This window comes from Vipera ursinii (assembly GCF_947247035.1).
Source record: "Vipera ursinii genome assembly, chromosome: Z".
Lineage (NCBI taxonomy): Eukaryota > Metazoa > Chordata > Lepidosauria > Squamata > Viperidae > Vipera > Vipera ursinii.
The window spans coordinates 31,896,683-32,140,729 of record NC_139517.1 but is presented as its reverse complement, the minus strand read 5'-3'; the positions used below and the strand labels follow the sequence as shown (position 1 = coordinate 32,140,729).

The 244,047-nt window shown below is 39.1% G+C and overlaps 8 protein-coding genes and 1 long non-coding RNA gene across 11 annotated transcripts; 3 read left to right on the top strand and 6 right to left on the bottom strand.

Moving 5' to 3' along the window:
- Positions 1 to 27,834: 27,834 nt before the first annotated feature.
- HOXB13 (homeobox B13) lies at positions 27,835 to 34,863 on the bottom strand (the record flags this gene model as incomplete). The annotated part of the gene is made up of 2 exons (XM_083378969.1): positions 33,964 to 34,863; positions 27,835 to 28,121 (listed from the first exon to the last, which is right to left on the bottom strand). Exons 1-2 carry the CDS (start codon positions 34,661 to 34,663, stop codon positions 27,835 to 27,837), a joined length of 987 nt encoding a protein of 328 aa, XP_083235095.1. The 5' UTR covers positions 34,664 to 34,863.
- Positions 34,864 to 80,257: 45,394 nt separating this feature from the next.
- Positions 80,258 to 118,099, bottom strand: TTLL6 (tubulin tyrosine ligase like 6; the record flags this gene model as incomplete). The annotated part of the gene is made up of 12 exons (XM_083378025.1): positions 80,258 to 80,460; positions 82,416 to 82,776; positions 83,494 to 83,784; positions 90,728 to 90,881; positions 92,586 to 92,774; positions 95,405 to 95,586; positions 97,027 to 97,252; positions 113,430 to 113,515; positions 115,284 to 115,427; positions 117,236 to 117,392; positions 117,753 to 117,883; positions 117,998 to 118,099. The coding sequence occupies 12 exons, from the start codon at positions 118,097 to 118,099 to the stop codon at positions 80,258 to 80,260; spliced, it is 2,226 nt and encodes a 741-aa protein (XP_083234151.1).
- Positions 118,100 to 127,341: 9,242 nt separating this feature from the next.
- Positions 127,342 to 128,116, top strand: LOC310648520 (uncharacterized protein; the record flags this gene model as incomplete). The annotated part of the gene is made up of 1 exon (XM_083376414.1): positions 127,342 to 128,116. The coding sequence occupies one exon, from the start codon at positions 127,342 to 127,344 to the stop codon at positions 127,903 to 127,905; it is 564 nt and encodes a 187-aa protein (XP_083232540.1). The 3' UTR covers positions 127,906 to 128,116.
- Positions 128,117 to 135,663: 7,547 nt separating this feature from the next.
- On the bottom strand, positions 135,664 to 165,369 carry CALCOCO2 (calcium binding and coiled-coil domain 2). Its single transcript, XM_083377058.1, has 15 exons — positions 165,222 to 165,369; positions 164,247 to 164,296; positions 161,728 to 161,806; positions 157,361 to 157,416; positions 153,796 to 153,839; positions 152,269 to 152,475; positions 150,841 to 150,943; positions 148,340 to 148,473; positions 147,215 to 147,340; positions 146,003 to 146,109; positions 141,776 to 141,866; positions 140,373 to 140,459; positions 139,333 to 139,453; positions 138,273 to 138,301; positions 135,664 to 137,734 (listed from the first exon to the last, which is right to left on the bottom strand). The coding sequence occupies exons 6-15, from the start codon at positions 152,464 to 152,466 to the stop codon at positions 137,552 to 137,554; spliced, it is 1,179 nt and encodes a 392-aa protein (XP_083233184.1). The 5' UTR covers positions 152,467 to 152,475; positions 153,796 to 153,839; positions 157,361 to 157,416; positions 161,728 to 161,806; positions 164,247 to 164,296; positions 165,222 to 165,369; the 3' UTR covers positions 135,664 to 137,551.
- A 4,799-nt stretch (positions 165,370 to 170,168) lies between these two features.
- Positions 170,169 to 182,407, top strand: ATP5MC1 (ATP synthase membrane subunit c locus 1). Its single transcript, XM_083376807.1, has 5 exons — positions 170,169 to 170,241; positions 171,916 to 171,964; positions 177,605 to 177,682; positions 180,447 to 180,622; positions 182,194 to 182,407. Exons 2-5 carry the CDS (start codon positions 171,926 to 171,928, stop codon positions 182,306 to 182,308), a joined length of 408 nt encoding a protein of 135 aa, XP_083232933.1. The 5' UTR covers positions 170,169 to 170,241; positions 171,916 to 171,925; the 3' UTR covers positions 182,309 to 182,407.
- A 3,257-nt stretch (positions 182,408 to 185,664) lies between these two features.
- On the top strand, positions 185,665 to 212,284 carry UBE2Z (ubiquitin conjugating enzyme E2 Z). Of its 3 annotated transcripts, none has more exons than XR_014494141.1 (8): positions 185,665 to 186,154; positions 188,215 to 188,287; positions 192,989 to 193,176; positions 198,359 to 198,470; positions 200,526 to 200,638; positions 202,306 to 202,396; positions 204,321 to 205,302; positions 212,184 to 212,284. XR_014494141.1 is itself a non-coding variant. In XM_083376805.1 (7 exons), exons 1-7 carry the CDS (start codon positions 185,811 to 185,813, stop codon positions 204,489 to 204,491), a joined length of 1,092 nt encoding a protein of 363 aa, XP_083232931.1. In that variant the 5' UTR covers positions 185,665 to 185,810; the 3' UTR covers positions 204,492 to 208,690. The 3 variants fall into 3 exon arrangements, 1 of the variants encoding a protein (XP_083232931.1); XR_014494142.1 differs by lacking the exon at positions 212,184 to 212,284 and adding an exon at positions 206,909 to 208,690; XM_083376805.1 differs by lacking the exon at positions 212,184 to 212,284 and having other exon boundaries at positions 204,321 to 208,690.
- LOC310648771 lies at positions 191,232 to 192,974 on the bottom strand. Its single transcript, XR_014494143.1, has 2 exons — positions 192,835 to 192,974; positions 191,232 to 191,499 (listed from the first exon to the last, which is right to left on the bottom strand). It is a non-coding gene; the product is annotated as an uncharacterized lncRNA (long non-coding RNA).
- Positions 209,228 to 228,877, bottom strand: SNF8 (SNF8 subunit of ESCRT-II). Its single transcript, XM_083376806.1, has 8 exons — positions 228,711 to 228,877; positions 226,727 to 226,777; positions 226,133 to 226,271; positions 225,200 to 225,304; positions 214,335 to 214,407; positions 212,391 to 212,532; positions 211,461 to 211,535; positions 209,228 to 210,450 (listed from the first exon to the last, which is right to left on the bottom strand). The coding sequence occupies exons 1-8, from the start codon at positions 228,762 to 228,764 to the stop codon at positions 210,313 to 210,315; spliced, it is 777 nt and encodes a 258-aa protein (XP_083232932.1). The 5' UTR covers positions 228,765 to 228,877; the 3' UTR covers positions 209,228 to 210,312.
- A 3,459-nt stretch (positions 228,878 to 232,336) lies between these two features.
- On the bottom strand, positions 232,337 to 242,624 carry GIP (gastric inhibitory polypeptide; the record flags this gene model as incomplete). The annotated part of the gene is made up of 4 exons (XM_083376506.1): positions 232,337 to 232,406; positions 238,269 to 238,403; positions 240,455 to 240,574; positions 242,551 to 242,624. 4 exons carry the CDS (start codon positions 242,622 to 242,624, stop codon positions 232,397 to 232,399), a joined length of 339 nt encoding a protein of 112 aa, XP_083232632.1. The 3' UTR covers positions 232,337 to 232,396.
- Positions 242,625 to 244,047: the final 1,423 nt, after the last annotated feature.

Sequence of the window (244,047 nt, the reverse complement as noted above, 5' to 3'; positions counted from 1 at the left end):
AAAGGGAAAGCAGAAGTTTAGTTTAGCCTTACTGTTTACTGCATGGGGGCGGGAGCAGTTTTGTGCCTCATGTGAGAATACAGATTATATTAAGGCTAATGGCTGTGCAACAGCATCATATTTGTCTTTGGGGAACTTTTACAGTGAATAAGAAGCTAATTTAAGAACTGTGTTTGAAGAAATGGAATGATTCAAAATAGAGAAGGAGATAAAACAAGAATACTCAATTTATACAGCAAGCAGTACTAAATGGCAGGATTGAAAACAATATCACTGGAATTAAATCTGATGTTGAAACATTAAAAATTTAAAATATGTGGAAGATACTACTTTATTAGGCAAAATTAAAGAAGACTTAGTAAATGTCATAAAACTAAAAAATGGAAAGTGAACAATGTGGATTAATTACTCAGATGTCAAGATCTGTATATTCAGTCAATTTAAAATTGATGGGTAAAGTAGCCTGTTTTCTTGGTCTCAGATGAAATTAATTTGAAGGAGGAAGTCCATTAAAAATAAATGATAAGAATATTTCAATGACATCAAAAATCAGGATAATTAAAGTAATAATCTTTCCTGTTATAATGTAGGACCGTGAAAGCATAGAGAAAGAACAGGAGAAAGAACTTAGATCTCTTTGAATTATGAATTTGGAAAAACCGGCTGAAAGGATGACTGACTACTGGAAAAACTAATCAATCTGTCATGGACCAAATAAAAGTTGACTGCTCTCTTGAAGGATGATCAGCAAGCAGAAACTCACCTATATTAGGCATCAGATATGAGCAGCCGATAGACTAGAAAATGATTGTCTTTGCCATGATTCAAGAAGTGGAAGGTGAAGAAGGCAACAAATAGTCAGGATCAATTAAATTACGGAATTGGCCTTGTAAGGCAGCAACATCAGGAGAACCAATCAACTACTTTGCTTTTTTTAGATATGCAAAAATGTATATCTTTCCTTAGCTCAAAAAAGTCAAGGTGATTTACAATATATTTTGCACATGCAAAATTAAGACAACATCACTTGGCAGTTAATCAAAGGCAATAGTGACAAGATAGGAATGAATTAAGAGGTAATAAATTTTATACTGGTATATTTTTCTGCTGACTCAAGTATGAGTGGATAATTCATCAGAGGGGCAGATTCTACAACTATAATTGGTATGGACACCACTTAAGTTCTAGTCATAATATTCAATCTTGCCATCCCTTTTCCCCACTATACTTCTATTATCTTGCCTGAATTAAACATTCTGGAAAAATGTGTGCTACTTTGTAAATCCTGAGTTCATCTGCTAAAGTAAATGCTCAATATAAATAAATTATACATGCAAAATAGAGTTGAGAGGTTGGGTGTGGATATAGTTTGTGCTGGTTATGCGTCCCCTCAAAATCCACTCTGAAGAAAATCATTCGCTAAATGATGCAATTGCAAGTATTGTGAGATTTTTATATAGTAAAAAAACTTTGATGGCAATTCTCACCTGCTTCTAAATTCTCTCTTTTTTTCTGTGACCATGCACAGAGTGACGGGGTTTGGAAATATGAAACAGAATGACCTTCAACTCTTCAAGATCAAATAGAAAATAGTAAAGCACCCAAAGCTAATATACACCAACATTGCATTGATTTGGATTACCAGATTGGGTCTTATACTACCAAGCATGTGTCTAAACATGGCTAAAAGAATGGATAACTCTCAGACATAAAAGACTGTTATATCTAGAAGGACATGATCTGCAACTTGGATGACATGCATTTCTATAGTATAGGAAGAATAAAACTCACACATACTTTCAAAACCACTATGTAAGAAATTCACTACTTTTTGTGTGGGAAAAGCTAAAAGCTAAAATCTTCTTGAAAATCCCAGGATGCCTTTCAAGGATGGAAGCATTTGTTCACCCGAACCTGCAATACGAAAAAAAATTGACATATAAGGACATTTTGGATACTGAAGGGAAATTAAAATTTAAACAACAGCTTTTAGACCAGAGTATTGAATTATCATGGTGGCCTCAATTGCAAATGCAATATAGATATGATAAAGATGCAAAAACATATGGCTTTTATAAAGAACAGACAATGTTTGATTAGATATTGTTGACCTCTGATGAAAAATTGATTAAGAAACTATATAACTTTCTATTAAATTTGAAAATGGAGGATGAACAAGTGAAAGACACAATGATACAATGGGCAAAAAACTTTGGATATAATATAGAATTAGAGAAATGGCAAAAACTTTGGGGGGAAAATGATAAACTGACAATAGCAAGTTCTTATACAAAAAAACTTATATAGAATGTTTTATAGATGGCACTTACCACCTGCTAGATTAGCAAAAATGTTTAAAAATAAGTATAGTAAATGATGGAAATGTAACCAAAAATCTGGCTCATATTATCATTTGTGGTATTTGTATTTGTATTTATTAAATTTGTATACCGCCCTTCTCCCGAGGGACTCAGGGCGGTGAACAGGGCACATATAAATAGAGGATACAAAAATTAAAAAAAGAATTAAATAATCGCCCAGATAAAACAATAACAATATAAAACCCAATTAAAAAACCCTAACTTCCCCCATCAGGCCAGGCCAGCTTGTTCAAATAAATGGGTCTTCAGACCGCGTCGGAAAGAGCGAAGGTCCGGTGCCGTCCGGAGTTCAACCGGCAGTTGGTTCCATAAAGCCGGAGCGCCCACAGAGAAGGCCCTCCCCCTGTGGTGGACCTGTGTTAAAGCAAAAAAAAAAATTTGGACAAAAATATGCACTTCGTTAGAAAAGATGTTAGGAAAAAATGTAGATTTTAAACCTAAACTTTTCTTATTAGGTATAATACCCAAAAAAATTGATAAGCAAAGTGTATATTTAACACTGTATGTATTAAAAGCAGCAAGGGTTGTATTTGCTCAGCACTGGAAGAATGAAGAAACACCACTAGACAAAGAGATAATCAACAAGATATTGTACTGTGCTGAAATGGACAGACTTACATTGAGGATCAAAGAGAAAGAAGATGCAGAATATTTTCAAACATGGAATTTATTTTATCAGTGGTTGGAAAAAAGGGGGTAGAGATTAAGAATGTAAACTTGTATTATTAAGCAAACAAATTAACCCTGACAACACAATGTTTATTAAACACTAATCAAATGTAATAATAGAAAAGTAAGACAATCTTTTGGGGGGGGAAAAACATTGCATTAATTTTTGCCATAGTTAAATTTCTACATAATGTCAGTCTCTTGTGGACTTTGTTTTTCTTTTGGACTTGTGCAAACTCTCACTCCAGAGAAAAAGATCTTTTAGAAAATAAAGAGTGCCTGCCAAATGGAGAATAAGCTGGATGCACAGCAAAGGAAAATAAGATGCATAAACAAAATACTGGCAGAGAGAAAATAAATAATAACACATGTAGAGCTGTTTTGGTATGATGGGAAAATAATAAGTTTGAAAGAAATCATGCTCGGGTTCCTATTTGTAGAAATCAATCAATTACTCTTTGACAACTGTTGTTTATTCCTAATAAGATATGTAGAACAATGGTGTTTTAAATCAAAGTAATAAAAGCGCTTCCTTATGTTTTCTTCTCCTTCTCCAAAATGGTGTGTTCAGAGGTAAAAGAGCTAAAATTTTCTACCTCGTTGCAATTTTTTTGGGCAGGAATTTGTTATTCTTTTTTCTCCCTCAGAAGAACAGATGCACTGAGTCCAACAGAGATATCTATTTTCCTCAGATTTATTTCCCCTAAATAATAACCATTAAAATGTGCTGCCTAATTCATGTGTTTAACTGTCAGGTTTTAGCAATTAGTTCATCTCCAAGGTCATGGGTCACACAAGATTAGATTTTACATCCTTGAAACTCTGAAGAGGCAGGGGCAGCTTACTGGGAGGAAAACTACTTTGAAATTGGTAATACAGTAATTATTGATGACTTATGGCTATTGCACTCGCAGTCTAGAAATTATATGATGGCAATGCCATGGGGCCAAAGGGAAAATTGGTGCTGTCAAGGCAAGACTGGGCTGTGTAAAAGTAATAGTGGAGACAAAACTTTAAGTTTGTTGCTTTGAAATTTTGGGGAGCCAAATTTCACGTATCTTAAAATTGCAAAGTTTGGGAAACACTGCTTTAAATGATCAAAATGTGCAACTTCTTTGCTCTGGATGTTAACCTCAGAAAGAGGCTTGAATTACTTGCTTTGCAAATCATTCTCTTGGTGAACATTGCTGCAGTTTTCTAGTAATAAATCTATCTTTCTCTATTGCCAAACTTTTAAGCTTACTTTTTTCCCATCATATGCCATGGACATAGCAGAAAAATAGTTTGATACATTTCATTAATACTGTACTGTACTGTACTGTACTGTACTGATACTGTACTGATATCCTGTTTAAGTCCCTGTTTCTAAGTTTCTCTGGGGTCATGGGTATATCTCTCTCTCTCCAGAGAGTGCTTAACTACTAAAGTGCTATCTTCACTCATAATTAATTTTGTTGGTTGGGCTACTGGGAATTGTAGTTCTGGAACACCTGTTCATGAATTGTTCCTTGTACATTTTTTACACTTACTGTATCTTCATAGCCATAATGCTTTGACAAAAAACTTGATTTTATGTAGGGGAGAATAACTTTTACCAAGACAGCTGCAGGTACTGGAAATCCATTCATCTAGCTCTCCTCATATTAAACTCTTAACTATCAGTAGTAATAGCTATTCAAAATCAGTGGTGAAGTTTTGTCCTATGTTTTAAAAAAAGATATCATCATTGTTATCATTATTATTTATATTACATTACACATAACAGCTTCAACATAAAAAGACCATTTATGTTGACTATATATCTTGAAAGATACTTATTGTATCATTTTAAAAACACATAAAATCCTGCCAGACTTGATAAAAATAATAATTTCCCATTTTATTTATTAAGAATGTAAGTTTTATCAGGGTAGGGAGATTGAACTAATCTTATCAAACTGTTTCTCAAGCAAAAAAATACTGAGATATTTTTAGCAGGCACTGAGAGATGATTTCTTGCCAAAAGCAGGTAAAAAAATACTTGCTTACTTTCTTGTTTCTTGCTTTATAAGTGTTCCTTCCTTCCATCAAATACATGCAGTAAGTCTAAATTTTGCTGAGTTTTTGCCAAGAGTCAAAAAAAGGCCACACCTGGAATACTGCATCCAGTTTTGGTCACCACGATGTAAAAAAGATGTCTTGATTCTAGAAAGGGTACAGAGAAGAGCAACCAAGATGATTAGGGGGCTGGAGGCTAAAACATATAGGGAACGGTTGCTGGAATTGGGTATGTGTAGTTTAATGAAGAAAAGAGTGAGGGGTGACATGATAGCAGTGTTCCAATATCTCAGGGGCTGCCACAAAGAAGAGGGAGTCAAGTTATTCTCCAAAGCACCTGAAAGCAGGACAAGAAGCAATGGATGGAAACTAGTCAAGGAGAGAAGCAACCTAGAACTAAGGAGAAACTTCCTGACAGTTAGAACAATTAACCAGTGGAACAACCTGCCTCCAGAGGTGGTGAATGCTCCAACACTGGAGGTTTTTAAGAAGAGACTGGACAGCCATTTGCCTGAAATGGTATAGGGTTTCCTGCCTGAACAGGGGGTTGGACTAGATGACCTCCAAGGTCTCTTCCAACTTTATATTATTATTAAAGTAAGATGTCAGGGGCCATTATGCAATCAAAGTTCCAGACCCCTTTTTTTTACATGTATGCAATATCTATCAAAATGAGGTTGGGGTTTGATCATGTGGTCATACCCATCATTTTATTGTTCTGATCCTTACAAATGCCTTTGATTGTTGTTATTATTAAAAGTCCTACTGTAATATTTTGAGAGTATACTTATAGATTTCTAAAAACCAGTAAAACTCATTCTTGCCCATGTATAAGCTTCAATCCCTCTGGGTCACCCATTGTGGTCTTCTGTCATTTAGAATTTTTGAATGTAGTGCCAGTCATCAAAAACTGTATGATCCTATTTTAATTTTTTAGTTTATATTACATTACCTTTGTTTAATCCTCCAAATCAATTTTCAACAATAATACCATTCAGCAATAACAATGTATTTAATAAACAAAAAGCCAATGTGAATTAAAAAACTAGATGTCACATAAAATAAAAATGGAGAATGTATCTATTAAACATATAATGAATGTTCACTACACTGTATCATTCAAGGCCTTATATATCTTGCATATATACATTCAAAAGTGGCTTGTTTATTTATAAGGAAAACTTCTAAAATGAAGGGATCATAGCACTGCTAATGCCTATTTTTCAAATGGTTATGTTTTTAAAAAAAATCATAACATGTTTTCCAGCAATGTATTTGGTTTAGATCTCTTTTGACCCTCAATGGTGGGAAGTACAGAGATTTGTGTACTTTGGATGCTGCAGGATCACAATTTCCAACTGTCATGTAATCAAGATGATGATTTCATGAGTAGGAAGTTTTGAGGATTCTTCCACCATCTCTTGAGTTCTCTTTTACTCTCTGAGTGGATGAAGCATGTGGCTGGAAACTGGGACACAATGGATTCTAATTCTACTTTAGGCATAAAATCATTTGGCTGACTTTGGACCAGTCACTTTTTCTCCTCCCTAGGAAGGAGGCAAACCATTTTTGAAAAATCTTGCCAGGAAAACTGCAACGAGTTGTACAAGCAGTGTCCATGAATGGAAAAAACAATATCTTTCAAATGGTATGCTATGTAAATCTCCTCAGTTGATAGCTGTATACTCTCTTGGAAATAGTCACTTGGAGACCAAATGCTGGCAATAAACAATGCCAAGGCACAGAGTGCACAGAATTAGACTCACAAAGTGGCCAAAGATAACACCCAAAATGGCTGTAGTATTTTCTTAGTGTTTCAGCCCTGCTCACTTACCTCCTTCTGGTTCTTCACATTTATAGGAATTGATTAGAAGAGCAGGAATGGGGAAATCTCCAACACAACATGACTCAGAGCACCCATTTTGGGCACAGATTACATCACTGAAATCCAGCTACTGAAATCCAGCAAGTTTATGTGGCATACATTTTCCATTGAAAGGAAAATTTAACACTTTAAATCCATCCTCCAAATTGACTTGTAATGTTGCAATGCAGCTTTCAGTGGTTGTGCATAAAAATCTGTAGGTTCAGAGAAACACAATATTGGAGAAATTTGCCTGCAAACAATGTAAATGTGAGAGACAAATACAGGTATTCTTCAATTTACAACAATTCATTTAGTGACCTTTCAAAGTTACAACTGCACTGACAAAAGTGACTTATGACCATTTTTCACACTTACAACCATAGCAGCATTCCCATGGTCATGTGATCAAAATTCAGACACTTAGCAACTGATTCATATTTATGACTGTCTCAGTGTCCCTGGGTCATGTGATCATATTCTGTGACCTTTGGACAATGGGGAAATGAGATTCACTTAACAGTGTTACTAACTGAACAGTTGCAGTGATTCACTTAACAACTGTGGCATGAAATGTCATAAATGGGGCTGATCTCACTTATCAAATGTCTCACTTAGTAACATACATTTTGGGTTCAGTTATGGTCGTAAGTCAAGGACCTGTAAATGAAACATTGCGTATAAATTTTGGTTAATATGAAAACATGTCTTCTCTCTGGCCATTTTCTTAATAATAAATAATTTATGGCATCTTACATTATTCCCTAGGTACTATTGTGGCAAGAAAAAGCCTCTTCTCATTACAGATAATCTTCAATTATCTGTATGGCCAGAAACAGGACTGGAACTATTGAAGCTAAGCAACATAGTCATTAAATCAGTCATATCTGATTTTATTACCCCTTTTTCATTGCTGTTAAGTGAATCGAGAGCCAGTTTGATCTAGTGATTAAGGCACCAGGCTTAAAACCAGGAGACTGTGATTTCTAATCCCACCCTAGCCAACCACTCTCACCCCAATCCACCTCACAGAATTGTTTTTGTGGGGAAAATAGGCGGTGAAATAAACAAATAAATTATATGTCCGTTAAGCAAATCAATATTCCCCTCATTAACTTTATTGTCAGAAACTAAGTGGGAATGCCACAAATGGCAATCATGTGATATGCAACCATCATAAATACATGCTGGTTGCCAAGCACCCAGATTATGACCACATGATTGCAGGCCCACTGTGGTAGTCGTAAGTTCATGGACCGGTCATGTCATATTTTTCAGTGCATCATAACTTCAAATATTTGCTGAATAAATGGTTGTAAGTTGAGGATTGCCTTAATGTTGCATCAATACAGAAATAGTTGGATGATGATGCTATAAAAAGTAAAGGTAAAAGTTCCCCTGCACATGTGTGCTAGTTGTTTCCAACTCTAGGGGCCAGTGCTCATCTCCGTTTCAAAGCCGAAGAGCCAGCGCTTGTCCGAAGACGTCTCCATGGTCATGTGGCCGGCATGACTAGATGCCAAAGGAACACGGAACACTGTTACCTTCCCACCATAGTGGTCCCTATTTTTCTATTTGCATTTTTACGTGCTTTCGAACTGCTAGGTTGACAGAAGCTGGGACGAGTAACAGGCGCTCACTCTGTTACGCGGCACTCGGGATTCGACCCACCAAACTGCTGACCTTCTGATCGACAAGCTCAGCATCCTAACCCACTGAGCCACCGCGTCCCGATGATGCTATAAGATATTATAAATCACTAGTGAGGATAGGGTCCCTGATGCACCAATAGAATAAAATATATGGATATCACTGCAACTGAAGCAGATTTGTCCAATTCTGTACTTTAACATAACTCAAGAAATAAATCCCAGAGTCTGAACCAACAAAATAATATGCCAGCCTGACATTTGTTGCCTCAATGTTCTTTTTCTACCTCAATAATTATGCTGGCAAATTCTCTTGTCCATACAGATTTAATGTCAGGCAAGTTAAGGAAAGCTGTTTATGGATTCCCTTGCTTCTAGGGGAGAGGGCAAGTTGAAACCCACATCCATTATGTGGGCTCAGGCTCAGGAGGAAATGAATTTTGATAGATGGCAAGGTCCATAGAATGAATAGCATTTGCCAGGAAAGAAGGGAACCTCTAGGTTGCCTGGACTTGTCAGCCAAACTAAACCAGAGCACTAAGCTTTTGAGAAAGAAAGAAAAAAAAAAGGGGGGGGGGTGTGAATCAAAAGTTGCTGGCAGCATCTTCATCTCTCCAAAGACTGAGCAACACAAAAGCCTTCCTGAGTGGATGCATGCACACACAGACATCTATCTATGGAGAAGGAGCAGGAGGAGAGAAAGGAAACAGAAGATAAGGATGGCGCTGAGCCTATTTTTAAATAAAGGCTTACTGCTCACTCAGAAAAGGCATAAGCCTTTATTTATAGTTGGAACACACCAGGTGGGCATTACTTTGGCAACTGCTCCCCTCCTTTTCCCCTAGCCCAGGGGTAGGCAACCTCGGCTCTTTTATGACTCATGGACTTCAACTCCCAGAATTCCTGAGCCAGCTTCGCTGGCTCAGGAATTCTGGGAGTTGAAGTCCATGAGTCATAAAAGAGCCGAGGTTGCCTACCCCTGCCCTAGCCCAAACTCAAAGGATCATGGAGTGCAGTGCCCACCAACCACAGGAGCCCATAGCGGCTTAAAGTGACAGTAAGAGTTTATCAGATCTTGCCTGTGGTGTCAGAAACTGTATCTTCAATGAAATGTCCTAGATGATAGCGTCATGAGGAGAAACCATTAAAAGTGGTTAGCTAGGCATTTATAGTTGAAAATGGGAGGGAAATTACTTGTTAGGGCTAAGAACTACAGTTTAGAACCACTTTGCATTTGAATGACAACTATTCTATGTTTGTAGCAACATACAAACAGCCTTTCTTCAGCTTTAGAAGTTAACCCATGAACATTAATATCCCTCTTTTCTTTTTCAGGAACCAATGTAGTTTAATTTTAGAATAGAAAAGCTAATTTTATATCCATCATGTGAACTTTATAAATATACATTAACAGATGAACCATTGCTATATAATAGAGCTTCTTTCTCTAGAATTATATCCAGTGTTGGATTGTCTGATAGATTCCTTTAATTAAATTCCTTTAATTAAACTAAATTAAATTAAAGGGGGGGAGATAGATATATCAATGTCACGGAGAGATGGCTTCAGAAAAGCTGCCAATTCATACACTGTTGCACTCACATACTAGATTGGGATGGTCCTGTAACATTGTTAGGCTTTTTTCTCTTTAATGGTTACCAAGACTGTCCATTTCCTGCAGGTCCTATTAATTTTTCAATTATCTATCAGTTTCTTAGTTTTGTTTTTTTTAAAAAATATCTATGATACAGGCATTCAAAGTGTTTATGAGAGCTAGGTAAATCTTTAGAGTGAAAAAGGGATTGATTCCTATATTTGGATGGCTCCCCAAAGCAAAATGGCATATATCCATCATCAGCAGTTGTGGAGCTCACTTTAATACCAAACATCTGCCAAACATATTTTGCCAGCAAGATTTATCTTCCTTTGTATGAATCATTTTTTGCCTACTTGTGGGGAGTGCGGCAGAAGGGGATTATTTTAGCTGTACGACCAAATAAAACTATGTTGGTATCATAACTAAGATTAACTCTCCGTGAACATCTTCCTATATACAAGAAGAAGCAAACCGTTTTTTATTCCTAGTGGCTTGCTCTGTCTCTTGGCTCTAGTCATATCAGCAGAGGGAAGAGAAGTGATTTAATTTGTGGCTGGATAATACAATAGATCAGACATGTCAAACACAAGGCCCGGGGGCCGGATCCAGCCCGCGAAGTGGTTTCGTGTGGCCCCCGAAGCCATCCTGGAAACAGTGAGGGAACAGCCCCTGCTGCCTTGGCCCTGGGACCCTCCTTCTGCCAGAGACCCCCAGATCTGTCCACTCCTGCCCAGGCCCCCATAGGCACCCTTGATGCCAATGATGTAGAGCTGGCCATGCCCACCCAGTAGGCTGCGCCCACCCAGGCCATACCCACCTGGCCCCCCGAGGGCAACCACAATGCTGATGCAGCCCTCAATGAAATTGAGTTTGACACCCCTGCAATAGATAGCACAGAGGATAAATAAAAAGTGAGAAAGTCCAAAATTCAACTGCAGGTATCAGCCAGATGCTTCATATTTTCTAATATAAATTCATTCATTTAATTATTGATGTTGGATTTTTTTCCCAGTACAGATTAACCCAGCTACAGTTGTGTTTTTTTTCTTCCCAAACAATGGAATGTTGGAAAGGAAAGGACTTGAGGCTCCATCCATCTGTTTCTCTCTCTAAGCAAGATAACACTCCAAAACCAGAACAGAATGGGACCCAATTGGATATAGGAAAACAAGCTGGCAAAAAGAAAACTGGAGAAAAAAGTTCCAGAAAAAATTAATCTCCAAAGCATCCCATTCTAAGCCTTCCTTCTTCCTGGTGGTGAGGTCTAGGTCAGAGTATATGCAACTGGCCCATATAGCAAGAGGGAGAAGGTGAGAGGAATGTAACACAAGAGGAGAGCAAAAACACACACTGAACCTACTGACATGATTACATTCCTGGGGATACTGTGCAGACATGTACACAAACATGCACAGGTAAACAGTGATGGGATTCAAATATGTGAACAACCGGTTCTCTGTGTGAATACCACTTCCGGAAGTCCGTTCTGGGCCTGGGCAACACAAAATTAGCTAGCAGTTCTGCAAACTGGTGCGAACTGGCTGAATCCCACCACTACAAGTAACACATTACTTCACTATACAGAAGAAAATAGAGATGGCTCCTGTCACTACTAAGAGGTTGGAAATAATGTGAAAAACCATGCTGTGCATGCTTTCCCTACTTTGTTATTTCTCTGTTGCAAGTTCTTATTTGCTTTTGACCATTCAAAGTTACAACGGCCCTGAAAAAAGTGACTTATGACCATTTTTCACACTTATGATCATTGCAGCACCCACATGGTCACGTGATCAAAATTCGGACCCTTGGCAACCCACTCATATTTATGACAGTTGCAGCATCCTGAGGTCCTGTGATCACTTAACAACTCTGTTACTAACTTAACAACTGCAGTGATTCTCTTAACAACCATGGCAAGAAAGTTCATATAATGGGGCAAAACTCACTTAACAAATGCCTCACTTAGCAACATAAATTTTGGGCTCAATTGTGGTTGTAAGTTGAGGACTACTTGTATTTATAGATTACATAAAAGTCAAAGACAATCAAAACTGTGAAGGAAGCACCAGATGAGCCCTGTGGACTAAAACTATAGATGCAAAATGTTGGCACTACCCATTTATTTATTTTATTTATTTTAATTCCATTTATATCCCGCCCTTCTCCGAAGACTCAGGGCGGCTTACAAGCTTAGCAGTAGCCTTCATTCTATGTATATGCCTGCTTATTAGGGCTTTCATACACCCCCAAGCGGCATTATTACAAAGTCAGCTTAATTGCCCCAACAATCTGGGTCCTCATTTTACCTACCTCGGAAGGATGGAAGGCTGAGTCAACCTTGAGCCTGGTGGGACTCGAACCTGCACTAATTGCAGGCAGCTGGTGTTACTTAAGGAGGCATCAGCCCACTGCTCCACCAAGTATAGGGCAGGGGTGTCAAACTGGCTGGGCCCACACAGGCCGTGCCCACCCGGGCTCCGCAAAGGCAAAAGAAAAACATACACACACACAAAACCATACATTACATGACGCAAGCGAGTTTGACACACACGGCACAGGCCGGGTACAGAAAGCGGGAACGGCTTTGGACCGCCTACCCCCCTCCTCCCTCCCTTATTAGTCACTTAAAAGGAAAGCAATAATTTCCTTGTCATGAGGGAAATTAAACTTTGTACAGGTAATCCTTGACTTACAACAGTTCATTTAGTGACCATTCAAAGTTACAATGGCGCTGAAAAAGTGACTTAAGACCGGTTTTCACACTTAAAACCGTCGTAGCATCCCCATGGTCATGTGATCAAAATTCAGATGCTTGGCAACTGACTCATATTTATGACTGTTGCAGTGTCCCAGGGTAAAGGGATCCTCTTTTACAATATTCTGACAAGCAAAGTCTGTGGGGAATCCAGATTCACTTACCATAACAACAGTTCGACTAATTTAACTACAACGATTCACTTAACTGTGGGGAGAAAATTCATAAAAGGGGCAAAACCCACTTAACAAATGTTTTACTAAGCAGCAGAAAAGTTGGGCTCAATGTGGTCATAAGTCGAGGACTACCTGTAATGAGTAAAGTTGCAAATTTTAATTGCCATTATATAGTGAGTGGACATATTAGTAGAACATGGTGTATGGGTTCAATTTTTATATTCGAACACATTTCTGTATGGCAGCTTGAAATATCTTGCAGTTGTTATCCTGATGGATAGTGCAACAGTTTGGTCCAGAAAACAAAATCTGCTATGTGCAAGCACACATGTTCTTTAAAAACAGTCAGGGAGGGTTCAGGAAAATGTGATATTTTGGCCCTGATTCTGTACAGTGGCAGTATAATACCAATAAGTTTAATCGAAGGCACAATTGTTGCAAATTTTATTAAATGGCATTAAAGGTAAAGGTAAAGGTTCCCCCGCACATGCGTGCTAGTCGTTTCCGACTCTAGGGGCCGGTGCTCATCTCCGTTTCAAAGCCAAAGAGCCAGCGTTTGTCCGAGGACGTCTCCGTGGTCATGTGGCCGGCATGACTAGACGCCAAAGGCGCACGGAACGCTGTTACCTTCCCACCGTAGTGGTCCCTATTTTTCTACTTGCATTTTTTTACGTGCTTTCGAACTGCTAGGTTGGCAGAAGCTGGGACGAGTAACAGGCGCTCACTCTGTTACACGGCACTCGGGATTCGACCCGCCAAACTGCCGACCTTCTGATCGACAAGCTCAGCATCCTAACCCACTGAGCCACCGCATTAGGGACTGGAAATAGGAGAATTTACTGGAATGTTCCAATATAATAAAGTATGCTTGAATTTCTGTCTCTGCTTGGTCTCTTTAAAAAAAACAGATGGAGCTCAGAACGCAGTAATTTTCCATCATCTTAAAAGAAATAACTAAGGCAAGTATAATAGATTTATTTGAGAAGTAGCTACTGTAAGTCAACAGGAGTACAGGTAACCAAGAAATCTTTTTTTCCTAACAGTACCTTAGCCTAAAGAAATGAGTGACAGAGAGAGTAAGGGAAATATTGTTTCTATAGGCATTTGGCTAGGAAATTTTTATTATGTGATGTTAGGGGATAAAGATAATTTTCCTCTAAACCCTAAAGCATAAGATAAAATGTTAGTGCCATAGCTGATTAATATTGTTAGTCAGAATGTTAAGAATTCTGTTAAGCAAAAGATTCATTCAACTCAAGGCTGAGCAAATCATGCACTGATTTTTATAGAACCCATTTCTCTTCTTTTGACACATGTAGGAGTACAATTTTCTTTCAGCTTAATACATTTTCTAATGCAACAGAGAACTGAATAGCCTTTAATGGAAGATGATGGAGCTCCTACAACATTTTATTAAAAAGATAGGATTTGGCACAATAAAATCATCCTCTAAAAACACTGGAACCTATATGCCCCTGGATTTCATGTAGAATTTCACATGGTGATCTCCATTCATAAATAGTCTTCTAATATCATCATCATCTCACACAAGACATCAATCTCTGGTTTCAGCAAGTGAAAATGATAAACCAATCATAGGCAAATCCTTGATACTGTTAGTATCATTATTATATGAGAACAAAAAAATAAGGTGGATTCAACCTCAGAGCAACTGTTTTCTTAAATACATTTAAGAAATAAAAAAAAATATTTCTCACTCTTCATAGCATTGCAGTTAAATATTCTAGCAACCTTGGCCAATTCAAAAACTGAAAAGCAACTACAGGATTATCTCAGTACATTAAGAGAGTATTGCATTAAGACTTGCAAGTACTCACTGGTTTGGTACTCATCTGTATTTCACAACCTGCCTCATCCCCTTGAGAGGAGCTCTGGCAAAATTTTTTTATAAAACTCAGGGTAAACATGAATGCCACACTTAATTGGCTGCTGTGATGTCACATGTTTAACCAGATTGAAAGCCGCGTATGAAACAAGCTAAGTTGACTGTTCGTTTTCTTACCCGGGTGCTGTGGCTGTTTCTCCTTTCATTTTTGAGCATAGGACTTCATTTTATTTTCTAACTTTCATTATCACAATGCCTTTTGCAAGGATCCAAAACTCTGCCATATAATGATCCAGAACTCCCCCCAAAAAGCTTCCATAGGTTGCCTTAATTTACTGTAGTTACAGTAATCTCCACTTTCAATTTAACTGTCACTTTTATGGCTGAGATACTTGTGTTAAGTTATCATATAATTTGTATCGAACATATACCATCTGAATTGTACTGAGAGTGGTGTATTTACAAGGTCTTTGGGTATAAATATTTAAATCAATACATCATAAAATTAATTTCTAGCCTACATTATTTTATTAATAAAATCTCCCCAAGAGCTGGAGGAAATCACACTCTGCCTCCCTCCCAGGTCCCTTCCTCAAATAGTAATTTGTCATTCTCTAGTTATTTTGAAAAAGACATCAGATCCATACCTTTTTCTCTCTGCCTACCCATGAATCTGGAGCTGATATTTAAAGGCTACTTTGTGCTTGTTTGAAAGATTGCAATGTCAAAAATGATTAGATTTTAAAAGGTAGAATGAATTTGGAGGAATTCCAATATATGCATAGGTGGAAAGGGACTGCAAGGATATATTCACCTGGATGTAGAATATTCAAGATAGTCTTGCAAAAATATAGGGGAACATGCACACAAACAGAGACATACATACATTGAAGTACAATCATATTCCTTGTGGCCTAATTTTAATTCACTAGTATTTCTGTTTATGAGATGTATTAATTCTCATTAGTGGTAATGATAAAATATAGGATGTTGTTCTTTCGTAGGTAAAGCACATAGCAGGAATGAATGGAAGATACTAGTGAACCTCTCATTCTCATCTGCAATAAATGGCCAAGGATTTCTCACTGGAAAAAACAACAGATCTGAGAGTTTTGTACAAGGAAGGGATGTACTACATCGACTGTATGTTTACATGTTTATATTTTTTCGAATAGTTATGTATGTGGGACATAGTTCCTAAGATTATCAGAAAATATTTCTATTAGAGTTTCATTATCTATTATAATATTTTAGTTTTTAAAAATTGTTTTCTCCCCCCTTCAGAAAAGTCACCAGCCTTTTCAATAGTTTGGCTAAACTTTCATTCTTGCATCCAATAAGTTTCAGCCTCCAGTTCTTCCCCAAGCTGAGTCAAACAAACTGCTTCTAAGTAATATTTGTAGATGATCCAGTTTTGGACTATCAGAGATAAACAATTAAGTGTTTTCCTGAGACGTTATCTAGAAGATTTATGATTTCCACTGCAAAAAAAAACAAACATCTCAGTTTAAATTGGCCACTTTGAAAAACAAAACATTTTCCCCCATTAAAAACTGTCACAATTTATTATATTCTAATTTCAAGAATATTGAATTGTAGAGGAGATTATGAGCTCTATTTAATTTTCACATTAAACTGCAAGGAACACAGTGCAAATTAGATAAGCATATGTGTTACTTAATGTAAGACAAATAAGTATAGCTTGTTAAATGTGATCTAAAGGTTTGACAAAAGGAAACTTTTTTATGTTAGCCTTTTTAAAAGATAAAAGCTGAGCAAAATTATAAACTCTTTTTGTTAACTTTATATTTGCTCTGTTGGTTTTGTTTTTATTGAATCACACCCTATGACAAATATAGTATCTCCTCATGCAAAAGGATCTAAATTAAATCATCCTGAATTTCAAATATAAAAATAATACCAAGGGGTGAAGAGGAGAGAAGAACTCCTATAAAAAAGCATAGGATTCTGTTGGGAATCCCAAGCTCATTCATATAGGTAGGCTTCAGCCCCCTTCATTTCAAGATTAATTATGAAGTCTAAAAAAATTAGGGGATTATTTTGATCAAAAATCTGGCATTCGCTTAATTCTTAGAAACCATGAGGGAAAAACGTTTTTTATTATTATTGACAATTACTATTAACATATCTAAAGAACACCCAAAAAGAGGATCTATTGAAGCCCAAATATTTAAGGCAGCAATTGGCAGAATCCAGCCAATAAATTGCACAATAATCCCTCTGAAATCAATGGGACAAGTTCTGACCTTGTTTTATCTTTTCAAAGGGAGCTGAGTTTGCCTAATTCAGGTCCCCTTGCTCACAGGAAGTACCTGATTTGAATGTAAAAAAGGTGCTGTCTACAGAGCCTAAGCGTGGACTCTGCTCTCTCTCTTAGCTGCTAACTCTGCTCCTGACTCCTTATGACTCCCATTAAGTAAAAGGTTGATGATTTAGAAACTTTGTTGGAATAAAAAGGATATGACTAGAGAGGAAATCAGATTGAGCAAGCTGGGCATATTTCTCCCGGAGAAGAAAAGGCAAGTGGGGATGGAGAAGGTCAAGATCTGTCCTCTTTCAGCTTAGAGCAAAGGGAATCAGGGAATCATTTACTCAGAAGGACCGTGGGTCTTCTTGGCTGGATGTCTTCAAGCAGAAAGTAGGGGAGGCTTTGGTTTGAGATACTTCCATCCTTGTTTTGAGCCTTTGTGGCAAATCTGTTCTTCTCTAAGAAGGCAACAAGCACTCAGAGGATCTCAGGCAGCAACGAACGTTTTCAAAGACCCCCTGACAAACAGGAAAAACAATTTCTGAACCGAAAAGTGATTCCTCTATGGAAGCAGCCGGCTGGCGAGGGAATCCGAAGGAATCGACAGCGTGGAAAGTGTGCTGGCAAGATTGAAAGCCTCCACCGAGAAGAACTGAAGCTGGGGAAGAGAAGATATTTCGGCCCTTTACAGGCTTCTGTTTGGATCATGGCTGCCTGTAGTTGGTGGCGTGCAAATGAGAAGGAGAATTGGAACAAACGGTCACTCTGGAAAAAAAAATCCAGGGAAATTTCCTCCAGTATTTTTCTCTACAATAACGCCGAGCTACACGGATTTAGAGCAGACCCCGTATTAAAAATAATAATAGTAATAATAATAGTAATAATAATAGTAATAATAATAGTAATAATAATAGTAATAATAATAGTAATAATAATAATAATAATAATAATAATAATAATAATAATAATAATAATAATAATAATAATAATAATAATAATACTTGAATCACTACTAAGGTCTCGAGAGTTTCAGTGGTCTGTCCCTAAATGTGAATTAAGGCTCGTCTTTTTTCCCCTCTTTAAACAAGTAGGCAAGTTTTCCATATCTCTTTTTGGTTTTCCAAAATTTCCCCCCCCCCCGGAGGAAAAAAAGCAACCTCTTTCGTTGAGTTTACTGCAATGCTCGACTCCACTCGGCTTTCTTTTTCATTCATTACTCTGTATATAGTATAAACAAGGCTCAGATTTGCCATTTTGTTAGAAAACGGAGGGACTTTGCGCAATTAAAACCACTTTCTTGCGCAAGAGGGGGTTTCCGCAGGACAATTTCCCGGAGGATCGTCCTTCAGTTGCTTAGCAATGATGCAGTGAATGAGACACCCCTTCCCCAGATAGTCGCAGGACAGGCGGTTCCTATCGCTACACTTACCGTTCGCCTGGGGGAGGGAAGAAGCAGCAGCCAATTCTATTGCCCAGATGTTCTTGCATCATCTCGAACAATTCTTGGAGCCATTGCTTTGCCTCCTCTGCTCTGACGCCTCTGTCAGTACCAGCCTTGCTTGCATGTGCGAGCAATGTTATTTTGTTAGAAAAAGCCAGGAGGTTATGATTTCTCCTTTTTTTCTTTTGTTTTGATGAGAAGCTGGTGGTGAAGGAGGAAGGTCGCACGACCCCGCCCCCCCCCCTCAGTCGTCCCAGGAAACAATCACCTTTCTTTAATAGTGTTCTCTCTAGGCACTTGCTCGAGGCGGGGAGGAGATTATGCTACTTTGTGAGTAGAGAGTGGGCAAGTACGAGGATTTTAAGGTCAAAATCGTTGCCCACCTCCTCCCCCACTAATCAGTACAACCCTCTACGGTGTAGCCTAGCCGTGAACTTGGAACAAAGAAAAGGAAGAAAAGGGAGAGGAAGGAGGGCAGGCAGGCCATAAGATCACTCACTGGGGTTTTACTCATGGGGAAATATTTGATTTCCCAGAGCCACAGATACCATCAAATTGCCAAATAATCTGGGGGGGGGAGATTTGATGCAGATTTGATGCAGATTTGGGGAGATTTAATCAAAGGCAGAGGTAGAATTTTGGCTTTTGTGGAGAACACAGATATGGGGGGGGAAGGTGATTTGGAGACCATTGAGGTGAGTTTCAACACAGACAATATTTAAAGCTGAGAAGTTATAAAATCTGCAAGATAGGAATGAAAATTGAAATGAAAATGAAAATTCCTAGAAGGAATCACTAAGCGGACATTTAAGCAGGATATGTGTCTAGAGTGGATCCCAGCAGAATGAACAATAGGGTCTCCAATGCCTATGGCATGAGTGTCCTGCATATTGAACACACATTGCCAACAAAGGTACAGGAAAATCTTCTAGTGGAGCTCAACTGCTGATACTTTTATGTTGTTGGTTGGGGTGGGTGGGCGCATCCACGTGCCCAAAATACGTAAGTGGTTTGACATTGAGGGGTGGATCTGCTTTCTAATCTACAGCCCTGGGAATTTGGTCTTCCTTTCAAAGATTCCAAAGTCACATCAGACTAGTCTTTGCACTCCAGACAAAGGGACTAATTTAAGTATTTTAAATGAAGCAAACAAGCCCAAAGAGATGATGATCAAGGCCAAGAACATAAGAAATGGTGGCCACCATGCTACGAATGATAGTTGGAATATGATTAGGTAATTTCAGATTTTGGACCTACATATATAGGGAGACTATATATAAAGCTCCTTTAAGTGGTTGTGTGTTGGTAAGTCTGCCCACTTAGGTTTGAAGGGAAAGGACTCTATTCTGCTAAGTTGGGTCCTGCTCCCAGTTTCTGTTTTTATTACATAATCATCGCAGCTTCAGCAGAGTTTTTAGGGATACAAGGGAAGGAACCCAAAGACCATCAAACATCTATTATTACTGCAAAATTATTGGAAGTAATATTGGATTCCTGTAAGAACAGAGGAAGCTGTCTAAGATTATTTCACGTTCACTGAAATGAATGGCACAAACCTTTGTAGAATGTTTGATAAACCTTTCTCTAGTTAAGGAAAGAACAAGTTTACAGTAAGTTGGAGATATGCTAGAGGGGTTCACTGAACATTCAAAGTTAGGCCTGAAGAATGTTTAAGAGGAAGAAGGTGATGAAAACGCAGCCAATGCTGAACAAACAAACCATTCTTAAAACATGTTTATTGAAAGGCATAACTTGTGTAAACACAGCTATTGCTTTTTGTTAACCTGGGTTTAGGTTTAGCTTTTGCAAGTGAATTTAGGGATGGATTATAATGAGAGTGAATCCTATTAATGGGGTAAACTCTGATTGATTTTAGCAAGGAAAAAAATAGTTTGTCATTAAAACTAACCAGATTTTACCTTAGAAGACTGAAAACCTTTCGTTCTCCAAAACTTTTATTAAATTAGTTGGTATAAAACCTGGAAATATGCCAATAAATAAATTTATACTTAAATGTGTAAGAGTTGCAAAAGTTGTCATAGATTATGGTATTACTTTTATTATTTCTGTAGCAAGGACAATCTTCCAGCAGCTCCAGCAACTAACTGGGTAATTTCAAATTTCAAGGCTAAAAGAATATTTCATTCATTTTTTTAAAAAAAAATTACTTACTAATACATTTAACTTTTCTCTCCCATTCATACACACATTTCATGCTTGTGCCATGAAAGTTACATAAATCCCTTTCCCTTTTTTCCTCCTCCCCTCTCCCCCCTCCCCTTAATTTTAAAGACTGGAATGTTAGCTCTTTCTCCGGAAACAACTGCAAGAACTGCTGTTTTGCCATTGAACTTGACAATAAAAAACCCTGATTTTAGCTCCCCCTTTTTTGTCCACACAGCTTGGGGTATTAGAATGTGGGAGGTCTCTACAAAACCTCACCCAGGAACATAAATTTGGGTGGAGGGCTAGGAGTTAAAAAGATTTTTGAATGGTAGTAAAATGGCTAAGACAGGGGACACAAGAGGAAAACACAAATGTCATTTGTGTAAAAGGTATTTTGTGTGGAAATCCCAGCCACTTCCCATGCTTTTAATATAGGGGAAAGCATGATTATAGTGTGTTTTTGTTTCTTTCTAAGGACTTAAAAGAAGAATTTCGGGCATGCTTCCCCAAGCAGCAGGAAAGGTTTTTTTATAGGTTTCCCTCCCCCACCTCAACATTTTGTAGCATTGGGAAAGTTGCTCTTGGCTCCTTCCCCCACCCCAGTTTCCCAAGTGAATCTGAATGAGAAAAGAGACAGGGGGCAGGATAGGGAGGGGAGGTGAAAGAAAAGAAGGATGTAAATGCATACCGATGTCTGTATTCCACAAGTAGGGAAGGTAAACAGCTGTCATTAAAGGCTGTGTGATTTATAGGAATGGGATGCATAATAACCAAAGTATTTTGGAAGAGGAAAAGAGAAGGAAGTAGAAGGACCTGTCCCATTTCAAGTGGAGGGAGGGAGGGGGGGAGGAAAGAAGGAAGGAAGGAAGGAAGGAAGGAAGGAAGGAAGGAAGGAAAGAAGGCAGGCAGGCTTTGAGAAAAAATTATTCCGTCACATTAGTCTATAGTAGTCAAAAATCAGCAGGAAGAGTCTAATAACACCTTTTATAAAAGCTTTTAATAACATTTGTAAGTCAGAAAGTGTTACCATCGTCTTTCTGACCTAGGTTTCCAAGAAACAAAAGTTAAGTACAGAATAAACATTCCACTGAATTGTAGCAATCTTTTTCAGACCTCAAGTTTCTAACTAATTCCCATTGTACATAATGATTGAGTTGGCCTGTTTATTTACATCCATGGGATAATGAACAAATCTTGCAAATATGTACGCAAACCGAAATAATTTACCTAGACGATATTTACTGTTCTTTCAAACTAGAACATGAAATTTTTGTATGTGACTCTAACACTGACAGAACAAATTTCAGAGAAAATTTAAATACGTAGATTCTTAGATAATAGACTTAAATATGTAGGCTCCCTTACTTAATTGCTATTAAACTCGGTCAGACTAACTCCCTTGTAAATGTGTTCAAGATTTTGAGTTTAAAATATTTTTCTTTAAGGTCTTGTGTTGTGATCAATCTTTAAAGATGAAAGGCCATTTGAATAGATGGAAGAGAGAAAGTGCCTAGATTTGTCTGCACAAAGATCAACACTTCCCTTGATTCATGAGGCTTCCTCTAAGAAAAATTGGCAAATCCAACCCAGTAGTCTTTCTAGAATACTGTTACAATTCTCATTAATCCGGAGCCAGCATGTGGCACATTTAGAGGCACCAACTTGTAAAGGCCAATCCCCCTGAAGTTAATATAGGCTGAACTGAGATACTCTGTTGTAGCATTTTAATTCCTGATGCTGAAATTAATTGGGCTTTAAAAGCAGAATTCGAACAGAGTTCGTTTGAAGAAGTGTGAGTCCGGCTGAACATTTGTTTCTGCACACATCCTTCTGAACACAGAAAACACACTAGTAAAATCAAAGTTAAGCCTTTTAAAATCCAGATAATGAATAAATGGGTGGTTTCGATGGCAGAATTGGTTTGCTAGTAGCGTTGTTCGAATTTTTATACAGGGGGTGGTAAAATTATCAGCATTGGCATGCCTGTTGAGATCAGCATGAGTAGATCCAATGACGAGCCCTCCCCCCCCCAATTCTCCCTCTTGTGTTTTTGATGCGTGCCAGCCATTTTGTTCATTGGCAGCAATTTCAGAAAAGCAACTAGACGGAGGTTTGGCCTCTTCATCATCCCCACCCCCCACTCCCCCATTTCTGGGCTGCGAACAAAAGGCGAAGCCTCCACCATTCGGCTTCAGGAATTCACCTTTTTAGAAGAATTGAGTCAGGAACAAAAAGGAGAATTAGGGAATGGACATTCCATGAATTGGAAATAGGGAAGGCAAACAATGAAGGTATTTTATTTTAGACAAGGGAATGGGGGATGGTTTTGATTTGATTTGGAGGCAACCCAAGTTGAAATCAATAATAAATCTCACACATACAGAGGATATCCCCCCCCTGCGCACACGCGCGCGCACACACACACACAAACGTTTAAAATTGTGTGGGTAGATCAATGATGTTTTATAAACATATCTTCTTTAAACTATATAAGTTATCCATCTGAGTATCCACCTGGTTCACAATGAGATTAATCACATGAAGGTCCGCAAAAGGTAATCATACAAGTTTATTGTAAAAAGAGAGAGAGAGAAGAATACACATAACAGAGCTTATTGAACATGCAACTTATTAATTTTCACTATTTATTTTTAAGTTCAAAGTATGGCAGGGGCGAGTTTTGTAAAATTAATCGCTCAAAATCAAGTTTGTCCTAATTTTTGTCCTAAATTCAGATCTATAAAAAAGGAAATTTCAGCTTTCAGAGATAATTTTAATGGTTTATTTAATTCATCAAAATTGATAGGAAACATGAAAGGAGACATATGCGTAGAACTAACTCCATTTATGTGGTAGGAACATATTTTATTCGGAGTAAAAGGAAAGGCGGCGGCGGGGGGGGGGAGGGTGGAAAGGAGGGAAGGAAACACTGCCATCTGCGCTAAACCTTGCAACCAGAAGGTGGCATATGTGACTTAATCATGAAAGCAAGCATCATTTCCTTAACAAACCTTTAAAAACCACACCCATCACGTCCCACCCACTGGCAGGACATGTTAGTCTATGTAAACTGGAAGCCAACCTCACGCTCACTGATCATGTTACCTAGTTGGATAATGAAAACGTCTGAAAGCAAACAATCAAGGTCAGAGAGTACTAAGGACTCGCACAGCTATTTATATTATATTTTCCTCTATGGGAAACCTCTTAAACCTATTTGGCTTTTAAGAATCTCTACTTCCAGGGCGAGAGACCTGAGTCAAAGTTAAAAGCACCTACCTGCTGGGTGTTAACTAAGTCCTGACTTCTAGAGTCAGAATTAAATCATGATGTAAAGTGAATGGAAAATTGTTTTCCTCTTGCCTTGCTACTGGACGTAGCAAATATTGGTTGCAAAAGCACCTCTAAAGTAAGCCCTCGCCCTCCAATCTTTCTCCTTGCATTCTCAGGTTGACATTTTTATAATCTGGGGTACAAGAGAAAGAGAAGAAATGTGCTCACAGCCTTTGCAGAAAGCTCAGAGCTAGAGATCATCCCAAAGGGGGGTGGGGAAGGATAGCCATTATTCCAAAATATATCCAAAATATATTGGTTCCCCTTTTTTGCTCCTGCATCCCTCTTTTTAGACAGTTAAGCCCTGGAAATATTGCGTGTTAGATGATTTCCAGCAAGCCAGGGGAGAAATCTCTAGGTCTTTGGGTTGGAGGATCAACAGGCATATCATGTTCAATAAAATGAAGAATATGAATTCCCCGAGTTTAGAAGTACATATTGAAGAGTATACAGGGTCAGTTTGGTTAGTGGTTAAGGCATCAAGTTAAAAACCAAGAGGCGGTGAATTCGGTCCTGCCTTAGGCACAAAGATAATTAGGTGACCTTGGGTCAATCACTTTCTGCCCTAGGAAGGAGGCAGTAGCAAACGACTAGTAAAAAAAAAAAACTTGCCAAGAAAACTTGGGGTACTTGTCCAAGCCGTCTCGAGACGACAGCATTCAACGGAAGAAAAAAAAAATATTGACGAAAAAATCCTGGCTTTTCTTGTTGGTAGTTCGGCCAGTCCTTTGTTTTCTACTTCACGTGTAATTCTTCCGACCATAAGCTTAGGAGCATAACGGCGGAGTTTCCCCTCGTCCCATCCTTCGTATAATAAGTAGGCACCGAAGTACGCACAGCAGATGCTTAACGGCTGTAAAATCCGAGTCACTTGACAGGCGAAGTCATTTTAAAACGTCTAAGTGTCTCCTGGAGCATCCCTGAGAGAGGGCTACCCTTGAACTTGGTCCCGGCGCGTCTTTTTCTTCGGTCATCATGAACCTCTCGTTGAGTTTTATGCCTTTAATTCTGCGAGACAACAGCCCCAGGAAGGGGCGGGGGGGGGGGCGAAGCAAGCCTGCTAGTTGAAGGGTGTGGTTATCAACGCAGGGTGAAATAAATCGAGGCCCTAAAATAAAACCGTAACCTTTGTTTGAGGTTTATGATCGACGCGCTGAGTGAGAGCAGAGGTCGTTTGCCATCGCCCCTGTTACAGATTAAAAGGTCGAAGTTGGACCCAAACGAGGAGCGACCATGCAGTCTGGAAAGGTGTTTGTAGACCAAGGAGTCATTTCCATTCTGCTCTTCTAAACTCTTCTAAAGTTTCTTCGGAGAAAGAAATGGCTGAAGAATAAAAGGCGGGAAGTTTCAGAATACTTATGACAGTCCTATGTTTGTTTTCTCATGCATTTTATATCACATCAGGGGTCCTCAAACTTGGCCACTTTAAGACTTGTGGACTCCAAATCCCAGAATTCCCCAGCCAGAATTCTGGGAGTAGAAGTCCACAAGTCTTAAAAGTGGCCAAGTCTGAGGACCCCTGTATCACATATTTAACTACCACTGATCATATTGTGTCAAATAATAAATACAGTACTGCTTACGCAATCTCTATTATTTTGGATAATGTATTATGAAATACAAAAATATATAAATGGGCAATAATATACTTGCACATCTTCGCATTAAGCTTTTTGGTAAAGCAACTTGCTTTAGGTAGCATGTCCTTTGCTATAGAATGATAATCGGTGTGAGCGACAGAGACGTTTCTAAGTACTTCTAGAAAAATTAGAATTTTAGGAAAGATTTTCTAGGGATACTTCGAGGGCAGCACTTCGCTCCCCTTCTCAGGCTCCTCCCACAGAGTTTGGCTTGCTTCGGCGGGTGTCCGGTGGGTTCCAGTGAAACTGCGGAGATTCGAGGGCTAACCAAGTCTCATGCGCCACTTTGCATGGCAATTTCGAAATCTCAGCCTCCAGATCCAATATAAACAATAGATATTCGAAACGTAAATCTCCCTCGTTGTACTGACCGGGAAAAAAAATCAGTTGCTCTGAATGGCCACTTCTTGGCGAACGATTTACAGCATCTTCCAGCGTCACCCAGCCGTTGTTGAGGCAATACAAAGCCTGCCTGTTACCAAGGCAACTTGGAGACTCCATGTGGTCACCAGGAGACCACTCAATTGGAAGTTTTAGCGATGACATCATCGCTATTCTGTCGGCTCCGCGACCCTTTGAATGACGCCATAAGACCCCGTAAATCACCACTAAGATGATGGAGCCTGCTCCTAAGTCGCCGAATGCTCTTCTCCCCGGCTTCTGAAAGCGTTCCCTTTCGAAACAAAGTGCGCGCAAAGCAAGGATCTCCCTTCCAGCTGTCTGAAGATCTGAGCAGACTTTCAAGAGAATAGAAAGCGAGAACCGTAAAAGTTGCACGATGCGGAGCCCACGGCTTGCAAAAGCGCGTATGCATGTTTTTATGCCCCTTTTTAAATATATAGACAAAGATGTTATGATTCCAGAAATGACTAGGGCAAAATTTGTGCCCAGAACTATAGCAACAAAATTTACTCTGATGGAGAATTCTAAGAGAGGATAAGAAAGAAAGAAAGAAAGAAAGAGAGAGAGAGAGAGAGAGAGAGAGAGAGAGAGAGAGAGAGAGAGAGAGAGAGAGAGAGAGAAAGAAAGAAAGAAAGAAAGAAAGAAAGAAAGAAAGAAAGAAAGAAAGAAAGAAAGAAAGAAAGAAAAAGAAAGAAAGATTAAAGATGGCTTTTCCTTCGGTATGCAGTAACTTGTGTTTATTACTTTGTAAATTCCCCCACGGCTTTTTTTCAGTGTCTTCAAAGGCACTTTTAATTAGTTTTTGGTTGTATGCAAATACTGTATGAATCATCATCAACAAGAACAAAAGCTTCAGGCGGTGGTCAGCCCTCATATGCGGCACGAAGTCTTAAAATAAAATATATAATGGTAATTTTATAATATAGGCAATTATCTGACATATGTAAAAGTCTCCTCCCCAAAACAGGTTATGCTAACTATGTATTATATATAGTTAGCACAATCTGTTTACATTCGGGCCGATTTTAGCCGATTTTCTTCTTCTTGGGTGGCTTTTTGCTTCTTCCCCACCCCTTACCCTTTAAAGCAGCTCTGAATTACTGAATTTCAGACAAAGAAACCAAGGTCACAGAATAAAAGCCCTAAGGCACCTTCTTTTCAAGGAAAAGAAAGGGAAAATAATTGCACAAGGTGTCTTCTCCTCTTCCTCCTCCCTTTTTTTTTTAAATAAAATCAGGAAAAGGACGAGGATGGTATCACTTCCGGGTTTTTCGTTTTAAATCATCGGCTGTTCCCACAGTGAGTTTTAATTTCTCGGGAGGGGGGGAAACAAAGCAGCAATAGCAATGATAATAATTAAAAAATATATTATTAGGAACAAATTTAAAAGGTGACTGAGGAGAGATCAACGGACGCCCTTGACAGGGCCGTCAACCTCTTCGCAGAAGGCCTCGGAGGCCGGAAGCCTATGCAGGCCTCACGTGGGCGACCCCGCGGGAGTTTCTTGCTCCCCCTGCTCTCTCTCTCTCTCTCTCTCTCTCTCTCTCTCTCTCTCTCTTTCTTTCTTTTCCTGTTCCCTCCAGGCCACCTTCCTCCCTTCGTGCGGGTCTCAAGAGGCGTCGCCACCGCCTCCACTACTGCTGCTGCTGGCAGCGGCGCTTTTGACTTTGGCCACCACCTTCTTCTCCTTCACCCTCCGGTTCTGAAACCAGATAGTGATCTGTCTCTCGGTAAGGTTAGTGGCGGCGGAAATCTTCCTCCTCTTGTCCTTGGTGATGAACTTGCTGCTGGAATATTCCTTCTCCAGCTCTTTCAACTGCCCTTTGCTGTACGGTATTCGCTTCTTGCGGCCGCGTCGGAAGGTACAGCCCTCTGGGGGCGATTGACTTACAGCGTCTGGCCGGAGGGAAGAAAGAGAGATGGGGGTTAAAGCAGCCGCGAGCGGAGGGGCAAGCAGGCAGACTGGCAGGCGCACATGTTCAACAGAGAGGCCCCTTCTTAGTTCGAGCCCTTTGTTGGCCGCTTCCCCGGCGTCCCCGAGAGGACAGCGGGCCTTGGAGTTCTTCCCCCACATGCTCACTGGTTGGTTGGTTTTTTCCCCCTCACTTTACATCCTCCCCCCCCCTGTATTTTTCCTTATTTTCACCTTCCATGTCGGTTCTCCAAGACCGGCGTGGAGCGTCTGGAATCCTGTTCCTTTTATATTAAATCTATATTAAATCAAAACATCTGCGCAAAATGCAGCAAGGCCCCATAGCGTGAGCCAAGAAGGCCTCAGCATGGGGGGGGAGGGGACAGGTATTTCCGCCTTTGTTTGGAGGAATTTCTCGGCCCCCTTCCCCACCCCAAGTAATCAGTGTTACTTATATTATCCTATCATGCTATCCTCGCAATCCCCCCCCAAATCCTTCCAACCTCCTTTGTCCCGAGGCAAAACTAGCACGTGTTCATGCATAAGGGTGAATGTATTCTAAGGAATAATAAAGAAAGAGGAGAAAATCACAAAGGAGTCCCTTTGTCACAGTATACTTGTTGCGGTGCTCAAGTCTTTGCAAATGAATTGATCTGAAGCTAAGGTATGTGGTAAAGCCCAGTGGCTTGCTCTATACCTTGCTCCCAGGTAAAATTTTTACACCAGGTGAAACTTTTACCTTAGACTATTACTCAAGGTCACAGGTCTGTGTTTAGCAGTGCTGTTGTACTCCCAGGACTTTGGAGTTGTTAATTCATACATCTCTGCAGATAGGAGGGATGGGACCTATTGCCGCAGTAGACTCTTTTCTTGCACCCAGTTACTGAATTTAAACAACTTGTTCAATCTATAGTAATAACTGATGCTCAGGGAATTCAGTAGGACCCATGTTTCTTTGCGGGAAGAGGGTATTCTAGCTAGGAATGTTATTAAAACCCGCTCCTCTTGCTGAAATTCGAGGGAGAAAACCAAACAACAGATCATAGTGCTGTAACAAGGCAAATACCATATTCAGGAATGTACAATTTTGCAGTGAACTAAATAAAAACATATATATAAATGTACACTTGGGAGAATCTTTTTATATTAAATATTGCAAGACAAATAATCCATATTAACACTGCATAACAGTCCACACTAACTTACATTTGTAAACTCCCCAGACTGTATTTTTTAATCAAGTACAAGAAAAAAAACCCCAAAATAGTTGTTTCTATCACTTGTAGGTATGCACTCCTTTTAAAGAGCACAACTGGCATGCAATATCTATGTTTATTTCAGTTGAGTTCAACAAATAAATATTATTTCAGATGTCTACTTCCAGTCATCATATTTTCATGGTTTATGCATGAAAAAAATCCTTACAGATCTGGACATTAACGTAAAATGATTCAATCTAGGAATTTAGTTGTGACTTATATAAGTTAAAATAAAATGTATTACTGTCAGTGTATACAATTTAAATCATTGGCTGGATCTTCTAATATGAATATTATAATATTAACATGATATGTTGAATCTTTGGTGAAAAGCATGAATTCATATGAGTATGACAATTAAATATCATTACTCATGCTTTTTTACAATTAAAAATCAGAATTAATGAATTTTCTAAATTTCAGTGTCTATCCTCTAAGCATGGTAACCCGTTGGATTTTAAATTGCTTAAAGTTGCATAAAAATATTGGAAAATGCTTGACTAAAGCCTATAAAATGGAAGATTTGTTTGTATTAAAGGTTTGCTTTTTTCTAATACATTTTTTTCTTCTTACTCTCTAGAGTAACATCCTTTCCTGCAAATATATAGAGACGATGGCAGGTATACTGCACACCAGTATGTATAATGCTGAAATATTAATGCAGGATATAGATGTTTCTTGCAAGCTACATGCAGTGTGATGTATTAGCAAAAAGCATTGCATATTTATGCAGTGTGAATTGTACATTAAAGAATGTAGGTAGTTTTTAATTTATCTAAAATTATGCAACTGTAAGTAACAATAATGAGAGCTAGTTTGGTGTCGTGGTTAAGGCACTCGGCTAGAAATTGGAAGATTTTAGGCACAAAGCCAACTGGGTGAATTTGGCCAGTCATACTCTCTCAGCCCTAAGAAGGAGGTAATGGCAAATCACTTCCAAAATCTTGTCAAGAAAACTTCAAGGACCCGTCCAGAAAATCACCAGGAGTCCACACTACTTGAATACACACACACACACACACACACACACACACACACACACATCTCAACCAGTAACAATAACTGTATCAATACTATGCTTTAATAACTTTGTTGTGGGGAAGGGAACTCAATGATGTTTTCAAAGTAAGACTGTGACAGAAACCAGAATTGATGTAGGGGATGGAGATCGGGTTTCAAATCACCTACAATCAATTAGAGGACCTCATAACAGAGCCAATCAGTTTACTGCATTTTCAAGTAAGTAAAATAACACACTTACCATTGAAGAAGCTTCTTCATTCCTCAGAAAATGAATAAGCTGCATCTAAAATTATCTCTTTCCACCACTGGGACCATGGCCATTGAGAGGGAGAAGGTTGTGCAAAAGCCCCATTTAGCTAATCCCATTTCTTTTTGATGGATTTTTTTTAAAGTGCATTGCCCATTATTATACCCTTGATTGTTTCTGAAGTAGATATAGTAACTAATTTGAAATACTGGATCAAAGTAAGATGTCACTGAATAATGGCCAGTTTTAAAAGAAACACTTTTAAAAGAGTGTGATTTTGTGATCTCTGGAAAGGTGAGCCACTACTAGGGTGTATGCTGTTGGATGTATACATTTGTAAAACATTATATTGTGACAACTCTGATATATATATTAAAAATATTGTTTAACTTGAGAAATCTGTATAATTTTTACAACATAGTATTTTTCTATATTATCATATTCATCTTGAATTGTACTGGATAAGCTTAATAAAGTTGTACTTATGTAAATAAGAAATAAAAGCAAAAGAGTACAATATTAAATTGTAGGTGTAGGTCTATACATATGTTGTATATAGTATGTTTAAATGTGTGTTATGTATGTGTACACTTTGAGAGCAAGCAACAAAATTTCATGTTTAATGTGTGCCATTGTGCCTACAGTAAAAATGACAAAAAAGATTATCTATCTATCTATCTATCTATCTATCTATCTATCTATCTATCTATCTATCTATCTATCTATCTAATAATGATATAGCATACAGTGTATTTTTAAATATTGGCTGGGTAATATACCATGGTGTTGTTGTTGCTAATAAAATAAAATTAATGTTATGGCTTAGAACAGATACCTATTGATGAAATACTGCTTCAAGAAATTGTCAATCTTAATTTAAATGTTGAAAAAGAATTTTGAACACATAATTTTGAGTCAGTCACTTTCTCTTAATGACAGGAAAAAGCCATTGATGAAACATTTTAAAAACTCCTGTCCAGACAACTGCATGGATTTGTCCATGAAGTTCCAGGAGCCAATACTTATTTGAATGAAAGGGGGTGGTGGTGGTGAAGCCACATATTAAAACATAAACTTTTAAAAACATAAAAATAAAGCAACATGGAAAAGAGTGTTATTGGATTTGTAGTTGCTAGTCAGAGCAGCATTGAAAATAAACTGATTATCTTTCAAATGAAAATATTCACTTGCATTATAGGTCATTTTTTTCCCCTTGATACTCCTCCACTCAAAAATATTGGGCTAGAGCTGTAATAACTTTTTACGTGTGAGCTGGGGCAAACATATATTTGTATGCATTGACATTAGTATAAAATTAATGCAGAGGTAATTTAAAATTACCTGTAAAATTTAGAAGTATACAGAGATTTTCACAGGAAGATTTTTTTTAATTTTTGTTCTGTTTTCTTGCCCACTTAGGCTTGGGAGATTAGTTTCCAGAATAGCCAATAAAATAACAAATTCACTTTTAAGCCAAAACTTGCCTGATGACTGCTGATCAGGATTGCATGGAGAAGCACATGTACTCCCTGAAAACTCTCACCAAATTTTACAAGCTTAAACTGCCGGTAATGGCTTGATGTGCTGCAGCCATAAATTGTGGTGGCCTGGCCTTGAGACAGCACTAAAAGTTGCAGGAAGAGGGAGGTCCCACAATCTCTTAAGGCTAAGTCAGACAGAAGCTTAACCCCCACCCATCCCCAGTCACTTATAGACCACAAAGAGAATCACAACACTGGGCAAGGGGGGGTGTTTAGAGAGGCTGCTTTTCAAATTCTCTCCCACCCCAATTTTTCTTTTCATAAAGAAAGACTGCCTTGTCCAAGCTGTCTTTAAAAAAACATTTTAAGTTGCTCTTTCTCTCCTCCCCCCTTTTTAAATACTTTTAATATCAGTCTGGGAGAAAAAAGGAAGGGAGGGAGGGGGGGAGAGAAGGGTCATCATATAGGGGAAGGGAAAACATTTTTGCAGTCATAAAATCAGAGAACACTCTAGGGATCTAAAGGAGAGGATTATTATTTTCAGACTATCATGCAGAATAGGGACTTGGAGGGAAAGTTTTCACAAGGAAAGTCTTGGCTGTTATTTGAATTCTTAGTCTGAGTCACCTCCTTCATAAAGCTCTGGGCATTTCAGGACATTCTGGAAGCAGGTGATTGATGGGAGTTGTACTTCAATAAGGCACTAAGTTGGGGAAGATAGGTCTGGGCAATATTGGAGCCCAGTAGTTTTTACAACCTCTCCACCATTGCATCAGTTAGATGATGTATAAACAGGGCTTTTTTTCTCATAGAACGCTCAGAATGGAGTTCTGGCACCTTTTTTGGATGGAACCTTGTAGGGTAGGCAAGGCGGGTTGTATGAGTTCCGGCACCTTTTTCTTTTACAAAAAAAGCACTGTGTATGCCCAACAGTGCTTAAACACACAGAAGATCTTGCTAGACAGAAGAGCTCCCAAGCTCCCTTTTCTCTTCCTTCTTGGGTAAATGGTTTGGGACAGTCCCCTTGGTGAAATGAATAACTCAGCCTGCATGCCTTTCTCTTAAATTTGGGCTAATCTCCGCTAGCAGATTAATTAATATCGAAGTACTCTTATCAAGAATTTTCTGCGTCTATTGCATCAGTTGAAAAGGGTTTGAAGCCATTCTGTCATATCCACATTTTGGGAAGAGAAAATCAATCCTATTTCCTGGGCAGCTGGTCCTTCAAATACTGATAAAGAATCAAGAGAAGCCCAAAGGCATCCAGAGAGACACCAAGAAATGAAAAATATAAAATTCCAAAATGCCATTTCTGCAGTAATCCCTCTAGTTTGCAGTTCTTCTATGTAGTCAATTTATTAGGGCAAAGCCTACTAAATAAATATCAAGCCATATTTTGAGGTTTACCTGTGCTCAGTTAAATTCTGTAGCTGGAAATTTGTTCATGTTAAGAGGAAGGGAACCCTTTACTATTTCATGGAGGCACTGAGTTCAGTCCTGGACAAATTACACCCAGGCTTTTGCCAGCAATTGTTTTTTAATCCCACTTACCCAGACTATAGAAAATTACCATGCAAGTGTGTTATCTAACTGAATTACTTTCCCCACATTTTTGCAAAACTATTTCTCAGGACAAAAAAACACACCCCTAGCTGGAAACTGGTTCTTCCAAGCAGAATCGACCCAAAACACTTTCCTGATGCTTCAGGACTGGTTCCCCAACTCCCTGCCATCTGCCCCCCCCTCCCGCACCGGCCGCTGCGAAGACCTGCAAGAGTGGCAGTGTGTTCCTTGCTGTCCAGGCACCAAGCATTACCTGTAAAGGCAGTTTTCCAAAAGGGCCCAGGAGGGTTGGGTTCCTTGGGGCAACACACTTGATTGTTCCAGCCCCCGGCCAAGGCCCAGGAGTCGTGGTAAGGATCGACGGGCAGGAGAGTTTCGTGCCTGGGGTCGCCCGGAGGTCCTCCGAGAGTCTGAACCACAGAAACGTCCAGGTAGCTGGTCATGGACTGATAAGGTCCAGCGTAGCCCGGGTAGAAAGCAAACTCAGCCGGGCGGGTCGTATAATCCTCTGGGGCGGCGGCGGGCGCGCTGACGGCAGCCCCGCAAACCTCCAAGTACTTCTCGGCTGTGTAGGCGGCCTGGGGCGGGGCCGGGCACGGCTTAAGGGCATTGCGGGCCACTCGGTACGAATAGCAGCCGCCGCCTAAACAGCCGTAAGGGAAGGGCGAAGTACTGCTGGCTGAGGGCGTCTGTGAGACAGCCGGACATGGGATGCACTGTTTGGCCAAAGGCGACTCCCCGGAGCCGAGGGGAGGCAGGGGCGCATCCAGGGGCACGTAACTGGAGGGGCCGTGCGCTGGGGGGCTGGATGCGCCGCCCGCCCCGGCGAGAGCTGCGTTCCTGCAGGGACCGCCGGCCGGGAAGGGAGACAAGCTCAGCAGACCATCCAGGTTTTTGCCGGGCGCCTCGTCCAGGCTCCTCCGGGCTCCTCCGAAGGCTGCCTCGGGCTCCATCCAGAGTAAAGGGTGGCCGAAGGGCACATGAGCGGCTGCTGCTCGCCTCGCTCTGGCCGGGGGATGGAAGCGAGCGGGGCGCGAGGACTGGGAGGCGGGTAAGGCCGGAAGGACCGCTTTAAAAGGCTGGCTGCAGCCGAAGGAGGGTCGCCCGAGCGCCCGACCGCAGCGCTTCTGCCCTCTCCCGTTCCCACCCGAAGCGAAGGACGTGGCTTCTCAGAACGGGGCGCTCATTGGCTGAAGCGCTTGGGCAGAAGACGTGCAGGGGGAGGGGGCAACAATTGCGAAAATGCTGTAGTGGCAAGGGGGTAGTACAACGGGAGGGGCAGCGCCCTCACGTGACCGGCTTCTCCTCGGCAAAGGGGTGGCCTGTGGTAGTGGCGGCGCCTTACCTTGTGGGTATGGGGAGCATACCCAAGTTCCCTCCCTTCCAGAGAATGGCTACCATTCAAGGGGCAGAGGGAGAAACGATGCCCGTCCAGCAGAGAAAGGCTTGGGCATCCTATTTGGTAGACTTTATCTCTCTTCGCATCTGTAAGAGAGGTTTTTCAGTCTTTCCACTGCAGCGTTCTGCCTTTTATGTTTGGCCAAATAGCTGAACTGGTACTTTGGATACTTGCTCCCCTGGGAATGTGTCCCTCCCGGTGATAACTTTTCAGGAGATAGAAAGATAGATAGAAAGACAGATCGATCGATCAGTAGTTGATAGATAAATCGTTTTCCTTTTTGCTTTTAATCGGGGAGCATCCAGAGGCGCCCCGAGGAGTTTTGCCGCCAAGGAAGGAGATAGGCACCACCTCAAGATATTCCTTTCAGAAACCAACCGTTTGGCACATTTACAACTTGTTTGTAAACTAGAGAGTACTGGGTGTAAAATCCAAACAACACAACTGGGGACCTTCTCCAGTTGGCAGAGGGGGAGAACGAATACCTGGTTGCGCTGAAATTGAAAGGAGACGGTTCTTGGGCCACCGACTGGAGGGCAGATGCTGATGCAGGGCTGGCAATCGTATTTATTTAGCAGCTGAGACTTTTACGACTCCAAATAATGCCTTCATGTCGAAAGGCTTTGTCAGGTTTGCCAGCTTACTGAAATCTCTCAGACTGCCTTGGCAGAGTAATTAGTTGAAACAAAGACATTCCTTTGGGTAGTAGAAGGAAGGGGGAAGAGCAAAATTGAGGGCAAACAGGGTCCTCTTCATTCACACCAGTTTGCTCCCCACACCTTTCAAATTCTGTTGGATTTCTAAAACTATCTCTCCTTTTCTTGTATTTTTTTTTCCTGGCCCACTAAAGTATCTGTGTGCATGGAGGACAGTTGATCTTCTTGATATCTATTAATATCTCAAGCAACTAAAAACCACAGGGAGCCAGAGGGGAGCAGAGACCTCCTTACATATCTGCACTGCTGTTCCCTCTTTCTGGGCTGCAGCTAGTCACGCAGGGAGCAAAAAACAGTAACAGATGTATTCCCCCTTCACCCTCTTTATATCTCACCCGGAAAGCAATAAAATATAGTTGACTTTTGACCAGCCATCTTCTCTCAACCCAACCATGGGTTTGTGTCTCTGGAACTAGCACTGGGTTGAGTTCCTTGAAGTTTCTAGAAGAAAGGCTGGATAGAAACCTAATAAAAAATAAATTTAAAAACCCAGATTTATCCCTCCCCACAATTAAAATCTCCTTCATGTCTTTACCTGCCCCCTTCCTTTTTACCACTATGTCTGTCCTTGTTTCAACCAGTTGCTCTGCAATGTTCTAGCATGAATAAGCTTTCCAATGAATGGCACAAGAAGTTAAAGAGGTGGGCCAAATCCAGATAGTGACGGTGGGAACTCAAATCCAGATTTATCCTCTGTGAGAAGATGAAGGATTTCTATACAATTTTGCTGTTACATTTTATACAGAGAAGATTGTGGGCAGGAGAAACCCTCATCAGGCAAGCATGTGCATTCACTCACACACAGAGGGGAGGGAGGGAGAAGGAGAGGGAGAGAGAGAGAGAGAGAGAGAGAGAGGGAGGAAGAGAGGGAGGGAGGGAGGGAGAGAGAGAGAGGGAGGGAGGGAGGGAGGGAGGGAGGGAGAGAGAGAGAGAGCGCAAATTCAGCAAAATAGGTAGGTGCAAAAGAGAAAGATAATACCAGACTATAACTATCCTAACATACCTTCTCCGTGTGTTTTCACTCTTGCTTGGGCACTTTGCATGCTATTTATTTGCAAGCTCTTCTATGAAAAGCTCCAGATGTAAATGAACCAATTCAGCTGGCAGGCAATGATTTATTTTCTTGTTTATTACAAGATTTATGTCCTCTGCCTCCAAATCCACAAGATTTGTAATGATTCACAAATAGATTGAACGTAATTCCCAAAAATTGAGTTAAACCCACAATGGTTAAATCAACCGAAAGGTAAACATAAGGCTAAAAAAAAAATCATTGAAATTAAAACTAAAAACTACTTTAAAGTGCTAGCAGTCCCTCAAATTCTAAATGCTTGCTTGTGAAGTAGTCTTTTTTGCCTTTAAATTGCCAAGCAAAACTCAGCATGTTTTGATGATGAAACACCAAATAGACTTTTAGGTTTCTAATTTTAAAATTAATTTGGTATATGGAAGAGACAACATCCAACAGTCTCTATTGCCTGCTGTGCTCTTCTGCCTTGAAAACTGGAGGGGGATGGTGAGAAAGAAGAGGAGGAAGAGAAATCCACTTTGACCAACAGTTTAGGCTATGAGTACATTACCTAGAAGTAAGCTTCATTAACGTCAATGGTGTGCTTAGGAGTGCTTCAGAGGATTTGATCCTTACCTGTAAGAAGATAGTTGTCATCCTCTTTTTAGACAGGTGGCTAGGGTAAATAAGATACTTAACAAGACTATTAAAGTCATGGACTCTGCATTTTAATAGCATCTTATGCATGGTGAGTTCTTCCTTTCCTTTCCTTTCCTTTCCTTTCCTTTCCTTTCCTTTCCTTTCCTTTCCTTTCCTTTCCTTTCCTTTCCTTTCCTTTCCTTTCCTTTCCTTTCCTTTCCTTTCCTTTCCTCTCCTCTCCTCTCCTCTCCTCTCCTCTCCTCTCCTCTCCTCTCCTCCCCTCCCCTCTCTTGCAGTGTCCTCTGTGAAACCAGAAAAGGATTAATTTTATAACCAGGAATGTCTTATGTGAAGTCAGCCTCAGAGACAGTAAACAGAAGCAAAGAATATGCATCTTTTATTTATTTTTTCTTTTCTTTTTGGTTAGCTGAATGATATTTGTGTTTCTTATTTGGATATATACATACTATGTCAATAGGAAAGTTTTTCAGATTTCAAACAGATAACAAATTTTATTAAGGGAGAATGATTATGTATTTATCATTCATAGACAGTGTAAAATACAGGGTAGTACAAGGACAATGAAGAAAGAAATGCAAAGATGTAACTATTTAATTGAATGTTGTAAGGAAATGGTGCCAAAAGATTACATTCCCTAGACGTGTGTTCTTTTGCAAAATGTACAGAAGACAATGTGCTTGTTTTCCTTAGCTTGATGTCCTCTATTAATCAGTCAGTATTGGCTGGATTTGTTCTTTAATGTTTCTGGAAGATGTCAGCTGTCCATGACCCACTAGACTAATTCCCTAGCCATGCCTTCCAGATGTGTTGGACTGCAACCATTCTGCATTCCTAGAAAGTATTACTCTTCTTTTTGGAAACTGCTGCAATGGGCACAAAGCTGTACCAAGGCAAAGGACTTACCAGGTCCTACATGGAAGTCCCAGATTTCTTCCCATATAATAGAGAAAAATGTAGGCATGCATTTAAAAAATCAAACCCATGCACATTTTTAAATAGAGGTTTAGATTTCTCTTTCTGCAGTCAGAGATGAAGATAACACTTTAGTCTTATCAGTGTAAAGGCATTACTAGTAATATCAGAGGTTCATTACCTCCAACAGTATAACTATTCAGCAATATATCTTTTTGAAATCTGAAACTTTTAATTTTCAGATGTTATTTAGACAATATTCTTCCCTTCCTTACAATGATTGGCTTCAGCTTTCTTAGATGTAAAATTAATAGAAATTAAAGCTGTTCCTCTTCTCATCTATCTGTCTTTCCCCCTTCCTGTTTCTCTCACTCATCTTTCTCTGCCAAAGCCTTAAATAATTTCTTCCCAAGCCATGAGTAACTGACCAAGGTACCAGAACGGACCATGCAGCTAATCAACTTTGGCACTGGCAGATAATATAAATGGAGGAGGAGGAGAAGGAACTATTTGAGGTTCGTTTTCTTCCTAGAAAGGAAGTGGTAGGAATCTTATATCAGACAGCTGATCAAGTCCCCTCACCCCAACGTCTACATAATCTGATAAATCTATTTGAGGCAATACCTGTCATTATGATATAATACATTGGCTAGTCTCTGAGGTGTTACAATTCCTTGTTATTTTTTCTTAAAGGACATGGGTTGTACAGTACACCAAAGACATTCAGCCTAAATATTACTCTCTCCAGCTATTTGGAAGTGCAGAGTTAAAGCTCTAAAGGACCTTCCCCCCCCCCCCCGAATGGGTATACACAAAATTGCATTGCAAATAAGTTTGCATTAGAATCCAATGTGAGTCTACCCACTGCAGACTAAGGATTATATATACATTGCAATTATTGGATTTGCCCTGAATTGAAAAGTGCTGCTGAATCCACATCAAAAGTCTGCTTCTATCAACTCTTTCACACAACCAAAATATAATCAAAATGAAATTTCAGGCCAAAAAATTGTCCTGGATGGCCAATGCAATCCTGTCCTCCCCATAAACAGAGTTCTATTACAAATTGGGAGGTTATATAAATCTTTAAAACAAATAAATATTAACGCCAGCATCATCTTTCTTTGATTCATTCTTTTGAGGTTGTCTATTTCACACTCATATTTTTTTTGTAAGTGGAAAAATACAAACAGGATTTCATTAATGGACAGCTTCTGCCAGGATGCTGCTCCTGGTGCCAGAATATATGGATCAAGATTCTGCAGAAGACACTAAATAACTCTGGCAAATCTTCACTCCAGGGAGTAAGGCAAAATGTTTTGAGTGATGAGTGGCATTTGTTTTCCTGGAGAAATGGGATCAGATCTTACCAGATTTAAGCACTCCTGCATCAGCATCCTCCACACTTTCAAGAACATTGGCTTATTCCTCCTTATTTTAAAAAATAAAAAAAATAATTTGAGCCTAACCAAATGATTCTTCAGAAACAAAGATAATGTATTAGCAAAAAAAGTTTATTTTAGCAACATCTATATCACTGAAGATTTATAGAATTCTCTACCTTCATCCATTACTGCACTGACATATAATCAGCATGTTGCACTTCATTTACAATATATTAGGGAAAGCTTCAGTTACAGGAATAAGCTAGGTTTTAAGATTGCAAATTCACAATGTAGAATGTACTGTCTCTCTCTATGTGGTGCTTGGGGGCTCCTGTCTTCTAGACCCCCCCCAACACTTTTTCTTTCCTTCTCTGTGCAAATTGATGAGAGTTCAATATATTCTCAAATACTCCATGAGCATTTACAAAAATAGATTACTAAACTATTTTTCTTTACTGCTAATAATCTAAGACATTCCAAAGTTATCTGTTTATCCCTCCTCACCCGTTTCTAATTATAGAACATCTTCCATGAAAAATGTTAAAAGTCCTAAGACTTTCCTTCTTAAATTTTAAAAACAGAACCGTAAAATGTAAATCCTGTGTGTCTGCTGAATAGAAAGATGTTTTGATTTTAGTTATGCTTATTACGGAGCTTGGCAGTGCAATCCTACCCTCGTCTGATGTTAATCTTATTGTATTGGATAGGTTTTACTCTCAGGTAATTGGGCCCTAGACTGGAGCCCTCAGCCCAGAGATGTGGGTGGGACTGCAGTACAACATTTTATGTTCCTGGGGGAAAACCTATACAGATCAGATGTTCTAAAATACAGTCTTTCTTTTAAAAAGCATGCTATGTTTTTGATTCAGCCACGTCCACTCTTATTCAGTTAGCGTCCGACTCAAATAAATAGGATGAGTTTTACTGCCCCCTTTGCTCGTCCAGATTTTGTACCCAAAGTTATGGGTTGTGATAGAAAACCAAAATGGAATTCTCCCTAGCCACTAAGCCTGGATAGTAACTTGTATGTTATTGTGGTCCCATTACGTGCATCACATTTGCCCGATATGGTAAGAAATGCAACAATGCCTAGAAACTGGAAATTTCCTTTTGGGGCGGCCATTTTTAGCGTTCAGATATTCGGGTCGGAGACCTGATCAGAGCCTGCAGGCAACCTAGTTCGAAGGCAATGGGAAGGTTAGAGAGGCGTCATCCCATAGCCTCGAAGGGGAATTCAACGTCAAGTTGAAAGTCAAGCGTCTATTGCCTTCCGCTACATCCGCTTCCCCCGCCGGGAGCTGCCCATTAAATCCCATCCGGAGGCTGTCCGGGCACTTTGAAGATTCCCCCTTCCCCATCTGTTTGGGGAAGTCGAAACAAGCAGAAGTGATTTTATGGGGAAATTGTAAAGCGAGGCATACGCGATTTGGAAAGAAGTCGTTGTGCGATGTGCTCAGAAGAAGACAACATCAACGGCCAAATGAAGGGGGTTGCAGTGATGCCCCAGTTCTATGAGCCGAGGCTTGTAGGGGCTCCAAGATGCAATGGCGACAGGAGAGGAGGTTTACGACCCCAGCGGATTGTTAGAGAGGGAACCCGTGGAAATCAAAGAAAGGGCTGGTCTCTGGCGAGACGCCTGCCTGGCGTTTGGAATTGCAAAGGAGGGCCACAGGGACGGCAAGGGGGGGCCAGCGGAGAATTACGGAGCAGATTCAGGAAATTAAGACTGGATCTTTCCTTTCTGCATAGTCTTGCCAAAACAAACATTTGAGATAGGCTTGGAGATCCTTTACAGTTTGTAGGTTCATATTATGAACGTTGCCTCGCGTGTTCTTATTTTACAGGTTTCTCAGAGGCCATCTCCAAGGACAATTTTAATAAACGCTGAACTAGTTGAGATGGAGAGGAAAGAGTTTGCAACTGTCTCCACGTATAGGGCAATTATCCCTTCTTGGTCCAATATAATAACTCTGGGAGGAAGATGGGCGGTTTTAAAATCTGATAAATAACTCTGGAAGCTTCTGGTGTACAATTTGCATTTAGGTTTCTTTCCGGTTGAAAGGTTATGCTTTTGAGATGCAGTTGTGTAAAATCCAAACAAATTGGTAGTAAAAACCCCCCAAAAAAACCTTATCTCCTGTCGCTTTGAATTTGAAAACACACGTTTCTTGTGCAAACAGATTGAATCAGAAGTGAAATATCTGAAAATAATCAGCCTGCAACCAGGAATCATAAAATCCTAAATTCTCCTTTACTTTCCTATGAATAAGATGCAGAGAAATGTGTGTTTTACTTTCCGGGCGGGGTGGGGGGGTGGGGGGGTGGGCAGGTTTGCAGTACAGTATGTGTTTTATTTGTTTTCCTAAAACAAGTTTCCTGATCGCATTGCCTATTCGGAAAGACAATGCGGACCCTTCAAAAATTACTCACTTGCCATTGAAAAGTTGTCCACTGAACAGTAATTGATCTGAACTCTGAGCATGCGGAAAAGAAACCATTTTCCCATCTGGCGTTCTTCTCCTTCCCTAACCAACATGAGAAGTCGTGCTGTCTGGAGAGAATGGAAAACGAAGTCCCAAAGGTACCAGACTGGGAAGGCAGAACTTTTATGAATGCAGCTTACCCCGATTAAAAGAAAAAGAAAAGAGTTTCGGGTCGGAAGGAGACAACTGCAGTCCGAGAAATTCTGAAAATGGAAGGCTGACACAAATGTTACAGCTAAAATGGTTGCATCCGTATAAAGTGAAGTAAAGGCAGAATTCAAGCTGTTTGGGGTGTTACGATTGCACTGATTTCCTTGTTTTTATTTGTTAACTTTTTGCACACTTAAGGGTGAGCTCCTGCAGACAGATATTTTCTTCACAATGTTTTTTTAAAAAAATATCTAATTGATAAATAAAAACATCCATTAAGATGTTTCCTGCAGAATACTTTTCTGGAGAAAGCACTGGAGAAATTTCTGAGTGTGTTTGTTTAGGTTTACAGATGAAATTATAATGTAAAACAGAATAAGAAACCAATATTCAAAGTGTCTCAGTTTTTTATTCTACTTTCTAAGTGCTTTCGCGGTTTAAATCTTAAAATTCCCTTTTAAACCATCTGTGTTTTGGACAATAAATTAGTGAAAAGTAACTGTGCATTTCCTAATTGTCTTCATCCTGCCTTATTATTAATTAAATTCAATGAATACAAAATTTATGTGAGAAAGGAATCTTCCCCTTAGGCTCTTCCATCTGCACATAATAATAAATTAACTGGAAATAAATATATGATTCATCAGAGCTGCTTCTACAGTCTAATAATTAATGTAATTAATTTCATCTTGCCACTGTTATAATCTGTCACACACATATATACACCTGGCAGTTCAGGTTTACTTTAATAGGGATGTACTTAAATCTGAGAAGCAGAGAGATTTGGTAATTGCTGCCCAAAATACTTGTGCATAGCATAAGTAGGAAGGAGCATGTCTTAAGAAGACTTGCTCTAATCCATTCCTTTCAAAATTTGCCTCAAACAACAATGTTCTTAGATGAAAGTTTACAAAGCTATGCACAATTTTTATAATTTCTAAGTATTCAAAGTAAAAACTATCAGAGAATATGTATAACAGCCTTTCTTCCCAGTCTGATCCAATAAGTTGGACTGCAGTGTAACAGTTAGATGGAAAAGGAGGCTTTTGAAATGCCACATATATATGGAAATCAGGCAGAGAAAATATGATGTAAGTCTAAGATTCATAGGAGTACATATTTTTTTTCTTATTTGGAAGTGTATGTGTCTATTCTCTTTCTCTTTTTCTCTCTCATCTATCTATCCATCCAATCTATCTAATTTATCTAATCTATTTAATCTACCTAATCTATCTATCTATCTAGAAGATTTTCATAAGAAAAAATCTGCAGTGAATGAGGAGGAAACTGCAGTGAATCCATAGGAACAAACTGCAAAATTCTGGATGGTAAATCTAATTCCAGAATTATAAGACAGGGCATAGAAACTGTGCTGGGAGGAAATGTGATGTAGGTTTTCAGTCTAACTTGTAGTTCTTGGAGTAATTTATAGGATTAATGCTGCAGCCTACATTCATCTGGAAATAAGCTTTGCTGCAACTAGTGAAATCTTTAGAGAACTTGGTAGCATTCTTGAAACCAACAAAGTGAATTCAGAGCAGAAACCAGGTGTCCACAAGCATTGTAAATGCCAGTCCTGAAATCATGATATCATATTAAACTTAAAATTCAGTATTTAGCAATCTGACTGAGATTTTCATCACCATTCGGCTTTCCCAGATGCTTCAAAGCAAAGCCTGGCACACATTTGACAGTGTACAAACTGGAATCAGCATGCTGGACCTCAATCTGAAGATCTTATTGTTTAATGATTTCAGGTTATGCATTTATGGCAAAGAGGGTGAAGTACAGTCCTGTTTACAGCTTTTACATTACAGTGTTGCCTTTTGAAATAAATGTGTCTTCCCTCAAAGGATAAGTTGAACTATTAACATTTTTTCTAACATAAATCATATGATTCCTCCTAGCAGCTTTAGAAAGACAGATGAGCTAACCCACTTATATATGCAAACAGAAGATAATTGCCTGGGATTCCAAATATCCTCTAATTTACTTCCAAGAAAACAAATGTAGAATTAGGTTGTGAAATAAAATAACTGTTCATGATGAATTGCAAGCTGGAAATGATTGGGATCTAAAAATCAAAGGGCTCTGCTGGGATTAAAATAAAACAAAGTCTTGTTTTTTAAAAAAAATACTTCCTGTTTCAAATAATAAACATCCTTGATTTTTTTTAATGAGTTGATAATAATATTCGCATTATTACAATATATTGTAACAGAAATGATAGTATCTTAATGTTATTTTTTAATAATTCTTGAAATGTGAACTACATTCTAAATGATGTTTAATATTGATGCATTCAGACAATGTTTCAGAAATAAAGTTATACATTGTGATAAGAATTATTGTAAAGGATAACATTCTGTTGCCTTCTAGAAATTATTTTAAACTGAGCAATTTAAGAGGCTGACAACAGTATTTCAACATTTGGGTCCCCTCACATCATGTGGCAATTTTGACACTGAGATATTTAAGTCTGAATATTATTTTTCTAAAACCCATTTGGTTAAATATTTACTAAATAAAATATTTACTTAAGATTGATTTCAGTAGGTAAAAAGAAAACAGAATAGATGTCTAATATCGATTATAAAATATTTGCTCCAGTTTTACTGAAAGTTTGAATATTTAGCATGTTTACAGGGGAGGGCAAATTTATTTCAACTGTAAAAGAAGAAGAAAAAATAACATAAATAGCTTTGACCCCAAATAAGCAATCTGAAGTCTGTCATCCAGACTTCCAAAATCCTCAGCCATTTATATATTGTTTCCTAAGGTTTGTAGGAGTATAACCGAATGAATCAAGTGAACTGAAACATCTCATGATTTTCCTCAATTCTAATCTTTGAATTCAGAAAAAAAAAATCTTCCTTTCTGTCTAAGGAGAATAACCAGGTGATACTTAATACAGTCGGATCCTGTTCAACAATCCACCATTCCTCAATCTAGTGCCTAGGTGTTCTGGGATGTAATTCCCAGAATTCCTATCCAACACGTCTAAAAGTTGCAGAAGATGAGCAATAATTTCAAAAGGAATTCTGCCAAGACAAAATTTCTTTCTTAAAAATATTTGTTAAGGAAAAAAATTAGAAAAAAGTAGGAGAGTATACATTTTATGCAAAAATCTGCAAACAAGGAATTGTAATTGTCTCATTCAGAAATGCTCCTTTTATCTTGTTGTGGCAGGTCCCAAAACCTCAAAGAAATGGGACACCTGGAGGAGAGCAAAATAATATGGTAAAAATCTTAACAAGGGACACCTCTGTAATGCCTGAAGGATAAAGTTAACAACTTTAACCTATTGCTAATACTCACTAAGTTTCAGCATATTGTTATTATCTGGTATTGTTTATCTCTTGGTTGTTTCTTGAAAGCCTCTTGTAAGTTTGAGTTGGGCAGCCATATAAATTCCTATTTATCTCCTAGCTGAAGCAGTTTTATCACTTTAGCTAATTGCCATTGGATTTCTCTAATCATTTAGTATCATGTCAATTATGATAACTTTTTTTCTAAACGTTTTCATCCTTACATCTAATTCTGAGAGCAAATGTAGATTTAGCTCAAGGTTATAAAATGGTAGATGATTAGACCTATCCTTTTCAAAGGTATATTCCCTTTTTTGCTTTCCTCTTTTAGAAAAGTTTATTGGGAAGAATTCGTTTACTATTTAATGAGCATTCTTATTTAGTGACCAGTTTGTTCTAAACTAGGAAAATGGTTTAATTATATAACTTACTTAATCAGAGCCTTAAAATATTTTGATTTTTTTTATGTTGAAAAGTACACTTCATATTCCGTAAAAGAGCAATAAAGCATTTCTTACATTCCAAGCTCTGGAACTGTAAAGCAGAGGTAATTTATGAAGCCTGTACTCTTATACTTGCTCACTATGGGCCAGTCGTACTATTGTGCAGATTCACACAACAGATTTGGGTAGCAAATTTCTTTTGCCATGAATAATAAGCAAACTGTTAATTATTTAAGTCTGAGGGAGGAATGTCTCATATGCCAAAAAATGTCTTTGAGTATTACACAGCTTAATTTGCAGAGAGAGTTTGTTGTTCTGATTCAGGCAACAAAATAACTTTGAATGACCTGTGCTGTGTAGACACTACCTAAACCAGGGGTCTTCAAACTTGGCCCTTTTATGACTTGTGGACTTCAGCTCCCAGAATTCCTCAGCCAGCATTGCTGGCTGAGGAATTCTGGGAGCTGAAGTCCACAAGTCATAAAAGGGCCAAGTTTGAAGACCCCTGACCTAAACCAACTGAACTTTCAAAATTAACATATTGGACTGGGATGCGTAAATGCATGCACTGGAAGCCATAATATGTCTCATTCAGTCTCGTAGGACTTACCAAATAAGAATAAATCTCATCTGTTAATCTCATACAGATCTTTATTCATGGGGTACAAAGTACTGATCTCACTATCAGGGTAGGATTTCGAACTAGAAGTCTCATTGGGTGGACTTTAATGCACCTTTAATGCAGCAGGGCTCATTTAACACATTTCAAACAGAAAACTGTTTCACTTTCTAAATCAGATGGACAAGTTTGCTGTGGAAATGGAATGCAATTTTTATTTAATCAGGGGTTTGGGAGCCAAAAGAATTGTGCTCTGCATTACAAGGAGGTAACCAGGGGATAAGGAAGAAAAAGAGGAAGAAACCCTCTTTTTCAGGAAGGTTTAGTAGAATTCAAAGATAACAACAGATGACATTTGTGCAAAATCCTTCTTGCATATGTTTCCTCATTTGTTTTTGTATTTTTGATGAACAATTTTGTAGCCCAAAGGTAGCCCTTTTGCAGTAGATCATGCATGACAGGAGCATGCACCCTCCCTTCCCAATGCTTGGCGAGGGATGCAAATTGGGAGGAGGAGGAGCATGCTTCTGTGGCTTAGGGATTGTCCTCTGAAAAACAACTGATTTGCAGCTGCAACGTTGTTCACGAAAAATTCACATTCACACACCATACTGCTAATCCAATCCAGATTTTTAAAATTTCCTGAATTTGACTAATTTTTTTTTAGATTTTAGCTCACAAATAATTGCAATAAACTTTGACTTTTTCTGGTTTTGAATTTGCCTTTAGCAATAATTTACTATATATGATTTTTTTAAAAATCTGGGAAGCTATTTCCCTTCTTCTCCTCCCTATTCATTTATTTTTGCATATGATGCATCTAATACATATTACATACAATTTTGCATAGGTTAATGTCTGGATTAGGTTTTAGGCAATTTTTGGTTCAATTATTACTGGCATTTGGTAGATGGTCTACAGCAAATTGTTTCTCAGCTATCTGTTTATAATCTGAGGATAAAATAATCCCTAATATAGAAGATCTGATGTTGTTGAAGACCAGCATCTGGAATCTCAGAGGTGGCAAATTCTTTCCTAGGAAATGCTGAGGCAATCGTCCAGACTTACAGTGGTGGGATTCAGCCAGTTTGCACCAGTTTGGCAGAACCAATACCTAATTTTTTCTTGAGTTTGGGGAAGCAGCTCTGAAATGGCCAGACTAGTGTGCATTCATAGGCCTCCAATCCCTTGCTTGCTGCAATCTGGCTTGCAATGGGGTTGGTGGCACGTGAATGCATGCTAGTCTGGCATCTCAAAAAAATGGGGTTCTTTCCCCAGACCTGGATTTTCACTGCCAGACTGTTTATCTTTCTTTAAAGTTTACTTGATGCAGAATGGGAAGGATCACGTTTTTTGAGATGCAAGACTAGTGTGCATTCATGTGTCTCCAACCCCTTTGCTTGCTGCAAAGCCAGATTGCAGCAAGCATGGGATTGGAGTCATGTGAATGCATGCTAGTCTGGCCATTTTGGAGCCAGTCCAAAAGTGAAGGGAATTGTTCCCACCCCACCCAATCACAATCATTTCCAAAAACCCTCTGCACAGACTCTGGACAAAGCTCTGGGACTGAAAAAGCATCAATGGGAGCAAAGGGCTGTTCAAAGGAGGAAGAAGGAGAAAATGGGAGAAATCACTACCAAACAGGCAAGGGATGATGGGTGATGGGGTGTGATAGACCTGGCTGGGGGGGCCCTTAGGCATGGTAAGCAGTTGTGCGATGCAGTTCCCCCTCCCTCACCTGCCTCCTGGCAGCAGCCTCCCCCCACCTCCCCCCTGCAGAGAATCAGTTGTTAAATTATTTGAATTTGACCTTTATATATATATAAAAGCAAAACAACTTGGCTTGTTAGATTAAAATTCAAAATTTCACCTGAGGACTTCATGGTCTAATAACATTACTATGGCTACTGGTTACTGGTTACTATTTGAACATAGGAAGCTTCTTTCTACTGAAAGCAATAATTAAAAAAAAACAGGTAAACTAGATGGCAATAAAGAGCTGGAGATTTCCATCTCTCTTAGCAGCTAGTTCTTCCAGGATTTCATAGAGCAGATCTGATAGACCTAGGAAGTTGAGAGATACCATTTTTTCAGTTGAGAGATATCTCCATCTGAGGACAGAAAAAGTTCAAGAGTAATTGTTGCCTGAGATTGAGGACTTACTACTAGAGATAGGAAGAGGCTCTGCCATTCCTTCAATTTGGTCAATTCCATGCACCTTATCTCTGGTAACAACATAAGCCAGACTTCAGGCTAATGCATCATGGCTGTCGTGGCAGTTACCTCTAAAGACAGACATTAGGGCTACCTCCAGTGCAACTCTTCATACAGAATGGCAGTTAGAATAGAACAATGAGCCTTAGGCAAATATGAAGAATTTATTTCAGCTACCTGAAAGGTGGTGAGATTTGATTCGAAATTCACAATCATCTTTGTTCTGAAGTGATTTATTCAATGCTAGGCCCAGCCCGACTTCAAGATATCCTGGGGCAGAGAGTGGAGGTGGCAGAACTAGGATTGGGCAAGATGAATACCAAAAATCTTTCTCTCATTTCCAGTTTTATTTTCAGTTCCTCTCTGCCCACCAGGATGAGTTCTAACTATCTAGGGTCTGAAACAAGTTGATGTTACCTTGCTTTTCACATTCAAAAGTCATCTAGGCCAATACAGTAACATAATTTTATATTAAAGCTAGCAGTTGGTATTTTCATCTGAGATGGCTTGCTTAAGTGGTATGTAGATTGCATTACACACAGTTTCAACTATTACTTACTGGGTCTTCCTATCTAATATCTGTCAGCCACTTCATTCTACCCAAAGCTAGGGCAGGCCTAAATTGTTCTTGCTAGAACCTTGAATTGTTTGCTGGAGTGTTTGAGAGTAAAATATCTTTGTTATAAATGATCCTCCTATTTTTTATCATCTAATTCAAGTTCTATTGAAAGTTCAAGAGTATTTTAAAGAAAACATTCTGAGGTAATGCAAGCATGGACTAAAGAACTAGAATCTTCAATTAGGCCCCATCACTGGCTTAATGTCCTTAAAACTGTTTAAATGATATCAACAGTTGATCAATCAAAAATTGTATTTAGAAGGTATTGGATTCCTAAATAAGGTACTTAAAAGGATAGATATCAGATTGTCTTTGTTTAATGCATACAAATGTGAGGGTTAATTGAACATGTTTATCTGGCATCTTTTGGAATGATATTTTAATGTGTACAAATAGATTTATGCAAAAGCCTTTAAATTTTAAGATGTTAATGTGATGTTGAATTATGTACCAAAGATTTTTGAATTTGACAGTTTATCAGGAATTATTGTTGTATTGAACGTGAGGAGTGGCTAAAAGTATAATATTGAAAAATTGAAAAAAATATAAAATATTATTCCAGATGTAAAGGAATGGCCTTTGAAAATGCATGATCTATTTGTTTTGAAAAAGACAATATTTTCTACTAAACAAAAGGTGAAGCGATATGTACTGTTTTGTCAGAGATTTTGTGTTATTTTACAATAAGATTTTATACTAATTGTATTATAATTGATTGTACTTTATTAGTAAACCAGTGATTATTAATAACTCTAATAGATAAGGTATAGATAAGGTAGACTTTCTTTCTCATTTAGTATAGTTTTTCGATCCTTGTTTGTTTGTTTGTTATTATTTTCTATTTAAGTTTAAAGTATTTTGAAAAATGAAATAAATTGTTTAAAACTTTATTCACGGCTCAATGACATCACATCTTTTAAACTGAGGATGCTAGATTTGACACCGAGAATCAAATAAATGCAAAGCATATATATTGCCATTTGATCTTTCATGTCTCCTTGTCTAAACACACAATTTTGTGGGCTGTCACACTGAACCATCATCATCAGAACAAAACTCAACATTCAGCATAATTTCTGATTCCTCTATTCCAGACATGTCAAACACAAGGCCCGGGGGCCGGATTCGGCCCGCGAAGCGGTTTTATGTGGCCCATGAAGCCATCCTGGAAACAGTGAGGGAACGGCCCCCACTGCCTTGGCCCTGGTCCAGAGATCCTCCTCCTGCCAGAGACCCTCAGATCTGTCCCACTCCTGCCCAGGCCCCCATAGGCACCCTTTATGCGAACGGTGTAGAGCTGGCCACGCCCACCCAGTAGGCCATACGCACTCTAGCCACGCCCACCCAGTAGGCCACGCCCACCCTGGCCACACCCACCCGGCCCCCTGAGGGCAACCGCAATGCTGATGCGGCCCTCAATGAAATTGAGTTTGACACCCCTGCTCTATTCTCTGTCCTTCAGTAAATTGCTATGCAGTGTAATAGCTATATCCTCCTCCTCCTCTTCCTCCTCCTCCTCCTCCATGTATAATTCTAGAGCAGGGGTGTCAAACTCAATTTCATTGAGGACCGCATCAGCATTGCGGTTGCCCTTAGGAGGCCGGGTGGGTGTGGCCAGGGGGGCATGGCCTACTGGGTGGGTGTGGCTAGAGTGCATATGGCCTACTGGGTGGGCGTGGCCAGCTCTACATCGTTCGCATCAAGGGTGCCTATGGGGGCCTGGGCAGGAGTGGGACAGATCTCAGGGTCTCTGGCAGGAGGAGGGTCTCTGGGCCAGGGCCAAGGCAGTGGGGGCCGTTCCCTCACTGTTTCCAGGATGGCTTCATGGGCCACATAAAACCGCTTCGCGGGCCGAATCCGGCCCCCGGGCCTTGTGTTTGACATCTCTGTTCTAGAGCACTGTTTCTCCACCTTGGCAGCTTAAAGATGTGTAGACTTCAACTCCTGGATTCCTCAGCCAATAACATTTTCTTATTTTAATGCAATCACTTTTCAGAAGTAAATATTTTTCTCCTTCCCTCCCTCCCCTTGTTTTCATCATATGTAATTATGCAATTAATATAATTACAGCTTCATGGAAACCATCTAGAGGAATTTTCAACCTTGGGAATTGGCTGGGGAATTCAATGTGAATTGAAGTCCACATGTCTTCAAGCTGCCAAGATTGAGAAACAAAGCTCTAGACACTTTCCTGAAAAACTGTGATTATAAAGAATACATAATTATATATGATTAAAACAAAGGGAGGGAAGGAGGGAGGGAAGGAGGAAAATATTTACTTCTGAAAAGTGTTTGCTTTAAAATGTAGGCCATCACTGAAAAGATCCAGTCCCTGGATTTGCCAAATCACTGACCAGCAATCAGAATCTCATAAACATCCTTTAAATCAAAAAACGGGGGGGGGGGGGGAGTCTCAAGTGTATTTAAGACAATTATTTCTTGCCCATTATTCTCCATGTGCATTTAAATAAAGCTTCTGTAATGAACAGTAATACTTTTAATATATGTGGAGTGATGTAAATAGCATTCTATTATCTGGAGAACTTTGATGGGAAAAAAGTTTCTGGGGTTAAATTTGGAAGATATCCAGACTGGGAAGGTCAGAATTATTTTCTCTTAATTATCTTTGGAAATGTGCACTCTAATATAAACATAAAGGATAAGGAAAGGAGAGAGAGGGGGAGATGGAGCAGGGGGCAAGAAGGAAGGAAGGAAGGAAGGAAGGAAGGAAGGAAGGAAGGAAGGAAGGAAGGAAGGAAGGAAGGAAGGAAGGAAGGAAGGGGGAGGGAAGAAGGAAGGAAGCAAGGGAGGGAGGAAGGGGGAGGGAGGAAGGAAGGAAGGAAGGAAGGAAGGAAGGGGGAGGGAGGAAGGAAGGAAGGAAGCAAGGGAGGGAGGAAGGGGGAGGGAGGAAGGAAGGAAGGAAGGGGGAGGAAGGAAGGAAGGAAGGAAGGAAGGAAGGAAGGAAGGAAGGAAGGAAGGAAGGAAGGAAGTTACATGAATCCCTGGAGAGAAAGAAATATGGGATATACTGTATTATCAGTGGTGCAGATGGATGCAGATACAGAACAGAAAACAGAGATGTACTTAATTATAATTATTTAATAAATGTCCATATATTAACATAGATTCAATTTGACAATTATAGAGGTTGGGAATTGGAAACCTGATACTTTCCAGAAACTGAAATTAACACTTTGCATGTCCTCTATACAGATTACTAATGTTTTTTTTCTCCTGGGGAAAAGACAGCATCTGCAAGACCTGTTTTATTTATAATTATTTACATAATTTACTTAAATATTATCTCTAATAGTATGGGGAAACTTAATATTTAGCAAAGAAATCAAGCAATATTTATCTATGAATTATGTTCCTTGTTAAGATGGCTTCAGTAATTCAAGAAATGAACAATTGCTGATTGCATACTGTTGAGCAATTCCAGCTGGGTTTAAAATATGCAAAACCTGGAAGAAAATGCATGTTTTCTGAATCTGGATTAATTTCGTATTGTGCTTCTCAATGCAGAGTTCTAGACTGTGTTTTCTATATCTGACTCTTGAGCTGAAAGATTGTTGGATTGTGTGCTATGTTTTGTTCAAGCCAGACAAAAACTGACGGTCCTTAGCTTTTAAAACTGCAACATCTGTCACTCTCAACCAGCATGGAGATAATAGGAGCTATAGTCTAGTTTGGGAAAGTTGAGATTAGACATAGGACCTCTGTTCCTCTGAAAGTTTTTAAAACTAGTTCACACTCTTTGGAGAAAACCAATCTCAATCCAGATGTCCATGAATGAAATCTTCAAAGCTTCAAACCTAGCAATTATAGTATCTTGTAAATGTCGTTTTTCTTCTAAACATCCTTTCACTTGTAGGTTTCATTTTGCTGTGGAAGAAATAGCTGTAGAAAGATGTCATTCTAACTACAAGGGGGATTGATTATGTTTTTAACTGTTTTCTATAAATCTGCTTTTATTTCCAAATCAGTGACAAATAAGTATACTTATGCCAAATCCCATTATTGTGAGTATCTGGAATTTCTAATCAAGTTAGGATGTTATTTTGAAAGTAAGATGTTCAGATTAATGATAAAATAAGTAGGTAAATGCTTGTATAAGACTAGAGTGGATACTTCATTCATAATAATAATTCACTAGCTGCTATATGTTCTCTAAAACCCTCACACACTCCAGTCTTAAGGAACAAGTTACTTCCACAGTCTTAATATTCAAAGAATATGCTTTGCAGATAAGCTCATTCAGGCTTTTCAGTATGAATGGGGTTGGAATCTTAAGTTCACAAAGTGTCATAGATTAAAGTTGGATAATCTCATTGAATAGGTTCACAGTGTTTTATAAGCTAGGCTAAAATGGGATTGGTTTATTTGTAACTCAGCATATTGTGAAACCTTCTTCTCTCCTAGCATCTTATGTAAATTCAGTCATTATGTTCAGCCATAATATGGTTTATTTTCTTGGACATAAACCATATTATTGAACACAACAATGATACTTTGATAATTTGCATCTAATGTTAAACTGGGGCTGTTTATCAGCCCCTACATAAGCTTTTGAATGCATTGGGTAGACTTTGGGAGAAGAAATGGCTAATGTATTTCTATAAAATGGATTAGCTTCCCCATCTTTAAACCTATGTTACCTTGTTTATATATCAGAGAGGGACAATCCCTTGGGATTGCATGCATGTGTTTTTTTTGGTTATTTTTTTTGCTGCAAGAACCATAAACCAAGCTGAGTCAAATATGCCAGGCCAATTTTGTTTTTAATTATATTTGGCTGGTAGCAGGTATTTGTAATTCTATTTGAAAACTTTGTTAGGCATAGAAAGTGAACTCTGTCATTTTCAAATGAAAATCTGTCAGAGAATCCACACGGCAAATCCTAAAGGATAGAGCTTGAAAATACCAAACGGGACTTGGGGACTGTATATGGTTCCTGAGCTAAGATTGCTTGTCTCTACTGTATATGAAGACCAGGCTAGATATATGATACTTTTATCCTCTAAAATCCATCCACAAGGGCAGCTCAGTGGAACTGTGTGGCTTGTAGAAGTATGGTAAATATTTAGAAGGACAAAAGTGCCGTGAGGGTGAGGCCTGAACATGTTTGGGCTAACAGGTGCTAACTGCTGCAGAAGGGAGGAACAAAAGTGCAAGAACCAAAGGAATGGAATAGTGTAGGAAATGGCAAAGTTAGGGACTCCAGATACGGACCATCTAAGCTACAAGGTTTTGTTGTAGGCTCCAGATGTGTTATTTTATACCTTTATTCTGCCTTCCTTCTCCCCCTACTAATTTTGGTGTTGCATTACAGTGTTAATTCTGATTTGTGTGTGTATTCTTTTTAATTTGACAAAACAAATTATATAATACATACATCTGGAGAGATACTAAGCTGTTGTTCCCTGTTGTTGAAAAATTCTGAATTCAATATACATTTCTCCATCCATTGATACCAACCTTGTACCTCTTTTTACTTGCCATTGCTGCTGGACTGAGGCTTCTGACCTAGTTTCCTTCCATTCCTAAGTAAACCTGCAACAGAGTTAAAACTCCTGTTTTATTTATTTCTGAGGGAGAGATAGTTTAGATTTTAGGGATGGAGGAAGAGGAGGACGGGGAGAAGGAAGGTTGGGATGAGGGAGAATCTTCTTTTTTTAGTAACTTTCTATTCCATTTTATTCCATTTGAAATAATTGTGCCACAGATAAACCTCACTAGCTATATTGGATCAGTCTGCTTACTTAAAAATAATACAGCCAGGGACCTTTTATTTTATTTTCCTTTTGAAAGAAAGCTAGAAACAGCATAAACCAAACCCCTACATCCCATTTTCAGGCTGGGTTAGGAGACAGCTCCCTAATTCTGAAACCAGCAAGAAAATCAGTTGTAATCCAAAACAACAGGATTGTACCAGATTGGATAAACTCATTATGCATATTTTTGGAAGAGAGGGAATTAGAACGACTAATCTGTGTTTTTAGATATAGTAGATTAAAACATTTCCATTCTTGCTTTTGACTGTGGGCACATTTGGACTTAAAAAATTAAAATGCTCAGGAAAGATGTTAGTGATCAACACATGTTTTTACTTGCTAGATTCCAAACTAAAAGGAAGGAAAAAAGGAAGGAAGGAAGGAAGGAAGGAAGGAAGGAAGGAAGGAAGGAAGGAAGGAAGGAAAGACAATAGCCTGACATTCTAGAAAAATGCAATAATCAGGAGCCACTTACAATTTTGTGGATTCATATTTGTTTACTTGGATGCCTGAGATGATATCTGAAATGGGCAGATTTTGAAGGTGGTAAAGAAGCAAGGAAGAGATGAAGATTCCACCCCAGAATGTATCCAATTTTTTTTTATGTAGGGACATGTGACATTAATGTAATATTCCTATGCCAGGTTGAAATAGAAAAATATAATAAAATCTTTCTCGTACAATCTGACCTCCTGGAAAAGTAAGATTCCTGACAAAACCGATGGAGAGTTATGCTATTAATGAACCTGTAACCCTTTAAGGAACCTGCGATTCTCCAAACGTTTGGACAGCCCTCTGCCTTAGCATTGATCATGTTGGCTGGTATTGATGGGAGCATCTTCAAGGTTTGACTTCTCCGCCCTTACACTCATCGAAGGTTTTTGCAAACTAAACAGGAGAATTCGAGATACCTAGTAGCTTTGGCAGCGACAGTGGCTGGATAATCGTCTCCCGCGGTGCCATTGAAATAGCAATCTGACAGTGAGCATCTTTTAGTTCTGCTTGTTTCCCCCCCCCCCCCGCTACTTGACTCAGCTGCTGCTTCCTTTTCATCCACCGTAGCCAAGGAAGGGCATGGACTTGAATCACAACGTGGAACCCAGAATTCGCTCTGCGCGCGCCAGAGGTTTTCATGCACACACGCTGAAGCGCGCACGGGCACGTCACTTCAGGATGTTCAGATGTTCTCCTTTTCGGCAATACAAATTAGCTCCGAAGGGGAAAGTTGTTTTTTTTATATAATCTGGTCTTGCTCAATGACAGAGTTGCAGAACGAATCATCCAGGGAATCTCACTTTACCTCGTATATTAGTTCTACTGGGCGTTCCCTTCATTTTGTCTTTGAGAGAAAGAAAAGAGAAAAATTCAGAAAAGGAAATTATTTCTTGGAGTTTCAACCGTAAAAACTGGGGGGTGGGGAGTGTGTGAGGATTGTCCCCTTGGAACTCCTGAGAGTTTTCCTGCGCCAATCATCCGGGCATAGTTACAAGCACAAACATTTAAATACTATAGAACACAAACCGAGGGATATTTCGGAGTAAATTTGCAGACAACAACGGCCTCAATCCTCGGCAGATTTACTCCGAAATAAGCCTTCCGCATCAGTCTTTGACGCCTTTCCGCACTGCAGTCTTCATCGCAAAGTTGTAACTTCTCTATGAATTTCTCAGGGAAAAGTGCAGCCTTTGCTCGCACAGCAAACAGCTGAATATCTTCGAGCAGTGAAGGTGTGTTTTCGAGCGCAGGTGCTACTTTCCCTTCGATTTCAAAATGCAGCTGAGAGCTTTCCTTGTTATAATGCGTGCAAAGCTCCTTCTGTGGCACCGAGTGTTGAACCTAAGTCTTCCCTGATCTCCTAGAGCTCGCTGATGGTCAAGGAAAACGAAGGACCGTCACGCACCTTAGCTACACCTGATACAGAGCTTTTTGTCTCTTTTCCTGCTACTGAAATTAATGCACACGGTTTCAGGGACTAGTTTGCACTGCGAGGGATGCAAGCGATTGAAATGCGGGTGGTGGTACCGGTGGGAGAGAGGCTGATTTGCGGCGTAGGGCTTTTTAAAAGCCTCCTTAAAGGTTCTGCCCCAAACTTTACTTCTCCAAAAGAACATCTGCAGGGGGAATGGAAGAATTTGATTTCACTTCGGGAGTGGGGTGTTGTGTGTGAATAACAAACTTTCCTCCTCTACAGCAGCGACAATATTTGTTGGGTGATTGCTGCGACTTTATTGTTCTGTTTGCTGAGTAGGAAAGAAGGGATAGGGAAGAAGTAAGACTTAAATCGATTATTTCGGGAAAGAATGCGGTGGCTATGAAATCAGCTTATTGTTTTAAAGCGCAGGAGACAGCCTGAAATGTTATTGTAAGGAGCCATCTAACAACATTCCATGAAAAACTGCGGGCTGTGATCCTACACTCACTTGTTCTGAGGACAGTCCCCCACCACCAACACCCCCAGCACAATAAATGTCTTTTCCTAGTATCTGGAATCTGGGGAGATCTGGATGAAGAGGAACAGAGTTAAAATGAGTAGCTTAAAGGTACATGGACCTCCCAGATGTGGAAAACTTCCATGTCTCCTTCTCAGTAAGCTTAAACTTCTACAGATGAAACCTGTGCACAGGTTGGGACTCTCACCTATTGGTCCAAGATCAGATGACAGCTGTAACCAGGAAGTTCTTCACTCAGATTCACATTGCCTGCCATGCCTGGAGTCCTTTCTTTGTCATTGATGCCTTGGCTTCCTCATGTGCGGACTACCGCCATGCACTTTTCCTGAGGCTGCCCTCTATTCAGAAGTGCAATTAGTGCAGTGAGAGCAGTTATGGACATGCCACACTTTGCCCATGTAACACCTCGGCTTCATGAACTTCATTCTTATCTGTAGATTTGGTGCATTTCAAGATGTTAGTTAACACAAATGGGCCTAATTAATTAAGGACTGACTCTCTGTTGTTTCTAACCATTCTGTTAAATCCGAGTGGGTATGCTCTAGGAGCCTTCTGTTGAACAATGCCATCGGATGGGAACTATCCTCCCAAACACCATCTCCCCAATTTTTTCTCCTTCAATGAGTCTTGAAGACCTGGCTCTTTCCTCAGGCTTTAAACTAGGAAAAAATATGTAATTTCTTTGTGAAGAAATAGACTTCTTATGGTAGTTTCACTAGAATGACCCTCTTTCTTTTCTGTTTCCAGCATTTACAAACTGTGTATTGTTAAGAGTTATTGAGAAGCTGGGCAGCTTTAGAAATAAATACATAAATGTAATGCCCATTTCTAAAGGGATAAGCAGTTTGTTTGGTTGCAACAAATGGAGCAGTCACTATTAAGGGCTAACTGATGGTTAATGGCGTAAATTTGTTTGTTTTTCTACCTTTATTATTTTTTCTTACAAATAACTCAGTTGCAGCCATTAAAATGCTGCAAGACTGTTTATTCTTGTTTCTTAGTAAAAATAGAATGATGCCAATACTTTTTAAACAATTAGTGTACTGAACTTAACAAAAAGTTATACGGAAGAGGGAATAAAATACCTTTCATATATAGCCAAAGATGATATAGTATCTTACTAATGGGGATGGGAGCTTGATACGTATCTCAGTCTCTGAATTAAATTTGTTAAAGTTTAGTTTAAGTGAAATTGCTTAACTTAGACTAGATCTCTTCCCCCCACCTTTCTTCTTTGTTGCATATATGTAAATGAAACTCAATTGAACCACAATATTTAGGGTCTTTTCTTTCTCTTAATCCATTCTGTCATCCTTTATATATTTGTTTTGCAATTTAGTCCTTATTTATTCTCTTCTTATTTCCAAGCCACCTCAAAATACTGACTTCTCACTTTTGAAAAACAATCTTCATTCATTTAATTATTAATTATTTAATCCAGTCATTCTGGAGGGTTTTTCTTCTTGTTTTACATACAAAATATTTCTTAACCTATTTTCGATGCATGTAACTTATTTTTGTTTCTCTGACATACTCAACACTTAGTTCCATATAGCATTATGAAGAGAAACACATCCTTATACATACTCATCTGATTTTATTTTAAGAAATGTTGATTCTTCCCAACAGACCACATGCTACCCATGACTTTTCTACCAGCATTTGCACAATAACATTTCTCATCCCCTGAATTTTCCATCTTTAATAAACATTTTAGTATTTAATTTTCTATGTCAAAACATACCTAGTTTGTTCTTTGACACCTTAATACTCAGATTTATATGTCTTGTTGCATTGTATAATCTAGCAAACAATCACTCCGTTCAATTTCTCAACCAAAATTGTATATTCTCTACTTACAAAAATACATCATGTTCACTTTCTTAAACAACATACTTCTAAAATTATCCCAAGCATTCCTTAGAAGTTTATTTCTAAATAAATTAAACTACCAAGGAAATATCATGTATCTTTGATTCATTACCTGCTCCATTTTAAAGAATTCACTAAACAATATATTTATTTTTACACATGTTTAATTTACATAATAAGACTCTCTTCTTGCATTCAGCAATCTATCTTCAACTGTTATTAACATAGAACATCCCATAATTCAATTTATCATGTTATCATATGATTTCTCTAAATCAATAAATGTGCAATAAACTTTCTTTCTTACATTGATATATTTCTCTATGATTTGCTGACAAAGAAAAATCTAGTTTTCTTACCTTTCCCCGCCCCGCCCCCGTCTACCATAAAGCTGCACTTTAATTTTTAAACTTTGTTCATTGTCACCCTTTTTGTAACAAACACAACTAAAACATGAAATGTACTTCAACAGAGTGTCATTTGGAAATACTGTATATTTTGTCTTTGAAAGATCTGAAAGATGCAACACAAACAAAACATTTGGGAAGCCCAAGGAAACTCCCTTTCTCAACAGTGCAACAGTGCAAAACAGTGGATGTGTTTTCCCTTTATTATATTATGGACTCTAGTTTAAGAGAAAAGAGAATCCTTAAATAGAAATGTATAGATTGCCAACAAAAGTGCGTATAGTCAAGGCTATGGTCTTCCCAGTTGCAATGTATGGCAGTGAAAGTTGGACCATAAGAAAGGCTGAGCGCCAAAGAACTGAGGCCTTTGAGCTATGGTGCTGGAGAAGACTCCTGCGAGTCACTTGGACTGCAAGGCGATCAAACCAGTCAGTCCTAGAGGAGATCAACCCTGACTGCTCTTTAGAAGGCCAGATCCTGAAGCTGAAACTCAAATACTTTGGCCACCTAATGAGAAGGAAGGACTCACTGGAGAAGAGCCTAATGCTGGGAAAGATTGAGGGCAAGAGAAGAAGGGGACGACAGAGAATGAGGTGGGTGGATGGAGTCACTGAAGCAGTAGGCGTGAGCCTAAATGGACTCCAGAAGATGGTGGAGGACAGGAAGGCCTGAAGGAACATTGTCCATGGGGTTGTGATGGGTCAAACATGACTTCGCAACTAACAACAACAACATAGATTGTGATGTGAACTTTTGTAGGTTGGAGTCTATTTCATCATGAAAGAGATCTACAAAAAACAATGATATAATTAACTATTAGGCTAGGTAACTGTCCTTCCTTCCATTTTTACAAAACAGACAAAGCAAATCCTAGTTTCTTTTTACAAGAGAAGCCTGAAAAATAACAATGTCTTAGAGGTACTTTCTCTTCACTTAACATAGAGACACAAACACAAATATCAGTCCTGAGCAAATATCAGCTGAAAAAGCATTTTAGCCTGTTTGCAGACTCCTTTAAAAGAGGTGGCTGGAGATATGTCAACAGAGAGGTGTATGTATAAAACCAGCAACTAGTCTGCCAGCCAAATAGTAATTTTAAAAGGTCAAAGGGAAAAGCTTTCAGTCAGCTTTGGGAAGGTGCATACACCTATCATATGATTCTTGTTTGTTTGAAAGAGTGATTTAGGGAAGGAGAGAAAGAGAAAAAAACCTCTTTCCTGTTTCCACCTCATGCTGTAAAAGAAGGCAAAGTTTACACTTTTTCAGGGTGTGTCTTAACCTTAGACATAGGTTGGTCTAACAAACTGAAATGGCCAGACATAATCTAAGAACATAGGTAAAAAATTAAATGCAGAAATCACAAACTAACATAAACTGCATGAGGACGATGAGGAGGAACACTGAAGCCTTTTAATATATTGAGATAAAGTTTCTAGTGAGTAAAAATGAGGAAAATGAAAGAAGAAAGAGGAGTGTCAAAAAAGTGAAAATGGTGATTGCAGAAGTAATTGACGTTAAAGTCAGCCACACTGTCACAACCATCAACATTTTTTTTGACAAATACCCCGCAAATCACATTGAAGATAAGATATAATCCCATTAAACATTAATACTGTTTTAAACACTATTAAACAGCATAACTATAAATTTTAAAAGAGGGCTTCATTTTGGCCACTTAGGCCAAAGTGATGGATGCTTGGTGACTCTGCTTAACCTTTTCCTATTCATAGTCAATGCCATGAACAGTGGAAAACTCTAATTTTAACAGTGGTCAAGACAATGAAGCTCTACAAAGTATTTGGATTACTATACTTCCAAGTAGATTGTTATTATACTAGTAGAAAAAACATGGCAGAAGAAATCCCAAATAATCATAATAGCAAAACACTCACTGTGATAAACCATAATTTTAGCTAGGGAAAGAAGCTGTGAGGACATTATAGAAGTATATAAAATTACACATTGGGGAGAAAGTTGGATGCAGAGTTTTTCTCATTTTTTCAGAATAGATGAATCAGCAACTGACAGGATATCCTTAGTTAACTTTTAGCAATATCTAAACTTTAAGTAGGCTTGAATATACCGTAGTTAATTCTTGGGTTAAGGACTAGGAAATCCAGCTGTGGGGTGGTTAGGCCAGGGGGGGGGGAAAGCCCTGGAAAAAGACAGAGGAAAATAATTTCCATATTATTACCAAGAAAACTGCTATACAGCATATCGATGTGTTCATAAAGTTACTGTAAAGGAATGTGGGAATGACCTTGGGGGGTGAGTGAAAGAGGTACTGCTAAGAAAATGAGATAACATAGGCATCCGAGTGGCTTAACAGTCAGTGAAAGAAACTTAAGAAAGGCCTGCTTTATTGGCCCAAGCAATTAAAAGTATAAAGGAGAGGAGTTTGATACTTTCAGACTTGCAATATTCTGTTAACATAACCCAACAAAGTAGATTTAGCTACTTTTCTGTCTGGTTTACTCAGGAAGGCTGACTGTCACCAGGATGCAAGCTAAACTTGAGGAAGATGTTCCCATTTACATTTAATGAGGTTGCATGGTAAAAGACTCAAGACACATAAAATGCAGCTGCTTAATAATCAAATGTGTAACCATCGTATTTAAAGGAAAGTAGACAAACTCGTGGAAGATAAGAATAGAGAATGGCCTTGATTAACGGAAGAAAAAGCTGCTTGATTGTAGGGATGTTCAACCCTACAAGGTAAACCAGTTTAAGAAACAAATGTATAGGTCAGGACTACTTTTATTACTACTTTTATTATAACAGTTATAGTAACCAAATCTTCTAAACCTGGATGTGCTTCCCTTTTTCTTCATGCACACTTCGTCTGAACTAGGGAGAGGTTTGTCTGAGAGGGTTTTTTTCAAGTTATTTTGGCCCAAATGGTAGTTGAAAGTGACTCTTCATCCTGTCCTTCATTCTCTATGTCCTGCACAATAGATAACCAATATCTTAATTGTGATGGCGATAAGTGGCTTTCAGGATGACACAGAATCCTTTGCTGGCATGTCTTGCTTTTGTACAGGAATTTGTTTAGATATATCAAAACAAAGTACTGAACTGGACAAATCTTGGGTCTCATCCAATAAAACTTTCCTTATGTTCTTACAAATTGGAAATAATATTGTTTGTCTATTTCTTTAGGCCAAGACTTCTTTGGAGAGAATCAAGCATTCAGATTTTGAAATGTAATCCTGCTCTATATGCCTTTTATTAGGAAGTGCATTCCATTTGTGACTTTAGCTATCACGATCCTTTTGGTTGTAGTGCCTGCATACTAAAACTTGTTTCCAGCAAGTTCTGAAAATAGCTTTTGGGTATTTGACCTGCAGTGGTGCAATTTTATTGGGAAGTAACAAGAAAACTTTGTGGTAAACCACTGGTGGTGAGCTATAGATCAAACCTTTCTTCTCAATGCATGAGTCCTGGATAAAGGGAAAACTTGCTTCACATAGATTTTGGAACCATCCTTGTGTAGAAAAAATATAGGATTCAAGCTATTAATTATTTCTGAAATATCTTTGGACAATGTTAGCTATTTTTATCTACCGGTATTTACTTATTAAATTTATATGCCACCCATCTCACTAATAAGGTGACTCTTAGATATACTGATGAATCATATTTTTTCTTAAATATATGAGGACCAAGTTGTTTAGAAATTCCAACATGTGCTTTTTTCATTTTGGCTATTGATTTATTCATTTATTTATTCACAATGTTTCTATGCTGCTGCATTGCAGACAATTGCGGCATATTTAAATATAGTGGCTTAAAATAACACTTAAAACATAAACAATAAAATTTAACAATTCCAACCTGACATCTATAAACAAAGCTCTTTCATATCAAACACTCTACAAAAAAAACCCTCTTCCATTTTAACAGCCACCGCTGTTGCTGCCTCATCCTTTTACTTCTAACCTCATGTTACTTACAGTTCTGGCAAACAGTCAGTGTGATATGGACAAGACACAAAATTGTATAAAATATCAAATTTCTGAAAGAATTAAAAAGAAAAGAAAAATGCCAAAATTCATTTAAAAAGAAGAAAGTTATTACTCCAGCACAGAAAATTCTGAGGGTACAAGTCGGATTGACAGCATCAGCATCAGGTAGATTTGGCTGACAAACTGTACTCAACAAGTAGTCTTTAATGTTACTACATTTACATGGAGGGAAGTAAACAGTGGGGTACCACGAGGTTCCAACTTAGGCCCAGTATTCTTTAATATCTTAGTAAATGACTTAAATGAGGGAATAGAAGGGGATCTCATCAAATTTGCAGATGATACCAAGCTGGCAGGAATATCCAACACCGCAGAAGATAAGCTCAGAATCCAAAAACACCTTGACAGACTTGAACAATGGGTGCTATCTAACAAAATGATATTTAATGTAGAGAAAAGCAAGGTTTTACACTTGGGCTGGGAAAAACAAAGATACAAGTATAGATTAGGCGAAACCTGGCTCAAAAACAGTAACTATGAGAGGGACCTTGGCATCCTCGTGGACCATTACTTAAACATGAGTCAGCAGTTTTCAGGAGCAGCCAAAAAAGCTAATACAATCCTTGATTGTATAAACAGAGGCATAGAATGAAAATCACATGAAGTATTAGTACCACTTTATAAAGCCTTAGTAAGGCCATATCTGGAATACTGCATTCAGTTTTAATCACCACATTACAAAAAAAAAATGTTGAGACTTTAGAAAAAATGCAAAGAAGAGCAACTAAGATGATTAAAGGCCTGGAGACTAAAACATATGAATAAAACACTGCAGGATTTGGGAATGGCCAGTCTAGAGAAAAGAAGGATTAGGGGGACATGATAGCAATATTCCAGTATTTGAGAGGCTGCCACAAGGAGGAGGGGGTCAATTTATTTACCAAAGCACCAGAAGGCAAGACAAGAAACAGCAGATGGAAACTAATCAAGGAGAGAAGCAACCTAGAATTAAGGAGAAACTTCCTAACAGTTAGGACAATTAACCAGCTGAACAGCTTGCATTCAGATGTTGTGGGTGCTTCATCACTGGAGGTTTTTAAGAAGAGACCGGACAGCCGTTTGTCTGAAATGATATAGGGACTCCTGCTTGAGCAGGGGGCTGGACTAGAAGACCTCCAAAGTCCCTTCCAGATGTATTCTGATTGATTGAAATTGAAGGAAGATTTCTCTGTGCATCCACAATAGAAATTGGCCTATTACTCTTTCTGTCTATTATACTTTAGGAATCACTGTTTCTTTTCTGAGGTATTTTTAGACCTGCATATTCATTCATTTTTGATGCCGGGACACAATAACTTTTATTAAACTGTTGGTCTTCTATTGGTATTCCTCAATTTACAACATTTAGTGACCATTCAAAATTACATCACAGAAAAAAATGACATAGCCATTTTTCACACTTACAACCGTTGCAGCTTCTACCTGGTCATGTGATCAAAATTCAAGCCCTTAGAAAATAAATTCATATTTATTACAGTTGCAATGTCCTGGGATTTTGGACCTTCTGACAAGCAAAATCAATGGGAAAGCCAGATTCATAATAACCCAGTAACTGTGTTACTAATTTAACAGCGACAATGATTCACTTAAAAACTGTGAGAAGAAAAGTCATAAAATGGGGCAAAATTCAGTTAACAACTGTTTCACTTAGCAACATAAATTTGGGGTGCAATTCTGGTCATAAGTCGAGGACTACCTGTATTTTATCTGACCTGCATTATTGCATTTATTGACATTTCATGTTGTGGAATTCTTTTTTTTTCCCTTGAGGGATAGCCATGCTAGTAAGTTATAGTAAAATCAATTACCAGTCTCTTCAAACCTGACATATACTTTCACAAGAGATTTATTTCATCAGAGAGAGGTTTTGGGAGAGTTTTCATATTGGCCGGGGAATTGTGGGCATTGAAATCCACAGTCTCAAAATGGCTGAGGTTGAGAAAGACATAGGAAACACAGCCTTGCCAGGAACTACTGCCCTCTCCCCTATTATTATCTCTAATAGTTGTTTGCAATTATTTATTGATGAAATAAGGCAATCTTCACCTAGAATTGCCAAGTGGCCTAATGTTTACTAGCCTGACTGAAACTTTATGTTTTTAGTCCCTTCCATAAAATGGAGAACGTACAGCCAGGAAGAGGACGGGGGGGGGGGGGAGGGAAAGGTTTATGTTTGGTTTTTTTTTCCTGTAGCATGTCATCAATGCACAAAACAATATTCAAATTCTAATATAATTTATAAATTACTGTAGAGAAAACATCATACAGAAACCTAGAAACTCAGGGGTGCAAATGATAGAATGATTTAAGGAAACAAATAACTAAAAGAACCAGAAGTTCCTTCTCCAGCATAGAGTTAAGAGTTTGGATCAAGGTATGAAGACAGTGTTGTATGTCACTGATGTTTACCATTGAGGCATCTATTGGAAGGAGAGTCTCAGCAGGTGGAACACCAGACTCTCTCTCTTTTTGGTCTCAGAAAAGAGGTAGGGATGGGCCTGCTTAATATGTGGAAAAGAGGAATCCAAAAACTGCAGGCTAGAGAGGGAGTTGACAAACATCCCAGAAGAGATTAATAGCCCATTTTTAGTCTTTTTAAACCTTCCCTCCACCCAAAAAACCATGAATGCGCCTACATGATTTCCAAGCATCAAACTTGAACTGAGGGCATCTTTTCCTTCTTTTATTGTGATTATAAAGTAGTGAACGTTTACCATATATCTCTCCCTAGTAGTTAGATTACAACCAGTGCTTTTTTTGTAAAAGAAAAAGGTGCCGGAACTCACAAATGTCATACAACCCGCCTTGCCTACCCTACAATGTTCCATCCAAAAAAGGTGCCGGAACTCCGTTCTGAGCGTTCTATGAGAAAAAAAGCCCTGATTACAACTGAGGAACTCCACCAACAATGAAACTTTCTGTCAAATAAACATGTATTATATTTTGCTAATAATGTAAACTGTAACGGTTGTGGGTTTTGCACTAATCTAGCCTTTTTCAGCCTGGGCTCTTCATTTGTGTAGAGGAACTATTGCCATCATGCATTTATGCTGATTGGGGATGTGGTTGTAGCGCCTTACAACCAGTAGATTTTCATGGAGAAAGGATGAGCTAGGAATTGGGACACCTTAATTCTGATCCACCCTCTGCCTTATAGAAAACCCAGCAATTGTAGCTTCAAAAGCCTTGCTTATGGCTTAGTGTACACACCAAGTCAATTCAAGTTTATTCAAAAAAGCATGGCTAAGCAAACCATAAGTTAGTGTGACACATGACCCTAGTCACTGTTATAATGTGGAGAGAGAAGAGGAGTGAAAAGAGAAAGTAGCTTTAGATTCTCCAATATTTTTATTACTTGTAGATCTTAAGATAAAAAGCTGATCAATTCTGCAGAAACATTTTAGCCTGGAAAAAAGGGTGCGGGACTTCCATAGATGTCCCATGTTGCCTGTTGCTTTAATGAAGCATCTGAAGTTCTTTCTATTTCTCCAGTTAGTATCTTATGGCTTTGATTGATATCGATGGGGAAATGGTGTCAACCTCAAGTATGTTAGCTAGACATTTAAAACTTTAGAAAGAGGCATCTAGCTTACTATGGCCCAAAGGATATATCCTTATTAATACCTGGATCCAGCACTGTAGACTACAGTAGATGGGAAGTAAAAAAAGGTATCTCAGAAGAAGCCAAATTCTTCTTCAAAACTGCCAAGAAAACTCCATGAGATCATCAGGAGTCAAGATTAATTTGAAGACATCTCGATCTTCTTTTAAAATCTATTTAAGTTCAGTATGGATATTTTAACAAAGTTTATTATGCTCAAGACTATAAATTTATAAAACCTTACCTGGAAAAAATCCTCATGCAGCTTGATGAGCCATATATGGGTATGCATAAGATTATACCGTCAATAAAATTGATAATAAAATTAAAGAGCTTCTCTTATGAACATTTTGTTGATCCGGAAGCACGACAGGCCAGAAATGAACTTGTCATAGAAAAACAATTATGTTTGACTGTGGTGTTCATCACAAGTTCCTGAGCTGAACAGTCCTTCAAGCTGTTTTTTTTATATTTAGCAGGGCTGCATGCAGGGTATTGTAAAAAACGTCAATATGCTGGGATAGAAGGCCCACCTATTTTTTATGTGAATCACACATATGATACACATAAAGATAGGCAGAAGTTTAATTGCACCCATACAACTACCATCTTGACTTTTTTGACCACACCCTGGGAAACCCTTGATAACTAGTCTTATAGCCTCTGATCTGTCCTACCTTTCTGCATTTGACTCAGATTGGTTGATCTAGCAAACCATGAGGTAGCTTTTATAAGCTTTAGTCTATTACTAAGCTGCAATGTCAACAATGCTGGCATAAAGTTTATTTCCTCACTGCTGACCTCTATACTGCTATTGTTGCCTGTATTTCAAGTCATCTCCAAGTTAAATGGGTGACCCAGCCTGGTCACTAAAACCTGCCTCCCTTGGACTGAGAAGATGAAGACAAGCCCTTGACTGGGACAGAAAGAAAAAAAAAAGTTGCTGATGGAGCATGTGTTGGGCCATGGTTGGGTGCAAGTGGGGAAAGACCCTAGGAAACTCTTGGATCTGGCAAGCAGCAAGCAAAGATTTCAGGATGTGTTTTGTTAGGTGTGGTTCTTGGATCCTATACTAGGCTAGTTTGGTTATCAGATATCTTTTTTTTAATTCAGGGAAAACTTCCTTTTTTTATACATATGGACAGTGGAAGATTTGGGCATTTGAAGAGACACAATCTTTGCCTCTGCTTTTCTCCTCTTTGCCTTCTTTTTCTATTGCCAAGGATCCTCATGGAGTTTTGTAGCATGGACCAGTATTTCTCAGTCTTAGAAACTTCAAGATGTTGTGGACTTCAACTCCCAGAATTCCCCTGGTTGCTGAGATTGAGAAACACCCATGTGGAGAAATGTCTCAGGCTCAAATCATGCACTCTGCAATGATGAAAGACAGGGAGCAGCAGACAGCAGGAAGTTCTATTCAAATCCAATGCAAGAAAAAAATAGTTGTATTTGTAAATTATGACAAAATCTTCTAGACAAATGGCTTTTTTTGGAATTTAATGAGGTGGCTAAATTGTAGTGACATCTATGCTCTCCTTACCTTTTTAAAGATTAATTATACTAATACTAATACTAATACTAATAATACTAATAATAATAATAACAACAACAACAACAACAACAACAACAAACAACGACGATGACGACGACGATGATGATGACGATGTTTTTATTTCAGTATATTGTTGTTTTGCTTTTATTGTACACCACTCACAATCACATTGTTATGATTATGAATAAATAAATGAAAGATCAGGAGAACCCTAAATGTAATGCAGTCAGAATCCTTTTCCTATTCTCTTTAACTCCCAGGGGTCCTATGGGGGATAATTTCTGTGAATTAGGTTCTGAACTGTCCTTGGTAAATAACGAAACCAAGGGAGAAATGACTCGAGGATAACAAATTGTTTCTTAGAATTTTTAAAGAAAATAAAAGAGGGGGAAAAATCCTTGAGAAAGGTGCCTTTCACTTTAAAAGTATCTTTTGTCTTAGAATTAAGAGGTAGCAAGAACCTGTTTTCTGCTGACTTTTTTTGTGTAGGTGTGTGCTCTGAGTGTTCCGCTTCAAATTTACTCATATTCACGAGGGTGAAAAAAAACAAACAATTCTCTTCTGTAAAACAGATGAATCATACCTACTGTTATCCCTACTTTTAAAAGAATTGACTATAGGTCGGTCCTGTGATAAATACATTTTTAGTTGTCTTTGTTCATAATTTTGTATATGGCTGCCCCTTTAAAATTATTTCGAAGTGGTTGGAATGCAAGGGCTGATGGTGGCGGGCCCGCAGGTTTGTCTTACCGCAAACGCTATTGAGAGAATAAAAGCCCTCCCATCACCCCCCCTCCTCTTTCTCGGCATTTTGCAGACTCCCATCTCAGGTATTTACTGCACAGCAAGCAAAAATTCTGGGCGTTTTGCCATAACCGTGATTTCAAAAAACAGAGCTGCCATTTCCCACCTATCTGCCAGCAGGGTTTTGAGGAGAATTCCTTTCCTCCCACCCCCTTCCTGCAAGCGAGTCGTTGTATTTTTCTCTCAATTTGCGATACTATTACTACTCCTACCACTCCTACCACTCCTCCTCCTCCTCCTCCTCCTCCTCCTCCTCCTCCTCCTCCTCCTTAATAATAATAATAATAATAATAATAATAATAATAATAATAATAATAATAATAATAACAATAATAACAACAATAATAATAATAATAATAATAACTGTTATTATTATTATTATTATTATTATTAATTATTATTATTATTATTGCAAGATTCCGACAGAAAGGAAGGATAGCAACTCTTACTCCATCGTAGAAGTAAAACGATTTGCTTTTCTGCGGTAAAGACTCGACTTGGACAAAAAAATAAATAAAAATTCTCGTTTTTTTGTTCAGTCCAGCCATCCACCCAGCACTTTCAAACTTTCCCACGGACTTTTCAGAGGGAAGTGTTACTGCTGCCGGGTTTGATTTCTTTATAATACAATGAAATCACACCCCTATAACGGTTTGCGAAGACAGTGTGTATTTTCCCCAACATCTTCCGACCAAATACGTTTTAGATATTTTATTCTTTTTGCTTAGTGGTTATCCTGTGATAAGAGTTCATATCCTCACTACGTTGCTCAGTCGTCTATGGGCGATTCAATTCCCCTGCAGAACGTTCATCTCTCCCTTTTATTCCACAGCGCTCCGGCGGCAGCCTCAGTTTTTCAGATGATTTGGGGAACTTTGCCGCGACTGAAACTTGGAATCCGGCGCAAGCCTCTGGGATTTTGAGAACAGGCGCTTCTTTCTATTAAAACTCTCTTCCCCGCCAATGTATAAATTAACCCGAAATTATTAATGCCATACTTAAAAAAATGGTAAAAGATTCCGTGAACTTGAAGAAAGAAACGAATTTCTATTTAATACAGCTTTGCCTTAAACATGTACTGTACGTTCAAAAAGTGTTTTTATTCAGGGATTGATTCGCAGCACGCTATAAAAAATTTCTCCTTTTTTCCCCTCTCTTCTTTTCCCCAAATGCTTTATGTTCGGGATTGAGATGTAATATATATTTGCAAGACTGACCAAAGCGAGTCTCTTCTCAGAAGCAAATGATGGTTCGGTAGGTTTAAAACGCCGAAAGGCGGACTGAAGTGAAAGAAGGGCTGTAGTGTAACACCCTTAGTTTTTTAAGTTCATGATTCCAATGTAAATTTTAGGGGAACACACTTCCTATGAAGTTCAGACATTCTACTAAATAGCAACTTATGTTATTTTCGACTTTGTTCTTACAGTGTTTTTGTGTGGGGGGAAAAAAGTGGTAGTGTTTATTTACCTAGCACAATCTTTGTACACAAGAAAGGTGTGATTGGAAACCCTTTTAAAATACAAATAGATGTTTTAAAAATCAAACGAAGCCTATAGTGTGAAACATCCCCTGTTTCGTAGAAATGTTATATATAGAAGGATCGTTTAGTTTTATAGGAACCTTAACCCTATCTTGGTGTAATTTAAGGTTCAGGAATGAGGATCTCGAGTTTGAGTTATCTTATTCATACAGGGAGACAGGGAGATACACAGAGAATAAAAATTAAAATGCTGCTGTTCGAGGTTGCTTCTCTGCTCCACAAATGCTTTCTTCCTAATTACATGTGGGTTGAAATGAAGGATAGAATGGATAAAAATTGGTTGTAATTAAATACCTTCTGCATACCCTCGAAGCATCTACTTTTGTACAAATATTGTTTAATATATTTTGAGAGCTAGACATCACCGATTTTGGCTGAACCTCTTGATGACACTTTCATTGTTATGGATTCAGTTTAATTATTTGAAGTGAGTTTTGCATTTCATGACATGCTTCCGCCTAACTGCTAGTTTCAGAATAATGCTGAAATCCAGAATAATATCTACTTTAGAAAAAAAAAATCAGGGAACATCTGGCGAAGCCAAACAACTGGTATTTCATTTGGCTTGATGCCTTGTTGTAAATGGTTTTCAGGGGAGGAAACAATGCTTATCTTTCCTGTACTTATAAAATGTGAGACAGTCTTCTAGTGTGAAATCTGAGCCCAGAAGCAGGTGATGAGATACAGGAAGCAGACCTGCATCCTCACATGAATCCTTTTCCAAAGATCCAGTTTCTAAAAAAAAATAAAAATCTTAAAATGGCTCTTTTTAATGGTGCCAGAGATTAATGGGAGTTGGCATATGAATAGAAGAAAACCCTTTGAGTAGAAGGGGATGTGCATTTTTTTTCCAGAGGAAGTTTTACATCAGAAATCAACCTAAAGTCCCTTTAATTAATCTAGAATGACATCAGGGATAAGTCCCACATATGGGGAAGTGCCCCCTCCCATCTATAGTCACAGTTAGGTAGATTAGATGGAATCCTGACTCCCTTAAATTTATACTAGACAACTGAAATCTCTCTATAACTTAAACTGCATTGACTAAACTTATTAATAGGTAAATAAATGGATGTGATTTCCACACGTTCTATTTAGCTCCTGTTATTTTCCATTTTAGCTGGAATAAGGATCAGTGCTGCAAAACAAAACACATATGATCTTTGTTAGCATTATTTATGAACTATATTCTATCAAAACCTTGCAAAAGTGAATATTTTTGAATACAATAATTATTTTCTGATTTCTTCTTACCCACAAGCCATGGTAGAGTATCTGGGGCCATGTAATGCCGCCTCTGCACAGGACAGAACACTATATGTCTGTCTAGAAGCTACATCTAATGATATTTCACTAGCTCTTGAACCGGTAGGAAAGTATGCTAGTATAAGATATATTTTAGGAGTAAAGTTGATAAGTGAGGCTGGAACAGGTCAAGAACCATGGTTGATGGATTCTCTTGGCTTTGTTTCACCCAAGTGCCAACTACCAATCAGTCTCCTTAATTTTTGGAGGAATAATCTAGTCAACATTAATATTTTGATCTGTGTGTTTTGCCTTTCTTAGCTAGCCACAGACGTAGAGGCACTCCACATCTACAATCTGTAAATTTGCTATTTTTGAATCTGAGTCTAGGGGTTTTTTGGGGAAAAAAGTTAAGCCCATGTCCAAGTTCATCCTTGTTGACAAGTCAAGGGAAAGTTAGGGCATAAAACAAAAGAGAATCAGAGATGTGAAGGATAATTTGCACAAAAAATAAAATAAAAATGGAGGGCTGCCTCCTACTTCACTTCATATCCTTCTCTGCCTTTTGACCAATTAGTTGGGCTGACTTGCATTGGGACAAGACTGGAGTGGGAGGCACAACAGATAAACAAGCAAGTTTAACAAATGCTGTAGAGGAGAATGGGTGCTAACCAGAAATAGCCACTGCTGACAGCACCTGGAAGTAATCCACTGTGTAGACAAAAATGGTGATTTCCCCACCACGTCTAAGAAATAAAGTAGTAACATAATAAGAAGAGCAACTGCACAAAACAGCTTGTGGCAGAAACAGTGGAGAAAATATAAATGTAATGCAATCATTAGTACACTGGCTGTAATGCAACCTGATCTCATATCTGGTTTCAAGTGATCCCTGTTTAATAATCACATCTAATGGTCTTCCAAATACTGATGAAGTTTGGAGCGGACTGGAGAACAAAAGGGGAATGTGCCCTCATCAGTCTGAAATGCCAACAGCTATCTTTCTGATATTTCCCAGCTAGTAAATACCTGACTTTATTCACCCAACATGGGGGTAAAAAGGCATAACAAATCTTACATACCTCAAGACTGCCAGCAGTTGATGGTAGAAATAAGAGGAAAATTAGAATGTTAACACTAAAGTTATGGACTACACAAGCCTATCTGGTCCATTGGCTGCAGGACAAAGGTAATGTTGTGAAATCAACAAGGGAAATTTCTGTTATCAAAGAATGAAGGCACCACAGCTAAATACACAAGGAAATTTGGCTCTAATGTTGATATAATTTGAACTCCACCCACATTTATTTGACCAAACACTTACATTATGGTCACTGCGCTTGATCAAACAATCTTGGTCAGTTGCATTCAAAATTTGCATACTGTTTTATAAACATTGTGCAGGCATGATATTTATAAGATATTTACTTATTACAACTTATAGATAATTTTTTTTTCTTTCATGGTCAGCACCATTACTAGTTTCTTTTCTGAGCCATATATCAACTAAGGACAAAATAGAGCCTTGGTGGAGCAGGGGGCTAATGCCTCCTTAAGTAACACCAGCTGCCTGCAATTACTGCAGGTTCGCATCCCACCAGGCTCAAGGTTGACTCAGCCTTCCATCCTTCCGAGGTAGGTAAAATGAGGACCCAGATTGTTGGAGGCAATTAAGCTGACTTTGTAATAATGCCGCTTGGGTGTGTGTGAAAGCCCTAATAAGCAGGCATATACATAGAATGAAGGCTACTGCTAAGCTTGTAAGCCGCCCTGAGTCTTCGGAGAAGGGCGGGATATAAATGGAATTAAAAATAAATAAAAAAATATGTTCACACGGCAGGCAGGATAAGCAGATTCCCCAATGCCATAAGAAACTGGAATTATTAATGTATGCAAAGCTGAAATGTCTGTTTATCAGTTTTCATTTACATGGAAATAGTAGATATGCATCCTCATGATAGTTAAGGAAATTATAACTAGAAACAAGTTTCAGAGAACAAATTTTACTTAGACGAATTGGATTGAATTCTAAGAAGTTATGCTCAAACCTAAACCACAATTTATAGGACTGTTATGTTATATAAATAGTGTGCTTTCCTATTGCAGATTCTTAACATATTATTAGCAGAAAGTGAGCTAAACTAAATGATGAATTATTATACAGTATTGTATGTCTTAAAATACAATCAAAATACAACACAAATAAGGTTTAAATAATAAATATAAACATAGGTTTTTATGGACTTAGGCTTATACTTGAGAGCATGAACTCCATGTAATTCTTTGGACTTCAACAACTAATGAACCTCTGAAGTTTACAGATCACCACTAGTAACCAAAAAAATAAAAATAAAAATAAATTTCAGAACTTCTACATTCAGTGCAAAAGAAGAGTTTCCATATAGCCTTACAAAGTCTCAACGTCTATTTCTGAATCCAAGTTCAAAGATGTTTCCAAGTAAAACTGTTGTCCAAAATTTTATTGGAATATATTTATGACTCAAACGGCAGTTTTATTCTAGAAACAGAGCCAAACACATTGTTATGAAGGCAGTTTTAAATTGCTTGGAACTTACCCCAGCATTGCTTCAACTAGTTTTTCTTTGTGAGTGAATTTGTCCCTGTGTGTGTGTGTGTGTGTGTGTGTGTGTGTGTGTGTGTGTGTGTGTATCTGTCTACTGTCCTGTTTGTCTGTTCCTGTGCCTGTCTCTCTCTCTCTCTGTGTGTGTGTGTCTGTGTGAGTATAGCTGGAAAGCTGTAGAATAAAGCACCAGTTCTTCAGACACCTTATTTACAAAAATGTACCTGAAAATGCATGTTTAGAAAATAAAAGAGTCATAACTGCCGTGTTTCATTTAAAAATATGTCTGGGCTCCAAGATCACTGCAGATGGGGACTGTAGCCAAGAAATTAAAAGACGCTTGCTCTTCCTACCTCCCACCTCAGCTCATTTGCCTCCAGCATTCCTCCTCGGCTGGCACTCCTCTGCCCATTCTCCCTGGCCAATGAAGACCTTGCCCTCCACCCCCGTGTCCTTCGGCCTGGCCCATTTGCCAAGACACCCTTTGTCCTGGGCCTTTGGCTGCATAGAAATAAAGAGCGGCCAGCCAGTCGGGTGGCAGTCACCAAGCCATGGTGCTAGTCATGGTGAATGACAATATATTCTGGTTGTAGAACTAGAAGTATTCAGATTACAGAAGTTGCCTTCCACTCCTAAGCAGTCTAGAATCATTTGCCAATGTATTTTTCAATTCAGTTGGAATTGTAGGGTAGAATGTTCATATAGTTATCAGTTAATATTTCTAAAAGGATAGTGATAGATTAGAATGAAGTGGGCAACAACGATGATACAAGGACTTTATAATATTGGAATGGGGCCTTCAAGCAAGGACCCTTGGCCACGGCTCCTTCTCCTCCCACCTCAGCCCATTTGTATCCAGAATTCCTCCTTGGCTGGCCCTACCCCGCCCATTCTGCCTGCCCAATGGGGCTCTTGCTGTCTGCCCCGCGACCTTTGGCCTGGTCCTTTCTCCAAGGCACCCTTTGTCCTGGGCCTTTGGCTGCATGAGGCAAATAACCACCAGCCAATTGGGTGCAGGCAGGAAGCCATGATGCTGCAAGGGGAGCTGCAATGGGCGATTTTTTTTAAAAAAAGTGCTGTGGCTGCTCTGCAAGTTTTGGGGGCTGGCAGCTCTGTCACCAGGACTGGAGGGAAGGGGAGTGGAGGCAGGAGTAGCAGACAGGTGAGGTTCATTTGGGGAGAACCAGGAAGGGAGGGAAGGGCTCCTCAAGGGGGCTTCACAAAGATAGCAAGGCCAACACAGATTCTGGTGTTGCGAATGGGGGGGGAAGCATTTCTCCCATATAGTGCTCTGTTACATCCTTCCCACAAAGCTGGGAAATAGCTGATATAGTTCCTTCTTCAACAAAGGAAAAAAAAGACAGCTCCAAGAAACTAGATCCCAATCAGTCTGACATCAGTACCTGGGAAGATCCTGGAAACGAATCAATCAATAGATCTGCAAACACCTAGAAGCAAGCAAAGTTATAACCAGAACCCAAGACAGGTTTGTCAAAAACAGATCATGCCAAACAAATCTTATTTCATTCATTCTTTGACAAAGTGATTAAATCATTGGACCAGCAAAATACAGTGGATCTCAGTAAGGCATTTGACAAAGTAGATGGCAGCCTATTTCTTGGTAAGTTAAAAAAAATGTGTCACAACAGATGGATTTGTAACTGGCTGACAAATCGCACTCAATGTGTAGTCCTTAATGTAGAAATTGCAGAAGTCAGAAAGTTATGTATTACCATCTCCAGTAAATGACTATACAACAGAGATGAAGTGACTCCATGCTTGAAACTCACTACACAATTGCTATATAGTATATGTAGGTTATATTTACTTTGACATATTTGCAGTAACATCTTCAAGATAAAAGGTCCCAGTTATTGCATGGAAAAACAGGGATTTATTACTGTAAGTACTTTTTCTCTGAGTATAAGTCCTTACCTATAATATCAAAATGTGTACTGTCTAGACATAACATTGCTTGTTCCAATTTGTCATGTATCATATTAAAAAATATAAATTGCTTTTTATGACACAAAAGACTGTGGATAATATTAATCCATTATATAATATTAATCTCTTTCTCTCGTTAAACAATAGAAAGAATGGACAAAATATACCAGATAAAAAAGAAAGTTAAATTATACTGATAGCAAAAACATATGATTAATTAAAAAAAATACAGTGGAAATAGCAAAAGGACCAGATTTCTGGTTGAGAGCTATGGTGAACTAAACTTTTCTTCTTGCAGTGGGACAGCAATACAGTTGAGTTGGCAACTGGATGCAGAATCCAGCCTGCTAAAATTCTCTTCAAATTAAGGAGAGATCTTTGAGATTGCCATGTGAACTCTGTACGGCTGCTCCTTATGAGTGGACCACAGAATCAAAATTGTTGTGATCAGCTTATGAGTTGAGCGATTGCAAGTTTTTGAAGGAACCACCTTTGCTCACTGTCATGAAACCAGCCTTTAAGGACATGAAAATCTTATTTTTTTCCCAATCACTTCAAATTTGTTTTGTGGTTATCATTGCTTTGAAGAATTAATACCTTCAGAAAGGCATGTTATGGTGCATTCCTCAAATGAACTGCCTTCTTAAGAGAAAAAAATATATAAACATGATTTTGAAGTTGTTGAAAAATATTATCTTTTTGATTAAACAGCTAAAGCATGCTTGGAATATTGATTTTGGAAAATTAACAATGGATTAAGGATTTAGATGACTTGGAATTCCAAAATAGTTTCCTCCCCTGGGAAATTATAATTGTTTGGGTTTTCTTCAATCAAAATTAGAAAATGGGATTCTGAAAGTTGAACACTAGGGGAAGCTAGAGTATAACAAGGGGCACAATTAAATAAATAAAATAAAATATTGTGAGTTCTCTGTGGAAAATTTATATTGTGAGTTCTCTGTGGAAAATTTATGAAAAATGATCTTTGAAATTTTTAGAAATGATGGGTAGGTGGACTGTTAAGGAATAAAGAACAATTTACTCAGGATAAGTCTGAAATCAATCTTAACATGGATAGAAATGTGGAAAGAATGAGGATACAAAAAGGAATCCACTGGACTTGCAATTGAAATAGGATGATGTTCCATTGCCTAAAGGATATATATAACTACCAAACCAGAAAGACATATTGATATTTTTATAGGATACAAAAAAGATATTAAAGTCTTGAAGGACTTGAGAAATGATTTTTAAAAAGGATGAACTTTCTCCCCTGGATGTACAAAGGATGGTGGTTATTTTTTTTTTAAAAAAAGGACAAAAAAGATGACAAGAAAACTAGCTTTGTGACTCTATTTGAAGAGATTAAGAATTAAGAGGACAGGAATAAAGAGCTGTCTTATTTGATCAAGGTTAAGATAATCAATCATAGTCAATGTTCTTTATTGGATTTTTGCTGATTAAAAAACAAATGAGGATTTTGGATTTTGTTTTTAAAAAGATAAGATTTGCAGTGAAGAGAGTATATGGCATAATTTAAGAGATAGCAATAAATTACACTATTTAAATTGTACTTGTTGAGATGAAGGGCGAGGCAATTTTTTCTTCTTTTTCACACTATTTTCTTTTTCCTTTTTTAATTCTTATATTTTTGTAATTTGTGCAGTTTTTATTTCTTTTTTTGCAATCTTTAATAAAATTGTTTTAAAATTACCGTAATTTTATTTGAAAAAAAAAAGCACAAGGGCCATAGCAAATTATGCAAAATCATACATAGATTCGTGGTTTATTCCACTGAGAAACACAAAATCCCTTTGTATACGAATCTTTGCCATTCAAAAAACTTTATTTAGAACTATTAACTATCACATAGTTCTTTCCTGATTTTTTTTAAATGAAAAGCAGCTTTGGGACCTGCAATAGAAAACAGAAAGTAGAATAGGAGTTACTGTTGAGTCTTGTATGTTTTCCACAAGAGGTAAAATAATAGAATGGGGAAGTGTTTGAATGAATAGGTAACTGGAAGAGAAGAGTTAAGCAGCACTTTAGTTACCCACCGAAACCTCCAAGGCTATTTTTTATTTAAGAAAAAAAATCAGGAAAAAACCCCCACACACCACTATATGTCGGATCGAGTTCAATTCTTAGGAGTCAATCTGTAGTATACAGAGCAAGGCAGAGGTACAGAAATAAAATGACTGGGAGTCGTACAAAAGATCATATCTCTACATTTGAAACTCACTTAATGCAGCATTCATTTTCTTAAAAATGTACAGGAGAGGATTTTCTCATTTAGAAAACTATTGGCAGCTGCATATTTCTTCAAGAAACAGAAAAAATCAGGACATTCTGCTATTTCAAGATCCACTTATTCTAAAAAGACCCCTATTACTTCATAGCTCAAATTTCATCAGCTGCATGGAAGCTCCTTTCAATGGAATTATGCTTGAAAAATGTATTAGTTGAATAGTTCAAATAGTTCTGGGTGCTTTTTAATAGAAAGCTGTTTCTTTTGGGCTCCAATGCCATCCAGTGCTTGCAAAGGATTCATTTTGACCCTGAAAGAAAAAGAAATAAATTATATATTTAACTATTTTAAAATATCCTATTTATTCACTAAACTTAGTGTTAAATTAATGGCAAGGAATGTAAACTCAAATCTTCTTGACCTGGTGTATAGTTTTAAAATTAATGCAACAGGAACAGAGCCTAAAGATTGTTGTAGTGAGGTCCTCTTGTCTTAAACCTCCAGTGCCTCCCAATATGCAGAATGTTAAGATTTCCATCACAGATTACCAGGCAGCCACCCTTGTTACCTGGTCTTCCTTTACCTTAAGAATAGGGACTACTTCTCACTCTTGGGTCATGAGCTCTTGTGGTCTGGCTGTTCATCTGTGAGATCACCAGCAAATCTTGCAAGTTGTGTTGCTGAACTGTTGGCTTCTGCAGGCTGAAGTGAATGTTATAGTATTTTGCTGACTTCCTGCAAGAAGCACTTCTGGTCCCTGCGGTTTCGCTGGAGAGGGAAGCACTTTCTGTGTAACATTATAAAAAAAAAGGGGGGGGAGTAGATGTTGTGATAGGTCATATCCAGCAGGATGCCAACCCCACTTTTCTTGGATTCAAGAAAGAGCTAAGAAGAATGAACTGGCAAGGAGGTAAGTGGGCAACTGTTGCAAGGACTGTAGAAGCATGTGAGTTCTCTGTTCTGCATGCTTCATCATTCACCTGCTTGGGCAAGAATCGATACATTATATAGTTTTATTATTACTAGTATATTTCCTTCCCTTTCCTCCCTATTATCAGCTGCAAGGTTGGCAGCATATATTTGCTATGCCTCATCAATCTCAGCTCTGTTTCAAAGAAAAAGAATATATATCACTGCAAACCATAAACTAAGAAAGCCTACAAGCCAAGCTCCCCCTTCTCTCTGCAATCACAACTGTGGTAAGAAAGATTTGGAGTAGCTTTCCAAAACCTGTCACCAGATGTCATGCTATGGCTTTCATCATCTATTTATTAAATTTATATGCTGCTGTGTGAGTTCGTCCATCATCCATCATCCATCATCCATCATCCATCTATCTATCTATCTATCTATCTATCTATCTATCTATCTATCTATCTATCTATCTATCTATCTATCTATCTATCTATCTATCTATCATCAGACCCATGAAGATTGGAAAGTAATGGAAGCTGTCATCCATTCCAGAACATCTGAATTGCCCAATTGAGGAAGGCTGGTTTGGAATCAACTGTCAACAATCTTTTCAGGTGGCAAGCATCATTTGTTTGAGGATGAGGCTCCCAACAATAAAATAAATTACAAATGGCTGAATCTCAAGACATTGTCAGAAGTTGGATAATTTCAGGTTTCTCATCCTCAAATCTCAGGAAGGGTCATTTTTGCCTGAAAGCTTTCAAGATTTTATCATACTCACCTAAAATCTCTTGAGATTTTTGTGTGCCCAAAATCTCATGCAATTCAGATGGAACAAAAATTTGGCTCACACATTCTCCTTCAATCTTCTCTATAGCCATTCTATATTAGACTTTCAGAAATCAAATGTATCTTAAACTTCAAAATTTTTAATTATCTTTTGATTTAAGCTTATTTAGGCAATTCACTAAATAAGTGTGCTGGCAATTGGAAAAACTATTTGACTTTTTAAAATAATGTAACATTTATTTTTCTGGCAAAGGACAGAAAACCTGCAAATCTAAACCCCAGTACGCTTTACATTTTATGTGAGCAATCCCTAATAAGGAAATAATTGATGGCCATAATAAAAGACCAAAACTCAGCTGTTCAACTGATAACTATTTCTAGGGCCTTGAAACAAGGGAAAGTAAAGTTTGTTCTCTGGGAAGACTTCTGCAGACAAAAAAAGCCCCCACAGTATGTATTTGTTTATACATATCCTTGTGGACTAGAAGAGGTAATATTGTTGAAGAACTGATACAATAATTACAATTTAATCAGAAGTAATATTCTCAAAGCCCAAGAAAAAGCTTCTATTTCAAGATAAGCATGCATAAGGTAAAGGTAAAGGTTCCCCCGCACATGTGTGCTAGTCGTTTCCGACTCTAGGGGCCGGTGCTCATCTCCGTTTCAAAGCTGAAAAGCCAGCACTTGTCCGAGGACGTCTCCGTGGTCATGTGGCCGGCATGACTAGACGCCAAAGGCGCACGGAACGCTGTTACCTTCCCACCGTAGTGGTCCCTATTTTTCTACTTGCATTTTTACTTGCTTTCAAACTGCTAGGTTGGCAGAAGCTGGGACGAGTAACAGGCGCTCACTCTGTTACGCGGCACTCGGGATTCGACCCGCCAAACTGCCGACCTTCTGATCGACAAGCTCAGCGTCCTAACCCACTGAGCCACCACGTCCCTTAAGCATGCATACAAATGGTGAAATCAATCCCTTCCCCCCTTTTTTAACTAATCCAAAGTTGACTAATACAATAGTCAAGAAAATGGCTCTCACTTGCTCGATTGCTGGAGCGTTGAGACTGGAGTTGACAGAGATGTTGTAATTGTTTTTCAGAAGATGTAAAATTTTTGCTGAAAAATTCTGAAATAAAGAAAGATGCTTTTCCCTTGCCATTCTCAGAAAAGTTCTTTCTGATTGCCTTGACTGCTGAGTGTGATGCTTTTTCTCTAAGATGATACTGGAAAGACATTTCACCAAATGGGTGGAAATTTTTAACAGCTGGCGTTTCACAGACATCTTTGTCTTTTGCAGTTCTGCTCCTCACACGATGTTTGTTCATTGTTGGAAAATGTGTGTCAGGATGACATGAGTTTTGTTTACTGCATGCTTTTCTAAATCCATTTGATGGTTGATGCTGGTAAGAAAGAGAAGGATGCTCAAGGATACATTTGCTTCAAAACCTCATTGATAACCCAGCTGTTAAGAGATCTAGAGAATGTAGTAAATAAGTATAGGCAACTTATTTTCAGATGGAGGCCACACTTTTTGAAGGTGGATTTTCCAAAATATTTGGACATAACATCACACTAAAGGCACAACATCACAGAATCAGTCCCAAATTTTTGGCACTTCACCCATCCCTTGAGATGCATGTTGGATTTAAATAAAATAAGTTTGTAAAATGTAATGAAGCCTTTATACATTATTTCATTATTTTTTTTAAATCTAACTTTGGGGCCATCAATTTTGGTGGTATAATCATGAACAGAGAGATGCAAAATAGCATCCCATCATTTTTTAAAGTTGTATGTGGCCGTGTTTATCTTAAATATATAATGTGACTAGACTAATTTTTTATCTTAGTGATTAAATCAAGGTAACCTTACATTCTACTAAATATTAGTATTCATTCATTTCAGTAGGACAGCCTAAACCAAAGTGCAAAGTGTATATAGTTCCTTTATCTTTGATTTCCAACCTTTACTGCTTTCACAACATGAAGCCAAGACAAAAAAAAGATCCTGAACAATTTTTGGTTTAAAAGTTTTCTCTATTTGTTGCCCAGTGTGGTGTTGTGATCTCAGAAACAGTGCAGCGATAATGTTGCCATACCTGTTGATTTATAACTTACTTTTGTTTTAATGTTCATATTAGTTGCAGAACGGTGACCATTAACGGTATTCTTCAGTTCTGGCCTGGAATTAGATTGTTCTGGAGTGCTGGATGAATTCTGCCATGTCAAATCAGGCACAGAAGTGTAAGGCCTCACTGGATAATTTGCAGAATACTCTGGGCTGTCTGTTTCAGGGCTGTTATTTGGGGAAATACTTGAAGATTCACAAGTCACTACTTTCTTGGGCTCTTGTTCATCCAAAAAATGTTCAAGCAGGAGAGCAGCCTCAGGTCCAGATTCTGAACAAATCTGAGTCTGTGCGAAAATAGAAACGCAGCCCCAAACAATATTATAATAGTGATGGCCAGTAAATTCAGAGCAATAAGTGTATATATATATATATGTGTGTGTGTATGAGATCAAGCCTGCTTAGTGTAAATTTCATTGACATTGACAATATGCACAAATGTATACATTAAAACAACATCAAAAACATAAAATTGTGACTTTTCAAAAATATTATGACTTAAGTGCTGAATAAATTGCAAAGATGCAATTGTTTGGTTACACAGTTCTCATTACTGTAAAAAACAAGTTTGAAGATTATTTTTTTAAAGCTCGGTATATAACTTTAATTAGATTTGGAGGCTGAAAAATATTTTGTCACATAAATTTAAGCAATTTGTTCATTGCTTAAAAAAATCTATCTTGAATTCCAAGTTCAAGGAAGATACACTCAACAGAACAGTATAAGAATCAAAAGAAGAGAGAACCTTAACTTTTATCTGTTGAAGCTTCACTCCAGCTAATGTGGTCAATTAGATTGATGGAGCTCAGGAACATCTGAAGGGCCACATTTGGTCATTCTTGCAGGAAAAAACCCAATAGCTCTTCATGAGATTTAACTGACTGTGAAGGGAAAGCTTCACGAGCATAACCTTCAACTGAAATCTGCTTTTCTCTCTCACACATCTTTTCCCCAAAATCTCAGACTACTTCCTAAGTAGTTTTTTTGGAATACTACACACAGCTTTCCCTTCTTATTAAAACATGTCAGAAAATCACATTGTTTCTCTGATTATCTTAACCATTTAGACATATAATAAACTTCAGTCTTATTATGAACTGACTAGATTGCATTAAAATGAAAAAGGCCAAGCAGAGAATGGATTAAGATAGAATAAGCATATCCCAAACCCTAATATACAGATTGAACATTTACCACATCTAACTTTAATGCTATTATTATTTTATTAATTTTCTTAATGCTATTATTTATTATTATGTCTAGAAGGCATTAATACAAAAGTGAAAGAAGCTGTGGAAACTATGGAGATCATATAATTATGATTAGAGATTGTATAATTTATGTTCAAGAAGCCTCAAAATCTATGTTCTTATGAAATTCTTCTGCAAAGCCATAGGGTGAACTTTTTGGTCCTCATACTGTGGTCTCACCTCTTTCCCCTGGGATATAGCTTAGTATTTTTACTGATATCACTTATCTTTTAAGTGATACCTCATCTGGCATCATTCCCCTGACACCAGTGGATGTCAAAGAGATTAAAGTTCTCATACCCAGCTATTTTTTGAATAAAACGTTTTTGAATAAAAAGATAAAAATAAATTAGAATAACTCAGTAATCCATATTTTTCAAAGTTATGGCAGAGGTCAATATTTGTAGACAATACTGGTGATAGTCATGATGATGGCTGATTGTAACTTTGGAGAAGCAAATGTAAAGAACAGAAATGAAATATGAAACAAATACACAACATTTCACAAAATTAAAACAAAGGGGAAAGATGCATTAAAGATCAGAAGGAATAAATTAAGTCTAATATTTTGGAGTGAAATTGATGCATACATATATAGAGGGGAAAACAAAAGATTAATCATTAATGAAAAGGATAAAATATATGTCAGTAGGTATTAGCTAATGTCATTTAGATTGCTCTGGGTGCATATGATAATAGGAATACATATACTAATGAGAACCACATGCTATTAAAGTGAATGTTCTTAACGAAAGTTTTGAACTATGCAACACTCTGAATAAATGCAATCTATGGGAAAAATTATTTTGATAGATGATATGATTGGATGAGTGGGAATGAGATGAAAAGGCTTTTAACATCTCTCATAAATATGATTTAATTTAATTTATTTAATTTATTAATATTTCTATACCGCCCTTCTCCCGAAGGACTCAGGGCGGTGTACAGGGCAAGAATAAAATACAAAATTACAAAAGTTAAAAGAAATTAAATACATGCCCGTTAAAAGAACAATTAATACATAATAAATAACCCCAATAAAATAATAATAACCCCCCCAATCCCCCCTCAGGCCAGGCCGGCTTGTTCGAACAAGTATGTTTTTAGGTCGCGGCGGAAGGAGCGGAGATCGGGCGCCGTCCGGAGCTCAACTGGTAGCTGGTTCCATAATTCTGGGGCGCCCACAGAGAAAGATCTCCCCCTGGGGGCCAAAATCTACATTCTCTGACCGGTGGCACCCTGAGGAGGCCCTCTCTGTGGGAACGCACAGGGCGGAGGGAAGTTGATGCCAGCAGCAGGTGTTCCCTAAGGTACTCCGGACCCCTGCCATGTAGGGCTTTAAACACCATTACTAGTACCTTGAATCTCACCCGGAAGACAACTGGCAACCAATGCAGCTCATGGAGCAGAGGTGTAACGTGGGAGTATCGGGAGACTCGCAACACAACTCTCGCGGCTGCATTCTGTACCAGTTGGAGCCTCCGGGTGGTCCTCAAGGGAAGCCCCATGTAGAGAGCGTTGCAGTAGTCCAGACGAGAGGTCACGAGCGCATGAGTGATCGTGCATAAATCATCCCGGCTTAGATAGGGCCGCAACTGGCGCACCAGGCGAACCTGGGCGAAAGCCCCCCTAGTCACAGCCACCATGTGATCTTCCAAGGTGAGCCGTGAATCTAGGAGGACTCCCAAGTTGCGAGCCCTATCTATCTATTTGCTATTCCAGTTTATGTAGATGTGCATCTCATGTATATGAGTCTGGGTGGCTTACAAATAATTAAGACAATGTAAAACAATCAGACAATATAATAGTTTAAAAAATATAAAATACAAAACATAATAAAATGCATACAGTTCACAGTTGAGGTAATCACACCTACAAATAATATTCAATACAACCAGGGCTTTACCACATTCCTGAGTACCCAGATCTGTTGGCTAAACTATGTTTTCAGGGTCTTTTGAAAGGCTAATTTGGTCCCTGGGGGGATGATGTTTCACAGGGTTGATGCCATAGCAGAAAAGATACCACCAACCAACACCTCTGGCTGATGGGAGCATGCCCCTCCTACCAGATCCAATGGGATGGGTAGATAGGACTGAACAGAGGTGGTCCCTCAAATAACCTGGTTCTGTGCCATGTAGGGTTTGATATTTTCTTTACCAGCAACTTGAATTAAATTCAGAATGAAGATGTTATAATCACAGAGCATACATAACTGTCCACACAACTGCATTCTGCACCAGTGGAAACCGCTAGACACTCAAGGACAACCCCACATAGAATGTGCTGCAACAATTCATATGAGAGATAAGCAAAGTATGAACATGGCCTTGAGGAATAGATGCAACTGGCATAGAACATAACATTTTGTAATTTTAATTTAAATTAGAAGCCAGGTATCAAGATGTATTGTAAATTTCAGCCTTGAATCCAGAGCATTTTCAGAATGAAAACCATAAGTTTTATCTCAGTTGTAAGCCATTCATTCATTCATTCATTCATTCATTCATTCATTCATTCATTTATTCTCACCTCTATTGTTTTTATAAATAAGTCAAGGTGGCAAACATAGCTAATATTCCTTCCTCCTCTAATTTTCCAACCTTCTGAGGTGGGTTGGAATAAGAGAAAATGATATCTAACTACAAATTAACTTTCCCAATGATTCCAAGATCAATTTATTTGTATCTCATTATAATTTCTGTAGCAATATATTATCCATTGCTGGTTTGCTGGGCCTATTGAAACTTCACTAGAGCCCCTGTGGTCAGGCTGTTTCAGGGCCTTCATGATTACCCATAATGACACTGTGGCACAAAATCAAGCCATACTTCACCCTCTCCTTAGTTTATTTTGTTATCACCTCTCACAACGTGGACCAGGGCTGGACTTCGAGAGTCCAAACAAACACAAGAACAAATGAGAATACACACAATATTGAGGCATCTCATTCTTGAGTCGTACAGAAGAAATGTACTCCAAGATAATAGAAACAAGATTAAGACCAGTTACAGAAAAACAACTAGCAAAAGAGCAGATGTTTTAGAAGAAAGAGAAGATGCACAGATGCAATTTTTGCATTTCAATTACTAATAGAAAAGAACATGGAATACAATAAGAATCTCTTTCACATTTGAAGACTAAGAAAAAGCATTTGATACAGTTGACAGGAAATTGACCTGACCCAATATGGAGTAAATGAACATCTTATTAGAGTATGCAAAAGCTTATAAAATGATTGCAGAAGTGTAGTTACAACAAACCAAGGAATATTGGAACCCTTCACTGATATCAAGTACAGCTAAAAACTGTAGTAACATCCTACGGTCATGAACCAAGAATGCAAGACAAATAATATGAGAATCAACAAAGAGAAAATGGAGGTAATGGAAATTGGAAGAAAAACGCACACCTTAAGAAAGTAATAGAGGGAACAAGCATAACAGAAATATCAATGTTCAAATATCTAGGAACAAGATTTAGCGAAGATGGTAAAATGGATGAAGAGATTAATATACAATGCAGTAAGGCAAACCAAGTATTAGGACAATTAGCTCCACTCCTACAACCTAAAGCTATACTGATCAGCACAAAGAAGCATCTGATACAAACATATTCATTCCCTATGTTACCAGTATCAAATAAGAACATTTACAATAAAACAAAAATGAATGTCAATCATCACGGAAATGAGATGTTCTAAGAAAGCTGCTGAAGTGACCAGAAAGCTGCTGAAGTGATCAGAAATGAGATCATAAGAGAAAAAGAATTGGCACAGAACCTATCTCTAAACTATAACAAAAAGAGCAAATGAAGTGGTTTGTTCACCTGGAGAGGATGTCCTGAGATTTCATACTGTACCCAGGCATATATAAAATGAGAAAGTCAAAGAACACAATGCAGACCCAGAAGAAGATAGAGATACAACATCAAAGACACTATAATAGTATCAAATAACAATGGTTGAGGCCGCAGAAGAGCAAGAACAAGAACTTTTTATCTCCCTCAACATCTAAAGCAGTACAAGAGGAAGTAAAGGAGAAGAAAAATGATTCCTAGCAAAAGCCTCAAAGTTATGCTTGTCTTCAGCTGAAATTGGTGGAGCTTAAATGTGCTTTCTATAATATATACAAAATGTAATTGGGCCATTCAGGGACTCCAGAATGAAGGAAAATAGAGACTATGTCGTAAATATCTACTATGCTTCAAATACAGTATGTTATTGAAAAATAAGTATTTACCTTAACAATTATGTTATGGAGTACCACAAAAAGGGTGTGGAGAAATGCTAATAGGAAGGAGGAAAAAAGACAGTTGGTATAATTATCAACTGAAAGAGATTTTGGATGAGAGAAAAAAATAGATAATATTAAACATTGCTGCAAAAAAGGAAGAGAAAATATATTTTACATTTATAGAAAAAACTATTTTAAAATCTTTAATCTACAATTGTGGATTAAGAGTCAATACAATAGGCATGAGTTTGAAAATTACTGTTATGAAACACCAAGATAGTTATGTTTCACAGAGAAAAGTGAATGATTGCAAATAATAAATAAATGCTGAAAAATTAGAGTAAGTAGATGAATCTGCATATTTTGGTAGAAAGTTTGGCAAAGACAGGCAAATAGATGGATTTTTTTTAAAAAAGATGTACAAGTGCTGATAGAAAGTTAATAGGTAGCATATGGTATGTTGGAAAAATGAATGCTGAAACAGACAAAAATATCTGTGTATAAAATGTAATTATAATGAAGTACTCTGTGCGATAAAACAGGAGATAATTTGGATAATGTTTAGATTATGTATGTGGACTGAATATAAAAATGAATGAAGCAGAATGAAATGAATAATATTGAGGTAATTTAGCCAAATAGACAAGACAAATAAGTCACAAAACAAATGTATGAAGGAAAAGTGAATGATGGATCAAGAGAAAGGGGAACACCATAAAAATTGTGGTCAGGTGAAGGTGATGAAATCCTGAAAAATAGACATGAAATGTTTACAGGGTGGTATATAAATCAGTATATAAATCTATGCAATCATAGTGGAATCAAGCATAGAAAGTTATGGAGAAATACAGTGGTATAAATTAAATTTAATTCCTCTTATCTCTATTTCTTTTAATTACTATTTCTTACCTCTTTTCTTCACTTTGTATAATACTGCTTATCCTGAAAGGAAGTAATGTGATGGATATGTAAGTATGAAGAATATGTTTCTAAATGAGGGCCACTTTACAAAATTGGATGGACCATTCTTAGACTCACAAGAACTGCCAACATCAGTACGCTCTGCACCAGCTATAGCTTCCAAATCTTCTCCAAGGGTAGAGTGCATTGCAATAGTTCAACCGTGAGATAACTAGGGTCTGAATGACTGAACACAGGGACTATATGCTATTTATTAAGTGTGGAGCTTTGCACTAGAAATCTGCACAAAACAGAACACTTTTGTAAATGCTCTTACGTATTTTGTTCATAGTATTCTAATCTTATTTTACATACACTGAATTAAAAAACTAATGATGAAATCTGCAGGTACTTTATCTGTGTTATCTCAAACTCACTGAAAGAACAGTTGTTAAAATGCTAAATAAGCAAAATGTTAAAGAACCAATTAGCATTTTAGTTGTAAAATGATAATGATTCCTACTGTTACTAGAAAGTGGAGGGAAACCAACCATACTGAATAATGGGCAAGTTGGCTCTCAGCTTAATTAATTTATGAAAATATGCATTAATTCATTCTCACTGAATTCATTCAAAATTGAAAATGAATTTAATTGGCTGTAAGAGGTTACTTAACTTGAGAATATGATCTATTTTTAGTTTTGTGATTTTGTTCATTGCAATTGGTTTATTAAAAATTAAATCACAGAACTAAAGCCTTTTTGCTTTCTCATTTTTCAGAGGTTCCTATGCAAAAAAAAAAGAATTTATCAGCTAAAATGTTTCTCTATTATTCATACCTGGACAGAGACTGGCAGTACAGTTGATCTATTTACGGTCCTTGGCCTAGGAATCTTTGCTTTTTCTCCACTGGACTCTCCTGGGAATTCACTCTTCTTTTCTTTCAATGTAACTTTTTGTTCTTGTTTGAGACGCAGTTCCTGCAGCTGATGCCTATTTATATCAGTTCACCAAAAAGTTATACAACAATTACACTAGGAAGGAAGGTTCAGTGCCAAACACTGTTGATTTATGATAATTAATTTGTCTACTGGTGGCTTTTCAAACATCCAAAACAGGTCATGGAGGTCAGAATCAGGATAAGGAAGGACACAGGAAACCTATTATCAGAGATCAGATGATTATTAATGCAACGTTGGGTAAATATTTGCAAATAACTTGCAAGAAATCGGGTAATGACTGAGTACTATAAATGGCTTCATTGTAAAACAAGCAGGCAAAGTTAGAAATTCCAGCAGTTAGAATGATGGGCAAAGAAGGCAAATGGATCTGTGATTTTAGCTTGAAGCAGCTTTCATGCTCAGTTAGTTTGACTTTTAACATGTGTGGATGCCACTTCCCGAAGTCCATTCTGAGCCTGGTCAACAAAAAATTAGCTACCGGTTCTGCCGAAGTGGTGCGAACTGGCTGAATCCCACCACTGATTTTATAGCACTAGGAGTGTTTCCTACAATCCTTAGCAAAATGAGTTTTAAAAACAAGTTTAAGGACTTACATTTTTTTCTTTTTTCAGAATAAAGAGGAAAAGGGTGACTGGAACTTTGATTTTGGAAAGTTACCAAAAAACCCCCTAAGGATCCAGATGGATTTGAAATTAATTGTGGAATTAACTATAAGAATCCTTGTGAGAAAATGTTTCTGTTTTGAATTCTCTTAAAAAAAACAAACTTGATAGAATGGGACTTTGAACATTGGATATTAGAGGGAACCAGAAGAAACTAAAGACTGAAAAAGAGAATACTTAAATTTGATTTACTAATACAGAATAGAACAAGATATTTTTACATTGGAATATTAAGGGATGTTCGTGAACAATGGATCCAGAGTTAATTTTAAGTGTTTCTGCCTCTTTACAGACCGTGTATTTAAAATATGTTACCAGATGAGACTGATCTAATGAATTTAAAAATTAAAATTAAATTAATTTTTTTATTAAAAATTTAAAATGACAGGCTACAAGAATTTTTATTTTATTTTAATTCCATTTATATCCCGCCCTTCTCCGAAGACTCAGGGTGGCTTACAAGCTTAGCAGTATGATTGGGCATTCAAATTAAACTGGCTAAATACTGTAATTAAAAGGAATGTACAAAATATATTTGCATACTTTTCTATATAAAATTTACAAATGAGACTTGTTAAAATTTGAAAAAATTTGTGAGAAGGAAAAGGAAAGAACAAATAAAAACAAATTAAGGTCAAGGTCATTATTTGATGGGACTAAAACTCAAGATTATCAAAAGTAAAAGGAAGGAACATAAAGTTGATTTATATGATCAAGATTAAAATAGATATATTGTTACCTCTAGTAAGACCTACACACTTTTGCTGATTAGAATTAACAAGGTTTTAAAGGTTAGTTTATATATAAGAGATAGAGTATGGGAAGAATCATTTGTTGTGTTTTAAGAGAAAGTGGTAAGTTATTAAATTGTTTATGTTTGTTGTGTTGAAGGAAGAAGTCATTTCATTATATCTTTTTTTACAATATTCTTACTTTTCTTTTTATTTCAAAATTTCTTTTTTCTTTTATGCATTTCCTATTCTTATTCTTTTTTTAGTTTGCAATTAGTTTCTATTTTTGTAATTGTAATTTTTAATAAAGTTACTACATAAAAAAGAAATGCTCTTTCTTACCTTGCATACTCTTCACGAGCTCTGGAAGCTGCTGTTTCCTGGAAAAGTGAACTATTCTGTTGGAAAAACCTATCATATCTGACAGAATCAGAATTGGGATATATTCGGCGATAACCTCCTGTGTTGTTTTCTTCATAGATCTCTGCTTGTTGAAGCCACATAGCCTGGCAGTTCTTGAATTCCTCGGCTCTGACAAAACCACCCAAAAACTGTTAACATTTTAGAGTGGGAGTTTTTCCATTTCAATTTTCTGCTGTTCAAATCATATTGTTAGCTCTATGCATACTGGAATAAAACTTTTTCACTTAGCTTTTAAGCATGCAAATATCTTGCAAAATATCTTCTGATCTTTTTGCTCTTGCTTACTAGACAGAAATTTCTCAGTCACAAAGGTGGATAATTAGCCTTGCCCTCTCCACCTTTTCTCTTCCGGGGAAAACAAGGCAGAAAAGGCATAATGAGCAAGTTCCTCCACAAGACACAACAGGTAGCATGGATGAAAGGAAAATTGAATGCTGCCAAGTCTGTGGCAGAAATTTACACAACTGTTTCTATTTGTTCTTTTCAAGCTTAAAGGAGACCTTTAAAAGAAAACATTTTTAAAAATCTTTTCTTTTTTAGGAAAACAAAAGCCACAACAGGACTCAAATATATTTTATATGCATGCCAGATAAATTTATAAGTTTGTCACACTGCTAAAAAAATGATAAATACAAATGTATATTTGATTGTGCAAAAAAATTTAAATATAGATGATTGATGATTAGGTATCAAGAATTAATGGAAAGAAAACTGCCTATTTTTCCCCCTCAGAATTATGACTTGTCATATAACAGGGATTCGTATATAACTTCTTAGATTTTTAGCTTTATCAGTAAACCTTTATCTGCAGTTCAATTTCTATTTACTAATATCATAATTTGGCCCAGATGCATTGATAGCATCTGAAATATATTATCACAATAATTTTTTTAATTCAAATTTGATAATAACTCGGGAATGTGCTTTGGATGGTTTTAAGTATATAGTTTAAATAATTAAGAAATATCATTGGTGAATATTACTACCTCTAAGGGCTTTGAAACAAAGAATTAAATATCCCATTTTAAGAAATCAGTGGCTAAAATATTAATGTAAATATATTTAATAAAATCTTTAAGGTTAATTCAATAAAAAATCTTTTTTCACATTTATCGAATAACTTAGTACATTTAAACATTTAAACATGTCTATTATTTTAGAAGTGTAAAATGGGAGTGAGTCACTTTCCATTATGATAAAAGGTTTTTTGTTTTTAAAAAAATCTGTAGCTTTGCTCATTTATTATTGCAATAATCAAGATTTTAGCTGGGTAAATAAACTTCTGAATTAGGTACAAAACTTGTAATTTATGATTACATGAAGAATTGTTGCACAAAGGTAGCAAAAATATTACTTTTTAAAGTTATTATTTTCAGCGCTAAAATCTGGACTATCAATATCCATTTCTTCTTCTTATAATGAAAAGACTAATATTATTTAAAAAATACATTGAATGATTTCATGTATGTATGAATGTTCTGTCCTTTTTTATCTGCTTGTTTTGTGTTCTTTCTTTTCCTCTCTGTCTCCTCTTTTTCTTTCTTTTTCATATATTAAAATAATACATAAATAAAAGGAGTTCCAGGACACACAGTTCTAAACAAACTATTTTGGGGCTCTGCAGAGCTCACTGAAATAGTGATTTTCCTCATGTTTTGCTCCGCTGAATAAAGTGGAGCATTCCACTTCTCAGGTGCACTTGAGCACAAAGTAGCGAACTAAGGGGAAGCATGCCTAGAGAAAGGTGAGACCAGAACAAAACTAAATAGGATTTAATTTTAATTTGATTCAGTACGATTAAAATAATTATTTTCTATATACTTTATCATGTTCTGCCACATTAAAACTCAATTGGGTGGCATGTTTTCCAGGAGCTCAAGGGGCCATGCTGAAGCTGCAGATATAGAGACTACCCATCTACTGTTATGGTACTGCAAAGGTCCCTTAAATTCCTCCAAAAAATAAAATAAAGATAGATACAAAAAAAGGGCAATGTTTGTAAAATGTTATGTCTGAATGCCTAAATAAAGGATGCATTTCTGCCTACCTATTTATAATTCAATACAGTGCAAAAAGGCTGGGTTGTTGCTTGCTTTTTAAATACTAATATTTTCAGTTGCAATGTTTATTTTTAATCACACCTGTATATTTTATAACTTTATCTAAAATTGAAACACAGTAACAACTATGGCCTGGCTGTCCCCGTTAAGGGTGTGAGCAACATACACTCCCCAAAACATACATGAATATAGTTCTTCTTATATTTATCCTTTAAACAAACTAAAATTAACTTGTTTTAAATTCCCTTCCCTTTTATCTGCTACAACAATCATCTTGCTAATTCATGCTGACCAGAAAACTATCCCCCTCAAAAAACACCCAGAATAACCACAAGCAGTACTGAACTTAGCCAAGAAATACATAATGTGTTGCCACAAAGTATTATCTAATATGTATCAGACATTGCAGATATGACCAGAGGATCTTGCTTTATTGGCATCGGTCATGTATATAACATAACACCCAATTCTGGCCCTATTTTTTATTTTAAAACATATACAGTATCTGTTTAACATGAGCAACCAAATAAATAGAAAATTGCATATAAATACAGTAACTTCAAATTATGAAAGCCACAGCATTGGAAATTTATACTATTTAGAGATGCTTTGCAAGTGGATTATAAATGTTCATTGCCACTGTCCCAGAAAGTACCGGTAGTTTAAAAAAATTCAAACCTGGCTTCGCGATTACGGCACTGCTTGAGAAGCCTTTCTTTTCCTCGTCGTTTCTCTACTTCCAAGATTTTGCGTTTATCGCATGCTCCCAAGTTGATCAATACCAGAGTGTCATATAATAGTTGGTCTTTCACTTCTTTATCCAGCCATGAATCAGTACTGAAGCTTGGAGAATGATTCACCTACCACCATAGAAAATGAATGTATTTGTAGCTGCTGCAGTTTTGCAATAAAAAGCAAGTGTTTTGGGGAGAACAGAGAAGAAAGAAAAGCTTCTAGAGTTGATGACCAGCAACTGGGTTATGATACCTTCCAACTATGATCAGCTACGGTAATCATCAAATTGCATATCTGACCATATAGAGATTCAAATATGAGTAAATATTTTTTTCCCAAGCGCTGAGTTTACTTATTACATGCTCTTCTCCCTCTGTGTTCCAAAAACGTAAGAAGAGTTGTAGGATCTTTCTCCGTGGCCTGGAAATGTAACAGCCTTTGCTGAGACTTTCATGAAGGTTACACCAGCAGATCCTTTTTATAATTAATTTTTATATTGATATAGGGTGATACAAATTTAATATAAAAACCTGGAAGCAGAAGCTAAATAAATTATATTTTGGAAAGGATATTAGATAATAGTAATATACATTTGAATTCAAGATGTAAAATCTTTGGTATTGATCTCAGTCTTGGTACAATGTTATTTACTATAAATATTAACAATACAATTGTATAAATTTGCATGTGTAATAGATAGTATTATTTTCTTCCTTTTATCTCTTTCTAATACTAACATCACACCAATTCCTTTGTTAAAAGATTAGAAAGCTAAATATATAAAACAAAAGAAATATATTGTATTACATTACTGTAATTGATAAGCAATAGGTTCAAACTAAAGAGAAATATTTCAGGGCACAAATTTTAACCAGTCTCTGAAAATCTCACTGCTGGACTTTTAGACAGATCCAACTAAACAAGAGGATAATTTACAGTTTAAGCGGTAATTTTCTTCCCAAATTATCAGGTATAGAGAGCATTAAAAATAATTATTAACTATCATCCTCAAGACTGGCATAGAATGTGACTGGTTACACTATGAGGAACAAAATGTAGTTAGCTAGATAAATTATTGCTCTGATTCTTCTAGCAGATTTTTTATACAACCAATTGAGTTTTCCCAACTGGTAATTCCCAAACACAAAATTGTTGTTTAATTTTAAAGCAACATTATCAATTGTCTACTGCCATCTGCTGGTAATCCGTGTGATTGGAAGTATCGCCACAAGGCACCCACTGTTGAAGCACAGAGGCTGAAAAGGAAGACATTAAAGTAGAACTTGAGAAAGACATGGGAGAATAGAAGTTGTTGTCTTAACTCTAAATGAGAGAAAGAGTATTAGGCATTCTGAATCCAAAAATCCTTCCAGTGGACAGTTCTTGGAGCTACCAATGAGAAAATACAGCAGAATTCACAATTAAGAAATATTAAGCTGAAGTGGTTGAGAAAATAGTGAGTTGTATTTTTTAAAAACATTCTGCGAATAAGGAAGGCAAACGTCTAATAAAAGCTTTCCATGGAAAGAGCTGGATATCTATTTATTTTGAAAGAAGGTACATACCTCAAGCAACCATGGTTTTAGTTTTCGATCCAGCAAGATGTCAAATCCCAGGATCTCAAAACAAGCACTCCACAGGGTGTGGTTGGGAAAGCAAGTGAGATAATTATGCTTGAGGACAGGATGGGCTGATATCAATGTTTTAATAACAACATCTTCAATATCCTTCCATATTTGCACTGTATCATAACCATTTTGCTCCATGTACTTATTAAAGGTGGACAGCTTCCTTAAAAAAATGGGAAGGCGGTAGAATACAAGTAAGACAGTATATTTGAGAAATTCACTTCTCTTCCACTTTTTAATTAACCTCAAATTAACTCTATCTTCTTAATGCATATGCAAACCTTTTTCTTTCAAATACAAGAATCTAGAACAATATGCAATCCATAGTGTAGCTTTTGCAATAACTAATATAAATTAACACTTATAAATGACTTGATTCACATATTGTGTTATCCATAGTTTCCTGAATAATCCACAATTGGCTGAATCCATATTATACATTAGCTTAGAGCAATGTGTAACTTCAGGACTAGTCTGGCATATAAAACAACCCCATAGCTGAAATTACAAATTAGATGGATGAGACGGAGCATATAAGCATAGAGTTGAAGGGACCTTGGAGATCTTCTAATCCAGGGTAGGAATCCTTAAACCATCTCAAACAAATAACAGTATCTATAAAATCTTTGTTTTGAAAACTTCTAGTAATGGAATTTCTCTACGAAGCAGGCTGTTCCATTGTTTAATAACTCTTGTAGTCACTTTGGAAAGTTCTCTTTGAGTTTGAATTTCTCTCTGTAAAGCTTCTAACCATTAGTTCTTGCCCAACTCTCGAGCACTACAGAGAATAAATCCAGATCCTTTCTCTGTGACAGGATGCTGTGGCAGTATGCTATCATTTTTCAAACTGGCAAGTTTGGAAATTGCTAAATAAACTACATTACAGGTACAGCAAAATCGATACCTTGAATAAATGGGAATACTTGGTGACTTTTGCCCACTGTGAATACAGAGACCTATAGACTATCATACACATGTAAACTTACCCCATGTCCAGCCCAATGTTCTTCTGAGGACCTTATGAGCATGCAACAGAATGCAATCAATGTTGCATGCTTCTGGGCAGGCACTGCCAAAATTAGGCTTTTATATTTTTTAAATGTTATGATTTTATTTTTGTACTTATACCTATATGTAAAACCTGAAAATGATACAAATAAATATTTATTTCTGACAAATAAATAAATAACAAATCAAGGAGGCAGCTATGGTCAAATTTATCAGAAGCCATTCTGAAGCCCAGATACACTACATCCAGATCATTCCATAGCACTCTAATCTCTTTGCAAAAAGCATTAAGACCTTCTGGCACAACTCATTTTTAATAAACCCATACTGCCTTCCAGTAATCATCTTTTTCTTTCCTAAGTACTTGCAAACCCACTGCTTGATTATCTTTTCTATGATTTTTCCAGCTATTAATGCCAAGCTGATTGGTTTGTTAACTGGGTCCATTTTTTCCCCTTTTAAAAAAAATATTGGAGCAACATTAGTTCTTCTTTAGTCTACTGGCACTTCCCCTGATGAAGTAGATTTGTTCCTTCAACCCTCTCTGGTGAGAGAATTCAAATTGCCCACACTGTGTATATTTATTCAATGTTACATATCACATTCCTTTCTCTCTAAGTCGTTTTTCTAGTCATTGATAAAAATTATCTCACATTCTAAAACACATTCTCTTTTATCTTTAAAGTCAATCTATCCATTTCTGCACACTCTAAAAATTTCTTAATTAGTTCTTCTTCAGTTGGTAAATTTTCATTTTTCCAATGTTGGGCAAATAAAATTCTTGCTGCAGTTAGTACATGTAAAATTAAATATATACAGTCTTTCTCATAATTTGCTCCTATTATTCCTAACAAAAATAATTCTGGCTTTAAATCTATTCGTTTTTTAGTCATTTTCTCCAACCATAAGTGTATTTTTGACCAAAATCTTTTAGCTTTAGTTCATGTCCACCAGATATGGTAACAAATGCCTGGCTTTTGTTTGCATTTCCAACATTTGTTTGAAGTATTTTTAAACATTTTTGCTAATCTCACTGGTATTAAATGCCATCTTTAATAATTTTATATAGGTTTTCTTTATATGCCACTGCTTTCCTTAATTTAACATTTCTTTCCCATAATCTTCGCCAGTTTTCTAATTCTATATTATGTCCAAAGTTCTTCGCCCATGTGATCATTGTTTCTTTTACTTGTTCCTCCTCCGTCTTTAAGCTTAACAGATATTTATAGAGTTTCTTAGTTTCTCATTTGTTTTTAGCAGTATCTGGTCGAATTCTGTCTGTTCTTTATAAAATCCCATTGTTTTAGCATCTTTTTCATATCTCGTTTGGATTTGCAAATATGGCCACCATGATAGATCAATACCTTGTTCTTGTAAATCTTGTCTGTCTTTCAATTTTCCTTCATTGTCCAAGGTATCTTTATAGGTCACAACTTTGTTGTAATTAATTAAATTTGAGTAGGCAAAAGCTTCCATTGTTGAAAGCCATTCAGCTATCTTGATATAAATTTTTGCTTTTCTTTTTCCCCATTCTAAAAGAAGTACATTTCTTATAAAGTGGTTTTGAAAGTATTTATGAATTTTATTCTTCCCATACCACAGAAAGGTATGCCAACCAAGTTGTAGCTCATGCTCCTCTAGTTTTTTTTTTATGAATTTTATTCTTCCCATACCACAGAAAGGTATGCCAACCAAGTTGTAGGTCATGTTCCTCTAGTTTTTTTTTATCTCTGAGCATTATCCACTCTTTAAGTCATGTTAATATAGTTGCTTGGTAGTATAACGTCCAGTCCGGTAGTCCAAATCCTCCATTTCTTTCGCTTGTAACATTTTCAGTCTGATTCTAGCTTTTTTCCCTTGCCAGATAAATTCCAGTATTGTTGTGTTTAGTTAATCAAAAAAGGCTTTTGCCAGTCTTACAGGTACTGTTTGGAATACAAAGAGTATTTTCGGTAAGATATTTATTTTCAGTTGCTATTCTCCCCAAAGAAGGGACGTGGTGGCTCAGTGGGTTAGGACATTGAGCTTGTCAATCAGGTCGGCAGTTTGGTGGGTCGAATCCCGAGTGCCGCGTAACAGAGTGAGCGCCTGTTACTAGTCCCAGCTTCTGCCAACCTAGCAGTTCGAAAGCACGTAAAAATGCAAGTAGAAAAATAGGGACCACTACGGTGGGAAGGTAACAGCATTCCGTGCACCTTTGGTGTCTAGTCATGCCGGCCACATGACCACGGAGACATCCTCGGATAAGCGCTGGCTCTTCGGCTTTGAAACGGAGATGAACACCGGCCCCTAGAGTTGGAAACGACTAGTACGCATGTGCAGGGGAACCTTTACCTTTACCCTCCCCAGCATTGAAAGTTGTAAATTCCCCCCCCACTTTTCCAAATCCAATTTTGTTTTAGCAATCTTGCATAATTGTCTTTTATTGTTGCACATCTTGCTGTTAAATAAATTCCCAAATATTTAACTTTTTTAACTATTTGAAGATTTGATTTTTTTGCTAGTTCGTTTATTTTTTGTTTTTTAGTTAGCACTTTAGTCTTTTATGTTTATTTTCAACCCTGCCACTTCTCCAAATTTTTCAATTTTCTCTTTAAGTTTAGCGCTTGTTTCAAGCGGCTCTTCCAATATAAAAACCAAGTCATCTGTAAATGATTGTAGTTTATATTTTTCATCTTTTATTTCCAGCCCTTTAATTTCTATATCTTCTCTGATGTTTCTATTCAATACTTCCAGTGTTAGCATAAATAATAATGGAGATAGTGGGTATCCCTTTCTTGTGCCTTTTTTGATGTCAAAGTTTTCTGTAAAATCTCCATTTACAATTATTTTGGCTGTTTGTTTATAATAAATTGTTTTAATTACATTTATAGTTTTCTCCAAAATCCATTTCCTCTAGTTGATGAAACAGAAATTGTCAGTGTACGTTGTCGAACACTTTCTGTGCATCAAGAAATATTAAAATCATCTGTTTCCCTGGATGAATTTCATAGTACTCTAGAACAGGGCTTTTCAATCTTTTCACAGATTGTACCACTTTTAGGACATGACAATATTTGAATACCACCAGTGCTTAGCAAGGTGTCAAAAAAGGGGGGGGGAATTTTGGGTTTTACTGATTAGATTCATTTGTTGTTATAGAAATGGCTAGTTTATAATAGTATGGAAAAGTAAAAAGTTCAGGTTCAATGTTAATGCTTCCTTCTACTGTAACAGAGGAAGCCTGTTCTTTTACCCTTCTCTCCCTCACTTTTCCTCCCTTTTTCCTCCGTACTACGTACTACGTCCTATTTGCTTTTGTATTGTTGTATTTTATTCTATAATCTAACAAAATATTACAAACTGTAGAAAAAATTTAAAAAGTACCATTTTTAATTTCTTTGGTGGCTGTTCCTTTGCTGAATCATTTTCCCTTTGCACTGACAAATGTATGATTTATCCATGTTTATTAATATGCACCACTACCAGCTAGCTCAAGGGCCTTCAAACTTGGCACTTTTAAGATTTGTGGACTTCAACTCCCAGAATTCCTCAGCCATCATGGCTGGCTGAGGAATTCTGGTAGTTGAAGTCCACAGGTCTTAGAGTTGTTGTTTGTAGATCCCTGAGCTAGCTGGTTAGCCCTTCTTCCTCTCTCCCTTTTGAGCTCTTTCCACAGTGTAGTAAGAATGCACCCCCCCCAATCCCTTCCCTGTACCCTTAAAGATACAGGAATCAAGTTCAAAGTAACAAAGGTTCACAAAATAAGGAACGTATAAACTCCATTTTTTTCTTTAAGCAGCCTCAGGCATGTCACGTGTCGCAATGTTGCAACCGAGACTAAAAGGCTCCGGCAATTGCAAAAAGCTTATTCTTAAATTAAGCCTGTTTACCTTCAAAGAAAACTTTCTAAAAGCCATAGACAGACTCAAGGGGGTAAAACTAATTACATTTGTTTAAAGGGATTAAACCTACAGAAGTCAACACTTTGGACTCATTGCTAGCCTAAATACAGACTAAAATATTCCAATAAGCAAAGCACACAAAGGAGCCTCTGAATTACAAAACACTGTAAAAACTGTACAAAAATCCTTATGGTAACCCAATCAAGCTGCCAGCTGATCCAGAACTAAATAAACTCACCTTCTTTCTGACATGCCGACTTTTCATTTCATCAGCACTAACTGCATTAGCACTAACTGCTTAGCCCCTACCTGTACTCACTGTACACATATGATTGTGTATCGTCCGACCCATCCACTGCAATTATTAAATTTACAGATGATACCACCGTGGTGGGTCTTATTGCAGGTGGAGATGAAACACCGTACAGGGGGGAGATACAAAAACTATCCTTATGGTGTCTAGAGAACAACTTGCACCTGAACATCGGCAAGACAAAGGAGATGGTGCTAGACTTCAGGAGGAAAAGAGAGGAACCTGCCCCACTTTACATTGGGGGTGGGGGCTGTGTGGAGAGAGTCTCCTCCTTTAAATTCCTGGGAGTCTAACTCTGTAGAGATCTTACCTGGAAAGTCAATACAACCCAGGTGGCCAGAAAGGCCCAACAGAGACTCCACTTCCTCAGGGTCTTGTGGAAAAACAGGGTAGAACAACGACTAATGACCTTCTTTTACCGGTCTACTATAGAGAGCATCCTCTCACACTGTATTGTGGTTTGGTATGCTGGCCTGACAGCCACGGATAGGAAGATATTACGAAGGGTGGTGAGCACAGCACAAAACATTGTGGGCTGTCCGCTGACACCACTGGATGACATCACCAGGGCTCCCTGTCTTGGGAGAGTGAGGAAAATTCTCAGGGACGACTCACACCCTAGTTGGTACCTCTTTACTCTACCAGCGGGTAGGAGGTACAGAAGTATAACCAGCCATACCAACAGGCTGAAGAACAGCTTCTATCCATGGGCTGTCAGGCTCCTGAACGGAAAATAACTCTATATATGATTGACTTGTGAGGCTGGTGTATTGTGCAATTAGCTCACATGGTGTAACAAGATGGTGGGTTTGTTGTCACTGTGAGGGGGTGGGCACAAAGGAAAGCTCAGCCAATCTCACTGTACACATGTTGTACTTTGATAATAAAGGTTCATTCATTCATTCTCCTGGCTGGAGAAAACGAACCAGGGGACCTTTTCTTCCATCAGCAGCTGCTGCTCCTTCTTTGTCCCTGTTTCCTCCCTGCCGGCTGACCCCTCCTTCTCTTCTTGTGTTGTCTTTTTTTCCCCTTTCCTGCCCAAACCACCTCCTTTTATAGCCTCTCCTCTCCTCCCCCTTTTTCTTCAATTCACCTCCAGCTCCGGGGCTGCTTCCAGAAGCACCAAGCAGCTGGAACCAATCAGCTGGAGCCCTGCCAGCTCCTGGGGTCCAGACAGTCCTGCAGCTGCAGTTGCCTCTCCCTCAGGCTTGGGTCGCTGTGGCTCATTCCCCTTGGCTAGCAGTTGCGTACTACCTGCCACGTTGCAAAGTACCACAGGTAGTACGTGTACCACCGGTTGAAAAGCCCTACTCTAGAACATCTAGAATCATTCTTAAATTATTTTTTATCTGTCTTTTAGGTAGAAAAACATTTTGGTCTATGTATAAATTTGGTCAGAAATTTCTTTAGTCCTTCTGCTATTATTGAGGCAAAAAGTTCATAATCTACATTTAATAACGATATTGGTCTATAATTTTTTATTTGTGTTAGATCAGAGTCTTCTTTGGGTATTAAGAGTAATATTAGCTTCAGTCTATGTATTTGGTATTTTAGCCTCCAAAAGTATTTCATTGCAGAGATCTTTCAATATTGGGCTTAGTATCTCTTGTAATGATTTATAAAGCTCTGCGGGTAATCCTTCTGGGCCCGGAGTCTTATCATTTCTTTGCCTTTTTATAGCCTCTGTAATCTCCATCACTGATATTTTTCCATTTAATATATTTTGAATATTCTCTAAAATTTTTGGTAAGTCTGCTTTATTTAAATGCTGCATATTCCTTATGAAATTTCCTCTGCATTGTAAAGTATCTCATAATAGTCCTTGATAATTTTTTTAATTGTGTCATTTTGAAACTTTAATTCACCTTTTGAGTCTTGCAATATTTTTATCAGTTGTTTCTCTTTTTCTTTTTTCAGTCTATGTGCTAACCATCTCCCCGATTTGTTGGCATTTTCAAAAAAGTTCTGTTTAGCACTTTTAATCTGTTGAGCCATTATTTCCATCTCAGCTAGGTTTAATTTATGTTTTATTTTCTCCATTTGCTTCTTGAGTATTTTCTTTTGTGGGTCTATTTGTAATTCTTATTCTAATTTTCTGAATTCTTCCTTCAACTTTGGACTGAGTTCGATCCTGTTTCCCCTGATGATGTGGACAGGATCATGGGGAGGTTGAGCACCACCACCTGTTTGTTGGATCCGTGCCCCTCCTGGCTAGTTTATGTGGCCCGGGAGGAGACACGAGGCTGGTTCCAGGCAGTAATAACTGCTTCCTTGAAAGAGGGTGTCTTCCCTGCCGCCTTGAAGGAGGCGGTGGTGAGACCCCTCCTCAAAAAGCCTGCCCTGGACCCGGCTGTTTTAAATAACTATCGTCCAGTCTCCAACCTTCACTTTTTGGCGAAGGTTGTTGAGAGTGTGGTGGCGCATCAGCTTCCTCTGTTCCTGGAGGAAACTGATTATCTGGACCCGTACCAATCGGGTTTCAGGCCTGGATACAGCACGGAGACGGCATTGGTCGCGCTGGTGAATGATCTCTGGAAGGCTCGGGACAGGGGTTGTTCCTCTGTCCTGGTCCTATTAGATCTCTCAGCGGCTTTTGATACCATCGACCATGGTATCCTACTGCAGCGTCTCAGGGGGTTGGGAGTGGGAGGCACCGTTTTACAGTGGTTCTCCTCCTATCTCCTGGGCCGTTCACAATCGGTGTTGACGGGAGGGCAGAGATCCGCCCCGAGGCCTCTCATTTGTGGAGTTCCTCAGGGGTCGGTTCTCTCGCCCCTCCTGTTCAACATCTATATGAAGCCGCTGGGTGAGAGCATTCGTGGTTTCGGAGTGGGGTATCATCAGTACGCTGATGATAACCAACTTTTTCTTTCCACCCCGAACCAACCCAGCGATGCTCTCGCCGTGATGTCCCGTTGCCTGGAGGTCTGGATGGGGAGAAACAGGCTTCGTCTCAATCCTGCCAAGACTGAGTGGCTGTGCATATCAGCATCTCGGGTCAACCAGACTATTCCATCTCTAACGATGGGGGGTGAGGTGTTACCCCCCCCCCCGTTGATAGGGCTCGCAACTTGGGCGTCCTCCTGGATTCACGACTCAATTTTGAAGACCATATAGGAGCCGTGACCAGGGGGGCTTTTGCCCAGGTTCGCCTGGTGCGCCAGTTGCAACCCTATCTGGACCGAGATGCCCTATGCACAGTCACTCATGCGCTCGTGACTTCCTGTTTAGACTACTGCAACACTCTCTACATGGGGCTGCCCTTGAGGACCACTTGGAGGCTTCAGCTGGTGCAGAATGCGGCCGCGCGAGTTGTGATGGGGGTTTCCCGATACTCCCATGTAACACCTCTACTCCGCGAGCTGCATTGACTCCCGGTTGCCCTCCGGGTGAGATTCAAGGTGCTGGTGATGACCTATAAAGCCCTAAATGGCTTGGGTCTGGGATATCTGAGGGAACACCTGCTGCCGGCATCAAGCTCCCTTCGTCCAGTGCGCTCCCACAGGGAGGGTCTTCTCAGGGTGCCACCGGTAAGAGATTGCCGGCAGACGACACCCAGGGATAGGGCCTTCTCAGTGGGTGCGCCTGCCCTTTGGAACCAGCTGCCAGTGGACCTGAGGACTGCCCCCGACCTCCGTTCATTCTGCCGGGACCTGAAGACCTGGCTCTTCGAGCTCTCTGGCCCAGGCTGAGAATTTTAATTTTAGTTTTAATCTTAATTTTAACTGGGGTTTTACTTATGCAGGGATGAATATAATTTTTTTAAATCTGTTTTTAACTTTTGTATCTTTGTTTTTTAATCACCCTGTAAACCGCCCTGAGTCCTTCGGGAAAGGGCGGTATATAAATGTAATAAAATAAATAAATAAATAAACTTTAACTGTTGTTGTTTCTTTTCTTTATTCTTTTTAGCAATATAAGTTATAGCCAATCCTCTGAAATATGTTTTAGCTGTGTCCCACACATTTTGAAGTGATGTCTCTTCTTTCTTGTTTATTTTGGGGGGAAAAACTCAATTTCCTATGTCACCAGTTGTATGAATTCTTTTTCTTTCAATATAGATTTGTTCAAGGACCATCTTATTTTTTTCTTGGCTCCTCTCCAAGTCATCTATATTGGGTTATGATCTTCTCAGATATCAGTTTCTATCTCAATTTCTTGTATCATCGTGCTAAGTTCCAAGGATGTCCATATCATATCAATTCTAGACCATGATTTATGTCTATTTGAGTAAAATGTATATTGTAGTTTCTTTGGATTTTTCTCTCTCCATATATCTTAGATACAGAGTTCTGTCATTTTTAAAAACACTTTAGGTAATATATTTCTTCCTTTCCTCGCTTATTTAGTGCTTTTATAGTCCAAATTTCCATCCGTTATTGCACTGAAGTCTCCCATTATACAAAGATTTTGATAGTCCAATTCTAATATTTTTTAATATAATTTTTGGTAAAATTGTTCTTGTTTATCATTTGGTGCATATATTGCTATCATCCATATCTGTTTTTGATCCATCCTTATTTCCACCATTAATATGCTTCCCTCTTCATCTGCATAAATTTATTTAGGGTTCATTGTTTCTTTAATGTATAGAGCTATTCCTCTTTTCTTTTGGTGTACCAATGCAAAGTAAAGTTTACCAATTTTCGGTTGTTCTAACAATTTATAGTGTTGTCTCTTAATATGTGTTTTTGGAGGCAAATTATATCCATTTTTAAATTTTGTAGTCGTCTAATTTCTTTTCATTTTTGAGGGAGAATTTAGTCCATTTATTTTCATTGACAAGATCCCACTTTCCTTCTCCATCTCTTTCAATTATATATAGCTCTTAATCTTCTAGTCGATCTTATCTGTCTCTGTTCTCTTGGTCTTGCTCTTTCTTATATGTATGTGTTTTTAATTTCTTCCTCCTCTCTTGGTTTTACTGCTCCTTCTACTGCCATTTTTTCTGGTTTCGTTTCTCTTGTTGTACCAGATTCAAAATCACCTCCTTCCATAAGCACTCTATGGTTGTCATAGAATTCCATTGCTTTAGATGGCATATCCAGTCTATATCTTTTCGTGTCCCAATAGATTAAAATTCCTTCTGGAATCAGCCATCTGAAATTCATTCCTTTTTCAATTTTCTAGTTAGAAACTGGTATTCTCTTCGGTATTCTCTTATTCTCCTAAGAATTTGTTTGAGAACTACAATTACTTTTTCTTTGTATTTCAAAGGTTCATCTCTTACTCTTCTCAAAATGTCGTCTCTTATGCATCTTTTAAGAAGTCTAACATGTACTTCTCTGGGGACTTTATTTCTTCTAGTGTAGATTGAGTTGACTCGATAGATCTGATCTAACTCCATTTCCTGCCAATAATTCCATTATCAGGTCTAGAAGGTCCTCTTCCTTATCTTCCATTATATTTTGAAATCGAGGCCTTTTCCATTTCCATGACAGCTATCGAGTCTTCTAGTTCTCCATTTATTTGCTTCAATTTCTGGTTTTCATCTTTTAAGTCTTCTAACTTCTGGTCAACCTCAGTTAATTCATGTTGTATTTTTTGAATTGTTTTTGGTTATTTGTAACCATCTGTTTGAAAATTTCAAATTGAGAGTCCATGTTATTAATTTTTTGGTTCTGTTGGACCCCCAGTGGGTAGAAATTCCCCTGTGCCTGTGTTGCCGTGACATCACCAGAAACCAACTGAAAATTTGCCATTCTTGCTCAAGCCACAATTGGAGCCTTTAAAGGACACTCAATTTACACCACCTTTGTTAATCACTTTTGGAAATTACCTATTAACTGTTTCAAAGAACTTAAAAAAAATTCAAAATGGCAAAAAATGGAAATAATGGTGCCTTCAATCCTTAATATATAAAAATGAAATTGTATCTCCATAAGTTTAAGAATTCAAAATAAATAGCAAAAAGTAAAGTAATGGTCACAGACAGCTTTAAATGGATTAAGAAAATATTGGAATATTTTATTTGGAATATTAAAATATTTTGAAATTAATCTTAAAGGATAAATGCATTTTCATGGAAAAGGAAGACTGTTTTTGATATTAGAGAAATATTAAGATAAGTGACTTATAATGCTGTTTGGAGATATTTTTGAGGAATGGCATTAGCATCTTCAATCAATAGTGTCTGCTGTGTTCTTATGAACAGTCTGTTCTCAGAAAAAGCTCTTATAGAAAAGGATATGGAACAAAAAAAAACCCTGAAATGACTGTGGAGAACAATATGAACAAGAACTTCTTTCTGGGTTTGCTGACATCTGGTAAGGCATTGTGTATTGAACTTGCTTACAGATAAGAGCTGAAATACAAAATGGTGAGTTTTATATTTATTAACTTTGGACTTTTGCTGACACCTAGATTACAAAAGATGTTGCTTATTGGACTTGTCTATAGTTAATAATTGAGCTATGGGATGGAGAGTTTTATATTTGTCAATTAAGAAGCAGTGAAGAAATAGTGAAACTATTATACACATTAAAAGTACAACGTTGTTTTCTTGTGGTTTTTTCTTTTTTCCTCTTTCTTGCATCCTTTATTTTCCTTATTTTCCTTTTTAGTTTGTATTATCTTTTACTATTGTAGTTAATTTTTTTAATAACTATTACTAAAAAGATTATGAGTAGTTCTGAGATCACATCTATCAGTTCCCTTAATATGCTCAGATGTAATCCATACCAGTGTCTAGCCCAAGCTACCTGCAGCCAAAGTCCAAGAGCAGGAGCCAGAACAATGGTGAACAGCATGCTTGGAATTGGTGAGAATATTTGAAAGGGAGGGGAGGGGACTGCACTCCCATTCCCCCATAGACAGAAGCAGTGAATTAACCTTTAAGGAAGAAAGAAACATCCTGAAATTAAATTTAAAATACTACAATCTGATCAAATTTAGAAACTAAAACAAACTGCTAAGATTATATTCTAAAGAATTTTGATTATAAAAAAAGAAAAATAATAAGAATAATTTCTTGTCTGAAAGAGCTGGAAAACAAATAACTGCTGACATCTAATGGAGAATTAGAACATAGCACATTAAAGGCAACACCCAGAAACAAAGAAAAATCTGTTCCCATGAACTCTAATAACCATTAAGAAGATAGCTAATAAGGAACAAAGAAGAGAATGTACACTGGGTCAGCTATAAGATTGGAAAGTGTCTGAAGGAAAAGAAATACTGTGTTTGTGGTCTAAATTTTTGAATTGTTTACAGAAAAAGAAAAACTTTGATTTATAACTAATCTTTGAGGGGGAATGTTACAGGAAGGATTTAAGGTAGCTAAATATATTGAACTGTAATTCTGACTGGTTGACAATTGACCCCTGAAAGAATTTATAAAATATTGATTTTACTGAAACCTTGACAACTGAAAACACAGTGGATTATAAAAATTATATATAAAGACAAGAACTATACAAAACTGGACTGTTCAGATTTTGAGTTTTGGCCACCTTTACAAGGCTAATTAGAGAGATTATGGCATTCATGATGGATTACTTGAAAGGGGGAGACAACATGGATATGACATACTCATCAAAAAATGATAGAAAACCACATTTAATACCTACTCCTGAAGGACTCAGCCTGAATGGTCAAAGACCTCTAGAAGCAACATTCCAATATAAGACAAATACTTTCCAAGACAAATACTTTCCAAATTTATGCAATGTATGACAGATACAAATCACAATAGCTTTAAACCACAAGGAGATTAAACACAACTTTGATAACACAAATGAATAACTTAAATTCACAATCAAAAAACATCCAGAGAATGATGGTAAAGAATGAACAAACAAACCAGATAACAGAATGTAAACTAGAAAAAAATGACTTAATCAGCAAACCCACAAATGAAGGGAATTATAATTTAATACAAACAGGGAAAAACTTACAACACTTGGATACAACAATAACTATGGAAAAGATACCTTAGAACGTCAAAATAAACCTGAGAAGAAAGACGACTTAATAAAATGGACACTGCCAGGAGAATCATTGTTTGGGAGACAAAAAGCATACATCTTATGTACTCTGTATCCTCCATTCCCAACAATTACAAAAATACAAGAACTGCCTGATAAGCCAAAAATATTAATTTGGAAAACTATTTGGCAAAAGAAGAAGGCCAGAGCCTTGCCCTACCAGGTGGAATATTACACCAGCAAACACTTGTTTGAATACAGCTATATAAACAGATAACTTTGGTCATAAAGGGGCTCTATAATAAGAGGGATAAGAAATATAAGTAATATAGTATTTTTGATAAGATATAAAATGTAAAAATACTGGGATGATGTAAGTGAATGTAAAGTTTGAATTTTAAAGATAAATTAAATTTGAAAAGATTTAGGATTAAGGAATGGTTGAAATATTGAGGGGAAATTAGGCTTAAGAATTTTGGAAAAAAAGGATATATAGTGATTTAACAAATTAACTTTTACAAATAGAAGTGAAATATAAATTGATTAGAAAAGATGTTATAGGTAGATGTTATGATAGAAAAGTAGTATAGTATTTTAATAACATATGAAATATGAAAATATTGGGATGATATATTTAAATGGAAAATTTGGATATTTAGATGTTAATTATTTATGACTGATAAGAATTGTTTGAATATTAAGGAGAAATTGAGCTTAAACAAGATTTATGAAAATAAGATATATGGTTAATCAGTGATTTTTACAAAAATAACATTGATAAGAAAAAAATGCCACATATGGACACTACCATTATTGGTATAAATATGGAAGAAAATGTTTATATTTAATCATTTATATATTAAAAATATCAAATATCAAAAATTGTATTTGTTTAATGTTGAAGAAGGAGAATACTATTGGGAGAAGATCAAGGAAATATATTATTAACTGATATACTAATTATGGAAATATAAAAATTAATTATTGACTGTTAATTAACTATTAATTGTATGTTTTTCCCAAAAAAATTAGGTTGGAAGGGACCTTGGAGGTCTTCTAGTCCAACCCCCTGCTCAGGCAGGAAACCTTATATCATTTCAGACAAATGATTGTCCAATCTCTTCTTAAAAACTTCCAGTGTTGGAACATTCACAACTTTTGGAGACAAGTTGTTCCACTCATTGCTTTAACTGTCATGAAATTTCTTCTTAGTTCTAGATTGCTTCTCTCCTGGATTAGTTTCCGTCCATTGCCTCTTGTCCTGCCCTCAAGTGCTTTGAAGAATAGTTTGACTCCCTCTTCTTTTTGGCAACCCCTGAGACATTGGAACACTGCTATTATATCACCCGTCCTTCTATTAATTAAAATAGAAATACCCAATTCCAGCAACCATTCTTTATAGGTTTTAGCCTCCAGTCCCCTGATCATCTTTGTTGCTCTTCTCTGCACTCTTTCTAGTCTCAGCATTTTTTACATCGTGGTGACCAAAACTGGATGCAGTATTCCAAGGCATTGTAAAGTGGTATTAATACTTCACATCATCCTGATTCTATCCCTCTGTTAATGTAGCCTAGCACTGTATTGGCTTTTTTGGCAGCTGCAGCACACTGCTGGCTCATATTTAAGTGATTGTCCACTAAGACTCCAAGATCCCTCTCACAGTTGCTACTATTGAGCGAGGTACCACTTATACACTCTACCTGTGTATTTGGTTTTTCTTGCCTAAATGTAGAACCTTACTTTTTCCATCATCTGATCCTGGCAACCTGAATTCATCAAATCAGCTAGGTGTTTTCTTATCACTTCCTGCATTTCTCTTCCGCCACTTGGGATGCAGCTTTTGAGAGATGTGAGGGTTTTTTTTAATTTCGTGAAGACAGATACAGAATAGCAATTAATAGATCCTGTGATCACAATTTTGTCACGTTCTCCAACAACTGGGCCATTTCTTGGACTTTTCTTTCATTCTTCATATACCCAAATTATCCTGTTGTTATTTTTGGGATTCACTAAAAACTTCAGCTCATTCTGAATTTTGACCTTCCTCTTTCATTCTTACAGATTTGTGCTATTTTCTAATATTTTGCTTTTTATATTTGATATTTGAAATGTGTCTTTTTCTTTAGTTTATTGGAATTTTTTTATGTAATCACAGTGGTTTCATTTGACATTTTAATTTCTGTTCAATATTATTGTTTTGGCTTTTCCCAGGCCTCCTTTTTTCCCTTTTAGGATTTCTATCCATGGAATTCTTCCTAATTTTCCCTCAGCTTATTGATGTCAGCTTTTTTGAAATGTAGAGCAATATAGTCAATTCTAGGATCATACAGTTACTCTATTTCACAATTCCTACAACTGCAGGAAACATTTTTTTTCTTTTACTGCATAAAGTCCACTATTGCATGATAAAGGCTAATCCAATAGACATTGCTTTAAAAAATACATTGCATATCTCTAATGTAAAAGCTTTTACACTTCACTGTTAACATTCCCTTTTTCCTAAGTCGGGATCTTCCTTCTACTCTCTGGCCTTGTTATTAATCTGAGTTAGAATCAAATAACTTCTTGAATAGCTTGGCATTAGAGTTACAGGAACATCTGCTCTTCCTTGTTTATTGATTTGGCACACTGCAGATCCTGGTTTTGGAAAGCAGCACTGCACTGCAGACGTAAACCCTGCATTGCTCGTATTTGACCCATTTACTGGAAAAGCATGAGGAAGCCATGGAAAACTATGCAAAGAAAGCCAAGTTTTTGCCGCAATGGATAGAAACTGCAGAACAATAAGAGCCAGCAAATTAAAATGTTGCAAGTGATCAAATGAAAATCCAAGAATTCTGGGAGTGAACTAGATGGAGGAGAAAGAAAATTGAAGGTAGCAGTAATGAGATCAGACTGACCGTTCTGTGCAAGATTTAAAGGGAAAAATAATAAAACAAGGGACAACAACCCAGCAGTTCCATTTCAGTAAATGCATTTGTACTTCCTTTAGGAGGGATAAATCTATGTTCCTCTTGCCTCCTCCAGACTCCCGCTGTTACTCATCTGAGCTTTTTAAATGATTTACATCAGCTAATGACAGAAAATGAGCCATGTGCCAGCTGAATTTGGAGAACAGTTTCTTAAACAGGTCTGAAATGGCTGTAAAGATTCATGACAGCAAGCCCCCAGCATCCCCCAGCTATGATTATGTTGGAAAACATTCTGTACCTCTTACTACCAGAATCTTCATCTCGTACAAAATTAGCACTGTGCTTGTTAATTGAATAATTAGTCAGGTGCATGCAGACATTGTCCTGTAAATAATTAAACAACAAGCAGGATATTAGGCTAGATAGATTTTAATCCCCGTTATGTTCTAGTCTCAGGGTTGAAGGGACAGAGAATGGTATGTGAAGCACCCATATTTTGTGAAAAACTTAAGATGTGCAGTTAAATTTATCTTACTTAGTTTTCCTTAATTTATCTGGTGATGGGATTTCAATAACATAAAAATGATTTTTAAATGTTTATAGTATGAGGCAATAAGCTGAAACTTTGTGTTCTAATTTCCCTGATAAAAAATAAATTATTCAAGAAAGCAACATGTGATTCGTATAACCACAGATCTGAAAGAAATCCATATCTACCTAGGCACTTTTGAGAGAAACTAAGAGCACAACTAAAATGAATGAAAAATATGTATTAAAGAAAAAATACTGGTTCAGTCAAAGGCTGATGACTATTCTATGGTCTGCACTAAAATGAATAAAGAGAGATAAAATACTTTATTAATTCTGCATGATTCTCCAAATATTGGTGAACTACAGCTTCCAGTAATCCGGCCAATAGTAAAGGACATTGGGAGATGTAATACAGGCACATCTGAAAAGTTGTACATTCCACAGCCTTACCTTGTTTATAGGATGTTAATATGTATCTCATAAAAATATCTATTAAAAACATATCTGGAATCTTGCAGGGGTAAATATCACTGCAGGCAGTGATTTGAAGTGGAGAAGTGCAGGCAAGAAAGGGTTAAGTGCTTTCTCCCATGCATTGCTTCTCTCTTCCAAATTGAACCTACCCAGTGTTTGTCTTTTACAAAAATAAATCCTGAGCAGAGATAGCTACCTAGGCTCAAAAGCAGAAAATGTAAATTACACAATGGCTGTGCTAATCCAATACTGGCACCACTATGGCATGTGACCATGAGTTTGCAGACTTCTAGCTGTTCAGCTGCTGTGTCTGGGCAAAGACACATTCCCCATTGATGGGAATTTCTAACTTGTTCCTTCTGTTGGCTCCTATGGCTTCCCCATTAAACAAACACACTAAGACAGCTTGACAATAATTTTCTCACTGTTTGTTTGCTGTTTTGATGGGCAGCTTTGCTGTGCTCTTAAACATTGGCTAATTAGCATAATCATAATCATCTTGACCACAAAAAGCAATATTTCCAGGTAAGAACAAGTTTGGGGGGAACCATCAACTAGCAGATGTTTTCAAGGCCTCTCCACTGGACAATAAAGGAAGTGCTTGCTATTCCAGGTGGGGAAGATGAGGACACATAGCGGACCACACAGTCAGAAGCATTTGCAAAGCAACAGCATACAAAATGGTGTGCATGGCCGGGTGACCAAAGCCCTGTCCCTTTTTAACATGGATCACATGCACTGCCCACATAGGAAAGGGGCAGTTTCAATCATCCCATTGCATCTGACAGTTTAACAAAGGTGACGCTCTCATGTTTCAATGCTCCTTTACATAGCAGTGTGAAAAAAAATTGAGAGTTTGCAGTGCGTTTTGTGTGTGAAATCAGCAGATTTAATCTTCATTCAAATTAGAGGAATACCTCAATCTTATTTAAGGGGATTGTTGCCAATACTTGTCAATTCACCAGTGTGGTAAATATATCAGTATAATTCAGTAATAAAGGTTTCTCTAATCTGGTAAGATTTAAGTATTAATTTTGGGGAAATATTGAGACACATCCCTCCCAAAAAAATGATGGGGCTGAAACGGAGATCCATTGATGTTTTTGTATAACTACTGATGTCAACAGAGTTCAGCCTTTTGACTCACCAAATTACTTTGTGATGGGTCTGAATACATAGATGTTGCAAAACGTGCAAGTCCCTCCTCATAAACAAATACCCGTAATGGATCACATGATGTCACCAACACATAAATCCGAAGATCAAACTTGAAACCATCAATAATAAATGGCTTGAGAAAAGAAGATTAATTTTCAAGTAAATATCTACAAATACAGTTTCATCTAGAAAAAACGATGCACTGGGCAATATACATATTTCTGAGTTTTTGCCAGCAACTTATAGTCTAGTAAAAATCAATTCAGACATACTTTTTGATAAAGGGAGGTCAAAAAGGTTCTTTACTTTGTGAAATTACTAAGAATGTCTTGTACCCAATCCCATTCATGTAATGGGACTCATATAAGTATATACTCAAAAGGACAATGTAAAGCCATTCTCAATGAGTTCTTAAAATATAAAACCTCCATCTGTTGATAATGATTAAAGATCTTTTGAATTTTTTCTAAAGGTACAGCAAAATAAGGGCTGTTAATGATTCATAGATCCAGAGAGGTCATGTAAGTCATCTAGTCAAATCTCTTGAATGATGCCACACATAATCAGCTTTAACTGCCTACCCAACAGATGGCTATCTAACCAGTTATTTAAGAACTTGAGTAAGAGTGGCCCTACATTCTTCTGAGTTAGGGAGGACAATCCACAGCTATAAGACTACATGTAGCCATTTGTTTAATTTCAGAAACATCTGCAAGATTTTATTCAATTTCTAGCATGATATAATATCCTTCCCAATAGCCTATTGCTTTGGAAAAAAAGACAATGACACTAGAAAGAAAAAAAATAGCACGCCAGAAACAGGAAAGGGTCTTCAACTATTGTTAGCTTGGGTTCCACCCACTTATTTCAATTGACTACTAGATGCCCCCTGAGATTGTTTTAACATTCAGTTAAAACAGAAAGCTGCCCACCAGCGAAGTTGCCATGGTTGATCTGCCTTTGTCAGAATGATATTTCTTAACAGTATACCGTAGTTTCATTCATAGTTTCATTTCCTGTAACTGAAGACCATTAAATTAAAATTTGCCCTATGGCTAAGAGCAACAGATATTTGAATGCCACCTTTATGACCTCTCCAAGTATTCACTCCTTCAGGCCAAATATTCATTGCCATACCAGAGTCTATACTGTGCTCAAATCATCCCCAACAATTCCTTGCCCCATTCTTACCCCATTTTCTTCATAAAACTTCCTCAAATTCCAAGGACCACCAGCATAACAAAGTGCTATCATCCGCACAGGTCAAACATCTGGGCATCTCATGAGGGTTAGGTATCAGTTACAATGAAGTTATTGTGGGGGGCAACAAGGAAATTTCAGCCAAATTCCAAATAAGCATATTGCAACCATGACTGACTTGCACCAAAAATATCAAATAATACAAATTCAGCCATGGTTATTCTAGTTTGTAATCTACTATTGTGGAACCTATACTTGATTAAGAATTCAATCTAAAATCAATTTTATAACAAGCTCTAAATTTACCTTATAATGCAGCATATTTCAATGATCTTCCAGTTAATTTACATTGGAACTTTGTAAACAAAGTCATGGCTGACTTTCTCCAGGATTCTGCCTCTCTCAACCTGTTGCTCAATTGGTTCACTTTAGCTATTTTCATTCTTGTGTCTCTTATCCCAGTAAGTTTCTCCACCTCCTCACTACCTTCCCATGATTTCTGAATGCTTTCCCACAAACAGTAGGAGGTCCTTCCCATTTCTAGAGGCTGTTTAGGAGCTCTGACACTTTAATCCATGTAATTCTCTCTTATGGAGAAGATTTACTGATTATCAATGGTTTTTGACATACTGATCTTATTTCTCAGTAATAGACTGCTTTTGAATATCTGCCAGTTTTAGTTAAAATGGCTAGAAAGACTCACAGCAATACAGGGAGCCTGTTTCAATACAAGAGGATCACCTTTGAGATATAGAGCTGGCAGATCATATCCTCCCCAGGTTTGATATCTCTTACAGTTTTTGTGATGAAAATGCCTTTGCCTTGACAACCAGAGTCTGGTTTACAGATGTAGGTTTTATGTTTTTTTGATCTCCCAAAGGCCTGCAATTCACCATAGCTGAGACCAATGAAGAGAAAAGGAAAAGCATGTTATTTAAAAGACATACAGTAGCCTAAGAATACTCCAAACTGCTAGCCCTAAAACTAGACATCTTGGTAAGAAATTATGGGAACTGAAATCCAATATTCAATTGGAAAGACTGCTTCTCAAAGTCAGCCCCACAGGGAGGGGAGAGAAGGTATTTTCAGTAATATTTAGGGCCCATAGCAGAATGGTTTGAATTCTAAAAGAGACTTTTATACTTTTTTTATAAAACTAGTTAGGCCAAATTTATTTGCCTATGTCAATGTTCATCTTCTAGACTTTTATGATGAAACAAGAGAAGCTAAATAAGAAAAAATATGGCAGATAACTCACTCAGCAGGAAGACACCAAGTCTTGGGAAAGAAGTTGAATTCCTTGGGGAAAAGCTTTAACATTCTGCTCATATTCCTAGCTAGAAGGTCCTTCCTACAGATTTCTGTCATCCCAGGGAAATGATTTATTTTCTAGAAAAACAGGCATCAAAGATAAATATTAAGTACAACCTAAACCTTTATATCTTTTTCACAAATAAAAACAAAGGTTCTTTAATTCCATCTTAGGGTGATAGTAACTTTTACCTGATAACTTTTCATCTCTATTACCCGATCCAGAGAGACAGAATAATCTGTCCAATACAAGGTCCATTCATCAATCTCAGTTGCTTCCCGAAGCCCACACATTTTGGCAGCCCGACGTACTGTGTGATAGGAAGAGATAGGAAGAGAGAGAGAGAATCACATCAGTTTCATGTAGAAATGTTAGGGAGTAGAAATGGAAGAACAAGTTCTATTCAGAGGGCTAACTTAATTCATAACTTAATTCCAAACTATGTAATTTAATTTCATTGAAAAATATACCAGATTATTGTTGATTTAACATGAATTTGTGCCAAACTCCACTTGGTAAACTTGTTAGAATTCCTCTACACACTCATCTTTAAATTGCTATTCTTACATTGGACAATATGAGAAAGCTTTGGAAAATACATAAATTTAGGAATTATAAGAAAGAAAGAAATGAGGTGAATGTGTGAATATTGGAGTTGAATGTTAGATTTCAAATACTTTTAATTGTTAAGCATAATATCTCTTTTAATTTTTCAAACAAAACTTGGAAAAAGCTCAGAATTTCATTAATTCCGAAGTTGTTTTTTTAATAAAAATTGTGGGCTTTTTCGTCACTGAACCAAATATATTCAGCCTCATAATTATAGATTATACTTACCACTCTCATATCTACAGTTGGCCAAATTGATCACTGGTCATCTGAAAAACATAAAAAGAAGAAGAAAGACAGAGGCAGACAGGCAAAACCAATGCACAATATACTGCAATGTATTCCTGCATCTCGTGCTTTTCAAAATGCAACTGGACTTTCTTGGCTTTTTCCTTGAAAACATTTCGCTTCTCATCCAAGAAGCTTCTGCAATTCTGACTGAATGGTGAGGAATGGACCTGGATGATTGAGAATCTCCACAGACATTTTGGATGAAGTATTATTGTGGAAAGCTAAGTGAACTGAGAAAACTAAGCTCAGTGAAATCCCAGAAGGACTGGATTTCAGTTTATAATACAACCTTAACAAAATGATTACCAAATCAGTGTTCCTTATCACTTAATTTATGAATAATTATTTTTTAAAAAATTGTACTTAGAAGAGGGCTAATATACATTCCGAAGCCTATACTTAGGAATATAAAGATAAGATACAATATTTGTAAGAGGGAACCGATAGGGAGATATACAGGAATTGTGAGAGATACAATGAGCTGCAATCTGAATTTGTTCTGATTCTTTAGCAGAAATGTATAAACTGAATCAAAAGACATCATAAATAGAATTTGGAAAAATAACCAAAATTCCATTCTAAGCAATACAAATCACGCATTAAATCAGTATTTGGATATGGATCCTGCCCTGTTTTATAGCAAATGTAGAGATTTTATTTTCACTTTATGTTGTATGGTACTCCAGGAAAGGCCTCATAAATGTATATCTTAGTAAGTGTAGCATCTTCAGGAGATTTAAAACCAAAGTAATTAATTAAATGTTTTCAAGACTGAGAACATTGCTCTTGTTCTTAAAAAAGGATTCAGTCTTTTGTTCCATGATTCTGCATTCTTGCACAAGTAGAGCATCACTTGGTTCACTTACCATCTATAGTGTTTAAGGAAACTTTCAAATGTGAGTGCTTGTGAATCAGCAAGAGGAAAAATGAGTGGCAGAGTCTCATAGCTTTGAATGAGGTGTCAGACTACAAACAGTATGCTTCACTGGTTAGAGAGAGACACATAAAAACATGCCTGACCTTAAAAGCAGGATTACCGTCAATCCCAGGCAGAATAGCCCATATTTGTTTTATACTTCTAAAAATGATGAAAACAGGTGAAATATTATGCTATACCAAAGGGACCTCCACAATCAAAACTAGCATATAGAATACCAGGTGCTAGAACATAGTGACAGGAAAAAGCTGTAGTAGTCATATTCTGCTTGCGACCTAGAAGGTGTTTGTCTAGAGAGGCATTTTATGAGAACATGCCCAGCCTCATTTAGGTTAAATTCTTAAGTTCAATTTCTAAGAATCTCACAGGGAAGTCCTGTAAAGGTAGTGATTCAATACACATATTGTATTAGTCATGCATGTTCAACTGAGGTTTGTTCAGTGAAGGAGAATTACAGTATGCTAAGCCAAAACCAAATAGGTCACACATTTTATTAATGTACGAACAAACAGCTATCTTTCATCCTATTTATTTTAGAATGAAAATGAAAAGGGGGGCATTTAAGATATATGGAGATTTATATTATTTGGGAACATTGAGAGAATAATGGAGACTGAAAGAAAGGCTATAAATATTTTATTTACGGTATATATCAAATTTAGTAACTGCTCACCTTACTTTCAGAATGAAATATAAATTAATTAGTTGAACAATTTTCTCTCAATGCTTACTCATAATGTTTCCCCCCTTTTAGTGAATAAAACCAGACTTTGTAAGTTTCCAGTGGTTATTTCTAACCTCTTTTTCCTCCTTTTTTTCTTGGCAATAGCATTGGAACAGGAATCTTTTTTGCTGTTCTCTTCACACATCACCATTTCCTGGTCAGTGGCATCCAATACACTTTCCTCCATTTCCAATCCACCTGGAAAGAAGTCAAGCTCAGACACATCCTTCTCACCCAAATCTTCAAACTCTTGTCTCTCTTTGTGAAATACATATTTTTGTGTCTCATCTGCTACCCTCATTCTGTCAGAAAAAGAAAGCAAATTTCATCTATCATTTGTGTATATTAATATACATCAATTTGTGAATCTGAGCATTTATTTACTAAATAACTTACAAAAGGAAATAACATGCATTCCCTCCTTGCTACAATTATTAATTGGGTCAATTTCTCCAAGTATACTTTTGTTAGAAGGACTGCCACCTCTGCTAAAGGAAAAACATGTTTTGATTTTTGATCTCTTAATTAACCTCTGTTTATTACAAATTTAACCCATGTACACCCAAGCTTTAAGTATCTATTTCAATACAACTTCTTCAGCAGCTTATCCCTCTTTAAATTTATATGATACTATACAATGGAATACAATGCTACACCCAAAAAGAACATCCTCCTAGACTGTATTGAATACCATCTCACTACTGATACCCAATAAACAGAATAAGAGAACCTTACTTGAAACTAGAATGTATATCTTATTGTACGTAGGAAGTATATTGTTAAAGAATAACCGAAGTGGGACACTAATTTGGATTTCCAAAACCTTAAAATCCATTTTTAAAAAGCTCCTGACATTTTTAACACCTAAGAATGTATAATTCTATTTTTAAGAAGATAAAAATACTATGTATTTAGTTCTGGGGCCTTCTCTTATATATATTTGTTATATTTATTAAAACTAACCTGATTCTCTGGCTGCAATCCTTAGAATGATTTTTAGACTCTTCCCAGATCTGTTCATAACGGAAGGAGTATGTTGTAGTTGTCATCTTGATATCTCTAAGCAGAATAAAAATCAAACACAGTGCAGTGCAGTAAAATCTGATGAGATGGCAAACTATACTTTAAATACTTGATGTGTTTAACCATAGATTATAATCACAACAGTCTTGAATAAATCAGAGGTTGCTTTGGAGTAATCATGAGTATGGTCTGTTATGGCAATGAATCAGTTCTTTCGTCACTAGGGAATGGTTTGTTTGTTTCATTCACAGTTGTCTGAACATGTCTTTCTATGTAAACGTACACAATTGCAAATGATAAATGTGGAGTTTTTTTAAACCCTGAATCCAGAAGTATATTATAGTTTAGTGGAAATATATTTTTAAATTAAAAATTAGGTGTATTCATCATTTTTGTAGTAGGGTTTCTACAAATGCTGCTATAAAAATAAATGCACAAAACAGTTAAAATAACAATGAAAAAATTCTACAGATTTCACATTCATTAATTCTGCTCTGCGATATAACTATCTCAAAACATGGCATTCAACAAATTTTCTTTTTAACAAGAGTGATTTTGGTTCCTGTTTTCATATCATATATATGGCAATAGCAATTTACAAAAAAAAACCACAATGGGATTTTAGATTATATTTGTTCAATTTTTCTCTCTCATTTATTGTGCCATTTCCCAGTAATTTCCATTAAGCTGATTACACATTGGCAAATGAAAATGATATTCAATAATGGCTGTAACCAAATTTACATTGACAAATTAAAGGCTTAACATGGCACATTGAAAATTTCACTAGCAGAGCTCAGGTTGATGGGGTGTATATAAGATCTCACCTACAAGACAAATTTTGGTTTTTGAGAAGGATGTGGGATTGCAGTTAGAGAGCCCTAAAATAGATGGACTACCTGGTCTAATGCCAGTTAAATTTTACTTAGATATGATTTCTGACACGATCAGGATAGAGGAAATGTGACTTTCCTCATATTGCTTGCCCTCTTTCCAACCGTTGATACCATTAGATCTGGTAGTGTAGATTCTTTTGGTATCTCTTTTCTCAGAATGTGTGACTGAATGTGCTCCTGATCAAGAGAGGGGGAGGATTTGCTCCCTTCAGTTTTCCCAGAAAGAGACCACTGTGCTAAGCTGGATGGGGGAAGAGGGAAATAAATGGTTTAGTGTAACCACACTCTTGAATCTCTCAGGAAATATCTAATAGCTTAGAAAGTTATAGCTTCAGTGGAGCAAGATTCTACTAGGTGTAAGTAAATAAAGAATTGGTCTCAATTAGATATCACTGTCTAGTCTCTGGGCTTGGGTCTTACACCAGTCTTCCCCCTCTGCAGCTGCAGGTGCATGTTCCATAACAGAATGTCATCAACACTTTCCTATCCTCTTCTGTATAACAACATTCTCCCAGACATTTGAATGGTTTCTTCCTATTTTTTTAGGTGTTCCAAAAGTCAGATTGTTGGAAAGTTTTAAAATTGTTTCCTTGAACTTCTGAATATTTGTACAATGAAACTGTTGCTCTGTATATGTATCTATGTGCATGCATGTGTGCAATATCTCTCTCTCTCCTTCTGTACTTGTGTTGTGTGTGTGTACATTAATTTTTGTGTAATATTTTAAAATATAATTATACCAGAAAGGCATGCAGCTGGACAAATAGTATATAAACCTAGTAAATACATAAACAAACACCTTCTATTCCTTTAGCAGAATAAGCCAAAGTTGTGCATGCACAAGTTTTAAAGTGAGGTATGCCTATTGTACAAAACCTGGTATTTAATTTTACTATTTTCATGGGGGGAAAAAATCTGCCACATTGATTTGGGGAATAATAAAAGGGTTTAGTATCTTTCATGAGGTATCATCCGTGCGCAATTGCCAAAGACAAAACAAGCTAGAATGGTTTCCCCAGCTACTTTATATTTATAGATTTCCCCATTCATTACCAGAACTTAAAGTAATTATTTAAAATATAGTTAACTATAGTTGATAGGGCTCGCAACCTGGGCGTCCTCCTGGACTCACGGCTCAATTTTGAAGACCACATAGGAGCCGTGACCAGGGGGGCTTTTGCACAGGTTCGCCTGGTGCGCCAGTTGCGTCCCTATCTGGACCGAGACGCCCTACGCACAGTTACTCATGCGCTTGTTACCTCCCGTTTGGACTACTGTAACGCTCTCTACATGGGGCTGCCCTTGAAGACCACTCGGAGGCTTCAACTGGTGCAGAATGCGGCCGCGCGAGTTGTAATGGGGGTCTCCCGATACTCCCATGTAACACCTCTACTCCGCGAGCTGCATTGGCTTCCGGTTGCCCTCCGGGTGAAATTCAAGGTGCTGGTTATTACCTATAAAGCCCTACATGGCCTGGGTCCGGGCTATTTGAGGGAACACCTGCTGCCGGCATCAAACGCCCTTCGCCCAGTGCGCTCCCACAGGGAGGGTCTGCTCAGGGTGCCGCCGGTGAGAGATTGCCGGCGGGTGACACCCAGGGATAGGGCCTTCTCAGTGGGAGCGCCTGCCCTCTGGAACCAGCTGCCGGTGGAGCTGAGGACTGCCCCCGACCTCCGATCATTCCGCCGGGGCCTGAAGACCTGGCTCTTTGAGCTCTCAGGCCCAGGCTGAGGAGAAATTTTTAACTGGGGTTTTAAGTATACAGGGTCAATTTAATATTTTTTAATTTGGTTTTTTAACTTTTGTATGGTGGATTTTTTAATTCCCTGTAAACCGCCCTGAGTCCTCAGGGAATAGGGCGGTATATAAATGTAACTAAATAAAATATAGTTACCTATAGAATTAAATGATTTCATGACAGCAACAACCGTATTCATGTTGCTTCTGAATAAAGCAGTAATCACACCAGGCACCTCTTTTTTTACTGTGTCTAATAAGTTTTTCTTATGTCCTGCTTTTCCAAAAAAGGAAGAGTCACTGTAATTAACTGTGTTCAAGAAAATTGATGCTGAATGTGAATAGATTTAGAAAATTAAAGAGTATTTTAAAGGGTTATGAAACTGTCTTTGAAAAGAAGACTGAACATGTTGGTAATATAAACAGAATAAATAAGGGGACATTTTAATCCAGGTTGCTAAGGTGCTTTGAAGAGCAGTGTTTACACAATAAGCCTTAATTGAAATATGACTTGATTTAATCTAATTCCCAGAATTTGCATAATATATCAAACCATAAACCAGCCATGTAAAGGGGCTGTGTAAACTAGGCTAAAATGTGTTTACCAAAATTAGAACTCAGTGTGAGCCTGCTGAAAAGAATGTTGGGAAAGAATACAATTTCATCCCAAGTAAAAAGAAGTATGTGAATTAGGGACAGGAAAGGTAGCATGTTTGCTCTATGTACAAAGCTGTATGAAGGGAATGTGCTTTGTTTTAAAAAGATACCAAATAAATATAAGCAAAAACCAAACTTTCTTGGTAGGCACCAAGTAATAACAATACAGAATCCTTTGCTTGGGGGATTAAAGTGGAAATGGAGAAGAAAAAGGGACGAAGGCTTAGACCTGCAATTGGAAACAGTCGTTTACTCCGTTGCCGTGTGTTCTGGATGGGAAAAACCCCATCTTTTATCACTTCCAGCCAGCCTGGCCAAAAATTGCATTGTCTGAAAAGAGGGGGCGGGAATTATTACTACAGGTTGGAGAACCGAATGAACTCCCTGCTGAGTACGTATGCATACTACAGATTTCTTGTTTAGCACTTCGTGAATGCATATTTAATATTCATTGCAACCTACACCACAGCCTGAGAGAGCAAACAAAGCAGTCTACCTCCATAACTGCACGCCCTCCCGCCAAAGACGCAGAAATCGGGTCCTTCGGTGGGTTTGGGCGGTAGACGGAATGCAAAGGGTCTTGCTCTGTAAAGGGGTGTGGCCTCCAGATCTAATTTTGTATCGTGCTATTTCTATGCGTCCCCCTTTCACCTTTCCCACATCTCAACCCACTTTATACCGATCCTAGCCGGAAGCAGCCGAATTTATTACTTGGCGTCTGCTGCGACTCAATCGGAAGATTAACTGAATCCGAGATCCGAAAAACTTCTGCTTAAATTCATTTGAAAGGAACAAAACATCCCGCTTTCTCATTGGTCCAAATTAAATCCCGGGATGTCTTTCTTTCTTTTAATTAGGTGACATCAAAGAGGAAATGCGGACGTGGAGAGAAAGGCTGAAGCAGAGATGGTTGTCATGGAGAAGATTCGAGCAGGGGCTGGGAATACAAATCCCGAGAGCAAACGCGGCGGCTGCGCGCGCATTCTATTCTCGTTTTTCCCTCCCATTGTTCCCCTAATATCAAATGCCGGTTCCCAATTCCGCACATGCGTACTTTTGGTTCCAACCGAATGTGGTCACGTGCTTTCTCCTACCCTCCCGGTGCAAAAAAATAGCGCGAGACGACTAGGTGCTTCCTCTCCTCCCTTTATCTAATCACAGTTGGAAACGTAACCAATCATGGCTACCAGAGAACTGGCTAATTTGAATATTTGTAAATTCTCAACCTTCCTCCTGAAGAATTAATTATGATCTGCTGTTGCCATAGATTGATAGTACCGTAATTTTATAAGAGCTATCATGACCTCATGATTCTTTTGATAGTTGACGACGGCATTTCTGCTCCTTCCTTTTTTAAGGAGTGTTACTTTTGCTAAATAGTCTTAACAAACCAAATGCTGATATTTAAAGACTTTGAGGGCTAGGAATGGAAATGCACGTGTTAGTAATATTTTTCTTTTCTCTCAATTGCCCATGATACAACAGGAATGCTAAATACTCGTTATTTTTCATGGAATATGAGCAACCGAATAGTTTTTACCATCAGACCAATTATTGCCAAAAGACACACATAATTGGGAGATGTCAAGAATTAACTGTGATTTAAATACTTGTTCTCTGCTTATTTTGCCAATTATTTTTAAAAATAAAGCTTGATACTGTGATACTTAAAATCAAATTATAATGCATTGAGTCACCTGCACAGAATTTCTATGTCTTTTTAAAAATTGATCTTTCAAAATGAAGGCAGGCAAGTGTTGCCATGTTTTAAAAATCTCTAGTAGTGTTTCTTTAAAGAGTTTAAAAAGTTTTTAAAAAGATTTTACTATATAAACGTACTTAGCAGTAAATCTCATTGAAATTCAAATTAATTCTAAACAGGAATATTGTACTCAGTGGTAGGATTCAAATATATGAACAACTGGTTCTCTGTGGATGCTGCTTCTAGAAGTCCATTCTGGGCCTGGGCAACAAAAAATTAGCTACTGGTTCTGCTGAAGTGCGAACTGGCTCAATCCCACCACTGATTGTAGTGTTGATATAACCCATAATTTAAGATATATAGCACAATTCAAATTTGTTCTAAAACATTTATTTACATTTCTATATCATTTTTGTATTAGATATGGTATTTTATCAACTTCCTAATGCTTTTCCTTATTTAATCAAAATTGGTTCATTCACATGCAGTAGATAACTGATACTGATCTTTAGAGAACCAACTTTGCAAGAGTATAAAAATCTTTGGGAAGAAAAAAACCCGTCACCAAATGGAACTCCCTCCCCTCATATAGCAATAATATGCCATAAAGTGTCTCTCTATACATATGGATACATATACTCTAATGGAAAATTATGAAAAGTATTAAATTGCCAAGTATTTCCTGAATATGTGTTTATAACCACAATGAAGTAGTTTTGTTTAATAAAGTCTAAGCAGCAATACATAATGTCATTATAACATGGCTACCAGCAAACAAACTTGTGTCAAATAAGTAGTCTTCAAAAGTTCCAGCATGTCAGCTGCCAACAAGATAGTATTGTAATAGGAATTTCCACACCACTCCCCCTAGCGTGCAGCCAATGAAATAAAGACTGGCTGAATATAAGATTGCAATCATTTCCTCTCTGTTTCACACCTTGCGTATGCTTAAATGAGCCATGGGGCTTTTACTCAGTCGGATTTATGATGCTTTCTATGGGATGGAGGCACGTATTCTCCTTCTGGGTCTGGATGCTGCTGGCAAAACAACTCTTCTCTACAAGCTGAAGCTGAATGAAACAACTTCAACCATTCCCACTGTGGGCTTCAATGTGGAGACAGTTCAATCCTTCAACAATGTCACTTTCACCATGTGGGATGTTGGTGGACAAGAGCGCATCAGGGCCCTATGGAAGCACTACCATACCAACACAGATGGGCTGATTTTCATGGTGGACAGTATGGACTATTATCGTTTTGAAGAAGCTAGGCTGGAATTGGAGTCGTTACTGGATGCTGACGATTTGCGAGGGGTGCCTTTAATGCTGCTAGCCAACAAACAAGATTTGCCTGAAGCATGGCCTCCCATGGAAGTGGCAGAAAGGATGGGAGTGAGGAAAATATCAGGACGCAAATGGCGTATTCAGGGTTGCTCTGCTGTAAGTGGTGTGGGGATCCCTGAGGCTATGGAAAAACTATCGGAGATGGTCAAGGCATATCGCAAAACTAAGAGGACCATCTGAGTCCAAAATATGAAGAACACAAGGTTTTCTGCTTAATTCTTTTCTGTATGCAGCAGAGTCTTGCAAAAAGCCTCTTGGATCCCATTTACTCCTAATTCTCTTCATGAGTCATATGAAAAAACATTCTTTAATGTTGGGACTGATCTTTGAATATAGAGTAGGCTATAAAACTCTGTTGGACTAAATACCAATTGGACTTTTTAAAAATGCAGTTTACATCTTCATCTTCACAGTGAATCAAGTTGAGAATTCCAAGGCTTGAATAAATGAGACTCTAGTATCAACAATGAATCTTTAGTTATCAGAGGCCAATCGTATTTTGACTCAGTAAAATGTTAATTCTTCTGCTGCATTGGTAATAATTCTAGTTGTATTAAGAAAGTCTATACCTTGCTTCATATCATATAAAAACTTATGTAACAATAAATAGATTGCATGTCAAAACTGGTGTTTCTTCTTTGGCATTTGAGTAAAATGTACCATTTATTCTCTACTTTTCTTAAACACAAGTATACCAAGCACAGTGTGCTTGTCTTTCATTTTATGTTATTTTGGCCTTAAGCATTTTACTTCTCTTAATTCAGGTGTTTTTGGAAGATGCTGGTTATTTTGAAGGGGAAGGGGGCATTGTTCCCCTGATAAATAAAACTTCACAAATCTTTTAGCTTTGAAGGCTTCCCAGCTATTCTTCCAAGCAGTCCCTCTTTCAGGCTTCTATGTGAGCTTGAAAAAGTATCATTGCTTTAATAAGTGCATTAACTTTAGCTCATGGGTTCCTTAAAGGATCAGCATTTTTTTCAGGATCATATGGAAAGCTGAAAAAATGATTAATTATGAGTGAGATGCTGCATTTGTGCAAGGTTCAAAGGCTTTCCCTGAAATATATTTGAAGTGTACATAGCCCTAATAAATATTCATCAAAAAAAAGACAGTGGTGGCTGATGAACACTGGCTATTGTAGAACCATATCAGTATAGAATCCTTGGTCACTTTATGTCATCTTTTGCTAGGTTGCAAGCACTTTTCAACCTTTTCTTAAACTGAAGTTCAGTACCCTGATCCCTGACTCTTCCTCAAAACAATAGTGTTAAAAGAAAGCACCAGAAGGCTGAAATAGCATATTCAGGTAAGAGAAGAGGTAGAACCTGGGGGCAAAATTAGAAGAGGGATCAGCCTAGAATTCTAAGTAGCCGATAGGAAACTGAGTACAAACACCTTTAATCATTCAGTCAGTCAGGTTAGTTGAGATGATTCATACCTATCATTAACAATAACTTAGTTTAATTGGACCTTCACGTGAACCTGATCTTTCACACCTGACAATTCAGTAGTTGTTAAATTCTAGTAAATTACAGAGAAAAGTTTCTGGTGTAAGGCATTAATGATAGATAGTAATTATAAAGTTATTTACTTTTTTATACTTGCATTGAATCCATACCATTCCAGTTCTAAAAGTCATAGAGTATCAGACAGAAATGTACTAGATGTGTAGGGAAGTTGCTGTGTATTGTTAAAACAGTTGGATTTATGTCTGATGAATTTCTTCTGCATATGGAATTTGGGAGAAGCATTATCTCATGTAGAGAGGCACCTGGGATACATTCCTGTATGAATTGTGGGGAAGGGGGAGGGTTACATTTGAAAGTCTGCTTGGGCATATGGCTTTAGAGTTCCAAAGTAAGCCTGAAAGACTGAGGCAAAATGCAGGTAGGCAGGTAAGTATGACTGATAACACCTTCACAGAATGGCAACTGGATCAGGTTTTTGCAGTTTACATTACATAGATGCTGAACTATCTACTTTATAGGGAACTGCAGTAAATTAAGGACTTCCTCAAAATGATGATAGACATGCAGTGGTAGTTTGATGCAAGCACTATCCTGACATTTAGCAAAAGTATTTAAGGGCACCATGCTGCATATTTCATCACTTGTCTCTCTTGTAAAACCTATACAATTTCCTGGCTTGTTTGAAGCATGGGTAGATATTGGGAGCATTTAATGTCAACTATTCTTCAAGTTTTTTAAATTAATGTGCAAGATTTTATAAGATCAATAACTTATCAATACAACTTGAATGATTTTTTCTGTGTTCAGTATGAGCAAGTAACATACCATTTTTGAAAGAGTACTTGCATATGGGAATGTAGTTTCCTTGTTTCTTCCAAAACAGGCAAACATTCTTATAGAATACTGTAGTTCCAACAAGACAAGATGTTCTGTAATGTAGTTTCTTTTACATTTAATCTTCTACTTGCCTGCTTTATACATAACAGGGAACAGTGATCAATTTAGTTAGTTTTCCAAGCCAACCCTTTTTACCAGATCAAATTTCATGTTTTCTTCATATTTCCATCAATCCGATTAGATTGATTCTTCAGTCTTTTAGCTAAAAGATCTATTAAACACAAAGATGGAAATTGTTCCTTTTTGAGCCACCACTTTTTATTTAATAATTCCAGAATGTTGGCTTATGTCATCAAAGTTATCCCAAGAACATATAATGATTTTTGACATAAAAGATCAACAGAACGTCTCTGTTTTTTTCTTATTTTTCATATTTTACACAACTTGATAACCAGAAGGGGGCGAAAAAGTATCATTTCTCTGCAGAGTTAGAACAAAGGGTTATTTCTGTTTTGTTTTTGCAGCTAGTGAATGAATTGTGCTTGTAATGAATGATATACACAAAGTAGTTTTTTTGGAGGGAAAAAAAGTGCCGGAACTCATGCACAGTCCGGTTCCAGTCGAAAGCCCTTTACGGAGGGGTGGGGGGGAGAGAAGAAGCTGCTTTAGGGACCTTCCAAGGCTCAGATCACTCACCTGGAAAAGGTCTGTCTCCTCTCTGCCACGGTTCCTGCTGCCGCTCCGATCTGAGGCCAGGGGACACGTCCACAGACCTCCGTGGCCATGGAACCGGGCTCTGGAGGCTTGGACAAGGCCTCCAAAGCCCAGATTGGGCTGCGGGGGGAGGGTGCAAAATCGCTCCGCAACCATAGATCTGGGCTCTGGAGGCATTTTCCAGACCTCCGGATCAGGTCGCAGGTGGCTGCAAAATCGCTCCGTGACTATAGATCTGGGCTCTGAAGGCATTTTCCAGGCCTCCGGAGCCTGATTGGGCTGCACGGGGGCCACAAAATTGCTCCGCAGCCATTGATCCAGGCTCCAGAGGCTTAGAAAAGGCCTGAGGAGGCCGGATCGGCCGTGGCGGGGGTGACGCGAAATTGCTCTGCAGCCATAGATCTGGGCCGCAGAGGCCTTTTCGAGGCCATCGGAGCTCGGATCGGGCTGCTGGGGGTCTGCAAAATTGCTCTGCAGCCATATCTGTACTCGAGCTAGCAGCTTAGAAGGAACTGTTAAATCCATTCAAAAAAAGGTGCCAGAACGTTGTTCCATGCATTCAATGACAAAAAAAAAGCCCTGGATACACATACTGGTTGTATTTACACACACACTTAGCATATTCTTACACTTGATTTAGTATATTGTGTGACCCAGCCTGTTTAGTTAATTTATAGTTCAATGTATTATTAGGGTTTTGGCAACCAAATTAAAGATGTGGTGTGAATTTAGCCATTCATTCTCTTTGAAGAAAAGATTATCTTAAGCTGTTCCATAGTTAAAAGTAATTTTTGCCTCATTAAAATAATTTAAAAATCTATTATTATGTGTAACTGTAATTAAATACCAGTATACTAAATGGGACGCGGTGGCTCAGTGGGTTAGGACGCTGAGCTTGTGGATCAGATGGTCGGCAGTTTGGTGGGTCGAATCCCGAGTGCCGCGTAACAGAGTGAGCGCCTGTGTCCCAGCTTCTGCCAACCTAGCAGTTTGAAAGCATGTAAAAAATGCAAGTAGAAAAATAGGGACCACTACGGTGGGAAGGTAACAGCATTCCGTGCGCCTCTGGCGTCTAGTCATGCCGGCCACATGACCACGGAGACGTCCTCTGACAAGCGCTGGCTCTTCAGCTTTGAAACGGACATGAGCACCGGCCCCTAGAGTCGGAAACGACTAGCACGCATGTGCGGGGGAACCTTTACCTTTACCTTTTATACTAAATGGGAGCACTGACTGGAGTTTCATATTTCTAAGTTAGATTTTACTTAAAGTATTTTCTTAGCTTCTAACCTTTGGAAGTTATTCTGCCAATGGATAAGGATACAACCCATCACTGTTATATATCTATTACAAAATCTAGGTAATGGTATAGACACTATGAGTTAATAGTGGGAGAAGGAAGGCATGCAGCCAACAGCACACTTCTCCTTCCTATAGGCTTCTCTCCTCTTTGCAAAAGCATTCAGCCAATGATAAATTTCACATTCCTGTAGGCCCCTCTCCTCTTTGCACAAGCGTTTTTGCAAAGAGGAGAGGGTGCCCTGTTCTCCTTTCCTACACTGACATCTTGAGCATTGGAGATCTTCAAAAGGTAAGTGAGCGATCGGTTACAGAGTTGGTGTGGAGAAGGCCCAAGCAGCTGTGGGGATCCTAAGGAGTGTGAAGCAGAGCATGGGATATCTCAGTGGGTAGGGAGAGGCCTTGGATGGCCAGAAGCAGATGGTCTTGTTCCTGCACTAGGCTCCCTTGGTTTTCCCTACCCCTGAGGTACCCCATGCGCACTTAACAATCTGCACACATTTCTGAGAAGCAGCAATGAGGGCTCATTTACTTAATGTGTTTCATTTAATGTCCTCCTGGCTTATGATGGTAATGGGCAGCTCCATTTTGATCGTAACTCAAGGACTACCTGTATTCTTTTTGTGGGAAGGGTGGTGTATGACAACCCTGCAAAGTAGTATCATCCAGTCTCCTGATATGCTAAGATCCACAACTTCTGGTGCTATGTGATTTTCAGGTGGTGGCAGATTATAAAAGTAATAAATCATTTTGAAATTATTCCATATCTCAGTAATCTCAAACAAACTATCAAGTGATAAATGCTCTTTTATACTCCTGAGATTTCAGGTGAAAATAAATATATAAACACTAGTTTGGTGTATGGTGAAAGTGCTGGCCTAAAAACCCAAGAAACCTGTGAGTTCTAGTCCCGCCATGAAAGCCACCTGGGTAACTTTGGGCCAGTCATTCTCTCTTAGCCCAATCTACCTCACCTGATTCTTGTTATGGAGAAAATAGACTAGAGATAAGATTTATGTAAGTTCACCACCTTGAGATATTTATAAAGTAGTAAAGATGGAATATGTGCATCTCTGTGCTGTGTGTACGTAGTGCAAAATTTGACAATTTATGAGTTTTCATGAATTTTTAAAACTGCATTTTAAATCATGGGAGCTGTATAGAGATCCTATGGCAATATTATGGGATATATGGTGCATTTGAGTGCCTCACTGATTGAGTTACTGCAGGGATTGCAAACAATGGCTTAGCAAGCTGTGTGAGTTCATTGGGTAGGTCTCCAAATATTTTGAAGGACATTTGCCAATACACTAGGTAGCACAACTTCAGGTATGCTGGATGTAGTTCAGTAAATTTGGAAGATCACAATTTGTGCTTTATCACCTTGACTATAGAAACATTGCTAAATGCATTTTTCTATCACAGAAACGCATTTTAGATTTATATTCACCTTTCATTCAGGAGTTCAAAGTGACATGCGTAATGCTCCTTCTCCAAAATCCCTATAGAAAATTAGACTGAGAATCCCAGACCCCAAGGGAGTGCCTGTTGTGAAGGATGGACCAGAACATGGGTGTCTGTTTCTAGTCCAGCACCTACATCACCATTTTGTGTGACTGGATAGGGACAAAAATGTTAGTATAATTCTATATTTTTATAATTTTAATTACTTCTTCAGCTCCATATTCTAGCTCACTGGTTTCCCAAATTGCATTAAGAACCTTTTTGAATGTTTAAATCAGGGGTCTTCAAACCTGGCCCTTTCATGACTTGTGGACTTCAACTCCCAGGATTCCTCAGGCAGCGTGCCTGGCTCAGGAATTCTGGGAGTTGAAGTCCACAAGTCATAAAAGGGCCAAGTTTGAAGACCCCTGGTTTAAACTTTTGTGGAGTCCCATATGACATAGCAGGACCTTCAGTATCTGTTGACTGAAATAAAACAATAATAAAATCTAGCATGAATTTAATTTTAATTAATTTTAATTCATTTTTATTTTACTAAACACAAAACACACAGGCATTGTATAGGCAATGGAAGTTTACTCACTGTACAAAAGTTAATAATTTTGGGTGGGAGATGCATATTGGTGAGGTTGGTGTTCAGATGAGACTTAAAAGGAAGCCAGTGGTATGACCCAAGGGATAAGATAGGTGAAGTGTCTTATTTATGGGAGAAGAAAAACAGAAGAGGGGATTGTGACAGATGGGATGCATTGGTGGGGTAACAGGAGCTCTTAGGGCAGTGAATGCAGAACAAGGAAACATAGAATGGTGATTGTTATGTTGTTAGTAATTAAGACAAAGAAAAACAAACCATGGGCAGTTCAGTATTGCAATTAGGCTGGAAAAATTACTCTTAGTCAGCAGGAAGAAAGGAACTAGCCTAAATCAGTTGCTATTCTACCTCCTAAAACAGCTTAGTATTTATCTTCTTCCCTATACTTCAACTCAGACAGTAAAGCATCTGTGTCAGCAGAAGAACCATCTGGCTTGTTTTGTTCTCCATGTTTGATACATATTGTAGACCCCTTCCAGGGGTGTCAAAACTCAATTCCATTGAGGGCCGCATCAGCATTACAGTTGCCCTCAAAGGGCAAGTTGCATGTAAAGACTATGTATCACATTAATCCCAGTGTACCCAAGCCTCCTGTCTTGCATTTCCTCCTGTCTTTGGGTAAGTCTGCAGGCAGGCAGCTACGTGTGGGAAAGTGCAGCACAGATGAAGGAAAAGGAGAAAGGAAAGACAGTGAGGTGGGGGAAGGGGTGAGAACTGAAGAAACAGACACCACCCTGAGCGCCTTCCATACTTTCTTTCCTTCCCTCGCCAACCACTCGCTCTCAGGCAGAGGGCATGCCCCCCCCCCCCGTGGTTACTGCTGCTACACAGCTCCACATGTTGAGAGGCTCCCGCTGCCCCAATGCTAGCAAAGATACCTGAAGAAGTGAGGAGGCAACTGCTCAGTCACCTCCTCTTCCTAGTCTGCTTGCGGGCCAGATTTGGCCCACAGGCCTTGAGTTTGACACGTCTGCCTTGCAATAACTCTGAGGACCCCCCACTCAGAGTTTAGGATTAGTGGTTCAATTTGTTGCATAATGATACTAGGATTTGCCTTTCTCTGGAAGAAACTCTTTATATTTGGTGCACCCCAATAAGCTAATTATGTATATCCCCATATTTCATATTATTGTAGATTGGAAATTGCCCAAATGAAATGTGAGAAGGATAACTAAATCAGACCTTGTCCAATCCTGTCACAGTCCTGATTTTGTGAATGTGTGTGAGATATGTGACTTTCTGACAGGATGCTGCAGTCTTGGCTCTATCATTAGACAGACCCTGGAACTACTAACCAGCAGCTACTGCTAAAAAATCAGAGTTGGATATGTCAGCAACTGGTCTACTGCCGTTTCATTTGTGTAAACACGTTATATCTGTGCATCATTGAGGAAAAATTCTACTGTGAATCCATCCAGCTTCTCTATATTAAACAAGGGAAATAAAATCTTGGGCATTACTTCAGGCAACAAAATATCTTAAGGCATCTTTACACAGTGTATCTGTTACAATCTTTATGCAACTCCTCTGGTAGAAATTTCACCAAGGAAGACCAACAATTAAGAGAGTATCCAAATAATAATTTTATTTTGGTAAAAGCAGCCAAGTGTGAAGAGAGCCAAAGTAAACTTGCAAGGCAGCTACAGAACTTCATCAAAAGAAACAGATGGCATGTAGTTCAAATAGAAAATATAAAGGAAGAAACTGCTTTTACAACTGATAAAGACAGGATCTTTAATTAATTCCCAAGTGCAAGCAGAGTTTCTTCTGAAATCTACCCTGTTTTTTCTGGTATGCTTAATTATCTGAGCTGATATATTAAGTGGTAAAATGGTCTCAGTTTAGAATCGTTTCCAAGACTATCTTTACTACTAGAGGGTGGCTATTTAGAATTTACTACATAAGATTCACTGGATATGCACATGCACGTATCTCTCTCCATTCTGAAAAAAGGATATATTTTCAATAAGTAATAAGTACTTGAAAAAGATAAACCAATGCTTATTTATCTGAACTGAATGGAATACTTTGTTTGAATTTGTCTCCTGTACAGAAACACTCAGTGTACATGCCAAGCAAAAATCATAATCATAATATAAATTTAAGAGGGAACAAAGAAAATAAGAAGGATAAATAATAATAATACTACAGCCATGCTACATGGATTAATATACATGGATATTAGACAGCACTGTGAGAGTTAGGTGTTTAGCAGAATGATGGCAATGGAGTAAGTAGTCCATTGTTACAAATTTAAAGTTTTCTGTACTGGAAAACATTTCCCCAATTTTTTTAAAAAAGCAGCAACATAACTTATAAGATAAAAATGCTACTAAAGTAGATTTTGCTATATATAATTTTAACTATTTAGCTAACCGATACATGGTATATAATCTGCATGTAAGCAACTTATCTCTGTTACAGGATTCAGTCTTAAAGAATAAAAAGTGCACAGTCAAACTAAAAAATAATATTGTGATTTTTCAAGAAAAAGAATTCCACGCATGTGTTCTATTTTAATAGAATACTCTTAATTATATAATAAGCTTGGCCTTTTGACAATGCAATCATATATAAGAGAAATTTCAACAAAGCAGCACATTTCTATCTTAACATACAGAGATTCTGGTTATAAGATTGTTGCAACTCCTTAATGTTGGAGGTACAAACACTACAGTCCAATCTGAAGCTTCCAATAAATTGACTCTATTAAAATGTATTAATATTTTGTTTTCAGCAAAGGCTCTTTTTTTAACCCTTTCTATACGGTGACAACACTGGTGAAAACTTGTTATTTCCTTTATCAGTCTCAACATCATTAAAAAAAATGGGTTCGGTCTTCAGATCATTTTCTGATATGACAGTGAGCTCCCTGACATCAGACTTGGAACATTTTTGTAACTGGGAAGAATAATTGTTGCTTTGCCTGAACAGCATAAAATAGAAGCAAAGCAAGCAAAAATCCAATTTTATTCTTTGCTACTGGCAGAGCTAGAAACCACGATGAAGTCAAATATACCCGTCCCAGGATAATGTTGCAGGATCCAATCTGGGTCGGTCACAGAGACCAGAGGTTTTGTCTTCCAAACTTTCATTGTGCTGGAGCCCATATGCTAAAAATATTCTCTTTAGTAGAGCTAGAAAACTATATATGCTTATCATGAACATGATTCTTTATTCATAGATTAAGGGTAGAGGGGGAAAAAGCATCTTATTTTTAAATATAAGATTTAAAAATGGAAAATTCTGCTTCCAAAGCAAAAACATAATGTATTATTTAACACATGCATCACAAGAAAATTAAACTAATCAGTACTTCAAGCCCAACAACAGACTTCAGCCTTGTATGTCAAGTTTAGCAGATCAAGTATCTATCCCTGCCAGATCATACAAAGGAAAGAAATGAAAGAAAAAAGGCATTAGTGTAATAGCTTCGGTGGTGCAAGCAGGCTTAATCTTGGTCAAAGCGATGGCAAAAGACATGATCATCATACACTTGCTTGCTTGAGCTGTCAAAGGTTTTATCACAAAATGGACAGTCGAGGATATGATTTTGCACATGATCCAAATACTGTTGTTGTCCAATGTCATTAGGGAAGACTGCCTGGCACATGGGACACGTTTTGGGAGGGACCTAAAAGAAGACAATGCAATTTTTTTTTCCAAATAGCTTGCAACTGCATGATATAAATTGCTGTTACAGGAATGGACAAGCTTTTGTTTTGTGGCATTCTGGTAGGTGGAGTGGAATTGTAGCTAGCAGAGAAAAAGGAGATGGATACCTCAAACCAGCGTTTCCCAAACTTAGGAACTTGAAGATGCGTGGACTTCAACTCCCAGAATTCCCCAGCCAGCTATGCTGGCTGGGGAATTCTGGGAGTTGAAGTCCACGCATCTTCAAGTTCCTAAGGTTGGAAAACGCTGCCTCAAACCAACAAGTGCAAAATATTAAGTGACTAAGGGCATTAATCTGCTTCCCCCCCAGTTCTATACAAGGCTGGTTTAAAGCACCAAAAGGACAATGATTGTAACCAACAATTGCAACTTCAATTACCATGTATCCTTTCCCCTTTTTCCTCTGATTTTTTTCACTGTAACACTATCTTTACAGTGTGGTTTCAGGTTTTTTTGTATTGTGTTCAATAATAAAGGCATTAAAAGTGAAAACTCACCGGGTCCCTCTCAGCAATTTCTGGTGGTGCTGTAAAACAAACCAAAGTGATAAAAACAAAACACATTTACATTAGTTAATTAATATATAGCATCAGTAACACTTTAAACTACTATGTGATGGTAAAAAACAGTGATGTCAGAAATCAGTCATAGAGTCTATACACTTGTATGAATATTTGTAAGATCTGGCAACATATAATCTATTCCATCTTATTTGGACATACAACTCGTAGAATCTGCCAATGTCCACTTCAGGGCATTGTTATTATGTCTCAGCAAAATATAACATATCCAAAAGAAGTAGCACTTCCCATAACTGCAAAATCTGGTACAGTACTCCTTCACTTATGCTTGGTGACTGTTCAAAGTTACCATGGATCCCTCCCAAAAGGTACTTATAACCTGATTTTAAAGTACCAATGACTGCCCCTGCCTAAAGTCATGTAGACCACATTTTGGGTACTTGGCCACTGGTTTGCATTTATAGCCATTTTCAGTATCTCATGGTCAAGTGCCCACAATTTACAAAGTTTTTCCCCCCAAAAACCAGTGTTTGCTTCTGATCTTTGACAAAAACATCCAGTAGTGAACAATGGGTTTGCTTAACAACCACTTAATAACTGCTGCAAAAAAAGGAACAAAAAATTGGATCAGTTATGTGATGACCAACTTTATGATCATCACAACTTACATCAATAATGGGGAAGACTCTATTATGGTCATGAGTTGAGGACCACCTGAACAATTAAACAACACAGCACTGGATGAAGGTGAAGGTTTGTTCTTTGGGCTTGTGGGTTGGTTTCCGAACGTTTCGTTACCAGGCTAGGTAACATCTTCAGTGGAGTTAGGGCTGTGTTGTTTATAAGGATTTCAGGTGAGAGTGTGTCAAGTGAGGGATTTTTGATGGGTCATTTACGAGTCATCAGTGAGAAGTTTGTGATGGGTCTTGTGACAGAGCGATTACGTCACAATACATCAACACAGCAATTGGATTATCAATTAGCATACTTTTGCTGCTAGTTTGAACCTCACCACTGGATGTCCAACACCACTCACCAGAATATGGATTTCCAAACAGGAGGACAGAATTAGGTGGTGACTGGGATAGCAGATCAGCAGATGAACTGCATATATCAGGGAGGCGTGCCCTCAAGCCCTCATTTTCCTGCCATAATTTCTGTAAAAAAAAATATCTAAAATGCAAAAACAGTAGCTTTGGAAGTTATGATATATAGTTAGCTGGGCCAAGAAACAGTTGTTTGCATCTGAAATATAGCAACAAAATTCCCTGCTTGCACCTGGAAGCTGATTTCTCAACATTCCCATAATACAGTTTCACAGTGGGAACATCCACACAAAGGTTTGCAACAGTTCAGAAGCAGCTGTAGATTTTTCTGGACATCATACTGCTGATTGATCTAGGGACCTGGAAATGTTTATTTTTGTTCTGTACTGATTTAAAACCTGAGCAAAACTGGGTGCCATCCTTTGCAATACTGCAGAGATTGTAAGCAAGTTCTTCTTCTATACTGAAAACTTTTGCTTATTCCCACCTCCTGCAATCAAAACTCACATTACTTTCTCTTTTCTCTTCCATCATATATTATCAGTGTCCTATTCCTAGTTTGTCTACAGGTAAAATTTAGTATGCACTTGCCACTGAAGCAACATGCAACCATGGTTATAACTAGTGAGTAAAGTGTCTGCCTACAAAAATGCCAAACATTATTATTTCACTTTTTATAGCTTGCACACAATATTGTAGAATACAGTAACACTGTGCAGTAAAGGAAATTTACCTCATAAGGACCATTTAGTTTTGTTTCAAATGGACAAATGGACATAACATGTATTGAAAGTGTGTATAGATATTAGGGACTCTGTGCATTAAGGGAAACAAGGATAGTGGCTTACCCATCTGTCTTTGAAATGTTTGGGAATTAAAATATCCAGAACTCTTAGCCACAAGGAGGCCACTAGACTACAAAAAACTGTCACAAGCAACTTCTATCTGTCTCTAACTGCACAATACTGCCTTCTGCACAATAATCCAACAGTAGCATCTCTCATCACTCCCCACATGACAAAGTTTGCACCTGATTTTCTTGCTCTATTTCATCTTTTTCCTTCTTCAGGGTTTGAAGTGCAAGTGTTTGTTCTTCCTGAATCTTGCTCAAGTTTTGCTGAGAAAAGAAAAAAGCTGAAGCATAATTAGAAGCCAAAGGCAAATGATAAACATCTTTCTTCCCCCATTCCCCAAATCCATATTTTATACGTCTTTCACTAGAACTCAGGGTTACGATCCATTTAATTCTTAGAGCAGTAAGGAATAAGGTGGAGTAAGGTTAGGCTGAAAGATAACAGGGAGTGCAAGATCTTCCACTAAGTCTCAGGACTGGGAACTTAAATTAGGCATGCTCCATCTTTAACTACTATAAAAGCCAGCAATCCCAGAAGGATAATAGGATTTACACTGGGTGCCGTAATCAAATAATCTCTATATCATTCTAAAAGCACTGATAGATTTTGTTATTTTAGGCACAAACAAAATGGGTGAAGTGTACAGGAGGGAGACATTGGAATTGGCCCAGTCAAAAATGTGCACCCAAACTCTGTAATAGGATTTATAAAATAAGTGAACAGGTCTGCAACCCGCGGCTCCGGAGCCGCATGTGGCTCTTTCAGCCGTTTCCTGCGGCTCTCAGTCCTCTGCCATGTGCAGTCCAAAAAACAAAAAGTGGGACTAAAAAATTTCAACCAATCAATTCAAATATATCTCGCCTTGGCTCCACTCTTCAGTCAAACGCTGTTCTGCGCATATGCGCATGTGCACACATTTTTTGCGGCTCCCAGTTTTTCCTTTTGTGAGGGAACCGGTGGCTCTTTCACTGTTTCAGGTTGCTGACCCCTGGCCTAGATGATTGTAATTCACAGTAAGAATGGCCAGAGAATCAGGAATTTTGTTCAGGGGTGGGGGGTGGGCTACTACAATGGCCTGAAATTTGAGTCAGTCATAATTCCCTTTTCATTCCAGGCAATCATAATGTTGAATGGTCACTGAATCAATGGTCATAACTCAAGGAATATCTGTTTATGAAACAACTCAGATAAGGGTTTTAATTCTATCATGTTAAATGTTAAGCATACAGATCCAGGGTAAATATACAAAGGGAGTATGTATTGACAGAAGTTGTTCCTAAATTTAGATAAGGATGAAAATATGTATCAGAATTCATTGCTTCATCGGGAATGTGAAACAATTAAATATATTTGGTCCTATCCATTCAAGCATAAATGCTGTTTCTGATTCTCTAAAATTGGGATTTGAAAAGCTTCCTCCTCCCAAGGTTGAAGCTTATAGATGAACCTTCCATTATGATATTCTTTGCATGTGTTGAGACTGCAAGAAGTTGAAGAATCTGCACTGCTGGTCAAGTTGGCTGATTAGGTGTTAATTATTTTAAACCCTTAAGAAAAGATCCCAGCGCTGCTAACTCACTTGAAGTTCTTCTGCTTGACACAAAATGGTTTTCAGCTGGTTTTCCATCTGTTCTTTCTCAGATAACATAGATTCTTTCTCTTCTTTGATCCTGTTTGGAAACAGGCATAGCAGATTATTATTATTTCTTTATTGCATTTAATATACTACCAAGAACAATACTTCTCTGGATAATTCAGAGGATAAAAGTTATACTGTAACCTATGTAGTATGCAAATGCAGAGTATTTTTTGCTTAAGTTTAACCATCAGGTACAAGTAACCAAAACCATCCCATGAACAGGCCCAAGTAGATGCTTTACCATTGGTCACCCATATTACAAGAATCTTGCCAGACTGTCTGCCTTCTCTTGGAAAATGGCAAATATAGACCTAAGGGTTTACCTCAGACTTTCCTGCCCCGACTCCAAGCTGGAATGATTTTTTACTCCCTCTAGAGGGGGACCCTTTCCTTCATCTGGTGATTCTACCACATCATGACCTCCTCTCTAAACAAACCCCCTCCTTCCTCCATTTTGTCTTCTTTGTCTGAGTTCTCATGGGAACTGGACAATGGGGATAGTGATGACACGAAATGTAAGAAGAATCGTCCTCCTCCATGTCCTAGGAATCCTCCCAGCCAGGTAGCTTTCCCTGCAAAACATCTAAAGCATTAGAAGGGTCATCTCCCCCATTTCCCTCAGGAAGTGAAAACCCAAAGTTGAAGATTGAACCATTGCCAGTTTCACACTTCTCCCTGTGAATAATTACCCCCTTCACTCACTGGTTCTCCTCAGGCTAAGGACTGAAGCAGGTACTGGGAGCATGGAGTATCTTGGCTTGCTTGCAAAGCGCTTGTGAAACTTTTACTAATTCTGGAGCATCCATGTATCTTGCATTTTCTCACGAGTGCTCTGCTTCTGTGTAGCCCTTCCAGTGAATCAAACACTGTATTCTTTTCTCATCTTGAGTCCAATGTTTCCCTCACTTCAAATTCCCTTTGCCTTCAACAATCATAGAGGGGGATTGGGTGGGTGGAGGCTACCAATGACTGTAAAGTGCCTCCTTCACCAGCAATGAAGAGTGAAAGTGGGTGCACTTTGAAAGATGGTGGCAACCACAAACAAAAGTCCACAGCATTGACCTATCATAGGACCTTAAAAGCCCCCCCAAATTTTGCCTGTAGTTTTTTTTTTGAAAAACTGGTATAAGTTAAAAATATAGTAGGCAGCCACAGACGATCTGCCTTTGCAATTGCTAGCCTCTCTTATATTGTTGTTGTGTTGTCTAAGGACCTCTTGTAAGACCGTTTAGTTTGGTCTAGCTGTTCTTTCAACAGTGCCTGAGCACTGCACTGCTCCTCTGGAAAATCCAGGCCCCAAGAAAGCAACTCTATTGTGAGGTTGCAGATAAAATCTGTGAGTGGTTCCCCATAAGGCCTGGAACCGGGTGACTGCAATTGATACATGGATAGAATTACTATATACAAAATTAGCTAATGGATTAAGAGATGGCCAATTATGTTGGCTGTATGTACCTCAGATACTGTTGTAATATCTGGTTGTTAGTGATGAGATCTACCACTACCAATATTGATATATAACCTGCACTGGAAAATCTGTTCTAAAGTCAAATGATACTGTATGCCAAGGCTGGGGGAGTGGGGGTGGGTGTATTTTACTTTTGTCCCTTCAGCATACTTGGCATAGTCTTTGATGTCTGGTGTGATCTTAGGCCACCAACGTCTCTTAGTGTTTTGTGCAGTATCTTGAAGACTCCCCCATGTCCAGCTGTCTCAATGTCAATTCAAAGTTGTAGCACCTTCTCCCTTAAAAGTACAGGCATGAAGATCCTGTCTTTATGCTGCAGATTTTCCATCTTTGACCAAAAACAGAGATATTGTACCTTGATGGGTTCCCTAGAGGTCATCCATCCAGTCCCAAACATAAGGGTCTTGCTGCTGATATTTCTTGATTCTGGTGAACAAATCTTGGACCTGTTATCCTGCTGCCAAATTTCTTTGCTAATAATTGCCAGTGCCGACTAAAGTTGAAAGACTGTAATACTCTTGCAGGATTGGTGCTTATTGCAACTGAAGATACGTGGCTTGTGAAATAGGAGTCTAAGGTAACAAATATAGCACTGCTTGCACCTTAGTAAATCTGCAGACTATTAGTTGAAATCCTATAGCCTAAGTAGTCCAGTTGGGAGGTCAAAGGCGCATTTCTCAAGCTTGACAAACAGCGTATTCTCCTGTAGCTTTCACAACATCTTCCTAAGGTGCTGCACACAAGTTCTGTGGAACTTCTTGTCTCACCAGCTCACTCTGAATGTCATCATGCAAACCATGCTTGAACTGGTCAATCAAGGCTGACTCATTCCAATCAGCATCTGCTGCCAATAATTTAAAATCAGAAATGTATAACTGCACTCTTCTGTTGCCCTGCTTAAGCTGCTGAATCTTGTGACTGGCTGTGACTGCTTGGATGAGATCTCCAAAATATGTTCTGAATCTCTCCATGAAGTTTTGATAATTATTCATTATTGGGTCGTTGCCCTCTATGATTGGTTGTGCCCATTTGGCCGCAGATTCCTTTAACAAACTCAATATAGATGATACTTTTGCATGATCTTTTGGAAACTCTGCAGCTCAGGTTCCCATAAACAATTCACACTGACCAATGAAGTTTTTCATTTTGTCTGCTTCTCCTCCAAACTTCTCTGGCAAACCACTATGGGAGGAGACTGGTTGCTCTACCAGACCTAATGGGGTCGCTGATGGCTGAACCAACTGAAGTATTGTTGCTTGTAAGTTCCTCATTTCTGCTTCCACTTCCTGTTGATGTAGGAGTAAGGTATCCATCATCTGTTGTGAAGACATAGCAGCTGCCTGCAATTCTGCTGCCATATCCGTTGTTTTCTCCTTCCCAGAAGCGCAGAGTCTGGCTAGATTAATGTCAGGCGGAAGTAACCAGAACCATTCCATGAATAGGCCCAAGTAGATACTTTATTGCTGATCACACATATTACAAACATTTCACCAGACCATCTGCTTTTCCTATAGGTTTAACCTTCGATGTTTACTTCCCTGAACCGATTCCAAGCTAGAATGTCTTCTTACTCTTACTCCCCTTGGAGGGTTCCCCTCTCCTTTAGCCAGTAATTCTTCTGCATCCCAGAGAACAAAGTTTTTAACCACAATATGCATATTATCAGTGTTATTATTCTTATTCAAATGCTAGCCATAGCTAACTATATCTACTAAGAACAAGCCAGCTTCATAAAACTGTTGTTGTTAGTTGCGAAGTCGTGTCCGACCCATCGCGACCCTATGGACAATGTTCCTCCAGGCTTTCCTGTCCTCTGCCATCTTCTGGAGTCCATTTAAGCTCACACCTACTGCTTCAGTGACTCCATCCAGCCACATCATTCTCTGTCATCCCCTTCTTCTATTGCCCTCAATCTTTCCCAGCATTAGGCTCTTCTCCAGTGAGTCCTTCCTTCTCATTAGGTGGCCAAAGTATTTGAGTTTTAGTTTCAGGATCTGGCCTTCTAAAGAGCAGTCAGGGTTGATCTCCTCTAGGACTGACCGGTTTGATCGCCTTGCGGTCCAAGGGACTCGCAGGAGTCTTCTCCAGCACCAGAGTTCAAAGGCCTCAATTCTTTTGCACTCAGCCTTTCTTATGGTCCAACTTTCACTGCCATACATTGCAACTGGGAAGACCATAGCCTTGACTATCACAGGGTGATGTCTCTGCTTTTTAGTGTGCTGTCTAGATTTGCCATGGCTTTCCTCCCCAGGAGCAAGCGCCTTTTAATTTCTTGACTACAGTCCCCATCTGCAGTGATCTTGGAGCCCAGGAAAATAAAATCTGTCACTACCTCCATTTCTTCCCCATCTATTTGCCAGGAATTGAGAGGGCCAGATGCCATGATCTTGGTTTTCTTAATGTTTAGTTTCAACCCAACTTTTGCACTCTCCTTCTTCACTCGCAACAAGAGACTCTTCAGTTCCTCTTCACTTTCTGCCATTAGAGTGGTATCATCTGCTTCATAAAACTATGTCCTTGCATTTGTTTCCACACAGATAATAACAGAACAAAGGGATTCCAAACATGTTTTTTACGGCTGCATTGAAAAGAGAACAGGGATTTCATGAATCCAAGGTTTTCCTAAGCTTCGATCACTAAAATTTTACTTAGTGTTATGACTGAACCAGCTATCTCTAGGAGGAAAAATAAATACTTACTGCATCAGTTCTGCCTTAAGGGCACACTTCTCATGTTCCAGATCTTTCTTTTGGGATTCAAGTTTCTCACATTTGTTCTCTAAAGTGTTCACTCTATCTTGGAGAACCTGAAATGTCAGAGCAGAAAAACAAATCATCAAGATTTCCATTTATCATAATGTCACAGATAAGAAAAGTGTAATTAATATTTCTATTTTTCTTGTTTTCTTCTCACTATTATATTTTTGGCCAATCTATTAGCCATTATACAGTGAATAATCAATGGATTCTCTTTTCTTTTTGTTTTTGGGTAATTTTGTCTAGAAGTTTTTCTATAGCTTCCATTATTACAGCTAATTCTAAGGAAACATAGTTCTAAATTCAGACAATTCTGAAGCAGTGTGGTCTCAGCCATCAAAACATCTTCTGTTCTGAAGCTCCTTTATTTTTGTTTGAACATACAAAACCTCCTTCCCATCCAGTGTGTCCTAACATCAATATTTTAATGACTAGGATTCAATCAACTTTTTCTAATCTGGGCATAATTTGTCCCCCTTCCTACTTTTTAAACAAGGAACCATGTAATGTTCCATGCTTTCCTTTTTAATAACCTGGGTATTACACCAATATAGACTCAACATTGTCTATAGTACAGTGGTCTTTCCTCATTCTCCCCAATCCTGGTGGAATGTTTTCTTAGTAGTTCACTAAAAACTAGCACACTGAATAACACATAGCTATATTCCTTACTGTAAGGCAGACATGTCAAACACAAGGCCCGGGGGCCAGATCCGGCCCGCGAAGTAGTTTCATGTGGCCCGCGAAGCCATCCTGGAAACAGTGAGGGAACGGCCCCCGCTGCCTTGGCCCTGGCCCAGAGACCCTCCTTCCGCCAGAGACCCTCAGATCTGTCCCACTCCTGCCCAGGCCCTCCATAGGCACCCTTGAGGCGAACGATGTAGAGGTGTCCACGCCCACCCAGTAGGCCATAGGCACTCTAGCCACGCCCACCCAGTAGGCCACGCCCACCCAGGCCACACTCACCCGGCCCCCTGAGGGCAACCGCAATGCTGATGCGGCCCTCAATGAAATTGAGTTTGACACCCCTGTAGTGTAAGGCAATTTCTGTGGAGACTGTAAACTCTACATCATTTTAGAAAGGAAACACTAGTTAACTGTATTTAGTTATCTTTTTGTTGTTGTGCTTTGCTATGTTTTGGGGACGGTTCCTACCTTAGATGCTAAAAGTTCTTCTTGTAGATGCACATTCTGTTCCTGAAGACTTACTAGGTCCTTCATCAGTTTCTTATTTTCTTGAAGCAATGTTTCATTTTGCTGTTGTATTTTCTCCACTTCCCCCTACAAACCAAAATCAAAAGAACCGAAGTGCATGATATTAATATATATTTTTTATATTTTTTATATTTTAAAAAAAATTCCATTTATATCCCGCCCTTCTCCGAAGACTCAGGGCGGCTTACAAGCTTAGCAGTAGCCTTCATTCTATGTATATGCCTGCTTATTAGGGCTTTCACACACACCCCAAGGGGCATTATTACAAAGTCAGCTTAACTGCCCCCAACAATCTGGGTCCTCATTTTACCTACCTCGGAAGGATGGAAGGCTGAGTCAACCTTGAATATGTTCTGGAGAGGTGTCCTAGATCCTTCAGGACACCTCAACCCAGAAGTCATTACCAACAATATATAATAAACATTAGATGTTTATTATATATTGTTGGTAATGACTTCTGAGTTTATTAGCCTTTGATTACACGCAATGCTAACTGTATCGGCCAAAACAGTGCATCAAGGATATTTTTGATCTCTCTTGCTTTCTGCCTTTTTGACTTTATTTTATCTTTAAAACATTATAACACCCTTTTAGGAAAAAGATAATCCTTCTGATCTGGCTTCCATCATAGCATTTTTTTTTTAAAAAAAAACAATAGATTCCATACATTACGAATGGGCAGCTAGATGATTGGCATGTAGGGGTCTATATTTACATATTTACATGTATCTTGACAAACGTATCTCCACCTTATCTATAATCCGACTAGCAAAGAACTTTTGTCTCTCTTGATATTGAGATATTGCCATAAAAAACATCCAACATTCACATAAGAAACATCCAATAGAGTAAAAGTTATTTTTAAAAATAATCAAAATTAACCCTAAGTATATCTAGCAATTTGATGAAATAATTGTACGGGAAAGGCACTGAAAATACATTCAGAACAGAATATATCTATATACAGTGAATTCTCACACATTTGTCAGGGTGCAGCATGCTAACATGGTATATGGGAAAAGGCTTAAGCCATGTTATATCCGTGACATATTTGGCTGAACTAACCTCTTTAGTAATTACCAGCATGTCATCCTCAATCTCAGTACAAAATTGAAAAGGGACACTGGCCCCACGGATTTGCCCATCTTGATCAACATAGCAAAACTGATAATACTCATCATCCTTTGGCAGATAGTAGGCTGAAAGAACAAAAAGACACATTCCATGTTTAGAGTCTCAATCATTCAGAAGAAATACAAAAGTTAGCTATCTAACATTTAGTTATGGCTTACCCTTCAGTGGTAATCTGTTGGATTCCAAATGGAAGGAGGGTTGACAGCTTTTAAAATTTTTCTCTTTCCCAAGCAGCAAAGCTGACAGTTCTAGGTAAATATCTGACTAAAATTAAAATTAAGCCTAGTTCACCCACCCTTCTTTTCTTCATTTTTTGACTTCAGTCTCATATTGTTTATTCTTACTATCAACAGTGCTCTTGTATCTCAGACTCATGTCTCACCATAGTCACTGCTGAGGTGGGGAACAAATGATATAAGGAGCCTTGGTGGAGCAGTGGGCTAATGCCTCCTTAAGTAACACCAGCTGTCTGCAATTAGTGCAGGTTCGCATCCTACCAGGCTCAAGGTTGACTCAGCCTTCCATCCTTCCGAGGTAGGTAAAATGAGGACCCAGATTGTTGGGGGCAATTAAGCTGACTTTGTAATAATGCCGCTTGCGGGGGGGAAGCCCTAATAAGCAGGCATATACATAGAATGAAGGCTATTGCTAAGCACATTGATTTGTGCTTCTTAGATTGTAAGCCGCCCTGAGTCTTTGGAGAAGTGCGGGATATAAATGGGATTAAAATAAAATAAAATAAAAATATTACCAGATTTCCCAGGATACAATTACTGCTGAATTACAATCACTTCTCAACTTCCTTTTTTTTCTCTCCAGTGGTAAAAGTTACTGAACCAGGAAATACTAGCCCGTGTATACCATTATTAATTCCATTAGCACTAGGTGAAATTACACTTTTTATCTTCTATAGGAAGGAAAGATGACAGACAACTACCAGGATTTTGGGAATGACTTACAATACTATCAGTATCTAACTATTAATCTGGCAAAATAAAAACAATCCATAAAATAAACCTAGTAATTGGTTCCATAGATTCTTTTTAAAGGACTGTTAGTGCATAAAGCCTAGATTTTAAACCACCCATTTTGAATGCCACAGTGGCACTATATGCACAGTTGGATTTCAGCAGATAACAGTGTCATGATTACTGTGTCATGATAACAGTCAGTGTTGGCAGGGGGGCAGAGTTCGACCTCGAGGCCTCTCGCTTGTGGAGTCCCTCAGGGGTCGGTCCTCTCGCCTCTCCTGTTCAACATCTACATGAAACCGCTGGGTGAGATCATTTGTGGTTTTGGAGTTGGGTATCATCAGTATGCTGATGATACCCAGCTTTTCATTACGACCCCAAACCACCCCAGTGATGCCCTTGACGTGATGTCCCACTGCCTGGAGGCGGTTCGGGTCTGGATGGGGAGGAACAGGCTTCAACTCAACCCTGACAAGACTGAGTGGCTGTGCGTACCGGCATCTCGGGATATTCAGGATATCCCATCTCTTTCTATGGGGGGTGAGTTATTACCCCCCGTAGATAGGGCTCGCAACTTGGGAGTCCTCCTAGATTCACAGCTTTCTTTAGAAGACCATATAGTAGCTGTGACTAGGGGGGCCTTCGCCCAGGTCCGCCTGGTGCGCTAGTTGCGGCCCTATTTAGACCGGGATGCCTTACGTACGGTCACTCACGCGCTCGTGACCTCTCATTTGGACTACTGCAACGCTCTCTACGTGGGGCTGCCCTTGAAGACCACTCGGAGGCTCCAACTGGTACAGAATACAGCCGCGAGAGTTGTGTTGGGAGTTTCCCGATACTCCCATGTTACACCTCTGCTCCGCGAGCTGCATTGGCTTCCAGTTGTCTTCCGGGTGAGATTCAAGGTGTTGGTAATGACCTACAAAGCCCTACATGGCATGGGTCCGGAATACCTTAGGGAGCACCTGCGGCCGGCGTCAACTTCCCTCCGCCCAGTACGCTCCCACAGAGAGGGCCTCCTCAGGGTGCCACCGGTCAAAGAATGTTGACTGGTGGCCCCCAGGGGGAGGGCGTTCTCTGTGGGCGTGCCGGATTTATGGAACCATCTTCCGGTTGAGCTCCGGATGGTGCCCGACCTCCGCTCCTTCCGGCGCAATCTAAAGACTTACCACTTCGAACAAGCTGGCCTGGCCTGATGGGATGGGGTTGGGTTTTATTAATGTGTTTTAACCTATTTTTTAATGTGTTTTAACTTATTGTAAGAGTTGTGGGCATTTTGTTTAATCTCTTTTAATTTTTGTATTTTGTCTTTCAACATGTACTGCCCTGTTCACCGCCCTGAGTCCTTTGGGAGAAGGGCGGTATACAAATAAAAATAAATAATAAATAAATAAATAAATAAATACTGTAGCAAGTTTCCTGTTGCAAAACTGCACCTTTAATTCCCTTCCCATCACTGACCTTTAAAAAGCACCTGCTTTTGTTCAGCACAGCTGTTTTCAGAATCACTTGGCTCAGGGGCCCACATGAATGTATAGTATTCACGAGTTGTCTTCCATCCCACCTGTAAGGCAACAACAAAATGCATGTGAAGGCTTCTGATTCCTGCTCCAACTAGTCATCACCCAGCCTGGGTTTCTCCACACATACTGAAACTGCTAAAGCCTATATTAACTATGGATCTGGGGAACTACAATCCAAGCACATCTTCAAGGTATTAGGCTGGAGAAGACTGTTCAAATATTTTAGAGATACTGTGATGTATTCATTTTGCATCCTCTTATTAGTACCATCAAGTAGTTACTGAGTGAAGTAATTATAGACTGTATTCAGACACAGCAATCTTATGTGAAATTTATATTGGAAGAAGGGAGAAGTGTTCCATGTGGCCCTATTGGTTTGTTGTAAGGGTCTTCAAACTTGGCCCTTTTATGACTCATGGACTTCAACTCCCAGAATTCCTCAGCCAGTGTGCCTGGCTGAGGAATTCTGGGAGTTGAAGTCCATGAGCCATAAAAGGCCTGAGTTTGAAGACCCATGGTTTGCTGTATCCAAGGAGAGAGGAAAGCCTTCATCTTTGAAATTACAATGAATAGGAATGAATTACCTACACTAGCAGCAGGGCTAGAATCAACTCCTAGCAGTTTTGAAGACAGATAGGAAGACTGTAAGGCTTTCAGAGAACAAACTTATTCCTAACATATCTTGTCCATCTCTTTTGCTTTGAAGCACCTTTGACCTCGCAAAATGTTTAATCTGCATTTCAAGGAACCCGAAGTGGCATAACCTGTCATTCTGCTGAAATACCATTTTCCATGAAGGACTTCAGAGAACTTTAAGTCTCTTATTTTGGTCTCTGGATTACTTCAGGAATTCTCCCTCAAAGGGTAGGTACTTTTATTAATAGTACCCATCCACATTTTTTGGAAAAATAATGTTCAACACTTCAATAGAGCTTTGGGGGGAGAACCATAATAGATAAATGTTGGCTTGGTACCAACTGGTAAACAGCTGAAAATGGCACAAGCACTACTTAAGTGCTAAAAAGATATATAATTTATTAACAGAAAACTGAAAGTTGAATGGAAAAGATTAGCTTCCCTCCTGTATTATTTCTTGTCCTCAAGATATGGATCTCGGAGAAACCTGAAAAACTACCAAATCTCAATTTTCCTAAAAACCTGAATTATTGTCTCCTGATGCCTTTATCAAAAGAGATCAACCACCTACAAGATTTTTGGGGGCAATATACTGACTCTGTAAACTGCATAGAAAGGGCTGCAAAGCACTATGAAGCAGAATATAAGTCTAAATATTATTGCTATTGCTACATCAGTTCCAATGGCTGTGTTTTACAATTCAAACATCAGTGGTTTTTGAGAAACTTACTCTGAATATGCCCACCCAGTCCTTCTTGCGAGGTGTGAAGTATTGGGAAAGGTTATAACAGCAAGTTATATCTGTTCCAGGAGCATAGAATTTCTCTATGTTTGCAAAGACAACCTGAGAAAAATTACAGCTTTCCAACATGACAGCAGAAGTAGGCGGTTCCTCCAAATTATTACATGCACAAAACATATCCTCCATATTGAAATCCTATAAAGAAAAGAACGAGAGAGAGAGAGAGAGAGAGAGAGAGAGAGAGAGAGAGAGAGAGAGAACACACAAAGGCAAGACACTTAAAAACTGTTCTCATCAATCTTGACCTCATGATGCAAAGTTGTGCATTACTTTCTTGGAGCTATATGAACATCTTAAATTTCTGTTATTGGCAATTATTACTGAAAACAGCAAGATACTGTACTCCATATTAAGATGAATCCATAGTGCACTTTAACGTCTTAGCAACCTGTGCTGTCCATGTAATGATGTTATTACTAACATTTTTAAAATGTTGATTAAGAAATTAAGTAGCATTATTTAAAACATGTTCAAAGATTTCTGATCATCAAAATTATCTTATGACAATGTGCATGTAAGTGACTTTCTTATGGAATATGATAGGGTGGTAGCAGGGTTAAGGATAACATTCATAAGAAATCATACAATGAAAGAGACTTGCATAGGAGAACAGCCCAGCAAACTATGCCCTCATTCTTCTAAAATAAATAGCAAACTCATTTTTAAAAATAATACTCCTTTTGCAATCAGAATGATATTGTCAAGCCCAAACAGTAGAGCAACATCCCCACACTACTTGCTTTCTTTTGGAAACAGATAGATAAGGTTCCATGAAGCTGCTGTGTGTGTGTGTATGTCAGTGCTGGAGCTCTTGCAACTGCATAATTTTTAAGACTAATTCCCCAACTGATTCCTCTGCCCTGCCTGGCTGGACATTTCCCAACAGATGCCAGCCACATGGTCAAGAGAGAAATAACAGCAGGCTGAGAACTACAGATTGTCAACAGATACAGAATGAGTTACAGAATGAGGTTGGAATGGGAAATGCAAGGGGGAGTAATAAAATCAAATTGAATGCCTCCAATGGGATCAACTCCCAACAGCCCTGTCCAGCACAGCCAATGGCAAGGGATAGATGTAGTAATTCTGTACTTCTTACCACACAAAATATTATCAGGGAAGAAAACATGGCTGAATGGAGCAAGTATACCTACTTAGTGTCTGGCACTGCAACATTTTATTTTATGACCATAAAGTGAAACACTGAATTTCTCAAACCTCCTTTCCCAGAAACACTATGTTTATAGCTTCCCTTCCCACTTTCCTGTAGCTGATTGGTAATTAGTGCAGCCTACAACTATCTTTTTGGGAGATATCTTTACCTGCATCCCTTATCTCCAGCATATGCAATAGGACTCACTATGGTCTATGGTCTTACTTGCAAATAATTAGGACATCATAATAGTAAAATAATAATGATGAAAAAGAAAACTAAATTCTATAATGCCAGCTCACCTTGTAGCCTTTAAAGGATGTGATTAGAGAAAATAGCGCCTCTTCTTTAAGAACAGGATAAAAAACATAAATCTACCATTTAAAAATAATGTTATTTTTAAGAAAAAAGAAATTAGAACTTTCAACTTTACACAATCAAATGTAAATCCCTTCTCAATTAATAGGAAATGAAAATAAATAGGAAATTATTTTGTTTGCCCAAAATTCATTTCTGATTCTTTTACTATTATCATTCATTAAAGTCTGAAAAACATCTCTAGTCAACTTATAATTCAGTTGATTTTCATCAACATTGATGATAGTGATTTCTACTTTGTCATAATTTTAGTCCTTTAATTAAACTGTACATTTTTACTTTCTTGCATATACTTATCAATTCCACAAAATCAGACCACCATCATTCAGATCTGTTATAGCTTTCCTCTTCTTTAGTTTTGCAGACATATTTTTGTTATATTTTTGCTTTTTATCATTTTTCTCCTTACATTCCAAGATGCAATTTTCTTGGAGATATTAGATGGGCCTCTAAATATTGATCTCTGATGCGTATAATGATTAAGTTAATTAAAACATTTACGAAGCACTTTTCAGTAAAATAAAGTCTAGCCTAAATTACCTGTTGTTGCATCTGTGCCATATCTATAACAGTAATGGTAGTGCCACTCAGTTTGAGCAAATTTTGGACGATATGCATAAGCACAAGCATTGTCCAGTTTACCCCCAAGTACGGTTATACTATTCTCTGCAAACTAGCCTGTTTAGAGATTACCTTGCAAGCCAACATAATATTACTTGCATTACTAGAGGTTTTTAAGAAGATATTGGGCAATCATTTGTTCAAAATATTTTAGGGTCTCCAGCTTGACCAGAGGGCTGGACTAGAAGACCTCCAAAGTCCCTTCCAATGATTCCATTCCATCCCATTCTAATTTGGAACAATAAGATTCCAAATGCATATTGATACATTCAAAATGCAGTATTTATAAATATAAAATGTTCTAGTCTACTTCAATAGATTTCAGGGGGAAGTCAAAGATAAAAGCAATCAAAACAAACCAGAAGTAATAAAAATGTAGCTACATGAGTGCAATGAGCTGTGCAGTCCAAAATAAAGGATGGTTAAGACAAAGTCAGGTCTACTATAGCTAGGAAGAATGCCTAGTTTTCACTTAGCCTAGTGAGAGCCGGGCATATTTGGCTTATTGGTTTGCTAACAAATCATTAGGAGCTTTTGTAAATCATGAATGTGCTACTCCATTTGTTTGTGCTTTTGCTAGTTACTAGCAGTTAACTGACCTCTTCTTTAGCAAATGCTAGTAGAAGCTAAAGGGGCTGACCACAAACACTTCACAGATTAATTGCAAATGCTTGCTACATAGACTAGCTGGCAGAATGTGGCTTTGTATCCTTGTGAAGGAATTCTGCAAATGGGCCTGTTAATGGAACAAAGGAAAGTAACATGGCATTTAGCTGAGTTTAACAATGTGTTGGCAAAGGCTCAAAGGTAAAAGAAAGTTATCATTAGTAGGTTAAAAAACACACCCAGAGGTGGAGAACCTAATTAATTAAGTGTTCCCCCACGCACATTATAGGATATTAGCCTAAACCGTGCATGCCTTAAAACAAGGAACAGGTTATAGAAGATCAGGATATTCTGATGTGAACATGTGATTTTATGGCATAAAAAGAGCTTGCGGAATTTCAACAGGTACACTTGATTTGAACTTGGGTCCCAAGTGTATTCCTTTATTTCTATAACAGAAATAAAGAGTTTGCATTACACCTTATTCTGCATGAATTCATTGCCCTATAGCAGGGGTGTCAAACTCAATTTCATTGAGGGCCGTATCAGCATTGCGGTTGCCCTCAGGGGGCCAGGTGGGTATGGCCAGGGTGGATGTGGCCTACTGGGTGGGTGTGGCTAGAGTGCGTATGGCCTACTGGGTGGGCGTGGCCAGCTCTACATCGTTTGCATCAAGGGTGCCTATGGGGGCCTGGGCAGGAGTGGGACAGATCTGAGGGTCTCTGGCAGAAGGAGGGTCTCTGGGCCAGGGCCAAGGCAGTGGGGGCCGTTCCCTCACTGTTTCCAGGATGGCTTCGCGGGCTGAATCCGGCCCCTGGGCCTTGTGTTTGACATGTCTGCCCTATAGTGATGGTTAACTTGAACCTGGTCTTGGATTGGGCCAACAGTTGAAACAAAAATACTGGTGTTAACATAGTTTCCTTGGAAAGAACACTGAAAAATAGGGAGGCCACAGCCAAGAAAAGAATTTCTCATTTACCGTATGATGTACCATTGTTTGATACACAGACTGCCCTTCTTCCCCCACAAAAAAGATTTAGGCAGATGTGCTCCTTTCAAATAGTTCCCTGTTTCCTTCAGAGCTGTGCTGATACTTAACTAGCAAAACAGCATTATCCAGGCAAATCAGGAAGTTTTCTCAGCATACAACACAAGATTTGCAAATGTCCTTACAATTTTAAAAGAACTTAAGGAATAAAGAGTGTTTTCCCCTACCCCAAAATAGCCTGAGTAAGGAGAGATTTCAGGACAGGAATCCCGCTAGCCAGCGGCTAATCAAAGCTACAACTTCCTGTCTAATTCTATTACATTTATGGAACATTTATTTAGACTGGGATAGGAACTGTGTAAAGGGAAAGTGTCTCTAATTTCTTTTGGCCAATTAAATCATTGATTGCGGTAGATAAACCTTTTGGATTGGGGGCACTTTTGGAATTTTGAGAGTTCTTATAAACCCATAAAATAAATAAACCCCTGCAGATATCCTCCTCATGAAAGACACCGACAGACAAAAAATGCCCACAAATCCCTGCTTTCCAAATGTCTCATTGGCATTTTGTGGCGCCTACAGATATTTCCTTAATAAAATAATGCTAGAATTTTGCATTTTACAGCATACGCTCTTCCTATCTGCTTTTTATTTTTTAAAAGACAGAGAAGCTGATAGATGTGTAGGGAGATTATGAGTTCAAGTTCCGCCTTAGCCATGAAAGCCAGCTAGGTGACTTTGAACAGTCATTCTCTCTCAGCCCAACCTACCTCAGAGGGATGGAAAATAGGAGGAGGAAGGTGTGCTGGATATGTTTGCTACCTTGAGTTATTTGTAAAACTAATAAAAGTGGGATACAAATAAATAAATAAAACAAAAAAATGGGAAGCTGCACAATTGTTGATGACACAGATTTACGTATATATTGCTTTTACATTTTTATGAAAGATGAGAAAAACATGCCTTAAAATTATCTATACAAACACTCATATAAGCCTCCTTGAGCAATAGAGTTTTGGGAGAGACAATAAGGCAGGGGTGTCAAATTGCCAGCCCATGGGCCAGATGCGTCACGTGGAAGCAGCATCCACCCCAGCTCTGGTAAGGGGGGGAAAAGTCGTGATAGGTCACGGCACATCACACGATGTGGCAAGTTTGACACCCCAGCAATAAGATGATGCAACAATGCATTTATTAATAGCTATTTCAATGGTTTGGATTTAACTGGGAACAGGAACTTTGGAAACTGCAGGGACACAAGCAGCATTGCCTACCTCTGTTTCCAGATTTGTACAGCTGTGGTGGAAACCTCTGAGGCAGCTTAGTGATGCTAGAAAAAGATATGACACATTAATGAAGTGCAGACAGGTGATTGTTTGAGTCCCAAAGTATCTTTTCACAATCTAATTCAAAGCATAGCACAAAGCAACCCACTCGTTACTCTTTAAAGTATTACAAAATCCTCTGACAATTCTCTATAAACTAATCATAATGAATGGAGTCATGCACAGGATTGGATACAATTGGGATGTAGCAATGAGGATGCTGGTGGTGTCAGGGATCAGGTTGAGCACACAATAGCTCTAAGCAGAATGGATATCAAGTTAAGCAAGTCCATGAAGCTTACCAAAAATAACTTCTAACTTCCCAAGCAACAAGTAGCTGATTGATGTTACCGGTATTTATAGGAGAAATTTAAAATATGGTAAATATACAAGGAAAATGTCTGGAAGAACATAAGCCGCCAGTCTGGAAAAGAAGAAAAAGTTCCCAATGAATTACTGCAGTCCTCTCTTTTTTATATCTGGAGTTTGGAATAAAGATCAATGTCCTCCTAATAGTCATTAGCAGAGAAGAACAGAAGTGGCCCTACAAAGAGAAAAAAATTCTTAAAACAGCCATTAGAATAAGTATTAGAACATTTAATCTGAGCGTTTACCCATTTACTTAGATTGAGAAACCACATCTTGTTTTAAGACTTGTTGACTTTCTTACTCTTCACTATTCACAGGCATTGGAGACAGCTTGCCCGGAGAAGTGAGATAAGGTATATACCCCAAGGACAGCTTCTCATTAGATAAATGTGTTTTTACAAAAGTTAGATGCAAGAAAGAAAGGAGGTTCTTGATGTGGAATCATGTGAGGAGGGATAGGGGGTTGGTAAAGAAGGGACAGACTGTTATGTCTATAACTTGGGCTGGATGGATAGATGTTTGCCACTGCCCATCAAACAGTTTGCTTTCATTATTCTTGACTTAATTACATACAACTGTCTGATTTTTTTAATCATCCCAGCTCAGAATGAACTTGGTAAGAACAAGGAAATTCCAACACAGCCTCAAAAAATATGTTGGTAATTGTTAATAGTAGCAAAGCAAAGAGTCGGATCAAAGTAGTTAATTACCAAAGTGTGCTACTGCTTGTTCATTATTCCTTTTATTAAAGTAAGAATTTATACAAGACAAGTTCCCATGGATTTGGATCTTGATGGTCTTTAAGTTTAGTGCACAGGACTGCACTGTATTTTTTCATTCAATTCCCATAACAGGTGGGACTGACTCTGGTGACAGGAGGGGGAAAAAAGCACTAATACTTGTAAACTGGTGGGTGGAGTTTCACTTTTGACCAATAAGATGATTTGCTGGATTTGCTCAACAGACAATAGGAGCAACTCATTTGGGAAGGGGCTACATAAGAATTGGAAAACAGCACTTCATTATGATCTGCCTCCTCTCAACATATACAGTTAATGGAAGCCCATCCCATTTTAATACTGTTGCTGTCACTATTTTAGCAAATAGTAAGCATCATGCCTTTCTCAAATGATTTACTTTTTACTTTTCCAGTGTTTTACTTTAAGAGAAGGAGTCTTTTATAACTAAAGCCAGAGTTGCTGTCAAGATCAGTAATGTGATCTGCAAATGAAACTAAAGCCACAGAGGCTTAAAATCAAGTGTAGGCCAGAAAACATTTCTTGGTAATGCAAGTAAATCTAATGGCAACATAGCTTTGGTCTCAGCAGTTTCTTCCAAGCAACATTTTTTAAACAGCCATATATGCTTTCTGCTCAGACTTTGGGAGCCCCCTGATTGATTGGAAAGACAGGCCTATATCTCTTTTGGCCCTGTAGTATTTGGCAAATCCTTATTTCAGCATAACATAACTTGATTCACTGAAATAAGGCAGCTTTCACCCACCAAGGGCTCTCTCCATGTGTCCTGGTCTACAATTCTCTTCACCTAAAATTTGGGCTGAGGATGAGTGAAATAGCCTATGTAGCTGCAAGGCAGTAGGCAGGAAAAGGTGTTCATAGGAGACAGAGCTCCATGGAGCAGCTCTTAAGGACCCCAAATAATGGTCAGGAAGACATTACATTCTGAAAATAGCAATAGAAGCTCAATACACAGCTCTTCAGATGATGCTGGACCATAATTTTCAGCTGCTAAAGTGAGCATGACTAAACTATAGGGAAGTATAGTTTAGTTCATCAACATCAGGTTGATGCTGATGTTGAATTCCATAATTAATATGTTGAAAGGAATATAACTGATACCATCCCCTTAGGGATGCTGCTGCTTCTCATGGCTCCTGAGCTTTTAATACTCATTAAAAGATGTATCAATATTGCAGGAGGGAGTTAACTAAGTTGTAATTCTATTATAAACAATTTTTATAAGCATCTCTTCCAGCAGTTGCTGGGCTGAAAAGGATGATTGTAGTGGTTAAAGTATTGAGCTATTATTGGGAAAGCCCATGTTTAAGTCTTTTTCAATCACTGAAACTTAAGCTTGGTTCAAACATATTAAAACAAATTCTCAAACTCAGGATTTGGGTCTCCGAATATAACACATATATTTACGGAAACTTTAGTAAGCTGTCAAAAAACAGCTATGAAATAGAATTATGAGGTATTTATTCACATGACGAATAAGTAAAAATAACAAGATCTTGTACTAAATACAACAAATAATCCATCTGCATAGCCATAAGTGAAATCAGGTATAAAGATATTAGTCAATATGCAATGTTGTTGTTAGTTGCGAAGTCGTGTCTGACCCATCGCGACCCTATGGACAATGTTCCTCCAGGCCTTCCTGTCCTCTACCATCTTCTGGAGTCCATTTAAGCTCACACCTACTGCTTCAGTGACTCCATCCAGCCATCTCATTCTCTGTCGTCCCCTTCTTCTATTGCCCTCAATCTTTCCCAACATTAGGCTCTTCTCCAGTGAATCCTTCCTTCTCATTAGGTGGCCAAAGTATTTGAGTTTTAGCTTCAGGATCTGGCCTTCTAAAGAGCAGTCAGGGTTGATCTCCTCTAGGAGTCAATATGCAATACCTGTAGTTAATTATTTGCACACATTCACAGCAACTATATACATTTGCTATTTTATTGATAGTATACGCTGCTGGCTGGGGCATTCTGGGTATTGAAGTCCACCTGTCTTAAAGTTGCTGAGTTTGATAAGTAGATCTGGGACTAAGTGCAGGATTGAACTAGATAATCTCCATAGTCACTTCAAACACAATTATTCTATGAGTCTTTCAGTTAACTCCATTTTAAAGAGAAAAGCAGGCTTGCTTTCATTGTACAATTCCTCAATTTTGATATTTAGTTTGAGATTTTCAATCATGCTCCACATTTATTTTTCACTATGTATGTTTTTTTTCAAACAGCAAGTGCAGAATTCAGGATGCAACATTACTGGAAATCTGATTTTCAAAAAGGTATCAGAAAACAGATCAGGAATTAACAAAAAATACCTCATTTCAGTTTAGTACTGAAAAATTTAATCATACATTTGTATTTCTGCTTTAATCTGGAAAGATAACAGACAAAGAGTGATTTGTTGCCTGCTAACATCAATGAGTGACAATTATATGAGTCTTCTAATGGAGGTGAATGAAGAAATCTGATTGACATTGTTACTTACTGCTTCCCATGATCTCCAATTCTTTATTGTGCTTGATGTTTGTAAATCAGTTTTACAGTTACTTCCCCCCTACAGTGTTGAGCCCCTTCTCCCTTCCTCTCCTGATTCCCTTTGCAGAATGAGAGCCAAGTTAAGAATTTTGCACAGGAACTATCTACCCTCCAAGCATGATCCATGCTACCTTTAAACTAAGCACAAAGCATTCTTGCTCTTGGGCACATTCTTATTGAGAAAGGAGGGCAGAACAAAGTTCCTCCAGACTATTCAGATATGGTTGCAAACTATTTTGCAGCCAAGATCACTTGTATTCATTCTGTGTTACACTCCATATTGGCAGAAGCAAGAAAGAAATCAGGGCAATGCCTTGAAAGGAAATAAATTATCTTAACCTTGCGTAATCCCAGGAAGGTGGGGGGGGGTGGGCAGGGATATTAACAGCATGACCTTTACCTTCCGTAAATTCAATCCACGTTAGCTGGACTTTTTCAGGCTATCCTACCACCACCATAACCACTACCCACACTGAAGTGGCCCTCATACTTCTAGGGCTTAGTAAAATAATAATTAGATAAGAGCCAACTGCTCAGTGAGAAAACATTTTATATGTTTTATTTTTTTTAAAGAACTAAAGCCAGTACACCCTCTTTAACAATTGAAACTATGGGATTACTAATTGTGTCAGGAGACCGTCAAATAAGTACTACTTACCAAACAGCAGAAAGAGTTCTGAACTTGTGGTTTTCTTAACAGTTTTGTGACAGGCTGAAACTGAGTTCGATGTCCCTGACTAGAGATGCAAACGAAATTCAGTATTAATTGCAAAGAATCTAAATCTCTGCATCTACACGTAAGTGGATTATATCTGCCTGAACTATGCTGTGGCATGTGACATCCATCAGCTGTAGCCACAAACATTTTACAATTGTTATTTTCAGCCTTGTTTTTTATAAAACCACCACCACACCGGAAGTCAGCATGCCCTGATGCTTCTTATGGATGGCTCGTCTGAGTTTTTGTAACATTTCACAGTAGACTTCTGAAGTGATGGTCGAACCACACTCCATGAACTTCACTAGCAGTACCCCTTTGGTTTCTTCACATCTGGCAGGATTTTCTATGGCACCACTTCCAGCATGGTGTCGGTTCATTATAATGCTCACCCGCACACCGCTAGATGCACCCAAAAACTTTTGAAGCAGTTCCGTTGGAATGTTTTTGATCACTCCCCCCCCATAGCCCAGATTTGGCGCCGAGCGACTACTACTAAGGAATTTCAAACCTTGTAAGATGTTATGACAAGTGCCTCAATGTGAATGGCGATTATGTCAAAAAGTAATGTAATGTTGTAGATTTCTAATGTGTATAATAAAAGTTCTGTATTTGCGAGCGTCTGTCATTGATAACCAAATGGAGGTTTATTTCCAATTGCCCTGGTACATGGATAAGTCCATGCAGTTTTCCGGGAAGGATTTTCAGAAGTGATTTTTCATTGTCGTCTTTTCAGGGCTGAGTGGTGACAGGCTTAAGGTTACCCAAGTGACTTTATATCTAAGACAGGGCTGAAACTTGGGTTCTCCCACTTCTAGTCTATCATGTTAAACACCATGTAGTTAAAAACTACACACCATTCTGCCAGGAGGAATGGGAAAGAGAGGAGAGGACAAACAATAACATGATGGTGATGCTAAGGAGATATGGTGGAGATGGGGAGTGGACTGTTCATGGGGAAAGTGATTGTACCATTCAAAACCAAAGTGCCCTATGTCCTGCCCCAATGCCTAGTGATCAAAGCTCTAGTGGTCCCAGGTTTGGGACATTACTGTTGAATGTAATCAAGTCTGTAATAAAGCTCCTCTCATTTGTGATTTTGTGAATGAAAAGGCTGAACTTGCATATATTACTGCAACTTGGTTGAGCATGTGTGTGTGTGTGTGTGTGTGTGTGTAATTTGAGCATTTTCTCAGAAACTCTTTTTGGCTGGGTAATAGTACTTGCATATTTCTGTCAAAATAATTTTTACTTTCGGCACTGGGCAAGCTCCAACTCCTATTGCTATTGATCAGAAATGGAACAAGTTTTTCAGAGTTCTGATAATACATTAGAAAGAAGGTTAAAGTAATCATACAAGTGTTATTTTACTCTTATGAGTGTTCTTTCAAATGAGAAACTAATAGGTAGCCAAATTAAGGAAGCAGAACATTCCACATCCCAGCAGAAGCTCTAAAAGAGCCATAATTGTTAAAAAGACACTTTGAGGGAGATGGATGGTTTAGAAACGGGAAATATAAATAAAATAAAAATAAAATACAAAGAAAACCTAAATTCTTTGGAAACTCAGCTTGTTTGCTATATTATGGACTCTAGCCATGCCGCCACTCTTTTTCCTTGGACTACTAAACAGCACACTAGTCTAATATGTAAATATAGAATACAGCATTTCTTTCTGAATATGGAGAAAGTGTTGGGAAAGCAAATTCTCCCTGAGCAGATGCTATAAATAAAGACTAGGACAAAAAAGAAGTTGGGAACTTTCAATTATACAAATATGTATGATAGGACAGTCAACACTTCATTCATTAGATTTAAGCAGCTGTCAGGATTATTGCAGGAAAAACTCTGAACTATTCAGCAAGAACTTGTTGGAAAATGAGCAAGGTATAGCTTTAATCTAATGATCTATAAAAATAGAAGGCACCAAATCCAATCCGAGACTCTCCCCTCAACATTTTCTACTGCTTAGACATGATTAAGGAGAAGCAAAAAAATAAAACTATGCAATTATGAAACCTGATGCTGGATTTCGTAAGGTATTATTTCAAACCCCATTCCTATGAGGATGCTATCTTCTATACCAGACATGTCAAACACAAGGCCTGGGGGCCAGATCTGGCCCGCGAAATGGTTTCATGCGGCCCGCGAAGCCATCCTGGAAACAGTGAGGGAACAGCCCCCGCTGCCTTGGCTCTGGCCTAGAGACCCTCCTTCTGCCAGAGACCCTCAGATCTGTCCCACTCCTGCCCAGGCCCCCATAGGCACCCTTGATGTGAACGATGTAGAGCTGGCCACGCCCACCCAGTACGCCATACGCACTCCAGCCACGCCCACCCAGTAGGCCACACCCACCCAGGCCATACCCACCCGTCCCCCTGAGGGCAACTGCAATGCTGATGCGGCCATCAATGAAATTGAGTTTGACACCTATACATTCAAACAATTAGCTCACCTACCTTGTTATCCCAGCAGGTACTAGTTTTCTACTGATTGAGGCAAGTCCTATCTGTAAAAGTCAGAAGAGGAAATAGAGCTCTAACATATGCAAAACAACTGCTTTATAACCTTTAATGCTTTGTATAACTCTATATAACTTGTCTCAAAGTTCCTCTCACTTTGGTATTCTTAGGGGAAACCTAGCAATAAAGCAATAAAGTGGAAAAGGCATATCATAATGCTAATATGCTGTACAAGACTTCTTACACGCATCTTCTCCATGGTCTATCAGAATTTTGCAAATAAATACAGTTCATTTTCCGGAACTGCCTTGAAGGATTGGGCATGCATGCGCACAGAATTCCTGGAGAGAAATCAAAGCAAAAGTGGAACAGGAACTTTGATGCACTGTTCCCCAAAGAATTCCTGACCACTATACATTACAGCAGCAAGTAACAGTTAATGCCCTTTGCTTTCTGAGACCCAATAATCATTGAATCACATTTCCCAATAAGTTGTGGTAGAAATCAGAAAAAACACAGTAAATATACTATATCCCCTAGATGTCTGTCCTGAAAAGTCGAAATGGAATCCATTTGAAGGGCATCAAGTTGGATGACTATGTCTTACAGAACTAGGTCAGGGGTAGGCAACCTTGGCTCTTTTATGAGTCATGGACTTCAACTCCCAGAATTTCTGAGCCAGCCGGTGGTTAGCTATGCTGGCTCAGGAATTCTGGGAGCTGAAGTCCATGACTCATAAAAGAGGCAAGGTTGCCTAGCCCTCAACTAGGTGAACAGTCATTCCGGAACAATCAATATAGCAGCAAACCAGAGAAGCAAAATACACAGCTAAAGTATAACAATGTGACCTTCTTTATAACGTCCCTTCTGGACTTTCACCCCGTCTTTTAAAAGCACTTTTTCTTCGTCGTACCTGCTAACGAAATTGTTAATTTGTTGCTAGAACAAAACTTTTCTTAACTTCCTACTCACGTCTTTGCCGGTGGTTAGCAGAACCGAAGATCTCCCACTAGAACTGCAGACTGCTCAAAACGAATGACGCACGCAACTCCACTCACAGTAAGAAACGCTTTCCCGATTTATGAAGAAAAACGAAACTCCCACGCCCATTGTGGGATGCTACAACCGAAGCTTTGCAAGGTATACTGGGAAATGTAGTTTTGTAATAATAATAAAAAAGCTTTCTTCCAGGCATTCTTCGCCGACCTTCTTTCCAGATGTGTGCAAATGCAGCACGCGGCGCCTATAATCTTCTGAGTTAATAACGGTTGGGATTCAGGACTGAAGGTCAAGAGCCTCTTTTAGTAGATCCTTCAGATCAAACTCAAACTGAAGCTTGTTCATTTGTAATACAAATGATAAGAGACTTATTTCCTCACTTTTTTTCCTTGTGAAAATATGCTTTACACTTAGCTGCTTTTCTTAAAGCATCTCACAAACATTTTAATGTACATTTTTCTTTCATTATTATGGGCAAATTTCAATTCTACCCTAGGAATTAACCAAAACAGAAAGCAAGAAAGAATGAAGTGAAAATTGGCCCTTGGTCTCAGTTTTGTCATTACAAGTCTGCAAAGAATACCATCTAAGTTGCATGTGTTGAGTTGTTATCTTAGTAAACTTAGAAAAGAACTCTTTGGTGGATCTCATGCACAGGTAGTGACTTAGGTCCACTGTTTCCAAAATATAAGGCTGTTAAATATCTCCTCCTGGTGGTATCTGAGCGAATTGACATATTTATTTATTTATTTATTTATTTATTTATTTATTTATTTATTTATTTATTTATTTAATTTTTATACCGCCCTTCTCCCGAAGGACTCAGGGCGGTGTACAGGGCAATACAATAAAATACAATATATAAAAATTAAAAAGATATTAAATACAATAGCCCAATTTAATAAATTACAAAACGTTAAAAAACCCCCAAACCCATCAGAACAGGCCGGCTTGTTCAAATAAATATCTTTTTAGGTCCCGTCGGAAGGAGCGAAGGTCAGGAGCTGTCCGGAGCTCCACCGGTAAACGGTTCCACAGGTCTGGCGCGCCCACAGAGAATGCCCTCCCCCTGGGGGCCGCCAGTCGACACTCTTTCACCGACGGCACCCTAAGGAGGCCCTCTCTGTGGGAACGCACTGGACGAAGGGAAGTTGATGCCGGCAGCAGATGTTCCCGTAAGTAACCCAGACCCATGTCATTTAGGGCTTTATAGGTCATAACCAGCACCTTGAATCTTACCCGGAGGGCAACTGGAAGCCAATGCAGCTCACGGAGTAGAGGTGTTACATGGGAGTATTGGGAGACTCCCACCACATATGAGCTTGATGTAAAAAGATTGCTGGACAGAGCATAGTATATTGCACAAATAAATGTACATTTTTCTTGAGTGATGATCAGTGCTGATCCCATTGTGATCAGATAATGGCAGGTCACATTAGAACAATTTGGTAAGCTCACAAGAATCCAAGTCCTGAAAGAGCTGAACTCTCCCATATTATTGGGGAGTCTCCAAGTCTGCTAATCAGCAGGGTGGGTATCTGCTTGATAAGAATATCAGACTTGACACTTCTTGTAGCCTATTGGCCACCACATCAGCATACTCTGAGAGATAGTGTAATACAGAAAAACTAGTTCTTTTGATACTCGTCACTTCATAAAGGTAAAAGGTAAAGGTTCCCCTGCACATGCGTGCTAGTCATTTCCGACTCTAGGGGCCGGTGCTCATCTCCGTTTCAAAGCCGAAGAGCCAGCGCTTGTCCAAGGACGTCTCCGTGGTCATGTGGCCGGCATGACTAGACGCCAAAGGCGCACGGAGCGCTGTTACCTTCCCACTGCAGTGGTCCCTATTTTTCTACTTGCATTTTTACGTGCTTTCGAACTGTTAGGTTGGCAGAAGCTGGGACGAGTAACAGGCGCTCACTCTGTTATGCAGCACTCGGGATTTGACCCGCCAAACTGCCGACCATCTGGTCGACAAGCTCAGCGTCCTAACCCACTGAGCCACTTCATAAAACTCACCAATCAGATGATTTGCAGACTGCAGGAAGTCATGGGCAAAGAGGGAGAGCTTGATTTAATGGCGAGACTCTAGCTAACAAAAGAAATAATCTAATAAGACCTATGAATAGGCTTAATTTGCAGCTAATTAAGGAGAAGGACATGTTGATTCCAATAGACGCCACATCTTACTGTCATCTGCATACAGCGTGTCTGGTATTTTGCTCAACTTGGAATTGGCATATATTGCTTTTGGATACAGCATTTTAATAATGGATCAGTTAAAAATGACTTAAGGCTGTCTGAGCTGAGATGGAGAAAAAAATGACAATGTCATTGTGGACAAAAAAAAGATGGCAGGATTTAATCCAGATTAGGATTAAAATTCAAGATTTCATGATTAAGGATTCTGAGGGGGGAGGAAACTAAGAACAGGGTTTATTAAAACTGAAAAAAGTCTAATTTTCACTTTGATCCAGTCTGATATGCAAAAGAAATTTTCTTGAGCAAAATTCACAGAAAAACAGGATTTTTTTAAAAAAACGTTGCCAAATCTATTTTACACAATGTCCACAATTGTTTTGTCAATCTTGTAAAGTAATCCTGTCATCTCCTGTGAATATTGAATTTCTTATTCCATAGAAAATTGCAACAGAGTATAGTCTCCCCACCTTTGCTATAGTGTCCAACTTACGTTTGAAGTCAGATGCAATTTGTCCTAGCTAAGCAATCATTTAGGAATCCACTACTTTTTAAAAGTTCAACTAATAATTATGAAAACTTAACATTAAGATAAACTTAACATTAAGAAAACAAAGATCATGGCATCCGGCCCTCTCATTTCCTGGCAAATAGATGGGGAAGAAATGGAGGAAGTGACAGATTTTATTTTTCTGGGCTCCAAGATCACTGCAGATGGGGACTGCAGCCAAGACATTTGCTCCTGGGGAGGAAAGCTATGGCAAATCTAGACAGCACACTAAAAAGCAGAGACATCACCCTGTCAACAAAAGTGTGTATAGTCAAGGCTATGGTCTTCCCAGTTGCAATGTACAACAGTGAAAGTTGGACCATAAGAAACATTGAGTGCCAAAGAATTGAGGCCTTTGAACTATGGTGCTGGAGAAGACTCCTGCGAGTCACTTGGACTGCAAGGCAATCAAACCGGTCAATCCTAGAGGAGATCAACCCTGACTGCTCTTTAGAAGGCCAGATCCTGAAGTTGAAACTCAAATACTTTGGCCACCTAATGAGAAGGAAGGACTCACTGGAGAAGAGCCTAATTCTGGGAAAGATTGAGGGAATGAGGTGGCTGGATGGAGTCACTGAAGCAGTAGGCGTGAGCCTAAATGGACTCCAGAAGATGGTAGAGAAGGCCTGGAGGAACATTGTCCTTGGGGTCGCGATGGGTCGACACGACTTCGCAACTAACAACAACAAAAATAATTATGAGAGTAGGATTGGGATAGAGTCTCTTCATTTTTCCTCATTAAACCTCCCCAAGGGCATCATATCCAAACGATGTGTGCCTCTACTGATCATTTTACTCATATCTCAATTATTCTGAGAGCTATTTTGCATTTCATTATGTAAACTGTGTTTGATAGCTCAGACTTGTTCAACTACAAGCCTAGAAGTAAATTCCATTCATTCCAATAGATGTATAAAATTGTCTCTTTGTCTGCCATCTCTTTAACTAGTCCCTGAAATGAATCAAGATTCAAGCTTCAGTGAATGTTCTGTTTGAAAAAACAAAGGCCTGTTTCACGCAGCTGTTCACTGGCTATGCACATTAGACAATATGTTAGGATAAAATATGGTTTGCTAACCTGTGCCTCACAATGCTATATAAAATTAGTCAGTATAGATTTATTTGGCCACCTAATGAGAAGGAAGAACTCACTGGAGAAGAACCTAATGCTGGGAAAGATTGAGGACAATAGAAGAAAGGGACAACAGAGAATGAGGTGGCTGGATGGAGTTACTGAAGCAGTAGACGTTGAGCTTAAATGGACTCCAGAAGATAGAGGACAAGAAGGCCTGGAGGAACGTTGTCCATGGGGCCGCGATGGGTCGGACACGACTGCAACTAACAACAACAAGATTTATTGTATGGTGTGTTGGATGGACTCAGGTGATGTACAGTAGTTCGATTTCTTGCTTAGGATATTGGGCAGTCTGAGCTCTTCTAATTTATTAACTGGTTTATTTTTAATTAAATGTGAATACAACCAACTTGGTTTTAACAAATTTTGGCTAAATAAACCATGGCTCAAATTCTCAACAGGAGAAAATTATTTTATCAATAAGCCATCATTGAGCAGTTGATAGTTTAATGTAGTCTTTTAATCAATAATCCACTAACAAAGACATTAAAATCACTGTTATTTGACCAACCTTAACCTTAAGCATTCCTGAAACATATGCTAACTGTGTTAAGGATATATTTGTTAAGTACTGTATAGATTTTCTTCAAAGTTTATGGCATCTTCTAATTCTACAGAAATGCCACAGCCGACAAAAATGACACAGACGGCTATTTCGTACACGAAATTTCCCATGCATTACGAAGCGTGGCTGGTCCATTTCCTGTACAAACTCGCACACCACGCAAAAAACATCCAACCTTCCAATGAAAGAGCGCGTGACCCACCCCTTCTGTTTTCCTTCCTCTTATCATCTTATGAATCATCTCCGACAGCTAGCCAATGGGCGAACAAGGAATCTTTTATGGCTACCCAATCCTCCCAGAGTGGAAAAAAAAAAAAAGGAGTGCGCTGAGTCCCCGCCCGCCCAAATCGCGAGCAGCGAAAAGTTATATCCCGTCAGCCACTGGGCCACGGCAGGATAGCGTTTCTTGCGTCGCGTCAACCAATAGGAACGGAGGAAGCAATGATACATTGGCAAGGTGAGCATAAGATGGGCGGGGCTTGACTTGTGCTGGTTGAAAGAGCCGCGATTTTGAGGATTCGGTGGAATCTCTTTGCTGTAGAAGGTGAGCAGCGTAGCGCTTCGGAGGGACGGCGCAAGCAGCAGTAGGCGCTGCACCTGAAGGAGGTGGTAGTTGTGCAGGAAGTCAGGGTATTTGAGGGTAGAGACCGCTAGAAAGTAATGATTAATCATGTACAGAGATGCACGGAGGAAGTCAGATGGGACCAAGGCCCCTCAGTGGTAATTTCATTTTTCCCCCACAAAAGCTTTTTTCTGACAAACCAAGATAACATGGCTTAACATCTTTCAGTGCTTCCAGAAATTGCAGAGGCTGTTCTCTGGCAAGTTTCGGAGAACTCCCAATCTTGGTTGTTGAGGTTACTAATAAGAGTTAGACTACAATCCATCGTTTCAAGGTGTAATCCTGCTACTAACAAAAATTAACTCCATTGAACACGGTGAAATTGGCTTCTGAATAAATATATATTTGACTGATGTAGGGGAGAACAAACGGATGAGTGGCTGTACTCTGACCCTATAATGCTGTGTGTTGTGCTGTTAGCAATTTGAGAAACTGGCAAAACAGATAAAAATGGAAGCTTAAATGGGAAAAAATGAATAGGGCATCTACACTTTTTACATACGTAGGTTGGGTATGTTAAAGAAAAAGTACTAGGATGCTATTAGTGATGCATTCTAGCATCTGGAAAAGTTTGGCTAGAAAGCTTGTTTGAAGCAGGAAAACTGAGAAAAGAGATTTTGTATGAGATTGCTGTAGTTGTGCATTTGTAACAGGTGTGGATATGTGTCATCATCTATGAGCATTTTCTTTCAGTCACGGTTTAATATTTTTCCTATCATTAAAAGAATCTATAGCCTGTAAAAAAGAGAAGGAAAAAAGTCATTTTCTGTTAATATAGCTATGATATTCATCTACTTTTCTGATAATTTTTCATTATCTTATGGTACTTATGTCAGTGCGAGTCAGTGTAACACAATTCCTGTCACATACGGTCCTTGCTTCCTTCTTTCCATAGAATGCTTGTTAACTGATAGATTTTTTGTTGTTGTTAGCTGCGAAGTCGTGACCCTATGGACAACATTCCTCCAGGCCTTCCTGTCCTCTACCATCTGCTGGAGTCCATCTAAGCTCACGCCTACTGCTTCAGTGACTCCATCCAGCCACCTCATTCTCTGTCGTCCCCTTCTTCTCTTGCCCTCAATCTTTCCCAGCATTAGGCTCTTCTCCAGTGAGTCCTTCCTTCTCATTAGGTGGCCAAAGTATTTGAGTTTTAGCTTCAGGATCTGGCCTTCTAAAGAGCAGTCAGGGTTGATCTCCTCTAGGACTGACCGGTTTGATCGTCTTGCAGTCCAAGGGACTCGCAGGAGTCTTCTCCAGCACCAGAGTTCAAAGGCCTCAATTCTTTGGCGCTCAGCCTTTTTTATAGTCCAACTTTCACTCCCATAAAGTAAATTTATGCTCATCCTTGCATTTTTATCTTTGAAGGTTTGTAAAACAAAGGAAAGCCAAAGTAAAATCATAAGCACAGCCATGGTTTCATTTATACTTCGTTAAAAATATACTAGTAATGGGAAGCCAACAGCTAAAAAGAAAAAAATGGCTCTTTGTAATGGCAATATTTTGCCATACAGTGGCAGAGCTGTATGTGTCTTTTTTAACTCTGTGATTTTTTTTAAAGCTATGTGTACCTGATTGTAGCTCTTTTCCTTCATTCAGGATAATCAGAATGCAGACTCCAGTAGCTCTTCTGGCTTCACCGGCTCTGGTATGGAATGTTTGCCTTATTCCTGACTTAATGAGGAAGTAATAACTTCATTTTTCTTATATTTGATCAAGCTGATCTATTTTAGTAACACTCTTATTTTACAGAGAAAGCTGAGTGACTTTTTCTAAGCCTCAGAATAAATTTTGGCAAATTACTTGTTGATTCTTGTTAAATTAGTTTCTTAAGAATTTATTAAAATGGTCAAATAATTGTGTAAAAAGTGCAAACAAACATTTTATGTTTTGAAGTGAAAATACAATTGTACAGTATATATTTACAATATTTTCCATTTTCCCACAATTAAAATAGTAAAGTACTTTATTATGGTTTTAAACTAAAGACCATAATAAAGTACTTTATATACAATAACCTATTGTATATATTTACAATATTTGCCATTTCCCCACAATTTAAATAATACTTTATTATGGTCTTATTTCAGAATATAGCTAAAGATATAAACAATAAAAGATGATAATATTCATAAATAAACCTTTTTTATAAATCACCCCACTTGATGAGGATTCAATATTCTAATGTAGGGCTTTTCAACCGGTGGTACGCGTATCACCAGTGGTACTTTGGCACCTGGCAGGTGGTACGTGACCCTCTTAGACAATTGTAGTAGGGGAGGGGAATGAGCTGAAGCCACCCAAGCCTGAGGGAGAGGCAACTAGAACTGCAGGACTGGCAGAAGCCTCAGGAGCACTGCAGGGTTCCAGCTGATTGGCGCTTCCAGAAGCAGTGCGTAGCTTGAGGTGAACTGAAGAGAAAAGGGGGGGGGGGAGGAGAGGATATAAAAGGTGGTTTTGGTGGGAAAGGGGAAGAAGACAACAGGGAAAGAGAAGGGGACAGAAGAAGCCATGGAAGGAGAGCTCAGCAGGCAGGGAGGCAAAAAACAGGGAAGAAGAAGCTGTTGCTCAAAGAACTTCCAGCAGACTTCCTCTGTTGCAGCAGAAGGAAGCATTAACATTGAACCTCAACTTTTTACTTTTCCATAATATTATAAACTAGCCATTTCTATAACAACAAAAGGAATCTAATCAGTAAAACCCAAAATCCCCCCCCTTTTTTTTAAGTCATCAAGTTTCTGACACCTTGCTAAGCACTGGTGGTACTGAAATATTGTCATGTCCTAGAAGTGGTACAATCTGTGAAAAGCACTGTTCTAATGTATCCTTTTGCCAAAAAGCAAAACCTTTTGATCTATATTTATTACTTTGATGTCTGTCTGATAGTAGATAGTTTATATAAAATTCATCAAGGAGACCTAATTAATTTTTTTTAAAAAAAATAAGAGCTTATTCAATGTTGTTTGAAAAAACATACAGTAAGAAAACATGTTTGGTTGATTCAGTCTCCCCTACTTTGCTTGAATGTATTGTTTAGGGAGTTGTGTGTGTAATGGTGTGAATAATTTGAGCAATTCTCATGATAAAATGTTCTTTAAAATAATAATAAACATAGAATGCCTGAATATTTTTTAAAGGAAATATCTAGCTGGCTTTAGGAATGGACAATGAATTGATTTGTTAAATTCCAATAGCCATCAGTTGAGCTGGTATAGCTGTTAGTGAAAGATGATACAGTTATAGTCTAGCATCATTTGAAGGTCTACATATTGTCCATCCCTACTTTAGTACCATAAAAATATTTATTAACTAGATATTTGGATTAAGGTAGCTAAACTAATTTATCATCCAAGTATTATTGTTTTAACCATTTAGTCGTGTCCGACTCTTGGCGACTTTATAAACAAGTGCTCTCCATGCTGTTTTCAAGCACAGCTTCTTTCAGTTATGGGATGATCATCTTTGTATAACTTTAGACGTTATCAAACCAGCATGTTCTTTGCTTGCCACTTCTTGTCCCACTAACCATTCTTAGCCTCATTGACTTCTCCTATAATTTACACACGACATGCCAAAATAAATCAGATGTAGTTTTATGATTTTGGCTTCTAGTGATCTGTATGGTTTTATATGACAATATCTTTCTTTTGGTCACTTTGGTTATCTATGGCAGGGGTCTTCAAACTTGGCCCTTTTATGACTTGTGGACTTCAATTCCCAGAATTCCTCAGCCAGCAAAGCTGGCTGAGGAATTCTGGGAGTTGAAGTCCACAAGTCATAAAAGGGCCAAGTTTGAAGACCCCTGATCTATGGTATACACAATTATTTATGCTAGCACCATAGTTCAAAGGCATCCATTCTTCGATCATTCATTCTCAATGTCCAACTCTCATACCCATTTATCATCATAGGGAAGACTATTCCTTTAATTAGCCTGCTTTTTTGTATTTATATCAATATCTCTGCTTTTCCAGATCTTATTCATATTACCTATTGCAGTGCGGCCTAAGGTTATCCTGTGTTTGCTTTCAGGAGGAGAACTTTGGTTATCTATGGTATACACAATTATTTATGCTAGCACCATAGTTCAAAGGCATCCATTCTTCGATCATTCATTCTCAATGTCCAACTCTCATACCCATTTATCATCATAGGGAAGACTATTCCTTTAATTAGCCTGCTTTTTTGTATTTATATCAATATCTCTGCTTTTCCAGATCTTATTCATATTACCTATTGCAGTGCGGCCTAAGGTTATCCTGTGTTTGCTTTCAGGAGAACTGTCATCGTGAACAATTTTTAATCTAAGGAAGATAAGTTCTTGAACTAATTTAGTTTCCTCCTTCTTTATTTTAAATAACTCATGTCCATCTGCAGCTGTTATTATTTTTGTTTTCCTGATTTTAAGACTCAATCCTAATTTTTTACTTTTGTCCTTGATTTTTCCTTATTTTGTCCTTGATATTTCCTTATTTTCAGCCAAAAGTTTTGTATCATCTGCAAACCTCAAATTATTTATGATTCCAAGGTGGATAATAATCAATGATTTTTTTTAAAAAAAATCAGATTTATTTAAATTGGATTTTTTTAAAATCAAATTTATTTTAATAAAATGCTTTTGGGGTAAAAATTTATCTAAATATAGTTTTCTATTTGAGATACATTAATAATTTAGTTTATTCAGTATGAAATGGAGCTTAGTTATGTAACATGAAGCTGTATATTCTTCAATATTTACATTTTTGGTAAACTCATTCAATGAATCCAAGCTCTGCAAGCTGAGATAACGTGCACTGCACTGATGCATTCACACAATTTCACAATAACCATGAGATACCGGTAACTCATAAAACAAAGTTCAGGAATATTCCTTTATCCCATTGTTTTGCAAATCTATGTACACTGTAAAGTGTATGATTGAAGAGAAATGCATCTGTACCAGGCTCTAAGTTTTTTAATTAAATAAAAGAATTTGAGTAGTTCTCCAGCTATGTGTGATTAACCTATTAACCTAAAATTGGTTCTGATATCGCTGTTTTACTAACCTGACAGCTTATTATTCTACATAGGAAACCTTCATTTTGTTTGCAAATAATAATATTAAAGATTCTAACTACCAGCAAGAATGAGTCTTTACATTTAAAGAGCATCTGTCATTTCAGACCCATCATGGATCTGCCAGTGAGTCAATAGCGGGTCAGAGGAGCCGCTGCGGGACAGAGATGACAGTTGCTCTTTAAAAATTATGATTTAAATCGAGTTGATTTAAATCAAGCCTTTTTACTAGTGATTTAAATCGTGATTTAAATTGACTTGATTTAAATCAAATCTACCCTGTGTGATTCCCCCCCCTTCACTCTTAACATCTGGCAGTTTTAGATCTACAGTAATTGATGCATGCTCATTTCAGCATACAGATTGAGCAAAAATGCTGATAAAATACACTCCCTTATTGATCCTGAACCAGTTTGTGTCACCACTGCACAGAATAGTGTTTACATGGTGACCTTCTGATGAGGGTATAGTGATCTGATAAGTGATCAGGTGGGTTGGGACACCAAAACTGTTCAAAGCTGCTCATTGCTTATTCTGTTCTACACAGTCACAAGCTTTTCTGTAATCAATAAAACGTATATAGATTTTTTTGATATTCACATGCCTTTTCCATAATCCATTTCATATTGGCCATGGGATCTTGAATGCCGCGCCTCTTTCTAAAGGCAGCTTGTTCACCAGGCAACTCATGATCTCTGATATTCTGTAGCCTCTGTTTAATGCTTTTTAACAGAATCTTGTTTGCATGAGAAATCAGTGCAATCATGCGATAGTTGGAGCAGTCTCTGGTATTTCCTTTCTTTACTAATGAGATAAAAACAGGGCTTTTCCAGTCCTGAGGCCATTGATATGTAATTCATATCTCTTGACCTAGGGCAGAGATAATATTAATTTGCACTTAGTAATTCCGCAGGTATTCCATGAATACCTGAGGCTTTCCAGTTTGACAGTTTGTCTGTGGCCCATTCTACTACTACTTTCAAGAAAAATGCTTAGTTCTTTATTAATTGGGCTGTCATCATTGTCATCTTGACAGTAAGTCAAACCGCTATAGAGTCCTTCTGTATATTCTTTCCACCTGTTCTTGATCTTCTGCTGGTCACTTAGTACATTCCCATTGCATTCTTTAACAGTTCCTTGCCATGCTGTAAAGCTGGATTACATCATTTTCACTATGGCAAACCTAAGCATGTCCCTTCCTGTTAGCTTCTTCCAGATATTGTCACTCCTTCTCACACTGCCTATTTTTGTTTTTCCTGGCTTCATGTTGGAAAATTGCTTTCAGCTTTTTAACTTCACCTTTCTTACCTTTGGCTTTGGCTGGCTGCCGTTTTTTGCTAGTGTCATCAGATAGCCACTTGTTGTCTTTGGATTTTGGCATCATTCATAAAAGCTAAAGCTAAAGGTTCCCCCGCACATGCGTGCTAGTCGTTTCCAACTCTAGGGGCCGGTGCTCATCTCTGTTTCAAAGCTGAAGAGCCAGCTCTTGTGCAAGGACGTCTCCGTGGTCATGTGGCCGGCATGAGTAGATGTCAGAGGTGCACGGAACACTTTTACCTTCCCACCATAGTGGTCCCTATTTTTCTACTTGCATTCTTACGTGCTTTCAAACTGCTAGGTTGGCAGAAGCTGGGACGAGTAACAGGCGCTCACTCTGCTACGCGGCACTCGGGATTCGACCCGCCAAACTGCCGATCTTCTGATTGACAAGCTCAGCGTCCTAACCCATTCCAGCAATTTCAGTGAAGTTACCTTGGATTTCTCACTATGCTCATTTGGATCTTTCTAGATTCAGTGGTTCAAACCTTTTCTTCTATGGCATGTATAGGTGATATGCTGTTCACATTGAATTTTTGGGATATAGTACCTTTTTTCACTCTGAGCTTCAGTTTAGCTGATGGTCGGAGCTACAATTAACACCAGGAAGTGTCTTTAACAGATGCAACTGAATATTTCAAGCATAGTTGCCATAAGATGAAGTCTATCTGACTTCGAAGTTGTCCATTTGGTGCTGTCCATGTGTATAAACGTCGATTGTGTTGAATAATATAAAAAAGATTCTTTTTTGCTATTTGCTTGAGAACATATTGAAGCTCATTGTAAAAAATTTCAGTGTAAATGTAAGGAATTTTAAAAAGATAGATTTGGATTAATTTAGATTTGAATGGATAGCTTAGACTACTGTATAGATTTGTATGTAGTTGGATATAAACTGAAATGTTTTTCTCTCTAGCTCCGCTGTTGTTCTCGAATTCTAACTAGGCCAGTTTCCCTATCTTTATTGAGCAGGCCTGAGACTCAAACTGTACAAGTAAGTATAAGGAGTTATTATTATACATTATACTCTGAAAGTACAGAAATGGGCTATTTGATCCTTAGATCTATAGTATTTCACTGACCTCGTTATAATATTTGAAAAACTGGGGAGCATTAGAAGAATTTTATATAGTCTTACGCACAGCATTGTTGGAGCAGCTTTTTGTGGAGATTGCCTCCACAAAAAGGAGGTCAATCTCACCATAGAGAACTATTCTTTCCGTATGATCAGGAATGTTTAATGTTACTTAAGTAATGCCAGAAAGAATTCTTTTGCAATGGCTCATAAACTACAAGCATAGGTGAACACAAACCTGGGAAAGAAGACAATGTCCATCCTGATATTATTTCCCCAGTAGCCTTTTCAGTGAAAGTTGAAAAAGCGTCGTAATTGCCATTTCTCAGTGGGTGTTTACCTCTTATCCTCAGTATAAAAATTACTTTGAATTAGATGGTTCAGAAATTTCAAGTTCCAAGTACTATTTAAATAAATATTTATTCATTCATTCAATGATAAGTTGCCTGATTCCAACTGACTATATTTCTATTATTCTTGTTCAGTTCTTTTCTGGAGTTTCCTCTTAATCATAAAAAACCCCACCCAATTAGGATCTCTTATATGGACAAACATTTCAGGTGTATTTTATTTTATTTTATTTATTACATTTATATACCGCCCTTTCCCGAAGGACTCAGGGTGGTTTACAGGGTGATTAAAAACAAAAATACAAAAGTTAAAAACAGATTTAAAAAAATTATATTCGTCCCTGCATAAATAAAACCCCAGTTAAAATTAAAGTTAAAACTAAAATTAAAATTTTCAGCCTGGGCCAGAGAGCTCGAAGAGCCAGGTCTTCAGGTCCCGGCGGAATGAACGGAGGTCGGGGGCGGTCCTAAGCTCCACTGGCAGCTGGTTCCAAAGGGCAGGCGCACCCACTGAGAAGGCCCTATCCCTGGGTGTCGTCCGCCGGCAATCTCTTACCGGTGGCACCCTGAGAAGACCCTCCCTGTGGGGGCGCACTGGACGAAGGGAGCTTGATGCCGGTATCTGTCCAGTATTGTGGTTTTCAGAATCTAGGTATTTGTAGTTTAGTGGTAGCTGTCATCTTTAAATAGGCATTTAAAGGGCATTAAGTAGGCATTGGATTTTCTAATACTTCTAATAGGGAGTTTGACTCTTGGAAATTTAACTGTTGTTTTTGTTCTACAAAACCTCCCATTTGGCTATGTTTTATTATTATGGACCTCCAATACTTAGAAACTATGAGAAGCCTTTAGTCCTCCAGAAGCTATTGAATAATAATATCTATGACAGTGCTTTCAACCCTTGGTATGCATACCACTGGTGGTACTTCGACACCTGGCAGGTGGTACATGTACCATGGATTGAAAAGCACTGTAAAAAGAAGTGTAAAAGTGTAGTGGGAGGATGAGCTAAAGCAGTGGCAGTGCCGCACAGGCCTGTGGAAGAGTCAGCTGGACCTGCGGTGTTGTTGGAGCTCTGCCGAGCACCCAGGATTGGCGCAGGGCTCCAGCTGATTGCCGCTTCCAGGAGCAGAGCGCAACCTTGGGGAGAAGGAGTCAGCTGGAGCTGCACTGAAGAGAAAAGGAGGAGAAGGGGTGGGAGAGAGGAGAGAATATAAAATGAGGAGGTTTCAGTGGAAAAGAGAAAGAAAAAAAGATGATGGGGGAAAAAAAGGGGACAGAGAAAGAGAGATGGAGAAGCACACAGTCTTGGAGAGAGGAGTCAGCTGGAGTTGCACCAAGGAGACAAGGAAGAGAAGGTGGGAGAGAGGAGAGGATATAAAAGGAGGAGGTTTTGGTGGGAAAGGGAGAGGGAAAAAAATGATGGGGATAGAGAAGAGATGGAGAGAGGCGGAGGAGTGGCTTCTTTGAGACAAGCAGAGGGAGAGAAGGGGATAGAACAGTGCAAGGATTAAAGTCAGAGAAACTGGCACAAGTTTCCCATTAAAAGTATGGTAATTGGGTGTACAGATAGTCCTCAACCTACGACCACAATTGAGCCCAAAATTTATGTTGCTGAGAAATTTGTTAAATGAGTTTTGTCCCATTTTACGACTTTTCTTGCCACATTTGTTAAGTGAATCACTGCAGTTGTTAAATTAGTAACAACTAATTAGTAACACAGTTGTTAAGTGAATCTGGTTTTCCCATTGACTTTGCTTGTTAGAAGTTTGCAAAAGGGGATCACATGACCCCGAAACATTGCAACCATCATAAATATGAATCAGTTGCCAAGCATCTGAATGCTGCAGTAGTCCTAAGTGTAAAAATTGTCGTAAGCCACTTTTTTCTGTGCCATTGTAACAGTCACACTGAACTGTTGTTAAGTCGAGGACAACCTGTACTTTATCACTTTTTTCCTTTTTTTTTTGATCATCAGGTTTTTGACACCTTGCTAGGCAACTGGTAGAATTCCAACATTGCCATATTCTAAAAGTGGTACAATCTGTGAAAAGGTTGAAAAGCACTGCTCCATCACATTTACCATCAGTTGTGCTGCTCGGGGCTGATGGGAATTAGAGGTCAATACTATCATGAAAATTACATTTCTTCTATCTTTGGCTAAAAGTTTGGCAAGACATTAACCTTGCTCTTGTTTATACCTCACACCTGTCCTTGATATGTCCTGATACATTACTAGCTAACAGCTGAATTACATATTTATGTGCAAGAAAAAAACATGGAACTTTCAGATGTTTGGCTCAAACTGTACTAATTATTTGCTCCTTTCACAGCCTTTTGGCTTTTCCACTCATCAGCTGGCTAATCGAAAAATCCAAACCAGCTCTGTTTCCCGTGATATTGATACGGCTGCTAAGTTCATTGGTGCTGGTGCTGCTACGGTGGGAGTAGCTGGTTCAGGAGCTGGGATTGGAACAGTGTTTGGCAGTTTAATCATTGGTTATGCCAGGTAAACTAACATGCCAGAACGATTTATATGTAGTCAGAATTTATTTTATGACTTTTAAAGGTAAAGGTTCCCCTGCACATCTGTGCTAGTCGTTTCCAACTCTAGGGGCCGGTGCTCATCTCCGTTTCAAAGCCAAAGAGCCAGCGCTTGTCTGAGGACGTCTCCGTGGTCATGTGGCTGGCATGACTGGACGCCAAAGGCGCACGGAACGCTGTTACCTTCCCACCGTAGTGTTCCCTATTTTTCTACTTGCATTTTTACGTGCTTTCGAACTGCTAGGTTGGCAGAAGCTGGGACGAGTAACAGGCACTCACTCTGTTACACAGCACTCGGGATTCGACCCGCCAAACTGCCGATCTTCTGATCGACAAGCTCAGCATCCCAACCCACTGAGCCACCGCGTCCCTATCTTTACTGTATACATGTGGTCATAAAACTTTGAAAACTGATACACGTAGTACTTGACCTTAGACCAAAATTGAGCCCAAATTTTCCATTGCTAAGCAATGATTGTTAAATTAGTTTTACCGCAGGGTGCTACAACGGTCGTGTGAAAAATTGTCATAATTTTTTTTCAATGCCATTGTAACTTTGATCAATGTCTAAATGAATGGTAAGTTGAGGACTACCTGTAAAGCATTTTGCATTTAGGAACATCTTTTACTGAATTTTAAACTAAAGGGAATACTGAGACCATATTCAGGTGTCTTGGTTTAAATGATCCTTGTTTTGAGAAAAACAATTCCAGCTTCCTAAATCTTTCCTTCCATTCACTCTAGGGACAAAGACACCAGGAGAAAAGCTAAAATATGTATGTCATCCACTGCTGACAAAGCAAAGAGTTTCCATGGATATATAGCCTTTATTTAAATAGAAAAACTATGCAAATTTTCCTCAGATTTTAAATAAATTATAGTCAAATACTTACAATCTATGCTGTTTAACACTTATCAGTGATAATGGTTTGGAAAACATTGTATAATATTTCATTCTAGAGCAGACATGTCAAACACAAGGCCCGGGGGCCAGATCCGGCCCGTGAAGTGGTTTCATGCGGCCTGCAAAGCCATCCTGGAAACAGTGAGGGAACGGCCCCCACTGCCTTGGCCCTGGCCCAGAGACCCTCCTTCTGCCAGAGACCCTCAGATCTCTCCCACTCCTGCCCAGGTCCCCATAGGAACCCTTGATGCGAACGATGTAGAGCTGGCCACGCCCACCCAGTAGGCCATACGCACTCTGGCCACGCCCACCCAGTAGGCCACGCCCACCCAGTAGGCCACGCCCACCCTGGCCATACCCACCCGGCCCCTTGAGGGCAACCACAATGCTGATGTGGCCCTCAATGAAATTGAGTTTGACACCCCTGTTCTAGAGAATTCAGTAGGAATTTATGTCACAGGCTTTTCGTTTCTTTTATTCAATAAATGGCATTTTATGTAGCTTTGCAACTAGTATGTCTTTTGCAGAAAAGGCACGTACAATGTATATATATATATTAATTATACTAAAATTAATATATCCAGCAGGCAAAACACTGAAAGTAAGGGCTTTTCTTTTGTTTCTACCTACAGGAACCCATCCCTCAAGCAGCAATTGTTTTCTTATGCCATCTTAGGTTTTGCCCTTTCGGAAGCCATGGGCCTCTTCTGTTTGATGGTGGCGTTCTTGATTCTGTTTGCCATGTAAAAAGCCTCTGCTGTCCTCTCAGTTTAAGCCTGCTTCTTTCACTGAAGTGTTAGAAATATAAACAAACTTTAAATAAATATAATTCAAGTTTTTTCCGGGTTTTGTCATTATTTTTTATGATTCACACAGAAACAGGGAAACATAGAAAACTGATGACAGAAAATGACCTAATGACCGAGTCTATCTTTTAAAGTTTTAATAAAAAAAAAAGATTTGTCAGACGATGGACATATGTTTATACCAAGCATATTTAAACTCAGTTATTGATGGTTGACCTACTATTTCCACTGGAAGTCGGTTTCAAGTTTCTAGTACTCTTTTTAGGAGATTTATGCTTGATTAAAATAGAAATAAAACGCATCGCACTAAAATAACATACTGTACCTTCATCCTACTTTCTCTTTATCTCATTGTTTCCTGTTCTGCCAGTTTATAAAAACCTTGGGATATTTCAATCATCTAACAAAATGGATTTTAGTCCACAAAACTCATAATAAGAGTCTATATAAAATTGGTATTCAAAAGTATATAATGAGGTTTGGAACTATACAAAATTATAATTTAATGTAGATTTTAATCCTTTATTCCACATATTTTCCCATTGTTCAAGCATTATATTATACTCAAAATTCCTTGCCCACTGAATCATACTGTTTTATTTGTTCATTTTCCAGATTTAAATTCAATAACATTTTATAAACTCTAGCAATATGTTGCATCACTATTGCACCGTAGGATTTCCAATTCATTTAACAAAATTAAACAAATGATTCTTTTTATCTTACTTAAATCTTTCAATTGCATATTTGTAAACCAATGGCAAACATGACCTTCTGATTCTAGCTCCTTGGATTTGAGGGTGGGTTCACCCAAATTAAAAGATATTTTACCATAGGTCCAGCAATTTGGCCTCATTACCATCTCTTTTCTTAAAAAAGCTTCTTGTGGGGAAACCCAAAGTGGCACCTTCATAGAGAACCTTGTTTTATATTTATTCCAAACTCTCAAAATGGCACGCCTAGTAAAATGATTATTAAAATCAACATTTACTTTGTCATACCATAGGTAAACATGCCAACTAAACCTTAATTCATGGCCCACTGGGCTATGGTCAGAAAAAAATGTAGGCAAGATATCAACTTTCAAAATTCTATTTGCTAAGTTTTTAGAGGTCCACATCATATTGATCCTTGAGAAAGATTTATGCCTTTTTGAAAAAAAAGGTATATTCTCTTGCAGAGCCATTTTTATGTTTCCATGAGTCTATTAGCATTAAATTGTCCATCATTTCAAAAAATGATTTTAGTAGTTTGTCCTGAGATGGTTTGATCCCTTTAGATGATTTATCCCAAAGTGGTGAAGTCCATTCCTATCCCCCAGTATAAGCCAATTTTCATATGAAAAAGGCAAGAGGTGATCCATAAGATACTCAAAAAAATGGCTTTTTCACTCATTTGGTGCATATAGACCAATCATTATTGATTTTATTCCATTAAATTCAATTTCCACAATTATGAATCTACCGTATTTATATGATAAAACTAGCCTATGCTTAAATTGGGGTTTTATATATAGAACCGCTCCATTCACAGAATCCATCATCTGATACCCATTTTTGACCCACTTCTCTTCTAGAGTTGATTGTTTCTTGTAACCAATATATTTAATTTAAATAGTTTATGAAAGTTCAAGCCATGCTGAATGTGTTTCTTTTCCATCTGATGTTTTGCTCTTTGATTCTTCTCCAGCAAGTTTGAACTCCAACCAAAACAAGTGCAAAGGGTTGCAGAATATTCTGAATACTGCAAATTTCTTCATCAAAAAATATATAAAAGCAAGGGGCCATAAATTAGCAGGAAACAAAATTTATACATTTGTTTTGATGTTTGCAAATTTAATGTACATTAAGGTTCCCTTTGTGTTTTCAGCAATCTTGTTTTGATTCTATTTTGGGATATATAAAGCAGAGCTTACTATTAAATACCGTAGTATAATTAGAGTGATACTGGAGATTTATTTTCTTAGATTTATTCTCATTTTGACACAAGTGCAAGACTCTGACCTCGAGCTTTCTACAAGTACCTTGTTATGAGGAATGAAGACCAGTTAATTCTGAGTAATGCCTTTCTGAAACGGACTTAAATATTTTCGTGGAGGCCAGAATTAACAGCATAAAAGCGATGGTGCTACAAAAATACACCTTATTTGTCGCGGAGATCAGCGCGCGCAGCTCTTCCAAGAGGTCTAGGCTGGAAACTGGACCTACCTCCAGACAGGCGCGAGGGCGGAGCTTCTGTTTGCCCGCGTCTGAGCAAACTACGCCAGAAGCAGAAGGGTGGCGTCTACGCCCTTGAAAGGAAATTTTTTTGAAAGAATTACTTAAGGCAGGTGGGAATTCGTTGCCTTGAGTTTCGTAGGATAAACTACAACAGTTTCTTTGAAAATATGTTAGGTATTTAGTGCTCCGTCCCGAGAAAAAAGGTCTAATCTTGGAGGTATCTTGGAGGTCCCGCGCAGATATTCTAGCATTGCTGCAGAAAGGAAAAAAAATGCAAAGGGCTGCAAGGTTTCCCCCCCCCCCCTTGAAATTTGGTTCCGCATGCAATAAGAGTCCTCCGTGTGCAGATCAAGAGAATGGAAATTGAAGCTGACATCGAATAAGTAATAAGAATGATCATGGGGGAGATTCCATTTTGCCACGTGCCGTGTGTTCAGAGTCGTGCAAAAGGAATTAAATAAATGGTTTTATCCCTTCACAAGTCTTTTTAAAATGGCGTGAACTTAAAAAAAAACCTCACGCTGATTTGCCAATCAAGTGAATAATGCAGCAGTAAAATCTTTTATCCATTCAATGTATCTGTTTTTAAAAGAATTGAAACTCCGGGTGGTAGTTCTATGAAAATAAGCATCATAAAATCAAAACGAACGTTGCCTGGGAGACGATAAGTAGTTGTTATGTCGCTTTTAAAGGCGTTAAGAGATTTGTCGATGCGCAAACACAAAAGGGCTTTTAAAAAATTGTTCCTAGTTTTCCTACCCGAATAAAGTTCCTAGTTTTCATACCTGAATAAAGTTATGGTAAGCAGGGTCAGATCTGCTTAATACTTGGACAGATGGCCACGAAGAAAACCGACAGCTGTCAGCTAGACTGAGGAATGGGAAAGACATCCTGGAAGCAAACATTAGAAGCTTGTTTTTGGTTTTGGCACTAATACCGTAGGCACGTAGCAGAAGTTTTCCCTTTCCGATTTGTTTTCGTAAGAACTTTTTCACCCAACTCACTATTCGGAACCGGAAGTGAGGACAGTTCTCTAGAATTCTATGCAATCGATGTTCCACTAGCTGCGACTGAAGAAATTAACAACATAGGGCGCTCTGGAACTCTCTACCTCAGTGGTTGAATCTGCCCCACTGTTGTTAGTGGGCGGCGCATCGTGATCCGCTCTGCCCACCTCTGTCGATGGTGTGGGAAGTCCCGGAAGCATAGCCGGGACTGTTGGCGATGATGGCGGAGAGTCCGGCTGCTGAGGAGGTAGCTTCGGCCGCGGTACTGGCGGCCCCGACAGGCGGAGGGCCGGGATCCGGAGCGAGTGGTGGAGGCATGGGCGTCTTCCTGCCAGCCGAGCTTTGGGCGGTAGCGGGATTGGGTTCGGCAGGAGGCGGGTCTGGAGCAGGATCCGGAGTCGGTTCTGCAGTAGCCCCAGTGCCTGGGATTCCCCCTGCCGCCGCCGCCGCTGCCGCCGCCGCCGGAGTGCTCCTTTCACATTCGGCCTTTTGGGACCCCACGACTAGTGGTGATTGGGACGGAGAGAGACCGAGCTCTGCCTGCCTGCTCCGTATCAAACGGTAAGGAACTCCGGAAAACGAAAGAAGGAAGTAAATGTTAGTAATCCGGTCTTTCCATTAAAGAATTTAGCCAATATCTGGCAAAACGCGAATTATTAAGAAAGGGGGTAATATTTCTGAGCATGTGCAGAGTGCTTAGTTCTCCACCCAAGCATTTCGGTTTGTGTCCTGTATTTCGGGATGAGCTGGGTTCATGGCTTCCACAGTTCAGTCCTGTTTGAAGTTTTATTTTATATTCCTGCTGGTGATAGATTGAGGCATTGGGGCAACTTCATCTGTTTCATTCCTGCATTTTCTTATAAAAATACAAAAATCTAAACTATTAAATACAAATGGAATAAGCTTCTGATTACAATAGCCTTATCATTTCCTATCACTCAGCAATTCCCAGAATTCCTGAACACAAAAATCCAATGTCATTTGAACTTTAATGAAGACACTGAACTAAAATTGCTTTCATTGTAAATCTGACTTCCTTATTTTGCATCAGAAAGCAATTGGTATTTAACATATTTACAACTTAAGTTAAATTTCTACTAATGAGTAGACTCAAAGAATATGTTCTGTGTATTTATAGCTATCCAAGGAAGGAGAATTCTAAGCAGCGCTATATATTTGATTACATATCATTTTGTAGTCTTTTCTGTATGCTTTTTGTCTTGCATCAATAGCTTTTAAAGGCAGGCAATCAGTATTATTTTGTTGTGGAGGTTATTGCCCAAGGGCATATGTTGAATTGATAGTAGAAATAAATCTGCATTCAAGCCTCCAGTTTATTTTTTGTGTACTGGTATTTTATTGTACATATTTATTGTACTTATTGTCTGTGGAGTTCTTATTCAAATATTGCTTAATAGAAAATAGATTTATCTATTTAAAAGATACCCAACTTTATATATCCAGGTGTAGCTGAAGGGTACAGGAGAACAAAGATTTTTTTGAGCCTATAGTCTCTTCTTTTAATTAACTTATTAGATCATGTCAAAAAGTGCAGTAGAAGGGAAGTCCTTTCTGTTATTTGCTCAAGTGCTAGTTAACATATTCCTTAGCACAAACAAGGCCACAAGTTGATCTTTGCCTGGGCAATTAGGTGAGACTTGCAGAGGAGATTATGAAAACCAGAAAAGCTGCAGGGGGAAGGGTGTCTTTGGTGCTCTCTAAGGTTGGTTGTTTTCTTGCAGATGCTTCATTACCCAACAGCTGCTAAGTAAAGTTTTCTAGGCAGCTGGTTTTATGTGTTCTCATATAATTAAAGTATACCTTTATTTTAAAGCAAAAAAAGTGAGGACTAGCTATAAAGGACAGTTTGAGGTTATTCCCATTATTAAACATATAAATACTGCAGAAATGGTTAACTGCAGTTTTATGTAACCACTTATATTGCTGGAACAAATACAAGAGCATCAAAGTGAGAGTTTACTTGCAGGAGTATTTCATAAAAGTTTGACTGAATGCCGCCCTAGAGGAATTTTGGCTGCTATTTTCAGGCAAAACTATTGCCTGAAAATTCAAGCACTATTGATATATATATTTGTATATTTGGGGAATGCAAGGTCACTATGCTCACCTTTCAGTTTATTTCATGCTTTAGTGAGAAGAAAGTACTAACAAGTAAGTTGGTGGGCAGCAACTTTTAAAACAGCTTGTCGATAGAGACACTTTTGTTGATAAATGTATGCTGACAGTTTGAGGGATGAGGGAACAGTTCCTTATTGACGGGTGTGGGCTGTGATAAGTTGTTTCATGTTATATCTCTTCCCCCCCTTATGGGAGGTCTCTTTTCCTCTCATGTGTTTTGCACTTATGTGATATAAAAAGAGATGTGATTAATAAATTGCAAATAAGCAGAACAATTTACTAGTTAACATGAGGTACTGTGTGACCAGAAGAAATCATCTAAATTATAGATGATTCTTAAATTTAGGTCAAAGGTATTTATTTTGGGCAATGTTTAGACTTTAGGCATTTTCCCCATTTTTAAGTAAGATTAATTGTCAGTAATTTAAGAGGAAACTTAATGGGTTGCAAAATGCAGAAATATATTTGTATTTCTTTCCTAGAGATATCATGTCAATATATAAGGAACCACCTCCTGGAATGTTTGTCGTACCTGACCCCCATGATATGACCAAGGTAGGTGGTATTCAAGTGCTCTGTAATCCTGCTAAAAGTTTTAAAGAAATACTTCGTAATATAATGACTTGGCATTGACATTGACATTATTGGAAAAACTGCTATAAATAGCAAAATGAGATTAATTGATTGCAATATCACCTTAAGAAATTTTTCAGTAATGCCCAGCTTATATTGTGTTTATATTGAGAAATTAGTTGAAATGAGACAAAACAAAGGTAGTGGTGGTATTAAAAAATGCAGTATGTATATTTGGATCGCTACTTCTAATATTTTTATGTACTGTGCATTGCTGTGTAAAATATAAAGCAAAGGTTCTGCCTTTCAGGTTTGCAGTCAAAAAAGACAGAAGTGGGTTAGGAAATTGGTGGTAAGGAGAAGATGAAATAGTTAAAAGGTGTTTATTTAGAAATAGAACTGGGCTAATTTTTCCTTTGGTATTGATCTTTAGGAAGACATGCTTAGTCTTGTATCCTTGATTTTTTTGTCACAAAATATTGTGTGTTTATGGAAGAAAGGCTGAGACATGGAGACACCATTTTTTTAAATTCATGAATGTGTTAAACACTACAAAAATTTCCTTTGATTTGAGTTCCTTACGGAAAAATAATAATTCTACAAGTCCCTTGAGTTGTATGCTATTCATATATGTCCAATAATCTACTTATGCAGTTCTACAGAGGAATTATTGTGTCTGTCATTTGGGTTGAAACTAAACATTAAGAAAACCAAGATCATGGCATCCGGCCCCCTCTATTTGGCATTCTGGCATATAGATGGGGAAGAAATGGAGGTAGTGACAGATTTTATTTTCCTGGGCTCCAAGATCACCGCAGACGGGGACTGCACCAAGAAATTAAAAGACATTTGCTTCTGGGGAGGAAAGCCATGGCAAATCTAGACAGCACACTAAAAAGCAGAGACATTACCCTGCCAACAAAAGTGCGTATAGTCAAGGCTATGGTCTTCCCAGTTGCAGTGTATGGCTGTGAAAGTTGGACCATAAAAAAGGCTGAGCGCCAAAGAATTGAAGTCTTTGAACTATGGTGCTAGAGAAGATTCCTGCAAGTCTCTTGGACTGCAAGGTGATCAAACTGGTCAGTCCTAGAGGAGATCAACCCTGACTGCTCTTTAGAAGGCCAGATCCTGAAGTTGAAACTCAAATACTTTGTTCACCTAATGAGAAGGAAGGACTCACTGGAGAAGAGCCTAATGCTGTGAAAGGTTGAGGGCAAGAGAAGAACGGGACAACAGAGAATGAGGTGGCTGGATGGAGTCACTGAAGCAGTAGGCATGAGCCTAAATGGAATCCAGAAGGTGGTAGAGGACAGGAAGGCCTGGAGGAACGTTGTCCATGGGGTCGTCATGGGTCGGACACAACTTTGCAACTAACAGCAACAACTGTTTGGTTTTGCACAGCAACCAAACAGGGCAGGTACAGACTTCACAATCAGCCTGCCTGCTGTTGAGAATCTGTATACTACAGGAAGAGGGCTGAGAAAATATCTACAGACCCCTCACATCCTGATCATAATCAGATGTCGCTATAGAGCATTGCATGCCAAAATAACTAGACCCAGAGACTTTTTCCCCCATGCAGTCTCTCTGCTGAACACTTAATTCCCACAGCACTGCCTCATTTCTCATCTTTCCTACTATTTCCTACTATCTTCTTCTATGATTTATCAATTATTGTTTGTAACTTATGATTAAAGATTTATAATCTATGGCCTATTACTGGCTGTTTATACGTACACTATGAATTTATGCATCAGAGACAAATTTATTCTGTGTTCAATCACACTTGGCCAATAAAGAATTCTATGCTGTGCTATGCTATGCACCGTTAGAATGCAGTATTGCAGGCTAATTCTGCTGACTGTGATTGCCAGAAGTTCAGCAGTTCAAGTCTCACTGGCTCAAGGTTGACTCAGACTTCCATCTTTCCAAGGTTGGTAAAATGAGGACCCAGATTGTTTGGGGGCAACATGCTGACTCTGTAAACTGCTTAGAGAAGGCTGTAAAACACTATGAAGTAGTACCGTATATACTTGAGTATAAGCCGACTCGAGTATAAGCCGAGACCCCCATTTTCACCCCCAAAAACTGGAAAAAGTTCGTGACTCGAGTATAAGCCGATCCGCCGTTCTGCAAGCCTCCGCCGCCAGCAGAGGCTCAATCCGCCATTTTGCAAGCCTGAATACACAGGAATACCCTGTGTGGCCGCGGCTCTCGGGGAAGCCCTGGCTGTCCGCTTCCTCGCTCCACGCTGCCATTCGGGCCCGCACGTTCCCCGGGCAAATCGCGGCGCCCAGCAGGCGAGGAAACACGCCCGCTCCAGTGCCTTGCCTGCCTGCTTCTTTCCGCTGCGGAAAGAAGCAGGCAGGCAGGTCATGGAGATCCGGAGACCTGCCGACGTTTGGGGAGGTTTGGGGAGGAGATCCGGAGACCTGCTGACGTTTGGGGAGGTTTGGGCACCTCCCCAAACCTCCCCAAATGTCGGCAGGTCTCCGGATCTCCGTGCCTTGCCTGCCTGCTTCTTTCCGCTGCGGAAAGAAGCAGGCAGGCAGGTCACGGAGATCCGGAGACCTGCTGAGGTTTGGGGAGGTTTGGGCACCTCCCCAAACGTCGGCAGGTCTCCGGATCTCCGTGCCTTGCCTGCCGCAGCGGAAAGAAGCAGGCAGGCAAGGCATGGAGATCCGGAGACCTGCCGACGTTTGGGGAGGTTTGGGGAGGAGATCCGGAGACCTGCTGACGTTTGGGGAGGTTTGGGCACCTCCCCAAACCTCCCCAAACGTCGGCAGGTCTCCGGATCTCCGTGCCTTGCCTGCCTGCTTCTTTCCGCTGCGGAAATTCTCATTGAGACATGAATTTGTGACACTTTACTAAGCATTTGGATTTCCAAGCAAATTTGGAATTTAAGTAAATGCTTATTTACTTTAAATATATATTATCCCATTTTTTATTCAGAAAGATTTCCAGTACAATTGATAACAATTAATACATTGCTTTTTCAATGTAAAGTTTTGATAAGTTAATTAGCAGGGATGGAAATGATCCTTTCACATTTCAAAATCAGACCTCAGTGGGGTACCTGTAAACAATCCAGTGAGAATGGCCCTAATGTAGCCAGAAGTTAAGCCTTTGAAATGACCATCTTCTTTGATGAAATTCTTTCCAAACAAAATTTAGGGCACGTAGGGCAGTTGCAGCTGATGGAGGGAAAATATGGAGTCCAAAATTAAAATAATGTAACTGGTGAAGGTAGAGTAGAACCACATTAAAAGACATGCACTAAATAAAACAGGTGAAGTAAAAGTTTTAAAATTCCCTTGAAAAGCAAAGATAGAACAAAATTTGTCTAAATGGGAATTCTGCAGATATACAGTAGATGCAGGATTGACAAGACCATTATGTCTTGTGCTTGCCAACTAATAGGAACCTACAACAGAGTCACTTGATTGATCTTTATAGTTAGACAGATTCATATAGAAGAGGCAAATCCTTCACATGTTCCCAATCCATTTAGGGCTTTAAAGATCAAAACTATTGATTTAATTATAGGTAGTCCTTGACTTAGGACAATAACTGGAAATTCTGGTCACTTAAGCAATACAATCACAAGGTGAAAGGTCATGTGACTGAGCAACTGTAATCCTAGTAATTCCTGTTGCCATTCTTAAGCAAATTTTACCATTGTTAGCCAAGGATCCACTCCAATCCATTTCAGGCTTGGTCCCTCCCAGCTCTGAGTAAGGTAAGGGAATGCCTCTACTTTCTCTCTCTCTCTCTCTCTCTCTCTCTCTCTCTCTCTCTCTCTCTCTCTCTCTCTCTCTCTCTCTCTCTCCCCCATTTTTGTCCTTTGGGCCTTCATCCTATTTTTCATGGTGGCAATCAGCCCTCAAAGTGAAAGGTTTTGGAGCTGCCAGCCGTGCCTTGGAAAGCCGCAGCTACCTCAGCCCATTCTCAGTTGACCTTGTCATCCTGAACTCTAACAGCCCTGCCATCTTACACTCTGCCACACCATCTTCTTGTTCCTACTGGTGGCGAGGCTGGGCTGGGCCAAACGGGCTGGCTTCATGCTGTAAAACATGGAAAAAGGCCTTTTCCTTTTTTGCAGCATGAAGCCAGCTTCAGTCTGGTCCAGCAGCTAGCCATATCTCAACGGCGAGAGCAAGAAGATGGTGAAAGTCAGCTGGGTGACGGAGTGGTGGATGGCAGGGGGCCAAAATGATATAGATGGGGGAGGTAGGCAAGTGAGGACGTTGCAGTGCTCTTGCGGTTGTTACGTGCATGCGGGCTGCAAAGTACCCAATTTTAATTATGACTGTGAGGTTGCTGCAACCGCCATAACTTCTGGCATGGGTCATAAGTCTCTGTCTTCAGTGCTTTGAACAGTCGGTAAATGAATAGTCATAAGTCAAGGATTACCTCTTAAGAAAAATAGAAGAAGCTGGAGAAGTTGTTATGGAATTCTCCGCTGCATTGCAAAGCCATAATATTTTTCATCGCTTCAACTAAATAGCAGTGAAATCTGAGACTTGTACCGCTTAAAGAAGTGTTTGAGTTTTTTTCTGACTGCTTGCAGAGAACCTTCTTTGCCTTCCCTGACTTGTGTCAGCAGCTGTTGGCACTGGGCAGGTGCTGCCACTGATGTTTCCATCAGAAGTGTTTGCGCAAGCCTGGGCTTTTCTCTTGCAGATTCATGCGTTGATCACAGGCCCCTTTGACACGCCTTACGAAGGGGGTTTCTTCTTGTTCCTGTTTCGCTGTCCTCCAGATTATCCTATCCATCCACCGCGGGTCAAACTGATGACAACTGGGAACAACACAGTGAGATTTAACCCCAACTTCTACCGAAATGGGAAGGTCTGCCTCAGTATTCTAGGGTAAGGACCCATTCAGCTCAAGCTCTTTTCCAGGGGAAGTCCAGGTGGGTGCTTTGGAAAGGCTAATGCGCAGTTCTTTTCTCAAGGACTATATGTGAATGTGTCTTTTTCAAAAGAATAGGCCAGAGGGGAAGCATGCGAATTATAGCACAATGGGGCAAAATCAACCACATAACCGCAAGCCATCTCTGGCCACAAGCTGATGCTTATCATCTTTTAATGTAGAGGCAAACTTGGGGCAATTAAATTTGCGTACTTTTTTTCTACAGCTTTTGATCAACTTAGTGCACTCCCAGTCTTAATGCCAGAGTGGTTCACGGGGTCAATGGTGCTTCTTAGGCTGCTGATTTTTTTCTTCAATCCATCAATAAATAGTGTGTAACTTTTCTGTATGTTTGTTGGAATGTATGCATACGTTTGGTACATACATATAGAAAGAGTGCACGCATACAAAAAAATGTTTGTGTAACCCCAAAGAAATTCCTTTGAAAGATTGCTCCATATTCCTGTGTGCCATCTGTTTGTTTCTAGTTACTTGCACTTGTGTGGATCCGGTAGAGAAGAAGGCTTCTTTCTATTCGTATGGATTTTTTTTTCTTTTTTAAAGAAAAAAAAGATAAACTAGTTAAATGGAGATAAAGGAATAAAAAATGGTTGCTGTTATAACTATTACGTTTGTGGCCCCTTCTAGCAATACCATGTCTGTATCAGTTTCAAACAATCAAGGTATACCTGGAAAGCTTTGTTTGAATATTCCAAAGCTAACTACAGGCAGTACTGTAATTAGGACTGGAAATTCCCTTGCTAAGCGACGTGGTCATAATATAACATCATATGACCACACACTCAAGGGCAGTTTCATGGTCGTTAGACATGATATCATGTGATCACTATTTGTGACCTCCTGTTGACTTTCATTGCCTTTACTTGTGAAAAACTGGCAGTAAAAGGTTGCAAATGGCAATCAGGTGACTTTAGGATGCTGTGATATCATAATTGTTAGCTGGTTGCCAAGCTCCTGAATCATGATTGCATGATGGCCGCATCTGGTCATAAGTCTCATTCAGTACTACTGTAACTTTGAACAGTTGCTAAATGTGGACTGCCTGTAATTGCTTTCTGTAGAGCAGGGGTGTCAAACTGCTGGCCCGCGGGCCAGACGCATCATCCAGAAGCCGCACCCACCCCATTGCCAGCAATGGCAAAATCGTCCTGATATGTTGCGTGACATCGCGAGTTTGACATGTCTGATGTAGAGTGTTTATTAACCCACAAGCATAGGTACATTTGTAAGCTTTTTGTTTTGTTAACAGTTTTGTTATGTGAAATAGAATGTATCAATTCACAAATCTCTACTTAGGACTCCAAACCCTTGTGCCATAGAACATCTAGTGAGGAAAGCAGCATTTCCTAAGGGCTGCAAATTCAGCTAAAGGAATGACAAAAATTGATGTCTCTTTCAAGAAGGAGCTCTGCACATCCAACAAGATACAGATATTTTGTGCCTAGAGCCAACTTTTATAATCATGATAAATTTAGTCTTGACTTAAATTTTGGTCAAATTCAAGTGAAAAAACAGAACGTTCAGCATTTCAACTGGGCAGCCAGGTTTCAATTACTGTAGTATCCAGATGGATCAAGATATAGAGCATGTCTACCTCACATGGGATTGTGGGCTGCTACCCTAGATGTATGGTTACACACTATCTACAACACTGCTGCCTGTCTGTAACTGTTACCTGATCTTCATGTTCCTCTTTAAGAAATCCTATATACTGTTATTTTTCAACCAGAATGGTTTCTGACAGTAGGTTGTTGCCAAAAATAGTTCCCAGCAAGAACTAGGTGGTCTGGATACTACCTCATCTGGGGACTTTTTCTATACTTTTTTATACTTATACCTTGGGATGGCTTGGTGGCACATCATACTGATGTGATTTGATCATAACTTTAGATAGTAGAACTTCTGCCAAGGGTAATTTTAGGGAAGACAAGGTCTCTTACAGACTGTGCTTAGAAATGGTGTGATGACTCCAGATAAATAATCCTTGCTTACTTATGTGCTGATCATTGGGTGTTTTCTATAGTGTCCCAACCAGCTTCTGTACTACTGTATCATAAAAACAAAAGCATTCCAGCTAACAATTATTAAGATACTGAATTCTTTGCCTGCTGTAAACATTAGCATATATTATAGTGCTTTTCTGAGATTGTATATCAGGTCTAATCTCTACAGTGGGTTGATAACTGGCAATCCTAAATTTGATAGTTTTACATTCCAGGATTTTGAAGGAACTGGCAGATGTAATTTTGGAGCCACTAAAAATATAGCAGAGGTCCCCAACTCTGGGCCGCTGCCTACTACTAGGGTATGGCCTATTTGGAACCGGTCTGCGCAAGCAGCAGGCAGGCTTGTGTGCACACGTATACTCAGATTTCACAAGTCGAGCTGCATGTGCTGTGTGCTGGGCTGGTGCTCACACAAGTTGAGCTGTGTGCAGTGGCCTGCCACTTGCATACATTAAGATGAGTGGTGTGCCCGCCAGCCCACTGCTCACGTGGCTCGGTTCCCCTTTCCCCCCTGCTGGGCTACCAAGCCGCAAAGGTTGGAGACTGGAATTCTGCATAGTCTTTCAAAGATCATGTAGCATAGGGCAGGGGTCCCCAAGCCCAGGCCACGCCCATTACAGGGCTGTAGCCTATTAGGAACTGGGTTGCATGAGCAGCAGGCAGTTTGACTTGCACAAGTGGTGGGCCGACGTGCATATATATGCGTGCACAGCTCAACTTACCCAAGTTGACCTGTGTGTACATGCGTGTGCACACCAGCCTGCTGCTCATACAAGTCGGGTCACCAAGCTGCAAAGATTGGGGACCACTGATATAGGAGAAATACCAGAAAACTGAAAAAGAGCTGATAAGGTTCTAACCTACAAAAAGGGGATAAAGTGGATCCAGGAAATTATAGGCCAATCAGCTTGACATCAATATTTGGGAAAATCCCGTAAAAGATAATGAGCCACAGGATTTGTGTACACCTAGAAACAAGGTGTTTACAAGGTGATTACTAGAAGTCAACATGAGTTTCTTAAAACAGATCATGTCAGACAAATCTTATTGCCTTTTTGGATAAAGTAACTACATTAGTGGATCAGCCATGTGCTGTGGACGTAGTATACTTGGACCTCAGCACATTTGACAAAGTAGAATACAATCTACTTTTTGATAAGATAGAATAGTTTGGGTAAACAATATCAGCATTAGACGGATTCACAGTTGGTTGACCAACCACACTCAGTGGGTTATCCTCAACTTAATTACATTTACTGGAGAGAAGCATGCAGTGGGGTACTTCAACGTTCAATCTTGGATCCAGGACTCTTAAACTTCTTCATAAATTAACTAGATGAAGAAATAGAAGAGGAACTTATTTTCAGAGAACACCAAGCTGGGGGGAATAGCCAACACTTTAGAAGACAGGGTCAAGATCTAGAAGGATCTTTACAGACTTGAACATTGGACCTATTCCAACAAGATGCAGTTCTGTGATGAAAAAAATAAAGTCCTACACTTAGGCAGGAAAACCCAAATGCATAGGTGTAGAAAAGTGGTATATGGCTTAATAGTAATAACAGTGAGAGAGAGCTAGTAGACCAATATTTAATTATGAGTCAGCAATGTGCTGTAGCTGCTGAAAAAGCCAATGGATCCTAGGTTGCATCAACAGAGGGATAGCATCAAGACAATGAAAAATGATAATACTGATTTACACTGTGCTGCTGAGACCACATTTGCGAATGAAGACAAATATAAGTGCCCAAGAATAATGTTGCAGGATCCAATCTAGTCTTCCAAGCTCTAGCACAAGCCTGAAAGCTTGGAAGACTTGGAAAACCTGTGGTCCCAGTGACTGACCCAGATTGGATCCTGCAGACCACACTTGGGATACAGCATCTAGTACTGGTCACTACAATACAAAAAAAAGATGTTGAGACCCTGGAGAGTTTGCAGAGAAGAGCAACAATGATAAAGGGTCTGGAGGCAAAATCATATGACAAAAGTTGAGGGAGCTATGTATGTCTAGCCTATCGAAGAAAAGGATGGGGGGGGGAAGACATGATAGTTGTCTTGCAGGACTGTCACAAAAAAAATGGAGATTGGCTTATTCTCCAGGGCATCAGAAATAATGGGTAGAAGCTGTTAAAGAGAGAGCCAACCTAAAAGTAAGGAGAAATTTTCTGACACTGAGAACAATTAATGGGTGGAATAGCTTGCCCCCGGGCGTTGGAGGTTTTCAAGAATAGATTGGACAACCATTTGATTTGGATTGTATAAAGGTCCTGCCTTGAACAGGGGGCTGTGCTAGAAGAATTCTGAGGTCCTTCCAGTCCTAGGATACTATGAATATGGCCTTAGGCCTAATTACAGACGACTTTGGCAATTAGTTCAGATCTGTGGTAATGTATCGTTTCCAAACAGCTCAAAAAAGTCAGAAAAGAGGAGGCACACAACACATTAAGGTTGCTGACTTTGGACAACTTATGTGCAATAATCTTCCCCAGTGATGATATTTTCTGATTAGGGTTATATTATCTCAGGTTACTACATTGATCATGCCTATAAGTAAGTTGTCCAAAGTCAGCAACTGATAAGACTTTATTGCTGGACAATGTATATTGATCTTTATTGGTGTTTTTCTTCTTCATGCTATTAAGACATTTCATGAATGTAATATTTTGTTTCTAAGTCTTGACTCACCATTTTGTGGACCTAGATACAATACTTCCAATTCAAGCAGAAAAAGGTACTTGAGTCTCTTGGAGCATTCACATAGCACTCATCTGGAACTCTTTATAATGAAGTGACATCTTTTCCCTGCATATCTTAGGTGTCATTTACAGTGACCACACGATCCCAGTAAAAGGCACAACTGCTTAAAGACTTGCGGACAGATATTACCTATGTGTCCCTGAATGGTCGGAAGTACCTTTTTGTCCTTGAATCCCAGGAGTTATTTACCACTACTAGAAAATGTCTTTTTTATTTAGCTGGATTCATAAATGTGACAAGCTGCATCAAAATACATTGAAGTCCCTGTGTATCCATTAAGAAATTATTTTGTGTTTGCACCTGTAGAAATAAGCTATTTGTTGTTGTTGTTGGTTTTTTTGCTATCTCACAGCACATGGACTGGTCCAGCCTGGAGTCCTGCACAGAGCATTTCTTCGGTACTTATATCTATACAGTCTTTAATGACTGAGAATCCCTATCACAATGAACCTGGCTTTGAACAGGTAAAGACACCAATTTTGGATTATATCGCTAATGGGACATTTTTTCATAGGGTAACTGAAAAGATTGGTGTAACATGGGCGGGATTGCCTTCCCTTTCCCACCGCTGCATTGGCAGCTGATGCTGCCCTTCCAAGAGGCGCAACAATTGGGCGTTGGCCACATTATGAATGGGGATAGATCATCCCCCAAACCTCAGCCATCCTCTCTATGGTGGGCTGCAGCTGATCCAAGGGGGGCAGTCAGGCATCGAAGAGCCCCCCAAAACAGTGAGGCAGATGCGCACACAGACTCCGCTGCCAATACAGTGGCGGGAAAGGGAAGGCAATCCCACCCACCAGATCAGCCTGGCGGGGATGGGGTAGGAAACCGAGTGGTGCCAAAAACAGCGCTTGGAGCCTTCAGGAGCTGCAAGCATCTGCATGCACCCTTTGCAGTCGCTCTCCTGCAACGCGCAGCCTCTCCCTGTAAGCAATCAGGATCGCCCAGGGTCAGGTTGGCCATTGTGGGAGGCTCATCCCACATGTGGGCCAGAGCTGGAGGACAGGGATGGGCTACGTCTCCTGTGACTGCCAACCTGATCCTGGGTGAGCTGGATTGTTTCAGCTGCGAGGAGCCTGGCTTAAGGTTTCCATTGCCCAGGCTTCCTGAAGGTGATGGAAATTGTGGCCCACTCCAACTGAAGAGTTTAGCTGAGCCACAAAGTTGAACACACAGGTAAAGCAGTGGTGCGCCCCAAGTGAGGAAGCGGCGTGAGCTTTGAGGGTGTGAATGTCTGTATATCCGAGGCTCATGCGCAGAATTCACACCGCGGCTTCCCATTGGCATTCAAGGAGGCTAATTGTGGTAAATACAAATCATTTTTTAAAAAATAAAATAAAGGGACAGATTACAATATTGATGATGAATGTAAATGAAAAGGCAGTTTCCAAAGCCTTCCTCCCCCACTGAGGGAAACCTGAGTTGCCTGTGGGGGGCCTTGGCCAGGCTGGGCCTTGTGATCAAAAAATAAGACACCCCCCAAAAAATAAGCCCTAATGGGTCTTTTGGACCAACCATAAATATAAGACCTGGGCTTATTTTTTGGGAAACACGGGACCTTCACTGTCAATTACATGACCAAAAAGGAGGATGGAGAAGGGTTTAGAATCGAGGAACCATCAATGATGCAATTCAATACTGAACTATTATAGGGTAGAAATGCATTGGGGGAAATATTTCCTGCATTTTTTTTCTCTACTTCTCATTTCCATTTTCAAACATAAAGCATACAAACACAAAATACAAAGAAATCTGCTAGGTAGTAAGATACATAGGACACCTACATATTTTTTTAAATCGAGATTCTGATCCCAGAAATAATGGGACTTCCAATTATGTATCTGCTTCCCAATTATAATTAAAGCCTATTATGTTATGAGAGATATAAAGAATTATTAAAGGGTTTTGAAGCCTTCATAGGTTACTAAAGGACGAGGAACTTTTTTAAAAGTAAGGACTATGTTTCCATAGACCTTTATCAATGGGATTGGAGCTGGATTGGAGTTAGCACCGAATGAACATTTTCTTTCAGCTTCAAAATTTTTCATATAGTAATATCAAAACTCACATCTCAAATATTTTGGCCACCTAATGAGAAGAGAAGACTCATTGGAAAAGACCCTGATGTTGAAAAAGGCTGAAGGCAAAAGAAAAAGGAGACGGCAGAGGATGAGATGGTTAGATAGTGCCATCGATTAATTGAACATGAATTTGGGCAAACTTTCGGAGACAGTGGAGGACAGGTGGGCCTGGCATGCTACGGCCCATGGGGTTGCAAAGAGTCGGACACGACTTAGCGACTAACAACAAATGGAAGATTATATACTATTTTATAATGATTGCGAATATATATTGACATATTTTTATTTTATTGTATCCAATTTTTATTTTGCTTTTTGTTGATTTATTTATTTTCACAATAGTTGGATTATTGGTGGTGGGGTATATTATGAATAATTCTTTTTCTGTTTGTATTATCCTAAATGGAGAGGTTCTCAGCAATTATTGTTTTGTAGGAAAGGCATCCAGGAGACAGTAAAAATTACAACGAGTGCATCCGACATGAAACTATCCGCATCGCTGTATGTGACATGCTGGAAGGGAAATGCCCTTGTCCAGAACCTTTACGGTATGTTTGGAGAGATACCATTATTTAACTTGCAGATTCACTTTCTGTTCTCCTTTGAAAAACTCAGAAAATATATTTCTGAATGAAGCTTTACTCATTTCTGGGAAAATTGGCAATATAATCTTAACCATTTGAGTGTTCAAACTTCACTTTTTTCTAGCCCCATAATTAATATTCTGGGAGATTCTGCATTCAACTCTAGAAAAACTTTGCAGTTTTATAATACAGCTTCTCAAGCCTTGTACCTTCCAGTTATGTTGAATGTTGGCTAAGGAGGATGGCTGTTCTAGTTCAGCATAGTGTGTAACAGACTGAGGAAGCCTGGCGTAGGTAAGTAATGAGATTGCAGTGTTGAGATATGGCAATTATTTTCTTTTTTTTCTTTGGTCAAGATGGGAGAAAGGATTGGATCGATACAAAAAGTTTTCAAGGGACCAAAGAAATCCCATCACTTAACACCTGACTTTTCAATAGGTGGTGTTTCCCCCCTTTTTTATGAGTTTAAAAGTTCAAATAATTAGGACAGTCATATTCAGATTTCTTCTTCACAATCTTAAGCCTTTAGCAAAGCTGTTAACTTCCACTCTCCAATCTTTTAATGTACTAATGTCAAGTTCATTTTTAGTTTCCTAATGGCTGCATCATCAGCTACACTTTATCATATTCATTGTGTTTCCTTCCCCAAAGATTTAGAACAATTTATAGAATGTTTGAATGATTTATATATATCAGGGAATTTATATATGAAATATTAGTGATCCTTCACCAATGAAGGTGTCAATATATCAGTGTTTTCCAACTAGTGCTTTCCAGATGTATTTACAATAGTCATGCTCGCTGGGAATTCTGAGTGTTGCAATATATCTGGAGCTCACTGGTTCAAGAAATGTTGGTGCAAGTTGTTTTCAGAGACTCGCCTGAAAGTGGGTTAATTAATGCAGCTAATGCAATTAATGGGAAAAAGCAAAGTGTTCCTCTGGTATTAGGCTAACTTAAAAGTAACAGATTTTTCTTGAGATTATGAAGTTAACATATTTTGTCAAAATAAAATGCACAAATCAATCTGGAGACGCATTCATTCCTAATTTATTACTCATATAGTTCTTCAAACCTAGCTCTTGACAAGTCTAAATCAGCTTGATTTGTTTTCTCTAAACAAGCAAAAAATAAATTATTTTAGATATTCATATAGTTAAGAAGCAACATTGAAGGATGTAACAGTATGGATTTTTTTCTTCAAGTCAACTTTGGAGTAATGGATTAGCATGTAGCAGCACACTTGCTTTGAATAAAATGAGATTCTCAGAATTCTGCTTTTTTATTAATACAAACACAGCTATAGATACTGAGGTGATATTTTTTTTGAAAGAAATGATCTTTGCATAGTGAAAAAATCCTTATTGTTTTCACTCTTAGAGAAGAAAATAGTGGGGTCTATATACAGTAGATATTTAGTTATATGTAATAAACAAATGAAAGGCTAGTCTGCCCTTGCACCACTGGACTTAGGAATAATATGTGTAATGGTTGTGCCTTGTTGAACAAACTGTTGTTTTGTGTCTGTGGGTTTAAAAAAATAATTTAAAAACCCTGGGCATTAACTCCTTGATGGAAAAAATAGCTTTATTGCCAGTGGGTCTCTTATTTTGTTATTTCTTTTATGCTAGTGGAGTTATGGAGAAGTCCTTCATGGAATATTATGATTTTTATGAGGGGGTATGCAAAGAGAGGCTTCATCTCCAAGGACAGTCCATGCAGGTAAGGACGAGATGATGTGTACATGTCGACTGGAATGGAAGATTTATTAAAAGACTAGCAATAATCAGGGATTGATTTCTCATCTTCTGATCTGAAGAAAATAATTTTTTCATTCAGCAGAATTTTTTTCTGAATAGGAATATGAAAATCTGAGTTGGAATTCTCACATTGTTCAGATATGTTAGAGAAATGGGTGCTAGTATATTACAGCAAGCAAGAAATGATTATGAATAATGGAAGGCAATTTGAATCAATCTTGTTGGACAAAGATTTGTGTCTAAGTTGGGGAATTTTCTTTCTTTTATTTTATATACTTATTAAAAGGAAAACCAATCATTTCACCCACCAAATGTATTAATGGATAAAAATAAAATACATTTCATCTTTGACTTGCAACAAGTCATTTAGTGACCATTTGAAATTACAACAGTGCTGGAAAAAATGACTTATGACCATTTTTTCACACTTATGACCGCTGTAGCATCATCATGATCATGTGAACAAAACTCAAGACGCTTGGCAACTGGCATATATTTATGATGATTGCAATATCCCAGGATTATGCGATCACCTTATTTGACCTTCTGACAAGCATTGTCAGTGGGGAAGCCAGATTCATTTAACAACCATGTTACTAACTTAACAACTGCAGGGATTCACTTAACAAATGTGGCAAGAAAGGTTGTAAAATTGGGGGAAAAACCCTCAAGGATCATGGCCCCATATATGTGACATGAATGTTCCTATTTTGGACCATTTCTTTTGCTCTCCCCACCTTATGTAAAACATGAATCTGTGCTCACCAAAAAGATTGCTCAGCTTATCTAAAAGATTCTGGTCACTGCATTTTTCTGGCATTAATAAGTTTGTTTAGAGATGCATTTTCTATACAGAAGAGCCAACACACGCTTTATAATATTTTGTACTGACCATATTTTTCTCAATACAAGATTCTAAATGTAGACTTTTGATTTGATTTGTCAATATTTTTGATATTGACAAGTTCTTTAGTAGTTTTAGCCATTGGCTGTTGTTCAGCTCACTGTTCTCATATGCAAGCTCCTCTGAAATTTTTAGTGCAAGAAACTTTTTGGTGAATTCTGTTTCTAGACCATAGCAGCATCTTAAAATGAATGCTGGATATATAGTCAAACTTTCCATTGCAGATAAGAGAAGCTATATTTGGGTTTAGAGCCACTGAGGATTCACATCAGGTGTGTACACAGCATATTAAGCTATATTGGGTTTAGCTAGTTGGTGGCTCAGTATGTTGTTTGAACTAAGTCAGTGTGGTTATTGTATGGTTCAATGTATTATGCAAGTTACCGTAGTTCAAGTAAATTATAGTTAGTCTTTTTTCTCCCAAAAGCTCTGCTGCCAAGTCTCTTCCTTCCCTCTCTCCTTCTCTGAAGCAGTTCAGTTTAGAAAGAGCCTGCAGGGATTTCAGTTTTAAAACTTCCCTTTTTGGGTGAAGGGAAAAAAATGGTTGAAGATATTTGATGCAGGACAGCATGGCCAAAATCAGCTCTCCATTTTGTCCAGAACAAATTGCAATTATACATGCAGAAGAAAACGCTCCTTGAATGAAAAAGAGGATGTCAGGGATAATGTTCTACTGCAAAAGCAAGGATGTCATCAAGACTGCCAAAGTAACTGAGGAATCAGAACTAAATTAAAGCCCAAAGCAGAAGATGTATCATTAAAATGAAGAAATTCTGAACCCACCAATTAGTATTTCTCACAGAATTTACATATCTCTTTCCAGCTTTTTCAAGTCCTCATTTGTTAATGTAATTTAGAGTGGATAGGGAAGAATTATTTTATTAGTGGAATAATTAACTTGATGAATGCTTAAATTCCTTTTGATTTACTGGTCTGCTAGTGACCCTGAAATCTATTATCTTTGCATTTTTTTTCCTTCCAGGACCCCTTTGGGGAGAAGCGAGGACACTTTGATTACCAATCCCTTTTAGCACGTTTGCAAGGAATCCGCCTGAAGGTTCAGGAGAAGCACCAGCAGGAGAATCCAGACATAGACTCAGAAAGCAGCTCTTCCGAAACAGAAACAGACACTCAGGGGAGCATTAAGATTTAGGTGCCTCCTACCTGATTACTTGGGAATTCAAAACACGGGGGTGGGATCTTCCAACTCCAGGTGCTGTGGAGGACCCCAGAGAGACCTAAGAACTGTTTAGGTTCCAGAGTGAGCACACAAGTGCAAAAAACAGCCTTTTGTTATCTCCATCAAGCGCTCTAGGTATGTCCTGTTAAAAAAGAGCTAAAACTGAACTGGGCTTGTGAGAGGCTGCATTTTAGAAATGACCCTTCCCTCTGCTGGAGACCTCTGAGTGAATGACACGCCAAAAAAAGAAAAAAAGCATTTTGGAAAAACCTGTAGGCAGGTTTATGTCTCCCGTTCTGCCAATTCTCAAAGAGCATGAGATAAAGCATGGCTCCTTGTTCCATTGTACTCGTTTCATAAATGTACTGCATATTCCTAGCACTTCCCTCCCAGCTTGTTTCTTCACCTTGATGGGCTCCCAGCAATTTAATTTGTTGAAGCACTTTTTGACTATTTGTACATCACATTCTATTTCTTTAGATCTGGTGCACTGTAGCTTCCCAGTTGGTTTGATGTTGCCTGTCTTAGACAGACCAAAGAGGAAAAATTTATTTTGTGTTTTGTTTTGTTTCGAAGTTTCCACAGCTTTATTATTTTCTCGTTTTTCTGACTTTTACCTAAAGTCCAGGCAGGAAAGGAGTAAAATACAACCCAGGAAAATAATTAAAATTCATGTTTTAAGCCTACTGTCCAAGTCAACCTTCAGCTTTCCAAAGCAAACTTTACCTCGTTTTACTGTCCATGTTTGGTGACTCTAAAGGAGAAAGATTTTTTTCTCTCCCTGGTAAGTTGGATATAATTTCAGGGATGGGTTATATATAGGAGAAGTAATGATTGCAGAACTGAAATACAAATAAGTGTAATAGCACCAACAAATTAGCATGTTTATCTGAAGTAGCTTTAGCTTCTGTGCTTTATTTTTGGGAGGCAAGGAGAACACAGCTAGGAGTTTCATGACAGAGAAAGAAGAAATATGGTCAATGTGTCTTAGACTGTTAAGCCTGGGGAGTAAATTGTTGGAACTATCCAGTCAAAGGATCCGGTCTTATTTTAATAAGAGTTTATTGAAACTGAAATAAGGAGTTGCACACTAGTGGGTGGGTTTTTCTATAAAATCTATCTTAACTCTCTTCTTCCAGGTCATCTATAATACAGAAAAGGTTCCAGACTTCTGAAGATTTTTTTAAATGTAGGAATTTAACTCTTTGTAAAGAAAATCCACAAGACTTAGCACTTTTAGAACTGGCTCTAAGCCTTTAGGAAATTGGAGGAATTGATGTTGTTGATGCACATGTGATCTGAAGCAGGAGCCATTCTATAGGAAAGACTGTGTTCAGCCATCAGCCTAGTAATGTACAGGGTTCCTTGCTTGTATCTGCCATCCATCCCACCTCTCCCTTTAAACATCCTGTGTGTTCATAGGCAGTATCCTTCCAGCTGTTCTTATACTTCCTTTGGGATATAAGAGAAGGCATTCTGCTGCTCAAACTATCCTGCAGATTGGGTGTTGAAAAAACTGATTACACTTAAGAACCAAGTAGAATTGTTTCTCTGTCTTTCCTCACCCTCCCAAAGAGTCTGTTCAAGGGACATGAATAGCTGGTGGAATATGAAAAAAAACATTGCAATACAAGTTTACGTGTAGATGCCTTGTAAAGGGAAGGTCTCAAGAGGCAGAGTTAATTTTATCATGTTCCTTTTAATCTCATTAGATACAATCCAAGTCAGATTTTACTTATTCTCTTCTTTATTTCCCTCAAAATCAAAGGGATGTAAGTGCACAGTTAATTTTTAAGTCCTGCTGGAATCAGTGAGACTTAGGCCTTATGCACTCTGTGCCAACTGAATAATTTTGGGTTTCCCCATGCTATTCCCTAGGGCTAGAAGTGCTTCTGGGTTAGAGCACTGATTTCAAGGCATCTTAACTCCAGATGCATGTTAGCTGTTGAAGTATTGCATACATTTCTTTAAAACAAAACATGAAAAATGCCTTATGTGATTTTTTTAAATGTGAGTCACATGGTATATAAAAAAAGGAATCTGATTTTGTAGCTGCCCATAATTATCTGTCTTCTGAACGTTTCCATTTTAAGAAATGACAATCCTAGATTACTGATCTAGACAAATGTTGGTGACATAATTTTAGACCTAACAAGCTTAAGAGAAAAAAGAAACAAATGCACAAGGGTCTTCAAATAAAGAAACCTTGTTTATATACAGTTGTACATAAGGGGTGGTTTTTTTGTGTGCAATAAAGTTTGTTTTGGCAGGATCTGGAGTTCATCTGTGTCATTTCTGAAAGGTAAAATAATGCTACCTACCCTCAATGTGTATTACAGAGACTGAAAGAACAGCTATTTAAATATACCCAATATATCCTATTTCTCCAGCATCATTACCAGATCTGCAATGCTGAAATTTCCTCCTGGAAGCTAGATTGTTCAGCTCCAGCCTGAGTCCTTGAAACTGTTCTCAACCCTGTTCTTCTGAAAGCATTGGAGGTGGAGATGGAAATTCTGATTCTGCAAGAATGATTGTGGTGATTCCTTCCCCTTCATGTTCCACATTATAGGCAGTATTTGCATGTGTGTATGTCTGTAATGAATTCACGAGGTATCCTATATAGGAGGGCAATTCAAAAATAAACCTGTTTGGTTATCAATGATAGAGACTCTCAGATACTGAACTTTTATTACACACATTAGAAAACTACAACATTGCATTACTTTTTGACATAATCACCATTCAAATTGAGGCACTTGACATAACGTCTTACAATGTTTGAAAGTCCTTAGTAGTAGTTGCTCGGTGCCAAATCTGGCTATGGGTGTCTGTGTGATCAAAAACATCCCAACGGAACTGCTTCAAAAGTTCTTGGGTGCATCTAGCGGTGTGCGGGCAAGCATTATTGTGAACCAACACCATGCTGGAAGCGGTGCCATAGAAAATCCTGCCAGATGTGAAGATGCCAAGGGGGTATTGTTAATGAAGTTCATGGAGCGTGGTTCAACCATCAATTCAGAAGTCGTCTGTGAAATGTTAGAAAAACTGAGACGAGCCATCCATAAGAAGTGTCAGGGCATGCTGACTTCCGGTGTGGTGGTGTTTTATAAAAAAAGGGTGAAAATAACAATTGTAAAATGTTTGTGGCTACAGCTGATGGATGTCACATGCCACAACATAGTTCAGGCAGATATAATCCACTTACGTGTAGATGCAGAGATTTAGATTCTTTGCAATTAATACTGAATTTCCTTTGCATGCCCCAATTGATGGTCATGAACTTCACTGGCCTCTTCAAATTTGGCGGGATTTTCTATGGCACCACTTTCAGTGTGTGGGCTCACGATAATGCTTGCCCGCACACAGCTAGATGCACCAAAGAACTTTTGAAGCAGTTCTGTTGGGATGTTTTTGATCACACACACACAGCCCCCAAATAGCCCAGATTTGGCACCGAGTGGCTACTACTAAGGAATTTAAACCTTGTAAGATGTTATGTCAAATGCCTCAATTTGAATGGCAGTTATGTCCAAAAGTAATGTAGTTTCCTAATGTGTACAATAAAAGTTCTGAATCTGCGAGTGTCTATCATTGATAACCAAACGGAGGTTTATTTCCGAATTGCCCTCATACATAGCTACTTAGGAGTAAGTCCCATTGAGCTCTACAGGAATTAGTAAAGACGTTTAGGATTATACTGTTTGGCTGCAATGCATGTATTCCTGGACTTGTTCTTGAATGCAATTTCTTCCAGAGTAAACTTAACTGTGTTTGCAAAGGCAACAGGAAGGTGCAGTCACAATGGAAGAAATACATGCCATCAGCACTCAAGATGTGTTATGTTTTTTTAAAAAATTAGGCCTAATAAATAGACTTCCAGATATCAATCACTAGTTACAAACTGATATAATTGTAGCGGGTACAGGGGAAAAAAAAAGCTAAACAGATTCCAGGACTGTTGGGTGTTGCTTCTTTTTATGAGACAAGTTAAGCTCAGGTAAGAAATGGACCTTTATCAACTTTGGTTTTCTATAGTCTTCAAGACAAGCAACCAAATGTTAGTGTGTTGACTGCAAGTATTGGCTAATCTGAATCCTGAAAAATTATAAGGCATTTGGAAACGAAACATTCCAACTGGAAGAATAAAAGTTCTGACTATTTCAAAAGAATTGTGTGTGAAAACGGCTTTTTTGTACATTTTTGGATAACAAGAAAAATGCCCAAAGCACTGATCTGCTTGATTAACAAACTTTCCAAATTAATGTGAAATTCAGATTTTATTTTTTGTACATTGGAAGTGTTAATTTTGCATTTAAAATAAACATTTACTCTTCATTTTATTGCCAATGTTTTATCAGTACTGTTTCACCTCTTAATAGGAAATTCTGGAAAAAAATGACTAATAGGCCAAAAAATTCTGAAAATCCCTGAAGTAAAACACTTTAGATTGAGTTCCTGTACTACAGTATGACTTTGTCCAATACTTTTTTGTGGGAAGTCATTAGCCAATTGCTTGCATTTTCTAGATAAACAGCTGTCTCTTGATCTACTCCTAACTCAACACCACTGTATAGGGCAGGGGTCGGCAACCTCGGCTCTTTTATGACTCGTGGACTTCAACTCCCAGAATTCCTGAGCCAGCATAGCTGGCTCAGGAATTCTGGGAGTTGTAGTCCACGAGTCATAAAAGAGCCGAGGTTGCCAACCCCTGGTATAGGTCATCAATCTATAGCAGTCCAACTCTGCACATAAATTATCCCCAATAAATTCTTCCTTGTATTTTGAATGAAGTCATAAGATGATTCTTAGGATATTACAGGAAGCAGTTTCTTCTTCCGCACAGCATGATCTGTGAATATAGCTAAAGAAAATTCTTCTACCAGCCTAAGTAACTTTTCAGTCATGAGTAGTAAGTTTTATCCTGTCTGTTTTTTATATCCATGAATTATAAGCTTATAGATTTATGGAAATCAGTAAGACTTCAATGCAGTCAATGGTTTTTAAAATGGTCAATAAAATTTTATACCCACATGAAGTTTAATACATAGCTTTATGAATTTCAAATTTTTATGTGCACTGCACAAATATGGAAGAATATATTTACTGTTTACAGATTTCAACATGCTAAGGCACAACATGGTTACGGTTGTGAAGGTATGTTTTCATACAGTATCTCAGGTCAGAGGAACCCTGACTGCATGAATGGCTGAAATTGGACTAAGTTTTACCCATGACTTTCTAAACTGTCTTTCAAGATACTCCTGCTTTTTTTTTAATGAAATTGTGCAAACCTCCAATGATACATAAGTTGGAAATAATAATAATAACAATAGTTTGGTCCTTTACCCAAAATCCAAGTAGCAATAAAGAAGTCCAGCTATTTCATCATACAGAAACAGACCCCTTTAAAAATGAAGGGATTCAGTATGTATACAGTTAATATAATACTCAACAAACTTGGGATAAGTGAATGAAAAGAAATCAAACAGTTTCAGCATCTGACATCAATCCTGATTCTAAACATTTACAATAACTGAAAGAAAAGGCTACAAATTTGGACAGATTCCCTCCTGCCATCTCATCCTCATTACAAGAACTAGAAACTTGCTAATGAAATAAAAATCTACATTTGGCAGAAATCCACATTTAGTATCAAATACATGCTGAAATTAGGTATTAGCAAAGCAGATATTTTCTTATAAATATTTTAAGATCCAAAATAATAACTACTGTTCAATGTTACCATATTAACAATCAGCAAATGTTCAGTTATTACTCATCTTTGATATTGTCACGGTAAAGCTTCCTTTGCTTCTTCTGGTGTGATTTCCTGAGAGTACAGTTCTGTAAAGAGGGCAGGTAGCCAATACTGTGGCTCTCCTGGAGCTTGTGTATCAAGCCAGGCCATCCCTTCCTTCAACAAATGATCCTGTAAAAAGCCACACAATATATTTGTTGGGGAAGGAGGGAGAACAAAGAAATAAACAGTAAGCAAAAGTAAGCGGATGGTGGCATGAACAGTCATAAGTCGTGAGCATGTTTAGTCACCATGGAATACTGGTTCATATTTGGAAGAGAAGGTGGAAACAAAAGACTGAATGAAATGCCAAATGGGGAGAAATTTTTTATTTATTTATTTATTTGATTTGATTTGATTTGATTTATATACCGCCCTTCTCCTGAGGGACTCAGGGCGGTGTACAGGGCAATAAAAATAAGAATACAGGTTACAAGATTTAAAGTTGAATGATTCTGCCCAATGTTGTAGGTTAGTTAAAATAATGTTAAAACCCAAATCCATCAGGCCAGGCCGGCTTGTTCGAATAGATAAGTTTTTAGATCACGCCGGAAGAAGCGAAGGTCGGGGGCCATCCGGAGTTCAGCCGGTAAGTGGTTCCAAAGGATTGGCGCACCCACCGAGAATGCTCTCCCCCTGGGGGTCACCAGCCGACATTCTCTGACCGGTGGTACCCTGAGGAGGCCCTCTCTGTGGGAACGTACAGGACGGAGGGAAGTTGACGCCGGCAGTAGGTGTTCCCGTAGGTAATAATTATATAATTATAGATATCTTGACACAATGGAAAGCTCAATAGTCTTTTTTATACCACTGAGTCATCTCAAACAGTAATAGATACATACTATTATTTTTTTAAAAAAGTTGAAAAAGCCTATTTCAATGATCTTGCCCCAAATCTCATGGCTCTGATGGTTGCCTGGAAACAAGAAAGATTTCAAGAACAAATACTGAAATATTACAGAATATAGTGTTATGGTGGTCCCATTAATTAATTAATTAATTAAACAAACCAGATGCCATATGAGGATTCTGTAAATATTATCAGCCTCTGGAGAAAACAGTATTTCCAACTTTTTAAGAATCTGAATTTTAAACTATCAAATTCAGGCAGTTCTTTTTATTGGTCTAAATTACTGACATACCAGCACTTGCTTGGCTCGTTCCATTTCCCACTTTAAACTGGACTTGATTTCACTTATAGTCACATACCCCTTTTTCTGAAATTAAGAATGGGAAAAAATAGGATTTCAGTAAATTTGCCAAGGCAGAAAAAGAATGCATAAAAAATAAAAGGAATAAAATACATTTAGTGACTGCTGTTTGGGAGAAGATATACTAAAAGCAGAGCATGTGTTTTGCATGACCAAACATCGAATAACATCCCAATATCTCCAATTTTAAATTGATTTTAGAAAAGATTTCCTTACCAGATTTTCTCCTAATGAAATTATGAGGAACCAGTTTCATGCAAAATAGCACTCACTCAAGCCTAATTCACAGAATTCTAAAATTTGCCTGGGGAAAGAACAGCTAAGACTGAACAGTGCAGGTTGGATAAAAGAATTGCTTTGTTCATATGCTGTCTAATACGAAACGTACAATATCTTTTTTTTGTTTAGCATGAACAGAAATTTGAATAATTATTTAGGGTAATAAAACAGTTTGAAATGATAGTTTGGTCCTGGTTTATTAACTGCATGTGGTTTAAGTGCATAGCTCATGTGCATAGTTCTGCGAAATAAGCATAATATATCTTAGATTAAAGGAATTGTGATCCATGAGTAATTATTAAATGCATTCATCTTTATATTGCCATAAATAAGTTTCCCAACTACTTATTTCTTATATTTTTAATAAACATGTAGGATGCAACAAACATATAGGACTGCAAACTATATCATATGATTCCTGAATTTATCTCTCCTGCTGTAGTTCCTATTCAAATCTCCAATTCATCATGCAGAAATACTTATTTACTTTCATGTTAAATTTTAAAAAATGTCTACAACTGGCTAAATCAGAATAAATCACATTCATGATTCCTTTCACTCATTCTTTTGTAGAATAGGCACCTCAGCAAGCTGTATCACAACAGTGTGATCCATGTTTAGTTCAGCTGGTACAGACTGGATCAGGTATGTCCCACCAACAGGAAGAATCCCGAAGCCATTTCCTAAAACTTTCAGCTTCTTAATTGCTCGGATAAGGTCATCTCTGTGGAATCAGAAGAGGAAAAATAAGGCATGAATAACAGAAATTTTCAACTATTTCCAAGGCAATACGTTTCAATTCCTCAAAATCACTTACTCAAAGTACACAGAAAATTGCTCTGGGAAATGCAGAATGAATTCTCAACAATGACAGTATTTGTGTCAAAGCCTATACACAAAAAGACAAATTTCTAGACTTTATGGCTGTAAAGATGTTAGGAAGCCAATGTTGACCCTCAAAAATTCAAACAAGGGCAAAATAATATTTGCAGTGAGATACAGAGAACTTGGAACTTGTATAACTCCTTACTGTGAGAGAGAAAGGGGGGCAGCTCAACATGTCTTTCTGAGAAATCCTTCAGACTTTACTCCCCGTATATTAACTCTTGTATTGCTTTCCTAGAAAAGATCTTGAGGATAGATTGTACTAATTGTCTTCCTTTCAAGGAGAAGGAGCAAATGGCTCTCATGGCTATTGTCCTTCTTGATGCTATATGTGATTTCATGGTACAGCTTCAGCAAATTGGATAACCAAATATTTAAATGACCTCACTTGTCCCTTCCCACTTGTCTCCTCACCATCTAGGGTAAATCCATGTCTCCTGGTCTTTTGACAAAAACCTTGGTTTTAGAATAATTTATCTGTAAATACTTTTTCCTGCAGTAGGTGCCAAATTTTGTCAGGATTCTTTTAATTCCAATTAATGTTTTTGATATGAATATCATGTTGTATGCATATAGTAATATAGGGGCCTTTCTGGTTCCCATTGAGGGGGCAAGAAAGAAAGGATTCTTAAACTCTTCTACAATGTTGTTTATTTAAAAATTAAACAGAACAGGGTCCAATATATATAATCCTGACACTTTTTGTAGTCTTAATCTGATTTATTAGGGAGCCTTTGTGATTTATCCATACTTGCATGTAAGTGTCTTCACGTAATGTAGATATTAGATAGTCTTTCTATTTATTGCATTAGATGATAAGTCAATAAATGTTGCATATAAATATTTTTACTGTTGCCTAACAATCTATTAATCTATTAATAAGGGACGCGGTGGCTCAGTGGGTTAGGACGCTGAGCTTGTCGATCAGAAGGTCGGCAGTTTGGCGGGTCAAATCCCGAGTGCCGCGTAACAGAGTGAGCGCCTGTTACTCATCCCAGCTTCTGCCAACCTAGTAGTTCGAAAGCACGTAAAAATGCAAGTAGAAAAATAGGGACTACTACGGTGGGAAGGTAACAGCGTTCCGTGCGCCTTTGGCGTCTAGTCATGCCGGCCACATGACCACAGAGACATCCTTGGACAAACGCTGGCTCTTCGGCTTTGAAACGGAGATGAGCACCGGCCCCTAGAGTTGGAAACGACTAGCATGCATGTGCGGGGGAACCTTTACCTTTACAACAATCTATTTATTGTAAGGTGTTGTAAAATAAAGCAATGATCTATAGTACTGTGATCCTTTCTGAAACCTGCCTGCTCTTGTGCTATAATCTGCCTAGTATCTGTTCAATCAGTCTATTTAGCAGGTATTTTGTATACAGCTTACTCCTATGTCAATAAAGCTTAAAGTTGCCAAGTTTGAAAAACAACTGTATGCATGTCTGGTACAACAAAGTATTCATTTTTATACAATATATTGTAACTATACCTCAACAAGAAAACAATCACTAATGAAAATACTGTGGTTGCGGCAGATAATGTTAATCATAATCATGGTTAACATAATCTGCATATTTTTTTCATTAATTGTTAAAATTACAATCTCCCACTCCCCTGCAAAAATTACAGCCATGAATGCAAACTTACTGGCTAACATCTTGAGCAAATTTTCCTCTTCCTTTGAGCACTTGTTGATGGAGTTCATCCAATATTATTAATCCTAGAGAGAGAGAGGAAATGAGGCAAATTGTAAGAAAAGTTGAATCCTACCAAAGATTCTGTAAATTAAGACTGTAATTGTATAAACCAATTTTCCCCAAGTTGTTGCCATCTGAGTTGTAGTCTCAATGGAAACTAGGTTAAAGAAGGCTGATATATATAGAATCTCTGATAAATCCCACTAAATAAATGAGGCTCATTTCTTAATAGGCATGCATACAATTTTGCTGCCATCCCATAGATGCTTACCAAGATGTAAGTTCCATTGAATACAGTTGGATTGGACATCAACATAAGGAGACTAGACAATGAAGAACTGAAAACCAACGTCTATTGCAAACCAACACACATGGACCAGATCCTCAGCTTCGCAATCAACCACCCTATCGCACCCAAAAGCTGTGTCCAAACCTTCTTAAGAAGGGCCAGGACACACTGCAGTACCACAACACTAAGAAAAGCAGAAGAGAAATGACTGCTTGATGTCTTTCTCCATAACAGCTAACCAAAAAAACTTCATCTTCTGACACACACCACCCAAACCACACCCCACACAGCCAACTACTGTGCAAAAACTAACCTTATCGTACACAAAAGGGTGTCAGAAATGACAGCCAAAATTCTCCAACCCTAGGAATAGCAATAGCCTACAAACCCACAGCCACACTCCACCAGGAATTATACAGAAGGATGAAAGAAACATTGTAATCTACAAAAATCAACTGTAACCATTGCAATCAATGTCAATTAAAAACCAAGATCCATAAACACCAGCTGGCAGTCAAATGCCATGATCCCAAATCCTTAATCGCTACCCACACCGACACCAAACAGCACCAATTTGATTGGAGAAACACACAAATCATTGGCCATGCTACTATCCACCATCCTTGTGAGTTCTTTGAAGCCTGGGACTCCAGAAGCAATTCGATCAACAGACAAATGGACCTACAATCAGCCTATAAACTTCTCAGAATCCAAAATCCAAATCAACCACACAACCAACCAAAGACAGCACCGACCCTCAACCAATCCACGCAAGCCCCCCCCAGTTCACCTCCCAATAACCCTGAGCTGAGGTAACCTTCCAATCACAAGACCCATCACAAGACTCACTCTGACCATCACAGACCTTCACTCAACATACCCACACCTGAAGCCTTTATAGAAGAACACTGACACCAACATCCCCCTAACTCCACTGAAGATGCTATTTGTTGTTGTTAGTTGCGAAGTCGTGTCCGACCCATCACGACCCTATGGACAATGTTCCTCCAGGCTTTCCTGTCCTCTACCATCTTCTGGAGTCCATTTAAGCTCACGCCTACTGCTTCAATGACTCCATCCAGCCACCTCATTCTCTGTCGTCCCCTTCTTCTATTGCCCTCAACCTTTCCCAGCATTAGGCTCTTCTCCAGTGAGTCCTTCCTTCTCATTAGGTGGCCAAAGTATTTGAGTTTTAGCTTCAGGATCTGGCCTTCTAAAGAGCAGTCAGGGTTGATCTCCTCTAGGACTGACCGGTTTGATCGCCTTGCAGTCCAAGGAACTCGCAGGAGTCTTCTCCAGCACCATAGTTCAAAGGCTTCAATTCTTTGGCGCTCAGCCTTTCTTATGGTCCAACTTTCACTGCCATACATTGCAACTGGGAAGACCATAGCCTTGACTATCACAGGGTGATGTCTCTGCTTTTTAGTGTGCTGTCTAGATTTGCCATGGCTTTCCTCCCCAGGAGCAAGCGTCTTTTAATTTCTTGACTACAGTCCCCATCTGCAGTGATCTTGGAGCCCAGGAAAATAAAATCTGTCACTACCTCCATTTCTTCCCCATCTATTTGCCAGGAATTGAGAGGGCCAGATGCCATGATCTTGGTTTTCTTAATGTTTAGTTTCAACCCAAGTTTTGCACTCTCCTTCTTCACCCGCAACAAGAGGCTCTTTAGTTCTTCTTCACTTTCTGCCATTAGAGTGGTATCATCTGCATATCTTAGGTTGTTGATGTTTCTTCCGGCAATCTTAATTCCAACTTTTGATTCATCTAGCCCTGCCTTTCTCATGATGTGCTCTGCATATAAGTTAAATAGGCAAGGCGACAGTATACAGCCTTGCCGGACTCCTTTCCCAATTTTGAACCAATAAGTGGTTCCGTGTCCAGTTCTCACTGTTGCTTCTTGGCCCGCATATAGGTTTCTCAAGAGACAAATAAGATGGTCTGGTATGCCCATCTCTTTAAGAACTTGCCACAGTTTGTTATGATCCACACAATCAAAGGCTTTAGCATAGTCAATGAAGCAGAAGTAGATGTTTTTCTGGAACTCTCTAGCTTTCTCCATGATCCAGCGTATGTTAGCAATTTTTTTTTTTTTTTTGCCGGCTCCGAAGATGGCGGACGCGCTGGGGAGAGCTCCGTAGCCCCCAACAGTAAGGCGTCCCCCCAGGAGCCCCCCAGGGACGTCAATGGACCCCTGGGGTGGGGCAAAAATTTCGGGCAAATGAGCTGGGTAATTATGCCGCCCGCTGCCTCCCGAAACAACTGCAGGGGTGCCAGGACATCCCTGCCCCGCCGCCTGGGCCGCTGGCGACCGTTATAAACGGAGCCAGCACCCTCCGCCCTGCCTCTGCCGCTTGTCAACTGCTGAGCAAGGGCGGCGCCTCCGCCGATCAGCTGTGCGGCGGAGGCCCCGGCGGAAGGATGGCAGCGGCTGCGGCGACGATTTTCAAGCCCCCAGGCTGGTCGTTGATCCAGGGAGCCTGGCAACGGCGATGGCGGTGGCGGCGGGGCGGCTCCAGGCCCCCCCCTGGCCATCCAGGAGGGGCCGGAGGCTCTGCTCTGCCCCGGCCCCCCCATCGGCTCCCGGGTGACGGCGGCGTCTCCAGGTTATCAGCGGAGACGCCGCGGACCAGCTGGACCAGCTGGGTGGCGGAGGCGGAGGCGGCGCCGGAGGTGAGAGACCCGCCCCTGGACCACGACAGCCGTCGCAGCCATCCTGGAGGGGCCGGAGGCTCTGCTCTGCCCCGGCCCCCTGACCGGCTCCCGGGGACGGCGGCGTCACCGGACTATCCACGGAGACGCCGCGGACCAGCTGGACCAGCTGGGTGGCGGAGGCGGCGGCATCGGCGTCGAGAGGCCCGCCCCTGGACCACGACAGCCCTGGACCACGGCAGCCCTCGCAGCCATACAGGAGGGGCCGAAGGCTCTGCTCTGCCCGTGACCGGCTCCCGGGTGGCGGCGGCATCTTCGGCGGTGAGAGCCCAGCGAGCCCTGGTCTGCGGTCTCCTCTGATGCCGATCACTGGGCAAGGGCGGCGTCTCCACAGATCAGCTGTGCGGCGGAGACGCCGCCAACGAAACCAACAGCAGCAGCAACGGGCAGCGGCGGCGTCTCCGAGGATCAGAGGAGGCGCCGCGGATCAGCTGGGCGGTGGAAGAGGCGGCAGCGAAGACGACCGCGGCCGGGACTGCTTCTCCAGGCCTAGTCGTTCGCCACCCAGGGGCCTTGACAGCGGCGGTAGCACGGAGGGCGTGGCATCTTCGACCCGCCCCCTGTACCGCTACGGCCGTTGCAACAATCCTCAAGGAGACGCCGCAGACCAGCTTTACAACGGTAGCGGCAGCAACGAAGACATGGGCGGTGAGGCAGCTGCTCTGGGCCCTGGTCGACCGCCCTCCGAGGGGCCTTGACAGAGGCCCTGACAGAGACGCCAGTAACAGCGGTGCGGCGTCTCGAACACCGTGGGCTGCCCCTGGACGGCGGTGCCTCCGAAAGATTCACACCAAAGGAGACGCTGGACAATGGAGGCGACGGCCCGAGCCACCTCCTCGAGACACCTTGATCGGAGACGGCAACACCAGGGGCATGACACCAGGGACTCCCGTACCTCTGGGAGGCCGCGCTCTGGACGGTCCTCAACCAATAGGGGCCATGGAACTGCGGCCGGGAACAACGCCCAGAGGATCAGGGAGGGAACTGTTTGGGGCGGCTGAACCACCGGAGCTGACGCCAATTAATGGATCCCTCCATCCTGCCTTCTGCCCACTCTCACCCATCTTTGCCCATTCTCTCCCCACAGGACATAACGGGCCTGGGTGCTAGCCACAGTGGCAGAGTGGCTGGGCCTTACACCTGCTACCCCATAGAGGTGAGAGCTCTATGGGGTATGCCTCACCCAGAGTACGTTCTGGACCACCTCCGGAAGCAGAGACACAACCCATCGTGAGAGGATGAGGAGTGGCCTGCTTCTGGGGGTTCGCCCGGCCAAGTGGCAGTGGCAGGGCGACGATCCAGATACGCACCTACCCGACTCGACCCTCCTGCAAATTCACCATCCAGGGGACAGCCTTCCCGGAACCACCTGTGACTATGCTCGTTCAATACTCTAGCATAGCACTGCACGCCCTCAGGGGTTCCCCACTCTCCTGGGTGCGACCCGCCTGCATCACATCCAATCTTGATGACGGGCCCAACCACTGGGCCTCTGAGAGATGGCCAGGCAGGGTCAGGGGCCTCCAGCATAAGCCCAACAAGAGGCCCCTGATTAAGTTCTTAGTTAAGTTTTTTGTGGGGTTAGGGAGGGGGGAGGGAGAAGACTATGGTTGCGCGGGAAAGGCACGCCTTCCAGCCACCATAACGCATGCCAGGCCCACGGCCGTTCGCGACGGCGTACAACGAGGACCAGTCGCCGATAACACCCAGTGGCGTACTGACAAACGTCCCATCCCTAGGATGGTGGGGAATGGCAGAAGGTCCACAGACAGAGGGCCGTATCGTCACCGGGAGTGTCATCTCCGCCCTGTACAGGCGGTGAGACGCTCCGACCCTCTGTTCTCCCCCGGAGGACCCGGGAGCAAAGGTGCGCACCCTCCCATGCTAAGGCTGGTCTACCTGAATGCAAGGTCCGCAGCTAACAAAGCTCACCTCATTCGTGACCTAGTGGAGAGTGAGCATGCAGACCTGGCCTGCATCACGGAAACCTGGCTGGGCCCAGAGGGGGGTGTTCCTCTGGTTGACCTCTGTCCGCCAGGTTTCCAGGTACTGCACCAGCCCCGGGCTCATGGGAGGGGCGGGGGAGTGGCAGTTATCATCAGGGAATCCCTTAGCCCGCGAGAGACCACCGTCCCTCAGATGGTCGGGTGTGAGTCTCTCCTACTGAGATTCGGCCCAGGGGCGCAGTTGGGTCTGCTGCTGGCGTACCTACCACCTAATCGTGCAGCGGCGGCCCTGCCCGAGCTACTCGATGTCCTCTCAGGGTTGGTGGTTGAATTCCCAAGACTCATGGTCTTGGGCGACTTTAAGCTACCGTCCCTGGGAGGATCGTCCGAACTGGCTCGGGAGTTCATGGCTTCCATGACGGCCATGGACCTGTTGCAAATAATTTCTGGACCGACTCATGAGAGAGGCCACAACCCAGACTTGATGTTCTTGTCTGGACGGTGGCGTGATGATGTCGGTGGGGGTGCCACAACTATTACGCCCCTGTCATGGACCGATCACCACCTCCTGCGGCTAGACTTCCCCCTTGCCACCCCCCACCGTGGGTGCACGGTGCCAGTCAGATGGTACCGCCCTAGGCGCCTAATGGACCCTGATAAGTTCCAGGCAGCGCTTAGGGACTCGCATGCACCCCCTGCTCACAGCTCGGCGGAAGCCTTAGTGGAAGCCTGGGAAAAGGCAGCCACGGAGGCTCTGGACCGAGTTGTACCCTTGCGGCCTCTGACCCGGCGCAGATCCCAGCGAGCCCCATGGTTCACCGAGGAGCTCCGGGAGATGAAGCGTCGGAGACGGGGCCTAGAGAGCCGTTGGAGGGCCAGTCGATCCGAATCCGACCGATTGCGACTAAGAATCCTCACCAGGTCTTATCTCGCTGCGATAAGGGTGGCAAAATCCAACTACTTTTCCACCCTCATCGCGTCCGCAGATAATCGCCCGGCTGCCTTGTTCAGGGTGACTCGCTCCCTATTAAACCAAGAGGTGAGGGAGGAACCCTTGCAGGGTCGAGCCGAGGAATTTGGTCAATATCTGCTGGATAAAATCGCTCGGATTCGAACTGGTCTGGACTCCAACTGGGCTGAGATGGAAGAACAAGACATGGACAGTCTTGTCGACGTCATCTGGGAAGAATTTGATCCTGTAACTCCTAAGGAAGTGGACAGGATTATGAGAAGGTTGAGCTCCTCCACATGCTTACTGGACCCGTGCCCTTCCTGGCTGGCCTATGCAGCTCGAGAGGCGACACGAGGCTGGTTCCTAGCGGTCATCTCTGCTTCTCTGAGTGAGGGTCACTTCCCCACCGCCTTGAAGGAGGCGGTGGTGAGACCTCTCCTCAAGAAGCCCGCCTTGGACCCATCCTCTTTGAATAACTTTCGTCCAGTCTCCAATCTTCGCTTCCTTGCGAAGGTTGTTGAGAGTGTGGTGGCGCACCAACTTCCTCAGATCCTGGATGAAGCGGTTTATCTAGACCCGTACCAATCGGGTTTCAGGCCGGGCTACAGCACGGAGACGGCATTGGTCGCTCTGATGAATGATCTCTGGAGAGCCCGGGACAGGGGCCACTCCTCTGTCCTAGTCTTATTAGACCTCTCGGCGGCTTTCGATACCATCGACCATGGTATCTTGCTGCGACGCCTCAGGGGACTGGGAGTGGGAGGCACGGTTCTGCGTTGGTTCTCCTCCTTTCTCCAGGGTCGCTCGCAGTCGGTGCTGGCAGGGGGACAGAGGTCGACCCCGAGGCCTCTCGCTTGCGGAGTCCCTCAGGGGTCGGTCCTCTCGCCTCTCCTGTTCAACATCTACATGAAACCGCTGGGTGAGATCATTCGCAGTTTTGGAGTAGGGTACCATCAGTATGCTGATGACACCCAGCTTTTTATCTCAACTCCTAACAATATCAGTGATGCCCTAGACGTGATGTCCCGCTGCCTGAAAGCGGTCCGGGAATGGATGGGGAGAAACAGGCTTCAACTGAACCCGGACAAGACTGAATGGCTGTACGTACCGGCAAGCCAGGAGATTCAGAACGTCCCACTGCTTAACATTGGGGACAAGTTACTTCCCCCTGCTGATAGGGCCCGCAACCTGGGTGTCCTCCTAGACTCGCAGCTCTCCCTGGAAGACCACATTGGAGCTGTGACCAAGGGGGCCTTCTCCCGGGTTCGACTAGTTCGCCAACTACGGCCTTATCTAGACCTGGATTCCTTACGTACAGTCACCCATGCCCTTGTGACATCTCGCCTGGACTATTGTAACGCTCTCTACATGGGGCTGCCCTTGAGATCCACTCGGAAGCTTCAACTGGTGCAAAGTGCGGCGGCACGGACACTCTTGGGAGCCTCCCGATACTCCCATATCACACCTCTCCTCCGTGCGCTGCACTGGCTTCCGGTTGCCTTCCGTGTGAAGTTCAAGGTGCTAACAATGACATTCAAAGCCCTACATGGCATGGGTCCGGACTACCTACGGGAGCACCTTCTGCCGATGTCAGCACCCCACCGTCCTGTGCGCTCCCACAGAGAGGGCCTCCTCAGGGTGCCACCGCTCAAGGAATGTCGGCTGGTGGCCCCCAGGGGGAGGGCATTCTCAGTGGGTGCGCCAGCCCTCTGGAACACCTTACCTACCGAAATCCGGATGGCCCCTGACCTCCGTACCTTCCGTCGCGACTTAAAAACTTTTTTGTTCCAGCAGGCTGGCCTGGCATGATAGCGTTAATTGGGGTCCCAGTTTGTGTTCATTAGTGTTTCTTATTATTTTATTGTTCGGTCTGTATACTTCGTCCTTCCTCTGTACACCGCCCCGAGTCCCTCGGGAGAAGGGCGGTTTATAAAAACTAATAAATAAATAAATAAATAAATAAATTTGATCTCTAGTTCCTCTGCCTCTTCGAAATCCTGCCTGTACTTCTGGTAGTTCTCGATCCACATACTGCTGGAGTCTAGCTTGTAGAATTTTAAGCATAACTTTACTAGCATGAGAAATGAGTGCAATGGTGCGATAGTTTGAACATTCTTTGGCACTGCCTTTCTTTGGAATTGGAATGTAAACTGATCTTTTCCAATCCTGTGGCCACTGTTGAGTTTTCCAAATTTGCTGGCAAATTGAGTGTAGCACTTTTACTGCATCGTCTTTTAAGATTTTGAATAGCTCAGCTGGAATACTGTCACCTCCACTAGCTTTGTTGTTGCTCAGCTTTTCTAAGGCCCACTTCACTTCACATTCTAGGATGTCTGGCTCAAGGTCAGTGACCACCTCATTGTGATTATCAGGGACGTTAAGCTCATTCTTGTATAGTTCTTCTGTGTAATTTTGCCACCTCTTCTTAATCTCTTCTGCCTCTGTTAGGTCCCTGCCATTTTGGTCCTTTATCATGCCCATTTTTGCATGAAACGTTCCTTTCATCTCTCCAATTTTCTTGAAAAGATCTCTGGTCCTCCCTATTCTATTGTTTTCTTCTATTTCTTTGCATTGTTCATTTAAGAAGGCATTCTTATCTCTTCTAGCTATTCTTTGGAATTCTGCATTTAATTGGGCATATCTTTCTTTTTCTCCCTTGCCTTTCGCTTCTCTCCTTTCCTCAGCTATTTGCAAAGCTTCCTCAGACAGCCATTTTGCTTTCTTGCATTTCTTTTTCTTTGGGATGGTTTTGGTTGCTACCTGTTGTACAATGTCGTGAACCTCTGTCCATAGTTCTTCAGGCACTCTGTCTATCAGATCTAATTCCTTAAATCTATTTGTCACCTCTACTGTATATTCAACAGGGATATGATTTAATTCATACCTGACTGGCCTAGCGCTTTTCCCTACTTTCTTTAATTTAAGCCTAAACTTTGCAACAAGAAGCTCATGGTCTGAGCCACAGTCAGCTCCTGGTCTTGTTTTTACTGACTGTATAGAGCTTCTCCATCTTTGGCTGCAGAGCATATAGTCAATCTGATTTCTGTGTTGACCGTCTGGTGATGTCCATGTGTAAAGCCGTCTCTTGGGTTGTTGGAAAAGAGTGTTTGCTATGACCATCGTATTCTCTTGACAAAATTCTATCAGCCTGTGCCCTGCTTCATTTTGTACTCCAAGGCCAAACTTGCCTGTTATTCCAGTTATCTTTTGGCTTCCTACTTTGGCATTCCAATCCCCCATGATGATAAGGACATCATTTCTGGGTGTTAGTTCTATAAGGTGCTGTAGGGCTTCATAGAACCGGTCAATTTCATCCTCTTCAGCACCGGTGGTTGGGGCATAGACTTGGACTACTGTGATATTGAATTGTTTGCCTTGGATTCGAACTGAGATCATTCTGTCATTTTGAGGATTGTATCCCAGTATTGTTTTTCCTACTCTTTTATTGACTATGAAGGCTACTCCATTTCTTCTGAGGGATTCTTGCCCGCAGTAGTATACCTGATGGTCATCTGAATTAAATTCACCCATTCCTGTCCATTTTAGTTCGCTGATACCTAAGATGTCAATGTTTAGTCTTGTCATCTCTTGTTTGACCACGTCCAGCTTTCCTTGATTCATGGATCTTACATTCCAGGTTCCTATGAAGAAAAAATCTTTACAGCATCGGACTTTCCTTTCACCACCAGACATATCCACAGCTGAGCGTCCTTTCGGCTTTGGCCCAGTCGCTTCATTCTTTCTGGCGCTACTAGTACTAGCCCTCTGCTCTTCCCCAGTAGCATATTGGACACCTTCCGACCTGAGGGGCTCATCTTCCAGCGTCATATCGTTTTGCCTTTTGGTACTGTCCATAGGGTTTTCATGGCAAAGATACTGGAGTGGTTTGCCATTTCCTTCCCCAGTGGATCACGTTTTGTCAGAACTCTCTGCTATGACCTGTCCGTCTTGGGTGGCCCTGCACGGCATAACTCATAGCTTCATTGAATTACGCAAGCCCCTTCGCCATGACAAGGCAGTAATCCATGAAGGGGAAGATGCTATTTAGCCTGGTAAATAAATGTTCAGAAACCAACCCACAAGCTCAGAGAATTAACCTTCACCCTCACAGTTAAATTTGCTTTTGAATAAATGTGTATAGGATTGCAGTGTAATTCTTTTAAAGAAAATATGAGCATAGAGCCATGTTATGAAGCCACTAAAGCAGACACAGTCAAAATTCTCATTGTTTTGGGGAGAAAAATGGGAGCTTGACTTTTAATTCTGCAAAGAAGCACTCTGGGAATCTTTAAAGGAGCTCCTGAGCTGCACATAGTGTCCCCCTCTTGACTTAGCAGAATGTGTGAACAGGCTGCAGCATAGTAGATATGTGTAAAGCTTTTAAGGCTACTCTCTCAAATTAAGTGTCTCCAAAAATAGATTACTTGGTAGCAAAAGTGGTGAGGATTTTATACTAGGTTATACGTACTTATTAATGGAATTAATTTCTTAGTTATGATACATAACACTGGATTGTTAATATTTCTGTAAGACAACATTAGGGTATCCAAAAAGTTTGCAAGCTATGATAATCACAAAAGCATATTACAGAAATGGGCAATGAAAGTGGGCTTAGGGGTTGTAATTTAGAAACTCAAATTTCCAAGGCTTGGGAAGGAAGGGAAGTAACCTTACCACACCAGGTGGGAAAAAATGAACTTTCATTTGAATTTTAAGGGGGAGGGGGTGAGAATATGAGGGCCTCCCTCTTCCTTAACATTCCAGAAAAACAAAAAAAGGCATAAGAAACACATTAATTTGGTAGGGGGAGATAGGTGGGAATGGAAGTTGAAGGCCTCCTACATGTAGAGCATTTTATCAATAAAATTCGGAAGAGGAAAATTGGGCCCTGCATGTGAATTACTAAATACACTCACCTCCATTTCTGTGCTTGAGAGCCAAGCAGACTTCAATAATCTGGACACCTAGCTCATAGTAAAAATCTCCAACACCCAACATTTCTGACCAGAATCCTTTACCAGCTGCAAAAAAAGTATGTTATTTTAGGAAAAAAATGAGCTATGCATTTTCTCAGAGATATCCCTCCCCTCACCAAGGTCTCCTAGTCCTTAAAGGGAAATTATGACTGCCTCTCTTTATGCTTTAGAAACTATTTGCTGTCTAATGCTGATCCATTTCCTCTTTTATTTTCATTTCCTACTGAAACAGGCAAAGACAGAACAGCTCACCTTGCTGCCAATGATGACAAGAAATTCTATGTATGTGAATAGAAGCTGATAAAGGGTGGAATAAAACAATACTTTTCAACCTCAGCAACTTGAGATGTTTGGACTTCAGCTCCCAGAATTCCCCATCCCAGAGTTGAAGTCCACACATTTCAATGTTGGTGAGGTTGAGAAATACTGTAATAAACAATATGTTCTTCATTCTGCCATCCATTTTGTATTGCTGCATCCATACTTTTTCAGTTTCCGTGGTAGGAAGCTATTTTACTATCATATAATCCTGCATTTCTACATGATTTCCCACTCCTCTAAGGCCTTTAAACCTTAGCATGATTTTGGGAGAAAAACTCTGAAGATTAGTCATACTTGTGGACTGATTTACTAGGCTATTCTAGAGATTTCCCATCTGCTAAAAAAGTTTCATGGTTATTTCTTTATTTTAATTTTTGTTGGCTGTAAATAATACTCAGCACAGACCATCTTTATATCTAAAGCACAGAGAAGGCCAGATATTGCTTAATTACCAATACCTGCAGCTAACCAAGAAATGCTAGTTGTATTCAACATCAACTGAGGAGCTATGGTTCCCCCATCAAAGATTTCCACTCCTTCCCCACTGCTTACAGGCTAGTGGATCAACACCAATTGTTGCACACATATTTTGGAACTGGACTCTGAATTCAGGATTTTTACGGATTTCTTGTTTGTGTTTACTAGCAAACTCTTCCAGGTTACTTTTAAACGTCTCCAGCTGCTTAGACATCTGTAAATGTATTTGGAAAAGATAATAGAGTAACAAAATTAGCTGGTTTGAAATACTACAGAATCTTTTAAATAACCTTCACAATTCAAGGTTATTGTGAATTCTCCAATTCAAATATCAGTTTTCAAAATAATGCTTCAACTCAATGAATGATTCTATCCCAAGAAACAATCTACTGAAAAAGACCAGAATTTATAGGAAGTTTGCAGGTGTTTAAATATTACTATTACACATTTTCTACATAGAACTTTTCTAATCTTTTCTCCATAGAACTTTTCTAATCTTTTCTTCAACCTGCTGATATTTTTGATCATTTCAACACCTCCTGTAATCAAGTTCCATAAATTATATATACATTTTGTATAGAAGCTTAGAGTTACAACTTAATGCCTGGGATTAGAGCTACAGATATCCATCCAATTCAAAAAACAAATGTAGACATTTTCTTATCTCACCTGGGCTAACTGGTCTTCAGCCAAAACTGTCCCACGTTCCTTATATTTGGCCTAAGAAAAGAAATCATTAATTTTAATATTATTGCTGATAATTTTAGTCATATTATGTGCTATTCATACTGACTCTTAGTGATCACGTAGATTTTCTCCATATTTTGATACTGAAGGCTTAATTTTTCTACTATATGAGAAAATCATTTTCCATAAATATTTATATAAAGCTTTGTTAACTATGATTGCACAACATACTAAACCATAACCATGGTAAAAAAAACAACAGAGCAGCTATGTTCATGTAACAAGCAAACCCCATTCTGATGTAACATGATGGTCTGTCTCACACAACATGCTATGCTCAATATGGCCTTATTCTTTACATGGTCACTGTTCTGTAGACAAAGAGTCTACAGTTTAGTATGCTATGCAAATACAGAGATTGAGAGTGACTTATTCACAAGAGGCAACTAGAGTCTGTAAGATCAGTACTATAATTTCTACCCAGCACCACCACATAAACATTCCTATGAGGAACAAATTAATAATTGTTCCTTTAAGAACCATACTGGACAGGCCAATTCCTTGGAAAGAAATGGTCCTGAAGGTTCTTGGGAGCCAGGCTATATCTAACTTTTAAAAGCCAGCATGTTGAATTGCACTGGAAAGTATTGGAAGCCAATGTAGGGGCCATAATGCAGATGTAAAATATCTATAGTAGCTTTAACTCACTGCATTTTGCCCCAACTGCAGTTTCCAAGTGGCTTCAAAGTCAGCTCTATATAAAATGTATGAGCCACCCTCACCAGGGCCATTGACTGTAGTCAATGTAAGGGATTCAATGGTAGCATTTAGCCAACCTTGGCTGATCTCAAAAACCTAAGTGAGAATAGACTTGATTAGAACATAGATGAGAGACCTCAAGGAAATGTCAAGGCTATAGGTTACCCTGAAGAATTGAAACCCTGTAAGAACATTAAGGCATTGGGAATTGACAAGGCAATCTTTACTCTGGCAAATCCAGCCAGATAATACATTTTTAGGATGTACCACAAAATATTGAGAATGGTTAGAAAACTGATGGTTAGAAAAATCTGTCACCTAGAATCTCTTTCCTTTCTGCAAGGCAAAGCTAAGTATGCCTTCCTGCTCTCCTCATGCTGACAGAAGCGGCCTACTGTGGACCCCATCAGCCAAGGACTTGTGGCTGGTGGGATACAGAAGAGCCTTTTCTGCATGGTCCTGTTCTTTGGAACATCTTGCTGCAGGAGATGATGTCTGCCCCCACCCTTCTGACCTTCAGGAAATATCTTAAAACTTGCCTATGCCTGATGGCATGGGGTCTTGAAAGATAAGCTATTGGCTGGGGGTGGCTACTGTAATAACAGAGAAGTCATCACCGCCTTCTGCTCTCTAGTTTTAATACTTTGTAATTTTAATCTGTTTTTATACTTAATAGTTTTTACATTCATATTTTTATGTTGTAAGCCACTTAGTCACTTCAAACCATGAGGTGAGTAGCATATACATTTGATAAATAAATCTGATAGAATATCAGTCCTTCTAAAGTATGGATAATTAATAGAGGAAAATGGGATGTAATCATTTTCCAGAGATGAGTTAAAGAAAGAATGCGAAGTGGACTAACTTTCCGGAGCAGAAAAGAAGCTGATTAGCAACAGAACTGAATAATAATAAAAAATAAGAAATTCCATGGTTAATTTCTAGCACAATCATTACTGAAGAGGAATATACCTCTGGGCATGTGCAAAGTATCTCCTCCCCCCCACCCTCCTCCTATTCTCTATTCCTCTTCAGCGCCGACCCAGGCCCATTCACCATTTGGATACACGACATCCCAGAGGCGGAAACCAGAAAACTCCCAGCACTTTTCGCTAGGAAGTGAAACCCTTTTCTTCGGGAAAGGAGAGCACAGGTAAGAGCGGGAGAGGAAAGAGGAACTTCACTCGTCTGAAGGAAAGGACCTCACCTCTGCCAACTTTTTTTTGGCGATGGCGCCGGCCCCCACGCCCCGGCGGTGCATCTTTGCACGGGGGGAGGGAGAAGGAGAAAGCAGCCTTTGGATCTGAACTGTTCGAGGAGGAAGGCAGCACTAGAGGCAATTGATCATATGACTAACTTCGTCCCTCTTCAGTACGTCATCAGCATGCGACAAGCAGGAAGTTCGCCTGGGTTGATAATTTTCTTCAATTCGCTCATCGCTCCAACAAACAAGCTGTTTGACTTGAAAGGTAGAAGGTTTCTTCCACTTTATTTGTCTGACACTAAAATCCTAAAAAGGGAACGGAGGCTAAAGAGAGAAATCTTCGCCAAAGCCCTTGTGACATCTTCAATCGACCTCCCCCAACCTTTTGCTGTCTCTACAGGCACCGGACTGCAGCCCCCATGAGGCACAAACTTCCGTGCGGGACTGTAACAGCACTGGTGGACGTCAGCCGAGGAAGGATGTTCAGAACTATAATGATAAAATGCTGCACGCTTTCGGAACAACCAGATGAAAGCCAGAAAATAGGCACTTTAATATTGTAATAAATACTCATATGTCAAAATTACACAACTTGTTGGAGAAAGAAAGAGATATTTCTCTCCCAAGTTAAGTCTTTTTTCTAAGTGCCTGGCCTTTACATTCATAAGACATGCAACTTCAACAAGTAAAGAAATGGGCTGCAGCCGTAGCCTTCAAGAATTTTGAGGAAGTGTTAGTTTTTCTAATATGAGAGATTAAATGTAGTTGGTTAATTATTGTGTGAATCCAACTAATATGGTTGGTTTATGTTTCTGTATTTTGTGAACTCCAGCAGATGGTATAATTTAGTAAAATATGGTCCAGCTAATAGTGGAGACACAACCGTGGTGTCTTATGAGCCTTCTTGAACTTTTCCAGATATTTTGGGATCTTAAGACCCAAATCTCTCAGTGTTGGGAATTTTAGGCCAACATATTTGGAGAGTGCCAGTCTGGGGAAGGATACTGTTGAACATGCCTCATCACAAAGTTTATAGGATTGTATAATTCCATGTACTTATTCCTTGACAACAGCACTTTTCTGTTTTGACTTTGTTATTAGCTATGCCTAATAAATCCTATTTTCCCCATTGTGTAAACTATCCCACTTCTTCAAGATGTATGTAATCTGTACAGGTAGTTGATTTAGAACCATTTGTTTGGTGTCCCTAAAGTGCTTTTTCAAGAGGCAACTGGACTTTTTTGCTTTTTTTTTAAGACTTTTTGCTTCTCATCCAGAAGCTTCTTCATCTCTGACTAGATGGTGGAGAATGGAAGTAATCCTTTGAAGGGTGCATGAACAGATTTCCAGAAAAATTGCAGACTACAGGAACCATTTGCACTTTAGTTTGAGATGCAGACAACACAGACTAATCCCTAGCAGCCTGCACCTGTGTTCAATAGTGAAGGAACACAGGGAAGAAAACATCCTACAGCACAGCTCCACATTACAATCCTTTCAGCAGTTCCAAGAAGTCTCCACACCCATTTGCACTACTCTGGTGACCCTGAGGACACAGACAAAACCTCCAAGTGGTCTCCATGACTATCTAAAGCAGGAGTGTCAAACTGCCAGCCCACGGGCCGGATGCCTCATAGCAAAACCCCATTGCCAGCAATGTCAAAAAAGTTGCAATACGTCACGACACATCACGTAACATTGCGAGTTTGACACCCCTGCTCTATAAGTGCAAATGATCAGCTGTCAGTAAGGAATGTAAATCCTTCCATTCCCCACCATCCAGTCAGAGCTAAAGAAGCTTCTTGATGAGAAGCAAAACATCTTCAAAGAAAAACAAGAAAATCCAGTTGAAAAAGCACCTTTTGGGACAACCATGACCTGGATGACTGAATCTTCATAAGCATTTGTTTGGTGACTGTTCAATATTACAATGGCACTGAAAAAAGTGACATGACCAGTTTTCATAGACAACTGTTGCAATATCTCCATGATCATGTGATCAAAATTTGGGTGATTGGTAACTGGCATGTATTTATGACAGTTGCACTGCCCTGAGGCCAGGTGATCACCATTTTGATCTTCCCAACTGGTTTCCAACAAGCATAGTCAATGGGGAAATCAGATTTGCTTAACAACTACATGATTTATGTAACAACTGGGGCAAAAAAGATTGTAAAATGGGGCAAAACCTACTTAACAACTGCTTTGCTTAGCAATGGAAATGTTAGGCTCTATTGTGGTCGTAAATCAAGGACTACCTGTAATACTTTGTCCCCCCATTATATATAAGGTGTTTTGCTGTCACTGTCCTATTGTGAATTTACTTTCTCCCTCTCCTCCAACAGGGAGAAGAGTCGGTGGAAGAAGATTGGAAAAAATTCAAGGATTATTTGAAGAAATATTGCTATAACAACTAGTTTGAAATGGACTTGGAGGTGTTGGTTGTAGTTTTAGAATTTAATGTTTAGTATTAAGGATAATATGAAATGATTGTTAAATGATAAGAAATTAAATATAATTAGATATTAAATACGATTTAAAATTACGAAATAGAAATTGCTAATGATGATTAATGAAGAAACGCAGATAGGGGGGACTCGAGGAAGTCACCCAAAAATGATTAGAAAGATTAGGAATAACGGAAGCTAAGTATTCTTGTTGTATTTTTGTTGATTGTATTGTTTATGTTATGTCTTGTTTTTTTTAATATGTATATATTTTTTTGTTTAAATATATGTTTATATAAAAGCAATAAAAATTTATATAAAAAAATATTGTGAATTTACTTTCAAAGTGTGCTTTGAATGCTCCAGGCTGTTGTGAGCATGCTTCATTTCTTCTGGTGACAGGCTGCCCCCCCCCAAAAGGCCATCTCTTTCTCACCATTTGCCCTCTCTATCTGCTTCTTGTTTCTGTGTTCCTTTTATATCCCTCATCCTATCCTTGAGACCAGATTCTCTTCAAGCTTGCAAGGAGACAAGGAGAACAGGAGACAAAAGCCAAACTCTGCAACTTTAGTTGAAGAAGAGGTTGTCCATTTATACTAATCTGCTTTCACACGATATATATTCTGAAATTTATTCTGCTTATTTAGAGATGCAAAAGCTCAACTTTTTCTCATTGCAGCATCCAGAGAATTAGAGATTTTTGTTCCTTATTTGCAAATTTCTCTGCAATTCTCAGTTTTGAAGATACTGTTTTTCTCTCCTAAATTGTTTTTATTTTTCAGGATAATTGAAGGATCTGACCCTTAATTGTCCATAACCTCTGACCAGTTGTCTAAATCTAAACCTATGTTTGAGATGAACGTTAGAAATCTCAAATCACTGAATGACTTAGAAATGGAATGCGAAGCTCTTCCAGGATTTTATCCACAGCCTGTAATAGATCACCAGTTAACAAATAATGAGCTTTTCCAACCAGATACTCTTTTGTTTGTTGGACTACAAGCTCCATGAGCATACTGACTGGGAAAAATGACAACTATTAATAGCCTCTACTGTGGTCCCTAACAGAAATCCCATATCCCCATTTCTGTTCTTATTGAATAACAAGCTAAATCATTTCTTGACTTGAGAATAAATCATTTATTGTCAGTGTCAGTAATGACAAAGTCATTAATAAAGGGTACAAAATAGAAAGTTCAAGTTGAGAAAGGGAATGTAGATCCAGCTTTTTCCTTTAGGAATCTATGGAAACCTGAAAAATTATAAATGAGGATGGTAAAAAATCTAGTTTGGTAATAGCTTGATGATTTGAGGAAAAAGAGTATATGATCAGTACAACCATTTTTATCCATATGTTATAAATCCGAAAAATTTTTTTCACCTTGAATAGTTTAAAAATATTGGTTGAATGACATTTCTGCAAATGTCCGGTCTCCAACCTTCGTTTTCTGGCAAAGGTTGTTGAGAGTGTGGTGGCGCATCAGCTTCCCCTGTTCCTGGAGGAAACTGATTATCTGGACCCGTACCAATCGGGTTTCAGGCCCGGGCACAGCACGGAGACGGCATTGGTCACGCTGGTGAATGATCTCTGGCGGGCTCGGGACAGGGGTCATTCTTCTGTCCTAGTCTTATTAGATCTCTCAGCGGCTTTTGATACCATCGACCATGGTATCCTACTGCGGCGTCTCAGGGGGTTGGGAGTGGGAGGTACCGTTTTAAGGTGGTTCTATCTCCTGGGCCACTCGCAGTCGGTGTTGACAGGAGGGCAGAGATCCGCCCCAAGGCCTCTCGTTTGTGGAGTCCCTCAGGGGTCAGTTCTCTCTCCCCTCCTGTTCAACATCTATATGAAGCCGCTGGGCGAGATCATTCGTGGTTTTGGGGTGGGGTATCATCAGTATGCTGATGATACCCAACTTTTTTTCTCCACCCCGAACCAACCCAGTGATGCCCTCACCGTGATGTCCCGCTGCCTGGAGGCAGTCCGGGTTTGGATGGGGAGAAACAGGCTTCGTCTCAATCCTGCCAAGACTGAGTGGCTGTGCATACCGGCTTCTCGGGTTAACCAGACTATTCCATCATTAACGATGGGGGGTGAGGTGTTACCCCCCGTTGATAGGGCTCGCAACTTGGGTGTCCTCCTGGATTCGCGGCTCAGTTTTGAAGACCATATAGGAGCCGTGACCAGGGGTGCTTTTGCCCAGGTTCGCCTGGTGCGCCAGTTGCGACCCTACCTGGACCGAGATGCCCTACGCACAGTCATGCATGCGCTCGTGACCTCCCGTTTAGACTACTGCAACGCTCTCTACATGGGGCTGCCCTTGAGGACCACTCGGAGGCTTCGGCTGGTGCAAAATGCAGCCGCGCGAGTTGTGATGGGGGTTTCCCGTTACTCCCATGTAACACCTCTGCTCCGTGAGCTGCATTGGCTTCCAGTTGCCCTCCGGGTGAGATTCAAGGTGCTGGTAATGACCTATAAAGCCCTAAATGGCTTGGGTCCAGGATGTCTGAGGGAACACCTGCTGCCGGCATCAAGTTCCCTTCGTCCTGTGCGCTCCCACAGGGAGGGCCTTCTCAGGGTGCCGCCGGTAAAAAAATGCCGGTGGATAACACCCAGGGGGAGGGCCTTCTCAGTGGATGTGCCTGCCCTTTGGAACCAGCTGCCTGTGGAGCTTAGGACTGCCCCCGACCTTCGATCATTTCACTGAGACCTGAAGACCTGGCTCTTCGAGCTTTCCAGCCCAGGCTGAGTTTTAATTGGGGTTTTAACTAGGGTTTTATATGTTTTATATTTTTCAGGGATTTAGTTTAATCTTTTTAATTGTTCTTAATTTTTGTATTGACGTTTTTTATGCCCTGTAAACTGCCCTGAGTCCTACGGGAAAGGGTGGTATATGAATTTAATAAAATAAAAATAAATAAATAAAATAAATAATTATAGTAAACAGTATCTCTTCCCCCTTTTAAAGCAAAAAATGTATGACTACTGATCAGCAACGATGAATAATATCTGAGAGGTCCTATCACATATATCTTGACTGTGGATCTCTCAGTGGACAGGATATTGTTTTTGTGTTTCAATGAAAGACCCATGAAAACTACCATGTGTTTTTATGTACAGTTGCAAGAAAAAGTATGTGAACCCTTTGGGATAACCCTTTGGTTATTACCTATAAAGCCCTACATGGCCTGGGTCCGGGCTATTTGAGGGAACACCTGCTGCCGGCATCAAACGCCCTTCGCCCAGTGCGCTCCCACAGGGAGGGTCTGCTCAGGGTGCCGCCGGTGAGAGATTGCCGGTGGGTGACACCCAGGGATAGGGCCTTCTCAGTGGGAGCGCCTGCCCTCTGGAACCAGCTGCTGGTGGAGCTGAGGACTGCCCCCGACCTCCGATCATTCCGCCGGGGCCTGAAGACCTGGCTCTTTGAGCTCTCAGGCCCAGGCTGAGGAGAAATTTTTAACTGGGGTTTTAAGTATACAGGGTCAATTTAATATTTTTTAATTTGGTTTTTTAACTTTTGTATGGTGGATTTTTTAATTCCCTGTAAACCGCCCTGAGTCCTCAGGGAATAGGGCGGTATATAAATGTAACTAACTAAATAAATAAATAAATTACGTGACGTTTTGCATGAATTGGCCATAAAATGCCCTCTAAATGTCATGTAAGTCACAACAATAGAAAAACACAGTCTGCTTAAAATAATACTACACAAACATTAGCTGTTCTCATGTTTTAATTGAACATAAGATGGAAACATTCACAGTGCAGGGTGGAAAAAGTATGTGAACCCCTAATGACTTCTCCAAGGGCTAATTGGAGCCAGGAGTGAGCTAACCTTGACTCCAATCCGCGTGATGATATTGGATGTGTTGCTGATAGCTGTCCTGCCCTTTAAAAACACACACCTGTTTTGGGTTTACTGGTCTCAAGAAGCACTGTCTGATGTGAACCATGCCTCGCAGAAAAGAGCTCTCAGAAGACCTACGATCAAGAATTGTTGACTTGCATGAAGCTGGAAAGGGTTACAAAAGTATCTCCAAAAGCCTTGATGTTCATGTGTCCACGGTAGGACAGACTGTCTACAAATGGAGAAAGTTTAGCACTGTTGCTACTCTCCCTAGGTGTGATCGTCCTGTAAAAATGACTGCAAGAGCACAGCGTATAATGCTTAATGAGGTGAAGAAGAATCCTAGAGTGTCAGCTAAACACCTACAGAAATCTCTGGCACATGCTAACATTTTTGTTGACACATCTACAATAAGGAAAACAAAGCCATTGCTGTCCCAAAAAAATATTGCAGCACGTTTGAAGTTTGCAAAAGAGCACCTGGATGTTCCACAGCACTACTGGCAAAATATACTGTGGACAGATGAAACCAAAATTGAGTTGTTTGGGGAAAAACACACAACACTATGTGTGGAGGAAAAAAAGGCACAGCACACCAACATCAAAACCTCATCCCCACTGTAAAACATGGCGGAGGGAGCATCATGGTTTGGGGCTGCTTTGCTGCCTCAGGGCCTGGACGGATTGTTGTCATTGATGGGAAAATGAATTCCAGAGTTTATCAGGACATTTTGCAGGAAAACGTATGACCATCTGTCCGCCAACTGAAGCTCTGCAGAGGTGATGCAATAGGACAATGACCCAAAGCATACAAGTAATTCAACAAAACAGTGGCTTCAACAGTACAGAATACACCTTCTGGAGTGGCCCAGTCAGAGTCCTGACCTCAACCCGATTGAAATGCTGTGGCATGACCTTAAAAGAGCGATTCACACCAGACATCCCAAGAATATTGCTACACTAAAAAAGTTTTGTGAAGAGGAGTGGTCTGAAATTACTCCAGATCGTTGTGCAGGTCTGATCTGCAACTACAGGAAATGTTTGGTTGAGGCTATTGCTGCCAAAGGAGGGTCAACCAGTTATTAAGTCCAAAGGTTCACATACTTTTTCCACCCTGCACTGTGAATGTTTCCATCTTATGTTCAATTAAAACATGAGAACAGCTAATGTTTGTGTAGTATTATTTTAAGCAGACTGTGTTTTTCTATTGTTGTGACTTACATGACATTTAGAGCGCATTTTATGGCCAATTCATGCAAAATTCCACATAATCCCAAAGGGTTCACATACTTTTTCTTGCAACTGTACAGTTGATTTGGTCCTGTCTTCAGAACAAGGAAGATGGGAACAAAAGACTGATTTACTCACACTAGCTTACAGAGGTCAGCAAAAATCAGAAACACCAAAAATTCTTGCCTCTGGTTGTTCTTCCATTCAACTGAATCCATTGGAAAGGAAAGTCTACAAGAGAAAGACCATAGAATCTCAGAGACTAAGACAAGCAAATAAAAGAAAGAGTTATTAATTTGCTGGATGGAGCTGAGATAAAAAAACCCCAAAATTCATAGTTGCTCAGGCAACCAAAAATATTAGGCCAGCACCTAGGAATGTGGTGCGTCTTTCAGTATGCAAAGCCCATTAGGGTATTTCATAAAAATGTTATACTTGATAGATATTTCTGTCTACAGCATTTAAAAGATGTGTGGAATAAAAACAGGTAGATTAAAAACAGATCAGTCTTTGGGGAGGGGAAATGAAAAAAAAGGCTATCAGTCTGTCATAATGATTGCCAGATGAACTGTGGGCTCTATATCTTCAATAATTAAATACCTCTAAAAATTAAATGTAGCTAATTATTATTTACATTACACCATTCTACCCAGAATAGTGCTTAAAAATATAATATGCACAATGTATATAAATGAATTAAAATATAATGAATACATTACAAAATTCATGGAAATAAAATCTATGTGGTCACTAAGAGTTGACACCAACTTGTAATTGGTTACAACCATCAAACTTAATCTGTATCACAGAAGAAAAACCAATTCAAGAGCCTAAATTAAAAACTATTATACTCCCTTTGTATATAGCAAAACTGAAGTTTATGCCTAAATTGTCTCAGTAAATATACAAAATGTGAGTTGTACTCTTCACTTTTATGATATTTTATTTTCAGTCTTTCGTGCCTTTGCTTTTGCTTAACTGAACTGTTGTTCAAAATGAAACTATATCGGAAAGAGATCAGACTGGAACCAAGCTCATTCTTCATGGAAATTGTTCTGAGTTTTAAAAAAACAAATCAAGAGGAATCTGATAGCATCTTCTCTGAATACTGTAATAATGAATTTTATTAAAAGACTTATTCCATCAGATGCCTTGGTGGAGCAGTGGGCTAATGCCTCCTTAAGTAACACCAGCTGCCTGTAATTAATGCAGGTTCGCATCCCACCAGGCTCAAGGTTGACTCAGCCTTCCATCCTTCCGAGGTAGGTAAAATGAGGACCCAGATTGTTGGGGGCAATTAAGCTGACTTTGTAATAATGCCGCTTGGGGTGTGTGTGAAAGCCCTAATAAGCAGGCATATACATAGAACGAAGGCTACTGCTAAGCTTGTAAGCCGCCCTGTGTCTTTGGAGAAGGGCGGGATATAAATGGAATTAAAATAAAAAATAAAAAATGTAACTAGCTATGCTTGCCAATACAGGGGAAGAATACTCAAGAAGAGACACACGAGAGAAATGCCACCTTTAATACTCCAAAAGGCAGATGCTTCCTTCCTCTCCCTGAACATTAGCTGTTTGAAATCTCGGGGTGGAACTGGAGAAACCAGGAAAATTTTAATATGAATTTAATGTCTCCCCATAGCCTCAAATTAATTTGGAATTTCCTGGAAAGTTAGAAAATAGAAGAAAAAGTAAAACTATCTGTTAAAAATTATCACATATCCTACAAAGGCTGGATGAAACGAAGTAAGTTTGGGAGGTACTTTCTTAAAGAATTGTTTCTGTAATCACAGCCACTGTAGTTTGTAGACCATGGTTTCCAAAGCCATTGTAGTGAAGTGGTTAAAATGCATTATTGCAGTCATAGAGTTCCCACAGTCAATGTTTTTCTTTCCTAATGTAGGTTTGATTGGGGCTGACAACAATTGTAATCCGAAATAATTGGAGGTGATGTGGTTGATTAAGAAGGCTGGTTTTGCTTCTAATCTGGAATGCAAACACTTCTCTTGTGATAAAATCTTCAGTGGTTATCTTTTCTCACCTCTGCTTTCCTATGATTTGCAAAAGCCATCCAACATAGTCCTTTGCTTCCTGAGTCCTTCCAGCTTCATTGACTTGATTCCTTTCATTTGACATTGTGATACCAGTTTCTCTCTTGGGTAGTTCAAGTTTGTTTCTGGGGTGCAGAGGGGTACAAAAGCTGTAACTTACGGTTTCTAAGGAGTGCCATTCCAATAGGTATCTACTAATTTATATCCTATTTTTATCTAAGAACTAAAGGAAGCAAACATATTTCTCCTCCCATCTAATTTTATCCCCACATTAGGGCTGTAAGAATATTTTGAAGAGATTTTTCTGCTGTAGTCTTGCATTTTTCTGCATTTAATCCAATCCTCTATTATTTTCACTATTTGCTTTCAGTCTAGAACAGAGATAGTTGATTTTTTTCCCCTCTGGGCCAATATTTCGTTAAGATTTTGGTTTTTATTAAAACAACAAAATATTTCAGTAATAATGGTGATGATATTATGTCCCTTCAAGGATGGATACAGTGAAACTATTATATAATTGTTGTGGTTCAAGAATGTCTTTAAAGGTTAAGGAATGGGTTAAAGATACTTGTGGATTATGCTATATATTTTATTTTATTTTTAGTTAAAATCAATAACAAATTGTACCAATACTGCTCAGCAGATTTCCATGTCTTTGGAGCCATTGAAACTTTGGGCTGCCTTTGATCCATTGGCTGTATTTTATTTATCATTGCTATATCACTTCAGTTCTGAAAAACTTACCTGTCTTTATAGCTATCCATCTAATTTTATCATATTACCGTAAGTTCCCTCTTATTTCTGAAAAGCTCATATAGCATCCAAAGAGGTTATTCCATTTAAGAATCATAATGACCTTATAAGAAATTTTTGCCCATTTATATGGCACTCTGTCTGTGAAGCCACACTAAATATGTGTGAATTCTTTCTTCCTTTAAAATATGTCCAGTATAGTATTGGGTGAGGATATTTTGCAAAGTTACAGCACTTAATCATAACTAGAGGTTGGTTTACCTTGAAGAGTTTTCCTAACCACTGAAACTCAGTTTTTAGTTCCAGAAGATCTGAGCTAATGTCAAGGTCACATATTCATTTCATTTTTCTTTATATGTTAATTATTTCTAGCAATTAATTGTATCAGGAGGTACAATTTGGAACAGCTCATAATAATTATGATCTGTTCCAAATTGTATATTATTATTATTATTATTATTATTATTATTATTATTATTATTATTATTAATAATAATTTCTTGGTGTACTCATAAAGTGAATTAATGTAAATGAGCACATGCAATACAGATCTTAGACAGTGGTGTTACTTAGATAAGAATCTTGGGTAAAAAGTTGAGGAATTTATCAAGAGATAATTGCAAGGCCATCTAACTTTTGAGACCCCACTATAATATCATTAAGTCTAATTCATTATATTAATTAGAGTTTAAAATTGCTTTGCTGCATGAGTGATTTTATTTATCTCCAGGCTAAAACAATGGATACCATAATTCATGCCAAAATGGGGGCAGGGGGAATGACCAAAATCTAAAGAGGGGCTCAAAGCTTCTAAAACGTTTATAATTTGAGCCCTAGGACCTCACCTATTCTTTATAAGATTGCACAAGACTTTGGTCATTTATATTTATAATTTGAATATTGGATTTAATTTTGTCAATTCATAGACACCATCCAGAGAAATTGCAGATATCTTATATGCCTACTCCTACTTAAAATGTCTTGCTGAATCATAGTGAACATTTTATACAAAAGAAAAGCATATTGTATACATGAAATACACCGTAGGCTTTTGTTAATTTTTGGTTTACAAATCACAGATTTTTTTAAAAAAAATCTTTCATACCAACATCTAGACATACAGAGACGTCAATTATCACAATGGAGGGAGAATTACATGAGTTGCAGCACCAAGTTGTGCATGAACATACATTTTAGCTGAAGTCAGTCTTTTCCCCCTGAAATTCATTTCTCCAATGTTACTGGGCATATTGTACAGTATTCAACTGGCTCATTTTTAACACTGCTATGAAATATAAAACAATAATGAGCTTCTTACATGATTTTCCTTTTCTTGTACGTGCACTCAACTTTTCAAGTTACAGATTAACTAATATATTCTTTATCCTGGATAGATCAAAAGAAATCTGTGATATTGACTTACTCATTCTTGTTCTCTCTATGGTTCAAGAGCCACTCCACAAAATTCTTCTTCAGCATGTTGTCCAAAGTTTGACTGTAATCATTTGCCAAAGTACCCTCAGAATACCGCCTTAGATTTTCCCTAAGAATACATAGGAAAACACATAGGCCAAGTTTGCATATTGCAACAAGATATGGTCTGGATAACTATGGTTTCTTGAACAAAAGCTATTTTATTGGGTTTGCCCTGCATGACAAGCTAAAACTAACCCTTTATGCTGAGCACAGTGACTGAACCTAATCAAGTATGTACTGTGAGAAATCAGTTCCTCTTTTCAATTTAGGGAGATAAATCTTCTAACAATTTATTGATTCAACATGGTTTGTCACATTAGGAATGGATGCAGGGGAAGTACAAAAAGGGAAAGCCATTAAAAAAACTTCAAATGATCATTTGGAAGACCATCTGAATTCAGCTTTAAGATCTGAGACTTCATCAGTGGAGGTTTTAAGAAGAAATTGGACGAGCATTTATCTGAAATGTATAGGAGCAAACTTTCAAGCTCTTGGCAGCCAATGAAGGGACCGATCTACCGATCTACCCAGCCCCTAGAGAGCTAAGACAGGACCAGTCTAGTGAAACTTCAGGTAACATATGGCAGAGTGACAGCAATGAAGTGGCCACCATTTTGCCAAATTTCTATCTCATAGGGATCATGGGTACAAATTTTGAATGCATTCTATGAGTTAGCCTAGTTTGGCTGAAAAATTGTTATCCTGCGATACACCATTTTGCACAGTTGAAGGTGATAATTAGAATAGAATAGAATAGAATAGAATAGAATAGAATAGAATAGAATAGAATAGAATAGAATAGAATAGAATAGAATAGAATAGAATACAGCTGGAAGGGACCTTAAAAGTCTTCTAGTCCAGCCCCCGGCTTAAACAGGAGAACCTATACCATCTCAGACTGTCTAGTCTCTTCTTAAAAATCTTTAAACAAGAGTTTCCAAACTTTCAACATCTTTTTTGTGATTTGGTGACCAAAACTGGCTGCAGTATTCCAGGTGTGGTCTTACTAGGGTTTTATAAAGCGGTACTAATATCTCGCATGATCTTGATTCTATGCCTCTGTTTATACAACCTAGGATTGTATTAGCTTTTTTGGCGGCTGCTGCATACTGTTGATTCATGGTTAAGTGATCATCCACTAGGACTACAAGGTCCCTCTCACAGTTACTGTTTTTAAGCCAGGTCTCGCCCAGTCTGTACTTGTACCTTTGATTTTTCCTGCATAAATGTAAAACTTTGCTTTTCTCCACATTGAAACTTATTTTGTTGGACAGGGCCCATTGTTCAAGTTTGTCGAGATCTTTTTGGATCCTGAGTTTTTTCTTCCGGGGTGTTGGCTACTGCTGCCAGTTTGGTGTCATCTGCAAATTTGATGAGTTCCCCTTCAATTCCCTTCATATAAGTCATTTATGAAGATATTGAAGAGTACTGGGCCTAAGAGGGAACCTTGTGGTACCCCACTGCTTACTTCTCTCCATGTGGATGTAGTGCCGTTGAGGTTATATTTAGTAATATATAAATGCAGATGGAGCTGCTATATCTTTAAGTGCCCTGGTTAAATATGTTGGGTGAACATAGCCATTTTAAAACATATTTCACACATGTAATATAGAAATACATTTGATTAACCAAGAGTAGCATTACTACAAGGGACGCGGTGGCTCAGTGGGTTAGGATGCTGAGCTTGTCGATCAGAAGGTCGGCAGTTTGGCGGGTCAAATCCCGAGTGCCGCGTAACAGAGTGAGCGCCTGTTACTCATCCCAGCTTCTGCCCACCTAGCAGTTCGAAAGCACGTCAAAACGCAAGTAGAAAAATAGGGACCACTACGGTGGGAAGGTAACAGCGTTCCGTGCGCCTTTGGCGTCTAGTCATGCCGGCCACATGACCACGGAGACGTCCTCGGACAAGCGCTGGCTCTATAGCATTACTATACAGGTAGAAAAATGAAATCTAGTTTGATTGCTCAGTATTGATGCAGAGGTAACTTCCTAATGAAAGTGACAAAAAATGAATGATCAAAGCATCCCTATTTGTATATTTACCTGATGCCATTTTCTTCCATCAGCACAAAACTGAGAGAGATCAGAAGGAGAGAGACAACCTTGAAGGCTACCATGTTCACAACTGGAGCTCTGCAATTTAAAAGCATAGGAAGAACTTGAAAGAATTACTTCTACTATGAATTCTCCAACATATAATTTTTCAGAAGTTGTGTACAGAATTGTAATGCAACCTTGTACATTTGCACCTAAATGCAATAGTAGACAGAATGAGGCAGGTGCCACAGATGCTATTTTTCCTGACTTTCTAACTGTACTAACCAGTCTTCTGTAACCTGGTGCCTTCATGCTGTGCTAATTTTAACTTATATAAATCTCAGCCAACAGAGAATTTGGCAGCTGAACTCCACCCCATCCAGTGATGAATTTCAGACGAAGTGAAAGACTCTACTCCCTTGCCCACATTAAAAATAATATTCCAGCACGAATAGTTTTGTCTTATGTGTGTAGAATGGGAAGGTAGATGCCATCTTGTCCCTTGCCCTGTGGATTAGCATTGTCCTCATCAGTAGTTACAGCCATACATGTTTATCAGCAGATTGTCATCTTTCTACATGGCAAGCTACTGTATATTCCCACACACACCACCTTAAAGCATTTATGTGGTGCTGTTTTGCTCCATAAGTGATGGATTTTGTGTGTGTGTGTGTGTGTGTGTGTGTAGGAGTAAATTAAGACTATCTCATTCTGTGGAGGTAGAAACTGCTCACATCAGTATTGTATCAAAAACTTCAGCACTTTTGTAAACCACTTCACTCAAACATTTGGGAGGAAGATACTTTCCAACAAAGGAAAAGATAGTAAAATTGTGGGATACAGTGCTGTTCCATGAACATTAGTTATGAAATGGCTGTGGATTGTTGTTCTCATTGTGTAATCATTCCATTAGGGATGATTATTTTGTTTGTTTTAAATGAGAGTCAACCACCCCCTCTGTCCTTCAGAACCCATCTGCTCATTCTACAGAATGAGACTAAGGTCCACTAAGCTAAATTCCTGTATAAAGGCACCATTATCTAGGATGTATTTACTCTGTGAAAAGACTGTTTAACTCCTGCCAGAAATTCTGCTGCACATTTTTTGCTTAGCCAAGTGTTAATTCAATTTAAGGAAAGAAAATTTGCTTTAGGGTTTTGTTTTGTTTTTTGAAAAACCTGAATGTCATGGAGAAGCCATCGGGAAAGGAGGACTTGAAGAGGAGCAATATAAATCTGGATAACAATTAAGTAGCCCACCTCCATCACCTTCACCATCACTGCCATCTCTCTATTTCAAATCTCTTTCTTCTTCTATTTTCGAAAGGGTCATTAAGCAACAGCACATTTGTTAGTGTAGAATCTGGTCCTCTGACAGCTGAATGAAATCTGAGAACCTACCTGGTCAAACTGCTTTTCATGAGAGGATCTGGCATCCAGCAACAAGGATTCCTTATATACCCAAGGGCATGACAAAACAAACCATTTCCTTAGGAACAACACA

Excerpts from the sequence above, each read along its gene's own strand:
- CALCOCO2 (XM_083377058.1), bottom strand. The coding sequence starts at position 152,466 with ATGGAGGATATGTTTTGTGCATGTAATAATTTGGAGGAACCGCCTACT. Across the intron at positions 147,341-148,339 it reads TGCTGGTAATTACTAAAGAG|GGGGAAGTGGAGAAAATACA; the intron begins GTTAGTTCAGCC and ends TTTGGTTTGTAG. Across the intron at positions 141,867-146,002 it reads CTTAAGGCAGAACTGATGCA|GATCAAAGAAGAGAAAGAAT; the intron begins GTAAGTATTTAT and ends GTTTCCAAACAG.
- ATP5MC1 (XM_083376807.1), top strand. The coding sequence starts at position 171,926 with ATGCAGACTCCAGTAGCTCTTCTGGCTTCACCGGCTCTG. Across the intron at positions 171,965-177,604 it reads TTCTGGCTTCACCGGCTCTG|CTCCGCTGTTGTTCTCGAAT; the intron begins GTATGGAATGTT and ends TTTTCTCTCTAG. Across the intron at positions 180,623-182,193 it reads TTAATCATTGGTTATGCCAG|GAACCCATCCCTCAAGCAGC; the intron begins GTAAACTAACAT and ends TTCTACCTACAG.
- UBE2Z (XM_083376805.1), top strand. The coding sequence starts at position 185,811 with ATGATGGCGGAGAGTCCGGCTGCTGAGGAGGTAGCTTCGGCCGCGGTA. Across the intron at positions 186,155-188,214 it reads TGCCTGCTCCGTATCAAACG|AGATATCATGTCAATATATA; the intron begins GTAAGGAACTCC and ends TTTCTTTCCTAG. Across the intron at positions 200,639-202,305 it reads CCTTGTCCAGAACCTTTACG|TGGAGTTATGGAGAAGTCCT; the intron begins GTATGTTTGGAG and ends CTTTTATGCTAG.
- SNF8 (XM_083376806.1), bottom strand. The coding sequence starts at position 228,764 with ATGCACCGCCGGGGCGTGGGGGCCGGCGCCATCGCCAAAAAAAAGTTG. Across the intron at positions 225,305-226,132 it reads TGGTGTTGATCCACTAGCCT|CTGGTAAAGGATTCTGGTCA; the intron begins GTAAGCAGTGGG and ends CTTTTTTTGCAG. Across the intron at positions 211,536-212,390 it reads TTGTGATACAGCTTGCTGAG|AAAAAGGGGTATGTGACTAT; the intron begins GTGCCTATTCTA and ends TCTTAATTTCAG.